Source organism: Mesoplodon mirus, assembly GCF_964341445.2.
Source record: "Mesoplodon mirus genome assembly, chromosome: 6".
NCBI lineage: Eukaryota > Metazoa > Chordata > Mammalia > Artiodactyla > Ziphiidae > Mesoplodon > Mesoplodon mirus.
This window is the reverse complement of record NC_138982.1, coordinates 50,669,157-50,927,253: the sequence shown is the minus strand read 5'-3', so window position 1 is coordinate 50,927,253 and position 258,097 is coordinate 50,669,157. Positions and strand designations below refer to the sequence as shown.

General features: G+C 40.5%; 5 protein-coding genes and 1 pseudogene across 10 annotated transcripts; 3 read left to right on the top strand and 3 right to left on the bottom strand.

The window, feature by feature from the left end:
• Nucleotides 1–26,881: 26,881 nt before the first annotated feature.
• On the bottom strand, nt 26,882–27,412 carry LOC309806343 (large ribosomal subunit protein uL5-like; annotated as a pseudogene). The gene has a single exon. The product of its transcript is annotated as a large ribosomal subunit protein uL5-like (transcript).
• A 21,035-nt stretch (nt 27,413–48,447) lies between these two features.
• Nucleotides 48,448–74,940, top strand: ACTL6A (actin like 6A). Its single transcript, XM_082624630.1, has 14 exons — nt 48,448–48,637; nt 55,237–55,313; nt 55,477–55,651; nt 59,226–59,326; nt 61,155–61,252; nt 65,870–65,964; nt 66,252–66,358; nt 66,456–66,545; nt 67,715–67,776; nt 68,403–68,517; nt 68,668–68,748; nt 70,734–70,829; nt 73,310–73,396; nt 74,830–74,940. Exons 1-14 carry the CDS (start codon nt 48,613–48,615, stop codon nt 74,908–74,910), a joined length of 1,290 nt encoding a protein of 429 aa, XP_082480756.1. The 5' UTR covers nt 48,448–48,612; the 3' UTR covers nt 74,911–74,940.
• LOC309806402 (small nuclear ribonucleoprotein G-like) lies at nt 60,411–60,764 on the bottom strand. Its single transcript, XM_082625248.1, has one exon. It carries the CDS (start codon nt 60,758–60,760, stop codon nt 60,416–60,418), a length of 345 nt encoding a protein of 114 aa, XP_082481374.1. The 5' UTR covers nt 60,761–60,764; the 3' UTR covers nt 60,411–60,415.
• MRPL47 (mitochondrial ribosomal protein L47) lies at nt 74,829–99,194 on the bottom strand (the record flags this gene model as incomplete). Of its 2 annotated transcripts, none has more annotated exons than XM_082624631.1 (7): nt 74,829–75,860; nt 77,733–77,828; nt 80,098–80,228; nt 92,168–92,264; nt 95,153–95,213; nt 95,770–95,921; nt 99,070–99,194. In XM_082624631.1, the coding sequence occupies 7 exons, from the start codon at nt 99,192–99,194 to the stop codon at nt 75,737–75,739; spliced, it is 786 nt and encodes a 261-aa protein (XP_082480757.1). In that variant the 3' UTR covers nt 74,829–75,736. The 2 variants fall into 2 exon arrangements, with proteins under 2 accessions (XP_082480757.1, XP_082480758.1); XM_082624632.1 differs by having other exon boundaries at nt 95,770–95,855; nt 99,070–99,189.
• Nucleotides 99,195–99,327: 133 nt separating this feature from the next.
• NDUFB5 (NADH:ubiquinone oxidoreductase subunit B5) lies at nt 99,328–115,030 on the top strand. 2 transcript variants are annotated; one of them, XM_082625092.1, is made up of 6 exons: nt 99,329–99,486; nt 107,260–107,348; nt 108,636–108,702; nt 109,491–109,552; nt 110,605–110,711; nt 114,335–115,030. In XM_082625092.1, the coding sequence occupies exons 1-6, from the start codon at nt 99,363–99,365 to the stop codon at nt 114,453–114,455; spliced, it is 570 nt and encodes a 189-aa protein (XP_082481218.1). In that variant the 5' UTR covers nt 99,329–99,362; the 3' UTR covers nt 114,456–115,030. The 2 variants fall into 2 exon arrangements, with proteins under 2 accessions (XP_082481219.1, XP_082481218.1); XM_082625093.1 differs by lacking the exon at nt 110,605–110,711 and having other exon boundaries at nt 99,328–99,486.
• Nucleotides 115,031–134,392: 19,362 nt separating this feature from the next.
• On the top strand, nt 134,393–257,086 carry USP13 (ubiquitin specific peptidase 13). 3 transcript variants are annotated; one of them, XM_082624885.1, is made up of 21 exons: nt 134,393–134,796; nt 159,483–159,608; nt 165,782–165,839; nt 175,015–175,136; nt 180,449–180,591; nt 182,309–182,493; nt 191,859–191,953; nt 193,276–193,463; nt 199,867–199,938; nt 200,292–200,385; nt 209,251–209,376; nt 210,474–210,627; nt 212,578–212,752; nt 218,411–218,499; nt 221,132–221,254; nt 222,608–222,634; nt 225,773–225,916; nt 227,959–228,113; nt 229,648–229,801; nt 249,915–249,999; nt 252,141–257,086. In XM_082624885.1, the coding sequence occupies exons 1-21, from the start codon at nt 134,629–134,631 to the stop codon at nt 252,232–252,234; spliced, it is 2,577 nt and encodes an 858-aa protein (XP_082481011.1). In that variant the 5' UTR covers nt 134,393–134,628; the 3' UTR covers nt 252,235–257,086. The 3 variants fall into 3 exon arrangements, with proteins under 3 accessions (XP_082481011.1, XP_082481010.1, XP_082481012.1); XM_082624884.1 differs by having other exon boundaries at nt 165,779–165,839; XM_082624886.1 differs by lacking the exon at nt 134,393–134,796 and adding an exon at nt 164,532–164,676 and having other exon boundaries at nt 159,530–159,608; nt 165,779–165,839.
• Nucleotides 257,087–258,097: the final 1,011 nt, after the last annotated feature.

Sequence of the window (258,097 nt, the reverse complement as noted above, 5' to 3'; positions counted from 1 at the left end):
GACACAAATCTTCACACTGCAAATCCAGTGTGACTGGAGGGTCGAGGGGGCCTATGGTGAGGTTGGATTGAGATGTGGGTTTTGTAACTGCCTTCTTTCCACTAATTGTGAATATTCTTCAAGCCATTCTTCTGTTAAACAATTGAAACTAATCACGTTTATTTACTTAATAAATCCCCTTTTAGGTGAACATTTCCCTGCTTATTTTGCTCCACCTTAAAATTGTGATATTAATCTGAGGGGTCTTAATCTAGTTTTTCCAGTTCCCAGCTATAGTCATCAATTCTTGCCTAAAGTTGAAGAATATTTGTATATCTTTTGCTAAACAAGAGTCAGAAAATGTAAAAAGTAAACAAGAATACCACTGACATCTCCTGCAATATTATAGGATGCCAACTGAATTTTAGGAGGACTTCCTAGTGACATAGTACAGGTTTTGGTCCTATTTTAGTTGATGTGGCAAATTACAAGCACACTTAATCCCAAAAGACATCTTAGCAGGCAGAAACTGGCCAACCCATTTTAGAAAGCAAGGTTTTACCTCAAATTCAGTAATCTGGGTGCACAAACATGCTGCTGCACTGCCATGAACTGGATTACGAGGGAAAATCTAAGGCTTCAGAAACAGTTTTCACTCAAAAATTAGGAAGTTGTGTTGCCCTGTGAAAGGTGAGCTCATGCTTGCAACTTAAAAACAAAACTGTTTAAACATCTGGCCTCACAACATAATCATACAACTCTTTTAAAAACATATTGGCATAAATCAAGCTGGAGAAATTGGACCTGTAGTTAGAAAACACTTCTATTTAAAAATGGCTCCTTCTGGGGCTTCCCTGGTGGCGCAGTGGCTGGGAGTCCGCCTGCTGATGCAGGGGACACGGGTTCGTGCCCCGGTCCAGGAAGATCCCACATGCCATGGAGCTGCTGGGCCCATGAGCCATAGCCGCTGAGCCTGCGCGTCCGGAGCCTGTGCTCCACAACAGGAGAGGCCACAACAGTGAGAGGCCTGCGTACCGCAAAAAAAAAAAAAAAAAAAAAAAGGCTCCTTCTAAGAGAAATCTGAAAGAAAAAAAAGAAAGCTTTCATCAGAAGCATGAGACACTTCATTATTTCAAAATCTAACCAAACCTATTTTAAATAGGAGTCATTTAAAGCAACTTGTGCTTACTTTGAATGTCTTTAGACTATAAACTAATTCCTACAGTGTTTAACAAAGAAAGGCATACTGTTAACTGTGATGAATATGCTAATAACATTTGAAGGAAGATTATACAACCACATCTTATCACATCACCTAATTTTGTTAGAAAAATATTCTTCATATGTTATCAGCATCTTATATTAAGTGTTTTTAAAATGGGTCGTATATAGAAGCAATGCCAGTTTAAGATCTAAAATGCTAGCTCTAATTGTAAAATATGAATTTTAGTTGTAAGCTGTGAGTATTCTATGACCAAGTGTTCATGACTGTGAAATAGCTATATCTATTTTAATTTGAAGTGATTTATTTTATAAGGAAATAACTGCAAACTTTCAATTCAGGAACATAAAATGTTTAGTAGTACCATATAAATTAAAAGGCATAGTATATAATAGCTTTTTTATGTTATGTTCTATCTACATCCAAAAAGCTTAAAATATTTTACCATAAAGGTCACGTTATACTATTTGGCTATTGCAATTAAAAAAATGGAAAATAAAATGGCATGTTATTCTACAGAGGCAAATATACCACTTCCACAAATGAACATATTGATTGCTCATCACACTTAGCTCTGAGCCTCCTGTCAGCCAAAGCATGAAGAAAAATACAAGTTACATAATTCTTACCATATGATCAAAAGAAGCATACTATTTCTTCAGGCAATCTTTTCCTGATACTAAATTCTGAAAGGAAGTGGAATTAACATTTTTTTTCTATCTTATATATGCTGGGGAATTTACAAACATCATATGATTTTTATCCTCTCAGTGAACATCATAATAATCTATTTTCCATTCTATGAAATGTAGGTTCAAATATAGGACTGCTTAATTTCAAGGTTTATGCTTTTTTGCACATCTCCCAAATTCTTCGCACAGAGCACTTTAAACCCTGCAGTGGATCAGGATACATCTTAAGGATTTTCCTAGCAACTCAGAACCATTCTTCGTATGGTCATTTCTTCTATTTAACCTCTATAGAAATGAAGGACATACAGTTTTTTTTGTTTGTTTGTTTTTTTGCAGTATGCGGGCCTCTCACTGTTGTGGCCTCTCCCGTTGCGGAGCACAGGCTCCAGACGCTCAGGCTCAGTGGCCATGGCTCACGGGCCCAGCTGCTCCACAGCATGTGGGATCCTCCCGGACCGGGACACGAACCCGTGTCCCCTGCATCAGCAGGCGGACTCTCAGCCACTGTGCCACCAGGGAAGCCCAGGACATACATTTTTTAAATGACTTAGTAAGGTTCTGTTCTGGGCAAGATAGCACAATTCACTCTATTTCATCCACTGAATACCACTATGAAATCTAGACGGAATGCATGGAACAGCTATTTTAGGACTCTTGAAAAGTAAATCATAGCAGATAGATTGGAAAAGAAGATCAGAATTGAAGTATCACTGAACTGGTGGTAACTTTCCAATTTTTATCCCTCTAATATTCCCTAACCTGAACTGAAGGCAGCCCCAAACCCAGAAGTGTGATCAAAATTTGTAGCCTGAACCCAACCAAGTCAATTACCCACTAAAACAAAAATATCAGCATTCTCCATAGGATTTCAATAAGACCCAGAACCCTATAATATTCAAAATATCCAGAGTACAATCCAAAATTACTCAGCATCGAAAGAACCAGTAAAGTCTTGACTCACATTGGAAAAGACAATCAATAGGTGCCAACACCAAAATGACACATACATTAGAATTATATGACAAAGTATTTGAAGCAACTATTATAAAAACTCTCTAAGAAGTAAGGGTGAACAATCTTGAAACATATAGAAGGTAAAAATTCTCAGCAAAACTCTGAATACTTCCTTCTTTCTAATTCTTTTTGAACCATCCTCAGCATCATGCAAGTTCTATCATTCATTAGTGAATTAAATATTTGACATGTGCTCACTTTATGTTCATATGAAAGTTATATATTTAACTTTTTGAAAATCATACTCTGACATATGAAAAAAAATTCTCAGCAAAGAAACAGAAAATATAAAGAACCAAATGGAAATTTTACAGAGAGAATAAGAAAAGGTCCCTGTGCTCAAAGCGCTTGTGATCTAATTGGAAGGATAAGAAATGTTTAAGTTACAAAGATCCAAGTTAACGGATTGATGTCCATTCACAGATTTCAACAAACTCAGAGCACCTACTAAGACACGTAAATCATGACAATCCATTATGGAAAGTGCTGTGACAGAGGCATGCACAAAGAGCAGAAGGGCCAGATGGAGGGAGTGGTCAACCCTGGGGTAGAAAAAGATTAGGGTACATGTACTATTTAGGATTAGATTAGCCTAAGAGCAACAGAAACTCCAAAAAAATCACTATTTTTTGCTCTTATAAAAGTCTGGATGAAAGCACTCCAGAGCTCGTATAGAGAGTCTACCATTCCAGACTGACTGGATCCCAGACTGACTGCCTCTTTCTGCTCCACAGTCCCCAAGGTAAGGTGTCAACCCTGGCCAGGATGGAGTTTTAGCCATCCCAGACACGTTCTAAGCAGCAGGAAGGAAGGGACAGGGAAGGGCAAAGATCTTGCCCTGCTGGGTTTTTTTGTTTTGTTTTGAAGGAAGATTCCCTGAAGCAGCCACTGACGTATTATTGGCCAGAACTTACCACATCACCACAAAAACTTTAAGGGAAACTGTGAAATTTTGTCTTTACTTTGATTGGCCAGATGTCCACTTGAAATCTGGGAGTTTTAAAACTCAGGAAAAAGACAAGAAGAGATATCGGGGGGCACCCCAGGATGTTTGATACAGCAGGTTTCGTGGAGTAACCATTCGAACTTCTCTGGGCTTCTAAGTCTCCCCTTTTTCTTAGTTACTTTCCTGCTTCAAAGGCCTCTCTTTCTCTCCTAACCGGTTTCTCCTTGTTTTTAGCTTATAGGTTTATTTCTCTGGGAGCAGATGCTGAGACAGTTTGGTGTATGAGATGTGTCTTAGGAATCAACACCTATGAAAGGAAGGAGGAGAGAGCCAGAATGGATGGAGAGAGAAGTTACTTGCAATAGAGGCACAGCTAAACAGTGGTCAGCCCAGTGGGGCACCTGAACATGTGTTACTGGTCAGCGCTGTCCTGTCATTGGACAAAAATGGCCAAGCTTCTATACTCCAGCCCTGGGAGAGGGTGGGGCTTTGGGCAAGGTGCCCATGTTGGCTGCGGAAGCTTCTGCTGGCAGGTAGGGTGAAAGTCTTTCCTTGAAGTGGAATCTGGGCAACACCTCTCTCTGTCTACCTAGCTCTCAGTTTCCAGACCTTGATTCCTCTTTCTTTATAGCTACTCCCTAGATTTTTTCTGGTGTTTATAACTCTAGCCTGGACATGGACTTTTTCACTCCCCTGAACTCCAGACCCAAATATACAATTGCCTACTTCATATTTCCTCCTGCCTGTGTAATGACCATCTAAAACTTAACATTGGAAACTTATAACTGAACTCCTGATCCCCTTCTTCTCCCTCCTAATATTTTATCCCCATCTTCCAATTCTCAGTGAGTAACTCAGGTAAAAACCTGGGGTCGCCCTTGAGTTCTTTCTTTTTCTCATGCCGCATGTCTGATTCACCATCACAGTCTATTTTCTCTACCTTTGAAATGCCCAGAATCTGACCACCTCTCACCACTTCCAGTATTACCTCTTTATTCCAAGTGCCACCATCTCCTGCTTGTGATTATTATACATGCATTTATTTAATAAGGTAATATGCCCTTTTATTCTTCTGTTTTAGACTTTTCTGTCATAAATTTTATAATTATTTCGCTATAGTATAGATGGAAAGTCCCACTGATATTTCCATTTCAAAGGTCTTAAGCCTATAAATTAAGTTGGGGAGAATCAACATCTTTATACTGTTTAATTTCTCCACTTAGGAATATGGCTTTTTTTTCATATTATTAAAGCCTTCTTTTATCTTTCAGTTGATTCATGGTTTCCTTTATTTATGTCACACATTTCTCTTGTAAACTTGTTCTGAGGTATTTCATATTTTAGATGCATTTGTGAACAGCACCATTCTTATAATATTTTCTAGTCTGCTATTGTTGGTATATTTGTTTAATGAGTGGAGGGAATAATTGAGTAGGTGGTGGTAGCCTGTAGTTTATCCTTTTGGTGGTCTTTGAAATTCAAGCTTTTGAAAAAAAAAACACCTGAACTTCAGCAAAACTTGATGAGATGGAATACACAACCCTAAAAGTAAAATATAGTCATTTAGATTGGAGATTAAAAATCTATGTTCCAGGTGTATGCATTTGTTCAAACTTGTCAAGCGGTACATTTAAGATTTGTGCATTTCACTGTGTGTAAATTTTACCCCCCACACAAAAAATCCCTAAACAAATGTTGAACTCTAGCTAATAGGCAGGCTTAAGTGTTTAGAGGTGAAGTGTACTGCTGTTTGCAGTTTACTTTGAAGTGCATAAAAAAATAAGATGGATTGGTGTATAGATAGAAAGATGAATAGATAGGTAGATATCTATATAAGAAGGCAAATATAGCAAAATCTCAATTATAAAATCTAGGTGGTGAATACGTGTGAGGTTACTACAATTTTATCAACTCTGGTATGTTTGAAAGTTTTCATAATAAAATTTCAGAAAAAAATTCCTCTTATCAACTACATAGTTTGTTAAAGTATCCTGGGCTTCAGTAGCTGGTCAATATCTCAGTGGTTTTACCTCCAACAGAGGGAATTTCTGCCATTTGTGACTTGCCATTTGCTTGCTAGTGGTGAACTAAGAACATCTTTGATTTTCTGTTCCATGTTTCTATTCTAAGACCCTTATAATTAACACCGTTGGGAACATAATGTCATTGCACTCAGTGCTATGTAGTGCCAGCAAGCAGCCCAGACACAGCCATCAGCCTTCATGGTGTGTTGGCTCATTATCCAGATACAAGGTTGCAAACCTACTATAGTTGCATTCAAAAGGCTAACTTAAAGGGCAATGGCTTTCAACTGTAGAAGGAATCATAAGCCAAACTTGTTCAATCTGTTTTTCATTTGCTAGCAGCCGAGAAATGAAATATTACTCCCGGGTCTCTGCATTGCTTTCTTTTGCTTATAAGATTAATAACAGATAAAGCTAAGTTGAAGTAAACTGGGGTATGACTGAGCTCTGAATTCCCAGATCTTTCTAACCCTTTTACCAGTTGATCAGAGTTTCCAGGGATGGATGGGACATGTAAGTTTTCATAACTGCTTTCCTTTAGTATTATAATCCTTTTCATTTATATCAATCGGAATTCTGAACTTTCTAATCTTGTTTACTATTTCACAAGTCTGTGCTTTTAAAAAAATAGTGGTGAAAGTCTTTTTTTTAAATTTTTTTTTATTAGTTTCTGCTTTATAACAAAGTGAATCAGTCATACATATACATCCGTTCCCACACCCCTTCCCTCATGCATCTCCCTCCCTCCCACCCTCCCCATCCCACCCCTCCAGTGGTGAAAGTCTTCTATGCAGCTATCTTAGATATACGAAAGAGGTAACTTTTTATAAAAGTAACTAGATGTCACCCTCTCCATTCTCTCTCATGCCTGACGTTAACCAGTTTAGGTGTGAAACATGTCACAGAAAATATAAATTCTGAATATATATGGCATGATATTCTTTTGTCTTTGTAATGGTTATTGCCCCAAAGTAGTAAACAAAAGGAGCTTTAAGGAACTGGTAAGAGGTTATAAAACTTACTTTGTGACTCTAAGACCAACTCCCGCCTCCAGCCTGTAGATGAGATGAGGACTGTTGGAGGTGAAAGTCACTTTTGGAAACAGTTATTGGGGAGCTATGCTTTGAAATCTTCCCATCCCACCCCCACCTTAAGTGAGATAAGAGCTGTAAGAGGGAATTCCCTGATGGTCCAGTGGTTAGGACTTGGCATTTTCACTGCCAAGGGCCTGGGTTCCATCCCTGGTTGGGAAACTAAGATCCAGCAAGGTGCAAAAAAAAAAAAAACAAAAAAAAAAAACAATAAGAGAACATCTCAGAGAACTTGCCATGGGTCTTCAGGTGTCTGGAGGACCCCAAAACTGACTTGCACCTGGAAGTCTAAAGGTAAGGGCTCACTAGAGCTGCTGCTGATGACAGAGTGAGGAGTGAGGGCTGTAGTGGGAATAGCCAGCACTTTCAGAATTTGGTGGAGCAAAAATATGAGCATTTCCAGTGAACCAGACTGGACATCACAGTAGGTGATCAGCATGAGTGTCTCAAAGCATCTTCATTCTAGAGGTCTGTCTACCTGACAAGATGGCCCTGAGAGGAAGAGTGGTCCTGGGGTGTAAAGCGAGAAGCAAGAGCTATGGGAATAGTGGTGGGGTCAACTGGAAGATGCTTGCCCACATCAGGGAACAGTGCAGTGGGGACATCTAGCAAAGAGTCTTTAAACAACCCACAAAGAGAAAGAGCCAGAAACTCTGCGTCTGTTAGACAGAGGGCCTAAACCAATGTGGCACCAGTGAAGCAAAATGATTAGGGGAAGAGGTAGAACAAGTGGAGAAAAACAGACTCACTGCAAGTGTCCAAACCTAGGTCTGATTAAGAGCAGCTGTGGAAGAGAGAAGCGTTAACTGAATGAGGGATTAAAGTTTTAATTTTGATCAAATTGAACTTTTTAAGTCATAAAGACAAGACTGTGTGATCAAAACCTCAAAGTTGTAAGAAAACCTTTCAGTTCTGCCCAAGATAACATCCATAGTTGGGAAAGGGGATGCCACTCAGTCATGTTTGAAAGACAGTAAGAAAAATAAAGCTATTTAATAATTTTCCCACAAAATCCACCTAGTTCATAAAGATGATACACAAAGAATAAGCAAAACACATGTATCCATAGGAATTTAGAACTGAGATGGATTTTATTATTGCTTCAATGACTCACTGTCTCTCTATGTGAGAGGATTCTACTTCCCCACCCACTGACATCAGGCTTCACCATGTTACTTGCTTTGACCAATAAAGTATGAGTGGGAGTGATGTACAAAACTTTTAAGCAAAAGCTTTAAGGGTCATTTCATGACTCCCCCAACATTTTTTCCCCCTGCCACAGAATGGCATGTCCCAGATAGAGGTTGCTTCAGCCCACATCCCAAAGTGAAGAGCATGAAATATGAGTGAGAAATAAATATTTTTGTTGTTGAGACTTCCGTGGTGGTGCAGTGGTTAAGAATCTGCCTGCCAATTCAGGGGACACGGGTTCGAGCCCCGGTCCAGGAAGATCCCACATGCCGCGGAGCAACTAAGCCTGTGCGCCTCAACTACGGAGCCTTCGCTCTAGAGCCTGCGAGCCACAACTACTGAAGCCCACGCACCACAACTACTGAAGCCCGCGTGCCTAGAGCCCGTGCTCTGCAACAAGAGAAGCCACCACAATGAGAAGCCTGTGCACCACAACGAAGAGTAGCCCCTGCTCAACACAACTAGAGAAAGCCAGCGTGCAGCAACGAAGACCCAATGCAGCCAAAAATAAAATAAATAAATTTATTTTAAAAATATATATTTTTGTTGTTGTAAGCCACTGAGATTTGGGGGTTGTTGGCTACTGCAGCATAACAACCTAAGCTGATACACACAATATTTGGTAAAACCAAAACACAAGCTTATAAAAAGTTAAAAAACAATATAAAAATACCATAAAGTAGATTGTGATAAGAGGTAAAATAAGTGCCACTGACAATAAACATTTTGAATTTGGAGAAGGGAAAGATGGCATAATGTTGGAATGGTCAGAGTTGTTCTTAATCCTGAAAATTGGAAACGACAATAAAATACAACATGGTGCTATTAGGTCATTAAACATTATGCTATAGAGGAACCTTTAAGGGCAGAGGAAGAGATCCTTGTTATACTGTTTGGGTTTGAAAAAAGCATGTTAAAAACCAACATATACAATAGGATCCTCTTTTTGTAAATAAAAAAATATGTTTTCGGGCCTCCCTGGTGGCGCAGTGGTTGAGAGTCCGCCTGCCGATGCAGGGGATACGGGTTCGTGCCCCGGTCTGGGAGGATCCCATATGCCGCGGAGCGGCTGGGCCCGTGAGCCATGGCCGCTGAGCCTGCGCATCCGGAGCCTGTGCTCCGCAACGGGAGAGGCCACAACAGTGAGAGGCCCGCGTACGGAAAAAAAAAAAAAAAAAAATATGTTTTCTCTCCTCTCCGCCCTTCATTAGGAAAAAAATGGAAAATTATCCTAAAACATTAACAGTATTTATCTTTGAGTGACAGGATCATAAACTGTATTTAAATTTTCTTCTTTTTGCTTATAGGAAAATATTTTTAAGGAAAATATTTTAAAATAAAAAATACAAACAAAAAGAAGGAGAAATACACAGATTAAAGGAACAGGAAGAAAGTGTCTGAGCTCTGGTGATAGCAATGACAATGAAAAGGAAGCTACAAGAAGATAAAAGAAGGTTTTCCAGCCTCTGAAATTCTCCGTGGCTTCAGCATCCATTCATACTGAAGCAATTTTAGGTCAACATATTGTTCGGATCCTTGAGATCAGTTACTTTCTTCATGATTCTCAAATACAAGCTCCATACTCTCATCCCCATTAATACTCATCCCTCTGCTCTTTTCCCTCTCATTTTTCCTAAGTCACCCTCTCTAATCCTTTCTCTATTGTAAATAAACTCCTGCATATCATGATCTGTTGCAAACTCCCAAGAAAACATTGTGCCTTTCACAGAGTAGAAGTTCAACAGATATTTGTTGAAGGAATACTTTGTTCATACTGTTATTCCAATTGGTACCGTCATCATTTTTCCCCACCCTCCAGCCTGTTGCTTATCCTTTTGTGCTCATATTCTAAGTGAATGGTGCCACCACCCACTTAGATGTCAAAACCAGAAGTCTGGGAGTGTCCTAGAGTCACCATCCATTTGCCAGTCCTATTGGTTCTGTCTCCTACAATTCTCTCAAGTCAGTTTTCTTCCCACCATCTTTTCTGCCACTGCCCTTGGTTCAGGCACTCAGCGTTTCTCCCCTGAATTATGGCATTAGTCTTGCCTTCAGATTTTTCCTCTTTCATTTCATTCTTATTCTCTGACCAACCTTTGGGCGATTTTTTTAAAAGAGCAGTTCTGATTATATCACTACACAATTTAAAATCCTTCAAGGGCTTCCCCGAGAGTTCAGGTAAGAAACCAAAATTTGTAACATGGTAAGGGAACAAAATTCTTCACCATCAGGTCTCTGATTCTCTTTCTTCTTCCGCCCAACTGTGACACTCCAAGAATAGTGAAAAATATGTAGTTCTTGAAACACATCCTGCTCTCTTTTACCTCTGAGCTCCCCCTGGAATGCTCTTTCTCTCATCTTCATCCTCTTCTTCTCATGAGTAAATCCTACTCCCACTTCCCCCACAAAACTCAACTCAGGCATCACTCCCTTTATGAAGTTCTCCTTCATTAGAGTTTTTTGTACTCCCTTTGTTCTCCCAAACCATCCCCTGCCTACTTCGATTACAGCACCTTACACCATACTGGGATCATTTATTTTTTCTTTGACTTCTCCACTGAAATGTAAGCTCCCCCTTGGAGTCACCAATCATGTCTTATTTATCATGTGCTTGGCATATAGTTGATGCTCAAAAAATATTGATGTCAGATGTCTTAGTGATTGATAGAGTATGAGACTAAACAGAACAGAGAAGTCCACGTCGACCAAAGTTTTGATACTGGGTGATTAAGAGAATTGAGGTGCTGAGAACACATAGAGGGAAGTTTGGAGGCAAAGTTAGTTCGAGAAGAAGAGAGATGCTTTGGCTTTATACATAATGAATTTTAACTGACAGTATCCAAATGGGAAAGACAAATATGGACATTTTCTTACGTAACCACAATGCTCTTACCCACACAGATCCATGGCAAACATACCACCATGGGGGACATGTGGGCATGGCTGACCCCTCACTGGAGTGGCAGCCAGGGCAGTGTGAGTGTCCCCTGGTCACTCCTCTCAGTATTGATTATGAAGAGGATATGGTTAAAATAGATACCTATATGCTTATATTTGCAAAACAAAATGTTGCAAACATAAACCAAAACTAATAAAAATGTAGATGAAGTAATCCTTCCCAGAGTATACTTTATTTTACAGTTTCATCATCTTGTTAATATTTTAAATTTCCAAGATAAGTCAAAAAAGAAAAGCAATCTCTAAAAATTGAAAAAGAATTAAAAAGAATGTTTCCTTGTTTTAAACTGTGTATCAAGTTGGTGATATAACTACACAGAGAAAATAATTACTTCAAGTTATTAATCCAGCATTTTGACTGGATTAATATATCAGTGGGATATATTCTAGGGACAAATAGAGCTGCAAAGAAATCATAAACTTCGTGCATTAGTTTTATTGTTAACAGTAATATTATTTTGTAACTATTTTTTATATTGCAGGATAAAGCAAATAACTATGTTAATGTTGTTAGGAATCAAGATTTTCCACAGTAATATTATATATATATCCCTGTAATGTTAAATTTGAATTGGAAATATCAGTATGTGCCTGTGATTTTTTTTTAAAGTTTACAGAAATATGTATTTCCTAACTCTGACCACAGAAAAGGCCTAGATGTAATGACAGCACAGATTGTGGCCTTTAAATACCATTTCCCACTCATGAAGACAAGGCTCCTTGGAGGAATGACTGATTCCAAATCTAAGACCTGGTATATATATGTCATTATATATATATATATATATATATATATATATACACACACATATATATATCTCATCACAAAGAAATTTAATTATCAAGCATGTCTTAGATTATGAGGTCCTGGGTTTAACCAAAAGAGATGAATTTATAAAATCAGAATGCCTATTTATTATTTTAAGAGGTGAAGTGAAACTACCAAATAAACTGGATATTCATATTTGCATTCTCTGTCCGTGGACAGATCATGGGAAACCAAATTATAAGCAGAAGTAGCATGGGGAGTACCAAACCCAAGTGACTAGAGTTAGCTGCATAATTCTAGAAGCTGTTGTTACCAAGCCATAACCATCTGAGGCAGTCATCTCCACCCAGATGATTCAATACACACCTGTTACGTGGAGCGGATTCTTGTGCTCTGCTTACCTGGTATTGCAGTATTACAGAGCCTTGGTCTCTGTTCACTCTCTACTCATCTTCCCTTCATTATTCTTTTTTTCTGACCACTCCTCTCCCCATAGGCAGCCTTTTTCATTAGATATGGTGAGATTATCAAGTCTTAGGAGCAAAAGACCACATCTGTCCTGCAGATGTGGATTGTGTCACTTAAAGTACAGCATTAATTGCCCACATAGCACATGAAAATACAGATTTCTGACTTCTCCTTTAAAAAAAAAAAGCAAAGTGGAAAAAAGGAACTGGGCAACAATTAGCTGGAGTCACAGGAGCAGCACACAATCCCTAGTTCACCATGAACTCCACCAAGCCCACATCACTCGTTTCTGTCACCTGTCTTGCCACTGTAGGCACTGAGTTTGCAGCTGTCATTTTAAGGTGCCTCTGTAGAATCAGTCACTCTACTGAGCCACTGCCCTTGTTCAGTAGTTAAGTCTCAGAAGGCAGGCTTTCTTCCTAGGGTCCAGGTTCAAGGCTAGAGCAGGATATCTCCCTGGTGGCCTCCTGTCTATATTTGCACCATCTACTGATGCTGATTAAAGTCATGAAATAGAGTGACTTTGCTGAAGAGGAAGAAACTGAGGCCTGAGTCTTGGGGAAAACCCACAGCAGAAAAGTGAGAGGAGAAGAAGCCTCTTCAGAACAAGGTTCCTGTTTGCTCTTTTCCTGCTTTTTAATTTTTTTTTTCTCTTTAACAAAATTTCTCACTTACAGAGTTAAGAATCAGTGCTCTTTCTGGAGCAAAGTCTCTGGAGTCAGAAGCCCTGAAGCAAATCTCTAATTCAAAGTTTCCTAGCTGAGTTTTGCACATGCTTGCTGTGTCACCCACGGACATGACTGACACAGGCATGTGCTCAGGTAGCCCCTGTGTTTAAGTTGTGCACAGGCTGAAACCCAAATTATTTTCCGTCCCCATTACAGATGTTAGCCTGCGTTCCATTTTTAACTCTGACGTAGGCACGTGCACTGGTTGCCCAGGAGACACGAATCTGGGCAAACCAGGGAGAAGAGTGCCCTAAGGGAGGGCAAATTTGGTTTCTGTGTGGTCCTGCTCACCCAAGCCTTCAGCCTCACCCTTTCCCCCCCACCGCCCCCTCCCACAGAGACCGGTGGTAAACACATCACTGCAGGGGGCACAGCTGACCCTCACTGGGTGGCAGCAGCCAGGACAGTGCAGGCCCCCTGATCGTCCCTCCTCTGGGTGTTGCTTGCACTGTTCAAGTTTCACCTGCTCACAGGAGTCACGCCTGGCCTCTCTGACTGGGTCAAATCTCATTAAACATTCTCAGTACTGAAGGCCAATCCTTTGGCACACTGCTCCCCACAGCAATTGTCCACGTATTTACGTTTGAATAATGTCTGCTTCTCTCACTATGAGGGACCGTGTAGGCTTTGTTTGTCGATGTATACCCAGAATCTAATATACCCCCATCCAGAGCAGACACTCAACAACCACTGTGTAAGTGAATGAATCCTAGGCCATTGGCAGTGGAAAGGACCTCAGGGGGCATTCGGTCTGCTTTCCTCGTTTGATGAGTGAGGTGAAGAAATTTCCCCAGGTCACATGGATTTTCAGAAAGGCAGCATTAAGTAGTGGTTAAGACCACAGACTCTGAAGGCAGAATTCCTGGTTCCTAGCCAGGCTCTACCACTTACTGGCTCACTAAGTTAATGTCTTTGTGCCTCAGTCTCCTCATCTGGAAAATGGGGATAGTTGTGAAGATTAAATGATTTTATACAGTACTCAGAATTACACTTGGTACATAGTAAGCACTACATAAGGGCTTGTCAAAAAACAAAACAAAAAAAGCTGGAATAAGACCAAATTCTGGGTCTCTCAACTCCCTATCTAGTGCTTTTTACAAAATGGCCTAATGTTATTTTGTCATTGGTGTAAACCAGTGCTGTCCAATCGAGTTTTCTGTCATGATGGAAATGCTCTACATTGCCCAATATGGTAGCCACTAGCCACATGTGTCTACCAAGTACTTGAAATGTGGCTAGTGTGACAAAGAAAATCAATATTTAATTTTATTTTAATTCATTAGAGTTTGAATTTAGACTCAATGAGGGACAGTCAGGAGCAGGTTCCTTGCAGCAGCCGAGTCATCATGGCTGATGGAATAAGTGTCTGGCTACCCTGGGAGATCCTTTTGAGCATGAGAAGCTCAGTCTCCTGGAAGCCAAGAAATTCCCCACATCTTTATTTTGGTCAGGCCTCCCAGGCCAGGCACCTGGCATCAAGGCAGAGTTGCTATTCTATCAGGTAGCTGTGCAGGTTGGCTTCCCTGCAGAACTGTGGTTGAATAAACTAATTAAAAGCATCTTTCCTTTTTTAAGGGCCATACACTGTGAATTTTAAAACAACAGTCTACAGATAAACAAAAAGTTTCAAAGCTCTAACTTGAACCTTTTTTTCAACGGGTTTTAGAATATATATTCTTCAAGAACATTTAAAATGCTTAAAACTCCTTTTCCAAGTGTATAGCTATCTACTGCCATTTAAAAAAAATCAATCCAAGGAAAAGGCAAGACCTCAACTGGTTGGATTCCAAATTAAGCTACGGCTTGAGCTAAAAATAGCTTGCCAGTGTTGAGAATGTGTTCTCTGAATTTAAATGGCTTGCCTCTCTCCCAGAGGACAACATTCAGTGTGTTCTATGGCAGGATTGGACTTTGGAAAAAGCACACTTCGTGTTTTCTCTGGACTCATTTCTACTTCGTGTTCAAAGCAGAGTGAAAGTAACTCACCATAGTTTTAGGTTCTACACTATGTGTTGTTAGGTGTAATGAGCATAACTATCTCTAGTTTCTCTTAGTAGTTGTGTGTGTGTGTGTGTGTGTGTGAATTCAGCTTTGTGTCGATAATCCTAAAGGTATACATAAAAAACTGAAGGAGCATTCTGAAATAGACTTTACCTTTTTTCCCCCAACCATGTTATCATTTACTGTACTAAAATCTATCTTCTCCTAATTATCACTGAAAGACTGCTTTTTTTTTTTTTTTGGCTGTGCCTCACGTGGGATCTTAGTTCCCTGACCAGGGATCAAACCTGCGCCCCCGGCAGTGGAAGCACAGAGTCTTAACCACTGGATGTCCAGGGAAGTTCCTGTGCTTTTTAATTTCAAAAACAATCTCTGTTTTGTCTCTGGAACTCTGGGATAGCTTTCCCTGTAGTGGTGAAGACCAGAAGAGAAAAATTAAATGATAAGTTGCAGATTTGATATGTGATAAAAATTATATTTCAAAATGGATTTCATTACATATACTTAAAGTTTTTTCAATGCCACAGAAATTAAGGATAAGGCATTTATCATGCACAGCATTTTTTTTCAAATTTTCATTTTTGTCAGTAATTCATGCACATATCTTAAATAATCAAGTAATTCTAAAAACCTTGTAAATTACTTTTGGGGATGAGCACCTCTGCATGTGTACACACCTCGGTCAGGTGCCTCCAAAGCCCTCCTCCTTCACTATCTTGGCCACAAAGACAAGGCATTTTAGGTCTAATAACCATGCTTCCTGACATCAATCTTCTTCCTCCCACCTACCTCTTTTTAAAGATGTTTGAAACTTTTAATACTTTTTTTTATTAAAAAAAAGTAAGGCATATAGATCAAAAAATTCAAAGAATTCAAAAATATACAAAATATAAAATGAAAGATCTCTGAAATCTCACTCCTCTAAGGATAACCACAGTTATGCTTTGGTGTTTGTCCTTCCAGATCCCTCCTACTCTGTCTGCTCCTACCTGGTTGTCACTGGCATGCAAGTGACATTTCATTCAACTCATTTTTTGGAACATCTGTGTAGAATAAGACTCTACGCTGGGGAAGGATTATGGTGGATGAATCAGAACTGGTTGGTACCCAAAGAACTCATAGAGGAGCTGAAGAAAAATGGAGAAAATGAAAAGTTCTGAAAGGGAGACACCATACTTTGGGAGTTCAGCCGAGAAGGGAGGATTTCCATCAGGGAGGATTGAGACACACTTCCTGGAGGAAGCAGCAGCTAGGCTGGATTCTGAGATATAGATATGATGTGGACATGTAGAGGTTGGGAAAGGCATTCTAAGAGCAGGGAACAGAATGAATACAAAAAAGAACATACCTCAAGCAAAACAACACACAATGAATTTTGCTCAAGACATAGAAAAAGCCTAGAAGTGTGGTGAGAGGTAACCCTCTTAGTCATCATGACTTAGGTTGGACCTGCTCTCAAGCCAGGGAGGAGAATAAGAATTTTAAGGCAAGGGAATGAGGCAGAGTTTTATGGACTGAATTGTGTCCCCATCCCTCTCCCCCCATCAAATTCATATGTGGAAGCCCCAATCCCCAATATGACCTTTAAGAAACTAATTAAGGTTAAATGAGGTCACATGAATGAACCGTAATCCAATAAGACTGGTGTCCTTATAAGAAAGACACTAGGAGTGTGCGTGCACAGGGAAAAAGGCCAGGTGAAGACACAGCAAGGAGATGGCTGTCTGTGAGCCAAGAAGGGCTCACCAGAAACCACCCCTGCTGGCACCTTGAGCTTGGAATTCGAGCCTCCAGAACTGCGAAAAAAACAGAATTTCTGTTGTTTAAGCCACTCTGTGGTATCCTGTTGAGGAAGCCCTAACAGACTAAAACACAGAGTTTAGCATTTGGTTTAGAACATTTCTTGGTCCTTACTAAAGAACTGACTTTAGGGAATTCCCTGGCAGTCCAGTGGTTAGGACTCTGCACTTCCACTGCAGGGGGCGAGGATCCAATCCCTGGTTGGTGAATTAACACTCCATATGCTGCACAGTACGACCAAAAACAAAAACAAAACCAAAAAACCGCACAGATTGCTGGACTCCGCCTTCAGAGTCTCTGGTTCTTTAGGCCTGGCAAAGGGCCTAAAAGTTTGCATTTCTAACAAGTTCCTCATTGATGCTGATGCTACGGGTCCCCACGTTTTGAGAACCAATGATTAGGCTATTTGGTTAAATTAGTGGTTGTCTACCTTGGTTTTTCGCTTACACACCTGACTGATAAAACATTAACAATGCCCCAATCCAGGAGTCATGCCCCAGTCCAGGAGTAGGATGGGCAAGATCCCTGATCAGGGAACTAAGATCCCACATGCCGCTCAGAGCAGCCAAAAAAAAACAACAATTGACTTTTGGGCTTCCCTGGTGGCACAGTGGTTGAGAGTTCACCTGCCGATGCAGGGGACATGGGTTCGTGCCCCGGTCCGGGAAGGTCCCACATGCCATGGAGCGGCTGGACCTGTGAGCCATGGCCTCTGAGCCTGCACGTCCAGAGCCTGTGCTCCGCAAAGGGAGAGGCCACAACAGTGAGAGGCTGCATACTGCAAAAAAAACACAAATTGACTTTAGAATGGCCACATCTTAAAATGATGGAATTGTTCTTACTGCTTTGTGCTTTGCTTCTCCATTTAAACAACTAAGACTGACACCATTGCAGTTTGTTATTTAGTATGACAGCCAGATATTGAATACCCATTCCTATTTACAGGATGCTAAGTTCTATACAAATATTCAAAGGTCATGATCTTAGCACACTGAGTAATTTTAGGTAAAATGGCTTAATAATAAAAAAAATAAAATTAACATAGCGGTTAACACAGTGCTTACAATGTAGCAGACACCCTTCTAAGTGCTCTTTGTGTATTGATTCATTTAATACTCACAAGAATCCTGTCAGGCATTTACTAATATTATCCCCATTTCCCAGATGAGGAAATCAGGCACAGGAGGTTAACTAACTCATCCCAGGTTTTACAGGTAGGAATTGCAAACTGAGATTGATACAGCTGGAACTGACCTAATTTACCTAGATAATTGTCCATGTAATTAGCATCCTAATAGGAAGTATTACCATTTGACAATGTGTTGAGGATGATTTGTTTATTTTCAGATGCAACTGAAAATTTAAATAGAATATAGGGACTTCCCTGGTGGTCCAGTGGTTAAGAATCTGCCTTCCAGTGCAGGTGACACAGGTTCTATCCCTGGTCAGGGAACTAAGATCTCAGATGCAGCGGGGCAACGAAGCCCGCGTGCTCTAGAGCACGTGCACCACGACTAGAGAGAAGCCCGGGCACCACAGCAAAGAGCCCGCATGCTGCAACTAAGCCCCGACACAGCCAAATAATTAATTGATTAATTAATTAATTAATTAATTAGAACATGAGTTCTGCGATGAAACTAACTGCTGCGTGTGATGTTGTGTGTCAAAGGCAGGGTATGAGTATTTAGCCTCAAACTGAATTCAAGCTTTCTTTGCCTCTCTCCACCCAAGTATCACTGAAGAGAAAACATACTACAATCCAGTTTGCAGCTTTCTAACCAAACATTCCTCACAAGATTCTAATGTCTAAACCAAAACTGGGCCCGTAATACTGAGGGCTGCCCTTTGGAGACTGGAGGGCCTTTCTCTAAACCTCTGAGTGACCTGCTGATCTCTCTCCAGACATCTCGATTTCATTCTCTCTAACTCAGCACTGTTTCCACTATGTTTATTGCAAAAATCCGAACTGTGCCTCTGTGCCGAGACCCTGTCAAGTTATGCTCTAGACTGAGTTTTCATAGCCTGGGTATATAAATTTTGAAAAACAGAGAACAAAATCTTCCTCTCTCTTTTCTATGTTGAGTAGTTCCTTAGATGATAGAGACATTACAGTGTTGCACATATAGAAGATCTTCAATAAACACTCTGAGCTATAAAAAAAAATGATCTTTGGTGCCATTGCCAACAAAAATTTCATTTTATTTATTTATTTATTTATTTATTTATTTATTTATTTATTTATTTTGCGGTACGCAGGCCTCCCACTGCTGTGGCCCCTCCCTTCGCGGAGCACAGGCTCCAGACGCACAGGCTCAGCGGCCATGGCTCACGGGCCCAGCTGCTCCGTGGCATGTGGGATCCTCCCAGACTGGGGCATGAACCCGCATCCCCTGCATCGGCAGGCGGACTCTCAACCACTGCACCACCAAGGGAGCCCCCAAAATTTAATTTTATATACGATTGGTACAAATGGATACTGTAGAATGGGTAAGAAGACTTTGGGGAAAGGAAAGGGGAATTCTGTGAACAATTCTCCATCCCAGAAGATAAGAATGTTGTAAGTTTGTACATCGTTCTGGGAAAAGTGTCTTTAGCAGTTAAAGAGTTAAGCCTGAGTGGCGGCAGGCAGCAGCAGGAGGGAGCATTTATGGTGCCAGGCAGGAAGGGTGGAGTCCAGGACTTGGGCTGGCAGGAAAGGGTAGAGGAGGGGGGAGGCAGAAGAGAGCACGGTGCCTGGAGGGGAGGGTTTTTAGTGGTTCTCAGCCTGGAAGACTTTCTCTCACAATTTGAAGCCAGATGTTGGCCGGGAAATTTCTCCCATTGCTGCAGAAAGGATTAAAAGGTACTGAGTGCAGATAGAGTGATGCCAAAGTTGGGAGATACAGGCCTTGTGCCCAGAATGTATTTGGGACTTCCAGCATTTGAATGGAACTACCTGAAAGTAGGAATTGAGATGCTTAGACATCTAGAAACATGCTGATTATTGTTTAAGAACGCTTTAAGATAAAGAGTTCTTAAATAATAATCATAACACCTAACATTTATTTAGCGATTTTTACATGCCAAGAGCTGCATTAAATGTTTTATATTCATTATCCCATTTAATTCTTAAGAACACTATGAGGAAAGTCTCTGTTTTAGAAAGTATTCCTCAGTGAGGCTTTGCAGGCTACATAGTTTGCCCAAAGTGTAAATTTAAATAGTACACCTGACTAGTGATTGCTGGATTGGATTGTGTTAGATGACATGGCTCTTTGAGTTGAAAACGCACAGTCTGCAGAATATGCAGAGGGTTCCAGATGCACAGTAAATATTAAAAGGCACTTTCTTGGGTGATACTGACAAAAGTTGTCTATGTTTTCATTGGAGTAGAGTTGATTTACCGTATTCTGTTAGTGTCAGGCGTCCAGCAGAGTGTTTGTTGTTTTGTGCTTTCAAAAGCTCTGCTCAAATCCATACTCTTCTAGGATCCACTTTCTTAAAAAAGCAAAGGTGGTATTATCCATCCCATTTAACAGACAGGTAACGGATGGTCAGCTGTTGAAGGCAATACAATTAGTGGTAAAGCTGGAATTTGGACCCAGGTGTGTCTGTTGGAAGGTTGAAGTCACAAATGCCTACAGAGGCCAGGTAGGGCAGACAGATGAGTCAAGAGCTTTGGTTATAAAATAAAGCAGCTAGTCTGGATCTGGTTGATTACAGTCCAGAATTGCCAGGTCACATCTTGTAATTTTTTCAGGAAAATCCGTAATTCTGGACTCTTATGTAATATATTCTTGGTTTTAAGACCTTGTATGGACCAAACAAAACAAATTTGCAGCCCTGATACAGTCCGCAGGCCATCAGTTTTCAACCCTGGCTAGCACAACAGTGGGAAAGCTCTCCTCTTTGCCCGGCTGCTTCTACAGGGAACTGAGAACGTGGATTTGGTCTTCCCAGTCCTTTCCAGGCAGAGTCAAGGGCTTCTCACAGCAATGACCCTTTCAATATTTGTCACATGTCACTAGATGGTTATTTACATGTTTGCCTTCTCAGCTAGATTGCAAGTCCCTGGAGGAGAGGAACATCTACTCAGCTAACTATTGCCCGCATAACACCTGGCAAATAGAAAGCATTTAATACATGCTAGTTGAACAAGCATGCATAAAAATTAGAAGCTTGGGCTTCCCTGGTGGCGCAGTGGTTGAGAGTCCGCCTGCCAATGCAGGGGACACGGGTTCGTGCCCCGGTCCGGGAAGATCCCACATGCCGCGGAGCGGCTGGGCCCGTGAGCCATGGCTGCTGAGCCTGCGCGTCCGGAGCCTGTGCTCCACAACGGGAGAGACCACAACAGTGAGAGGCCCACGTACTGCAAAAAAAAAAAAAAAAAAAAAAAAAAATTAGAAGCTTAAATAAATACAGCAGTTATGGGCCATTTCTTCATTTTCACTTTAAAATTCTACGGCCAAACTTGTTGTGTTGTTGTTGTGGCTGTTGTTTTTAAGCCTAGGTTCAGACTTCCACACAAATATTACACACAATAATTCAGAAATAACCTCAAAGTAATAATGGCTACCATCTTTTTATTTTTTTTTAATTTTTTTTTGCTACCATCTTTTAAAAAGACTGCTATGCATAAGGCTCTTTCTGTACATTATCTTATTTAATTCCCTCCAATAACACAGTGAAGTAAACATTGTCATCTCTATTTTACTGAAGAGAAAACAGATTCAGAATCATTAGGTAATTTGCCCAGGGTCACACAGCTCTCAACTCTGTTGCTTCCCAGTACGAACGCTCTGTGAGCTCTGCTCAGTGACTCCCCCTGTGCATTTTAAATCTGTCTGGAAAAAGTTAACATGTCTAATCCCTTTCCTTTTGTGGGAAGTCTGTGAGTGGAGGAGGAAGGTGAGCCAGGGTGGGTCCCTGAGGCGGAGCTAGTGGGGCGAGGCTGTCTCAGTGGGTGCAGTCTGCCAGAATTAAGCAAACCAGGCAGTACAGAGCTGGTGTTGGTGAAGACCGGTAGGAGGTCTAAGAATGTCACTGCAAGAAGGAGAGCCAGAAAAAAGAACCCAGAGCCAGAGAATCTGTGAGGAATAGGAGCTTAGGGAAGAACAGATTGTGCCTGCATCAGAGGGTCATACTGGTTTTCTTTACATAGTCTCTGAAGGTTGATACTTGGGAAGGTCACAGGAAGGCACAAATTCTGTAACATTCCAGAGCAGTGCCAGACACCAAAGCAGGGACTCAATGACTGATGAACTGTCATAAGGTTGCTTATAAGAGATTCACTAATAGATGTCTCTGACCCTTAAAATTCAAGCAAAACAGAGGCTCAGAAAATTTGAGAAAGCCAACACAACCCAGTGGGTATTTTGAATCGTAATTTTCCCCTCCCCACCCGTTTCCTGCACCAGCAATTTCTTCACCCCATGAAGATGTTACCATTCAGCACCTATTAATCTGTTCATTTGTTTTAAGGATCAAACTAAAATCCATTTGCACATTCACGTGAAATGCTGATCACTCTCAAGGAAGGCATCATGGAGCTGGGGAAGTTCCAAAATAACCCAAGGAGAGAGAATGACCTCCAGGATTTTAGACTTTGAGTGCTGGGCCTCTAGTGGAGACTCAGGAAAGTGGTATGATCCCATCCCATGAAATGAGGAAAGGAGTGGACACAGAATTTTCCATCAAACTTCATAGCAAAAGGGCACATGATTTGAAGCTTGAATCTTACAATTCTAAGATGCATAAAGAGAGATATATTATTAAATACAATCTTACACACTTGGTACTAAGTTTATGGAATCTTTTGCCAAGGAGTGGTTCAGGCTGAAAATAGAAATTGTCTCAAAAAGAGGTAAACATACTCGATCATCAAATTCACAATGGGTTATTAAGAGAATATAAGGGTGTTTGAGGACAGATGTGTTTCTGACTCTCTACAGTTGGCATCCTAGAGGGCGAGCGTGCTCAAGAACAAGAAGTCCCTGTATCTCATATAAAACATTTAAACATGTCTGTTCAAGCATAAAAAGATTTCTGTATCTTGCAAAGTATTTCCTTAGAAAACAACTTTTGTTTAATGGTTTGGACTTCATTTGAAAGGTAAATAAATGAATTTCAATAATGCCAAAAATACACACTTAAGAGTTTACAACAGTAAGTACTTATTTTGAAATGAATGGGCCACCAACAGAAATAGAATATTGAGGTTCATGCCAGAATGCAATTTTCTAATATTAGGTTGACTTCATTTCAAAACAGAATGAAATTCAGCTTAACTGTGATGAGTTCCTCCTCAACACGCGATGCTTTATTTATTGCTGCCAAAATAAAAATATATTTGTCAATGTGTAAAGTTGTAAAACTTACCCTTTTGCTGATATAAAACTTGGAGTTAGTGTGATGTGACAAACCTATCCCATTAGAAATATATCAATTAACCATGTTGACTGATAACCCCAAGTATTATTTCTTAATTAATTTTCAAAAGCCACATACTTTCCAAGGAACCTGAAATATTCCCTTTTTAAACAGATTCCAATTTTTCCCATGCCTGCCTTTGAGGTAAACTAGGTCTTTCTGTTGACCTTACCAAAAATTATTTTATAAAATACAGCCAGCACCTCCTCACATTTTTTTTCCCCAGAAAAAAACCCGTGGCATATATAAAAGTATGTTTCGAACAACTCCAGTCATTAAGAGCAGAGCTGTAAAGACAAGGGCAGGTTGGTGGGCGGTAGTGGGGGGAGTGGAAGAGTTCTTTTCTGTACTTTGAAATTTGGTTCTCTGTGAAGTAGGATTTCATCAAACTGAATGTGTTATGAATTTTAAATATATTTGATGCTAAAAGAGAAAAAATAAGTATGCTGTCCTTTCTTGTAGGCCTGTCTTTAGATGTCATTACCCTGGCAACCCTTACAAATGGCAACTGACGTCAAGAAAAGAGGAAAAACACTGCTGAGAGCATACACTCCATGCATTATAGATCATCCCGAGGACTTAGAATTCTCAGGCTCATACAGGCACTAAATGGCTTTAAGATGAGCACAAGCAATCTTCCCTTTTACAAACACTCATCATAAACTTTTTAAGGACTCGGAGATCTGAAAAGAGCAACTTTGAGTCTTTAATTTAAGCAAAATACATTTCAACTATTAGCTTAGGTGTTCTGTCTCACAATAACTGCCAAGTCCATTAAAGTGTTTGTCACTAGTAAATCTTAAAAGCAAATGGAAGTTGCCCTTTTCATTTGAAAGTATTTTTCCCCAAATTTCATTATAAAAGAGTTCAGACATAGGAAGTTGAAAGAATTTTACAGTGAATCCCCATATACTCATCACCCAGAGTCTTCCATTACCATTTAACTCTACTGGCCTTATCACATACCTGTCTGCCTATCTATCATCTATCTAGCCATCCGTCCATACATCCATCCCCATACTCATACTTTAATCCATCTAATTTTTGATGCATTTCCAGCATTGAAATTGTAGACATGAGTGTAGTTCCCCCTAAATACTTCAGCATGCATATCATTGACTAGAGTTAAATATTTGTTTATAGGTTTTCTTTTGATATAACATTTGCAAACAATGAAATGTACAAATCTTAGATGTACTTTTGCTGAGGTTTGAAAAATGCATACAAAGTCCTATCAAGCTATAAAACATTACTATCACCACAGACAGTTCCCACATGCCTCTTCCCATTCAATCCCTGCCCCCACCCACCCTCCATAGGCAACCACACTTCTAATTTCTGAAAGTATTTTTAAGAACCTTGTATTAGGGCTCATTACATCTAAGAGCTTCCTCCCTGAAAGGCCCCAAAGACTGCATTCATCCTTCAGATTACAAGTGTACATGTTCAGTGACATATAAATTAATGTGGTCAGCATTTACTTTTCCTCTGTTATAGCTTTTCCTCCACTTCAACCATGTAATCACAATACCCACCCTCCAGGGATGAAAGGGAAAATCAGAACAGGCTGTGTAATTTTCGAGGCTCAGTGCAAAATGAAAATGCAAGGCCCTTGTTCAAAATTAATTAAGAATTTCAAGATGGTGACAGCCAAGGAATAAACTAAATACAGGGCCCTTCTAGATGCAGGGACTTTCCAACTACACAGGTTACACACTCATGAAGCTGGCCCCGGTCAAAGTATTGAACAACTACTATGGTGTGGCCCAATTGATCAAATTGTAGTTCAACCATAGCAGCCGAGTTGGGTTGTGGAGCTATTCTTTTAGTAGCTGGATGGTGAGGGGAGGTCCAGGGGACATGGCAAATGGCCAAGGTAGTTGGCAGCAGAGAGGTACTTGGGGGATTCCAGCAGTGGTTATATAACAATATATATGGATGTATCAGGATTTCAGCCTTGGGGATGGCCCTTCTGGTGTCCTCCAGCTGAAGAAGTCCCTGGCAAGTGAATCTGGTTCATTCTTTCTTAATAGCCCACTGTCCCTAAGTCATGAAGCAGTCTTGTAACCCAAGGTAGACTAACTGGAGATTATCCCTATGGTTTTTGTATTTGGAGCTGCAGAGGCAGTACCTCCCCACCTCCAGCCTCCTCCACCATACACATACTGCATTTTTTTATAAGAGAACCAAACTAGGGTTTTTCAGGGTTCTGATTACTTTCAGAGTTTAGTGGGACAGGTTTTCTAGATTTATGGTCCATTTTTCTCCAGGGTCTCCACACATATTATTTTTTAATAAACTTTACTTTTAGAGCAGTTTTAGTTTCATAGCAAAATTGAGAAGAAAGTACAGAGAGTTCCCATATACCCCCCTTCCCCCCCTCCCAACATGCATGGTTTCCCCCATTATCAACATCATGAACAAGAGTGGTAAATTTGTTATCATCAATGAACCTACTTGTCACCAAAGGCCATAGCTTGTATTAGGGTTCACTCTTGGTATTTTATATTCCATGACAAATGTGTAATGGCATGTGTCCACTATTATAGTATAATACAGAACGGTTTCACTGCCCTAAAAATCCTCCATGTTCTACCTATTCATCTCTCCCTCTCCGTTCTTCCCTGGCAACCACCGATCCTTTCATTATCTCCATAGTTCAGCCTTTTCCAAAGTGTAATATAGTTGCAATCATATAGGATATTGTCACTTCAGATGGGGTTCTTTCACTTAGTGATATGCGTTTAAGGTTCTTCTACATCTTCTCATGGCTTATAGCTCTTTTTTTTTTTTTTTTTTTTTTTTAGTGCTGAAGAATATTCCATTGTCCAGATGAGCCACAGTGTATTTACCCATTTACCTATGAAGGACATCTTAGTTGCGTCCAAGTTTTGGCAATTATGAATAAAGCTGCAATGAACACCTGTGTGCAAGTTTTGTGTGGACATAAATTTCAACTCATCTGGGTAAATACTAAGGAGTACAATTGCTGCATCATATGGTAAGACTATGTTTAATTTTACGAAAAACTGCCAAACCATCTCTGGAAGTTGGCTGTAGATTTTGCATTCCCACCAGCAATGAATGAGAGTGCCTGTTACTCCACATCCCTGCTAGTACTTGGCATTGTCAGTGTTTTGGATTTTGTCCATTCTAATGGATGTGTAGTGATATCTCCTTTTTTTTTTTTTTTTTTTTGCAGTACGCGGGCCTCTCACTGTTGTGGCCTCTCCCGTTGCGGAGCACAGGCTCCAGACGCGCAGGCTCAGCGGCCATGGCTCACGGGCCCAGCCGCTCCACGGCATGTGGGATCCTCCCAGACCAGGGCACGAACCCGTGTCCCCTGCATCGGCAGGCAGACTCTCAACCACTGCACCACCAGGGAAGCCTATTATATCTCATTTTAATTCCCAATTCCCTAACGATCTATGATGTTGAGCATCCATCTTTTCCTATGCTTATTTGCCATCTGCATATCCCTTCTTTTTTACTGAAAATTTTTTATTGGCTTCTGTTTTAATTAAATTGTTTTCATTGATATATATTTGACATTTTATATTAAATTAGTTTCAGGTGTACTTTATTGGCCTTTGGATAGAAACGGGAATTTATTTGCCAGGAAGGATGATCCCATCATACTTCTGCTGGAACCAGCGCATGGCCTCCTATTTGCTGATTCTGTGTTTGGCCCCAATGCAACCTGTTCTTCACTTCTGTGATGCTGAAACTTGGCCTACCGAACACCACACAGAAGTCCAGACCATAGATACCAGTGCTTGGGTCACATTTGATCCCCAGATCGATGTGTTCCTGGATCCCAAAACCAAAGTTTCCCGTATCTGAGCAATTATTCTTTTCTTAACTCATACTTCATGCCTTTAGACTTCTCTCCAGGATTTCTTCTGCCTTGGCCTTACAATGGATGGCAATCTTTTCATTTCTCCTGATGCCAAAGGACCTGATGGTGTGTCTAGCTTTGGAGAACACAGAGGTCTGGCCGGTGAGCTGCTCCAGCCCTGAGGCTGCCCTGCTCAGTCAGTCTCCACTCTGTCCCACACAGATGTTGAGGCAGAGCTTACAGATGCGAAGTTCCCGCATAAGCTCTCCTTTTCACTCTGATCCTGAGCCTTGGTGGAGAATGGGAAGAGCATCTGCGTATCTTCTTTGGTGAGGTGTCTGTTCAGGACTTTTGCCCATTCCTTAATCAAGTTTTTTTTTATTGTTGAATTCTAAAGGTTCTTTGTATATTTTGGATAACAGTCTTTTATCAGAGATGTCTTTTGCAAACATTGTCTCCCCATCTGTGGCTTGTTTTCTCAGTCTCTTAACAGTGTCTTTTGCAGAGGTATTATTTATTTTTTCATTCAAGAAAGTCTATTCAACTGAGGGGACTACTCAGTAGACAAGAAGATCCCTGCCTTCATAACACCTACACTTTAATGGAGAAAATGACAATAAACAAATAAATGAATAAACATATGACAGGCATTTAAGTAGACATGGTTGGGGAGAAAGAGTTAGAGAGTGACTAGAGAAAGATCACTCTGGCTGCTGTGTAGACCTAACGTGGCCCAAAGTAGAATCAACCATAGTGGGAAAAAGAGCAGGGGTGGGGACACCAGGTGGTAGTCTATTGCAGTCATACAAGCAAGAGATATGTGGATATGGATTAGGGTGGAAGTTGTGGAGGTGATGAGAAGTATCCAGATTCTGGACACTAGTTTTTCTTTTTTGGCTGCACTACATGTTTTGTGGGATATGGGATCTTAGTTCCCCGACCAGGGATTGAACCTGGGCCCTTGGCAGTGAGAGCTCTGAGTCCTAACCACTGGACTTCCAGGGAATTCCCTGGACACTAGTTAAAAGTGGAGCTGAACCCTATCCATTAAACCATTGATGTCTCTGTTGAAAAAAATAAAAAAGTGGAATTGACATACTTGCTCATGGATTGGGTGTAAGAGAAGTAAATGATTCAGGGATGAAAGCTAGGTTTGGGTCTAAGCCATCAAGTGAATGGTGGTAAAACTGGCGGGGGAGTGGGGAAGGAACAGGATAGGCAAGGACCAGACCTGGGCATGGGACACTCAAGTGACAATTCGGATAGAGATGTTCGAGCAGGCCATTGTGATTCAACTTGAAAAGTTAGCATTGGAGCTATACATGTGACTCTTCCACTTATGAAAGCATGCTGGATATCTCTGCAGGCCTTCCGGATTCTCTCTCCACCCTGCTCCCTGCCTCCATGTAGACTAATCCATAGGGATTAAGTCAGTGGACTCCAATCTTCTGGTTTCCAGCAGATTCAGCCCGCTGGCAGCAGATCCGAAGAGAGGAGAGCAAGGTGGGATGGCTTATCCTCCAACTCCGTCCCTGCTGCCTGAGCCTCTCTGTGAAAATTTGCAGCTCCTGTCAGGCAGGCTTCCACACAGCTGTCTCTCCAGATGCAGTAACTGCTCTGTCCCTCCACCACCCCTTCTGGTCCTTGGGTGGAAACAGCTCCTCCCCTTACTAGCCTGAGAGTACTGCTGTCCTTACACTTTTACAAATAGTCCCTTTAGTGAGCCCTGCTTGAATTACTGTCATTTGACTGTGCCATCTGTTTCTTGTTGGGTCCTTGACTGAATTTAAAAACCTGAGATTGGGGCTTCCCTGGTGGCGCAGTTGTTGGGAGTCCACCTGCCAATACAGGGGACACGGGTTCATGCCCCAGTCTGGGAGGATCCCACATGCCGCGGAGCGGCTAGGCCCGTGAGCCACGGCCGCTGAGCCTGCGTGTCCAGAACCTGTGCTCCGCAACGGGAGAGACCACAACAGTGAGAGGCCCGTGTGCCGCAAAAAAACAAAAAACAACAACAAAAAAACCCCTGAGATTGGATAAGATCACTTAGGGAGTGAGAAGAGATACAAGAGAAAAGAGATTTGAGGATGGACTCCTAGGACAGTCTTATTTAGAAGCTGGAAAGAGGAGGTGGGTTCCACAAAGCAGAGGTCAGAGGGATGGGAAGAAAAACAGGAACACGTGGTGGTGTCCGGGTGGTGGCTCAGTGAAGACAGGTGCAGGAAAAAGCTCTCCTACAGTGCCCCAGGCCACCATTGCTCTGGGACTCCCGGAGCCTCTTGCTGCCCTCCTATCACTCCTGACTCCTTGCCTCAGGTGAATTCTCTCTCATGGGTCTTGAAATTTCTTTGTAATTCGGCTTCCAACATTCCCAGGTCAGCTGATATGTTATACGTATCTCAATCCTAAGGTTTGAGTCCTCCTCGGAGGCTCTCAGCAGCTGTGCAAATGTACAGTTGCATTAGGTAGGGAGGGGGGGAAACAGAGTGAAACCGCCAAGGAATGCACACACAGGCACACCCAGTGACACCTGCCTCAGGCACTATTCTGTGACTATGGCCAGGGCAGGAACTGATGTTGTTCACTCTGATGTTGAGCACTGAACATAACACCCAGTACACAGTGGCAGCTCAGTACATTGTTTTGGATGAATTAATGCTTTTTTAAAACATGGCTTATTGTGATATACTATGCTTTTGGTGCATGAAGACCCCTTTACAGACTTGACAACTAATTCCTTGAATTGCCGTATTATAATATGTCCCTGATTATGCTTTTGTATGCTATGTAATGCCTGGGTGTGAATGCGCTTTTTTTTTTTCTTTTTTTTCCCTAAACAGAATTGTATTGAGAAGATGACAACATGAACTCTGCAGAAACAAAGGCTGTGGATTTTGGTCACTTGGGCTCTAGGGCCCTCAGATAAATATATTACTACTGTACTTCTAAGAACAATTCTCTTTGTTTAAAGTGTGAGACTGCTATTCATTAATATCTTGATGCCATTCCCAGAAATCATGCTTCATGTAATTGGCAAGTTTTTGCAAAGGCTGTTCGCTATTTGCAGCCTCTGTATTAGAGTTCTTGACTGATTTCCTCAACTCTGACTCAGTACAGGTGAAAAAAAAATCTCCCTCTTTTACAAACTGGAGTTTGAATCCTGGCTGTGCCAACTTCACAAGCAGTGACCTTGTGAAAGATCTTAACTGCTTTGAGTCTTAGTTTCCTTACCTGTAAAATGGGATTAATAGTACAGTTGATCCTCATTACTTACAGATTCTGTGTTTGCGAATTCATCTACTTGTTAGAATTTATCTCTAACTCCAAAATCAATACTTGCAGCGCGTGTGCAGTCATTCACAAACACATGCAGTGCAACAAAACATTTGAGTTGCTCAAGACGCGCGTTCCCAGCTGAGTTCATACTGTAAACCGGTAACCTTTTTATGATCTATTTAGTGCCATGTTTTTGCATCTATGTGCTTTTTCTTGGTGGTTTTGCTATTTAAAATGACTCCCAAACATAGTGCTGAAGTGCTGTCCCAGTGTTCCTAAGTACAGGAAGGCTGTGATGTGCCTTACAGAAAAAATACAGACATTAGATAGGTTTTGTTCAGGCATGAGTTATGGTGCAGTTGGCTGTTAGTTTAATGTTAATGAATCAACAATTTATGTTAAATAAGGTGTCTTTAAACAGAAACACACATAAAACAAAGTTATGTGTTCCCTGGTTCATTGACAAAAATGTTGCGATCAGAGCTCGCAGGAACCTAATCCTGTACTTCCCTTAGAAGAAATGGTTCAGTATGTTGGCTAATTCAGTGTTTGCACAGAGTTTATAAAAGATAGTTAGAATTAGGATTAGGGTGCCCCTTAAAGACCTCATTTTAACTTAATTACCTCTTTAAAGAATGTATCTCCAGATACAGTTACATTCTGAGATCCTGGGGATTAGGACTTCAACATACAAATTTTGGGGGACCCAATTCAGCCCATGACACCACCTATCCATCCTCATTTCCCACACCTGATTCTCTAGCCAGCCAAACTGTCCACTTGTCATTCCCTGAGGTTTCCTTGCCAGGTTTCTGGACTTTGTTCATAATACTGTGTCCTTACAGCATCCCCTATCTCTGCATATCTAAGTCAAATCTGCTTTTCAAAAATGAGAATATTGACAAGTGCTCATTAAGGGGGTAATTAAGTTAAAATGAGGTGTTTAAGACTCATTGGTCATAATCCAATATGATTGATGTCCTTATAAGAAGAGAAAATTTGGACACAGACATGGGTGCACACAGAGGAAGGACCATGTGAAGACAGAGATAGAAGGTAGTCATCTACAAACCAAGGAGAGAGGCTGACACCTTGATCTTGGATTTATCTGCCTCCAAAACTATGAGAAATACATTTCTGTTGTTTACAGTTGACCCTTGAACAATACGGGTTTGAACTGCATGGATCCACCTACATGTGTATTTTTTTCAATAGTAAATACTGCAGTGTTACACCATCCCCGGTTGGTTGAATCCCGGGTGCAGAACCACATATATGGATGAACTGTGTATAGGGAGGACCAACTATGAATTATACTCGGATTTTCAAATGCACAGAGGGTGGGTGCCCCTAATCCCTGCATTGCTCAAGGGTCAACTCTATAAGCTACTCAGTTGACGGTATTTTGTTATAACAGCCCAAGTGGACTAAGACACCAGGCAAAGGAATTGGGGTTGGATTCTGTAGTTAGTGTGAGCAACTGAATTTTTTAAAGAGTGATCCATGCTGTGCTTCAAGAAAGGAACTGGAACCATTTTCTGAAGAGAATGAGCTAAAAAGGGGAGAGGCAGGAGGCTGGGTAGGTTATCGCTGTTAGAGCGATTCTTACAGGTTTATACACCTGTATAGTTGAGACTTTTATAAAACAGTGTATTGTAAGGCCCTGTTATAAAAGGCTGTTCGGGATAGTAGTGGAACAAAAAGGTCAAAGAGTCTGGGACAAGGCTGGGTGAACACTCTCTAACAAAACAATGATATTGCATGGGTTCTGGAAACTTTTGCAATAGCATGTTTGAAATTTTCAGTGGGGCCATGAGGACTACAAAAGAATTTTGCAGCAATGACCCCTGAGCATAAGATGTACTATTCCCAAGTGTGCTGAGGATGTCACTGTGGATATGAAATATTGAGATCTGGCTTGTGAAAATAACAGGTCTCTAGCAAACATTCAACAGAGAGTCCTGAGCTGATGTATGTGCCTGGACAAGAGGTAGCAACTGAAAACTTACTTCATTTTGTGTCTTTTTACTTCATTTTGTTTTTGGCCTGCTGGAGTTTGATCATCCTAGGGAAACTGTGGCAATGATTGCATGAGTCTGCAAAGCAGATAATAAAAGCCAGAACTAGTAGCTGTGTGTGTAGTAAGGAGGGTATAGTTTGGAGAGGTATCATAGGGTGGTATTGATAAGACATAGTAACTAATTGGATCTGAGGGTACAGAGGAGAGAAGCTGAGATTGCCCAGGATAACTCAGAGTTTGAATTGAGTAGAATAATTTCACTTTTGGACATGTTGAGTTTGAGGTGCATTTCCAACTGGGGCATGTGAATGCAAAAGTCTAGCAGGCCAAGCCTGGAATGTATAGACTTGAGAGCTATTTGCTTGTGGGTGACAGATAAAGCCAAAGGAATAGATACCAGGAATCTGCAGTGGAAGAAAAGACAGGTAGAGGCTGTGAACAGTTGTTCCCAGGCTGCAGTGGAAAGAAGTGGAGACACAGGAGTGATCAGAGATATAAGAGGAAAACCAGGACACAAAATCCACCAGCAGAGGAACAAGTGATACGGTTAAGTTTGGAAAGAGATGGATAGATGAAAATACATAGGAATAGGGTTAAAGTGGAGGACACAAGAGAGATGAATTTCATTTCAGAGAAGTGAAAGGCTAGCTCCTCTTAGGGAGTGGGAAAGGAATTAAGGAGAATAGAGAATGTTTGGAATATGCACCATGAGGAATACACTAGGAGGTAAATAAAGCTGAGCAAAAGGATTGCTGATCCCAGTGAGAATTCAGTTGATATTCTATAGGATAAAAGTATAAAGGAAAATTGTACGGTTTCCTGATGTTTCCCTTAATGCTTTGCAGCTGTTTTAATCAGCACTTTTTCAGTTGCAAGTGACAAAAATCTCAACTCAAAATAGATTAAAGGAAAAAAGGAAATTTATTGGCTTACATAACAAGAACGTCTAAAGAGCATAAAGATTTATGACATGGCTAAATCCAGAGCCTCAAAAAATGTCATCAAAACTATGTTTTGGGCTTCCCTGGTGGCGCAGTAGTTGAGCGTCCGCCTGCCAATGCAGGGGACACGGGTTCATGCCCCGGCCCGGGAAGATCCCACATGCCGCGGAGCGGCTGGGCCCCGTGAGCCATGGCCGCTGAGCCTGCGCTTCCGGAGCCTGTGCTCCGCAACGGGAGAGACCACAACAGTGAGAGGCCCGCGTATGGCAAAAACAAACAAACAAACAAAAACTATGTTTTTCTCCATTGTTTAGCCCTGCTTTCCTAAGTAGCCACTGCCAGCTCCAGAATACAGTCTACCTGCTTTAACAAGCCCCCACAAAAAGAGCATTTCTCTCCCAATTTTCCAGCCAAACCCTAATACAGACTACAGTTGGCCCAACTTGGGTAATGTGACCACCACTGGACTAATCACTGGGGCCTAGGGGATGGGATAGTTTGACTGCCTGGGTCTGAGTCATACACTTACCCCTGAAGTCATGAATTACATAAACCCACATTGAGGAAGGGGTGGTTTTCAAAGGAATGCTGTCAGGTGAAACAACCAGGTCCACTACAGACCAGGAATATGAGAGGAGAAAACAGATGGGAGGATCAGTATCTGTCAGGATAGGTTAGGTTATGTACGATAACAACCTCCTAATCTCAAATGCTTAAAACGACAAAGATCTATTTCTTCTGTTGCTACGTGTCCACTGTCAGTCGACTGGGGCCACTCTCCTCACTCAGAGTGTGCTGTAGATCATGGAGGCGAAGGGAAAGAGAATGTGGTAAAGGAAGCGTTCTCTCGTAAAGCTTCTGCTTGGAAACGAGACTTTTCACAATTACATTTCATTGGCCAGAGCAGAGGGGTTGGAGAAGTAAGACCCTACCAGTTACCTAGAGGGAAGAGAACTGGAAGTTTTGTAGATGGTGCTAATGATGACCCCAGGGACTAACCAAGTTTGGAATATTGGCAGAGAGAAGGTGGCAGAGAAACCAAGACGTGAGAGGATATAAAATGTTTGGAATGTCCTGGAGCGGTGAGGGAAGGAAATAATGCAAGAAAAAAGTAGAGAGCCTGTGGGGTGAGCTACTGGAGAACAAAGGGAGAAGGAAAACCCAACTGGATAGCAGTGAGAGAGTGGTAGAGAGCATGGGGCTATTATATCTCATTGATTAGCTGGTCACAGAAAAGTTCATTGCAGCTTGGTGGGGTAGACTGAATTGAAGCTGGACCAGTCTACTTGGGTGAACAGGTGCCGAGGATAAAGACCCAGCTGTTGGTACTGGAAGAATGTCCAGCCAAGCAGGCAGAACACAGTAGTCAGGAAATATGTGAATCTATCAAAGTCAGGGTCCAAGTGAATGCTCAGCCTCAGGATGGATGTGGCTGCTGGATTCTAGATGCAGGTAATGTTCAGAGTTGAGATGACAAAGAGACGCAGGTTTCAAGTGCCAGGAAAGTTTGCCACAGCCTTGAACTGGGGGGAGGAGAGAGGTCAGGACCCCTGGAGGCCTATGGGGAGAAGAGACTGTCACAGGCCTTAAACAAAAGGGAGCAAGATGAAAACCAATTTTATTCCTTGGTAACTTCTTGACATCAAGTCGAAGCCCAGTTTCTAGAAATGAAAAATAAAGTCAGAGTTCAACTGCAAGAAGGTCTATTTGCTTTTGAGCTTTCCAAATGGCGATGCAGAGCTTCCCAAAGCCTTTGACCATGGAAGGTCAGGGCAGAATCAATGAGTGAGTGTTACTGGACCCAGCTGGCAAGGAGAGGAGGCATGTGAAGACTATGGAATTATGTTGATCCTAGTAAGAATTGTGAGGTCAGAATGTTGGAAAGTTTGTATGCAGCTGTTGAGGTAGATGGCAATAGATAGGGTAGAGAGAAGGATTGAAATCCTGAAATGATCAAGGAAAGTTAAGAGTATCCTGAATTTCCATAGATAATTAGAGAAGGTAGGGGAAGGGACATGTAAGTGAATGGCTTGGGCTTCCTTCCAAAACACATATGGTATTGAGAGCAGTGGTGGAGAAAAAGTAGTGAAGTAGCAATTAAATAAAATATACCAATGCCTCCTTACCTTGTGAGCACTGGGGAAACACAATGGGAAGTGGCCTACATTAGAGATGACAGTGGTATTGGTGGAAAGCCAAACTTTAACCATAGTTAGTCATGAACTATAATTTAAGAGAAACTGTGTTCAAGGATGTAGGGGAGCTTCTTGATCTTGTAATGGGGAGTTCCTAATGGGCAAAAGAAGATCCTAGTTAAAGACCAGGCATGGGAGATATGAGAATGGATGGAACCAAGGTATGAAAGGAGGGAACTGGCAGAGAGAACATGTGGTTGTGTAATTATAGAAATAGATCATTACAGAACTGCATTTGCCCTAGTATCTTCTTCTGCTCTCTTCATGGACATAGCTATTGCCTTTATACTTTAGTTTTAAAAGCAAAAAATATTAATGGTGTTTTCCCATTAGTGAGTTATCCAGGCAAAATTATAAAGTAGATTCAAGTATGTGACTGGATTAGGATGGAATAATGGTCTCCCCAAAAATGTCCACATTCTAATCCCTGGACCCTGTGCATGCAAAAGAGACTTTGCAGATGTGATTAAGGTCAGGACCTCAATACTGGGAGATTATCCTGGGTTATCTGGGTGAGCACAACATAATCACAAGAGTCCTCATAAAACAGAGGTAGGAGGGTCAGACTCAGAGAAGGGGATGTGTTGACAGAAGCAGAAGACAGAGTGATGTGTGACCACGAGCCAAGGGTTGCAGGAAACCTCTAAACCTCTAAAGAGAAGGACAAGGCATGTGTTCTCCTCCTGAGCCTCCAGAAGAAACACAGCTCTGTGAATACCTTGATTAATTCTCCCTAAGATTCAGTTTTGGACCTCTGACCTTTAAAAGTGTAGGAGAATAAGTTTGTGTTGTTTTACACCATTAATTTTGTGATACCTTGTTACAGCAGTAATAGAAAACTAATCTAAAGGCATGATTAAGGGAAATCCAGGCTCTGACATTCCAATGTCAGGAAAAGGCAAGAAAACAAGGGCTGGAGTTAGGTGGCAAAAAAATGAGGGATTATCATTTGCTATTCCTCATCTTTAAAATTTAATAGAAGTAATAGGCAAATTCTCTCAGAAAGAAATTCCATGATTCTATGCTTATACACAGATTCCAGGGTGATTTGAAGTTATTTTTGTCAGTCTACAAAGAAAATTGGAAATTCTTTGAAAGATTCAAAGAAAGAGTTATAAATGACAAAAGAGAAGATAAAAGGATTACTGCATTTTAGAAATACTATTCCATGGGTTTATTTTTTTTACAAGATATTCTGTACAGTTTATGAGAAAATGAATTCTTAGAGCAAGAAAACAACTTGTGACAATAAATTCTCATAAACTTCAAGAAAGAGTATTTTTTTAAGTTTACTGAAAATTCCACACTGTTTTATAAATTATTATGCTGTAGAGTCATCTTCTAGGTCTTCCGAATCATTTTATTTTCATTAGAATATAGCTAATCGTAAGAGTTAACTTCCTTCATATAAATATGTCCTCCTCACCTCTCTCCCTTGGCATCCCCCCTCCCACCCCAGATCTCTTTGTGGATGGTATTAGGAGTATGCTGTGATTTAATTTAGATATCTGAAAGTGTGTGTGAGGCATTGTCTTCAGAGGGCTAATTGGATTTTTCTTACTTAATGGATTTTTTTCCTTGAGTAACAAATATGCATCATTGCAAACTCTATACACTGTGAACTATTTGAAGAGGCGTTTCATTTGGCATTTGTTCTGTTAGCCTTTCAGAGCTGGGGACCACACAACAAACAAGGCAGGTCAAGAGTTAAAAAGTTGCAGCCAAGGGTGTAAGACTAGTTTGGAAGGCGTGAGCAAGTATAGAGTTCAGGAAGACCAGTGAGGTTGGCACCCTGGGAGTTCAGCTGTGCCTGGCTAGCCAGGGGCACAGGCAGAATCAAGGGAAGCCGGAGTGGGGAGAGTCAGGCCAGGCAGGACCCCAAGCAGTGTGCCTCAGTGTGCCAGTCAGATTTTGGATTTAGCCGGGAGATAGAGTTCAGCCAGAGCCTCGGAAGATCAACTCAGCTGCCAGCAGCCGGAGCACAGTCAGGGCAGGGTGGCTGAGTCCTGGGCAGCAGCTACCCCTTCCTGCTTTGATTTTGAGCAGTTTTCCTGATATAAATGAAAAAATGATGAGCAGGGCCATCCAAGTACATATTGGAGAATTCAGCAGAGGGCTAGATTTTCTGAAAAGCAAATAAAACGACAACAAAATACCCCAGTTCCTGGCAGCTATACACTTTTTAAAAAAAATAAATCTTTTAATTAATTAATTTATTTGTTTATCTTTGGCCACACCATGCAGCATACGGGATCTTAGATCCCCAACCAGGGATCGAGCCCATGCCCCCTGCATTGGAAGTGCAGCTTCTTAACCACTGGACTGCCAGGGAAGTCCTTATCCACCCTTCTATGCATGATATTAAGTACAAAAATGATAAAGAAAATGATTGATGTATTAATATGAATGTCAACGTAAAAAAATTTTAAACTTGTATACATCAATCAGTATTCACAAATATGCAATGACACAGACATCCAAGGTATCTATAACAGGAGATAAAACTATCATTTAATCTATATGAATATTTATAACAGCAGAACATTAGAAATAATAGAAATGTTGATCATTAGGCAGTTGCTTAAATAAATAATGAACTATCCCTACAGTGAAACATTTTTTTAAATTAAGTAATTAATTTATTTTTGGCTGCGTTGGGTCTTCGTTGCTGCACGCGGGCTCTGTCTAGTTGCGGCGAGTGGGGGCTACTCCAGCAGTGCGCGGGCTTCTCACCGCGGCGGCTTCCCTTGTTGCCGAGCACGGGCTCCAGGCACACGTGGGCTCAGTAGTTGTGGTGCATGGGCTTAGTTGCTCCGGGGCATGCAGGATCATGCAGGATCTTCCCAGACCAGGGCTCTAACTTCTGTCCCCTGCATTGGCAGGCGGATTCTTAACCACTGCGCCACCAGGGAAGTCCAAAACAATCATTTTTTAAAATTATGTAAATCTATATATAATATTGTGGAAACCTGTCCAAATATATTAAGTGAAAAAAGCATGTTTCAGGGCTTCCCTGGTGGCGCAGTGGTTGAGAGTCCGCCTGCCAGTGCAGGGGACACAGGTTCGAGCCCTGGTCTGGGAGGATCCCACGTGCCGCGGAGCAACTGGGCCCGTGGGCCACAACTGCTGAGCCTGCGCGTCTGGAGCCTGTACTCCGCAACAAGAGAGGCCGCGATAGTGAGAGGCCCGCATACTGCGATGAAGAGTGGACCCCGCTCGCCGCAACTAGAGAAAGCCCTCGCGCAAAAACGAACACCCAACACAGCCAAAAATAAGTTAATTAATTATTTTTTTAAAAAAAGCATGTTTCAGAACAGAATATGAACTTACATAGTATGTTGTTACTTTATTAAATATTATCTATGTCAAAGTATATAAATAAAATTATGTGTAACTATATATAATTATATATTAAAATATTGTAATTATTTATAAATTATATCTATATCTTTATAGAGATAAAGAGATAGTATAAGCAAAGGAAAAAACCCTGAAATAATACGTACCAAAATATTACCCTGGAAATTAAAACCCCAATTTAGGATCATAAAACTACTTTCCTAGTGTAAAATTTTAAATGTGTTGTTAAAGCCAATAATGTTTAAAACAAATTTATGACACCAAACAAAACATTTAAAAAAGTACACATAACTCTGCTAGTCACGTACAGCTATTTTTGTTTCTCTGTGTTCCCTTTCAGCACTTATCTGCACTATATGTTTGTTTTCCTGGTTTTCTTTGCCTTATTCCTATTGTAACTTCAAGGTCAGCAGTTTGCAATAAACACAGCTCAATAAATATTAGTTAATAGTTGTGAATATGATCATAGTGATAGCTATGTGAAGTAGAGCAAGTTTAGGTCAAGTTTTTAAAATAAGGCTTCAAACTAGCAATTACAATTAAAACTGTTACTGTCAAGTGTTACGCAAGAATCTTCCAGAAGGGATATCGTGTTGGATCCTTCAGAATCTCCTTGTTCACATGTCCCGGGGGATAGACACCAAAAACGTTCTGGGAGCACTGCTGTCTCTGTTTCTTACTATAGCCCAGCTGGCACAGTGGGAATGACATGGATCCTCCTAACAGCTGACAGAACAACATGAAATAATCAAAGGTTCAGCTTGTAAGTTATTCTGCTTGCTTTTGTTGCCCAGAGTCTAGAGTCCCCGCAAAATAAAAATACTCCTGGATTTGGTGCAGCACTGATGCTACAAACAGTAAACTCAGCAGCTTTTTAATCCCTGTGTAAGTTTATCAAAGTCTGACAGTTGGTAACCAAGGTGAGTAATCTCACTACTCTCAAGAGTAGTGTAATGTGATTCTGTAGAAGCTATATGAGGTAACAGGAGGGGTGGGAAAGAAAGGCTGGACTCAAAAATCATAGTATTTTTTATAGTATTGATTATGCATAATAGGCTAATTATGACCTAATTTTATGTTCAAATTCTTCAACGATTGGGTGTTTCCATCTGGATTATGGGTGCTTTTTGATTTTTTTTTATCAGAACTCAACAAACATAATGGTAATTTTAAATATAGGCTTTCCTCATTTGCAGCAACATGGATGGACCTAGAAATTATCATACAAAGTGAGTAAGCCAGTCAGAGAAAGACAAATATCATATGATATCATTTATATGTGAAATCAAAAAAAAAAAGATACAAATGAACTTATTTACAAAACAGAAATAGACCTGTAGACATAGAAAACAAACTTATGCTTACCAAAGGGGAAAGGGCGGGCGGGGAGGGGAATAATTAGGAGGGATTAATATATACACACGACTATATATAAAACAGATAACCAACAAGGAGCTACTGTATGGCACAGGGAACTATACCCAGTATTTTGCAATAACCTATATAGGAAAAGAATCTGAAAAAGAATGGATAGATGTATATATGAATCACTTTGCTGTACACCTGAAACTAACACAACATTGTAAATCAACTATACTTCAATTTAAAAAAAGATTATAAATATATGGTGCATTTATAACTGTTGCATTCTCAAGTATGCCCTCACAGGGAAGGATATCCATTTTGACCAGATATCTGTTAAAAACTAAACATTCTGCTTATTATTTTACATATCTAATGATTAAAATAATTTTCCACAAAATAAAGCCTTTTGTGTAGTCAGTTTAGAGCTGGAAGATGGCATTTATTAGAATCATCTGCAAATGCTGATGATTTTATAATTAATAATTCCTCTGTTTCTCATATTTTTAAAAAAAAAACGTTAATATCCTTCCCCTACCACCCAAAAATAGAACAAAAGAAATACCCTCTCCCCACCTACCAACAAAATAAAACAAACCTTATAGACTGTTCCCTGGCTGTAGATACAGAGCACCCTGCAATTAAAATATGAGTACCACCGATTAGGTGTGCCAAATGCCTTCTCTTTTGTTTGCAACTGTCTTATTCATATGCCAGAGGGAAGACAAAAGACTTCAAATGAAAAAATTGCAGAACCACCACCCACCACTTCTCAAGCTTTGGAGGCCTAAGCCTGAATGAACTTCAGGGATCCATTCTCCAAGTAGCAACTGGAATGTGTTTGCAGCCATTTTCACCAAAAGTGGGAACAGTTATAGTCCCTGAGTAGAGCCCAGGCTCACTTCTCCCTGTATTCCCGGTGCCTGGCTTAGAGTAGGTACAGTAAATTAGCTGATCAAAGGTTCACCTTTCTTTTGTCATCCACAGTCTGGAGTCCCCTGAATCTACTCCTGGGTCTGGTATACCATGAATCAGTAGATTCAATAAGTAAAATCAGGAGCTCTACCTAAACAGCTAGTGAATGAATGAAACATCTTTCATAAAAACTCCATCTTGACAGAAATTTGATAAAGTTCTGTGTTGGTGAGGTTTGGATGAAAAAGTGTACTTCCAAACATGTTAGTGAGGGAATGTAAATTGTACAACCTCTGTAATTTGGCAATGACCATTGAAATAAATGCATATATCTTGTGACTCAACAATTCCACTTCTGAGAATTCATCCTGCATAAAAGCTCTCTCACATTTGCACACAGAAGAGGATAGTCATTGCAGTATTCTTCACACTAGCAAAAGATTAGAAATAATGTAAATGTCCATGTAATAGAGAACTGGTGAAATAAATTATGGTGTATACATGTAATGGAATTCTGTCTGATGTTTAAATTTAAAAGATAGAATTATACAAACTAACACGGAATGATCTTCAAGATATTATGGTTTAGTGAAAGAAGTCAGGTGCAAGACAATGTGTTTAATATGCTACTGCTTATCTAAATAAACAAAATATAGTAGGGGGAAGGATACAAATATATGCTTTTATTTGAAAAGATGATCTCTAGAAGCTTACAAAAGGAACTGGTGGGCTTCCCTGGTGGCGCAGTGGTTAAGAATCCGCCTGCCAACGCAGGGGACACGGGTTCGAGCCCTGGTCCGGGAAGATCCCACATGCCGCGGAGCAACTGAGCCCGTGTGCCACAACTACTATGCCTGTGCTCTAGAGCCCGCAAGACACAACTACTGAGCCCTCGTGCCATAACTACTGAAGCCTGCGCGCCTAGAGCCCATGCTCCGCAACGAGAAGCCACCGCAATGAGAAGCCCTCGCAGCACAAGGAAGAGTAGCCCCTGCTCACCGCAACTAGAGAAGCCCGCGTACAGCATCGAAGACCCAACGCAGCCAAAATTAATCAAATAAAAAAACTGGTGAAAGTGGTTCAGTCTGGTGGGAAGAATGAAGAATTTCAAGGACTGGAGGGAGAGAGACTTGCTTTTCACTCTTTTGTACAGTAACTCGCCTACATACGAATGAGTTCTGTTCTGAGAGCACATTCATAAGTCCAGTTTGCTCGTTAAGTCCAACAAAGTTAGCCTAGGTACCCAACTAACACAGTCAGCTATATAGCACTGCACTGTAATAGGTTTATAATACTTTGCACACAAATAATATGTAAAAAACAAACACAAAAAATAAAGAAAGCATTTTTAATCTTACAGTACAGTACTTTGAAAAGTACAGTAGTACAGTACAACAGCTGGCATACAGGGACTGGCATCGAGTGAACAGGCAAGAATAGTTACTGACTGGAGCGGGGAGAGGAGGTGGGAGACAGTAGAGCTGAAGGATCGTCAGCGATAGGAGACGGAGGGCAAGCTGCAGTTTCATTCACGCCTGACGTTGATGACACAGGTTCTGGTTCCTTGCTGGATTCAATTCCATCTACCCTCTTGAAAAAACGATCCAGTGACGTCTGGGTAATAGCTCTTTTTTTCTCGTCATAGATGACACGGTATCACTGGATCACATTCTGAGCAGCTGCTGCAACCTTCGTGTACCATTCTACGTTCGGGTCCCGTGCCTCAAAAACTAACAGTGCCTCCTCAAATAAAGAAAATCCCTTTGCCATTTCCTGCATCATGAATCCTTCAGTTCTTCAGTTATTTCTTTTTCCTATTGCCTGTCTTTGTCCTTTCTCTGCGTGTCCAATTCCTGGCGCTTCTTAGCAGTACCAGCTACTTCACTGCTGCTTTCACCCTTGCTTCCGGACACCCTGGGCTTGAACTAAAGATACTGTACTACTGTACTCTATACAGTACTGCATAGTAAAGTACACAATAACACAACCACTTGTAGAAGATGCACGCACATGACAGTGTATGCCAGACACGTGAACTAACTATTGGACATGATTGGACATGCAAATGCATGTTTGAATCTTTTAAAGTTTGCAAGTTGAGGGTTCGTATGTAGGGGACTTAATGGTATTGTTTCAGTTTCTAGCCAAGTGTATAGACTATCCACTAAATTTTTTAAAATAAAAATGTTAAAAAGTAAACATATTAAAATTAGTTTCTGAGGAGAATGCTTATTAAAACCCACTAGCGTAATGTGAATTACCATTTATATCAGAAAAATGGGGGGGGGATATATTTACATAATTACTTGTAGAAGCATAGAACATCTCTGAAGAGGAAAATTGGCAGCTAGGGACACAGGTAGGAGAGAGATATTTCTTTTTGTACATTTTGATTTAAAAAAATATATATGTAATAAAACTTTACTGAAAGTGTAGAGGAAGTAGAAAGAAAAACGTATCTTAGGAAGTAGGAACAGCATGTTTGGTAGTTTCAAATCCTGACTCTTTCAATAGCTGTGTGATATTGGGCAACTTGCTGACACTCTGGGCCTCTTATGCAAAACCCTCATGAGGATGTTGTGTGGATTACATGGAAAATATTATATATAAAGCACGTTTCCTATGATAGCATGTATTAGGAGGTCAGTAATTTATAGTCATTATTATCATATGGCAGATGAAATTCTTCTGATTCCAAAATGGTTTCAATTGTTCTAATGAAGCAATACAGGAGCATGAACTTTGGACTCCATTCACCGTTGCTCCTTGGGCTGTGTAGCAGTCCCATAACATGGTGTTGGCACTGTCCTAGATCAGCGGGATGCCCATGAGTTGCCCCAAAGCAACCCAAGGCAGCATAGTACCCCTTTATGGCACCAATCGATTAAATGCTGACATCGTTTACTCGTTGTGATATCTCACAAGAGCTATATCAAATGAACAAAGAGATTTTAAAGTGATAATGAAATAGTAAAGACATAAAATCCAGAGAGCATCTAGCACTTCATCTACTTTACTTCTTTGTCTTTTCAGGATCACATTGTTAATACTATAATAAACCAGTTGTTGTGTTACAAAGGTACCAGCTATGATCAAATATAATTTCATTTGCTTCTTTGTATATCTAGGTCATATTATTTGAAGTGGTTAGCAGATCTCTTACTGTTCTAATGGCAAACAGATGAATCTGACTGATCATATGTCTACTGGTAAAAAATTCTGGACTCCAGATATTCATTCTTTATCTCAGTAGTGCTTGCATGAGTGTTTTATTTTTGGACTTTCTATAAAAAGAGGAGGGTACTTACGATGACTCTTTAAATATACACATATCTACACAAAAATGTTTACATTGAAAGTTCTTTTTCATAATTGCTAATGTCATGTATTTTGCAGCATGAAATAATTCTAAATGTACATAAATTTTTGTGTTATTCTTAACAGATGATAATCCCTTGAATGTGTTTCCTAACTTGCATTAATAACAGCTGCAATTCTCTTTTTCAACTCTAAACTTGTTAAAGGCTAAGACAGAGGACAAGAGCAGTAACATTTTGTAATGACTGCTCTGATCTGAATTCTGACAGAGCTGGTAAAAAGAAGGAGCAAGGATGAAGCATCAGAAGCTTTCTGGTGCAGTGTTACAATAATAGAAGACCAGCGACCCAGTGAGGCAAAACCGAGGGTTGCACCAAGTATACAGGAAATTATTTTTTTAATTTATTTTACATCTTTATTAGAGTATAATTGCTTTACAATGGTGTGTTAGTTTCTGCTTTATAACAAAGTGAATCAGTTATACATATACATATGTTCCCATATCTCTTCCCTCTTGCGTCTCCCTCCTTCCCACCCTCCCTATCCCACCCCTCTAAGTGGTCACAAAGCACCAAGCTGATCTCCCTGTGCTATGCAGCTGCTTCCCACTAGCTATCTATTTTACATTTGGTAGTGTATATATGTCCATGATGCTCAGAGATTACAAAGGATTTCTGAAAGGGCACTTATTTCTATAGATCTGGATTCAGAGTCAACCACTGAGCATCTACTGTGGGTAGGTGTTTACATATGTGTTACTTCAATATCTTTTATTTTTAGGTTTACATACAGGATATGCTGGCTCAAGCAGGAAAATTGCAAGCATTGATTGTTTTGGTATATTATGCCCTTGAGAACTGACATACAGACAATAACCTTGAGTTGTTGTTGTTTGATCTGACTAGCTATCAGTAACAATAATGTAGGCTGAGTCAAGACTTTAGAGAAAATATAGGCTATAGAGGAGAAATATTAATGTAAAAAAAGCTCTCAGATATTTTATACTTTGTAAAATAGATTCTGCTGGGTCACTATTTTTCTTTTAATGTATATTCCACCAGTTTTCTAATTATGGAAGAAAACAAGCTGCCATGGTATAAGTCTTGCCTCAGAGGAAACAATGTCATTATTACTGACATCTGAGGAAGCACAGTTCCCTTAGGATGCTGAATAGGTTTCCTTTCTCAAAAGTCCCTTCCTCCAGTAATTTAGTGCATTAGGGCCAATAATTTTATTGCCCTATTACATTTTTTGCTGATTAAAATTTATGAAAGGCTTACGTGTGCCCTTTTATCTGCACTAATGCGATTAATCCTGACATCAAATGTACTCTGAAGTTCATTTCATTTGAAGTACATTTCAAGTGGTTTATAAAGCAATGTGTCCACTGATACATCGAGAGAAAAAGCTGACCTGAAATTACGAATGATCTGTTTTCTTTTTTTTTTAAGTGAGGTATAGTTGATTTACAGTATTATCGATATATTAGTTTTAGGTGTTCAAAATAGTGATTCAAAAATTTTTTATAGACTGTAGTCCATTTAAAGTTACTATAAAATGTTGGCTACATTTATTGTGCTGCTCTGTTTTCTAATATTTTTCCAAATTATCAAATGAAGCAAAACACTTTAGGTAAAAACATCTAACCATGACTTTTCAGTATTTTCTCAAGCTGTCTCTTTGTGCTGTCAGGCTGAAGAGTCCCCAGCACTCCAGTGTGTTCTCTGTGGGAGGGGACAGTCACAGAATCTCAGGCCTCCCTGGAGGCTAGGGGTGTGGTCCCTATTAACCCTGCAGAACTGTTTTGTTTTCTGATGCACTCTGAACTAGTGGGACAAATATTTCACTTTTTCAACCCAGATGGTATCTTATTTCCATGGGAGATGTTAGAGATAGTAATGATGAGAGATATCAATATATATAATCTATTTAAATTGCTATGTATGCATTACTATGTGTTTAAATGGTAAATTGATAAAAATGGATTATTGTGTATTATAAACAAAAATAGTATCTCTTCAATATTTAACTATTACCAAAGTAATAGTTTTTATATTTTATTCATTTTGCAACTCATCAGCTTTATTAGTCTAACACAACATAAAAACATAGAGTGGAAATAGAATTATTTGGGGGATTTGCTCTGTATCCACAGTGAGAGCTGTAATCATGGGGCCCACAGTTAACATAGAGTACGTGGTGCACCGTGGTAGATGTGTTACATGCACTGTCTCTGGGGTCAGTAAACTCTTTCTATAAGGGATCCAGTAGTAAATACATCCTCCAGCTTAGTGTGCCACATGGCCTCTGTAGTAAAACTCAACTCTGCCCTTACAGAGCAAAAGCAGCCATAAATGTGTTCCAGTAAAACTTAGTTTATTACAGAAATGTGAATTTCATATATCACAAAGTGTTTTTCTTAAAAATATTTTTTAAAATATTTTAACGCAATAATCATTCTTAGCTCACTGGCCATACAAAAACAAAGCAGGGAACTACCTATAGTCAATATCTTGTAATAACTTACAATGGAAGAGAATGTAAAAAAAGAATATATATATATTTGTATATACATGTGTAACTTAATCACTTTGCTGTACACCTGAAACTAACACAACATTGTAAATCAACTATATTTCAATAAAATTTTTTTGTAAAAAATTAAAATTAAAAACAACAACAACAACAAACCACACACACACAAAAGCAGGCTGGATTTGGCTCTGGGGCCATAGTTTGCTGACTTCTGCATTATCTCATTGGGTAAACGGAGTTTCTAAATGATCAGGGATACTGAGATTATACTGCTAAGTGAACAGGAAAGGGTTTTCTCACTAGCCTTGTTCCCCACCCTTCTATCACTTTCTGCCGCGCTGCTGGCACTGAGACTGATGGGGTTTTATTCAATTGTTCTTAAGGTTAAGAACTACCTATATGTCTAGACTCTAGACAAACCAATTTAAGAATCGCTATCCAGGCGCATCCCGCGGGCAGCCAGACCCAACGCAGCCATAAGTAAATAAATTTATTTAAAAAAAAAAAAAAACCCAATGGCTCTCAACCCGCAAGGGTATACAACCGATCTAGGAGTTTTAGTTGGAGGGACATGATCATGATTTGGGCGTTTTTATAGATCAGGCTGCCTGCAGTGTGGCCAAGAGGCAAGCGACAAGCTGTTGCAGTAATCCAGGGGAGAGATAACGGTCATCTGGACTGGGCTGATAGACATAGGGGACTAAGAGCAGACCGTCCTGAGATGTATTTAGGACTAGGTGCTTGCTTGGATGAGGATTGATTACACTGCTTTATACCTGTCTCACAGGATAAAAGAAATTGATGACACTTAAAAAAATTTTTTTAAGTGCTGCCTGAATCATCTCCTTCTTCTTTTAATTATTAATAACCTTTGTTAAAATTTCTGGGTCCTATTGCTTTGTACGATTCACGGGTGCCTCCTACCCCAAAGTGGAGCATAACATTTAATTTTTTCAACATAAGTTAGTTGAAAATACTTTTTCAGAAAAAAAAAAAAACCTTCATTCACTACAATCCAGAACCGTCGGAACTATTGCGTGGAGACACCTCAAATTCCAGATGTCTTCCAGAGGTTTACCTCGCTCTACCGGATTGCCACCGCGCCTCCGAGCCCAGCCACACCCCCTAGGCCCGCCCCCGACTCTTGCCTTCGGCCTTCCTCCTCCCTCTCCTGCTCCCTCCGCCCCACTTTCCCGCCCACTAGGAAAGCCCCGCCCCCCCAGTTCCGCAACCCAACTCCTTCCCTCCTTCCGTCGCTTTCCCCTCTCCCCGCCCCCATGGCTGCTTTCGATTGGCTAAACTGGCTGTGCCGCGGCAGGGATGCAGCATAGCCTCATTCTAATTGACTGAAGGGTAGTCGGGCCTCTCGTGATTGGCTGATAAGGGGAGCCAGCAAGTGTGACTGCGCGCCGGGGTGTGTGGACGCCGCTTTGTTGCCTGAGGGGGGTGGCAGTGGAAGTTAAGGGAGTCGGGGAGCAGCGCTTCTCCGGACCCGCAGTCGCGGCCGTTGCAGTCACTTCGCCGTGTGGCCTTTAGCGTAGGAGTCGCGTCGATAGCAGCCATGAGCGGCGGGGTGTACGGGGGAGGTGAGTGAGTGCGGCCGATGGAGAGAGCGCGCCTTTTTAGCGCGTGGGGTTTGTAACCGCCGCCCCCAGCCCTCCCCTCTCCTCCCCGGCGGCCCTTCCGGTCTCCCCATCTCGGGACCCCGGCCTCCCCGCCCCATCCCCGCCCCGCGCTCTGCCCGCCCCTGGAGCCCACCCGGCTCAGCGAGCGCCTCAGGCGCCCGGAGTCGCCGCCCCCTGTGGCCCCTGCCAGCTTCGGCCCGCGGAGGAGCCGGCTTTCGAGGGTGCGCGCCGCCCCGGGGCTGGGCGGGCAGCTCCTCTCGGGGGCCCGGCCCGGCGAGCCGCGGCTGGGGTGACCGGCCCCGGGGTCCCCTCTCTTACAGCCGGCTCTGTCGGCGTGTGTGCGCTCGCATGTTCTTAAACTTGGGAGGTCCTGGCAGTTCGCTGGCGTGGACGGAAGGTTTCCGCGGCGTCTCGGAGATGGCAGAGCGAGCACCGAGGAGTGGAACTGATTGAAGGAGTGGCGGTCACTCAGGACGCAGCCTCCTCTGCATTCGCGCCCCGCGCTCACTCTGCCTCACACCTTTCAGTGACTCTTGCCTATTTGTTGATTGTGGATGCTCCGGAGTTACCTGTGGGCGGGTCTGCTCCGGCTTAATTTAGGAACACATGGGATTGAAGGATGGTTACGGTTGGGTGGGCTGCGGTGTAGTGAACGATTACCACGGGCCTGGGGACTACACAGGCCGGGGTTAGAATATCAGGCTCACCATTTAGTAAGCTCATTGGCCTTGGGCAAGTTACTTAACTTTTCCCAACTTCAGGCTCCTCTTTTGTGGAATGATGGTTCCTACCCATTGGGGTGGTTGTGAAGGTAAGTGGGATAATGCTACACTTGCTGCTCAAAATATGGTCCAAGGATGGGCAGCATCAGCATCACCTGCAAGCTCGTTAGAAATGCAGACTCTTAAGCCCCGCTCTAAATCTACTGAGTCAGAGCCTCCGTTTTTGCAAGATACCTAGATGAAGCACTGATGTGTATGATTCATGCTTTGTGTTGCGTTGGATGAGTTAGAGAAGAAAGAGGCAAACCCAAAGTGTTGCTTTCGTTATTGTTGCTTTCTGAAGCGGATGACATTTTATAGGTGGGAGATGAAAATAAGGTTTTCAAAGTTTTTAGTAGTTTTGGAGTGAAGTTTGAGTCTCCACTCAGGTGACACGCTCGCTGACCCTCACCCTCTCCTTCTCCATATATGCTTTTGGTTTTGATTTCTCAAATGTGAGAGTCAGTAGTTTTCCAGTTTTACTTTGGAGAAAGCCTAGTGGATCTTCACGATTTACTTCTTCCCCATCTGAAGATGTAATCCTGACAGAAAGACTTGATCTGTGTGCCTTTGCCTCATAGAGGCTGCTGACTCTTGACTTTCAGGTTCACTGATCCAAGAACCTAAAGGCTGTCCACTGAGTATTTCCTTACAAGGCATTGTTTAATGTGACTAACGTAGAAATGGATACTAATAATGCCAACAGTAAACATTTATTGAGTGCATACTGTGTACCAAGAACTGTTCCAGAGGCTTTTCATGCATTGGCGTTTAATACATGCATTAGGTCAGTTAATCCACAACAGCCACTGGAGGTGGTACTACTTATCCCCATATTATTAAAGAAGAAAATGAGGTGTAGAAGAGGTTAACCAGCCCAGAGTTATATAACTTTCTAGTAAGTGGGGAGCAGGAAAAGAAAAGGCATTTCAGTAAAACCCTTCCCCATAAAAAAAAATTAAAAATAAAAAGATTTTGGTTGTTTCTCCATAAGCCATTTTTCAAGTGTGGAACCACAACATATTCATATATGGTTTAGGTATTCAGAATAAACATCCTGTTTCTCATTTGCTTATGTAGAGGAATATATCTTAAAGCCTATTTCACATATAAAGTATATAAAACTCATGAAAATAAGTGTATCATTTTGTGTTTCAGCTACTACTGTATGGCCAGTATTTATAGTGGGTCACATTTTCCAAAGGGTTTACTGTGAAAGGGTTTCCAAATTCTGAGAATCAAGAGTCTTCTTCAAATTAAAATTCTACTATGTCCAGTTTACCACACTGATTAAGACAGGAAAATAACTGATTTGTTAGATTTTTCTTTTCACACAAAAAATTTTGAGTGCTTGCTGTGTGCGAAGTATAGCTTCTGCCTTCAAGAAGCTCGCAGTCTTGTAGGTGAGTCAGTCAAATAAATAGACACCATATTTAATTTATTTTTAGTTGTACATTCCACCCCAGACACACACACACACACACACACACACACACACTTAAAGAGCTGAAGTTGGAATATTATTGATGGTGTGGCAGAGCTTAATTGGCAGCATGTTTTTCTCCTAGTGGTGCGTGAACTAATGGTGCAATTAATAGTTTATAGTGTCTTATGGATGATAAATTCAGTGAAGTATGTTCAAGAATGACAATATATAGAAGATACAAAGGTAGCACAGACAAAAAAGTTATTAACTCAATGTGGAAGAGTCAAGGGACTTTACAAAGGAGGTTATGAGAATGATGAAAGAAGAATAGAGAGGGACAGCATATGCAGAGTAGATGGTGTGTTTAGGAGACCACATAATCTTCAGTAATGGTAGTGTATGAGGTGGGAGGAGAGACTGCTGCCATATTATGCTAGGTCTTGAATATCACCTGGGTAGAATAATTTGAATTTTATCTTGGGATGATGGAAAACCACTGAATGATTCTCCCTTTTCTTTTCATTGAAGGATTTATGTACCAAGATGTTCAGTTACAGTTTTGAAAGATAACAGTGCAGCAGTTTGAAAGGTGGATTGAGACGGTAAAGATGGAAGCACAATACCTGTAGGGAGTTGTAATTCCTGGTTGAGATAAGAGCTTGACTCAAGGCAGTGGCAATGGTATTAAAGAAGAAGGGATTTGAGAAATATTTAGCAGAAATATTTGTCAGAACTTGATGAGGGGTATGAAATATGAAGGTGTTCAGGAAGATTTTTGCCTCTGATGACTGGAGCTACTAACTGTGATAAGCACAGCTGAGATTAAATTAGGCAGGATGGGGACAAGGAGACAGTGCTTCAGGTATGTTGAATTTGAGGTACCCATGGGACATCAGGTGGAAGCAATGTACAGTAAGAAGTTTGAGATCTGGATCTGGATGAAGGTGAGGGCTTGAGAGAGAGATTTGAGATTGGAAGTACCACTGTTTAGGTAGAAATTGAGGCTGTAAGAGTGGAGCAGTTTACCTAAGAAAGGGTAAGTTAGAGGAGGGGACTCCTGACATGGAGTCCTTGGCCTCCCTAAGGAGTCCATGGATATAACTAACTGAATTTTATTCTAATTAGTTTCTTTTATAGTCTATTTGAAAACATTCTAAGAAGACATTCATAAGTGTCCTAAGCTGTCTGTATTAGTTTGCTAGGGCTACCATAACAAAGTACCACAGACTGGGTGACTTAAACAACATAAATTAATTTTTTCACAGTTCTGGAGGCTAGAAGTCTGAGATCAGGTGTTGACAGGGTTGTTTTCTTTGGAGGCCTTTCTGCTCGGCTTTCAATGGCCGTCTTCTCCCTGTGTCTTCACATGGTCTTCCCTCTGTACATATCTGTGTCCAAATTTCTTCTTCCTGTAAGGATATCAGTCATTGGATTAGGGCCCATCCTGATGATCTCATTTTAATTTAATCATCTCTTTAAAACCCTTATCTCCAAACACAGTCACATTCTAAGTTACTCCGGGTTAAGACTTCAACATGTGAATTTCAGCCTCGAACATTGTCAGAGGGGTCCATGGAACAGAAAAGGTTAAAAGCCCTGGTGCAAAGCAAAAGGCTGATCCTTGAGAACAGGAGTAGAAAATTTTGGTTAACCAAGCAATTAATTCATTTAGTTAGGATATTTCTTTACCCAACATTCTGGTTAATCAAAGTGTTAGAGTTTACCAATTCATGTCATTGGTATACAATACTTACTGTTTGTACCTGAGTTTACATGCTGTGGTGAAAACAAATGCAGTGTTCTGCTTTTAAGGACCTTTTCTTTCAGACAAAATAATTTGGATCAGAGATTGTATAGAGAAAAGTTGATTACTTTGGGAAATGTAACAAATACAGAAACTTCCTTTCAAACATAGGTGGCTCTTCATTTTATTTCAATAAAAATGAGATCACTATTCTGTAAGGACACCACCTCTCAACTGTGATAATTGTAGTGTAATAATTGATCTTTATTTTTTAAATTATTTTTTTAGTTTTTGAAATACTTTAAACATTAAAAAATAAAGTATATGTAAGTTTATATATGATGTTTCTGTACTCACTACTGAGATTAAATGTAATGTTTTGTCAAATTTGCCTCAGATATTTTACGAAATAAAATTGATATTGTTGAAATCAACAATATAGATAAAATCTATATTGTTGATATAGATTCCTCTTCTCTGCCTCCTTAGGGGTTACCAGTAACCTGAAGTTGGTATGTAATATTCCCCAACCCTATGCATATTTTTATACTTTTATTAAGTGAGTGAATCCATAATGAATTAAGTAGTATCAAAATATGTGTGCATAGTAACTAGCTTTTTAAACTAATTCTTTTGAGATTTATCCATGTTAATACATGTAGATGTAGGCCATTCATTTTTAACTGCTATGTAGTATTTCACTCTATGAATAAGCTGTAGTTTATTTTCCTACTGAGAGACCATTTAATCTTCCTACCTTTTCCTGTGGCACGCAGTGTGATGATAATTATAATGGCAGCTACCACTTATTGTGCTTATTATGTACCAGGTACTGTTCTAAGTGCTTCCATACTTCTAGCATCCTGCAAGATAGGGACTATTATGCACATTTTACATATGAGGAAAGTGAGGCAGAGAGGTTAGTAAATCACCTGAGGTCACATAGCCAGTGAACATTCTCTTACATGTCTCCTTGTGATATACGTGAGAGAGTTTCTCTAGAGAAGACATAAGTGTAATTTCTATGTATGCACATTTTCAACTTTAGTAGATATGACTAAATTGCCCATAGTGGTTGTATCAGTTTACAACTTTTTTTTTTTTGCGGCGCGTGAGCTTCTCTCTAGTTGTGGTGTGCGGCTTCCAGAGCGCGGGTTCCAGGGCTCTGTAGTTTGCGGCACGCAGGCTCTCCTCTAGTTGAAGCGCATGGGCTCAGTAGTTGTGACGCATGGGCTTAGTTGCCCCGCGGCATGTGGGGTCTTAGTTCCCTGATCAAGGGTTGAACCTGCATCCCCTGCATTGGAAGGTGGATTCTTTACCACTGGACCACCAGGCAAGTCCCAGTTTACAACTTTACTAGCAAATGTGTAAGAGCTCCTCTTTTTCTACATCTTTGACAATACTTGGTCTTATCAGCCTTACTAATTTTTGTCAATTTAATTGAGCTAAGTAGTATTTCTTTATTATTTTTAATGACTGAGTGAAAAAATCCTTCTTTGAAAAATCAGTGCCTAGAAAACCCAAGTGCTTTGTTTTAGGAGGCGTGCTGTTTTGGGTGAAATATTTTTAAAGTGTAATTAGAGGCTTTTCTCTGAATTTGAATATGAAAAAAAATACTAGCTTTCTCTCTCAGTATTAAACTTTTATTATTAAACTTTATTAAACTTTTATTATTAAACTTTTATCTCCTACAAATCTGGAAATGTGCAAACTTTAATGATACCTTCATTTTAATGATTTTTACCTGGCCTATATTATTATACCTTAAATTCTTATTCTTTAGGTTCCTTATTTTTCTTGGGGTTTTGCTAAGTTTCTTCCCTAATTGCATGAAATATCATGTTGATTAACATATGAAAAAAATGGTATACCTTAGTGCACTGGATAGCTTTCCTTTGCTCCTCCAGATCCACTTTCCACCCATTTCCACCCTCTCTGTGCCCTTAAAGACTGACCCTTGTAGACTGCATCAGTGGACTCTCTTGGCCTCTGGTTTGGCCAATGGTAGGGTAACTATACTTCCTGCTTTGTGCCTCTTGTCCTGGTACAATTATTAATAGGGGTTCCTATTACATTCAGTAGTGGCTCAGTTGGGTGAGAAATTATAAGATCACCCTAGCCAGTGGGGAGAGGGGTTGGCAAATGTATTAGTCTGGTTCCTTTTCCTCAGGGTCAGCCAAGGCTGATTCCATCCCTTAACTGAAGATCACAGCTCCTGTCCGATGCCCTCCCAATACAAGTCTCTCTCTGGGTTCTGGTAACAGTTCCTTCCCTATGTTTCTTCAATTCTAAGTGTGGCAACAGATTTCTGTTATTACTAGTCCTAGGGTACCATACTGTCCTTTCTGGTTTTCCTATATTTTGCCTTTGTATTTTTTGTATTTTTGTAAGTAGACCCTTTAATAGGTAAACTCCTTAAATTACCTAATTTTAGTGTACCACCTCTTTCCTGATTGAACCTCTACTGATATACTGTGTATGACGTTATATTTTAATTAAGTGAATCTTTAAGGTGTATTTAAAACTAGGTTCAAGCTAGTAATAATATGAATATAAGCACATTAAGTACTCTTAATTTTCACATGATACTTGTAAGTCGTTAATGTTAATTATCTTTTCATCTTTTCAGATGAAGTTGGAGCCCTTGTTTTTGACATTGGATCCTATACTGTGAGAGCTGGGTATGCTGGTGAGGACTGTCCCAAGGTAAGTGGAATGGTAGAGCTAATTGGATACGCAAAAGCCATTCATGTAGAGTTAAATTCATGTGGAAATTCTGACTCAAATATGGTAAAAGACATTAGTTGGTGGCAATGACTTCTTGGTAAAAGCAGGTAAAATTTGTAAATAATGTTTTTGACTCTTACAGGTGGATTTCCCTACCGCTATTGGTATGGTGGTAGAAAGAGATGATGGAAGTACATTGATGGAAATAGATGGTGATAAAGGCAAACAAGGCGGTCCCACCTATTACATAGATACTAATGCCCTGCGTGTTCCGAGGGAGAATACAGAGGCCATTTCACCACTGAAAAATGGGATGGGTACGATGTTTTTTTCTGTGGATTTGATTCTAAATGTAGAGTATGCATAGTATATTTTAGATATAAACCAGTGGCTTCTTAAAAGTTGAACATCAGCTATTTTTTTGTTGTTTTTATTCCATAAACTGATGTTACAGGCACTGAGAATACAAAGATGCATAAAACGTGCTTCTTTTCCTCAAGAAACTCATAGGTAGAGGAGATAGATGTGTGTATATGTGTGTGTGTATATATATATATACACACACACACACACATATATATAGGATAAATGCTATAATATAACTATGTTTGATAAGCAGTGGGATTAGAGAGGGGAGGTATTTAACTCTATCACTGGGGGTCAGAGATGGTTTTCACAAAGGAGGTAACTTTTGTACTGAATCTTGATCACTGAATAAGAATTAGCCTGACTGACAAGGCTGGGTAAATTAGAGCAACCAGCATGTGTGAAGAGATGGTGTTGTGGAAGAAACTTCCATGTTTAGAAGTGTCATCAATTAAGTATGGCTGTAACAGTAGGTACATTACGGCCAATTGCAGGAAAGGTAGGCAGAGAGCAATCATAAAAGGGCTTGTAATGCCAGGAGTATATTAAGCTGGTAACTGAAAGGTAACTCCAAAGGAATTTAAACAGCATTTTATATATAAATGCTCATATATGCCAGCTGGAAAGATTAGTCTAACAGTCCTGTGTAGGCTAGATTGGAGGGAGATACTAGAGATAGGAAGATCAGTTAGGGAGGTAAGTCCAAATGAGAAATGAAGAGGGTTAAAATTTAATACTGATGGCCGAGATCCTGAGCTGGCTGTCAGAGATATCCAAGACAAATGGTACAAAGTGTTTAAAGAGTTGAGAAAGTTTCCTAGATTTTTGATTGGAGTCACTGAATGGGGCGTACCATGCATTGAGGTAGGAATAGCAGGGGAAGGAGCAAGTTTTATGGTCTTAAAAAGCAAGTGTAAGACCCAAGATCACTCTCAGGTCCAGTTATTCACTAGAAGGACTCACAGGACTCAGCATGTCAGTGTACTCACAGTTAAGTTTTATTGTGCTGAAAGAGTACAAAGCAGAACTGACAGAGAAAAAAGGGGCATGTAGTGAAGTCCAGAGGAAACCAGTGCAAGCTTCCAAGAGCTTACAGTGAAGTCATAAAGGATGTGCTTAATCCTTCTAGTAACCAGGAACATGTGTGTGTGGTCTACTAGTAGAACTCATTAAAGACTCAGTACCCTACTTCACACTCACAGGATGGCTATATTATAAAGACAGACAATAGCAAGTGTGATGGGGATATAGAGAAACTGAAACCTCCATATCTATTTCTGGGAGAGAACAAAAAATGGTTCAGCAGCTTTGGAAAAGTTTGACAGTTTCTTAACAGGTTAAACATATATTCACCATATAATCCAAACAGTTCCACTTCTAGGTATCAACAAAAGAGAACTGAAAACATATGTCCACACAAATACATATATGCAAACGTTCATAGCAGCATTATCCATATTAGCCGAAAAGTGGAAATAGCCCAAGGTGCATCATTGGATGAATGGGTATACAAAATGTGGTATACCCATAAAATGAAGTACTACTTGGCAATACAAAGAACAAAATACTGATATAAGCTAAAATATGGAAGAACCCCAAAAGCCTTATGCCAAATAGATGAAATCAGATGCAAAACTCCACATAATGTATGGTTACTCTGATATGGAATGACCAGAGAAAGCTAATCTATACAGACAGAAAGTAAAGTAGTGGTTGCTTGGGGCTGTGGATGGAATGGGAAGTGACTGCAAAAGGGCATAAAGCTTCTTTTTGGGATGATGGAAATATTCTAAAATTAAATTGTAATAATATTCACACAACTTTGTAGATTTACAAAAGAAAATCATTTAATTGTACATTTAAAACGGATCCGTGTTATGGAAAATTATACCTCTATAGAGCTGTTAAAAAAAAACTGGAGGAACATTTTTTGTTACAAATATTTTATTTCTTATATTATCTTGATACTTGGAATAAATGAGTGTCTTTTGAATTCAGAAAAAAAAGAACTCGATAACCGTGGTCTTTATTAGGGGCTGGTCATGTAGGTACTGTGTGCCTAACATGTTCCAAAACCCCAGACTCCCAGAAGGAAAGGTATTCCACATAAATCACACTGTATAAACAGTTTAGGCACAGTGAGCTATTCGTATTTGGGGAAAGTTTTGTTTTTTTTTTTTTTTTTTTTTTTGCGGTAGGGGGGCCTCTCAGTGTTGTGGCCTCTCCCGTTGCGGAGCACAGTCTCCGGACGCGCAGGCTCAACGGCCATGGCTCACGGGCCCAGCCGCTCTGTGGCATGTGGGATCCTCCTGGACCGGGGCACGAACCCGTATCCCCTGCATCGGCAGGCGGACTCTCAACCACTGCGCCACCAGGGAAGCCCCTGGGGAAAGTTTTATATCAGTGTAGGGAACTGTTTACCAGACAAGTTCCTAGATGCCAGCCAAGGGTCAGCCTTGCAAGCAGGCCTTTCTCAGGTCTGCTAAGTTAGCTTTTTCTGCACAGCAAGTAGATGAGTTTATTAGTTCAAAGTGTTTGAATATAGGTGCTGATCTAATAAGCAGGTGAGAGAGATTTTAAGACATGGAGTTGATTTTTTTTTTAACCAGAAAGAGTTTGGGATATGAGAAGAGGATTGAGGATAGGATTCCTTATGAAAATTTATTTCCATGTATTTAACCAATAGAGGTGCCTGTGAAGGAGAATGAGAAGGAACAGTTAGGGAAGTAGGAGAAATTCAGGAGAAGGCCAAGAGAAGAAAAAGTTCTAGAGTAAAGAAGTTGTGAGTCTCATTGTTCTCAGCTGTGGCACTGAGCTTTACGCTAAGAAGGGGAAAGAGAAGTTAAAGCTACAGAGGAGGTCCATTGATCAAAAAACCCCCATCCTGAGAGGCCTATAGAAGTATGTTTACAAGGAATGACATTGATTTGTTGGACTGTGGCAGAAAAAGTTTGTAAACTGTTGAGTCAGTAGTGTCAGATAGTAATTTGGAGAGGTCAGATGAGATTACAAATGTGAAGTATCCACTGGATTTGCCTGTTAGAAGCTCATCAGCAACTTATGCGAGCAGTTTCAGTGGGATGTTTAGGTGGAAGGCAAATTGAAAACATACTATTCTCTAAATTTTTTTTAAGTCTTTACATCTTTTTTCATATAGATTGTACGCTTTTTAAATGTCAGCTGTAGATCATACAGTTCTTCTGTGTTTTCTCCTACCATTTGAATTGGGCCTCTAATAAGTACTTACTGAATAATATTTATTTGGTATTTTTCGTTTATTTGATACATTAATTACACCTGGGACAGGTCTAGGGGTTGTAACTGTTGGGGCTGGAGAAACCGTATCTAGAAGACAAAGATGATGTCTATATGAAGTGCTGTGTTACGAGGCAGAGCTGTGAAATAAGTAGGTTTGTATATTACAGTATCAATATTAGTGCTAAACCATTAGACACAGTCTCTCAAAAGATGCTGTATTCATCTTCGATTAAGCATTATTTTCAAGGTATTAATCTTATATTTTAGTTGAAGATTGGGATAGTTTCCAGGCTATTTTGGATCATACCTACAAAATGCATGTCAAATCAGAAGCCAGCCTGCATCCTGTTCTCATGTCAGAAGCACCGGTGAGACAAACTTTTTCAAGTTTCTCTAGGTTGTTTATTTACTCATTTGAAGAGTGTTTCCTTTTTCTTTAAGAGACATAGAAATTCATATTTTGAATTTTGAAGATTAGGGAAAGGGAGATTCACTTATAAATACTCTTACAACTTTTATTTTTATTATTTCAATGATTAAAATACTCAAAGAACAATAATTAAAGCACCCTAGTGGGTTCTGGTGGTTATTTATCTGTTTTTTTCCGGGAATTTAACATTTGATTTCCTTGGGCTGCTTCCCATTTTGGTCAGTTGTCCCTTATCCCTCAAGGGCAGTGTATATCTGCTTTTATACTCAACCTTAAGAGTAACTAGATTCACTCTTTTTTTTAATATAAATTTATTTATTTGGCTGCATTGAGTTTTCGTTGCTGCATGCGGGCTTTCTCTAGTTGCGGCGAGTGGGAGCTACTCTGTTGAGGTTCGCGGGCTTCTCATCGCAGTGGTTTCTCTTGTTGCGGAGCGCGGGCTCTAGGTTGCACGGGCTTCAGTAGTTGTGGCACACGGGCTCAGTAGTTGTGGCTCACGGGCTCTAGAATGCAGGCTCAGTAGTTGTGGTGCACGGGCTTAGTTGCTCTGCGGCATGTGGGATCTTCCCAGACCCAGTGTTCTAACCCGTGTTCCCTGCATTGGCAGGCGGGTTCTTAACCACTGTGCCACCAGCAAAGTTCTTAGATTCACTCTTAAGATTTAATAATACTTCATGTTTATAAGAATCCTGATATCCCTATACTTTGAAAAGTCTGTAATTTCTAGAATTCATAGCAACAGACAATTTTACTTATTAAATAATAAGATTTATATTTAAAGTCAATATTGAACTAGGGCTGGAAATTGCTAGACCAGAGTCTCTTGTGAAATACATTTGGTACAGAGTCAAAAGGGCCCAGAAGACTAGATAATGATTATAAATTATCAATATTTTGTTATTGTTTTCTAAACTCTAGTTTCTTTTGAGTACCATCTACAAGTGGGAGAATTTGGTGGTTTAAAATGCATATTTAAGATTTTGATGACTAGATTCACTCTTCTTCTTTTTTTGACTATTACCAAAGTTTATTTAACAAAAAAGTTCAGTAAGAAAATGTACACAACCCAGTTTTCATCGTAGTAAAATGTGGAGAGGGGACATGTGGAAGCAGTTGATTTCTCTGTTGAAGACAACTTGTTCATAATTCGTTCCAAGGCTTCTAACATGATGGTACTATTTCCTCGTATTACCACCATTCCAGTATTGTTCTGTTGCCCACTAGTTGCTATCTCCACACATTCATCTATCACAAGATTCATAAAGAGATCAAATGCCCTTAATATTCCTTGGATAAGTCTGCCACCATTTAATTTCAATGATAACTTCTTGTCCATAAATTTCTTCAACTTGGGAGGGTGAGCTTTGCTCATGATGTCTACTCCACAAGCTCAAAGATGCCTCCAAACGGAATTCGAGTTGTCCCTCACGCTTAGATTCACTCTTAAGAGTTAAAAAAAAGATTTAATAATACTTCGTTTATAAGAATCCAGATTTCCATATACTTTGAAAGGTGTAATTTCTAGAATTCATAGCAGCAAACAATTTTACATATTAAATAATAAACTTTATATTTATTAAATTTATTACAAATACATAGAAATAAATGTTGTAAAGATATTATGAAGAAGATTTTCCATGGTATTTTACTCTATTATTAATGTTTTACATCTTTGTTAATGTAGTGCTGAAATGAATTGTGAGATAAATCAACACTTTAGTTTTTAAACAATAAATAATTTGTATCTCTTTTTCCCTCTTTTCAAGTGGAATACCAGAGCAAAGAGAGAGAAACTGACAGAGTTAATGTTTGAACACTACAACATCCCTGCATTCTTCCTTTGCAAAACTGCTGTTTTGACAGCGTATCCTTGAAAGAGTAATACCCAACTTCTCTTTAGGAGTAACTGTGGTGCTGCTAAAGGTGATGCCCTCAGCAGGAAGACAGGAGCCACTTCTTTCTTGTTCGGAAGTTGAGGCATTTTTCTCCATTGCTTTTAGATATCTATCTTTTAGTATTCTTACTGGAACTGATGCATGTGAAAATGTGAGAGGGAGATAGGAAGGAAGCACTCAATTCTTCTCATTCATTTAACAAAGTTTAACAAAAACAAAAATTTTTGTTTTTAGAAGGGGAATGTGACGACAGGACAGTATTTAAGTCAGTTGACCTAGTTGAATTCAAAGATTGCCATTCCCTTCCTCTTCTCCAGTACCTTAGAAAAGTGGAAATTGGCTGTAAATTCATTTAAGATTTAATCACCAAATATTTTTAAAAAGCATATTAAGGGACAGACAAGGAAATATTATGTCCTGATCTCAAAGAATAATATTCTTGTTGAAAACTAAATAACAGATTTAAATAGTACTTCAAAATAACATTGGCAAAAGTCATAAAGAAGTACATGATTAATTTGAATTTTTCAAATAACAATTGTAGTTCAGTCGAGTAATATTGTAGCTTGACAAGCCTTTGTAAAGAAAAGAGAATTTAGTTGCAGGATGTGGGGGAAGGAGACCTATATTTAGAGTTCAAGTTCCAGTGCTTATAAACTGATCTTGAATTAGGTACTTAAAATTTGAACTTCACTTTTTACTCATTTATCCGGTATACCTCCCTGGATTGCTGTAATATTCAAGCGAATTTTATATGTGTGAGAATCACTGTGGTGACTGTAATCTAACATTTGTCTGTCGTGGTGTGTCTTGGAGATGACTTTAGCACAAGTGGAAGTGGAAAGTGTAAGCGTTCTTCACAGTGACTTAGTTTAGAGTTGAAGATTTATGTTCGGCTTCAGAACAAGTTGTAAAAATACGTTTAGATCAGACTGTAGAAGTCTTACATGTTAGATTTAAAAAATGTGAACTTTAGACTCAAGAGAACCATTGCAGGTTTTGAGTAGAGGAAGGAGGGAGAGTATTAGCGGACCCATTGTGTGCATTATATCATTTAATTTTCATAATAATCCTGTCAGGAATCGGAGTCAAAGTAAGCAAACTGGTCCCAGTCCACAGCTTGAAAACAGCAGTTCTGAATTTGAACATAAGATCTGTTTGGCTGCTTCCTTACAAGGAGTGTGTAAACAGAATTGGTATTGTTTTAGTTTTTAACTTTTTATTATAGAAAATTTCTTACACAAAATAAGATAGAATATTATATTGAACCTCCATGTGCCCATCACCCAGGGTCAACAATTTTCAACACAGAGCTAAGTGGTATTAGCTATAACCGCAGGCACTCCCCCTCCCACCATGGTTTTGAAGTAAATCCCAGACATTAAGCATGTATCTCTAAAAGATGTTACCATATGTCTCTTTTTTTTTAAAGCTATAACCACAATTTTTCTTTTTTAAAAAACAGTTTAATATATTTGAATCAGGACCCAAACAACAGGGATCATGCATTGTATTTTGTTTGATATGTCTGTTAGGTCTCTTATGGTCTGTAGATTGTACCCACCCTCCCCTTTATTTTCTCTTGTGATTTATTTGGTAAGGGAAGTAGATTGTCCTCTAGAATTCCTAACACTTCTGGCTTTTGCTGACTGCTGTTTTTTACTGTGTTCTTCTAGCCCAGAGGTTCTCAAACTTTTTATACCTAGAGCTTTTATTTATGTGGATCATATCTGGTAGTATTTGCCATATTAGAAATTAAGACAGAAACTTAAAAATTATATTTGCTTATTTTAAGTAAATTAATAAGCCCATTGTATGTTAATATAAATAAAATATTTTAATAAAAACTGTGTTTTCCAAAACCAAAAATATTAATGAGAAGAGAGGCTTTGTTTCACAATTTTTCAAATCTCGTTAACGTTGGACTTAATAGCAGAAGTTGGATTCTCATATCACATTCAGTCTGTTGTGTATCACACATGACATAGCCTCTGGAAAAAAACTCTCTTGTACATTTATGAGAGAATGACAGTGAAAAGGGCAAATAACATCTGAGTATTATTCTAAAAATTGTTTTGACTTCTCAACCATGGCCTTGGGATTCCTTTACGCTTTTAAAAATTACTGAGGATGACGCAGAGCTTCTGTTTTTTGTAGGTTATAACTATCAATGTTACTGTTTGAGAATTTAAAACTAAGACTCCTTTTAACATTTTCTTATTAATTTAATTAAAAATAACAAAAATAGACATATTAACGTCAACAAAAATAACAGTTTTATGAAAAAGATAACTCTGTTTTCCAAAACAAAAATATTAGTGAGAAGAGTAGTATTGTTTTATCTGACTTAATTGATAGCTGGGCTCTCATATCTGCCAGCCTCAGGCTCTGTCCTCTTGACACCTCAATTTGCGAGGCAGGCTTCAGCCTTCTGCTGTCAGAGCTGCATACTGTTGGAGAATTCATTTATTTAAAAAGGTAGCAAAATCACAGAACTCATTGGTTCACCTCTGTTTTTCAAGAATGCATTGCCCTCTGTTCTCTGCATTTTGTTGGTCCCCCTGCAGTCCTGCAGTTGAATAGTTCAGATGTCAACCAGAGATTTGGGTAGATTTTATACTCAGATTTTGGGTTTTATCCCTTCTGTGGTTCTCTTTCTTCCAGAGTTTCTACCTTAAATGTCCAGCTTTTCTTCCAGCCCTGAACTCCTTTTTGTGTTCACTCAAGGTGGTAAAGTTGCGATTTTTCATCACTGCTTTCCTGAACCATAGCCATGGAGCTGGGAAGCACTTTTGGGCGAGGAAGCTGCAAACTTGCAGTTTTTACCCCCTCTGGTTGCAGTTTCATGAGAATAAGTTTTGGCTGAGTTTTGACTACTTTTGAATACTTTCCAGTATCTTAAAATGGTCACTTAAAATAATTTGTCCAGGTTTTATAATTGCCATCTTTAGGAGGGCTTACATACTTTTAGTCTGGTGTTGCTGTATCACTTTGTACTAACAGAGATAAAATTAGTGTTTATGTATATAGATGACCAGAGATCAATGGAGTACCAGTAATAGCAAAGATAAATTACTAACCTATCTTTCTGGCCATTTATTCTCAGACCTCTTTCCTCTGATCATTCCTGCCCATGCCTTAGTTCTTTGCCCTTCATCTCTCTTGACATGTTCTTTCTGGTTTAACTATCTATTTCCTTGGCTTCAGATACCAGTTATACACTGACAAATTCCAAATCCATATCTGTATCCCAGATCTCTCTTGTGAGCTCCAGGCCCACGTCCAGCTGTCTACTAGAACTTTTTCTATTAGTTATCTGTTTAAGCACTTTATACTCAATATATCCAAAATTCTTCTCTCCTATCAAATTTATTCTTTCTCCTTTGTGTATTATCTTACTCGCAGTTGTTTAGACCAGAAATCTTTCTCATTAACCCTTCAAATTTTGTAGTTATCAAGACCTGTCTATTCTCCAGCCTCCCCCGGCCCCAATCCAAACCCTCAAATCCATTTATTTCTCTATCCACTGCCATTGCATTAGGTGCACCTCTTCCTCTTATCTGCCCAGTCTTCACACTGCAGCTCTGATCATCTTTGTTAATTGCCAGTCTGCTTGAACTACGCTGCACTTCCCTGACCTCTTAACCATGCTCTCTTGCCTCCTGGCCTTCCTGCATGTTTCTCCTCTTCCCCATGTCCTCCTCCCCAGCTTACGCTTGAATTTCCCAGGGACCGGTTATATTCCTATATACTCTCCCATGGCATCTCAAACTGTTCTTTTTATAGCTTTATTGATCTCTGCTGCACTTATCAGGATATCCTTCAGGGCAGAGACAGTTTTGGTTCACCTCTTTGTGTCTTCTCTGCTTAAGGAGTGCTAGTGAGAGAATGACCTCCCTGCTGCCCTCCTTTATTGGGCACCAGACCTATCACTAGGCACATAATAGATGCTCAGTAAATATTTGAGGATCCAGTGAATGGCTCTACTCCTAAATGTCGGTTTATGATGTTCACGTGATGTAGGCCTTCTGTAGCACAGAGCTGTGGAAAATGGGATAAGTGGAGTCTGCTGATATTCACTGGCTGTTGAATCTGCCTGGAATAGCTCTTCCAATTGAGTTGGGGGAGATGATGATAACCGCCACTCAGCTGCCAAACTGCTGAAATGGTTCTTCTTTAATCCTATCTGAGAATGGTTTTAGTTCTTATCTCAAATGTCACAGCCTCCCACTGTTCTTACCAAGTTTCTATAGATTTTGTTAAATGCTTCTCAGTTTGTTGTAAGCCCTTTGATCTGTGCCAGGGACTTTGAATAATTGTGCTAATTTGGACCACTTTAACAGATGTCTCTCTGGGATAAAGGTTTCTCTGACTTCCTCACACCACCATTCTGGAAGTCTTGCCTGTTGTCATTTGTTTTGAAACCAGAGTTATTATTTGACGCCAACTTTCATCCCCGTATTTATTTTAATGCATTTTAAGCCACAATGCACATGTTTTAAAAATGCCTTAATAAAACCTTCCCTTTACAATAAACATTATTTTAGGAACCTTGATACTTTCTTTTCCTTAATGCTTTAAACTAGATTTGCTAATGGTCGTTCTACTGGGCTTATCTTGGACAGCGGAGCCACTCATACCACTGCAATTCCAGTTCACGATGGCTATGTCCTTCAGCAAGGTAACTGTATTTAACCAGGGTGCACCGAGGACACAGATCATGAAATAAAGCAATGATTTGGACTATCAAAGTATATCAGTTTCCCAATCATGTCTTTAAGTGTTTTTTTTAAAATCTTTAGTATATATTGTATATTTAAAACTGATGCATGGCTTCATTCATGCTTGGAGGGATAGTTCCGTTAATTCTGCTTGAAAACAATTAATCATGTATAAATACACAGAGGAAATTTGTCCCAGGGAGTTTGGATGGAATGCTTTCTTAGCCTTGTTTAATCTGTTTCATAGGCATTGTAAAATCCCCTCTTGCTGGAGACTTTATTACTATGCAGTGCAGAGAACTCTTCCAAGAAATGAATATAGAACTGATTCCTCCATATATGATTGCATCAAAAGTAAGTGATGAATGAATTTTATTTCTGGGATTTATCTCCAACTCCCCACCCCCATGTTGTGAACTCTGTTAACCTAGCACTTGCTCTTGGCACTCAGGAAGCTGTTCGTGAAGGATCTCCAGCAAACTGGAAAAGAAAAGAGAAGTTGCCACAGGTTACAAGGTCTTGGCACAATTACATGTGTAACGTAAGTAACCCTTATTCTCTTTACGAAAGCATTATAGGCTGTAAGTCTTTGACTAGAGTATGAGCACTTTATATTTTCAAACTTATATTTTTAATGATATTTTACAAACAAAATTAATAGCTTTTGGCGGAGTAGGGGGGTGCTTTTCATGCTTGTCAGATATCTCAACAAAATACTGTATATTCACTTGGATTACTGTGGTGAGACCTGAAAGGAGCTTTGGGATAAAAACAAGCATTATGCTATTCTGTACATTTTTTGACTAAGAAAATGGTTTTAGTGTATAGAGACCTGCTGGTGTGGCTCAGTTACGTGCTCTTTCCTCATATGAGTCAGCTACGTAAAAAAATGTGTTACTGTTCAAGCAAGGAGCCAACAAAAGGTTTTCTTTACTGAAAATCCATCTCTGAACATGACTTACTGACAGGGGAGAGGTTAGTAAAACAGCCTCTCGCACCACAATATACATTCATTTTTAACAGTAAAAGGATATGAAAGTCATCATTTACTATGGCAGGGATATATCCTATTTGACAGTTTCTTACACCTAAGGATAAAGATTTTTTGTGGGTGTTTTGTACCAGGAAAAATTGTGAAGATGATTAATAATTGCGCCTAGACCTTAGACAGGATTTTTCCTTAGCAGCTCAGAGATCCTATGTATTTCACTGCAAATTTTTTAACTGTTTTATACTATGTCAGTCATTAAAAATTCCATAAGATACAATATATATGCATTTTATATATATTCAGCTAATGAAATCTTGCTTCTAAGCTTATTTTAAAGGGAAAAACAGTAAATCAACTATACGCCAATAAAAATTTTGAAGAAAAAAAATTTTTTAATGGGAAAACAGTGTTCTAAAACCAATTTTGTTATGCAGGACTGGGGTACAAGGGTTCCCACTTGTTTTTATCTCATCATTTTTCCATAATGGTTGTAATTTAAATGTTATATAATTTAGCTTATGATGAGAGTGTTTAGAATTGGGTTTCTTGATGCTCAGAGTCCTTACTGGGTAGATTTATACCCTTGAAATGAGTTAGCCATCCAGGAATGTGGTACAGTTTCATTAAGAAAAGTGTTTTTAAAATAATGTTACAGAAGTATAGACTGCAAAGACAAATCTCAATAATCTTGTTTCTTATCCTTTTTTTAAAATCCATAGTGTGTTATCCAGGATTTTCAAGCCTCAGTACTTCAAGTATCAGATTCAACTTACGATGAACAGTATGTTTTCTTATTTTTTCTACAAGACTTAAAACTTAATAGCTTATTAAAACCTTCATACTAATCTTTAAAAAAAAACTATATACTTAATATATAACTGAATCACTTTGCTGTACACCAGAAACTAACACAACACTGTAAATCAACTGTACTTCAATTAAAAAAAACTGTAGGGACTTCCCTGGTGGCGCAGTGGTTAAGAATCCGCCTGCCAATGCAGAGGACACAGGTTTGAGCCCTGGTCCGGAAAGATCCCACATGCCGCGGAGCAATTAAGCCTGTGCGCCTTAGAGGCCGTGTTTTGCAACAAGAGAAGCCACTGCAATGAGAAGCCCGCGCACCGCAATGAAGACCCAATGCAGCCAAAAATTAAAAAAAAAAAAAAAATTTTTTTTTTAACTGTGTACTTCATAAATGAGGAAAGAAATTGATTTGTTTAGTTTAAAAAATTGTAGAATATGCTTAACTGGTCTAAAGGTAAAAAGTTAAGAAATACTGAATAACATTTTAAAAGAAATAAGATATTATCACTCTGCTTTCTTATAAGTTGATGATTCCTTAGTAGTTTATAATTCTGAAATGGATTGTTTTTGTCTTTTGTTTAATATTGTTTGACATGTTTTCAGAGTAGCCGCACAGATGCCAACTGTTCATTATGAATTCCCCAATGGCTACAATTGTGATTTTGGAGCAGAACGGTTAAAGATTCCTGAAGGATTATTTGACCCTTCCAATGTAAAGGTATAAGAGCTTATTTTTATAATTAGCCTGGTTTTTCCTTTAAAGATCTCTTGTAATTACAAAACCTAGATAAGACTGACTAAACTTCCTTGAATGTGCTTTATTGTGTGAAGGTCTTCTGTGTGACTACTCATTTCTATTTTGTTATAGGGGTTATCGGGAAATACAATGCTGGGCGTCAGTCATGTTGTCACTACAAGTGTTGGAATGTGCGATATTGATATCAGACCAGTAAGTGCCAGTCTCGTTTATGGCATAAAGGTACCTTTTAGGGCAATCTAGTGCTCCATTATTTATAATGGCCATCATTATTTAAGTTGGCAACTTTGGCCATTGACTTTGAAGTCCATTTTATAAAAATATGTTAAAAAAGTGAAGTTCTACTAGAAAAGGAAAAATGCAAAATTCTAGAGCTGTGTCCAGTGTGGTAGCTTTTGGCCACATGTGGCAATTAAGTTAAAATAAACAGAAATTTAAATTTCAATTCTTCGGTTGCACTAGCCACATTGTAAATGTAGCTAGTCGCTGCTTTATGACAGTGCAGATAGATGTAGAACACTTCCATCATCACAGAAAGTTCTTTTGGACACTGCTGTTCCAGAGATTTCCTAAAACGTGACATACCAAGATATAGATTATTGGTGATTTTTAATGTACCTAGTACAGTTTTACTTTTTATTTCTCAGGAAGGTGTGGTTTAAGGTTTAAATTATGTAACTTTTACATGGAGTTTAGATATAAACTTCATATTTTTTGTGCTTTGCCAAGCTGTTTGTTTCATCAGTTTATTTCTTGCCAAGTTTTAAGGACTAACTCCATATTCCATACCATACTAATTATTAGATAGACTATATCTTATTTAAACGTTAGATTTAATTTGTAGCCAATGTATTGCCTTGATTTTCTTTGAGTTAACTCATTTGCTTGGAGCATAGTGCTAATAGCTAAGGGTCTATAAAAAACCATGTTGTTCAAAAAAGACTTCCGGGTAGTTATGAAAAATGTTCTTTATTTCAACTAATTACCTGCCAGGGATGTGCTGCTTCTAGGATAATGGGGTTGTAAGTATGCAATTTTTTAGTATAAACTCAAGGGGAAGGCAGTTGATTTGAAGTACATTTACTGTAAGACATTGCTAACTTTGTTTTGTATTGAGTTTTCTCCTTTAAACTATTGTTGACTGCAGAGGAGATGCTTCTATATTCCATTTTCTCTTTCAAAAGTTAGATGATTTAGACATTTGGAATAAATTTTTAAAATATGAATTTATCCACTAAAAAAGCAGGCTGACATTTAACTTTCTGATGCATACATACAGATTAGAGGTAAATATACTCCTTATTACTGTGAATTTATTTTTGGCGGGGGAGGCCTCAGCACGTGGATTTTGAAAAAGTTCATCTCTGCAAAAGAGAAAGGTAGCAGTCATTTTGGCCAGGACTATTGTCAGAGTATGCATTATCCACCATAATCATTAAACCTTGTCTAATTTTAAACATCGTAACTTCTAGATGTGCATTCTGAGATGATGTAATTATGAAATATACCTCTAATGAAATACTGGCAGCTATCTGCCAGAAAATTATGATTGGATTGTAGAATAATTGCTTTAAGATAGTGATTCTTAAATTTTAATGCACAGTAGAATCATCTGGAGAGTTTTCTTTTTCTATAAATTTATTTATTTATTTATTTTTGGCTGTGTTGGGTCTTTGTTGCTGCGCGTGGGCTTTCTCTAGGTGCAGAGAGCAGGGGGTTACTCTTGTTGCGGTGCGCAGGCTTCTCGTTGTGGAGCACAGGTTCTAGGCTTACGGGCTGCGGTAGTTGTGGCGCACGGGTTTAGTTGCTCCGCAGCATGTGGAATCTTCCCAGACCAGGGCTCGAACCCATGTCCCCTGCATTGGCAGGCGGATTCTTAACCCTGCGTCACCAAGGAAGCCCTCATCTGGAGAGTTTTAAATAAACCAACAAAAACTTTTCCTGGACCCCATCCCCAGAGATTTTAATTTAATTGTCCCCAGGCATTGGTGTTTTAAAAGCTCCCTAATGAGTTGAATGTGCAGCCAGGATTGAGAACCACTAGATTAAACTACTAGGTCTATGTAGAAGTAAAAAATTCAAAAAGGGAAAATTGCACTGGAAGACATGGTTTTATTTGTAGGTGTTTAAAACTCTTGGAAACATTTGCAACTAATTTATTTTTGTTTTCATCCCAGGGTCTCTATGGCAGCGTTATAGTGGCAGGAGGAAACACGCTAATTCAGAGCTTTACTGACAGGTTGAATAGAGAACTCTCTCAAAAAACACCCCCGGTAAGTTTTGTGTGCTCTTTAGTGGTATTTTTCAGTCATATGTATCCTCACTGCTGGTGGAACTTTATATAGTTTGTTTTTCAGTAGGTTGATGGTATTTTGTGTCTGCCTGGTATGGTATTACTTAAAGTTAATACCCCTTATTAATCAAATTTTTCTAGATGACATCTATTAGTTACTCTTGTACTGTTTGAATCTCACTTTATTCATTGATTCCATACTTAAGTACCTATAGTCTGTTAGGCACTAAGGATAGAAAATATAGTCCCTTCCCACCAAGGGCTTAGTCAGTTAGGAGGAGTAGACATGCAGAAAATAAAAACTGTAATGTACTGAGTGGTTCAGCATGTCATCAACCAGGCACTCTTAAGAACACTGAGGGGAAAGCACTTAACTCCCTAGGAGTGTCAGAGGAAAGCCTCATTAAGAAGCTGTTTGAATGAATAGGAGTTCAGCTGGTTGGCAGTTTATGAAAGGACATCTAGGTAGAGGGAATATCATGTGCAGAATATGAAGGGAAGATGGCATATTCCAACATTTTGAAGTAGTTGGCTTATAGTCTGTAGAAGTGGGGAGAGCTATATGGCTGGAAAGACGAGCACGATGGTATATTATGTCCTAGGGCTGCCGTAACAAAGTACCACAAACTGGATGGCTTAAAACAACAGAAATTTATTACCTCTCAGTTCTGGAAGCTAGAAGTCTGAAATCAACACGTCATTAGGGCCATGCTCTCTGAAACGTACAGAAGAGAATTTTTCCTTCCCTCTTTCTAGCATCTCATGATTTGCCAGCAATCCTTGGCGTTTCCTGGGTTGCAGTTATAGCACTTCAGTGTCTATCTCCATCGTCACGTGGCATTCTCCCCTTGTGGGTATGTCCTCTTAAATGAACTCTAGTTGTAATGGATTAAGGGTCCACCCTACATCTGCAGAGACTCTATTTCTAAATTAGGTCCCATTCACAGGGACCAGGGATTATCAACATACCTCTTTGGAGGATACAGTTCAACCCACAGAGGTAGGTGGTACCAGGTCATGTCACTTATTAATAGCAAACTTACAAGATAAAATTTGGCAGAGGACTGAAGAGCTTTTATGTTTTAAAAACATCCCTTGGTGCACTGTGGTAACTTTCAAAAGGATAGAAGAACCTGGTTTAGGGAGAAGGTAGTTTACGTGGTACATTAGTAACAGAGTAGTAGTCATAGTCTTTAGATTTTTAAACTTCCATCAAGTAGTTTTTTGTAAGGTATTCTGCAATAAATATTACATTTAAAAAAACTTTATTAGAGATTACATAGGCCCTAACAGAATCTATAGAATTTGTGTACTTGATAGCCTTTGGTTTCTCATATAAAGGACTGTTTTACATATGCCACATTTTTATATTTGTTATGTAAGTATTGATATAGGCACAAGATTGATACCTCCTTACATTCTTGGAGATATAGACTCATCTGGCATTTACCTTAATTATAGTACTAATCATTAGATTTCATAAAAGTCTCAGAATAATGAATATAGACTTGGGCTGTCCAAGGTCTGGTCAAGACCAGTTAGATACTATCCTTGTCTTTTAGGAGGCAATTAAAATTTAATGAAATCCATTGTAATAGGTATCAACCAGTTCCTCACCTACAAAACCCTGTATTCATCCCTCCTGCTCTCAGCATCCCTCCCTCCCATTCCACATACTCCACTCCTGCTACATACACAGTTATTTCACTGTGAAAAAGACACAAACTGTATGTTCATATATAGAATAATTGGTAAGTATCAACAATTTGAGAACTATCCCCAGAAGCAAATTCCTAGGTAGGGGGAAAATCTCTCCATACAGGAAGTGAGATAGGGATAGTGCTGAGCCATAAAACCATGTTTATTGAGAGTGTTCCAGCAGAACAGAAACACTAACTTGAAAGAAAGCAGTGTGAATAAACTTTCCTGAGATCTTATGTCTGTGTTTTGATTTGGATGGGGGCAGGGAGGAATAGGGGAGGGGTGAACTAAGATATGAGGGATGAACTAAGAGAGGAGGGATTTTGAAGGCCTAAGAAAGTAAGTTAGAAAGTTGAGGAGCACTACAGAAAGGGCAGCAGGTTGGGATAATAATTATACTTGGTGTTGGACAAAATGAAATAATATATGAAGCACTTAGCACAGTACCTGATTTATAGTGTTAAGTACTTATTTTGCTGTTTTAGGATTAAATTCTGAATGCCATGCTCTCTAGTATGCAGTTTTGTAAGGTTTATATAATTTCTTATTCAACTACACATTACAAGACATAATCGAAGTACTTTAAAATCCTATACAGTAGTCCAACCTATGCCTACTATTAATCTGGCTACTACAAAATAATCATGTGTAATTAGTACTTGAACCAGAGCCACTAAAAAGTCATAACTTGAATTTCCTAAGTTGAGTCACTTGTTCTATTTGATCCTACTAATACTTATTCTTCCCTTTCTATTTTAGAGTATGCGGTTGAAACTGATTGCAAATAATACAACAGTAGAACGGAGGTTTAGTTCATGGATCGGTGGCTCCATTCTAGCTTCTTTGGTTAGTAGATAAACTACTTTGCAAAATAGTTGAAAATTCTTATTTAACTTAAATGTATCACTGAAAATACTAAATTTAGTAGAAAGATTAAAAATCCCCATGGATCACTTATCTTTGCATTTTTTAGCTATCAAATTAGTAGAGGACCTGATACCAGTTTTTCATGTTCCAAAATGACAAAATGCCTCAATGCCTTATTAGTGGGTATTGTCAGCCTAATTACAGTTTCCCCTCTCAGAGGCGGGCATCTGTTAACGTATCCTTGCCTCTTTTAACAATACTCCCATTGGCACTGGTCAGGACTTATCTGCAGCACATTTAAAATTAAATCATTCCGGGCTTCCCTGGTGGCGCAGTGGTTGAGAGACCACCTGCCCATGCAGGGGACACAGGTTCATGCCCCGGTCTGGGAAGATCCCACATGCTGCGGAGCGGCTGGGCCCATGAGCCATGGCCGCTGAGCCTGCGCGTCCGGAGCCTGTGCTCCGCTACGGGAGAGGCCACAACAGTGAGAGGCCCGCGTACCACCAAAAAAAAAAAAAAAATTAAATCATTCCTTCTTGGGTTCTGGTTGCTCCCTGGCCTGTTGGTGAGGTAGAGGAAGTCAGGAATTGGTTCTTGGGGCAAATGGTGAAGTCATGGTGTTGGGGTTTGCATGCTACTTGGACTGGTGTCTACTGTGGATCAGGAGGAAGTCGTTGTACTTATCTGCACCCTAAATTTGGAAGATTCCCCCTTCACCTCAGAGCAGCCAAATGTCACTAAGTACTTATGCTAAACATTTTAAAAAGCTATTAACTATTAAATGTTTGTAACTGTCCATTTATATATTTCTGGTCTATGTTGTTTCTAGTCTTTTAATAGATCTTAGTTCAAAACTGGATACAATATATGAATCCACTTGAATAATCATAGGGAACGGATTTCTCCTGCTTACATGTCTTAGTAATGTAGTCCATGTTCCTTCCTCCTTTAGTCATTTTCCTCCTTTGACCTTCTGTTTATTTTGCATAGTGCGTGTGTACTGTCGTTTGTGTACTTGTAAAACTTTATCCTAGTTTGAGTTCTAAACGTTACCATTAATCAAATGCTAGAACATTTCATCAATGCTGTACTAGGATCAAGCCTTCCAACAATTTGTTGTTACCTTCATCAGTCCTTCATAGCTAAACTCTTCATCTTCCTTTCCCAGCATTTTCTAAATCCTCATGACAGTATAGAAAGATTTAATATTCTATATAAACTTGGGCAAGACTAAGTAGCGTCTTTGCGTGTTCTGGAGGAGGGCAGAAAAAAGAAGGGTGTAATTTGAGTACTATTTGGGGAGGGGTTTAAGAGTTCTTCAAAAATTAGGAGTTGTGATAAGATATTATTAAAAGAAAAAATTTTCTAATAGAAAGGTACATACGTAATTTTTTCTTTCCATTTCACAGGGCACCTTTCAGCAGATGTGGATTTCCAAACAAGAATATGAAGAAGGAGGGAAGCAGTGTGTAGAAAGGAAATGCCCTTGAGAAGAGTTCCCAAACGTCTACCTTCTTTGTCATCTTACGTTTCATAGCTTTAGTATACTCAGGAAAAGAACAACCATCTTTTGTAGAATGTTTATACATTTTTGCATATTTCAATTTCCACTTAAATTTTTTAAGGCTTTAACTGGCTCTGTAAATTAAAATAAGTTGGTGCTTTCCTTGAAATGCACTTATTCTTATTACAAGCATTTTATAATTTTGTATAAATGTCTATTTTCTCTAAATATTTTGCTTTCAGTAAAACGCTTTCCAACTCTGTTTATGGTAGAATTGCTTTTTATTGACTAGTAAAACTTACTGCCTATGTTTTTTACCTTAGGCTTTTAAAATTAAATAAAAATTACTAGCCACTCCAGAAATACTTTTTTTTTTGGACTGCTGTGTTGTAACTTGCCACTTTAAGTACTAAATGTATTTATCATTATTTTGAATGGAAGTACTCACTGTTTATTAACAGTAGAATCCACAGCCCCTTTACATCTAGTAACAATAGTAGTAAAAAGGTTACCTGAATTCCAAACTTACCTTATTGCCTTTGCTATAGCAGTTGATATCACTTTCCCACTCTACGATACAGGCGATTAAAAGCCTGCTTAGATGTCAGAATTTATAAAATGGGAATTTAATCTGAACTTTATACCTGATTTTGACCACTTCCAGATTTAGCATGCCATAATAACACTTAAAACAGTCAACAGTCATTTGACTAAAAACACAAGTTATTTATAAACCACTTAATATGTATTTACTTTTGTATACAGATTGTAATCCAAGAAAAACAAGATGGTAAATTAAGAGCTCAGATATCTTAGACAAGACTTGACTTCTGGGCTTCAGAAAGATGTGGAAACTTTTCCCGAAGAAACTTTGCTTTCTTGCTTGCTAAACTTCTCTTCCTTGCTTTGATGCGGGCTTGTTTCTCAGTTCTCAATCTAGGTAAATAAAAGCATAACAGCAATTTATACAAAACTATTTCCCTGTTACTCGGTACCGTCAATATACGTCCAAATCAATCACTTAAAGACCTCAATCATGCCCATCTCTGTATTAGGTGTGTAATGTATATTATTTAAACTTGAATAATCATTGTAAACCTACACAAGTCAAAGATAAACATGAAATCAAAGCATCTGTAACGCTACACCAATTCTCCTTCGTATTTCCTGACTGGAAAGGAAGAACAGACCTGTGAGCCTCTAACAGACTGGGCTTTCTCCTTTATTTTTAGAAATAATGTAGTTTTATTGAATACATTAGATATTTTAAAGAGATACATCCTGAGATGTTTAGGAATTCCCTAATTTCAAATAGCACTCAGTCCAACATCATTTCCCCACAACTGAGAGAATAAAGCCATGCTAAGAGATGACGCTTCGTGCTAGCTGGACTAGCCACTCTGGGTTTGCCTCTACCTATCAGCATCCCAGGGCATTAGGCCTTTGTGCCTCAGCTAAATTATGTTGACTTCTAAGGTCACTTTCGAATTATCAAAATTGCAAATGATAAATTCATGGATGCCTAGCCTCTACTAAAATTGAAATATAACAGTACAGTTAAGAGACAGGTACTGGGACTTCCCTGGTGGCACAGTGATTAAGAATCAGCATGCCAATGCGGGGGACACGGGTTCGAACCCTGGTCCAGGAAGATCCCACATGCCGCGGAGCAACGAAGCCCATGTGCCACAACTACTGAGCCTGTGCTCTAGAGCCCACGAGCCACAACTACTGAAGCCCCCGCACCTAGAGCCCGTGCTCCGCAACAAGAGAAGCCACCGCAATAGGAAGCCTGTGCACCACAACGAAGAGTAGGCCCTGCTTGCTGCAACTAGAGAAAGCCCGCGCAGCAATGAAGACCCAATGCAGCCATAAATAAATAAATAAATAAATAAATATTTATTTATTTATTTATTTAAAAAATTAAAAAAGAATTCTATATTCAGCAAAACTCATTCCAGAGTGAAGGTGAAATAAAGGCCTTTATATTTAAAAAAAAAAAAGGTACTGAATAACTACAATATGCCAGTGCTATGGGGGAGGTCACAGAAATTTGAGATAAGGGTTATATTTGGATAGAGAGAAAAATACATATACAAAATATATAAGCTACTTTATAAATTAAGTATAAAGTAAGACTAAACAAAGTTGAAATCAGATTACGCATTCTATTCATCAGTCTTCGCTCCAACTAAATTTTGGCCATTTAAAAAAATAAACCCATGTGAAAGAATAAAGGTTTGCTATTCTTAAGAATATCCAGAAGATTATGCTGCATGCTCTGAAGGTAAGGCTAAAGGTAGTTTCAAAAACAATATATTTAAGGCCTGTAAAAGTGACACTGCATTCATAAATTCTCATACATTAAAGTCACATTATTTACAGCTTCACCTATTACGGTGAAGGGACAAAAGGATCAAATTGCACATTAGGTTTGGAGACAGCGAGGAGGAAAAGCCAGTGCAGTTAATTTCTTCAATTGCTTATTTCATTTCACCAAGCCCTGCAATAACATGAGCTCACATTCTATGCAGCTGAAGTATTTGGACCTTCCTTTTAACAATCCAAAAAGATTTAATCATCTACTTACACAGAACAGATTGATGAATAGAAAGACAAAACTTTTGAAAGGATATACATTAAAATGTTAACAGTAGCTATTTCTGGATGGTGAAACTACATAAGACTAATTTTTTTTACCTGATTTTTCTAGTTTTTTCACAATGAACATGTATTAGTTATATAAAAGCTTAACACACGTCATCTGATGTAACGATACATTTTAGTACTAATGGTACTTGTGCTCACCTGACAAAACGTTCCACATAGGGCATTGCAAAGAATCGTTTTCTATTGTATCTTTTATTTAGGTACCAAGGTATAGGCCACTGCTTGAACTTGTGCCTGCCAAGAAAACAAAAGGTATCACCCTACAGAAAACATTTAATACATTTTCACTTTTTTACAGAGTTTTAGCCTTCTTTGAACTAAGTATGTTTTCAATAAAATGAGATGTAATTGGCTTTTTAAAGATTTAAAAAATTTTATAGTTTAAATATAAGACACTTATGAATCCACTGCAAAATTGCAGATGTTAATATTTTGCAATGTTTGCTTCAGATCACTCTTTTAAAAATATATATATATAAAAGTTTAAAGACACAGCTTAAGTTCTCTACTTTCACAATAACAATAGCTTCTAGCCATAAACTGGAGTGTATCATTACCAGATGTATTTTGTACTTTTACTACATATATATGTGTGTACTAATTTTATATATGTACACATACACATGTATACACACACGTAATTTGAAACATTGATATTTACATGTATATGTTTTGTTTTTAAAATGTAAGTAAATTGCACCAACTGATATAGATATCTATTATCTATCTCAACATAACAAAACCTAAAAAAATCATAATGCTGAGTAGGAAAAGAGGAAATTGTGAATTCATACTGTAACATTTATTTGAAAATATTTCAATTAAAAAAGTAACAGGATTAATTTCAGGGCATATAACCAATCTTCTCTAAAACTCCATAATTAATCTATAATATCAGAAGCCTAAGTTCCAATCTCTTTGTAATTTTGGCATTTAGCATATAATTTGACAGGCAGTGCCACTGGAGCAATGCACCACACTGCTTTAAGCAGAATAGATAGAGGCACTGAATTCCCTCAGTTCATCAGGATGATAGTCTACCACTATTTTTCAACAACCAAGGGAAAGACACATCCAAAAAGTATTCTCTGATATTACTGCCACATGATTTTTTGTCAGAAAAAAAAATTTAGATGTAATGTTTTGAAGAATCTCTGCATTTAAAAGGCTAATTTAAATATTTTAACATGCAACAGAAAATTAGGGAAAAGGCATTGGAATTATAATGTTTCATTTAATAAGCTACATTGGAAAGATGATGTAACTGCTTTTTTTTTTTTTCCTGGCCACGCAAGATGTGGGATCTTAGTTCCCAGACCAGGATTTGAACCGGAGCCCCCTGCATTGGAAGAGCTACATCTTAACCACTGAACCACCAGGCAAGTCCTGATATAACTGCTTTGTTCCCTACTTTGTTTAACTCCAGGAAAGTTAAAAAGCAAAAATTTTTAAACCTTAATGAGAATAGCACTCTTACAGATTCTAAAACTGACACACATTCTCTCCCGTATCCTCACCCCTTCCTAACTGGCCTCAATTGGATTAATCCCAATAAAGTTTAGTAGAAAATAAAATAGATCAAAGTTCTTAGGCAGGTGTTTTGGCAATTCCTCTCTTTTCTGTACTGGATTACACGGTTACAGACAACACAGCCACTCCCCTAAATGTGGCTCCAAGCAGCCCCATTACCGCAAACTCCATTAAAAGAATCTACCAAATGCATTAAGTGCTGTTTTATAGTGTAATTTCAAGAGTACAGGGAAGGTCTCCAACCACCCAAAATGCCTTCCTCATCTTGCTGACTGATGACAAAAATTTTACTAAAGATGCTTCCTTTTGGTAGTTCAACCCAAATGCAAATAAACCCCTGGAAGAGAGAATATACTGGGTCTTCTCAATTACTTATACCTCAGTGTGAATGTTTACTATCACATCCTTTCCCAACGTCTGACAGGACTTTGGAACTGGACATAGGGGACAAGATGCCACAAAGGTGGAAAGATTTAATGAAAATAAACTGGTTTATTTTATTCAAAATTTGGTCTAGGGCCTATCCTAATGGCAATGGGAGCAAACTGAGACCGGTTCATGTGGCCTTATTCCTGGAGAACTTTTTTAATAGTTCCAGGTTCTTAATGCGCAAAGAGGATAGGTGTGTCCTAAAATTAGCTTCATGGGATTTATAACCCTCTAAAATTACATGTGCATATGTAACTTTTTCCTGGAGGAAGGATCTATAACTTTCATCAAATTCTTAAAAGGTCATTTGATTCACATAAGATTAAGAACCACTATTATAAAGAACCTATAAATAACTGAATCATGGGAATGGGATGCCTGGCTACTAGATACAGCTACCTTCATTTATATCCTGAAGTTCAAAAGGGGTTTGGGGGCCTCTTTGCATATTACATACAGCTAATATATCTCATATTCTTAAAAGATGCTGGATGGGGAATGAGGCATGGGACTTCACTCTCATCTTAGAAGAGCCACTATGTACCAGATGATTCTTCCAAAGATATCTCTTCTCCAAGCACCAGGTCTAGCTTTTTCTTGACCAGTCTGAAGAAGTCTGAGGGCATCTTCCCTTTCCTGAACAACTTTATCTAATGCATCCATGGAATCTACTACCTGAGAAGAGAATAGAAAGATATAATTTCAACAATCACCACATGACAGAATTCCAAAGAAAGAAAACACATAATGACTATGCTACAGAAAACCTATGATGAATCTTTTTGTCAAAAAACCATTCTGTCAAATATTTCCTAAAAATCTTTCTGGCTGGGTATACATATACATAGGTGTCTGTAATATCACGTTTTGTAATTTTTTTAGTTTAGTTTCATTTAAATGAAAATCTATTCAGCTCAAATTTCCATATATTACTTTTGTTTGGAGTAGGATACACTTGCATAGATTCCTTTTGGAGACCCAATTTGACTCATCATTTTAAAACTCAATGAGCTATTAAGAAGTGATTAACAGCTGCTTTTTAAATATTAAAACCTATGTTTTGGCCTTAATTAATTAGTGTGTCCCTAACACTCAGATACAGAAATTTTGACCTACTTGGCAGCTGTTGCTATTATAGGGAATGGAATACCAACCTATCCTGATACTAATCTACAAAGATCCATCAAGACACAAGAAGATACCATTAGAACTTCTATTTTTTATCTCTTTCTTTTAACATTTCTATTATGTTTGACATTGTACATAATAATATATTGGCTGAGCAATACATACTTATTCAAAAATAAATACTCATACATTGGGGATTGTAATGACAGGTGAGCTAAATTTTTTCATAATTCTAAATCCTGAGAGCCATTTTTAGGTAGTGATATATGTGTATTATCTTAAGCATCATAACAGATATGAAATACTGCATATACGTACTTGTTCCTTATAAGAAACCTAAAAACGGGAGGGGTATTAGATTATAAAGATAATTCCCCAGGTAGCTGTGGAACCTAAGAGAGATGTGAAAGCCACATATTTAGATGAGCTACTTCATAACCTATATATGCAGCTCACACTCAGCACTTTTATGGCCTACTTGACTCAAAGCCACACTAAATCCTCACACTACACGAATTTCTACAAAATCCTTGAGAAATAAAAGATGGGTAAGAATGACAAATCCTATCTTGAAGACAGACAAACTTAGAAGAGTGAAGAGACTACACTGATGAGGGCCTAATACAAAGCTCTCTGACCCTTAGGAACTCAGTAAACCTGGCTGTTGACTGACTACATTAAAGAGTCTGCCCAAGGTCAGGGCTGAGGTTCCTAACTGAAATCTAATGTTAGCTCACAAAGATAGAAAATAAATGGCTACCAAGTCCACAGAGTTAACATCCAATTATTCATGTTCAAAGATAGAAAATAAATGGCTACCAAGTCCACAGAGTTAACATCCAATTATTCATGCTCATGCCAACAGATGAGAAAGAAAATCAAAAGTATCAATTAGATACACCCCATTCAAAAAAGCCAACTTCAAAGAGCTTTCTTTTCTAGTTTACAACTTTCCCAGAGCCAAAAGTGTCCTTACATAGTTCTGAAGCTTCAGCTTATATCTTAAATTGAGAATAATTCTTTTAAAACTTTTCTTGATAAATTTTCGTTAGTAGTATGTCACAAAGCACTGAGAAAACTGTATTTGAGGTTAAAAAATTATAATCACTTTCAGTTTAAAACTTTTACTATTTTAGATTCTACTAATTCAGAAAGTATAGTACATATATGATTGACTGGGCTGAAGTTCACCTCTGAAATATATTCTTTAAAGCAGGGAGAGGGGATAATCTATTATTGCAGTTTAAAAGTCTTATCAGAACAGCACCATTATAGCAAAAGCTTTTTCATCAAATAAACAATGTGCTACTTATAAACAGCCGATCCACCTAGAAGAGTCTCTAAAGCATAACTTTCCTTAAAAGAAGAGTTGCCAAATATACCTAAAAATAAAGTAACATTACTTTACAAATGTTTTGTAGCAATGAAAACATGTACCACCCAGATCTTAGTTTCTAAATATACCATTCTCCATTCAAAGGAATCAGGGTTCCTCTGTAAAACAGCTGATTCCAGGGTTGGGGCAGGAAAAGTACAAGATGAATCCAGAATATCTTGCTATTCCTCATCAAAGAATGATGAGGACATATAGGCAAGGAAAACACACTGGCCAAATCTAGAATGATGATATTAAAGGATTTTAACTCATTGAATAAAATTTGCATGCATGACTCAAGAAAGAAAAGGGAAAGGAAAGGAAGACATGGAGGAAAGGAAAAGCCCTTCCTTACAGAAGAAAGCTAACAAATAATGTAGAATGAACAATGAAATTAGAAAATCACCATTTAGCAAACATCACAGTAATAATCACTGACTGAGGCAAAAATCATCATCAATAGATGCTAAAACCAATGAGTCCAAGTTGGAGGGTTTAAAAGATATTTACATGATCTCAATGTAAAGAAAAATGTAGTTACTCTCCAGTGGAGAAACCTGACACCAGGCTAACCAAATTACTAATGCTAACAAGTTCAGTAACAGAACAAATCAACATTGCATGCCTCTTCATATGATGCACTGTGAAGAATACAGCATCACTTCTATGATATTACTGCCAATCATCATGATTATCATGAGAAACATCACAAACCCAAATTGGCCCATCCTCTTCAACAGTGTCAATGTCATGAAACACAAAGAAAGACTGAGTAATCAGATCAAGGAGACTCAAGAGACAACACTGAAAACACACCAGCCAGGGTTTTTTTTGCTATAAAAGGACATGTTGGAATAACTAATGAAATTTCAGTAAGATCTGTAGATTATAGTATTGTATCAATGTTAATTTCCTGATTTTGAAAACTGTACAGTGGTTATATAAGGAAATATCCTTGTTTTTTTTGGCAATATACACTGAAGTAGTTACGGGTAAAGGGACAGCACATATATAACTTTCAAACAGCTGAGGAAAAATGTACTTATGTGGAGAGGAGGCAAAGACGGATAAAGCAAATGTGGTAAAATACATAGGGAATTTGGGTGAAGGATGCCTCTTTGTATTTTTCTTGTAATTTTTCTGTCAGCCTAATGTGTTATCAAAATAAAGTTTAAAAACGCCAAAATATGATTAACTCAATGTTTATAAAGGCAGAATAACCTTCTCCATAATTAGGGTAAATAATTGAGATTTTATCCCACACCTTCTTTGACTCTCTGCAGGAATATCAGGTCCTAATGGTGGTGAGCAGTGTGGGGAAAGAAACCTGAAGCAGCTGAGGTAAGGTAGCAAGACTGAAGCCATTACAAAAAGCTGGGTTCCAATCTCACTGACTACTTACTATGAAACAGAAAAAAATCAATAAAGAGCTGACCCTGAAAGCACTCTATGAAAAAAAGAAACAACCTGATAAATCTAACTAAATAAAACATAAAACCTCTACATGGAAGAAATACCTTAAACATGTACAGCCATGAAAAAAATAATGGCAGATCTTCTGCACTTACTGATACGGAAAAATCTCCAAAATACACTAGTAGGTAGAAGACGCAAGTTTCAGAAGAGTATATACTGTATAACCACATTTGTGTAAATAAAAATAATCAGGCACATGCAGAGAAAAATTCTGATGAAATTCTGATGGATGAATAGGAAACACACAGGATTGATTACCTCTAGGAATGGAAATAAAGAACCCAAGTGATTTCTTTTTAATGATGAAGAAAATCTAACCTAAATAATAGTTGACCTTTTCACAGTAATGTGAACATACTTAATATTATTGAGCTACAGCAGGGGAATCAAGATGGCAGAGTAGGGGGAAGTAGAGCTCACCTCCCCCCCAAAAAACACATCAAAAATACATCTACATGTGGAACAATTCTCACAGAAAACTAACTGGAAACTGGCAGAAGATCTCCTACACAACCAATGCTGCACGAAAGATCTCCATGTAACCAGGTAGAACAGAAAAAAAGGGGCATCAGGTGAGGACCTGTGCCCCTGGGAAGGATCTGTAAGGAAGAGAAGGTTCACATGGGCAGACCCTCACTCTAAGGAGGGAGTGGATCAACCCACAATCTGGGCACCCCCATCCCAATCCTGGGGTCCTGCACGAGGAGACAAGCCTCTTTGCCTGGTGGGAAATCCGCTGAGACAGACAGAAGAGCTAGAGAAGCCTTGACTCTACTTGGGAGGAGTGCACGCATGCTGGCTTGCTAACAATTAGGTCTGAGAGAGCCTTGCACTGACAGCTGCTGTCTTGCTGTACTTCCCAATCTGAAACGGCTAATGCCCCGACCTCGCTCACTCCACACCATAGCCTGGCATGAGATCAGGGCAAAGATTCAGTCTACTTAGGCAGAGACAGACCAGGGTGCCTGGGATGTGATCTGGGCAGAGCCACAGAGACTATTATCAGTGCACACATGGGAGCAGTGTCTAGTCAGGCAGACACTGTCAGAGGGCGCATTGGGCACTGGCCACAAGAATGCAAAGCAGCTAAGCACTGAATCTCAGGCAGACAGGCCCAGGGCAAGAGTACCCAGACAGGCCAGGCTTGGTGTCCCAGAGAGAGCACCCTGGTTCTGCCCTCTCTGTGCAGCTGAGCACTAGATCTGGGGAAGACAGGTCCTGGAGAAGTCTGTCACAGAGGCAGCCCAGATCTCAGGCTGTAGCACAGCCACCTCAATTCCTGAAGACACAATGCCCCAACCTCCACCCTACTCCACGCCACAGCCTTGCACTAGATCTGGAACAAACACAACACAGAAAGTGATAGGACCCTGGGATGCTTCCAAACAGAACCACACAGGTGGTGCACAGGTTTGCTGTGACCACAGGAGCCTCACTTGCTTCAGCAATCACCTCCTTTGGGCCAGGGCAACAGAGACTAATTGAACCTGACCCTCAGGCTTCTACTCCAACAACTGGGGAGCAGACCCCACCCCTGACTGGGCAGTGACAGCTACAGAGCCAAGAGGAAGCCCTGCCTCACATCCAGCCCAGACTCTAGACACCAGTCACAGCCCCTATCAAGGAAATAACGATGAGTACTCTTAAGAAGGACATGACTGGCATCCAAAACCAGCCCTCACACCAAAAATACTGGACACAGTCTACACAGGGACACTCCCACATAAAAACATCCCTTTAAGACCACAATAGATAACTGTTTTTCCTAAATTCAGAAAGTTCAGTAAACCGAAAAAACAGAAGAACTGCTCCCAATTTAAAAAAACAAGAGAAAGTCCCTGAAAGAACAAATAATAAAATAGACCTCACCATTCTACAGACTCTGAGTTCAAAATGGAAACAGTAAAAGCAGGGACTTCCCTGGTGGCGCAGTGGTTAAGAATCCACCTGCCAATGCAGGGGACACGGGTTCAATCCCTGGTCTGGGAAGATCCCACATGCCGTGGAGCAACTAAGCCCGCTGCTCACACACAACTTGTGCTCACCCACAACTCCTGAGGCTGCGCTCTAGAGCCCATGAGCCACAACTACTGAGCCCATGTGCCACAACTACTGAAGTCTGCACACCTACAGCCCATGCTCCACAAGAGAAGCCACTGTAATGAGAAGCCCATGGACTGTGATGAAGAGTAGCCCCTGCTCGCCCCAACTAGAGAAAGCCCATGAGCAGCAACGAAGACCCAACACAGCCAAAAGTAAATAAATAAACACATAATTTTAAATAAATAAATAAATAAAAGCAGATAAAAATAATAAAAATAAAGATCATTATAACAAGGAACCAGAAGCTTTATAAAGATGAACCAATCAAAATTAGACAATTCAATTGCCGGTATGAAAACCAATCTAGAAGCAATGAATAGCACACTAAATGACACAGAAGGACCAATAAGTAATCTGGAAGACAGAATAATGGAAACTACCCAATCAAAATAGCAGACAGAAAGACAAATGAAAAAAATGAAAGCACCACAACAAAGAGTAGCTCCCACTTGCTGCAACTAGAGAAAGCCCTCATGCAGCAACAAAGATCCAGTACAGCCAAAAAAAAATTTTTTTTAATTTAAAAATAAATAAATAAAAATAAAATTTAAAAAAATGAAAGCAACAGATGAGATCTATGGGATACTATAAAGCACTCCAACCTACACATAATAGGGATTCCAAAAGGAGAAGAGAGAGAGAGAGAGAGAAGGGGATCAAAAATGTATTTGAAGAAATTATGGCTGAAAACTTCCCAAACCCAAAGAAGGAAACAGATATCAAGGTACAGGAAGCATAGGGGGTCCCAAACAAGATGAACCCAAACAGACTCACAACACCAAGACATATCATAATTAAAGCAGCAAAAGGTAAAGATAAAGAGAAGATTCTAAAGGCAGCAAGAGAAAAACAAAAAGTCAGTTACAAGGGAACTCCCATAAAGCCAGAAAGGAGTAGCACAATATACTCAAGCCCTGAAAGGGGAAAATCCTGCAACCTAGGATACTCTACCCTGCAAGATTATCATTTAGAATAGAAAGAGAAAGAATATCTCAGACAAGCAAAAATTAAAAGAATTCAGCAATACTAAACCTACCCTAAAAGAAATATTGAAGGGTCTTCTCTAAATAGAAAAGAAGAAAGACTCTATAGGAAAGGGAAAATCACAGTAGGAAAGGCAAATATATAAAAGGACTGAAAATCATTTAAATAAGCCAGTACATAGGTTAAAAAACAAAGAAATTTTGTAAAAGCAATGGTAATTACAATTAACAGCAAAAGGATAAGCATGAAGATGTAAAACAGGACACCAAAATCACAACATGTTGGGGAGGGAAGAATAAAAATATAGATCTTTTAGAATGTGTTTGAACTTGTATGATTATCAGATTAAAGCAACTAGATATAGTTACGGGTCAACATACCATACTTATGATATGGTAACCACATATCAAAGACCTACAATAGATTCACAAAAACAAAAAGAAAGGAACTCAAGGGAATTCCCTGGTGGTCTGGTGGTTAGGACTCTGTGCTTTCACTGCCAAGCACACAGGTTCAATCCTTGGCTGGGGAGCTAAGAATCCTGCAAGGCACGCAGCATGACAAACAAAAAAAAGGAACTCAAGCATACTACAAAAGAAAATAACCAAGCCACAAAAGGAAAAACAAAAAGAAGAAATTAACAAAGAAAACTATAAAATAACCCCTGGAAAACAAAGATTAAAATGGAAAAAAGTACATACTAATAAATAATTACTTTAAATGTCAATGGACTAAATGCTCCAATCAAAAGACACAGATTGGCAGACTGGATTAAAAAACCAAGAACCTACAATATGCTGCCTGAGAGACTCACTTCAGGGTGAAAGACATAGTCTGAAAATGAGGGGATCGAAAAAGATATTTCATGCAAATGGAAATGACAAGAAAGTGGGGTAGCAATACTCCTATCAGACAAAACAGACTTTAAAACAAAGGCCATAAAGAAAGACAAAGGACACTATATAATGATAAAAGGATCAATACAGAAGAGGATATTACACTCGTCAACATACATGCACCCAATATAGGAGCACCTAAATAAATAAAATGAATACTAACAGATGTAAAGGGAGAAATGGACAATAATACAATAATTGCAGGAGACTTTAACACCCCACTGACATCAATGGACAGATCATCCAGATAGAAAATCAATAAGGTAACAGAGGTTCTAAATGACACAACAGACTAGTTGGACTTAATTGACATATGGGACACTACATTAAAAAAAACCAGAATACACATGCATTCAAGCATGCATGGAACATTCTCTAGGACAGACCACATACTAGGTCACAAAACAACCCTCAACAAATTTAAGCAGATAGAAATTATCTCAAGCATCTTTTCTGACCATAATGGTATAAAACTAGAAATGCACCACAGTGAGAAAAATGGGAAAAGAACAAACACATGGAAACTAAAGAACATGCTACAAAAAAACCAATGGGTCAATAATGAAATCAAAGAAGGAATCAGAAAATACCTCAAGACAAAAGACAATAACCACCACTGGGATGCCACAAAAGCAGTTCTAAGAGGGAAGTTCATAGCAATACAGGCCTTCCTCATGAAACAAGAAAAATCTCAAACAACCTAAACTACCACCTAAAAGAATTAGAAAAAGAAGAACAAACAAAACCTAAAGTCTTCAGAAGGAAGGAAATAATAAAGATCAGAGAGGAAATAAATAAAATAGAGATTTAAAAAAAACAATAGAAAAAACAATAGAAAAAAAACAATAGAAACAAAAGAAAAACAACAGATCAATAAAACTAAGAGCTGGTTTTTTGAAAACATAAACAAAATTAACAAACCTTTAGCCAAGCTTACCCAGAAAATAGGACCCAAATAAACAAAATAAGAAACGAAAGAGGAGAAATAACAACCAATATCACAGAAATACAAAAAATCATAAGAGAATACTATGAATAGTTATATGTCAACAAATTGAAAAACCTAGAAGAAATGGACAAGTTTCTAGAAACATACAGCCTACCAAAAGTGAGTTAAGAAGAAACAGATTATTTGAACAGATCATCACTAGAAGTGAAAAAGAATATGTAATTTAAAAACTCCCTGCAAACAAGAGTCCAGGACCAACTGCTTCACTGGGGAATTCTATCAAACATACAAAGAACTTATATATTTATACCAAACCTTCTCAAACTATTCCAAAAGACTGAAGAGGTGGGAACACTCCCAAAGATATTCTATGAAGCCACCAGTAGCCTGATTGATACCAACACCAAAGACACTACAAAAAAAAGGAAAATTACAAGTCAACACCTTTGATGAATATAGACACAAAAAATTTCAATAAAATATCAGCAAACTAAATCTGGCAATACTTAAAAAGGATCATACACCATGATCACGTTGGGTTCACTCCAGGGTCACAAGGATGGTTCAACATAGGCAAATCAATGTGATACACCACATTAACAAAAGGAAAAACAAAAAGCACACGAGCAAGCATCTCAATAGATGTACAAAAAGCTTTTGACAAAATTCAACATCCATTCATGTTAAAAGCTCTCACCAAAGTAGGTAGAGAGGGAACATATCTCAACATAATAAAAGCCCTTTACGACAAACCCACAGCCAACATAATACTCAATGGTGAAAAGCTGAAAGCCTTCCTGCTAAATTCAGGAATAAAGATGCCCACTCTCACCACTTCTTTTCAATGTAGTACGTAGTATTGGATGTCCCAGCCTCAGCAATCAGAAAAGAAAAAGAAATAAAAGGTATCCAAATTGGAAGGGAAGAAGTAACACTGTCACTATTTGCATATGACATGATACTCTATATAGAGAACTCTGAAGTCTCCACACAAGAACTAATAAATGAATTCAGCAAGGTAACAGGATATAAAATTAATATACAGAAATCTGTTGCATGTTTTTACACTAACAATGAAATACCACAAAGAGAAAGTTAAAAAAATTTTTTTTAATTGTGTCAAAAAAAACAAAGCCTAGGAATAAACTTAACCAAGGTGAAAGACCTCTACACTGAAAACTATAAAACACTGATAAAGGAAACCGAAGATGATTCAAAGAAATGAAAAGATACCTTATGCCCTTGGATTGGAAGACATAATACTGTTAAAATAGCCATACTACCCAAAGCAATCTACAGATTTAACACAACCCCTATCAAAATACTCATGACACTTTTCACAGAACTAGAACAAATAATCTTAAAATTTATATGGAACCACAAGAGACCCAGAATTACCAAAGCAATCCTGAGAAAAAGGAACAAAGCTGAAGGTACAACCCTTCCAAACTTCAGAACTATACTACAAAACTACAGTAATCCAAATACAGTGGCGTTGGCACAAAAACAGACATATAAATCAATGGAACAGAATAGAAAGTCCAAAAATAAACCCATGCACTTACAGTCAATTAATCTACGACTTCAGCCTATACTACAAAACTACAGTTATCAAAACACTATGGTACTGGCACAAAAAGAGACAGATCCATGGAAGAGAATAGAGAGCCCAGAAAAAAACCCACACATCTATGGTCAATTAATCTTAGATGAAGGAGGCAAGACTATACAATGGAGAAAAGAATCTCTTCAGCAAATGGTGTTGGGAAAGCTGGACAGCCACATGTAAATCAATAAATTAGAACACTCCCTTACGCCATATGAAAAAATAAACTCAAAATGGTTTAAAGGCCTAAATATAAGACATGATACCATAAAACTCCTAGAAGAGAACATAGGCAAAATGTTCTTAGACATAAATCATAGCAACATTTTCTTAGATCAGTCTCCCAAAGCAAAGGAAATAAAAACAAAAATAAACAAATGGGACATAATCAAAATGTAAAAGCTTTTGCACAGCAAAGGAAACCATCAACAAAATGAAAAGACAACATATAGAACATGAGAAAATATTTGTAAACGATGCGACTGACAAGAGGTTAATATCCAAAATACACAAACAGCTCATACAACTCAATATTGAAAAAACAAACAACCTAATCAAAAAATGGGGAGAAGACCTAAATAGACATTTCCCCAAAGACATACAGATGGCCAACAGCCACACGAAAAGATGCTCAACACCGTTAATTATTGAAGAAATGCAAATCAAAACCAAATGAGATATCACCTCACACCGGTCAGAATGGCTATCATCAAAATGTCTACAAATAATAAATACTGGAGAAGGTGTGAAGAAAAGGGAACCCTTCTGCACTTTTGGTGGGAATGTAAATTGGTGCAGCCACTACAGAAAATTTTCCTTTAAAAACTAAAAATAGCGCTACCATATGATCCAGCAATCCCACTCCTTGGTATATTTCTGGAAAAAAGAAAAATTCGAATTTGGAAAGATACATGCACCCCAATGTTCACAGCAGCACTATTTACAACAGCCAAGACATGGAAACAACTGAAGTGCCCAAGAACAGACAAGTGGCTTAGGAAGATGTGATGTATATATACAAATACATATATATACACACACACATGTATATACATACACACACACACACACACACACACACACACACACACACACACACACACACACACACACACACACACACACACACACACACACACGTAATGGAATATTACCCAGACACAATAAAGGATGAAATACTGCCATTTGCAGCAACATGGATGAACCTAGAGAATATTATATTTAGTGAAGTCAGACAGAGAAAGATCAATATCATATATCGTTTATATGCTGAATCTAAAAAAAAAGATACAAATTAATCTACATACAAAACAGAAACAGACTCACAGACATAGAAAAAAAAAGTATGGTTACCAAAGAGGAGAGGGAGTGGGGGAAGGATAAATTAGGAATATGGAATTAACAGATAGAAACTACTATACATAAAATAGATAAGCAACAAGGATTTACTGCACAGCACAGGGAATTATGTTCAATATCTTGTAATAACCCATATTAGAAAACAATCTGGAAAAAAATACATATATATAAAACTAAATCACTATGCTGTACACCTGAAACTAACACAATTTTATAAATTAACTATGCTTTAATTAAAAAACTGTACACTTAAAAATGGTTAAGATGATAAGTTTTGTTATGGGTTTTTTACATCAATTTAAGAAAAAAGCATTAAACAAATCTGACCTAGTTTGTGCAGAAGCAGCTAAACCAGAACTAGAAATGTAAAGTAGTGCAGGTACTTTAGAAAATGGTTGGGCTGTTTCCTAAAATTTCAAACACAGATTTACCAAACACCACAGCAGTTTTACTCCTAGGTATCTACCCAAGATAAATAAAAACATATGTCCACGCATATGCTGGGGGCTGTAGGTAGGAATGGGAGTGACTGCAGATGGGCATGAGATTTCTTTTTGGGGTGATGGAAATATTCTAAATTAGACAGTAGTGATAGTTGCATAACTCTGTAAATTTCCTAAAAATCAAGTAGAAATAGAAAGAAAGAAATCTACTTGCCAAGAATTATAGAAACCATACACTCACACCTTTTAGCTTTTATCCCACACTCAGCAGTCTCCAGCCTCCCACAAATCTCACCTTTTCTAACCGCTCCGGACTTGGCATTGGCAATCTCTGCCGCTTAGCCTCCTGTTCTAGAGTTAGAAGCATGTTTCTTTCTTTCAGGAGAACATACCTATATCAAAAAACAGAGCTTGTAATGCTATTCTGTGCTTATATTAATAAAATTGTGATTTTTTTGACATCAAAATTAATGATCTGTACTCAAAAGTCCTTTAGAATAATCCTTTATATAGAGCTATATCTATTCTTACTCATTTGTTCAATAAATTTTCCATGTGCCACATACTGCATTAAGTGCCAGAAGAGTTACAAAAAAGCATAAAACGTAGTCCCTACATTCCAAGTGGAGAGAGAAGATGGAAGATAAATAACACTTATTCAGTTCCTGTTATACACCAGGCAATGTGCTAAATAAGTAATTATATACATTTATTTCACTGAATTCTCACAATTCTGAAGTTGGAACTATCTACACATTCTAAATGAAGAAACTAAAGCTGAGAGAAGTAAGGTTTGGGAGGCACATGGCTAATTCAAAATTCAAATCCTGAACTCCCTGGGTGGAAAACCCATTCTATTTTTAGCCCACTATGCTCCCTCCACAACTGAAATGTGGTGTGGTATACTCAGTGGTATAGACAACAACTACCAGGAGAATTGAGTGGGAGAGATGAGACATTCCTTCTGGCTAAGATGATCAATGAAAGCTTCATAGAGATGGGATATGTTAGGCTGGAAAGGAAACCAAAGCAAACACAATCAAATCACTGAAATCAAAACACTGAGGTGGTAAAGCTCAAATGTGAGTGACTTTTGTGAATAAATAAGTTTGATTGAGAGTCAGAGCTGGAAGAAAGGAAAGGAAATAAATGTGGAGGGCAAAGAAAATGAAACAAAGGAATTGGGGTACTTTTTGGTATGGAAGAAGACAATTTGGGGGGAAGGAGTGGCAAAAGATAAACTATTTGGCTTTAGCCAGGATGAATATTAAAACTGCCTTAACTATCCCTTTATGAATAACCAACAGTAAACGTGCCTTAAAACAACATATTTTTTACCATGAATCTGTGCTGTTTTAAACATAACACTTCTGACACCAAATGAGGGGTTCTTCTTTCCTGACAGTAACATGTTGTCTTTTCCAACTCCCTGACACTAACTACCTGAAGTCAGAGCCAGATTCCACAGATTTAAGTGTTCAGTCCCACAAGAAAGACTGCCCCCCACTTCAGATGCCAACAGCAATTTCCAGGCCTCCCACATACCTGACTGACCAGCTACAAACTGGGGGTTCCAACAACCCTGTCCATGGGTTTGATAATTTGATAGAATAGCTCACAGAATTCAGGAAAGCACTTTACTCTCTTACTGGTTTATTATAAAGGATACAACTCAGAAACAGCCAGATGGAAGAGATGCACAGGACAAGATATGGGGAAGGGGTGCAAAGCTTCCATGCCTTCTCAAGGCACACCACCCTCCCAGAACTTCCATGTACTTACCAACTTGGAAGCTCTCCAAACCTAGTTGTTTAGGGTTTATTATGGAGGTGTCATTATGCAGGCATGATTGATTAAATCACTGGCCACTGGTGACTGAACTCGATCTCTAGTCTCTCTCCCTCCCCAAAAGTGGGGGTGGTGGTGAGGCTGAATGCTCCATCCGCTAATCACACCTTGGCCTTTCTGGCAATCAGCCTCTGTCCTGAAGCTACACAACAATACCCCCCAGCCCCCACCGCCAAGAGCTGCCTGATTAGAAGACACTTGTATCACTCAGGCAATTCCAAGGGATTTAGGAGCTGTGTGTTAAGCGATCAGAGACAAAGACAAAATATATATTTCTTATTGTATCACATAAATAAGCCTGTAATATTAGTGGTTTTATAAGCATTTTACAGTTCTTTAATCTGCCATGAAAGATAACCCTTTAAATCAAGGGATAAAACGTTAAATGCCTACAACAGTGCCTGGACAAATAGTAATTATGAGTAAAGGGAGCATGGTGAAAGAACAAGATGGGTAAGAAGTGGTATGCACTGCTCCATTTAGACCAGTCAACTGTCACCATGTAAAAATGCAGGTTCAGTGTTGCAACATCACAGGTCTGATTATTCAAGAGGAGCCAGAAATCCTTATTTTTGTGTGAAACTTCCCAATTTTTAAAACACAGTGCAGCCCAAACAAACATATCTCTGGGCTAAATATAGTCGATTAATGTGGGGGGATGGGGGGGTCAAAAGATACAAATTCCCAGTTATAAAAGGAAAAAGTCATGGGGATGTTATGTACAGCAATGGTGACTATAGTCAATAATAGTGTACTGCATATTTGAAAGTACCTCAGAGAATGGATCTTGAAAATTCTCATCACAAGGAAAAAAACTTTTTCTAACTATGTATGGTGACAGATATTAACTGGACTTATTGTGATCATTTTACAATATATACAAATATTGAACCATTACATTGCACATCTGAAACTAATACAATGTTATGTCAATTATACTTCATTTATATATGTATATATACAATGCAAATCTGTCTTAAATCCTCTCAATTCTTTCTAATTTATCAGGAGAATCTGCCAGAAAAACCTACCCAAATTTCCAATTAAGTGCACCCTCCAATACTCTTCCTCAAAGCAAATTAGCTAAAGCTTCCAGACCATGCAAAAGGTAATAAAAAGGAAGAAGGCCTAAATGTGACCAACTCATCCCCATTTTCCTTTATTAGTTTTTTGAAATTCTTAGTATAAAAGTGGTAGTATGACTGGTAGCAGTTACAGTAAAATTTCTAAACTCCCAACTATTTAAGAACTCTGATACATCTGTCATAATGTAATTTAACCTCTGTAGTACTTATAAAAATTTTAATGGTCTTATATATCGCCAACAGTACTATAAATCACTTTAATTTCTTACATCAGATAAAGTTTATACCTCATTATTATACTACAACTGCTTCAAACACTTAGATATTAATGTACTCAGTATACTTACCAAAGTTTATGTAAATCTTCATTACTTTTGTTCCTTAATTGCTGACAGGTCCATGAAGCTCCTATTAAAATGATAAATTCACAGCATGAAATAATTTTCTAGCTACATGCCCTGTGGCAAATTACTTAACCTCTCTAAACCTGTTTCCTTACCTATAAAATGTGTAATAGCTTTATTATATTATAGTACAATATATAATTAGGATTTGTGATTAAATTAGATAACACATGAATATATTAGTAATGTGACTGGCAATAGCATTCAAAAACTGTTAGTATAGAATGTACCTTCACAGTCTAATGTCAAAATACTTAAAATCATTATAAATTAATTATCAATTATCTCTAAAAAAATGAAATGTAAAACAAACCCCAAACCTCACTTTAGTTAATTTCAACCTACTCCTCTTCTAAACCTTTCGCCAACCTTCCAAGGAACAGTTAACTCTACTACAGTTAACTATACTATTATACTGTCCTTCTAATCTTCTCTAATAGACATTCCCAAAGGAAATCAAAAAAGGAAACACTTAAGTAATTCCCAAACTGAATAAATAGTCCCAAAATGACACGGGGTTCAATAAAATTATTTAATATAGGTCAACCCAAGTATCTCACCAGATTTCACTTTTTCTTCCCCCCAATTCTTTGGGTCATCAAAAAATTCTTCCAGTCCTCTCCTAGACAATGTGGTATGAAGTAATCTATACTGGTGAAAAGATGTGACATTTGGTGTATGCTTAGTCAACAGACTAAGAGAAAACCTGCAACTGAACATATATAAACAGGTGATTCAAGTTCCACAACATTTGGATTTTATAAGCAATAAACGGAATCATTTCCTCATCTACAGTGTCAAAAAACCAACTTGGGTTTTCTACCCAAGAAACGATAAACTCATAAAATGCTTTAGAAATTATTTTTAACATGCCATTATATATGTTGCTATCCTGCAACTTCAGAGCCAATATATTGACATAATTATATATATGTATTTTAAAGGTATTTTTAAAAATTTATTTATTTTTGGCTGCATTGGGTCTTTGTTGCTGTGCACGGGCTTTCTCTAGTTGCGGTGAGTGGGGGGCCACTCTTCATTGTGGTGCACGGGCTTCCCATTGAGGTGGCCTCTCCTGTTGCAGAGCACGGGCTCCAGGTGCCCAGGCCTCAGGAGTTGTGGCTCGCGGGCTCTGGAGCGCAGGCCCAGCAGTTGTGGCACACGAACTTAGTTGCTCCACGGCATGTGGGATCTTCCCGGACCAGGGATCGAACCCGTGTCCCCTGCCTTGGCAGGCGGATTCCCAACCACTGTGCCGCCAGGGAAGCCCGACATAATTATATTTTAAGGTAACATTTTTAGGTCCTTCATATGCAGCTAGTGGGCATATAAGCAGATAAAAACATTCTGAACTTTAATTTTGCAACACATCAGAGACCCCAATGCTTCCTCCTTTAACCCAGTAATTCCACTGAATTTAGAAATTTCAACTAAAGAAATTATCAGAGGGACTCCCCTGGTGGCACAGTGGTTAAGACTCCAAGCTCCCAATGCAGGGGGCCTGGGCCTGGGAACTAGATCCCACATGCATGCTGCAACTAAGAGTTCGCATGCCACAACCAAGGAGCCCACATGCTACAACTAAGGAGCCCTCGAGCCACAATTAAGGAGCCTGCCTGCCACAACTAAGACTTGATGCAACCAAATAAATAAAAAATAAATAAATTTTGTTTAAAAAAGACAAATTATCATAGATGGGAATTGATAAATCAAAGTGTCTATTGTGGTGATCATTTTGTAATGTATAAAAATATCGAATCACTATGTTGTACACCTGAAACTAATATAATATTGTAAGTCAATTATACTTTTAAAAAGTCTATTAAAGCATTATATATGATATCAAAAAGCTGATAATAATGTAAATGTGCAACTGGGGAATGGTTAAAAACATTATTGTGCATCTGTATGATAATCTATTATGCAGTAATCTAAAAGTCATGTTTATAAAGAATATTTAATGACCTGGGGAAATAACCTCAAATACAATAATGAAGTGTATAACAAGTGTTGTATTCCTACCAAGAAAAATTTAGTGTGAATCTAATCATGAGGAAACAATCAGACAAATCCAAATGAAGGAATATTCTAAAAAGGCTGACCTTATAAAAAATGTCAGTATCATGAAAGAGAAAAAAGGAACCATTCTGGATTAAAGAAGACTAATGATACACGTCAATTAACAGGATAAATGTTCATTAACTGGACTCTGAATTAAAAATTAAGAAAGAAAAAAAAAATTCCCCAGTGTGATCATTGTAGTATTGTGGTTAAGACAGTGTTCTTGTTCTTAGGAGATATATGCTGAAGTGTCATGATGTTTGCAATTCTGACATGCCTCAAATAGTTCAGAAAAATAAAGGCATGGATATAAAAAGTATAGAAAATGTGACAAAATGCTGAGGATTGGTTAACATAGGTGAAGAGTATACGGTTATTCTTTGTACTACTCTTACAACTTTCCTCTTGGCTTGAAATTTTTTAAAATAAAAAGTTGGAGAAACAAGGGTAGAACACAAAAATGCATATACGTAAATATTATCCTGATTTTATTTTAAAATTTCATGTACGTCTATATATTCAAAGTTAAAAAGAATAGAAGAAAATCTGTTTATCTCTGAATGGTAAAACCATAGTTGATGTTTACTTTCTTCTTCAAAGCACTTTACCCTATTTTCCAAAGTGTCTGTAAATGAACAGATATTTATTCAACAGTAATGATAAAAATCCAAAAAAATTTTTTAAGGAAAAACGATGATGAGATGGAAGAGACGACTGATTCAAGTTTGCTACTTTTCCAGTTACAACCCCTGAACCTCTGCAAAAAAACAAAAAATTGCTTATCTGTGAGGTTAATGTAAGTTCACTTTATCTGAGAGATGCCCAATAAATGTGCTGGATTCAAGAGCACATACATTACTTCCTTTAAAAAAAAAAAATGACAGGGCTTCCCTGGTGGCGCAGTGGTTGAGAATCTGCCTGCTAATGCAGGGGACACGGGTTCGAGCTGGGAAGATCCCACATGCTGCGGAGCAACTAGGCCCGTGAGCCACAACTACTGAGCCTGCGCGTCTGGAGCCCGTGCTCCGCAACAAGAGAGGCAGCGATAGTGAGAGGCCCGCGCACCGCGATGAAGAGTGGCCCCCGCTTGCCACAACTAGAGAAAGCCCTCGCACAGAAACGAAGACCCAACACAGCCAAAAGTAAATAAATAAATTTAAAAAAAAATGACATACCCAACTACTTCTAAAATTTAACTCATTAAAAACAAACGCTAATAAAAGGGAGCAAACCGTACACCATAACGTCAAAAATGATCGATCTGTCCAGAAGACAAGCGGTCTTTCTAGAAATAATAACCAACACGTGTAGGATATTCTTTTATCACACCTGCAGGGCGGCTTTCCGTTCATTTGGCTACTTTCATTTATTCCCTCAACATTTACTGAACAATCTCTTTTTGAGAGACTCTGGGAGTACACCCTCCAACCCCTTTTTTAATCCATCCAAACCTGACACAGCCTTCAGTTCCACAGCCAAAAGCTCTTCAGTGAAGTTTTTCCCAACTCACCCAGCCGAACAGGATGCTTCCGTACCTCTAGGTTTAGTTCAACAAATACTGGTTTTCTAAAGACCCCACGAACTGCCTGGTCCACAGTAGGTGGCAACAAAATGTTTGAGGAAGATACGGAAATGTCGCAGGTGGGGGACTTCTCCAAGGTCACTCACTCCTCACGTAGGTGGGTTCGGGCCCAGCCATCCCAGGGGCCTTTCCATCCCTAAGCGTTTCTCAGCATCTCGGCAACCAAACAAGATCCAAAGTTGGAGAAGTGGACAGACCTACTCCTCACATCACTTACCTTGTGCTAGCAGGGGCCTGAGGACTTATTAACGACCTGGAAGCCTTCAGGGCCGCCGAGACTCTTCGGCAGAAAACAGCCAAACTGGCGGCAGCCATTTTTCCGCATAAGTAAGCAAACCGCATTTCCGCCAACAATGATGTCACTTCCGGCGTCTCACGCCGACCGGATGACGAAAACAGGAATTGGCTTTGCCCTCACTCAACATGGCCACTTTCCGGCTTCGCTCTCGTTGAGAAAGAGGCTCTCGGCTCCCGTTACATTTGCCCTCTCTTCTCTTGCCCGTAGTAGCCATGGCGGCCATGAGTTTGTTACGGCGGGCTTCGGTCTCTGCAGTGGCCGCTCTGTCTGGCCGCCGCCTTGACACTAGACTTGTATTCGGGGGCTTCCTCACCCGTGACTTTCCGAAGACTGTCGGTGGGTACTGGCTTGGGGAGAAAGCGCTATCAAGAAACGCGGGAGGAGAGATGGAGGACTCTTCCCGGGTGACCTTGGTGGAATCCGGAGAGGGCTTGGAGAATTGAGGACTTGGGACTTGAGAGACGGAGCATGGGCTATGTGAGGAGGCTGAGAGTTTTCCTGGAGTAATCAGATCGATCGTGTTTAAGTAATTAATTAGAATTTGTGAGACGCTTTGTCATTCACCTATCCTGTTGGTGGTAATTTGCGGATGAAGCTGATGTTAGAAAGGCAAAGAGCTGAGACCCATGTCTCTCAGGCACCAAGATTCTTTGTATGTTCCACCTGCGCTACGTTTTAATCTCACAAGGTGGGAAGTCATGTTGCAGAGGAGCCCGCTGATGCTAAGTGGAGAGGCTCAGGGCTAACTCATCTGCTAGGCACAGTGTCTTCATGATACTTTTAGGTGTCCACGAAAATGTTTTAATTTAAATTTCTTTTAAAATCAGAAGGAAAAGGGCATAATGTTAATGCATATGTGATGCTGAATCCAGCCTGAATTGTATTCGTTTTATATCAACGGAATCATAAAATAATTATTTTTAATGTCTTCTTAGAGAGGAAGGGACCTATGAAAAAAAAGTTCCTAGGTCTTAGGAAAGTCAGTGCAGTCGTGGGAGGATGATTTGGAGCCTCTTGGAGACTGTGGGTTGAACTCTAGGGGAATGAATAATCATAATAACAAAGCATCAAATGCTCTGTATTCAGTCTGCTTTATTCCCTTTTGGATTCTGCAAAGTGAGTACAGTGTTACCCCATTTTACAGATGAGGAAACTGTGACTCAATTATTACAAAAATAATGCACTACTGTATTAAGTTGAATAATAATAATAATGGGAGCTAACATTTATTGAGCACATATTATGTGCCGGGCACCATTCTAAGATATTAAAGGTATTCATTTAATCCTCTTGATCAAAAATATACTGTAAGCGATTTGTCCTATGCAATACAAGTAGATACAGAGGAAGTGAAATTTAAAGCCCAAAAGATTCTTCTCCAACTTAAAAGTATCTTTTTCTGTTTACTGCTCTTCTCCCAATTTAATTTGAATTATGTCACTTCACATGATGAGACATTATACACTGATGCCATGAGGGACTTGCTGGAAAAATGGAAAGGACCAGTGGCATTGAAGAAATTTCCGGCAGGAATTTGAACCTGTTACAAAACTACATGTGCTTACATTCTTTGATAAAATTCCTTTGTAAGCCATTTCTGATTACAAATATCCTCTTCAAATACCCCCTCCCCCCATAGTACTTAATCATGCCTACCTGGAGATAAACTGAGGTAAAATTTCTCCCCTAGATCCCATTTATACACTATTCCCCATTCCTGGAGTTCTGGAAGGATCCTCGCAGGTAATCTACACCCTTTCCACTGGGAGCAGGAAAGGATATGATAGCTATAGTGAGGTTACTGTGTTTCAGCAGTGTACCTGCTTTCAAAGGTATTTCGCATGTGAAACAATCTATCACTGTGGAATGAAAGGTTGTAATCTGTTTTATATTATTGTTTATGTCTGCCTCTAGGAGAACGTAAGATCCAGCAGAGGAGAGAACCTTGACTGGTTTTGTTTTTTCTGGAGATAGACTGCATAGGTTTAAATCCTAGCTCCAGAGTTTAGTAAATCTGTGAGCTTGGGTCATCACATCTGGGAAGCTAAGTGGAAGGCACTTAATTGCTCCAAACCTGCATTTCTTCATCGTTAAAAAAGAGGATTTAGAAAGAAAAAAAAAGAGGATTTTATTACAAGTATGCTTATTTTCTGTTGACAGGGGAATAAAATAAAACTAATCTCTTTCCCACTGACAAGTATTTATAACCCTGAAATGTGTTTCTGCATAAGTTTGCATCTTTCTAGAAATGTCATTTTGAATGAACTTGTCTCTTACCGTAAGAACTGTTTTGTTTTGTTTTTAAAAAGAGGGTGATCATTTTAACTTACCTCAAAGGTAGTGGTAAAGAGTGAGTGGGAAAAATCTACAGCACTGGGCATTACCTTCTACAGGGCCCTGTGGTCTCACCTTTCTTAAACATCTAGTACTGTCATGTTATCATCAATCACTCTCAGTGAAAACCCTTCTCAGAAAATAAGCAGATAAAAGTATTCTGTTTAATTATTTATTAAGTGTCAAACATCAAGGGATTCTAGAAATAAGCTTAAGTTCTCCCCTCAGCTGCAGAGAACTTTTATGTTGAAGGCTGATGTGCATATAATTATGGCTTTAAAACCTGAGAAGAGTATTAAACAAAGTAGTGTGGACTTAATTCAGACATGGATGATGAGGCATGTTAACTGGATTCTAGGGATAGTTTTAACAGGTGCAATTGATGGAAAAGTAAAGGATGTGTTTTCTGATATATCTGAATATGGGGCTCTTGGGGTAGGTAGGTGTTGAGAGAGAAGGTTAAAAAAGAGAAGTTAGGACCTAATTAGGGGAGGGACTGAATACAAAGCCAAAGTATCTTAACGATTTTGTAGGCACCCGAGAGTATTTTAGCGCAAGAGCAGCATCAGGAGTATGTTTTAGGAAGATGGTTCTGAATATTAGATGGCTTATCAGGCATGATTACTTAAGCCACTGAGGTGAAAAGGTCTTGGAGAGAAATAGAAAGTTTGAATTTTAGAATCAAGAGGGCTTGACAACTGCTGAATGAGACACAGGAAGATGACTGAGATTTTTAGCCTGGGTAATTGAGTTGGTGGTGCCATTAACTGGGAATAGTCTGAGAATGAGGGAAAGAAAATGACCAATTTTGGATGTTGTCTTGGAGACACAAAAAAATCTGATATTGGGCTTCCCTGATGGCGCAGTGGTTGAGAGTCCGCCTGCTGATGCAGGCGACACGGGTTCGTGCCCCAGTCCGGGAAGATCCCACATGCCGCGGAGCGGCTGGGCCCGTGAGCCATGGCCGCTGAGCCTGCGCGTCCGGAGCCTGTGCTCCGCAATGGGAGAGGCCACAACAGTGAGAGGCCCGCGTACCACAAAAAAAAAAAAAAAAAAAAAATCTGATATTATCTGATCCTCACAAGTATCACAATTTTCCAAAGCATAACTTTCCTGAAGTTATTTGCATTAAAAAAAAATTGGTTAGTGAAACCTTAGTTCCACGTAATTACTGAGTACCTTATTTGAGACATTCCAGGCTGTAGAGAGTGGAGGAAAATGCCTATTTTTGTGGTGGAAGGATTGAGTTCCAGAAATCCTGGCAGTCACCTGGTTGTAAGCAATGTTCACTCTAATAATTTTAGATTGTAAGCAGATGGCCCTACTACAACAGCAAATCATGAAGGCTCAGAATATTTGAAAAGAGTTTAGTGCTATGAAATATCCTTTAGAACAGTTAATTGTATAACAGTTACCTAACACATTTAATGGCATGAATAATTGTTGTTCAACAGTAGGGTAATTATATGTAAAGAAAGCAAGAAGTTCACATTACTAACTGTTTAATATTGCTAGAATGCAGCCAGCTCAAGCTTTCTTCCATAGTTTTTTTTTGTTTGTTACACTTTCCACATCTACTAATACTGTCATTTGTAATCAGTTGTCCCTAAAACCCCACATAGAGTTTAATCCTTACGTGTTTCTCTCTCTCTCTCTGTGTGTGTGTGTGTCTGTCTGTCCGTCTGATTGAAAGGGAAAGTTGGGAGTATACTGTCTCTTCTGAGAAGATTTATTTTCAGGGACTAAAGAAAGATCCCCTACCAACATTAAATTTACTTAAGGGGGGCTTCCCTGGTGGCGCAGTGGTTGAGAGTCCGCCTGCCGATGCAGGGGACGCGGGTTCGTGCCCCTGTCCGGGAGGATCCCACATGCCGCGGAGCGGCTGGGCCCGTGAGCCATGGCCGCTGGGCCTGCGCGTCCGGAGCCTGTGCTCCGCAACGGGAGAGGCCACAACAGTGAGAGGCCCGCATAATGCAAAAAAAAAAAAAAAAAAAAAAAAAATTTACTTAAGGGCTTCCCTGGTGGTGCAGTGGTTGAGAGTCCACCTGCCGATGCAGGGGACACGGGTTCATGCCCTGGTCTGGGAAGATCCCACATGCCGCGGAGTGGCTGGACCCGTGAGTCGTGGCCGCTGAGCCTGCGCGTCTGGAGCCTGTGCTCCGCAGCGGGAGAGGCCACAGCATTGAGAGGCCCGCGTGACGGAAAAAAAAAAAAAATTAAGAAATGTAAATTCAACAATATTTATGGAGCTCCTACCATGTGGCAGACACTAAAGTGCACTGGAGATACACTACTGAATGATTCAGCTTAGTGCTTATTGTTCTAAAGGAAATAACCAAATGATATTAAGGAGAATAAGTGGGAGACCAGCTTTGGATAGAGTAGTCAGAGAAGACTTCTTTGAGGAGGTAACATTTGATCTTACCTCTGAAGGATGGGGTGAGGAGCTAGCCATTCAAAGAGCCTGAGGAAAAGCTTCCAAGCAAAGAGGAAGGTTAAGTGCAAAGACCTGAAAGCAGGAAAGAGTTGTTGGTGTTGGAAGGAAACCATTGAGATTGATCAGTAGGAAAGGTAAGTCTTTTTATTCTAAGAGAGGCCATCTATTCAGATTCTTTGAGGGAAAGGACCTTAGAAATCTTCTAGGCCACCCCCTGTAGTATGCTAATCCTTGTTACATTCCATTAGTGATACTCGAATAACCCCATAATGGGGACTGGGGAGGCAGTCCAATTTTATTTTCAACCACTAAAATTGTTAGAAACTTCTTCCTTGAATTAAGCCAAAAATTACTCTTTCGCACATCGATCCTAGTTCTTCCTTGCAGGTCAACGCAGAATAGTGTAAGCCTCTGTCATTGGACAGCCTTCAGCTATTTAAAGACACTTCTCTGGTCTCTATCCTGACTTCTTTTTTGTAGGCCAGTCAGCTTCAGTTCTTTCAGTTTCAGTAGGTCAATTTCCAGGTTGTTTGCCATCCTGGTTGCTTAACTTAGGACGTGCTCCAGATTGTCCCTCTAAAACAGTGTACTCTGGGATGGACACACTTCCGCAGGTCTGGTAAGACATGGAGGTGGAGGGCTCCTTCTGTTTTGACCCTATATTTCTGGTACATCAGATTAAGATTGGATTACCTTTGGGATTTTTTTGGTAACCACATCCACATGACACCAATGACTTTTTCTTTTTTTTTTTTTTTGGCCATGCCACACAGCTTGCGGGATCTCAATTCCCCGACCAGGGATTGAACCTGGGCCATGGCAGTGAAAGCCTGGAATCCTAACCACTAGGCCACCAGAGAACTCCCACCAGTGACTTTTCTTAAGTTTGTGAGCCACTAAACTTCTGGAGTGTTCAAGTAGGATTTTCCACTTACTATACTTAATCCTTTTAGATTCAGCCGTTTGTAAGTGTGTAGGAGGACTTTTGGGGAGATCCTATTTCATCACTGGTGTAGTAGCCACTCTTGTAGCATTAGCTCTGTATCATCAGGAATACCATCTCCACCACACTCAGGCCATTCATAGAAATTGTGAGAGAGCCCTTTGGCAGGTTACTGCATTAAGTAATCAGCACCTTTTGGGTATAACCAATCAACCAATTACCCATTACAGATTTCTTCTAACTTGCTACTTCTCTCAGTTTATAATGTGCCTTCCTCATACCTCCCCAACTCCACCAGCCTGTCTAAAGAGGGGCTTTACTTCTGAGCCTTTTCTTTTCTGACACTACATCCTGTTTCTTTCATTTGTTGTCCTTATAGACAACAAAGACAACAAAGATTGTTGTCTTTTACAATATAGATTTGTAATTATAATTATATACAATTATAATTATAATTGTAATTTGTAATTATATTAAATATTTTTTCCTCCCAGCAGAATCTAAATCCCTCATACTATAGACCTAGCATAAGACCTGTACATAGTAGGCACTTAAATATTTATTAAATTAATGAGTGGTTTGTACTGTTATCCAGCCCATTTTTTTCATCTAGTCCACAGAAATTTCTATTGTATCTTTCAAATGATTTGCAGAAATACATACTTACCTTGTCAAATTCTCTTGTTATTTTAGAAGCCTTAGTAGATGACTTATACTTAGTAAACTCATGCCAGCTTCTAATTCTCTTGTGAATTAACCTTCTAAATTCATTGCAGGCTGCTGCAGGTGGTATCAAAATTTAAGACAGTTCCTGCCTTCGAGACACTTATATTTCAGTGAGGGCAGTGAAAGCAAGTTTACACATCAGTAGAATATACAGCAGTTCAGAGGTAGGAGAGCTCTCATCTGGTTGGGAAGCATGTTGGTTTCTTGGAGGATAAGATGTCACCTGGGCCTAAAGAATAGATTTCAGGAGAGGGGAGTTCATTCTTGACATTTAAGCTTGAACAAAAGGATACAAATCTTTCTGACATCTATTATGATTAAAATTCCTTTAACGGGAAATTAGTTTTTTATTCAGCAATGACTCATGGGAAATTCCCTTGAATGCGGTTACACAGCAGAAGCATAGTAACCCTCAGTTTCTCAGTAATGTTAGAGCCTTTCCTGCTTTTAGCAGACAGGGCTTAGAGTGGCCATAGTGATCCTTCCAGACTTCCAAGAAAGGGAAATCGCGTAGAAAGCAGATCCAAGAGTGAGAGTTTTGCCTCAGTTTATCTTCAGCAAGGCTTGATTAAATACCGTCTGGGAGAGGATTTGAAGAGAAGGATATTTACAATAAGAAGTGGCTTATGCATTTGCAGCAACACGGATGGACCTAGAGATTATCATACTAAGTGAAGTAAGTCATACAGAGAAACACAAATATTATATATCACTTATATGTGGAATCTAAAATATGATACAAATGAACTTATTTGCAAAAGAAAAACAGACTCATAGACATAGAAAACAAACTTATGGTTACCAAAAGGGAAAGCAAGGTGAGGGGGATAAATTAGGAGTTTGGGATTAGCAGATAGAAACTCTATATATAAAATAAACAACAAGGTCCTACTGTATAGCAAAGGGACCTATATTCAGTATCTTGTAATAAACTATGATGGAGAAGAATATGAAAAGGAATATATATATTTATAACTGAATCACTTTGCTGTACACCAGAAACAAACACAACATTGTAAATTATACCTCAACTAAAAAAAAAAAAGAAATGGCTTGTAAAGGGATTTTATCAAGACATGTTCTTTTGAACAAGTTCAAATTCCTGCTAGAGAGATATTGAATAAATATCTTTCCATTTATTTTGCATCAAGTCCCTAATGTATATTGCCTCATCATATGAGGCAATTTAAATTAATGTCTTTTGCAGCATTAGCAAATATTTATTGCAGAGGTAAACAGAGGTACATAGCCCACCAAGAGTATCTGATCTCCCTGCCTGCTACTGAAACAAATTCAAATAATCATTTAGATATTTCTTCAATAAATATCAATATCTTGAATATTGATGAATAAAAATGATGAAAATATTGATGAATATGTTGAATAAAAATGAGGAGAGCTATAGTTTAGAACAGTACATCAATCTCTGTTTAAAGATATCCTAGTCTTCCCTGCCTTTAGTACTCAAATAAAGAAGCATGTATTTTTTTATCTTAATCATATATATGTATATATGTATATATATATTTTGGCAGAGAAGGGATGCTTTATCTTAATTCATACTAAACATTTATGCATGTATGTTTTCTTATAGTCTGACTTTTATCTCAAAATATAACAGTATATCCATATAAACCTTGTATATAACAGGGTTATTTAATATTTCCAGCTCCTGTGCGACACAGTGGAGACCATGGGAAAAGACTGTTTATCATCAAGCCTTCTGGATTCTATGACAGACGTTTTTTGAAATTAATGGTGAGTTAAAACTTGTTGAACTAAACTCTTTACATATAAATAGGAAATTTTTTTCCTATTTAGAAAACATCTTTCATTTTATAAAAGATTTTTTTTGTAAATTCATATTCCTTTTCTCAAAAAAATGTTGAGATTGAGTAGTAAGGTCTGGTTTGTTACTGAATTTATTTTTTTATTTTTATTTTTGCGGTACGCGGGCCTCTCACTGTTGTGGCCTCTCCCGTTGCGGAGCACAGGCTCTGGACACGCAGGCTCAGCGGCCATGGCTCACAGGCCCAGCCGCTCCGCGGCATGTGGGATCCTCCCAGACCAGGGCATGAACCCACATGTAAGATCCTTCCGGACTGGGGCATGAACCCGTGTCCCCTGCATCGGCAGGCGGACTCTCAACCACTGAGCCACCAGGGAAGCCCCCTGAATTTATTTTTAAATTATTGAACCTTTCCTTCTTCAAAAAAAGAATTCATGCATATTGGAGGTAAAAATTGAAACATTCCTTTCTTCTCAAGATTATGGTGTTTTGAAATCATCTGTGTTCCCTGACCAAAAGAAAAATCTATAAATTATAAAACTGAAAATGGATTCATTTGGGAATAATTATTTATATTACTAATATATTCTTCAAATTAACAAAGAACTCATTGAAGGACTTCTTTAAATATGTAACTCCATTATTTTGGGATATGATTTTTTTTTCTTTGTTGTTTAAGAACTTTGATTTCATAGAGTGAAGCAGGGCATTGACTGCATGTTTGTATCTCAAGACTCTGTAAAGAAGAGTAGAGACTTAGAAGGTGGAAGACTGGACTCTGCCACTGTTCCTAAAGCTGTGACCCACTGGCTGCCCTCTAGACCTTCCCTTGCCTGTCCATTGTGCTTAATGCCCTTCTCCATCCCCATGGTTGAGCTCCTACTTTTCTTGTGATGACCAACTCAAACTCCAGAAATCGCCCTCATCTTCTTACACTTTTATTCTTAATATAAAAATTTCTTTTATGACATTGCTTTAACCAAAAATGAAAAATCACTTAAATATATATTGCATTATACTTGTACAATTAGTCTTTGCTTTCTTCTTTCATTTTTGACAGTAAATATAGGCATCTAAAAGCTAGAGCAAAAGAAAATTACAGAAATAAATAATTTTATACAGCATCTCCAATTTGGCAAGTATATTTTATAAGAAATATAAGGAAATCATGTAATGAGGACAGTTTGAGTGTGAGGAAAGGAGTTAGGAAATGGTTATATGAAAACTTTTTTTTTTTTTTTTTTTAATCTTAACAGAGATTCTACATTTTGTTGACTGGGATTCCAGTAGCAATTGGCATAACTCTGGTGAATGTATTCATTGGTAAGTATCTCCCCCACTGACTAAATTAGTAAATTTTTAAAACCTGTGTACATTAATATAAAAAAGAAATTATGGATATTATAAGGGAAAGTTCTTCAAATAATAAAATAAACATAAGCATGAGAATTTATTTTAAAATAACCAAATCTTAATCTGCAATAGCATACAGTGGGTCTTTTTTTAACTTTTTGTTTTCTCCAAAAATCTTTAAAGTCACTGACTCTATAGGCCACATAAAAGGCCTGTCTTCTTCCTCTTTCTCATTTCCCAAAACCAGCTTTGAGAAGTCTGAATAAGGAAAATAGAAAGAGATAGAGGTGGAAAAGAGGCTGAGGGATGGAAGAACTTTTTTACCCATCCTGGAACATATAAAGTTATAATCTTCAAAAAAGAATGGATTTGTGAATGATAGTAACTGTTAGGTCTCCTGGGAAATTCTGCTCACAGTACTTCTGACGTCTTCAATCCTAAATTTTGTCTAGGACGTTTAAGGAAAACCAGAGGAATAGTATGTCTTTTATTATATCTTGTTACACTATATAAAAACAAAATGAGAACCCTCATATAATGCCTGTATACAATGCATTACACATAGAAGACATCTAAAAAATATCTAATGAATGATTTTCCACCAGCTTGAAGTGAATTTAAAATATTAGATATCTTCATTGCTACAAAACAAAAGGTTCTTTAAAACCACAAGAGGTTGGTTTCTTACTTAAATAGTGAAGAATTAACATTATAAACTCCTGATACTAAAGTTGAATATCACTGTTTTCTCTTACTAGGTGAAGCTGAGTTAGCAGAAATTCCAGAAGGCTATACCCCAGAACACTGGGAATATTTCAAGGTTGGTATAGGTCACTGAAAGTTATTTTCAGTTAGGTGTCTTGTCAATGTACTGGTTAATATCTTAATTTAGCAATTGTGGTATAGTTTTGTATTCAATTTTTTATGACAAGTAAATGATACATTTTGTGCTCACTTTTATAAGTAACTTTTGGTAATTTTCTGCGTTGTTTTATTACCTTAAGCTTTATGGTTTTTTAAAGACTGACTCTGCACTGTGTTCTCAACCTAGAGAGTAACAGTCAATTTATCCTACGTTCTATGCCATAGGGAAAACTGTACTGATACTAATGCTAGCTGTCCTTTATTGAACACCCACTGTGTAGCAGGTACTATGATAAGTGTTTTGAAAATATTATCTCATTCCATGTAAGTGGTACTATTATTATTTCTGCTTCAGAGATGAGGAAGCTGAGGCTTAAAAGAGGTTAAGTGCTCTGTCTAAGGGATAGGGTCGGTATTTGAACCCAGGCAGTCCTGACTCCAGAGCCTGCACTGTTAATTAGTCATTTTACTATACTGTCATGGCTACTAAAACCCAAAATTAATTCTGTAACTTGTCTTTACAAGTGTTGTAGTGAGATGGCCTTGATTACAGTATATCTTATCATGTTTTATTATCCGAATGAATTATATTTTAGAAAAGAAATACTTCATTATTAAATCTTAAGGTAAGCCATATAATTAGATTATCTTGGCTGACTGGTGGAAAGAGCGCCATTTTGAGATCCCGGGTTTGGCTCCAAAATCTGCCAGTTAAGATACTCATAGTGTAGTGTAATAGGAAAGAGCACAGGTTTTAGAGTCAGACAGACCTGGCCTGAGTGCAGATGCTGCAACCTAGAACTGTACAACCTTGTGAAATTTGCTCATCTATAAATGAGGACAAAGGTAGTATCTACCGAACAAATTAAAATCATTTTAAAAATATATAAAGTGGTTGATACATAAAAGTGTTATTGATTTATCTGAGATGGTCATTTTAGGAGAATAATAAACTGGAAAAGCAAAGTACTTTTCAGACACTAATTTTAAACACATTTTCTCTTGTAGCATCCTATATCAAGATGGATTGCCCGAACTTTCTTTGATAGTCCTGAAAAGAATTATGAAAGAACAATGGCTATCCTTCAAATTGAAGCCGAAAAAGCTGAATTACGGTAAAAAAAAGGGCGGGGGCAGGGGTTGGAGTGCAGGGAAGAAAATCCTTTCCTACAGTTGCAAACCACAGGAAGAAATTTAATAAAACTATTTCAACAGTGTAGGATGCTCTGTGTAAAAGGGTGAAGATGGAGAGAGAATTAGCCTGTTTAGAGAGGAGATTATGAGTTGGAGACTAGAAGGCTATTAGGAGATAATATCTGTCAGATTAGAAAGAATTCTTTTTGGAAATGTCCTGACTCTTTTAAGTGCAAGGTAGCCCTCTCCTTCCCCTCCCCCACCCAATTTCCTTTCTTCTTACACCCAGTGTCATCCTTAGAGGTGACTACTATTTAATGATCTCTTATATTTCATGCATTAAAAATATATTTTTTATATATCATTTACAAAATATATTAACACAAATGGAATCCTGTTATCAGCACTGTTCTGCACCTTGTCTTCCTTTCATGTAAATATACAGTCATTCCTTGGTAACTGAGGAGGATTGGTTCCAGGACCTCCAGTAGATACCAGTCTGAGGATGCTCAAGTCCCTATATAAAATGGCATAGAACAGTTGGCCTTCTGAAGATAGATAGGGCCAACTGTATCTTGATCTTTCAGTAATAGCATATACTCTATTCTTTTTAATGGCTGAACTGGATGGATGTGCCTTAATTTTTTTAACTGGTGGGAGACCTATTGTTGCTACTTAGGCTCTTTCCAAGTTTTTTGATAATTATACATTGTGCTGTGGTGAATATCCTCATATATTTTTGCATATTTATTCAGTGTATCTGGAATATAAATTCCTAGCAGTGGCACTGATAAACCAAATGTTATGCTTTAAATTTTAGAAAGCTTTTGTCAAACACTTCTTTAAAAAGTTGTACCAGTGGTCTTTTCTGTCACCAATACAGGATAATTCTGTTTCTCCATACCTTTGCCAGTAAAGGAATTTATCAAACCTAAACATTTTTGCTGATAAGACAGTTGAAAAATGTTATCTCATCATTTCAATTTTGTATTTTTTGACAAAGTTGAGTATTTTTTGTTTATCTATTAGTTGTTTATATTTCTTTTTCATAAATTGCCCGTTTTCTATTAATTTGTGCATTGATTAAAATAGCCCCTTTTGCTTTTGTTGCAGATATGTTTTCCTAGCTTGTCATTTGTCTTCTGACAGTGTAGAATTTTTCTGCAACTTAGTGTTTTTATGTTTCAGATAAAAAAATACAGTAGTAGCTAATATGTTTTTGAACACTTACTGTGTACTGATGCTTTAATTGCTTTTAATATATTTACTCATTTAATGATTGTCAAGCTTGTCAGTCTTTTTCTTTAGCTTCTGGAATTTTGTGTCATATATAGGTCTCTGATAATAATAAAATAAGTAAATACACAAGTCCAAAATTATTTTTTAATGTTCACTCATATTTTCTTTTTCTACTTTTAAATATGATCTTTTCTGAGATTTATTTTGGTGTTTAGAGTGAGGTTTACATACAATCAAAGGTACCCATTAAGATCAGTGGATTTTGACAAAATATGTAACTGTAACCACCATCAAGGTCATTTTGATCACCTAGTTAGTCTCTTTCCTGTCCCTTCAGTCAATCCCCATCCCTTACTCTTGACCCCAGGCTACCCTTGATCTGCTTTCCGTTCATTCTGCTTTAATTTTGTAGTTTACAAAAATTGCTATGATATTGAAAACTATTTAAATGATTAAATGATTAAATGAACATATGATTGGCTTGTTTTGTAGATATGTAATTACATGTATGTGTAGTTACCATATAGAACTGTCATTAAGTATTTAAGAGCATGGAATAGCATTATGCCTCATACTTAGTTAGCTTTGGACATTTTTGAACTTCAGACATATACCTTTGATAAAACATCAGATTCCAAAATTTCTTAGACATATAACAATCCCAAACATTTTCAAAACAAAGCAAAGTAAAGATAAAAACAAAAACAGGGGACTTCTCTGGTGGTCCAGTGGGTCGGACTCCGTGCTACCAATGCAGGGGGCCTGGGTTCGGTCCCTGGTCGGGGAACTAGATCCCGCACGCATGCTGCAACTGAGAGTCCGCGTGCCGCAACTAAAAAGATCTCACACGCAGCAATGAAGATCCCGTGTGCTGCAACTAAGACCTGGAGCAGCCAAAATAAATAAATAAATAAATATTTTTAAAAAAACTAAAACAGGACCCTAACTTTTACTCCTAAAAGAAAGATGCAAGTGTGAGAATGAAATGGGGAGTACCTACAGATTTTTTAAAATATATGTTTAGGTATTTGGAAAACTGAAACTTAAAGGAAAGGTATAAAATAGAAAGGGACTGTCTTATGTAATTGATTCCCCCAGAGATAATTTATTTTTGGTGCTCCAGAATTTTTAATACTCTGTACATGTGTACATATACATAGCAGAAATGATTTTCTCTGCTTTTTAATGAAACGGGAAGATGCCACACAGACTCTGTTTATACCTTGCTTTTTCAACCTAATGATATATCTGTCCTCTCCTTCCATGTTATTATATATAGATTTCCCTCATTCTTTTTAACAGGTGCATAGGTTGTCCATTATATGGGTGAACAATAATTTATTTAACTAGTCCCCTGTGATGAATATTTTAATTACTTGCATTTTGGATAATTACATTATAAAGAGTAGAAAAGAAAAAGGATGATATTTAATCCTAAAAAAAAGATAAATGTATTCTCTTATATACACTATCACAAAGGTATATTGTCTGTCATAGATAGGGTTGGTAAACTGGTTAAGGTTAATAAAGTGAGTAATTTAACTGTGACAGATTTCCAGTTATAAAAAGTTAGTATGTAGTCTATAAAAATGGAAAGTAAAAGGCTTGATGGAAAAGGGATTATTCCAGGAATGTGTGGTAGTTTTGTGCAAAGGCTTGGCTGTGGAAGAAGGAAAGTATCTTTCTAGAATAGAGATTATTCCGTTTGTGAAGAAGGATGAGGACAAACAAGTAGATCTTAGAGTCGGAGAATGTTTTCTTAATCCTGGTTTTTCTTTTTTCTTTTCTTTACAAATATTGATTGTCCAGTGTTGACCAGGCTCAGTGTGATGCTGGTGGCTGGTGAATAAGATACCATCTCTGCTCTCAAGAGGTTTTCTGTCCTAATGGTGATGGGCAGCCAGTATAGACAGGGGATGTGAGCTCCTCCAGGAAGACTTGTTCCCTTTTAATTTCTAGCACTTGGCACAGTATGTGGTCATAATAGTAGGCGTTCTGTAAATGACTCTCCTAACATTTAAAAGGCAAGAAGACAGGAAATGCATTATCACTATTCAAGTGAAAGTGATCTGTCCAGACAGAGAACAGGGACAGGAGGAGAGAATTGATTATCAATTCAAGTGACGCTTGGGTGATTAAAAACAATATTCATTGGCTAACTACATAAGCAAGATAATAAAAGGCAAAATAAGTCCCAAATTTTGCTTATAGGTACATATCAGATATATGCATACACATGGATCTGTGGAGGGACATTATATTTTACATAAAAGCAAGACTCTCAAGTTGTTCTTTATGGAGATAATTCATTAACTGTATAATTGGAAACGCTGTAGTCATAACATCACCATTCTGTTTGTTACAGGTTAAAGGAGCTGGAAGTACGAAGTTTAATGCGTGCAAGAGGCGATGGTCCCTGGTATCAGTATCTGACCATTGATAAGACACTTATTGATCATTCTCCAAAAGCAACTCCTGACAACTAATCTTTTATTTCTCTAAATACAAAGTATATTCTCTTTAGGCAAAACTAAACTACTAGATATATTCTGTATTTTTTCTGTGTGATGAATAAAAGATCCTATTCATTGCTCCATTTCTCAACATTGGTTCAGATTAAGGCTTTTTTGTGTGTGATTTCATTTTTTTCATTTTTTTTCCAGCTTTATTGAGGTGTCATTCACAAAGTTGTAAGATATTTAAAGTGTACATCATGATGATTTGATACACGTATGTATTGTGAAAGGCAGATTAAAGCTTTTGGTTTGGGGCTTTCAGCTTCCTCTTTTAAGAATGTTTAAGTATAGTTAAAAAAAACTCAAAGAAATAGGAATTTGTGAACTCCTAAAGGTGTAGCTTTGAAAGATTAATGTTTTATTTGTCTGATAAATGGAAGTTAGAGAAGTCTATGTTAAATATCAGGAAATATGTAGTTTATATACATGTGAGTATTGTAGATATGTGGATTATTCAAGGGCAACTCAGAATTTTAAATTATATAAATAATGAACCAATTATATAAAACATTAACACCTTAATAAACAATTTTTCAGTGAACAGATCTCAAAGTTTAATATTTTCATGTTTTTTAGCCATAAATCATTCTTTTAAAATGTATATACACACACGTTAATTTTTCTTAGATGCAATATCTCAGATTCCTTAGAGTCCTTTTCTGTAAACACTGGAGAAGTTCCACAGGGTAAAATGATTACTGTAAAGATTATGAAATGAGTAAAAGTTAAAATAATGACTGTCATCTATTAAGCATTTACTGTCTGCTGAGCACCGTGCTGAATAACTGCATTTATTCACATTATTTTCAAAATGACCTTATGAGGTCATTTTCTGCATTTTACAGATGAGAAATTGAGGCTAAGAAATTTTAAACACATGCTCAATATTTACAAAAATAAACAGTTATGCTTCAACTTCCAAAATAACCTTTTAGCTTCAAAAATTCATTATTCTCAGCGAATACCTTTTGAATGCCCTTGTGCCTTAAGGGCTCTAAACGCCCTTTACAATCCAGCCAACATCCTTTGGGGTGATGGCATTTTCTTATCTCCCCAGAAGAGGACTGCCTCGCCCAGCTGCTTCCAGATTTTGTTTTGAGGATTCCCTATGCAATTACCACCTCATAATGTTGCCAAAGTATTTGAGAGAAGGACATGCTGTCCCTGAATCCCTGCTTGCACGAACCATTTGGTTTTGTAGGAGAAGGGGAAGGAGAATGGAAGCAGATAGGTCTTGTCAGTGGTCATTGAAAATGATGCTACACCTATGTTCATTTACATTCAATATTGTTAGACTTCACACGTTATTTTTCAACACCAGTAGGTTTTACTTTATTTTCTCCTTTCTATTATTATATACAAAAACTTAACATAGAAAATGTGGAAGTGTGGGACTTCCCTGTTGATGCAGTGGTTAAGAATATGCCTGCCAATGTAGGGGACACGGGTTCAAGCCCTGGTCCAGGAAGATCCCACATGCCATGAAGCAACTAAGCCCATGCACCACAACTACTGAGCCTGTGCTCTAGACCCCATGAGCCACAACTAGTGAGCCCGCGTGCCACAACTACTGAAGCCTGCACGCATAGAGCCTGTGCTCCACAACAAGAGAAGCCACCGCAATGAGAAGCCCATGCACCGCAATGAAGAGTAGCCCCACTCGCCACAACTAGAGAAAGTCCACGCACAGCAACAAAGACCCGACACAGCCAAAAATAAATTTATAAAAATATATATATATGGAAAGTGTTACAAATACTGGAAATCCCACCAGCCATAAAGAAATCTGAGAAATTTCCTTTAATTTTTTTTTTTTTAGCATAGCTGGGATCATATATATATAATGGAGAGGTTTTAAAAAAAAGTTTGAAGGTGTTTCTTGGAGGGAAACATTATAAAACTACTGGGCACTAGGATGCATACCGGAGGTAAAGTGGTCATCACAGGACAGGTTTCCCCCAGAGCAGACTCCTCAGCACAGATGATAGGCATTAAATCAGATTACATGTGCTGGGGAAGAACAGGGCACTGTAGCAACCTGTGGCATCCCGAGCTAGACTAAGGGTACATGGAATGATTGGAAGCTCATTCCATAGCATCTGGAACATAGCAAGCACTGAGTAAAGATCTATTGAGTTAATGATTCATGGATTTAACATGAATTTTGAGTTATCTTTATCTTTTTTCTTTTTCTGTAATTCTATAGGACCCTGCATGGTGTTCTATAAGGACATGGGATTGAACTGAGCAGACTTCAGACTAAATTCTGAGCTTGCCAAACACTATGACAATAATGACTACTATGTATTTGGTATCTGCTGCATGTGCCAGACATTACACATTAGGAACTTTATATTTAATCTTCCCTGTATCTCATATTGAGAAAACTCCTTCACTGCTTTAAGCCCTATCTCTAAAATGGGGATTATGCTCTTCATCCCACTACTATTGTGAGGATCACCGGGATGATGCATGTAAAGTGCCTGCTACACTGGTTAAGTAACAGGTGATAAAGTTCTCTCTGTCAACTAAAGATTGAGATGGTGCACTCCTTTTTCAAGAAAATTGCTAAATATCCTATACTATCTCTGCTTCAGGCCTGTTAACTTTAAAGAGTAATGGAATTATAGATAGACTACAGCCAATGGGCAATGTTTTTAAAACTAATTCCAGATCATGGAAAAGTCAAAGGTACCCAATTCTGCAATGTAAATTAACCATACTATTCTCATTAAAAACAAATACACTCTGCTGGAGATCACAAGGAGTTAGCAGAGATTGTTAGGGCTCAATATCTTTCCTATGTAATTATTTCCAAATTGCAGTCCTTCTCGATTTCAACTGTCTATTTTTACTTCCACATATGATATATACTTAATATTTTCTTTAACTTGACCTTTTTAAACTTAAATTTTTAAAAAATGTTATATTATGACTATAAATAGAAAACAAGTCCTTTGCCATAATTAAAAGGCAATCACAGGTATAACTATGGATTATATTCTACCTAGATTTTTACCAAATGGAGACTTTCCTTTATGAAATCAAATGGAGAATTGAAAAGGCAATAACTTAGTCATGGTGTGATGCAGTATATCTTCCAGGTACATACCCACATTTTGGACATTTTTTGTATATTGCATTAACATGGCAATACCATTGACATTGGAAAATATGAAAATAAATATCCTCTAAGGTATCAATTATAATTAACCTTAATAATTCACATTTTTGTTTTTCAAATCACTTATCATGACATTTAATTAGTTATCTAAAAGCATAGTAATTCAGCATTGCACATCAGAATTAACCACAGAGTTTGTTTTTGGAAGACATCTGAACAAAACCTACCTAGAGCCATGATCTCTTCTATTTTTAACCTACTAATCACATATCTAAGGAATTATCTTAAAGAAATAATCCACAAAAATGAAAAAGCCATATATACATTAAACTCTTAACCACATCATATACAATAATGAAAAAACATAAGCAATATGTACTTAATAGGCAAGTGGTTTGTTAATTACTAGTATATCACTTGATGGAATATTGTGTAGCCATTCAAAATAATTATGAAAACTATGTAGCAATGAGGGGAAATACCTATGTTACTTAAGACAGAGGTAGAGAAACTATTAGAGAAACCCCAAATATATCACAAATTAGATGGAAGTTTCTTTAACTTTGTAAAAGTCTCAGCTGGTATGGCAGCTCTCCTCCATGAATTCTCAGGATCCCAGTCTCTTTCTATCTTGTTGCTCTGCCATTCTCCGCATGCTGCTTCCATTGCATGGTTCAAGATGACTAACCTAGCTTCTGCTATCATGACTAAATCCCAGCCAATGGGAAGAGGGAAATAGAAGAGGGAAGCATGTTCTATCCATCTAAAACATGGAACTAGAAATCACATTCACTTCTGTTCCCATACCACTGGACACGACTTAGTCATAAGACCATACCCAGCCTCAAGAAATATGTCCAGCTAAAAAATTTTGGAGAAAGGATACTAAGGAAAAACTAGCAGTTTCTGCCAATCTTCTCTAGTGTTAAGTGAAACTAGCAGGATACAAAGTAACTGTACACTAAACATTAATTGTACAGTGGAGAAGTGAGACTTTGACCTGGTGATCAAAGCTAACATCACACACACACACACACACACACACACACACACACACACACTAATTTAACATTGGGACTTCCCTCGTGGCGCAGTGGTTAAGAATCTACCTGCCAATGCAGGGGACACAGGTTCAAGCCCTGGTCCAGGAAGATCCCACATGCTGTGGAGCAACTAAGCCCGCAAGCCACAACTACTGAGCCCGTGTGCCACAACTACTGAAGCCTGTGTACCTAGAACCCGCGCTCCACAACAAGAGAGGCCACCACAATGGAAAGCTCGTGCACCACAACGAAGAGTAGCCCCCACTCGCAGCAACTAGAGAAAGCCTGCACACAGCAACGAAGACCCTAAAAAAAAAAAAATTTAACATTACATATGAGGGGACACATGGATATACCCTGAGAAGAACACAGCCTGTCCAGTATGCCAAACTCAGTCTAATTCAATCCAATCTCAAGGAAACATCAGACACACACACACAAGATGTAAACATTCAATTTTTTTAAAAGCTGGACTGTTTATTAAAAATGTGAATGTCATGAAAGACAAAGAAAGGCTGGGAAAATCTTCCATATAAAAAGAGGATAAACGACATGCAACTAAATGCAATACCTTCCACTGTACTGGAAGGGGGGGTATGTTATAAAGGGGAGGGTATGTTATAAAGGACCTTGTTAGATCAACTGACCAAGTTAGAGTATGGAAGGTGGATTAGATAAAAGTATTACTTCAGAGTGCATGTAAGAAGTTGATAACACTCTGCAGTTATAAAGAGAATATCCCTATTTTTAGGAAGTGGACACATTTAGGGGTAGAAGATAGAAATATTTAGGGGTAAAGGTCGTGTATGTGATATGACACCTCTGGCTTACTCTCAAATCGTTCAGAAAAAATATCATTTCTATGTAGGTGTGTATATATGTATGTGTGTATACATATACACATATATTCACATATGTATGTGTGTATGAATAGATATGCACACATATGTATGAGTCTATATGTATCTCTCTACATATACAGTAATTAGGTTCAGATATGTGTGTATATATACATCTATATACATGTGTGTGTGTGTGTGTGTGTGTGTGTGTTATGGGCAGAATTGTGCCCCCCACAAAAAATTCATATGTTGAAATCCCAACCCCCAGCATCTCAAACTCTGACTTTATTTGGATAATTGGTACTTTATTTGGAAATAGGATCTTTAAAGAGGTAATTAAGTTAAAATGAGATCATTAGATGGGCCCTAATTCAGTATGACTGGTCTTTTAACAGGAGATTAGAACAAAGGTATTTATAGAAGGAAGATCATGTGAAGACACAGGGGGAAAGATAGCCATCTACAAGCCAAGGAAAGAGGCCTCAGAAGAAACCAAACCTGCTGACACCTCGATTTTGGACTTCTGGACTCCGGAGTTGTGAGAAAATAAATTTTTGTTGTTTCAGTCACCCAGTCTACGTACTTCTATCTTCCTCCTTCTCCTCCTCTTTTTCCTTTAATTGTCCTTTACCTTCTTCTTCTCTAGTTAGTTTCATAGGACAAATTTTTTGAGAACTATTCATGTACTTAAACTGTTCTTACAAACTGCTTATATTTAATGGGGCTGTCAAAGTGACATTGGAAATAATACAACACAATTTAGATGAATGACGCTGTAAATATATGTCAGAAGTTTCATTAGAACATTTGACTTTCTTGTATACTTTGGAGCTTTCTCTTCATGTGGTCTCTTGTCGTGTCATCATTTCAAGAGAGTTTAGGAGATATCTGAGGTTTTTTTAAAAAATTATTGTAGTGAAGTATAGTTTATTTACAATGTTGTGTTAATTTCTGCTGGACAGCAAAGTGATTCAAAGTTGTACATTCTTTTTCATATTCTTTTCCATTATGGTTTATCACAGGATACAGAATACAGTTCCCTGTGCTATACAGTAGGACCTCGTTGTTTATCCTCTTCATATATAATAGTTTGCATCTGCTAATCCCAAACTCCCAATCCAACCCTCCCCCACTTCCACGCCCCCTTGGCAACCACACGTCTGTTCTCTATGTCTGTGAGTCTGTTTCATAAATAAGTTCATTTGTGTCATATTTTAGAGTCCACATATAAGTGAGGAGATATCTGAGTTTTTTTAAAAATAGAGGAGGCAATGAGAATGAGAAGAAAGTGAGGGAAAGTGCAATTTTTACAAGATTTTTTTCTTCCTACCTAGAAAGGTTTTTTTTAAAAAATCTTCCTACCATTTTACAAATGAAGAGACCAAAGTGTGGAGCAGTTAATTAATTCTCTCAGGTTATGTAACTAGGGATAGAGCTGGATAGCTATAGCTAAGAGTAACATTGGCCTTTTATCTCCCAAATCAATGTCCTGTCAATTTTCACTTTACAAGTTCCCTCATGGAACATGATTTCCACTGCTTCTCCCTGACTTGGTCGTTGCTTGCTGCATGCATTTTTGCAATATCCTCAGCGGGTTCTTTTTGCCAGCAGCCATCTGCCTGCAGCCTGTGCTACACTGGGCCACCAGCCTTATCTCCTTCAAAGGTCACCTTCACGTTCGTCGCTTTCCTGCTCAACAGCCTTCAGTGACTCTCCACTGCCTGTAAGGAGGAAGCCCAAAGTCCTTGCCCCACTTCAAACTGCCTGCAGTGTCACATTCTTTTCAGTGATAAACTTTCTGGACACTTGATCCTTGCAAAACCAGTCTATTCTTTAAATTTATTTTGTGCGCTCCCCCAGTATGCTAGTTGTTAATCTGTGTCATGCAGTTGACGGCTAATCATGTGTATGTTGTGGAATACTGCATCTTAGGTGGACAAAAAGAAAATGTGTGGACTCACACATTTACCAAATATATTTTGGGCATCTATAATATGTCAGGCGTGAGATGTTGGGAGGTAGGAGTTAAGAAGACAACAGGTGGTTTGTGGACGAAAGTATAGTTCCTCGTCAAAAGAGAAGCAGAAAAGTAATTCAAGCTGTATCAGTTTCCTATGGCTGCTGTAACAAATCAACACAAACTTGGTGGCTTAAAATGGCAGAAATTTATTCCTTCATAGTTCTGGAAGCCAAGTCTGAAATCAGTATCACTGAGCTGAAATCAAGGTGTGGGCAGGGCTGTTCTTCTTCTGGAGGCTCCAGGAGAGAATCCATTCTTGCTTCTTCCAGTTTCTTGTGGCTGCCAGCATCCTTTGGCTTATGATCACATCACTCCAACCTCTGTCTGTGTGGTCACATTGCCATTTCCTTTTCTGTGTGTGTCAAATCTCGTTCTGCCTCTCTTTTATAAGGACATTTGTGATTACATTTAGAGTCCACCCAGATAATCTAGGATAATTCTCAAGATACTTAATTTAATCACATATGCCAGACACAGATCTTTTTTTGCCACATGAGAGAATATTCACAGGTTCCAGGAATTAGGAGGCAAATATCTTTGGGGGGCCATTATTCAGCCTACTACTCAAGTCATGAGATCATAAAAGCTTTTAAGAGATTTTCACATAAGAGTGTTAAAAATAAAGCATACTTAATTACTTAGTACTAAATAATAAGAATTTTAAAAAATTGGTCTGTATTCTAATTTTCTAATGTAGTTGTATCATTTAGAAATTGTATTCAGCTACTTGTAACAGAGCATTTCCCACTACCTCTTTCAAAAACTGTGACTTAAACAGATACAAATTTATTTTTCTTTTATGAAGACCATTCAGAAGTAGAGAGCCCAGGGCTGACTAGTATGCAGCTCTAAGAAACATCAGGGACCCAGTAACTTCCCATCTTTATTCTCTACCAAACCTGGATTCCATCCTCACTTAAGGTCCAAGATGGCTGCTGGAGCTCCAGGCATTACATCCAGATCAGAATGACATCAGAAGGGCATAACACTTTCTCCTTACATCTTAATTTCTAAAATGTACTAGATGCACCTAGATGCAAAGTTGGAAAATTTAGTTTTTTACTTGAGAACATTACCCAATTTCATTTTCTTTTTTTTTTTAATTTTTATTGGAGTATAGTTGATTTACAATGTTGTGTTAGTTTCAGGTGTACAGTAAAGTGAATCAGTTATACATATATGTATATCCACTCTTTTTTATTTTATTTTAAAAATTTTATTTATTTTTATTTACTTTATTTTATTTTATTGTCATTTTTTTGGCCACACAGTGCAGCTTGTGGTATCTTAGTTCCCCAACTAGGGATCAAATCCCAGCCCTCAGCAATGAAAGCATGGAGTCCTAACCACTGGACCACCAGGGAATTCCCAATCCACTCTTTTTTAGATTCTTTTCCCATGTAAGTCATTACAAAGTATTGAGTAGAGTTCTCTGTGCTATATAGTAGGTCTCCCAATTTCTTTCTCTAAGAGAGAAGGAGGGATGGATATTGAAAATCAAAAACATTTTTCTTTTAGCAACTTCTATATGTAAAAGCACAGCTTAGATCAGGGAATGCAAAGATGTATTATGATGGTCTCTGCCCTCAAGTGACCTGAAATCTAGTCAGGGAGACAGAGTGGATAAATAAAAGATTTTCTAAAATACACTTATTATCTAATGAGTGACATAAGCAGTAAGTGTATGTGGTAGACTTTCTGAAAAATGTGGGGCAAATAGGATTTAGAAACATCAAATGAATGAGGGAGAATATTCTAACTGGGGTTCATCATGAGCAAAAGTATAAAAGCATGAGTGTTCATGAAGTGATCAATGAATACTGAGAGAGCAATTTGGTTAGCTATGTTCATGGAGGAAAGCAGTTCCCTACAGTAATGTGCAGTCACTCACCGAAGAGGAAGGAAGGTATCAGGTTTGTGGATAATCATAGAAATAATAAGAATAGTTAACATGTTCCAGGAACTCTGTTAAATGCTTTACAAACATTTCACATCCTTGTAACAATTCTGCAAGATCAGTACAGTATTTATTTATTGAATTTTGTTCTGATCAGCATCCCTTATTTGCAGAATGATCCTTTCCAATCACAGGCATCGGCATATTCAGAGGCCCAACCAAGCAGGCTTTCTCCTAGAAATCTAGACCTTGAGTAGAGACGCATATGGATGGAATGAAATTGTTTCATTAACTGGTGGCAGCATTTGGAAAGAAGGTGCGTGAGTGGCTGCTACTGTGACCTTGGAGCTTTAGTTTCTGATAGTTCAGCCTAATTGTCAGTACCCGGAGTCAACCAGTACTTTTCCAAAACACCCCTCTTATCCCTTTATGTTGGTCAGAGCTAGTTTCTATTGCTTATGACAGAAGAACTCCAACTTTTTCACTCTTAGAGAATGTGTTGCAAGCAATAAATGCTGGGGATATGAGGTGGGTATTTGGAATTGCTTTTCAGTTCAGAATTGGGTAGAAGGCAGTTAGATTTCCATTCAGATTTCAAGACAGAATATAGCAGGTTGTAGTACCCAGTGGTGAAATAGATCAATCAGGTGAACACTTGTATTGTGTGGGACTGTGTGTCCAGAGCCATAAAGTTTGGGAAAGGTGGCTGTCCTAGCCCTTGGGCAGTGGAAAATGTCATGGCTCTGTTTTAAAAGATGGATAATTGGATAATTTGATGCAAGGAAAGGACATATTCAAAATTTTAAAGTCTTCAAGGAATAGGATGAATCTCAAAATATTTATGTGACTGTGATAAAATAATTACTTCCTGCTTGCAGCTGTAGAATGAGATCCCTGAAAATCAGATTCTACTGCTGAAAATGCTGTCTTCCTTACTTTAATGTCCAAGTAATGGCACAAGTGAGGAAAGAGTAAGGATTCCCATAATTGAAATAGAACAATCTAGGGGTATATAGGGGACTGGGAGTCCTAAATTCTGAAACCCTTCTGAACTTTTCCCCACACTCTTTCCTTCTTTCTTTTTCCCTTTCTTCTAAAAAAGCCATACTCCCTTTCAGGAGCAAGTTAGCATTTTTATCATTGTCCAACGCTTTAGCATTTTCTACTGATAACCATTTTCCCTGATAACCCAGCATGGTCTCCAAGAGTAAACTGTAGAATCAGAGTGGAAGAGTTCAGTAGTTATATTCCAGGATGTCACAGGTATCAACAAATTCTACAAAAATGGGGCAAATATCTGTGGGAATGGCTTTTGAGGATGTTTGACCAAGGAGGGCAAAACATGAATTTGAATCAAGCCAAATCGATCGATATGGATTTGCTCAGCAGACATTCTGTATAGAATGTATTAGCGTGGACACGGACCTAATGCAAACTTTGGTTGCCCAGCCCAAACCTGCACCAAATGCTGGCTCATGCTAAATGGTGACAAAGGGCTGGAAATTCCTTGGCATAGCATAGAGGAAGGGACTCAAGAGATAGAAATGCTGAATTGGATCTATCAAATGTCTCCAACAGGGCCCAGAATCTATTTTTTTATTTTATAAACTTATTTATTTTATTTTATTTATTTTTGGCTGCATTGGGTCTTCGTTGCTGTGCGTGGGTTGTCTCTAGTTGCGGCGAGTGGGGGCTACTCTTTGTTGTGGTGCGAGGGCTTCTCATTGCGGTGGCTTCTCTTTTTGTGGAGCATGGGCTCTAGGCACGCAGGCTTCAGTAGTTGTGGCACACAGACTCAGTAGTTGTGGCTCACGGACTCTAGAGTACAGGCTCAGGAGTTGTGGCACACGAGCTTAGTTGCTCCACGGCATGTGGGATCTTCCCAGCCTAGGGCTCGAACCCGTGTCCCTTGCAATTAGTAATTTACTAATTTTCCAACCGGCTCTGAATGCCGCTCACAGGAGTTGCCCATGAAGTGGGCTTTCTGATCCCTGTGGGGCTGGAGGAGTCTGGGGTGGATTCCTCAGGTGGTAGTAATTCACTACCAGGAGTAAAGCCAGCATGGTTTTGATATGAAGCAGCAGTTCAAACGTGATTAACAGATCTTAGGGAATGGCTAATCCACAGACAACTCTGGCTACATTTTACCATGGGGTTCCCAGGAGTGTAAGCAGAGGATCTTCCACTAAGATATCATATCCCACCCTCCCCAACTGCACGTTTAGAGACCTCAATCAAGACACCTTGCTAGATAGTCAGGAGGAGTTAGTGGGCACTCCCAGAGCTCCTTGATTGGAGTGGAGGCTGGCTTCCTTAGGAAAGATGCTATAGTATTATCAAATATGCACATTCTGAACCTTCCTCCTGGCCTTCCCTGAAGCTGCTTCCCTAGTAACAGTGCCCTGGAGAATGGGAAATATCCAAACTTTTCAGACTATTGGAAGTTGGTTATGATTGAAACTATAACTTGCTGGAATGCCGTTCCCATTTGCTGGAGTGGAGGCTTATGGGAGCAGATGATATATGGAGTTCTGACTTACTTCACCTCACGGTAGGCCAGGTGGGACCCCGAGCTCATCCTGTGGCTGGTACTCCAGTCCCTGAAAGTATTACTGGAATGCATGACCTTAGCAAACTCTAGAATCTCCACATTGGCTCCCCGAACCGTGGAGTAAGAATTACCATAGGAGGAAGGACCAAGAGGATGCCACTGATGTTCCCCTTCCCTAACAAAATTGTAAATGTGAATCAAAGCTGCACTTTGAGTGGAGCTGCAGGAATTCATGCCAGTATCAAAGATCAGGAAGACATAGACTTGGTGATTTCTGTCATACTCCCATTCTTTTCCCCATCATTTCCTACCATTTCTCCCGTTAGAATGGAGAATGATAGCGGACTGTGGTAAAGTTAACAAGGTGGTGATTTCAATTTGGTTGAGGTTCCAGAGATGATCTCCTTATGAAGCAAATTAATGTATCTTGTGGCCTTCAGTTTGCAGCTACTGATCTGGTTGCAGGCTTTTTCTCCATTCAGATAAACAGGTTTGCCATCACCTGAAGGATAAGAAGCACAACTTAATTCTCTCGCTTAGGGTCATGTCAATTCTGATTCTGGATCATAACGCACGGCCTGTAGGGATCTCGACCAGGGGTTGGCAAACGTTTTCTGTAAAGGGCCAGACAGTAAATACCTTGGATGTTAGTCCACGTGGTTTTGGTTGCATATACTCCACTTTGCCATTGGAGCGCCAAAACAGCCACAGACAATATGGAAGTGGATGAGTGTGGCTGGGTTCCAGCAACACTGTATTTACAAAAGCAAACTGCAGGCTGGATTTGTGCTGCAGTTTGCCAACTCCTGATCTTGACCATCAGCATCTATAGGACATAATGCTAGCCCTGCAGTGATGACAATGTGCAAACAGCAGCTGGAGAGCAGGAGGTGGCAGGTGCCCTGTGACAGGTGAGAGAGGGATTCTGAAAATACAGGGGTTTGCCATCCCAGTGAAATTCCAGAGGGGATTTTAATATTAATAATATAGAAATTTAGAAATACAGAAATAATATAGAAAAGTTCTTTATCTCAAGCTCCCTACCACTAAGAATGTGGCACTATATTTGGTAAATTTCTTTGGATTTTGGAGCCAGTCTGCATCATGTTTAGGTAACTCGCTTTGCCCATTTACGAGGAAACCAGAAGACCAGCCTGTGGCTCTATGGTTAATATGTTTTTTTTAACTGTGTTCACACCAGGCTTGTCTACACCTGAGTGGAGGGCACATCTACCTGTGTGTGCATGGAAATGGTGGTGGGCATGAGTAGGGATGGTGTCAGATTGGCCAGAAAGGCAACTTGCCTGCCTACCTCGGTGAGTAACTTATGAGTCAGGCTCCTGGAAAGACTGTGGTATTACAGATTATGAAACCCAAAAAGGTGAACAGGGATCTCAGGTTTCCTCTTAAGAGGAATAACAGCTTACCTCACCTTGATGTTAAGAGCTCTTGGGACTTCCTTGGTGGTGCAGTGGTTAAGAATCTGCCTGCCAATGCAGGGGACATGGGTTCGAGCCCTGGTCTGGGAAGATCCCCCATGATGCGGAGCAACTAAGCCCGTGCGCCACAATTCCTGAGCCTGCGCTCTAGAGCCCGCGAGTCGCAACTACTGAAGGCCAACACCTAGAGCCTGTGCTCCGCAACGAGAGGCCACCGCAATGAGAAGCCTGCGCACTGCAACGAAGAGTAGCCCCCTCTCGTCGCAACTAGAGAGAAAGCCCCTGCGCAGCAATGAAGACCCAACGCAGCTAAAAACAAATAAATTAAAAAAATTAATAAGAATAAAAGGAGCTCTTCAAGGAGTTTGCTCATTCCAATCTGAACCACCCTTCTAGTTAAGCAGATTGTCTATAAACTTCTTAACAACAGAAGCTTGCTGAGTTTTATATGGTGGGTAGAGGGGACAAGCAAGTAAGAAGAGGACAGGCGGAAGAGAAAATTGACATAATCAAATGGTAATGTAAAAAGTTAGCATTTCCCTATTTACAAAAAGAAACAGAGACTTAATGCAAAGCATTTAGATAACATGGAAGAGGACAAAGAAAAAATAAACAAAAATAACTTTTTTCAGCCAGAGATAAATGCCACTAAAATGTAGGTTATTCCAATCTTTTTTCTATGCTATGACTATGTGTATGTGTGTGTATGTATTTAGACAGAATGATAGTGTATATGCTCATTTATAATCTGTTCTTGGTGTCTGCCTTACAGTTATCATTTTTACATGTCAATGAATATTCTTATACCACATGACTTTTGATTGGTACATAGAATTGCTTCAAACAGAAAATGCCTTAAGTTTCTTAACCAGTGACCTATTGTTTTATGTTTAATAACCAGTGCTTCTTGCAGAGGCTCTCTGCCAGGATAGAAAATTTTATGGATATGTCTCCATAACAAGCTGTCACCATATATGGCTTTACCAGATCACCGCACATAATTAGAGGACATCTGAGGTCCAGAGCTATTCTGTTAATTGAAATAATTAAGATATCTTTTTTCTCTGTAGATTTCCCAAATTCCCCTTTTTGGCATTAGTCACAGTAACTAATATTCATGTCATGTTTTAATGTAACCTCTGGGAACATTTATGCAGCAATGAATTTTACCTAAAAGGCACAGAGCTGACTACAAAACATACCTATTACAATGTCACAGATGTGAGTCATTCATTTGGTAGGTACTTATTGAGTGCCTAAAATAAGCAGAGGACTCCATTCTGGGCAGGCAATACTCCGTAAACACTGAGCTGCCACGATGTGCAAGGATACTTAGGAATATAACTTCTTTCAAAGGATTTGCTTTCTAGGGGACAAGATATGGAACCAAGACTAATTAAATAAGAGTACAAAAGATGTTATAAGGCAGTATCTAATGATGAGTACAGGTAATGGGACTGTCATTTTTTAAAGATTGATTCCTCAGCATTGGAGCTGTCAGAAAAGGCTTCACGGAAAAAGTCTTGAAAGAACTGAGAAGATAGGAATGAGAGGGGAGAGCTTTCAGCCAAGGCTAGAAGACAAGTACATTTATCCTTGGGGTACAGTAAATAGAGCTCACATGAAGTGTAGGAGTGGGAGTAAAGACTGAAAAGAAGGGGTGCTAGATGGGAGAGGTCCCTGAATGGCAGGCCATGGGAGTCTGGGCTCCACCCTGAACATCATGGGAGGAGGCTTTTGAGCTGTAGAGTGACGTGGTGTCCTAACCACCTTGATGTGACAAAAGTCAGTTCTTCGTCTTAGGTCCTCTGAAATCTCTTTGGTAAGCCTTTATTTATTTATTTTTGGCTGTGCCACATGGCTTTCAGGATCTTACTTCCCGGACCAGGGACTGAACCCGCGCCCTCAGCAATGAAAGCACGGAGTCCTAACCACTGGACCACCAGGGAATTCTCCAGTAAGACTTTAAATTTATGTTGGAAGTTAAAATTGTTTACCGATCATCACCTTATTCCCTCTCTTTGATCAAGATCCACATATGGAAACTGGCCCAATAGTAAAATAGTCATATATAGAATTTGCAAAATTAAGTTTAAAAATTCCAGTAATTGAACTAGAATTTTTCCATAAAATGGCATGATTAAGACATTATCTTAATTCAGTGAAGTTTCTCTTATTAGCCTTTGTGTGTTGATAAAATTTTACATTATTTAAAAAACGTAACATAATTGAAGACATTTTGAAAATAAAAACAAAATCCTATAACAAATTCTAAACATAACTATTTAAATTTTGTCTTTCCAGTCTTGTCAAAAATGCATGTTTATTTTTACCCAGTTGCAATAATAATGTATAAGTATTGTAAATATGTTACGCTAACATACTACAAATGTATTAAAACAATTATTTTTAAGATTTATATAAACATCTTTGAATAGATGTACCCAATTTAATCATTCCTCCATGTTTAGATGGTGTCATTTTCCCCTGTTTTTCTTTTTTTCCCCCTGTTTTGATTAGAACTTTCCATCTGGTGTGCCATTGACATTCTGGTATGCAGAGAAGGCATTCAGGTGTGATGAGATCTCTTTGATCCTTGGGAGGCCATGGGTGGGGCTTGCAGTGACTGGGGCCCCAGACTAGTAGCCCCAGGCTGCATGAAGCCATCCTTGACCAATTACTTCAGTGGGCTGTACAAATATTATCATTTTCAATGCATGCCATTGCATGAAAAAAGTTGGGATGTATTTTTATGGTGGTGCAGTAATTGTCTTCAACTTCTATTAATATTACTGGTTATTGTTTTTACAACTGAGTTATAATTACTTTTTTAAACGATACTTGCACATAATAAAGATGTTAATGGTACAGAAAAGTAAATAGTGGTAGTAAGTTCCTCTCTAACCTTAGGCACTGTGTTTCTCTCCACAGAGCCCAATTGTCATTAATTTCTTGTGTGTTCTTCCAGAGGCTTCCTAAGGCCAAACAAGCACCTATCTATCTACGATGTTGCATAAATTTACATGATATTGATATCAATGTCTAAATCTATAGCTATCTAGGGGCAACATTAAAAATATTTAGCACAGGTACAACCACCTGGAAGGCAGGCCCATGGTATACAGGATGTGCCAGAGCACCTATAGCACATCCTTGGCCTTGAATGTACGCTTTGCTTTTACACATTGATTTGCACTCAGCTCTTTTAATCTGGTACTATGATTTGGAGATTGTTCCACATCAGCATGTACAGGGTGCTTCATTCTTTGGACGGTACCGTACTTTAACCACTTCCTACAGATGGATTTTTAGGCTGTTCCCAGTTTTTTGTTACTATAAACAATGCTCCAATAAATATCCTTAAACAGTGTGAATTTATCTGTAGCATAAACGTATGGATAAAGAATTGCTGGGGAAAACATTATATGCATATAAAGTTATGGTTGGTATTGTTAAATTTCCTTTCAAAGAAGTTTAACGTCTTTATTCCTATCAGCAACGTATGTGAGGGCCTATTTCCCAAACCTGGGCCAACTCAATATATCTTTATTAGTCTGAAGGGTGGAAAAATAGTGTCTCAATTTAATTTACATTTAATTTAAAAATATTTAAAATCTTAAATTTTGAATGCTTCTGAATCAAGTTTTTCTCTGTAATTAGACAAGCAAGCTTCATCCATGAACCTGAAACAGGCACAAATACTACTAGAAGGTGAGAAGCTGGTGAGGACAATAAAAAGCAAAAACTCCTTGCGAGTATCTGCTCAAGGATGAGGGTAGCATTGGTGTTTAATTTTTTGCTTTGTGTCTCTTCTTCTCCATTTCCAACAGATCACATTAGAAAGTTGTGAGTTACATAGATGTGTGGTGTTTGAGCCTTGCTTGAGGTGTGGAAATTTAGAAGAGCAGGGCAAGAAAGGGCTCATTCGTCCTCCTCACATCAAATTCCAGGTGCCATCCTTTCTCCCTAGCAGAGCCAGCACATCTACAAAATCAGAGTGACAGAGAAATAATGGCAGAAAAAAAGAGGAATTTAAGTACTATTTGATCTGGGAGAGGCTTGCAGAAATCAGTGTTTTTTTTTTTTTTTTAATTGAAGTATAGTTGATTACAGTTTACAATCTCTGCTGTACAGCAAAGTGACTCAGTTATACACATATACACATTCTTTTTTTATTGAGATTTTTAAACAAAATATTCATTTATTTATTTATTTTTGGCGGCAGCAGGTCTTAGTTGCACAGGAGCTTTGTTGTGGCACGTGGGCTCATGGTTGTGGTGCTCGGGCTCTGTAGCTGCAGCACGAAGCTCTCTAGCTGTGGCTCACGTGCTCAGTAGTTGCGGTGTGAGGGCTTAGTTGCCCTTTGGCATGTGGGATCTTAGTTCCCTGACCGGGATCGAACCAGCACCCCCTGCATTGGAAGGTGGATTCTTAACCGCTCTACCACCAGGGAAGTCCCTCATTCTTTTTTTAAAAATTCTTTTCCAGGGCTTCCCTGGTGGCGCAGTGGTTGAGAGTCCGCCTGCCGATGCAGGGGACACGGGTTCGTGCCCCGGTCTGGGAAAATCCCACATGCCACGGAGCGGCTGGGCCCATGAGCCATGGCCGCTGAGCCTGCACGTCTGAAGCCTGTGCTCCGCAACGGGAGAGGCCACAACAGTGAGAGGCCTGCGTACCGCAAAAATTCTTTTCCATTATGGTTTATCCTAGGAGATTGGATATAGTTCCCTGTGTTATTCAGTAGGACCTTGTTGTTCATCTATTCTAAATGTATTGGGTTGGCCAAAAAGTTCGTTTGGTTAGTGAATACATTGTTCAATAAAATTCTTGGTGAAAATCAAAAATGTGTCTTTTATTTTTACTAAAAAAAGAGTGAACTTTTTGGCCAACCCAATAATAGTTTGCATCTACCAACCCCAAATTCCTAGTCCATCCCTCTCCCCGATCTCCCCCTTGGCAACCACAAGTCTGATCTCTATGTCTGTGAGTCTGTTTCTGTTTTGTAGATAGGTTCATTTGTGCCATATTTTAGGTTCCACATATAAGTGATACCATATGGTATTTCTCTTTCTCTTTCTGACTTACTTCACTTAGTATGATAATCTCTAGTTGCATCCACGTTGCTGCAAATGGCATCATTTTGTTCTTTTTTATGGCTGAGTAGTATTCCATTGTATATATGTACCACATCTTCTTTATTCATTCATCTGTCCATGGACATTTAGGCTGTTTTCACGTTTTGGCTATTGTGAGTAGTGCTGCTATGAACATAGGGGTGCATGTATCTTTTTTTTTTTCAGCTATACATATACGTATATCACCATATCTCCTCCCTCTTGCGTCTCGCTCCCACCCTTCCTATCCCACTCTTCTAGGTGGTCACAAAGCACCGAGCTGATCTCCCTGTGCTATGTGGCTGCTTCCCACTAGCTATCTATTTTACGTTTGGTAATATATATATGTCCATGCCACTCTCTCACTTCGTCCCAGCTTACCCTTCCCACTCCCCGTGTCCTCAAGTCCATTCTCTATGTCTGCGTCTTTATTCCTCTCCTGCCCCTAGGTTCTTCAGAAGCTTTTTTTTTTTTTAGATTCCTTATATTTTTTTTTAGATTTCCATATACCCTGAGAAAACCATAATTCAAAGAGTCATGTAAATAGAGCTGCAGTGTTCATTGCAGCTCTATTTACAATAGCCAGGACATGGACGCAACCCAAATGTCCACCGACAGATGAATGGATAAAGAAGATGTGGCACATATATACAATGGAATATTACTCAACCGTAAAAAGAAACGAAATTGAGTTATTTGTAGTGAGGTGGATGGACCTAGAGTCTGTCTTACAGAGTGAAGTAAGTCAGAAAGAGAAAAACAAATATCTTTTTGAACTATAGTTTTGTCTGGATATATATGCCCAGGAGTGGGATCACTGGATCACATGGTAATTCTATTTTTAGTTTTTTAAGGAACCTCCATACTGTTCTGAATAGTGGCTACAGCAACTTACATTCCCACCATCAGTGTAGGAGGGTTCTCTTTCCTCCACACCCTCCCCAGCATTTGTTATTTGTAGACTTTTTAATAATGGCCATTCTGAGCAGTGTGAGGCGGTATCTCATTATAGTTTTGATTTGCACAGAAATCAGCATTTTGAGTTACGATTTTTCCATTTTATTAACTAGTAGGGATCACTGGTATCCTGCCCTTTAAGTTGGGTGTACTTAGGGAAGCTCAATGGAATTGAACCCGTATTTTAAGAGTTTTTTGGAGAAAATGAGAGTATGCTGTGAGGCATGCTCTGTTTTCAGATTATCAACCCCCCTTCTCCCCAACCTAACCCTGTTTATTATTTTGAGGAACTGGACGTTCAAAGGCAGGGAAGATGCATATGTGCACGTACGACCCCAAATCAGTCAGTTGAATGCTGAACGCGGAGACCTCGAATCTCGCAGAAGACTTTCCAAAGGTAGAGAAAAATATACCCCTCCCCAAATAATCTTGACACCCCTGCCCTATACGTAAGAAAAATCTGTATTATTGGAAAAATACACATCTATCCTTCCTGGATCCTACTCTATTCTCTTTGAACGAGATTTAGATGTTAAAAAAGTGAGGAATGAGGCTTAGTGCGACTAACTCTGAAGTGCAAAGAACAAATTTAGATTTGGGCCCGACGTTAGGCTCTAGATTTGCACCTCAAGTTCCACCCCTACCCAATCAGGGGCAGTCCCCGCTGTTATCCTCAGATGTTTTAAAAGCAAGCGGTTTTTAAAACCTCAAATCCTGCTCTTTGTGTTGGTTGCCTCGGAGTTGCCCCTTCGCAGCCTAACAATTTACGGTAGAAAACACCGAGGTGGTGCCCCACGGAAGCACGCTCTCGACTTCCGAGCCTGCGGCCCGGGGTCTCGCCCTCCGCCCCCGGCGCCGAGCCGGGCCACGGCGCAAGGCCCCTCTCTAGCTCCCCCTCCCCGCGCGCTGCGGCTGGCCCTCCCCAGCGCCCCGCCTGACGCTGCAACTGGGCCGGCGATTCGCCATTGGATTAAAAATAGCAGCGTCCCTTCCACCAGCCCGCCAGTACGCCCAGGCCCCCCGTGCCCGCTCCAGCCCCGCGGCCCGCTCTCCCCACCCTTCCCGGCTCGGCTCCCGTCGCCCGCGCAGCCCGCCGCCGCCGCCGCCGCCGCGGGCGGACCCAGCGCTCCGCTCCGCTTGGGTGCGCGCCGCGGCCATGCAGCGCCGGGGCGCCCTGTTCGGCATGCCGGGCGGCAGCGGCAACAGGAAGATGGCTGCAGGAGACATCGGCGAGCTGCTGGTGCCCCACATGCCCACGATCCGCGTGCCCCGGTCCGGGGACAGGGTCTACAAGAACGAGTGCGCCTTCTCCTACGACTCCCCCGTAAGTGAGGCTCGGCGGCGCCGGCGGCGCCTCGGGGGAGGGTCGCGGTGCGGGCTACCTGGGGCGGCCGCGAGCAGCCGAACTCGGCGGCACGTGAAGCGGGGGGAGAAGATGCGCAGTGGCAGACAGGGACCTCCTCGCCGGGCGCCAGAGTTGGCTCAGGGGCACTGCAGTTCAGCAAACACTTAGTGAGTGCCTACTGGGTGCCCGGCGCTGCATGCCCCAAGGCTGCTGAGGCCAAAGACTGGGCGGCCGCGGTGGCTTGCTCCGCCAGGCTTCTTAGGCTGCCAGGGCCCCAGTACCTAGAAGCTTGCCCAAAACCCCACCACCGTTTGAAAGGCAGATCGAGTCGAAGAGTTCCCTAAGCTTAACTGTACGTTGCAGATGGTTTGCGTCCTCTTTGGGGCGACAGCGGAGGGCGGGTAGGTGGACGAGATTGATTCCCCCCTTCTCTTTCCGGGACCGTTTGCTTTGCCCAGGAATTCCCACTCCTGGACAGTTATGATTTACTCTCTGAGCTTTTCTCCCTCCACTTTAAATTTCTCCCTACTCCTTTTCTTTACGTCAGAATGTCAGAAGAAACCTTCGGGTGCTTCCACTCGGGCAGCAGAAATAGGGGGTCTGCTGGATTACTACGGTTTCCTTAAGCCTTTCCGCTTCCTCCTCTAAATGAGTCACTTTGAAATGCAATAGTATAAATTATTAGAAGTTCAGTCGCGAGTCGTGACCTCAGAGACTGGAGGGGGAAGTGAAGACGCATCACCGCCTTCCACCCAGGGCTGTTGGTGGTGTTTTTCACCAGGTTGTATGTGTAAGTGTGAGAAGGAAAAGGAGGGTGAATGTCCCTTTCGGGAGTCAAAATGGGCTTCAAAGTGACTCAGCTGTCTGGCGTTTATCATGTCTTTTTGAGGATCAGGTTATTTTTATCCACCCACTTTAGAGCTCATGTGTCACTGGGCAGATCTCAATGCAAAAGGGAGGTGCATGGATGGAGGGACTGAGGCAGGTTTCACAACAATAGTCTAACCCATTTTATTCATATTATGTATTGTTGGCGGAAAAAAAAACAACCAAATGAGCGGCACATGTTCCAAAGTATCCTTTATTATGTTGTGAGTTGATTTCAGCTGATTTCAAAGCCTTTTTGTTTTGTACACACTGAAGTCCCAGAATTAGTATCCTCTGTGATATTTAATTTTTCTTTTTTGTTAATTCCAGATCATTTGGGGGATAAAAATCTCATTTGTTCATTACTTATTTTTTTCTTTCAAAAAGGTCTGTGTAGAGTGGAATGAAATGGTTATATTTAATACTTAGCGTATTGTGATCGCACTATTTAATGTGACGGTCAGCAGTGTCATTAAATCCTGTTATCCACAAAGTATTTGAAAAGGCCATTTTCAGATTTTGTGTCTAGTGTTGGGTAGGTTTCCACTAATAGCTTTTAAAGCTGGAGAGGGATGACCCTAATTAATTTAAGCCACCTGCAGATTGTGAACTCCAGGAAGAAAGTAGCCTAATTGTTTTAGGATAACACATGTGAAGTGGGTAAAACTGCTTTTTCTATGTTTGATTTGGGTTACTCTTCAAATTCTTCTTACAAACTTTGTTATTGGAAGTCTTTGCCACATTATAGTGTAAGGCAGGTGTGAAAAAAAAGCTTATTATTTTAATTCACTTCCACAAATAGTTATTGGGAGCTTACTGTGTGCCAAACAGTATTCTAGAAGCATCTTGTCCAGTGTAAACTGATGATTTCATTCATATCACAGTACTTCTTTGGTGAAGACTAGGCTTATTTACAATGCCCGTGAATCAGTATATTTCCTGTTTCAAGGGGGGAAGAGAAAGAAGGTTTTATAACAAGTTATATTAAAGCACAGTGCATGATAATTCCAGATCTTTCCCTATGGTCCTTAACACTTCATCATGAACCCCATAAAGGTTCTTGAGCACCTACTATGTGCCAACTCATACATGCATGGCTATAAGGACCATACAGAGCAAAATCCATTGGTGCCAAACACGGCAGACTTTAATCCACCAGTGCTATAGGACTGTGGTAGACAAAGGACCAAAACCATTTGAGTGGAAAAAATAGTCATCCTTGCATTTGATACTTTTGAAAATGGTCTTAGATAAAGATGCATAGAAATAGATATGAGGACAACATTCTAGCTCAAGTAACAGTTCTTCTGGGATGGGTGAGAATTGTTTTTTCACTTACCAATTTGGTTTCATCCCAGGCCCACCTTCTCACCTCAACCTGTAGGTTCACCTCTCCATAACTTGGTTCATCTTGCAAGATCTGTGATGGGACCTTCCTGGAGAATGGGGACTTTGTATCTTTGTATTCCCAGCAGCTGGTGCAGCATCTGGTATATATGCCAGGAACTCAATGAATGTGTATGAGATATACAAATTACCTGTGGTTACACGTTCTGAAAATGGTAAGGATACAACATATGGGAAACATTGGGAAAGGAATCATGTGGGGTTATCATGTAGAAAGTGGTGACTTTGTTGTGGGGGACAGATGTGAAAGAGAGAGCCAGACTGGCAGGGTTTGAATCCCAGCTCTGTCACCCAGCTGTGTAACTTCTCTGTGCCCCAGTTTCTCCATCTGTAAAATGGGGACAATCATAGAACCTACCTCATGGGGCTGTTTTGTGGATTAAATAAATTAATATGTAAAGTGTGCCTGGCCAATTAGTAATCTCCATAGGAAGAAAAGGAAGAGATAAAAGAGAGTTAATCACATGTTGTAAGCCCAGGTGTTTGGTTGTCAGGGGTTATGTAGAAAGTTTGGTGTGGTTGAGTGGGGAAATTGGTTCATACTTCTGCTCACAAGCCTTCATGAACCACCATGTAAAATCTACTCTCATCTCCTTAGTTATTGAGCCCTTCCTTCATCTGAGTGTACCTTGTCCCACCTCTTCTCACTTTCTAGGTTGTCAGCTCTGGGGAGTCCAGTCTCTGGGTCTTCAGTGTGCTAAGGCTCATTTCCTTTCCTAGAACCACCTTCCTCTATTTGCCTTCTGCTTCAAACTTCATCCTTTCCTCTGAAGCCTGCATTACTTAGGGTCTGTGTCTTATAACACAGCAGTTATAGTCTGTCTTCTATAGTTTGCCATCATTTTATTTTCTTTTACCCATTTAACTTGTAGTTCTAAAACATCTACTTGGTACGAAGCATTAGGTAGGAGAGGAGCTGGGCCCCTCTGGTGCTAATTATGCCCCTCCCCACCTGTCTGAGCTTACCTTATGCCCTGTCTCAGCTGGAGTCAACTGAAGACCGAGACAAGGGCTTTGGTACAGTCTGTTTATTTTGGGAAACAAAATCCAGCGGGAAAGGCTTTGAGATTATCTATTTGTAGGAAATATGAAATTGTGATTTACAATAAGGAACATATATTTGGTCTTTGACCCTATTCCTGGCACAGAGCTCCTAAAACTTGGAATTTCCTAAGTGATAAGAGCCATGAAGGTGTCTTTTGTTATCCTTAAACAACCCACTTTCAACCACACCTAAGTTTGTGCTAGGGGCTTTTGGAAAGCTCCTAAGAATGGGCTGGTTGTCAGGGGAACCAATGATTAGAAGGTAGGAACTTTCAGCCCCTCCTCACCTCCTGGGTGGGGAGAGAACCAGAGATTGACATAATCAACAGTGGCCAATGATTCTTGCCTATCTCATGAAGACAACAATAAAAATCCCTGAACTGTGGGGTTTGGAGGGTGCTGGGAGGGCACAGGAACTCCACGCCCCATTCCCCATACCCTGCCCTGCGTATCTCTTCTTCTAATTGTTCACTGGTATCCTTTAACATCTTTTGTAATAAACTGATAATCCAGTAAGTAAGTTGTTTTTCTGAGTTCTGTGGGCCGCTCTAGCAAATTAATTGAACCTGTGGAGGGGGTGGAGGGAACCTACTATTTATAGTCAGTCCTTCAGAAGCACAGGTGATAACCTGGACTTGCAACTGGTGTCTCAAGAAGGGGGGGAGGGGGAGGCAGCCTTGTGGGACTGAGCCCTTAACCTGTGGAATGTGATGGTATCTCTAGGTAGTGTCAGAACTGAGTTAAGTTGTGGGCTCCTCAGTGTCTATGGAGAGATGGAGAATGGCTTCCTGGGGGATCCACCCCGCCCCTCACATTCGGTGACCAGAAGTGAAGTATTCTGTGAATAGAGGAGCGACACAGGAGTGTACTTCTGTCTTTCTGTCGTTCCTTCTACGAGTACTTATCGATCTGCCTGGTACTACCTCAGTAGTACTACTACTACTAATAATTATTATTAATAATAATTATTAATAATAATTATTATTGCTAATAATAATAATGACAGCTAATATTTGTACAGAGCAGTGGTTCTCAAAGTGTGTTTCTTGGACCAGCAGTGCCAGCATGTCCTGAGAACTTGTTAGAAATGCAAATTCTTGGGTCCCATCCCAGACCCACTGAGACAGATACTCTGGGATGGGGTCTAGCTATCTGTATTTGAATAAGCTTTCTAGGTGATCCTGACCTGTGCTAAAAGAGAGAGCCAGTGATGGGGCACCTGCTAGTTGCCAGGCAGCATTCTAAGCATATATTTATTCATATATTAACTCATGTAATCCTCACAACAACCTTGTGCTGTATATTATGATCATTTTGCAGATGAGGAAACTGAAGCACAAAAGTCACACAAACTGTAAGTGGTAGAGCTGAGATTTGAATCCAGGTTATCTGGCTCTAGAATCTCTGCTTTTTTGTTCTTTATTTATACCAACTTAACCATGTTAATTGTACAGTTCAGTGCCATAAATACATTCGCATCGTGTGTAACCATCACCACCATCCATCTCCAGAACTTTTCTATCATCCCAAACTGAAATTCTATACCCATGAAGCAATAACTTCCCTTCCTTCCTACTTCCAGCCTATGGTAACCACTGTTCTGTTTTCTGTCTCTATGAATTTGCCTATTCTAGGTACCTCATATAAGTGGGATCACAGAGTATGTGTCCTTTTGTGTCTGGTTTATTTCACTTAGTATATCTTCAAGAGCTTCATCCATGTTGCAGTATGTATCAGAATTTCCTTCCTTTTTGAGGCCAAATTATAGTCTATATTTTGTATAGACCACGTTTTCTTTATCCATTCATCTGTCAATGGACATTTGGGCTGTTTCTGCCTTTTGGCTATCATGAATAAAGCTGCTGTGATCAGTGGTGTACAAGTATCTGTTTGAGTCCCTGTAGGGACTGCTCTTTACTATTGTGCTGTGTATGCTGCCTTCTGGGCAGTGAGACTTGCTATCATGGTGTTTAGTTGTTTCCCAGGGGAAAAAATAATTTAATTTAGGGTCTATGTGGAAAAATCCTCCTCCTGATGGATAAGCAGATATAAGATAGTAAAGCAAAATTCAGGAACTTACAGATTGTTTTTTTTTCTCTTGGAAGATATAAACTTAAACTAAGTCTAATTGGTTTCACATATCAAAAGTTTCCTTCCAGGGCTTCCCTGGTGGCGCAGTGGTTGAGAGTCCGCCTGCCAATGCAGGGGACGCGGGTTCGTGCCCCGGTCCGGGAAGATCCCACATGCCGTGGAGTGGCTGGGCCCGTGAGCCATGGCCGCTGGGCCTGCGCGTCCGGAGCCTGTGCTCCGCAACGGGAGAGGCCGAGACAGTGAGAGGCCTGCGTACTGCAAAAAAAAAAAAAAAAAAAAGTTTCCTTCCAAAATCAACTAACTAAAAAGTTGTTTTACAGCAACAATTCTCAAGCTTTTTGGCTCCTTTACACTCAAATATTTTTGAGGACCCCAAAGAGCTTTTATGTGGTTTCTATCTATTGACATTTACCATATTAGAAATTAAGACAGAAAAACTTAAAAAACAACTTCCATTCCCTTAGCTTATTAGAGTGATTATGTCATCGGATGTCACGTAGACTCTGAAAAATGCTCATGAGAGCATGTGAGTGATAAAGGCAAATGAGTTCATTATGAAAATAGTTTTGACCTCCCAGATCACTTGAAGGGTCTTGGGGCATCACAGGGTTCCCAGGCCATACTTTGAAAACCAAAGTTCTAGAGTTTAGGCAAGTACAACTGGTTACTCCAGTGGCATACCCCACCTGCACTGAGGTTTTTGTGGGTTCACATTTTCACATTGTGGTGATTGAATAATTTATTGTTAATCTTAGCTCAACCATAATGTCATATTCCACACATACATTCTTCTTAAAGCAAATTAAAATTTAGAGAATTTGACTCCTTTTGAAAACAATTGCAACTACTTGGGTTTGAATTTTTGGCTCTTTTAGAGATGAGAATTCTTTATTCTTTTGAATATCAGCTTTACTGTAGGATCATCTGGCTGGGCTGTTTCTTTGGGGAACCTTACATTTTAGCATCCTGATTTTTTTCCTTTGATCACGGGTTAGGAGACTTCTGTCATCTCTTGCCTGGAAACTGAAGACCTGTCTGCCAGGACTCAGGGGAGCTGAGCAAAAGAGGATGAGGGTGGTCTCAGCATATGGGTATGGAATACCAGCTGGATATTATCTCTTGGTTCTCAACTCTATCCCTGTTTTGCTAAGCCTTCTCCCATGTTGCAGGAGCTGGGAACATGGACACTGCATTTCCCAGAATCCTTTGACGGCACGATTCTGATTTTGGTTCTGCCAGAGAGATTTGGAAGGCGAAAGAGAAGGAGAAGCCACTATTGCTATTGCACAATTCACATTGCAGATGTGAGATTTTCCAGTCAGCTTCTGAATGTCCTTCTGGGACTCAAAGACACATCAGTTATGGGGGAGCTGGGATCATCTGTTCAGTTGCTTGTGATGCTTGTGCATCCTGATTTCTTGAACTTGAGTGGTAGTTTCTCTGACCTTGGCTCTCAGCTCTTCCTATGATTCTGTAAGCCTCTAATTTCCTGTAGTAAATCTCTTCCTGCCTGAAATACCTAGAACAGTTAGTATTTTCTGACCTGTTCTGTACTGATACACGTACATTACACATACGTGTCTAGTTCTCCATGTATTATGGTACCCCTATTCTTAACTGAGCCCATTGTCCCACAGACCTGAATCCTTTGTTTTTACCTGCTTTAGAGAATAAATCAGTAGTTTGCTGGTGTGGAGGAGGGACTTGGGGTGCTGAGTAGTACCTACATAGATTTTCAACCTTTCCTCCTTATTTTAGCTCCTTTTTACCCCAATTTCAGAGTAACCTGGAGTTTTCTGGAGTCTTTTGGAAATTCTGGGGTGTAAATCAGATAGAATCTTGGCTTTTCCTCCTGCAGGGCTAGGATTCGGCTTTATCAGCTAATCTTAGTCTTTTTAGTGCTTACCCATCTACAGCACAGTTTCCAGGTTTGTGGTTTATATTTTAACAAAATCACTTAAGTGTTCTTTTACTTGGGTTTCAGAAAGGAGTGAAATTGACATATGTATGTAATCAGCCCTATGTACCCTAGAGTCCTGCTTTTCTAATCTAATAATCAAGAAGTCACTTGCTGTCTCTTTTTGGCAACAGTTAATTACCCTTTAAAGTTGTGTCATTTTTAGAGTCTGGGAATGTAAGAGATGATGCTGACCCTGTCAGGGAGCCTTTTGGGGAGAGTTTGTATTCTCAGCTCACGTTGAACCTGGACATCTGTGCATCTCTGAATTCTCTTTTCTCTCCACTACATTCTTCCTGTGGACTGGAGCTCAGTTCAAGGTGCTGCCATTCATTTAGTGCCCCAGGCTGCGAGATGTACAATGCCATCCACTCTACCTCCCTCTCCCTCTCTCTCTTTTTAAACAGCTGTGTAAAATACAATAGAAAATTTACCATCTTAACCACTTTAAGTATACACGTCAGTGGTATTAAGTACATTCCCATTGTTGTGTGCAACCGTCACCACTGTCCATCTCTGGAACTTTTCATCTTGCACAACTGAAACTCTTTCCCAATTAAACGATAATTCCCCATTCCTCCTTCTTCCCAGCCCCTGGCAACCACCATCCTACTTTCTGTCTCTATGAATTTGACTGCTCTAGGTTCCTTATGTAAGTGAGATCATACAGAATTTATCCTTTTGTGACTGGCTTATTTCACTTACTTTGTTTTCAAGGTTCATCCATGTTGTAGCATGTGTCAGAATTTCCTTCCCTTTTAAAGCTGAATAATGGTCCATTGTATGTATACGCCACATTCTGTTTATCCATTCAGCTATCAGTGGACACTTGCGTGGCTTCCACCGTTTGGCTATTTGAATAACGCTGCTGTGGACATAGGTGTATCCCTGTCTCTATTACGTCACTTTCCATTAGTGACCGGGTTCCGGCTTGGTCTCCTCTCTCCTTCTCCACTGCCAGGGCTCAGGCCCTCATCACCTCTTGCCTGGATGGACTCTTGCAGAAGCCTCGTAACTGACCACCTTGCCTTCCTTTTATCTGTCACATTGCACTCCCAGTTGTTTCTCTAGAACATGGGTCTTATCCTGTCTTCCCTGCCTAGGAATTTTCAGTGGCACTGTTCAGACTTTTCTAACAGAGCAAACGAGTCAATTTACCACGTTGATCCAACTTTCCTTGCCAGTGTTGTCCCTTAGCACCTTTGTGTTCTTCAGATGCCCCATGCTTTCATCCCTCCATGCGTTGGCCTGTGCTTGGAATGGAATGCCCTCTCCCAACCCCTCACCCCCTGAAAACCCCACCGATCCTTAAAAACCAGCTCAGGTGTTCTCCTGGGGTCTTCCCCACACACCCCCAAGCTGCGTTAGAGAATCATTTTCCTGTGCTTTCAAAGCACTTTGTTCATCTCTATCGTGGTTGGGATACCGATTGTTGAAGACACAGAATAGCTGAGGTCTTAGAGAATTAAGGATTGAAAGCTGTGCCGTTTGGGAACCTGTTCTAGTAAGGCTGTATCTTTTCTGCTTTTCTGTTTTTAAAAAAATCATGAGCATGCATTTTGGAATAAAAAATGTTATTAAAAATAACCAATGCCATATTTTTACTTTATCATATTGTCTGGAAAGTCGTAAGCTGGACCCTTGAAAAGCTAGGGAAATGTGTCTTGGGTAGTTGCTGAGTATTTTGTGTATTATGATTCTAGATGCCCCAGGATCTTGGTAGAAGTGATCACACATGATGCCCCTCGGGGAGGTGACAAGAGAGCTGGTGTCTGTGGGTGTCGCCCAGGCCTCTGTGCTGCCACTCATGATCAGCCCAGGACACCCGTTGTCCCCATGGGCAGGGCAGATGTGAACGAGAGCACCCATTTTTAGAGCTGGAACAGCAGGACAAGGCAATAATAAGAATTTTTTTTTTAGCATGGAGGCAAAAGAATTTACTTAGGAATGTGACAGATTTCAAATCCTAGTTCATCACTTAGTAGCTATGTTAACTTGGGCAAGTTGCTTAATTTTTCTACACCTTAGTTACTAGTTAGTAATCAATTTGCATCAAATTTGGGATGGGAAATGTCACTGAGCTTGATGTTTGTGTGTTGATTGGTGTAATGTTTATATATTGAACATGATTATAATGATATTTTGTATATGATATAAATAATGATCTTCTCTGTTATCTCAACAACATTTACTCAATAACCCAGTTTTTACTGAGAGACAATGGTATTTGTAATATCTTGTTTCCTTATATACACAAATTTTATTTCTGGATGTTCTTTTTTTTTATTTTTTTATTTTTATTTTTATTATTTTTTTTTTTTGCGGTATGCGGGCCTCTCACTGTTGTGGCCTCTCCCGTTGCGGAGCACAGGCTCCGGATGCGCAGGCCCAGCGGCCATGGCTCACGGGCCCAGCCGCTCCGCGGCATATGGGATCCTCCCAGACCGGGGCACGAACCCGTATCCCCTGCATCGGCAGGCGGACTCTCAACCACTGCGCCACCAGGGAGGCCCCTGTTCTTTTTTTTTATAGTCACTATTTTTTTTATTAGTTTCTGCTTTATAACAAAGTGAATCAGTTATACATATACATCTGTTCCCATATCCCTTCCCTCTTGGGTCTCTCTTCCTCCCACCCTCCCTATCCCACCCCTCCAGACGGTCACAAAGCACCGAGCTGATCTCCCTGTGCTCTGCGGCTGCTTCCCACTATCTATCTACCTTACATTTGGTAGTGTATATATGTTCATGCCTCTCTCTCGCTTTGTCACATCTTACCCTTCCCCCTCCCCATATCCTCAAGTCCATTCTCAAGTAGGTCTGTGTCTTTATTCCTGTTTTACCCCTAGGTTCTTCATGACATTTTTTTTTCTTAAATTCCATATATATGTGTTAGCATATGGTATTTGTCTTTCTCTTTCTGACTTACTTCACTCTGTATGACAGACTCTAGGTGTCCATCATTGGATGAATGGATAAAGAAGATGTGGCACATATATACAATGGAATATTACTCAGCCATAAAAAGAAATGAAATTGAGCTATTTGTAATGAGGTGGATAGACCTAGGATCTGTCATACAGAGTGAAATAATAAGAATTTAATGAATCTGAACGAGACTCCAGACTAGAGATGTTGCAGAATAGTATGTGCTTCCTGTAATAAGATTAACAATAAAACATTTTGTTTTGTGTTAATTAGCAAGTACTAATACTTATTTAGCACCTCTTATGCCCCCAGGACTGCGCTAGGTGCTATTGGGGACGTGTGAGTATTAGGAGAGAAACAGGACCACAGGAAAGGAGAGTATGATCTGGATCTTTCTATCATAGTGGAGTGTGAGCACCAATTTTGAGTGTCTATGATGAGTCAAATACTGTTCTAGGTACTTCTATATATAGCATCTCATTTAATTACAATTGTAACTGGTTATAAATGATAATTACTATGTTTTACAGAGAGGAAACTGGGAGTCAGGGAAGTTAGCTTGTTCAAAGACGTGTACAGACATCTCAGTTTGTGACAGAGATGGGACGTAAGCCCTGATACGTCATGAGGTTAGACCCTGAAGCACTTATAGGATATTTAAGTTTTGAACCGTGTGGCACTTGTAATGTGTGAATGGAGATTTCAGGCACAGGAGTAATCAGTAAAGTCTAGAAGAGTTATTGGCCTAGACAACTGGATGGGATCTGAAAAGGTGGCATTTTGGAGGAGGGGAGACAAAGGTGTGGGGGTGGCACCAAGCTAGGCATGTAAATGAGAGCCTTCACTGGCTTATGGAAGAGAGGATTACTGGGGAGACTGGAAAGCAAGGCTGGGACTTCTGTGGGTTGTGAAGGAGATTGTTTGGATAAGATTAGACCGGATGAGTAGGCCAGTTAAGAGCAAGGGAACAGCATGAGGCCGTGGTTATTTGGTGTGGCTGTTCTGGAAGTGGAATGAGGAGTAGGTTGGGAGGTAGGGAGACCTCGAATCGGAATTCAACTAGGAGCCTCTTGTAATATCGGAGGGGGGCGCTTTCCTGAGGGTGATGGCAGTGGGGATAGAGATGGTGGGGTGTTGGGACTAAACTCGGTAGAGATTTCGATGAAAGATATGGCTCAACTTAGTCACAGAATATGCAGTGGGTGAGGAATGGGAGGAGTTAAAGATGACTTCACAGCCGGTACCCTGGGAGGTGGAGTGTATCAAGGTCATAGATGAGGAAGGTGAGGTGCCCACAGGAAAAACGGGGGACTGACTGGCTTGGAGCTCAGAGGTCAGGGTTCGGATTACAGAGTTTGGCAGCCCCTAGTTTAGAGACCCTGGATTTGTGAGTAACCCTTCCTTTTGACGGGCCTCAGGACCCCACCTCTTTGCTCCTGGGATCTTTGCCCCCCAGGTTGTTGAGGAAGCAGAGACTGGCACAGGCCTCTTGCCCTCCCACCGATTGGCCCAAGTTCCAGAGAAACTCAGACAGGAGCCCGGGGCAGTATTTCCAGCCTGAGGCCTTGGAAGGAGCCTCAGTTGGTGTGGGCTCTCTCTCCAGACCCCCAACCAGCAGAACGGGACCACTGATAGATCCAGTTTAGTGGCTGAAGTTGATGAGGGTGCGTGTACCGTGGAGGCTGTCAAACCCTACAGCTGCTTCCCTAGCGTGTTGGAGCCCTGCCCTGTGGGTCTTGCCACTGCTGTTGTCAGGGAGCTGTCAGCCTGGAAAGGCTAACTCCAAGGACTCAGCTGTCCTGTCCTTTTTTCTTAAGATTTTTTTTGAAGTCTTTTATTGAATTTGTTACAATACTGCTTCTGTTTCATGTTGTGGTTTTTTGGCTGCGAGGCATGTGGGATCTTAGCTCCTAGACCCGGGATCGAACCCGCAGCCTCTGCCTTGGAAGGTGAAGTCTTAACCGCTGGACCACCAGGGAAGTCCCCTCCAGCTGTCCTTTTGAGTTCGGGGAGTGGAGCTGTCAGGGCCTGCTCCAGCTTCTCCCCTCCCTTGCAGGAAGGCCTGGCAGAGCATCTGGCCCAGGCTACTCACTTCAGTGGGGTGGCTCCCTTCTGCTTTCTTGGAATGATATAGCCTTGAAAAAAAGGAAGAAACTGCTCTTTTCCCCAGGCCCCTACAATGGCCTGTGCTAACTGCCAGCCGCTCACCTAGCTCCTGCCACCCAAACGACATCTGCTTCTCAGTTGAACCCGGTAGCACTTGGGGGGCCAGACTGGCCTGGGTCCCAGTCTGCCCCCCTTCTTACTACTTCATAGCAGCAGGACTTCAGCAAGTGCCTTAATTTCACTGACTTTCTCTAAGCCTTGGTTTCCCCTTCTGTACTACCTACCTTGCAGGGTTTGTTGTACTCATGGCTGCCCGTGGAATACTACTTATTGCTATCCTTCTCTTTAGTGGGAGGTAGTGGGGGGGGATCCCTCCGAGAAGAAGGTGAAATGGGATTTATACGGTCTTGGGGTTGCCATAGAGGGACGTCCTGTACTTGGTAATTCTTTGTGAGGCTCTCTGGTAGCAGAAGCCTTGGGCGTGGAGTGTTTGCTAGCTTCCTTTGTGGGGAGCTCTGTTCAGGGGTGTTATTCATACTCAACTTCAGCTCATACTGATGGACTTTTTATGGGTTAGCCTGGAAACCTAATCTTCATGTTTAATATAGTTTATCAGGGGAAATGAATCCTGAAGAAAGCTATCTATTCTTTTCTTTTCTTTTCTTTTCTTTTTTTTGCGGTACGCGGGCCTCTCACTGTTGTGGCCTCTCCCGTTGCGGAGCACAGGCTCTGGACGCGCAGGCTCAGCGGCCATGGCTCATGGGCCCAGCCGCTCTGCGGCATGTGGGATCTTCCCGGACCGGGGCACGAACCCGTGTCCCCTGCATCGGCAGGCAGACTCTCAACCACCGCGCCACCAGGGAAGCCCAAGCCATCTATTCTTAAAAATAATAAGAAAAGACTATAAGAGGTTTTTACCTTTGACAAGGTGGTTTCACATTTTTTTTTTTTTAGATGTAAGCTGGGAATTACTTAGATGGATTATAGCTTCAGTTCAGCGCTGCTGAAGATGCTCACCTCAGTGTCTTCATTCTCTGACGATTTTTATTTTGCCCTTTTGTCCTCTGAGCATCGTAGTAGCTGCTCTTCCTCGTATCCTGCCCAAACCCTTCCCAGCTCTTCAGATGACAGCATCCTCATGGCTCCAAATACCCAGAGCAAGGATTTCGTTTCATACTTAGGAAAAAAGTTAATAAATGATGCCTCAGTGGAACAGTAAATTTATAGTGTGTCAAAACCTTGCTGCTTGGACTGTGCCTTTAGCCGTCTGGGACCAGGCTGTGCAGCTGTAAGACGTAGGAGTTCCCTGCAGGGAGAACGTCAAAGTTGGAGCAAACTAGAAGAATCATGACTGCATTAACATGTCTATTTTTTCTTCACACTTCATGGCCACAAGCATGATTTATCAACATTTAGCAGAGGCTTACAGTCTCTTGGGATTATATGTGTTTGTTTTTTTTCTACTTAGCTGATTTGGACAAATTTATTTCTGTGGATTTGCTGTTGAAACCAAGGTTTTGGATTTTGCAAATGTTGTATTCTGGTAGTTCTGTTCTACTGGTGAGCTGTTTGAGTCTTTCCCAGCCTTTTTTTTTTTTTTAATAAATTTATTTATTTTATTTTATTTATTTTATTTTTGCTTTGGGTCTTCATTGCTGTGTGCAGGCTTTCTCTAGTTGTGGCGAGTGGGGGCCACTCTGTTGCGGTGCACGGGTTTCTCATTGCAGTGGCTTCTCTTGTTGCAGAGCACGGGCTCTAGGCGCGTGGGCTTCAGTAGTTGTGGCATGCAGGCTCAGTAGTTGTGGCGCACAGGCTTAGTTCTGCGGCCTGTGGGATCTTCCTGGACCAGGGATCGAACCATGTACCCTGTACTGGCAGGCGGCTTCTTAACCACTGTGCCACCAGGGAAGTCCCCCAGCCTTTTTTTTTTTTTTTTTTGCGGTACGCGGGCCTCTCACTGTTGTGGCCTCTCCTGTTGCGGAGCACAGGCTCCGGACGCACAGGCTCAGCGGCCATGGCTCACAGGCCCAGCCGCTCCGCAGCATGTGGAATCTTCCTGGACCGGGGCACAAACCTGTGTCCCCTGCATCGGCAGGCGGACTCTCAACCACTGAGCCACCAGGGAAACCCCCGCCAGCCTATTTTTTGATAGTGATTTTTCTCTATCACATTTCCCCTTTCTGTGGGTTGTGTGCTTGCTGCACTTGATCTGGAACTTTGTTTTACTTTCTTCTTTTTTTAAAATTTAATTTGATTTATTTATTTTTATTACTTATTTATTTATTTTGGCTGTGCTGGGTCCTAGCTGCAGCACGTCAGATCTTCGTTGTGAATGTGGGATCTTTAGTTGCGGCATGCGGACTTCTCAATTGTGGCCTGTGCACTCTTAGTTGCGGCATGCATGTGGGATCTAGTTCCCCGACCAGGGGCCGAACCCGGGCCCCCTGAATCGGGAGCGTGGAGTCCCAACCACTGGACCACCAGGGACGACCCCGTTTTACTTACTGACTGCACATTTGCTTCCCATCTGCATGTACTTAATTTTTGTATTTTAAAACTGTGGTCTGTTTGTTTTGCTCTAGAAGCCAGATTGTACTGGAGAATCTGTGCTCCGGTCATTGGAATATTCATATGTACCGTTCAGATATGGAAGTATCCGAGAGGCTGGATTAATAGGCAGATGCTTGCTTGATGAAAGCAAGAATCAAGCAGAGAGAGGTGGGCAGTCTTATGAAGTAATGAATCAAAGCAGTTAGGGGTTGACCTCGATTCTGCCGTTTCCCACACACTTCTACAGCTATTTTGTCTTCTATGCTTATGGGCTATACCCTAAAGTTATAGACTGAATCTACCCCAGTCTCCCCATCTCTGCCGCGAGCAACCCAGCCCCCACTCCCTCCTCTGCCACCCCCAGAGGCTAAGGTGCTGTCTTGCCTTGTTTAGACAGGGCTGTCTAAAGGACTTTCTGGGATGATGGAATTGTTCCATATCTGCACTGCCCAGTATGGTAACCCTAGCCACATGTGACTGTGTACTGAGCTCTTGAAATGTGGCCAGTGCGATGAGGAAACTGTTTTTTATTTAACCTAATTTAATTTAGATTGAAACATTCACATATGCCTAGTGGCTACTGTATTGGACAGCGTGGGTCTAGACTTTACAGTAGCCTTGGAACCATGTATTCTCTGGATCCTCTCCCCATAATTCTCTTCCTTCCTGTTGCCAGAGTGATCTTTTTTTTTTTTTTTTTTTTTTTATTTATTTTTGGCTGCATTGGGTCTTCGTTACTGCACGCAGGCTTTTCTCTAGTTGGGGCAAGCGGGCTTCCTTGTGGTGCGCGGGCTTCTCATTGCGGTGGCTTCCCTTGTTGCGGAGCACGGACTCTAGGCACACGGGCTTCAGTAGTTGTGGCTCGTGGGCTCTAAGCGCAGGCTCAGTAGTTGTGGCGCACGGGCTTAGTTGCTCCATGGCATGTGGGATCTTCCCGGACCAGGGCTCTAACCCTTGTCCCCTGCATTGGCAGGTGGATTCTTAACCACTGCGCCACAAGGGAAGTCCCAGAGTGATCTTTAAAAATGTAGATCAGATTGTGGCGCTTCTCATCTGGAAACCCTCCAGTGGTTTTGCATCCTGCTCTTCTCCTGCCCCTGCAGACCTCTCCTCCTTCTCCCTCGACTCCAGCACTCTGAGTTTCTTTCTGTCTTTTGAGGATATAGCCAGGCTTTTCCTGGAGTTGTGGCTTTTGTATGTGCCTTTTCATCTAGAGAGGGTTCTCTTTCCACTTTGCTTGCCTGGTCCCTCATCCTGAGATCTCGCCCTCCCGGAGAGCCCCCCATGCTCCACCCCCATCACGCTGTTTCAAGACCCCAACTCCCTGGTCTCCACCCTCAGGCTGCTCTATCACTCTTATCTCTGCCAGAAATTATCTTTTATGTCTCTTTCTGTTTATTTTCTGTCTCTCCTTGCTAGGATGTAAATGTTAACAGGACACCAAGCTTGCTTGTCTCTCTCTCTGCTGAATAAACTTCCTGCCCCACATCCCCCCGCCCCCCTTCTCTTGCCCCCGGAGAAGACATCACAGCCTCATTCTCTCTCATAGCTTCTTTTCCAGACTCCGCACAGACCATCCCCGCCTGTAAACTTAGATGGCATCCGACTGGGGTACAGTGTCCTTGATTAGCTTCATTTTTCTCAGTTGTAATCACATTCTTGTCTGCCTTCCTAATCACCTCTCTTTTACTTGTGTGTTCCCACATTTCCTTAGCTACTCATTTCGAGATAATCTCTTAGTTATTTCAAACCACACTTTTACTTGGAGTAGTGAGAATATCCAGACCCTTAAAGCTGTGAAGTTGTGAAAGCCTAAGGAAAGCTTGGTTTAAGAAAAGGAAACATTTGAATGACCGCCTGTTCTATTCCACATATATTTTTGGATTCTAAATACTTTCAGTTAAGAAAAATATTATTGTTTTTATTAATAAAAAGTGAATCCATGTTCCTAAAGAAAAATTAGAAAATGCCAAAAGACTATGTGAAGAAAAAAAAAAATCACACCTTATTTCCCGATGCTGTTACGACATCCTGTGCCGTGGAGCGTGTGCGTGTTGTGTATATTACATCGTACACACTCTTTTGTTACTTGCTTTTTTCACTCAAAAATACTATGTACAGTTTTTCCTATTAGTAAATACTCATCCCAAGTTAATTTTAAATGGCTGAAGAAGTGTTACGTTTCATGGATGTACCATAAATTACTAAGCAAATCTGTTCTTGAGCATGGGGGTTAGTTCTTTTCACTATTATAAGCAGTTATTTTAGTTCATTTCCTTTCTCTCTTTTTTTTTCTTTTTAAATAATCAGTGTTCTAGGAAATACTGTGTTCTTGTCCCTTTTGTCTCCCTTGTGCATGGGTGTGTGTGTCATGGATTTGTTGTGACTCCATCTACCTACATCATGTTTCTCTTTGAGGCAGTGACCACTTGTTTTCCACACTGTTCTGATGTTATACAAACAAGGGTTATGCAGGACACTGTTTCCTGAGTGCGCGGCTCACACAGGCTCCCTCTCCCTTCCTGTTTTCCAGCGGAGGCTGGTCTCCAAGAACACACTGTCGTAAACAAAGTTCTTCAAACACCTACTGATTGACAGTGTGGTGTATTTTTATTTAAAATGACTGTTCACTTGCTCCTCTGAAACATGTTATAACCTTGACCTTTATATTCGCCAGGGTTTTAATATTCTTTTAAATGGCAAGCAGTGTAAAACAAGGTGATTTTGTCCTTGATGTTACTTCTGAGTAGTATGCAGGGTCATCCAACATAAAGTAATAAGTGAATGGCTCTGTATCTCTTGTATCTGTATTGAAATGCATTGAAGACTGGGTTTAAACAATGCATGGGCTTCTAATGCTGCTCTTCTCTTTTAGGGATTTGATCGTGGGGTGGGAGAAGTTGACAGAGGGAATTGTTATGGAGCCTTTGAGAAGCCCTGAGTGGTATTTCTTGACTTCCTTCTAATTTCAGGTTTCTAAATCAAGTCTTGCATCTTGGTCACGTTTCTGTACAGTGCATCATGTAAATGATAATTAGAATCTTCTTTAGCTAAGACCATGCAGAGAAGCACACACTCGTCATTCTGGGCTGGGTGGCCTCTGGAAGTAGGAGCCAGATAGGGTCCATGGTGGGAAGGGGTTTTGGAGACAGCATTGCTGTCTTGAAGAACCATGTGAGGCTGGCTCTTGGTTATGGAAAGCAGGAGAGCTGGGACAGTGCATTTCTGGTGTCCGTGTTGCTAAGAGCATGACTTTAGCCAAACAAACCTGAAAAGTGAGTATTCCTGCTGGTGCCTCAGTCTGTTTTTCTATGCCCGGCCATCGGTTTTCTTTTGATGATTCCCATTGTTTAGTTATGCCAAAGAGTTTAAATCGAGCCTGTGCTGCACAGTGTATTTTAAATCCAGATCGGGAGGGCACTGAGGACCGGTTTGAGAGAGAGAGACTAAACTGTGTAACTAAACGACAAATAACTACAACAAATAACAAATAACAAAACTTGCAGTTCCATGTTTGTCCTGTCCTGCTCTGCACTGTTCAGGTACTGTTTTTGCAATTCAGTAATGAATGTGATACAATTTTCCTGCCCTCAAGGAGCAAATGCACGCATGGCTCAGCTTCTGAATGTGGTGGTCCCAAATGAAGGAAGCTTGGGTTTCTCACAGCTGCAGATTTCAATGAACAAGATGCTAACAGTTGTGAAATGAAAGTGGATTTGGTGTTAAGGACCATCAGTACAGGGGGGTGAGCAGAGGGATGTGGGAATCGGTCATGGGCAGAGGCTGGCAGGTTGATAGATGGGTGTGGGACCTGGGCAGTGTCTGCAGATGTGCAGGCAGTGACATGTGCAGCTGATTTTGACATAGGCTGCTCTGAAGGCTTGAGGCCTGTCCTGGTGTCCCTGGGGGTCCTTGAAGAGATGCTTTCCTGACAGTGAGACTCTCAGAACTGGGCAGTTCACCTAGCTCTAGAGCAGGGCTACTTGAAGTGTGGTCAGCTGACTGGTGCCATGAGATAAGCACAAACATTGAGAGTAGGTGCTTAGAAATTTCTATAGCAACTTGACATTGAAGCCACATCCAAGTGCATCAGCAGTGGATTAGTTTGTTTGAACAGGATATAGACCCATTTGGGTTTTGTGGTGCTTACACATGTCAGTTCACACCTGGCTGGAGCTGAGAACTAGCCACGTGCAGTGGGACCACCAGGACCATGTATCTTTCCTTAATGAATAAAAGCAAAACAAAATACAAAACAAAACGAAACAACCTGGTCCTTCACGACAGTAGTATGAGAAACACCACTCTAGACCAAGCACAAAGGTAATGGGAAGCGAGGCTGAGGACCCCCAAGTCAAGAACTTAAATAAATATAAAACCGTTGATCTGTTCCAGTTTCATTTCAGGTTTTTGTCAGCGTACAGCCTCCCTTCCCCTCTCCCTTTTCTTCCTTGTCATCAGTATGTGTTCTTTTTCCATGAACATTATTTTTTGTATGTACATTATACACAATTCTATACATATTTTCTGTATGCAATTGCACAGAATTCATACATTTGTCATTTTAAATAATGTTACAGTATTTGTTGTGTTTATATGTCTCAAGTTCTTAGTTCCTCTATTTGGGGCCATTGCTACTTTTTCCTATTATAAATAGTTCATTTGTGAATATTTTTATACAAATTAGTTTTTTTTCCCTCTTTTTTACTGTTGGGTTCCTGCCGTCATACTCAAAGGAGAAATACTGTGTCAAAGGTCATAGTTTTATTGCTCTCTAGAAGGGTGGAACCGATTTATATTGTAGGAGTAGATATACAGGTTTTCTCCGTGGCTTCAGGCTGTGTAATATTAATACTTTTTGCTAGTTTAGTAGGTGAATAATTGCCTCGAGATTGTTTTAATTGCTTACTTCAGGAGGTAGTTATGATGATTTGGTTTTAGTATATTCTTACAGTTAAAACTAAACGATCTTTAAAAAAACAACAGCGAGCTCTTACCAAGTTGAACCTGAATGTTGACATCTTGTATCAATAATTTTATCACTTTTTACATGGTTTGGATATAAGCTTTTCTTCATTATACTTTACATCTTTCCTCATTCTGTTATTGTTGCTTTTCTGTTTGTTTCCTTATATTTTGTAATGCAAAACTTGTTCTTTGTTTACATTTTTATACTCAACTACTCCATCTCTTTTGATATTATATATTTTCTTGGCCAGAAATTATTTTCCCCTTCACAAGTAGGATAAATATGCTATTCTGCTCTTTTTTCTAGTTTTTTAGATGCTTTTCTCCTGGATCTATCTGGACCTCATTATAGTGTTTGGTGTAAGATGTGGATCTAGATTGATTTTCTTCTATACTGCTGTGTAACTCTCCCAGTAACTTTTATTAGTGATTTCTACCCCCCCCCACCTTATTTTTGTGTATCTTGTGGTTTGATGTATATTAAGCAATTATCATAGAATGAATATATTTTTGGAATCTCCATTCTTATGCTACTGTTTGTTAAAAAAATTAACCCAATATATGTGAATTTTATTGTAATCTATTTTAGTAAACACTCTACCACTATTACTTGGAAAATGTATTAGTTTGTATTCTGCCCTCTTATTCTTTGAGCTACATTTCACTGTCAATTTGTACTGTTCTCTAACCTGCCTGGTTTCTTTTTTTAAAACATTTTTAAAATTTTTATTTTTTTCTAAGACATATCACACCAAATCTTAAGACAAAAGACACTGGATATTAAGAAAGAGGTGGTCCATCCCCATCTTTACCATCTGGTGCAGTTACTTTTCTTGTGTGTACTCTGCTAGCATTATTACAAAAACCAAGATGTGATCCTTGGTTTCTGCAGTTTTAGCAGTACTTATACAAGAAGGTCCTTCCTGATTTCTTGGCTGCACTATTGGCCACATGAAGGCAAGTGCTTTATAGTGCTTTCTGGAGCAGTGATTTTAGTGGGGGTATGGGTGGTCTATGAGAGGATGAGGGTGAGGATTTGAAAACTCTTAAGAGTCAATTAGCTTAGCTCTGATCCCAGGCTATAAACCAGTCTCTGTGCTTTGGTCACAAAGGAATCTGGTTGAGATGTGTCAGCACAGACTTGTCATCATTAGGAGAGAAGCCACTCAGAGCACATGGCATGGAGTATTGATTTTGTATGTGAAAGAAAGTGTCTTATAGGACCAATATTTAGACAATAATGAGGCAAGAGGGAAGAAAGTGTAGATCATTAGACTGGGGTGTTTTGTTCTATATGGGGTAGCTTTTAAAGGGTTTTTCTGTCTCAGTGTGTCTTGAATTTTTAGAACTTCTGGGAAGTCCCTTGGGCAGTGCTTCCATCTCAGAGCCGCTAGAGAGGGGCATATGCTGTTTCTGAGGTCAGCCCATATGTGGGATGGAAGATGTCCTTGGATGTTTGTAATAGAATCCTTTGCGATGTGGGGTCATCTATGAGTGCCAAAGCATTTTTTTCTTTGATTATGGACTTTGTGACAGTATCAGGTGACTCCAGAGATTTGAGATTGAATGTTTGGCATGTTAAATTTTTATCAAATTCCCTAATAAGTAAAAAATTCTTGGCAATGAAATTAGCAAAGATTGTATGATTATTTTAGAGATTATATACTCTCGCATCATATAGCTATTCTATATTTTTCTTCAGAAAAATGCTATGCTTGAACGTTTTTCTTCTTCTGCTTGCTAATTTCTTGCTTCTCCCACTAGTTGCATACTACATTTTCTGACAGATTAATATTTGTTATCGCCAGCCTGTATGGCTGTCAGGCTCACTTTTTTCTTCCTTCTGCTCTTCCCCCCAATTATAAAATAATTGTGATAATAGGAGATACAGGTAGCACACAGACCTTTTAGCTCGTAATAAATAATTATCGATGTTTATGTAATAATTTATAGCATGGAGGGTGTTTCATCACCTTTGAACTTTACGAAACCTTGTGAAGTGGGAATTATTGCTAAAGCCATGTTTATTGAGGAAAATACTGAAGCTCAGAGACTATCTGACAACCTGTTTAGGCAACAGAGCTAAGAAGTGGCAGTTTAGGACCTCTGCTTACAAATCTCATATTTCCCCATTATATCTTCTGGTTTGAGTTCTTTTTGATCGAATTACATTTTGTTGGAAGAGAATGGAAGTGTTGTTCTTCTTTTATTTAAATCACACTGTGGGATGCTCAATTTAATGGGCTTAATGAATAGCTGACCGTTATAATAATGATGCAATATTTTTTTTCTTAAGGATTATGACTATGCAAAAGAATGTTTATTTAAAAAATCTTTTGAAAATATTTATCTAATCTGTTGATCAGGTGAATGTAATGTGTTGCCCCTAGTTGAAGAACTTTTCTAATTTTATTCTAGTGATGTCATTTTTTTTTGGCTGCGTTGGGTCTTCGTTGTTGTGCGCGGGCTTTCTCTAGTTGCGGCGAGCAGGAGCTACTCTTCGTTGCGGTGCGCGGGCCTCTCATTGCGATGGCTCCTCTTGTTGCAGAGCATGGGCTCTAGGTGCACGGGCTTCAGTAGTTGTGGCTCACGGGCTTAGTTGCTCTGCGGTATGTGGGATCTTCCTGGACCAGGGCTCAAACCCGTGTCCCCTGCATTGGCAGGGGGATTCTTAACCACTGCACCACCAGGGAAGCCCCAGTTATAATGTTTTTGTTGTGACAAGGCTCCTTTATGTCTGGCTTATAAACCATAGATACGATGTTGGAAATTTTTATTTGAAATTTTAAAAAATAAACAATCTTGAGTTATTGGTACTTTAAAAATTATTTTTCATATATTTGTAATGAGCATCAGTGTCTGTTTTTGATACTGTAATTTGTGCTCTACTAAAATTCATTGTAAGGAATTTTGGTAGGTGTTTGTTGGCAAATTCTAACAGGTATTTAAAATTTTTGTTTTTTAAAGAATTATTTGGAGGGGTGAGACTAACAGGATCATAATAAAAATCCATTTCCATTGAGGAAAGGATGGCTAATTGTATAGGCTAAGTTTGTGGAGAAGCACATTAAGCAAAGTGAGAGAAAAGGAGAGAGGAAATTGGGATAGAAAAATATCTTATTTATTTATTTAGGCCATGTCTTGGGGCTTGTGGGATCTTAGTTCCCCGACCAGGGAGACTGGGGCTGGAACCCGGGCCCCCTGCGATGTAAATGTGAAGTCTTAACCACTGGACCGCCAGGGAAGTCCTGAAAATCAAGTATTTTAAATGTGAACAATATCCTTGCCTGTTCATTGTAGCAGTATGTCTATAACTAAATAATATTTGAAGTATGGCAGAGAGGGATAAAAGAGAAATAGATTCAAGTTTAACTCTGACACTTCAAGCTGTGTGAACTTGGGCAAGTGACTTATCCTTAGTTTTTTTTTAAACTATAAAATAGAAGTAATACTAGCAGCTTGCCGTACTGTTGGGATTAGAAATAATATGTGCAAAGCACCTGGCACATATCAGGCATGTAATAATGTGAGGACTTCATCTTTTATTATTTACTTATTACATTATTATTTATTTATTGAATTGTTATCGTTTATTAATGGGTACCGTCAAATATCATGCATCACCAAAGGAAGGGAACAATATCTTTGAAGCATCCTGTCCTGCTAAAAGGATAGAAAGACTGTATGTTCTGGAGACTTGCAGTGACCAATGAGGAAGAACAATGATGAACCATTGAACTGATGGTCGTTGCATAGAGAACAGACTTGTGGTTGCCAAGGGGGAGGGGTTGGGGGAGGGAAGGATTGGGAATTTGGGATTAGCAGATACAAACTATTATATATAGGATGGATAGACAACAAGGTCGTACTGTATAGCACAAGGAACTATAATCAATATCATGAAAAACCATAATGGAGAAGAATATGAAAAAGAATATATATATGTATAAATGAATCACTTTAAAAAATTTTATTTATTTATTTATTTATTTTTGGCTGCGTTGGGTCTTCGTTGCTGCATGTGGGCTTTCTTTAGTTGCAGAGTGGGGGCTACTCTTCATAGTGCATGGGCTGCTCATTGCGGTGGCTTCTCTTATTGCGGAGCATGGGCTCTAGGCACGTGGGCTTCAGTAGTTGTGGCACACAGCCTTCAGTAGTTGTGGCACGCAGGCTTCAGTAGCTGTGGCTTGCATGCTCTAGAGCGTAGGCTCTGTAGTCGTGGCACACGGACTTAGTTGCTCTGCAGCACGTGGGATCTTCCCGGACCAGGGCTTGAACCCATGTCCCTTGCGTTGGCAGGCTGATTCTTAACCACTGTGCTACCAGGGAAGCCCTGAATCACTTTGCTGTACAGCAGAAATTAACACAACATTGTAACTCAACTATACCTCAATAAAAGTAAAAAAAAACATTATTTTATGAAGTGACGGTCGTTGGATCAGTTGCCAACGTTCTTCTATCCGTGATTGTCCCTTACCCCAGTTTGTAGAGTCAGGCAGGCATGTTTATTTCCCAAGGCCTCTGAGTATCTCCCTGCTTGTGAGACTGTACTCAGCTGTCTGGGAGCACCGGGAACCCAGGGTTGTGGCGGGAGCTGCCGCTGGGTGACTGTGAGCCCTCGGAGGTCACTGGAGATGACTGCGATGGCCAGACTTTGTGTTCATTGTTTGTCATCATTTGCCTTCCTTCACCTTCCCTTTTTCTGTGTCTAGACTACTTGTCTAATGTAACCTGTCTCTTTCTTCTAGAATTCTGAAGGTGGACTCTATGTATGCATGAATACGTTTTTGGCCTTTGGAAGGGAGCATGTGGAAAGACATTTTCGAAAAACTGGACAGAGTGTCTACATGTACCTGAAGAGACACGTGCGTGAGGTGAGGTGCACACTTTGGGAGAACTGGCCTTGACATCTTCCCCGTAACGTTGTCTTAGTGGGGTTCATCACATGGAGATTTTACTATGCCCACATAACTTCTCATTCTCTTGGATGATAGGAAACAAAACTAGCACCGTTGGCAGAAATTCATAGACTTCCCAAACCTTAACTTAACAAGTTTTATGTTTCTCTTCCTCTAAGCCTCTAATCGGAGTTGTTAAAAAAGATATGGGTTGCTGATGGAAAAAAAAATCAAGTCAGAAAGTACAGAAAATAATGCCTGAAACACTCATGGATAAAAAAATCAGAAATAAAAAAAAATACTTGGATATTTTTGCTTCAGATTTTTTTTTTTTTTTTTTTTTTTTTTTTTTTTAGTGAGAGAAAGAGCTTTCCTAAAAGTTCAAGTCCCTTTTGGTCCCCTCCGTCCGCAGAAGTAACCTCTGTTGTGAATTTGCTGTTTCTCATTCCCATGCCTGTCATTATATTTTTTTTAGTTGTGGGTATTCATGAACAATATATAGTATGACTTTTTGTGTTTTAAAGATATAGGTAAATATTATCATACTGCTACCTGTAATTCTGCCTGGAGCTATCCCCTTCAACAGAATCTATCCATGTTTCAGTGCATCTGGATGTACTTAATTCATTTCAGTAGTTGTTTGGTATTCCATCTTATGAGTACCTGGTCACTTATTATTCTGTTCTCCCATTGATGAAAACATTTAGATTGTTTCCTTTTTTTTTTTTTTTTTTTGCTTCTACAAACTATGTACCAATTAACATTTTTATACATTTCTTTTGGGGGAACATGTGCAAGATTTCTTTCAGAAATGTATCTAGAAGTGGCAGTGTTGGCTCATGAGTGTGCTTACCTTCACTTTTACTGGATATTGCTAAATCCCTCCCTGGAGTGATTGCACCAGTGTACACTCCAATCTGCCATGATTATGAGTGTTTCCCCACACCCTCACCCGTGCTTGGTCAGACTTCTGATTTTTGCCAGTCGAATGGTTGTAAAGTGGCATCTAAATATTTGGCATTTCCTCCTGTGAGGGTTGAAGGTCTTTTCATCCGTTTATTAGCCAGTCTCCTTTTCTCTTCTCTGACTTGTATATTATATTTTTGACCTATTTCTCCATGGGTTTATCTTTTTCTTAAAAGTTTGATTAGTTCTTTTTACATTCTGGATACCAAAAATTTGTGTTATATACAAAATTTTCTTATGGTCTGTGGCTTGTCTTTTTACTTCATTTATGAATTATATTGTAGAACACAAGTTTTGAATGTTCATCTATTTAGATTTATTAACCTTTTATGAGTTGTGCTTTTTGTAGCTTTCTAAGAAATTGTTTCCCAACTCAAGGTCATAAAGACATTTCTTCTAATACTTTTTTTTAGAGGTGTCTGTGTGTGTGTGTGTGTGTGTGTGTGTGTGTGAGTGTGTGAGAGAGAGAGAGAGAGAGGGAGAGAGAAAGAGAGAGACTGAATGTTTTAATGTTTTAACATTTTAGGTCTTTAATTCATCTATAATATATTTTTATAATTGTGTCAAGTGTGGGAATCTGCTTCTTCCCCCCACCCCCCCGTATTGATGACCAGTTGTCCCACTATTACTGAAGGAGTGCAACCTTTTCCGATGATTTATAGTGACATTTAAAACAAATATTTTAACTTGCCATTCACACTTGGGTCTGCTTGGGGGTTCTCAGTTCTCTTCTGTTGCTCTTATTTGTCTGTCTCTGTGTTGGGGCCTCAAGTGTTGATATTTAGGAGTGCAAGCACTTTTTCCATGTTCATTTTTTTCCTAGAAATTTCCTGGATTTGGATGTTTATTTTTCTGTATGGATTTTGGAATCAGTTCATCTAGTTAAAAAAATCCTATTGAGATTTTGATAGTGATCACATTGAATTTGTAGACTGATCTATAGTCTATATCATTGTCTAAGCTCCGTGAGGGCAGGGAGTCTGGTCTGTTTTGTTCACCTCTGTGTCCTCAGCACTCAGTAGTGCCCAGCACATAGTAGGTGCTTCATAAATATTAACTGAATGACTGTTCAACATGGCATACCTCTCTATTGATTCAGGTCTCTTTTATGTCTTTCAAAAATATTTTGTAATTTTCAGTAAAGGAGCTTTTATTTTTGTTAGATTTTTTTTAAGGTACCCTATAATTTTTGTAACTATTGTTACTGCTTTTTAATCTTTTCATGTATTTTAATTAGTTATTCATGTTGTTTGGAGATACTAATTTTCAAATATTGATTTTATATTTAGCAATACTGTTCAATTTTCACTTTAGTCCTAATAGTTTGTAGACTATCTTGGATCTTCTGTATAGTCAATGCTGATTTGAAGTTCATCTGATCTCTCACCCCAGCCTACCTAATATGTTCTCTGTTTAAGTTCTGGACAAAGGAGAGATCCCCAGATTGAACAGTGGGGAGAGTAGGAGGAAGAGGAGGAAGAAAGACCAGCAGGTCAGATAGGTTATAAACTGAATGATTAGCTTTACAGTAATCTAACGTTGGCCTAATACTATATGCTTTACATTCACTACTCCTGTTAGGTGGGACCTAGCAATTCTGATAAAGTTTGCTTTGTATCATCTGTCTTAGTGTAAAGTGATGAAGTTTTAGGAAACTGAGGGAAAAAAAAAATGAAGCTGAGGCCCAGAGACTTGAAATAACTCGCTCAGGGTCGCAAAGCTAGCGGCAGAATTACAGAATGCAGTTAGCTCTGCCTCTGAAATTTTAAGTTAAATATTTCACTCTCTGACCACAGCCCTCTCTCATTTTAGCTCTTTCACTCATTTATTTCTGTTTTGATCTGTTTCCCCCACTTCTCAGGATCCATGGCTTTAAACTTTCTCCTGTCACCAGTACCCTCAACTGACCCTCCCCTTGTCTTGCCTCCTGCTGTCCTTCAGAACCCCAGCCAGTCCATCATCAGTCTCATCCTCTGCTTCCATGGATGCACCGCTAGGGATCCCGCACACACTGCCATGGGGTTTGGGACCATGTCAAATTCCTGGCCTTCTCCCTTCTGCTGGGCCCTCTCCCTGCCCAGCAAATCTAGCCTGTTCCCCCTCCCACTCCAAACTTTGGATGCTTTCTGCAAGACTTTACCTGTCATTCTCAGAAAACGATCGGACTTGTCCTTTCCAGAGGAAACAGGGACCCCTGGACAGGAACTCCCTGAGCTCCTGCCTCGCCTCCTGGGAACTCATCCACCGTGGTTCCACTTTTGTTTCCTCCCATCTCAACACACCTCACATGTTTCCACACATCTCAGAGAGAAGCTGTGTTCTTTCTGTCCTGGTGGTCCCTTTCCTCCTGCCTCGGAACCTTCGTTAACTCCACTCCCTCTTACACCTCCAACATCTCCCTCTTCTGGATTTCTTCTCCCACCTTAAAAAAGAGCACAACACAGAATTCTAATTTGAGTCCTCCTTCAGTCACCCCATCCTTCAATGAAAGCTTTAAAGCTTTTCTGTTTTCACCATCTTCACTACACCCTCTAGAATTCAAGATGGCTTGAATTCTAGAGACTTAGACCTCCTTTGGATTCTGCTTTCATTCCATGGCAGGTTGGTCACCAAGTCCAGTTATCTGGGCCTCCCAAACAGCTTGGAAGTCCATCCTGTTCTCTTCATCCCTCCCGTTCTTGTCTGAGTGCTCATTATGCCTTAAAAGGGCTAGTGCTGTAGCTTCCCGACTAATTTTCCTTCCTTCATACTTGCCGCCTCCAATCCCACCCAGAGCGCTCTTTTCAAATGCATATACCTATGCATCTGTGGCACGCTGAAGCTTAAATCTCGTATGTCTTTCTCTTTGTTGCAGGGTGAAGCCCAAACCCTTTTGCATGTGATTACAAGGCCTTCCATGATCTGACCCCTGGAACCTTTCTAACCCTCCCTCTTATTCCACCAGCTCTGTGCTCTAGACATAGCAAACCACTTCTCCTTTCTGGAACACGTCATGATTTCAGGCCTCTGTACGTGCTGTGTTCTTTTTGGGGGGATGCCCTACTTCTACCCCCCATTCCTTTTTTTTTTTTTTGGTGGTATGCAGACCTCTCACTGTTGTGGCATCTCCTGTTGTGGAGCACAGGCTCTGGATGCGCAGGCTCAGCGGCCATGGCTCATGGGCCCAGCCGCTCCGTGGCATGTGAGGTCTTCCCGGACTGGGGCACGAACCCGTGTCCCCTGCATCGGCAGGCGGACTTCCAACCACTGCGCCACCAGGGAAGCCCCCCTCATTCCTTTTTTACCTGTTGTATTCCCTGTGGTCAGTGAATCCATGTATCTATCCATCATCCACCCACCCATCCATTATCCATTCATCCATCCATTCATCCATCCATTCATCCATCCATCCATCCATCCATCCACCCACCATCCATTCATCATCCATCCAACCACCAACACATATTAACAGAGCAGCTGCTATGTGCCAGGCCTGCTGCTCTTCTTACCTCACCAGCCCTGCCCATACCCTCCATCCCCAGAAGAACTATCATTTCTTCCTTATGATATGATCCTCACCTCTCTTAACACTCACCAGAATCCGTTCTGTGCTCTTTGTTTGCATCATGTTCCCCTCCTATTGCTGGTGAGCTCCTCAGGGGGTGGAGCGTGTCTTCACTCACTTTGCAGCCTGAGCTCCAGCACAGAGCCTGACAGTCACGTCTGCTGACTGAGGAGTTCCAGTTTCTCAAACCCTGTCGATTTCTAGTGGTGACTGATGCAGGGACAGAGATGATGGTCTTTTGAAGGAAGACCTGGTAGTTGTGGGGTTTTTTTTTCCTGAAAGGAAGTGGATCTAATCCGAGTCTGAGGTGTGACTGTCTCATCTGGGGAGAGCCTCATGGTCCAGCAGGTCTCCCTGCAGCTCCTCTTTCTCCCCTCACTGTCATGCAGGAGTGGAGGGGACATTGAGGTTGGAACAAGTGAAAGGATGCCGTAAACTTCCATAGAGAGATTGCAAGTGACCTCCAGGATTGGTAAATGTGGATGGTTAAATATGCCTTTGGTGAAGGTTTTATCTCATCCTTTTTTGAGGCAGGTAAGTGGAGGGGAGAGGAACAGAGGCTTTGAGATCTTGGAGGAGATGGATTCTAAGAGCGGTGACACGAATGTGGTATTAGTATTTGGAGAGACATGATTTTGAGCTAAAGGGTTCAATAATTTTGTATTCCTGAGATGTGAACTATAAACTTATAGTAGAAGCTGTAAAAACTTATTGTGAGAATCACAAAGATGAGTCCACTTTCAATGCGAAATAATAAAATGTGGGAAAGGAGATTTAAGACTGATAGGAGGGCAAACTAAAGAAGCAGCAAGACCTTGGTGCTGCGATAACATGTGGCTGCTTGAAAAGATGCTGGGGTTTGACCCACATTGCGGTGTGTTAGAAACGTGCTCTTTTCTAATAACAGGAAGAACACGCAGTGTGGAAATAAAGAGTTTTGGCCATTGAAACAAACATTTTAATAGTCCTATTTGAGAGTAAAATTTCTTGTGCAAGTATCAGAAGGGTAATGAATGACTTCTTTTGCATAACCACGTGGTAGACGTTTATTTCGTTGCTGCTAGGGACTCCATGTAGAGAATACATGGAGCTTAGGATGGCAAACAGCCATCAGCTGGGGCTCCAAAAATGTTTAGGGCAGTTAGATTGAGGCTTATTATGACCAGAATATCAGTGACTCTTTATTAATATTTATGAACTCTTTCAACAGTAGTAGTTGTGCACACCTAGGACCAAGCACAGGGGGCCCAGTGGGTAGCAGGGGAACAAGAGCCTCCCTCCTGGAGCTACCATTTCTCCAGAGTAGCTACAGTTAGGGCATGGGCTCCAGCCTCTTGGGAGCCTGTGCTGATTTGAAGTTGAAGTGTCCACTTCACCTTGACCCTGGTTTCACTTCCCTTTTCAGAGGTGCTTTCTTGATAATTTGGTGAAAACATAATCAGGTAGAACAGTAGCATTGCCCTTCACCTACCTTCATGGACCTGGGTCAAGTTCCTGTTTATCCTGGAATCTCTAGTCCAGGTTGAATATTTCCCCTTGGCCTTTTATAAAAACTAGGAACCTCTGAGATTTTACCCCCACCCCCAATCATCTGTTCTATAGGCTGAATTTTAACAATCTCTTGTTTTCTTTTCAGAAGGTAAGAGGGGCATCTGGTGGAGCTTTACCCAAAAGGAGGAATTCCAAGATTTTTTTAGGTAATGTAAATAGTTATCAGTAGTGTGCCTGGATTTTCTGTGTGTGTGTATGTGTGTGCATGTGCATGTGCATGTTTGATTTGGAACAATAGGTTGTTTATTGCTCTACAATTTAAGGATGAGAGGAACCAATTTAACTCGAGATGATCTGTCTCCACTTTGTGTTTACCTGGTGGTGAAGAATGTTTACAGCACTCTTGTTGGGTTAGTGATTTGAAGCAATTATGCTGATAGTGACTGGAGAGAAATTGTGGTTCTGTTTCTGGCCTTCTTTTTCACTGCCTTTAAAGAAGAGATAGTTTTTCTTTTCTTAATATTAGCCAAACTACAGACTTTATTTGTATTTCACTATTTTTTTCTGCTAATGAAATAGTATTTCACTATTTTTTTGGTGTTCCAGGATCCCATGTTGTATTTGGTTTTCATGTTTCCTTAATCCTGTCTAATCTGTGATAGTTCCTCAGACTTTTTGTCTTTAATAATTGTGACACTTTTTTTTTTTTTTTGGTACATGGGCCTCTCACTGTTGTGGCCTCTCCCATTGCGGAGCACAGGCTCTGGACGCGCAGGCCCAGTGGCCATGGCTCATGGGCCCAGCTGCTCCGTGGCATGTGGGATCCTCCCGTACCGGGGCATGAGCCCGTATCCCCTGCATTGGCAGGCAGACTCTCAACCACTGCGCCACCAGGGGAGCCCAATAATTGTGACACTCTTGAAGAGTGCTGGCCAGTTGTTTTGTGGGCTGTACCTCAATTTGGGTTTATCATGTTACTTCATGATAAGCCTGAGGAAGTGCATTTTTGGCAAGAATACCACACAGGTGATGGGCGCTTCTCAGGGCCTGATATCAGGGGGCACATGAAGCTGAGCTGTCTTCACACCGGTGATGTTAACCTTGATTGCTTGGTCAGGTAGTGTCTGCTGGGTTTCTCCACTATGAGATTACAGTATAATTAATAAATATTTTGGGAGTGATACTTGGAGACTATACTAATACTTGTTTTTCCTTAAAGTTTTGCCTACTAATTTTATCATCCATTAGTGGATCTTGCCTGTAACAGTGATCACTGTGGTGTTTGCTTAATAGTGCTTTTCTGTTTCCCTCATTCAGAAGAGCCAGTTTTGCTCATGCAAATACATACTGACTTCTATATCATGTACTCATGATCATATTTCTTTTTTTATTTAATTAATTTTTATTGCCATATAGTTGCTCTACAATATTGTGTTAGTTTCTACTGTACAGCAAAGTGATCATATTTCATATTAAACTTCTGATATGGTTTTTCCAGGAGAAAAAGTGGTTTGATAATTTTTGACCAAGCAAGTTTATATCTCTAAATGCCTAGGATTATTGTTTGGAAGGAATTTCAAAATTGTTTGCATATTGTAATTTCATTTGGTAAAGAAAATTTATACACATATATACATATGTGTGTATGTATGTGTATGTGTATCTATATGTGTATACACATACGTATGTGTATGTATCTGTATGTACGTACATATATGTATATGTATGTGTATATATATGTATGTGTGTACACACATACTCATATATATATATATAACTGAGAGTCTAGTAGAGTCTGACAAAATGTACTCCAAATTGTTAATAGTAACTCTTTCCTGGTGGTGAAATTGAGGTGATTTTAGTTTTCTTTTTTTGCTTATCTGTATTTAAATTACTTTTCTGTAATAAAAAGACACATTAATTATTTGACAAGCAAAGCCATTGGAAACAGTCTTGGAGCTGAGTTTCCTTCCCACTTGGTTTCTCTGTTACCCTGCACTGGGCCCACCCTTGCTGTCTTCGCTCCTGATTTTCAGCCCATGGTTTTCTTTGTGAGGCTTATCTGCAGTTGGTTTTTCCACACAGGCCAATCTTTCCCACTACTTGTCATGGCTTTGGACCACAACCCAGATTAACCAACTAGACTCAGACCAGCTTAGAATGAGCCAGAAAGCTGAAATGATTGAGTGCATTCTGATGTTTTGGTTATAAGCCTTCTTGCTCCCTTCCACAACTAGAGATAATTGACTTCTTAATTAAATGACATTAGCATGGCATTCTTGAATGTGGAAATAATTGAATATTTTGACCTACATTGTTATTTTTCATTATTTTCTTTGGTTGAATAAAGAAGTTAGCTGACCTCTTATCCTTTAGCCTTTGTGTCTTTTTTAAAAAAAAATTAGCTGCTTTTCTTTTCTTTTTTAACTAATTAATTTTTTGGCTGTGTTAGGTCTCTGTTGCTGCCCTCGGGCTTTCTCTATTTGCTGAGAGCGGGGGCTACTCTTTGTTGCAGTGTGTGGGCTTCTCACTGTGGAGGCTTCTCTTGTTGCAGAGCATGGGCTCTAGGTGCACAGGCTTCAGTAGTTGTGGCACGCGGGCTCAGTAGTTGTTGCTCATGGGCTCTAGAGCGCAGGCTCAGTAGTTGCGGCTCACGGGCTTAGTTGCTCCACGGCATGTGGGATCTTCCCAGACCAGGGAATCAAACCCATGTCCCCTGCATTGGCAGGTGGATTCTTAACCACTGTGCCACCAGAGAAGTCCCTAACCTTTGTGTCTTTTACTCAAAAGACCCTGCCATTTGATTTCTCTAGTGATCATACTGGTGGTAGCGGATATTGTCAAGTAATTGTTTTAAAAATTAATCCAAAGGTAAGCACTGAGGTTTTGTGCTTCATACTGTGTGGACCCCTCCATTGCTTCCTGGGAGAACTAGCCCACCCTTTCATTTCAGTTGGACTTTTTCTACAGGTTACTCTCTGTGTTCTCTCAACATTTCATGTCTTAGAAAGCCACAGGATCTGCCTAAAACTCACAGCCCAGCAAAAATGTTCTATTTGGACTGTACCACTTTTTAAAAAGTTTAAATTTGAATGCCATTGGCACTCTGGGGCTTGTCCTAGGCCCCAGTTCTCTCTATTGTTTTATATTCAGATGCATCACTAATTTATATTAGTAAGGATTAAGTTTTCCAAGCCCTGATTTATACCTCCTCGTAGCTCCCAGTAGCAGGCACTTTTCTCTTGCCGCACTGATCACAGCTCTGATTTCAAGGTGGTGTGGCCTGTAAATTAATTTCAGTGAAGGACTGTATTAGAACTACCCTGATTTATGCAATTGGAAATGTAAAATATTGGTGAATTTTAATAAGGTAGATGTTTATTTCTTTCATTTCATATAGAGGATGTTGGAAAGCAACAAATCCAGGCTGATGTGATGTCCTCATGTTCATCAGGATCTAAGTTCTTTCCATATTTCTACTTCACCTTCTATCCTGTCCTGTAATTTCTAACCTCATGGTCACTTCATGGTCCAAAAATGGCTACTGGGACTCCAGCCATCACATCCCCATTCTGGAAGGCAGGGAAGACAAAGGGGAAAGGACAAAAAAAAATCTAATCTCCCAGGGGATTCAACTTCTTTTTGTCAGCCTTCTCATAGATCCCCATGCAACACTTTAGTTTACACCTCTCTGGTCAGAACTTGGTCACATGGCTATGCCGTGTGCCGCACAGGAGGCTGGAAAGTAAAGTCTCTTAACTGAATAAAGTGTGTTACTAAGGAAGAAAGGGAGAATGAATACTGGGAGGCAGCTAGTAGCCTCTGCCACAGTTTCCTTCCCTAAAAGGGACACTGGGTTGTCTCTTCATGAAGAGGAGGAGAACTCTCTTGTAGCCTTTGTTTCTTTGACTACAAAGTACCTTTTCATTGCTATTGAAATGTAGTTATGATGACCCTTTATCCCCCCTTCACAAAACACGTGCAGATGACTAATGCTTTTTCCTGGATAGAAGCTTTTTATCCCCTTTTACTTAATGACTTTGTGACTAATTCCTTTCCATTGGTTCAACAGTGATATTGAAACCATTGAGTCATTTAGTTATGACCTTCAATAAGGGAAACTGAGGCCATTAGCTGGTGCTGAATTGCTTACTCAAGTCTCCTGAGCCTCATTCCCCTGCATTCAAAGCACTCTTCCTCCTGATTACCTTGATAGTCATCTAAGTGAAACCCCCATTAAGGGATCCTTCTCTCAGCTCTAGCTTTTGCTGGTAATGTTTTTTAGAATCAACAATGACAATTCTTGGTAATTTTTGAGTCATAGAAATTTTATGCTTCTTTTAGGATTTAGGATTTTAAAAATATTCTTTGAATACATAGCACATGGACAAAGCTTAAAACTGAAAAGTTATAAGAGCTTCCGTAATGAAAAGTAAGTTTTTCTCTCTCCCTTCCCTGACTCCCAGCCACTTAGTTACTCTGCCCGGAGACAAATAATATTTTCTGCTTGTACATCCTTATATATGTTGCGTGTTCTTCCGGCAATAGTCTAGACATATACCATGGTTTTAGACTTTTTTCCTGTAGGCCATGGGGAGCCATTAACACTTTGGTTCCCAAAACTGTCCTGAGGCACTCCAGGTTGCCTCAACTAACTCACTGGTAAATCACAGGATATTTTAACTCTTCAAGGGAACACAGTGATGCTTGAACATTGCATGAGAGATTAGCTTGATGTAGTCTCGCTACTAGAGTATCCTATTCTCCTTTCAGTGACTTCATCTCTTCGTGAAGCTATTTTTTTTAGTGGTTTCTGTGGTAAAAGGCAAGTACTATGTGAAAATAAATGTGGAATGGGAAAAAAAGGAGGCAGCGTCTAGTCTGATTCAAAGAGAAGTTCTGCAGTGCCTCACAGTTATACACGTCCCCTTAGTAAGGAATTACAGTCATTTAAGAGTGAAATAAAGCATTCATTTCCTTTCAATTTATGTGTATTATCTTTTCAAATGGTTCCTAACTTATTAGCACATAAATACGTAATAAGTTGTTTGGACCGAACTACTAAATAAAAAGAACTATCAGGCATTTCTTTTGGTTTAGGGCCAATTCTTGGTATTGTGCAAGAATTTCTGGGATGCTAAAGGGTGCTGTGAACTGGGAAAGTGTGGGTAGCTCTGCAATAATGTTTTTAAGCTAGAAAGGGACACTATTAGGCTGTCTTTGACAAAGATAATGATATGAAAGATTGTGAATTTTGGGAGTAGGCTGATAGAAAACTTACTGTTCTATGAGATGGAAGGAGAGAAGGGGGAATGGAAGGGAGTCTGGGATCTTCAAAGAAATACCCCAGGACTTGTGATGTGATTCTGGCCTAATCTCGTATGTTCTGTACATTAAAGCTACAAATGTGTGTAGTTGTGTAAAGACCTGCTAATAAATTTAATTAAAAATACCATATCTTTGATATGTCATAAAAGTGTTAAATGTAAATTGATGACTAATAAGAACCTGCTGTATAAAAAAATAAATAAAATAAAATTCAAAAATTCAAAAAAAAGTGTTAAATGTTCACATTTTTATTGACTCCCCTACCAGCCCCCCCCAGCTTTCACAGACAGGAGTAAATGCATCAGTTCTTCCATGTCTGCAGACTGGGATGTTGAAGAGCTACTGCTAAACCTCAGAGAACTTACATTCCACATTTTTATCTTTAGCCTTGTCATTCATACTTGATGAAGAACAGGTTGAAAACAGAACATCTGTGGAAAGTTCCAGGAATGGGCCTGTTCAGAAAACTCATCTGCGCTTATAATTACCAGAAGTTTCAAGTAAACTCTATTTTTCTGTTTCCAACTGAAGTAGGTCATTAAGAACAGGGTCTGTGCTCAAGGAGCTGCCTCCGTACCTTCTCGTGAGGGCGAGCGGTTGGTCAGATTTCACGGCACTGGTGCAGCAGACTGCTCACCTCCAGCACATGAGTTAACACCAATACAGTCAGGCCAAGAGCACTCTGAGCCGGGCTTCACTGCCCTAGTTTGATTTAGGGATCCTTTCCTCCGCTTCATAGTTACTTCTTGGAATGGCTGTGGTCCCAGCCACTTCTCTCAAGTATCTGAGCAGATCAGTAAGTAGAGTTAAAGAAGAGGTATTTAAAAAAAATTTTTTTTTATCTTTGAAAAAGGTCCCATCCAGGTATTGCCAGTTAATAGTCCCCGTGGAAAGTAGCTGCTAGGAGAGGTTGGGGGTGCTCGTTCTGCTGGTCCCTAGGCTATGGTAACTCTGTAGTTTCCTCAACTAGATGTTTTGGGATGGTGAGACTCTAATTAGAGAAATTTGGAAATTGTAGATTTACATTTAGGATTGTGGGGTCATATATAGAGGCAGGAGAAACCTTAGCTTTGTCCCTTAGATTCAGAGTGTAGGTTACCTCTGCTGACTTTTCCCTAAATTGGATTAAGGTTTTTGGGAAAGATCATGGTCCCCTTCCATCCCAGTGAATTAAGAATAAAAATAAAAGTAAACTATAAGTGTAAGGAAGCCCAACAAAGCTCTGCCTTTTTGCATGACAGTAGTCTTGCTTTTTTAAACACACATCAGTTACCAATTAAAAAAATCAAAACCTGTAACAGCCCTTTGGATGTTCTTGCTTTGCTGTTGTCCTTAAACACGCTGGTATTCTTAACTTCCTAAAGTCTCCTTTCCCAGATGTTTACTGAGTGTGTGGTGTGTGCTGGGCCTTGTGTGGAGTCTAGGGATTTAGAAGGTGAATAAAACCCACTTCCTGCGCTTAGAGCTTACAGTCTAGAAGCATTTGAAGTTCATATCTTCTCCACACTCAGATCACATAGAAAATCCCCCATGATATCTGGTCCTCCTGAAACTGACTTCAGGATTGCTTTGGAGCTGGGCAACCAAAGGGAAGGGAGGTCACTTGTGCTTTTGTTAGTTGTCAGGAGCATAGAGAAGAGATGACAGTGATGGCGAGGGTGATGGTAGGGGTGATGGCAGCTGCCTGTGGAGCCCCTAACACCTACCAGATCCTAACTAGGTACCTTAAAACCTTATCTTCTTTAATCCTCTCAACAATCTTAAGGGGTAGACAATATTATCCATAGCTTACTCATGAGGAAAATGAACTTGGAAAGAACTTGCCCAGGCTTCCGTAGCTGGTCAATGTCAGGGTGGGATTTTTTTTTTTTTTTGGCCTTAGTTTATCATTGTTTTTGGCCAGGTAAGATTTGAATTAGCATTAAGTGCAGATGTTTTCTCTGGAAAAAAGACATTTAGATAATGTGTTATATGAGCTGACTGTGTACACAAAACCAAACAATTTATACTTTGGTTACTTAAAATCATTATATACAATATAATAGAGAAAAATTTAAGAATAAAGTTCATCCATTCATTCTTTTCTTTTTTTTTCTTTCTTTTGGCCATGCTCTACTGCTTGTGGGATCTTAGTTCCCTGACTAGGGATTGAACCCACGCCCTTGGCAGTGAAAGTGTGGAGTCCTAACCACTGGACCACCATGGAATTCCCCATTCATTATTTTCATTTGTTCAGATTTCCTTCGAATTTTTGTCTATGAACATAACTACTACAAAGTTGTCTTTTCAGTGAAGGTGAATTTTGTATCTTTAGCATTAACATGGCATAAACATTTCCATGTTTCTACATAGTCTAAAAAAATATCATTTAAGTAATATTCTAGTGGGTTCAACACCATTCCTTTTTTTTTTTTTTTTTTTTTTTTAAATATTTGGCTGCGCCGGGTCTTAGTTGCGGCATGCAGGGTTTTTAGTTGTGGCATTCGAACTCTTGGTTGTGGCGTATGGGATCTAGTTCCCTGACCAGGGATCAAACCTGGGCCCCTGCATTGGGAGTGTGGAGTCTTAGACACTAGACCACCAGGGAAGTCCCAACATCATTCTCATTGAACACTTAGGTTCTAATTTTTAAAAATTACAGGTACTGGGGGCATTCAGATTTTTATAACATAGAATGTCTGTCTTTGAGTCATTTTCTTTACATAAATGCCTGTAGTTACTTCTTAAACTCTTAGACTCTTCTTTAACATTGCTTTTTGTCAAAATAACCTCTTATGGCTAACAATGTTGTTTGTTTATTTTGGCATTTCTGATTCTTATTATTTAGAGTCTTTTATCAAAATGTGTAGACTGCATTTTAGCTGTATCTCATTTTCCACTTAAAACTGCTCTCCCCTTGAGAATTTAAGAGCAGAACTGTACATAAAAAGATTGCAGGTTGAGGTATACAACAAGGTAGTAACAGAATCTAGATCCTTTGGTTCTCAGCTGGCTGCCTCATCTAGTAAAATAACTTTCTCCTGTTTATAGAGCCCATATTTGTGTACCTGTTTGTGTGTGGGTTTGTGTGTGTGTGTGTGTGTGTGTGTGAGAGAGAGAGAGAGAGAGTAGAAGATGGCTTGAGAGCTGTTTGTCACCATAGTTCCAAATGTCTAAATATACAAACATGATCTGGCATTCTGGTATCCATGTGAATGCAAGGCTGAAATGTCCATGTAAATATTGTGACAGGACATTTCCTTGAGCCTTTGCCTAACCTTTCCCAGAGATGAGCCAAGTAAGGAGGTGATGACTTGATAGATAACAGGCCAGACTTTCTTACTGAAAATTCTCTACCGCCTGAGGACAACAGGACCACTTATATTATGGGGTTTCCCCCTCTGGCTTACTAGGCAGTATTTCCACAACTCTTAGCAGGGAGGGAGAGGATGGGGGAGATAGAGACAGAGGGAGGGAAATTGAGATTTTATTTTAAAATAATTGTTACCATTTATTGACAACCTGTTATGTGCCAGGTCTCTTGTTTACAATTTCTTATTTATTCTCCTTATAAACTGTGTGAGATAAGTGTTATCTCCATTCTACAAATGAGGCCTGTGACTTGCGCAAAGAAACATTAAACTTTGGACCCGGAGTTGAACCTAGGTTTATCTATTCTCAAACCCATGTACTTTCTCTTGTTGTGTTGTAAGAAACATTCCAACCCATTCTTGTGAAATCAAGAGTCAGGTACCCGACAAATCATAATGACCAGGCTATTCCTTTAAACATCTCTAGGAATTGAACACCTAGCACAAATGTCTATTTTAACTGTAAAGCCTTATGATATGACTTAGTCTTCTTTATACATCTGTCCCTTGAAGATAAGTGTGTATAACTTAGGGAGGATGGAAGGCCTCCTCTTCCTGGCTTGGGGCAGATGGATGGCTGAATTGTAAATGCCGCGCCCTTGGTTTGTCAGCCCTGTGGATACCTGGCTTTCCCAGTGAGTGCTGCCTTGGTGTGGAATATTCTTTCTTCACTTCTTGTTCTTTGTTTTTGTTTTCTCCTCAGATCTAGATACTGATGACGATTTAAATAGCGACGATTATGAATATGAAGATGAAGCCAAACTTGTTATATTCCCAGACCACTATGAAATAGCACTACCAAATATTGAGGAGTTACCAGCCCTGGTCAGTGAGTGTGCACGGCTGCTAGCTAGATGCGCGTGACTCTCTGTGTCAGGTGTGTGTGCGTGTGCAGTGTGTGTGCGCTGGGCGGTGGGGAGGGCGGGGTGAATGAGAGAGGAGGGGAGGAAGGAGCAGGAACAGAAGCAGTTTGCTTCTCCTCCATGAAGAGGGCCTCGCAGGTTCCCTTTCAGTGACACTGGGCCATATACCCTCCGCTACCTGTTACTTCCAGTGCTGTTTGGGCTTCACTGCTCACTGGCCGGCCTGCTCCAGGTGGGCTGGCTTCTTCCCACCTGTGAATCACAGTCTGGTGCTTAGATTTTCAAATTGTGCCCCCGAGATGTGCAGGGACTGCTGGAGAGGGGTTGCCTTCTGATCAGAGGGACGCCTAAAATTTTTATCTCTTCTGCATGTTGGCCTTCCAGGTAAAATTTTGTTTGGGAAACATAAAAGAATTCCACTGAGAAACAACAGCAACACGATTATGAAAATAACCCAATATTTACAAATCACAGGTCTCCAGGAGCTCTGTGATAATGTGTTCCTTTGAGGATGAAGACTGCTTTCTAGGTTTTAGAATTTAGGTTTCGTGGTGAGTTCTTTTCCCTTTCCTTCCCTTCTTTTTTGTGGAGCAACTTTTATCTTCCTGAACAACTTAAGGCTGGTGACGATGGTGTAAGGAAGTCAGGCTCCGTTTTACTTTGATTCTCGAATCCTGTGGGGACCCAGACCATTTTCCTGCTCTTCCCTCATTTCCTGTATTGTCTCCGCTGCTCCATCCTTTCCTATGTTCCCTTTCCTTTCTTTTCCTCTTTTTTACTTGGTTGCATCCTGACTTCTCAGAGCCTGGCTGCAGATAGCAGAGTTAGACATTCCAGTTCATTTTTTCCCGTCCTCAAGCTTTGCTAGAACCAAAGCCAGGTCTTTAGGTCCCTGATTCTTTCAGATGCTGTGTGACTCTGTCTACAGTCCCCTGCTCATGTGCCCCTGCCAAGAGGGGACATTTGTGCTTGGGATTCCCATGTCATTAGGGACCAGTTGCCACCATTCAGCCTCTTTTGCCTCTGATCTACTTTATACCTAAGCATAAGACCACAGAAGTGAAAAATTTGTGTATTAAGCTATCATAGCTCTTTCCTCTAATTATTTGATATAGCATATCTTTTTTAGTACCAAATGCATATGTTTTAGCAATGTGTACAGAATTAAATTACCTCTGCTTTCTCCAATTCCCTGTGTCACTCATGTGGCTGTGATCAAGGACAAAATATATGATGGACAAAATGGTCTTACCCTGTGCCATTACTTGATATTATATACTAAAGCTTATATCTGTATACAACTGACAGTTCTCACTGCCCTTGTTTAATATAACTCTTGAGTCTGCTGTCAAAAAAGAAGAAGCACATTGTGAATGAATGTCATGAGAAATGATTTTTCTCTCACTCCCTTATGAAGAAAAAGTCGTTATGTGAGAAAAGTTAATGACAGCCTTTAAGTACTTTTCATTTTTCCTATATTTAGAATATAATCCTAAGTGTGAACACTTTTATAGAAAAGTGAAGTGTCATAGAAATCCACATCCAGCAATATATATTATAATTTTTAATAGAGTCTTTTAGAATTAAGAAATACTTTAAGAATTAAAAAAAAGAGAGAATTGTTTGGAAGTTGAGGCGGGGAGATAGAAGGAAAAGCCTGATTTGTCTGATGGTAACTGGTAAGATTTATCTATATAACAGATGCTAGTTACTATAATTTCTTTTCATGCTTTTGCTACATTTTTGGTGTTTGATAATTCTCTTTTTCAGCTTTTAAATAACAAAAATTATTGAACTCACCCAACCAGGTGACTCTTCATCATCTCTTGAGTTTCTCAGCACAAAAAAAAGAAATCAGTTTCAAATAGGTACTCTGTAGATTCTACCAGAAAGTTAAACTACCTCTTAGTGTTATAGGGGTCACAGAGACATAGTGTTTGGGACTCTCAGGAACTCAGGCCTTGGTGTGCTTGTAATTGGTTAGCAACTAGCTCCCTGTGGGCAAAGCCCTGCATTGTAATGTTTGCTGATTTCCATGGTGTGAATACTCCCATTTCAGGCTAACATGTCACCGAATGCAGTGTTGGGAAGAAATGTGTAGTAGGACACCCTCCCATAGAGTTTCCACCGTTCGCATAATGTGGATGTAAGTGACCTCAAGAGCATATAGATTAGTTATTAAGATAGCGTAACACAACTAGGAAGTGAAGAGTTTAGAATATTTATTACCTTTTAAAAATATATTTAATTGTGAGCTAATAGAATTTAATTTTTAATAATGGCTGTGTTTAACAACCCTCTTGTAGAATTTCTTAAAATTTAACAAGTCTGTAAGCCAGTTTGAGCCAATTCCAGAACACCCCTGTACTTGAGATAATTCACGGTATAATTATAGGATAGTGGATCCTGACCTTCATCTATGATCCATAAAAAGGGCCTCTAAGTGATTTTAGGTGGTATTCTGAAAACACTAGGTCAGTGTTTTATAACGTCCTAGATGATTAAGGAAATTTTGTTGAGTGTCACCAGGAAGGATATTCAAAGAAAAGAGAGAATATTATATTCTTATTATTATCACTGTGCATTGCAAACTAGAACACTTAAAAAAGACCTAATAGGGAGGAGAAGATTCAGAGGACAGGGAAGGGATCAAGGTAGTCAGTGAAACAACAAAGAGGTTGTAACAGACCAGACTGAAAAGATTAGGATGTGTAGCCAGAAGTGCTAAGGCAGCATGGCCCAAACCCATAAAATCAGGAAGGGGCTCATGGTGAACTCAGCCTTGTTTTCTAGGGGCATTAACGTGGGAGATGAATTTTGATAATTGAAAGGAAAGGCTACTTAAATAACATTTCTTGTGGGAGATGAATGGGAATATATATATATATTTTTCGTGGTACGCGGGCCTCTCACTGCTGTGGCCTCTCCCGTTATGGAGCACAGGCTCTGGACGCGCAGGCTCAGCCACCATGGCTCACGGGCCCAGCCGCTCCGCGGCATGTGGGATCCTCCCGGACCGGGGCACGAAGCTGTGTCCCCTGCATCGGCAGGCGAACTCTCAACCACTGCGCCACCAGGGAAGCCCGAATGGGAATATTTTTAAAAAGGTTTAGAGAAGGGTAAGATAGGGGAAGGGGGAATTAAGAGGTACAAACTACTAGGTATAAAATAAATAAAATACAAGGATATAATGTACAGCACAGAGAATACAACCAATATTTTATAATAACTCTAAATGGAGTATAAGCTATAAAAATATCAGATTACTATGTTGTACACCTGAAACTAATATAACATTGTAAATCAAGTAACAAACTTCTATCAAATAAACACCTCCCCCCCGAAAAAAGAGGTTTAAATATATTTATGAATGCCTGATTAAGCTGTAATGGAGTATAAGGTTTTTGACGGCAGGGACCTTTTCCTTTTCCTGACTGTGGGAAGCCCAGTGTAGTCAATTGGTAGTGTTTAGTTTAACCTTGGAGAGTTTTAAGCTGGAGAAGGATGGGATCTAATGTTCACAGCAGATCACTGGCTGCCAGGCAGAGAAGAGGAAGCAAGAGTGGGAGAAAGGAGATGGTAAGGAGGCTGCTGTGTGGCCATTCGGGTGAGCTGGGATGATGGCTGAACAAGGATGGGTATGGCTGAAATCAAGAAGAGGTAGACTGCAAATAGATTTTGGATGTAGGACTGATAGGAATTGCTCAGGGCCTGGGTGGGGGTGGGAGTGGGATGGCAGCTGAGGGAACTTCCTCCATTGTCTCTTTTTTTTTCCTTGTAGCTTATTTTATTTTATTGCAGTATAGTTGCTTTACAATGTTCTGTTAGTTTCTGCTGTACAGCAAAGTGAATCAGTTATACATGTATATATATATACACTCTTTTTTAGATTTCCTTCCCATTTAGGTCACCACAGAGCATGTTTCTTAATCCATTCTGGGGTCCGTTGTCAGTGCTACCCAGAGGAAAATATTCTGTATGAAGTTCAGCTAATTGTACAGGATGCTAGTGATGTAGAATACAGATTTTTGTTAAAAATTGTTTTTCAAACAATTCAATGGCTTTTATTATATTCAGAGTTGGGCATCCGTCACCACTATCTCATTTCCCTCTAGTCTCTGGCAATCACTAATGTACTTTCTGTCTCTGTGGATTTGCCTTTTCTGGACATTCCATACAAAAGGAATCATATAATACATGGTTCTTTGTGGGTGGCTTTTTTTTTACTTAGCATATATTTTCAAGATCCATCCATGTTGTAGCATGTATCACTACTTCATTCCTTTTTATTGCTGAATAACATTTCATTGTATCAAAATACAATACTTTATCCATTTATCATTAATGGGCATTTGGGTCATTTCTACTTTTGGCTGTTATAAATAATGCTTCTATGAACATTTATATATAAGTTTTTGCGTGGATACGTGTTTCTATTTATCTTGGGTGTATACCTAGGACTGGAATTGCTGGGTCCTATGGTAACTCTGTTTAACCATTTGAGGACCTGCCAAATTATTTTCCAAAGTGGCTGCACCATTTTACATTCTCATCAGAATATGTTTTTAAAGAGAGTTAGAAATAGCTTATAGCATTGAGCAAGTAGCGAATGTGGCGAGAGGCATATATCCAGAATCAGTGGGGTTTGGGAGAAAGCAGAGAGTCCACCCTCCCCTGTAGTCAGTTAGTGCCAAGCCAGACATCGCAGATTTGCTCATGATGTGGGCTGATCTGCCACAGAGACATCCAGGCATGTCCCCATCCAGTGTCACATTTGCACTAGATTAAGAAATGGAGCCATGCCGCTTGCATTTCATTCAAGTGCTCTTGACCACATATCATTGTGTGATGAGTTGAGGATGTTGGTTGGGTGTATATTTGTTAAGAGTAAAACACACCACTTAGGTAAATCCTAGGCATTCCTGTTGCTAATTTCACCCTTGTAAGTTGTTCACCTTATACTTTTCACTCTACTTGCTAAGAGATAACAATTGTTAAATCTGACTCTTATGCTTGGGTTTACAAACTGGATTTGGTTCTTTGCTATCTTGTGTCATTGTTACTATTGCAAACTCCAGGCCAGGATAAAACCTAGCTAGACCCAGGGTGAATGTGCTGGGGTCAGGAAACTAGCATCTTGCTCTCGTGGTAACTGAGCTATTTGAGTTTTCTTGAATTAAGCTGTATTTATTAATAAACTTTAAAATTCATTTTATAGAAGTTGCTGTTCTCTCAAGCTGTTTTAATATTATCACATCTGTATTTGTCTTACAGGTAACAATTGCTTGTGATGCAGTTCTCAGCTCAAAATCTCCATACAGAAAGCAGGACCCAGATACGTGGGAAAATGAATTGCCGGTGTCCAAGTATGCAAATAACCTTACCCAGTTAGACAACGGAGTCAGGATTCCTCCAAGGTGAGGGTCAGATAGCAAAATGGAACTTTTCCCCCCAAAACGGGCCAAAGGAATATTTATTTTTCTACCTCTTCACTGAATTAGCAATTATATATTTTCTTATCAGATGCCTTTTATTAAAAATAAGCTTGGGACTTCCCTGGTGACACAGTGGTTAAGAATCTGCCTGCCAACGCAGGGGTCACAGGTTTGAGCCCCGGTCCGGGAAGATCCCACATGCCGTGGAGCAACTAAGCTCGTGCGTCACAGCTACTGAGCGTGTGCTCTAGAGCCCTCAAGCCACAACTGCTGAAGCCCGCGTGCCTAGAGCCCGTGCTCCGCAACAAGAGAAGCCACTGTGATGAGAAGCCCACGCACCTCAATGAAGAGTAGCCCCTGCTTGCTGCAACTAGAGGAAGCCCGCACACAGCAATGAGGACCTAACACAGCCAAAATTAATTAATTAATTAATTATTTTTAAAATTAATTAATTAAAAAACTCAAAACTTCTCTCTAGAATTATCTCTACATTTGTAGTACACGCTGACCATGGCCAGCCCCTGCCCTGGAGCCCATCCCCACCCTAAGGCCTCCGGTTGTGAGCACCTGCAGCTTCTCTGCCTGCCCGAGCCAGGTAGGCCAGTGCACCGGACAGTCAGAAACGCTGCAGAGCCGTGCTCTCTCCTGTGCTCCTGGAACAGCCCTCAGCCAGTGACTGTGGAGTGGAGGGATGAACACCCTAGATCCCTACGCTCAGGTGGGGTAACTGTCTCCTGGAGTTCCCCAGCTGGACCGAGCCCCAGTGGCCCATGGGGTCATCTGCTTGTTCACAGTCCCTGCACTGGCTTCCTGCCCTTTCAGTCTCTCTTCCCTCACTCCCCTAGGGTGCTTCCTGGGATAGCCTTCCAAACGAGCTGTTTGCATTCAAATCTTTGTCTCAGAGTCTGCTTCTGGGGCACCCAACTTACAAAGACGGACAATAGTCTTTGGTTGTCACATTTTGGCTGGAATGCTCTCTAGGCTCCTTTTGCACCTCCTGTAATCAGATGCCAGTGTGTTTCCGGAGGCAGGTGCTGGAGGGAAAGAGCAGGTAGATTAGGAATGTGTCCCTTCTGGTTGAACCCTGACTGTACTGCATTCCTGTTCTGTGTGGTCTCAGGGAAGGCATGGTACCTCGGGGCTTTTTCTCCCTTTGATGGTGGGGATGGTAATAATGCTGAAGAGTGTATATTAGAATTAAATGATAAAACTTCTGTAAAGCCCCTGGCACCTACCTGACATTCAACCTTCAGTTAAGTTGTTTTCCTTTCTACTTAATTTAGATTGTCAGTGTAGTAGAGTTTTGTTTAAACCAGTCTTACTGCTTGTGGCTAATGCTTTGGAACTTCAGATGTTTATACACATGGGATCTTTAATGTTTTAAGCTTACTCAGGCTCCACAGTCTCTCATGTAAGGAATTTTAAGGAAATGACCTTCCCTCCTACCCTCAGGTTCTGTGTCTTTTCTAAAGTAAAAGAACCATCTCGAAGGAGCTGGGAGGAGCTGGCCCCCATTTGGGAGGCAGGCAGGTTACTGAGTAGCCCTGCTGCTCTGGAATGGATCTCTGTTAGTCCGCTGACGGTCTCCTGTGACTGCCCCAACTGCCCCCAGCTTGAGACACTCCATTTTCTTAGATGTTAATTTTCTAATCACGCCCTGTACTCTGGCTGTGCTAACTGCTGTCTGATGATTTTACAGTGGTTGGAAGTGTGCCAGGTGTGACCTGCGAGAAAACCTCTGGTTGAATCTGACCGACGGCTCTGTGCTGTGTGGGAAGTGGTTCTTTGACAGCTCCGGGGGCAACGGGCATGCGCTGGAGCATTACAGAGACCTGGGCTACCCTCTAGCTGTGAAACTGGGAACCATCACTCCTGACGGGGCAGGTGAGTGTGCCTTTACCAACTTGGGAACTTACAGTGGCTCCCTCTTAGATTTAACCAGTGCCTTAATCTCTGGGGTTGGAGTGCATAACCTCTGGACTCAGCCCAGGTTCGAATCCTCATTCTGCGTCTTGTTAGCTGTGAGATCTTGGGTGAGTTTTCAAATCCTTCTAAGCTCAGGTTCCTCATCTTGAGGATAATCACAGTACCTCCCTCATAGGTTTGTTAAGGTGCATAAGCATTTAGCCCAGTGCACACCGTAAGGTCATGATAAAGGTTTGCTGCTTTTGTTAGTATCTTTCTGAATATCTCTTGGCTAAGAGGACAGATGCAGGAACCCGGACTTGTGAAGTGAGTGTGCATAATCAAACCCACCATTAGAATAGTAGGGGCAAGGCCTAGAATTCATTATGGGGATTAGTATCATTTTAGGTACAAATGGATTCATTATGGAGAAGATGGATTTTAAAGATACTGTGTGTTCAGAGCCCCTGACATCAGCAGGCAGTGACGGTGTCCAGTGCAGCAAAGGGTTAGAAGTCGTTCCTACTTGTACTGTCAGCTTCAGAACTGGTCTTCTTCGTGCTCTCACACTGTATGTTAGCTTTTGGCTATGTTTGTACAGTTAATTCCTTCTATCATTTGGTGAGGGAAAAGGGAAATTACATCAGGGTTAATAATGAGAAACTTAAATACTGAGCAGTGGCCATAAGAACCCATCATCTCAGCATCACTGAAAACACTTATGAAACACAGACCTGCACCCACACCCAGGTCAGTTTCTCCATCTGTGCAGGTTTTAATCTTTATCTCTTCTTTAAGGTAAGATGATTTTTTTAGGAAAAATATAAAGACATTTGGCTTTTCTTCTCTGCTATCTTTCTCTGACTGAATTAGCCAGCTTCAAAGTTAATTAGTGAGGATGTTTTCACTGAATGTGGTACACTCTTTGTCATCCATGCCCTCTCCATCAAACTAGTTTCATTTATCTATTTTATAATTGAGGGCTGGCAGTTAGGTCATGTCAAGATTCTTTTGATTCACCTTTTGGGTAAACTTCCAAAGTTTAGTGGACTTCTTTTAACTCATTAGAGAAAAGTAGCTGCAAGAGTCTCAGGTGCTGGTGCCAGACATTTTCCCCTCAAATAAATAAACCGCTACACAGCCAGGTTGAATCCTAAGCCTTCCAGGATCTGAAGAGGAAATTCAGGACATGCAGTTGGATTCAGGGTTACAGCAAAGTGCTTACAGGTCATTGCTCTGTTGAATGACTGCTGTATATGGTAACCATCATTGTTCTTGTAAGGCCTATACAGAGAAAGAAGAGTTTGTAATGTAGGCATTCTATTGGGTACAATTGGGATAATTCAGATGTTTCTACTTTTAGTGCTATCTTATGCTGAGCCTTTTTTAAAAATTGGAGGACAGTTGATTTACATACAGTGTTGTGTTAGTTTCAGGTATACAGCAAAATGATTCACTTATACATATGTATATTCTTTTTCAGATCCTTTTCTATTATAGGTTATTACAAGATATTGAATATAGTTCCCTGTGCTATATAGTATGTTCTTGTTGTTTATCTATTTTATATATAGTAGTGTGTATCTGTTAATCCCAAACTTCTAAATTATCCCCCTCCCTATTTTCCCTTTGGTAACCATAAGTTTGTTTTCTATGTCTATGAGTCTGTTTCTGTTTTGAAAATAAGTTCATTTGTATCATCTTTTTAGATTCCTCCTATAAGTGATGTCATATGATATTTGTCTTTCTCTGACTTACTTCACATAGTATGATAATCTCTAGATCAATCCATGTTACTGCAAATGGCAATATTTTATTCTTTTTCATGGCTGAGTAATATTATGTAGCGTTTGATAAGACCAGTTATCAGAAGTTCAGCTCTCAGAACATCCTGTTCAAGACAATAATTATTTGTATATGGGGATTTGTTCTAAAATTTTGCTTGAGCTATGTCTTTTTCATCTTTAAGTTCCAAACAAAATCTTATGCATGTAGGCATGGATACTTTGATTAAATGAACCAGCTGGTCTATACGTACTTAAATAATTATATTCTATTTAAATGTATGCTAGTAGTAAAGGCAAGGATTAATTCTATTCTCTATGCATATATATTTAAAAAAAATATTTATTTATTTATTTGTTTTTGGCTGTGTCGGATCTTAGTTGTAGCATGTGGGATCTTTCCTCGTGGTGTGTAGGCTTCTCTCTAGTTGTGGTGCACAGGCTCCAGAGTGCACGGGCTCAGTAGTTCTGGTGCGTGGGCTCAGTAGTTGTGGCTCGTGGACTCAGTAGTTGTGGTGTGCAAATTACTCTTCATGTAATTGAGAGTATTTGAATAAATACTCTTTTTTCAACCATGGAAAGCATAAAACACTGGCAAAAGCAATGTAGACTGTGCACCTGTGATGAGGGTTCTTAAACTCACTTAGCTGAGGCAATGTTCACTTTTTTTTTTAATGACTATTTTTTTTAAATTATTTTTTTAAATTATTTTTTTGGCTGTGTTGGGTCTTTGTTGCTGTGCGTGGGCTTTCTCTAGTTGTGGCGAGTGGGAGCTACTCTTCGTTGCAGTATGCGGGCTTCTCATCGTGGTGGCTTCTTTCGTTGCGGAGCATGGGCTCTAGGCGTGCGGGCTTCAGTAGTTGCAGTGCATGGGTTCAGTAGTTGTGGCTCATGGGCTTAGTTGCTCCGTGGCATGTGGGATCTTCCCGGACCAGGGCTCGAACCAGTGTCCCCTGCATTGGCAGGCGGATTCTTAACCACTGCTCCACCAGGGAAGCCAATGTTCACTTTTTGACAATAGATCAGGATTTGATTCCGGCTTATCTTGTGCAGAGTTGGTTTTAATGCAAATAATTATTTTCAGTCTAATTATCATTACATATTAGTTTATGGGATGCATCAATTCTATTTTCATTTCTTTTAAATCTGTTTAATAGATTGCTAGTTGTAGCTTATTGTTTATTTAAAAGCCAAATAAGTTAATGAAAAAATGTATAAAGTTTCCATAAATGTCTGATGATGGGCCTTGTGGATGTTGAGGCCCAGGAGGGCAGGGTGCCCTCTGTCTGGGGTGGGGTGGCCCCCTCCTGATGATGGTACCACTGGTGACGGTCCATTTTCCATACTTGCTAGGCTCACTGAGGCTAATTCAACTCACAAGAGACAAAGTGTTAAAGTCGGGGTGTTTAGTTTTTAGTTTCTAGTGAGAACCACAACCACCTGTAAGTGGGTTGTTTATGTCAACTCGACCAGTACGTTCCCTTCCTGTGGGAAACTGAATTATATTTAGAATATTGCTTAGTGAACATGGAATCCAAACAGGTTGTGAACTCAGATATTTAATGGTCGTGTGATCCAATTGTCCTGGTTTCCTTCTCCCCAGTAAGGACATACCTGCTCAGTGAGAAACTCCTACTCATCTTGAGGTCTCAGCCTAGAATTAATTCTTCCAGGAAGCCTTGATCCCTCCAGGCTAAGCCATTGTGGTGGCTGGGTAATAAAAGTGGGTCCCATATCGAATTCCACTCTGGGTTCCATGGGTACAGCAGCAAACAAAATAAGAAACAGATCACCATACAAGCAAACAAAAAGCTTTCCTCTGTGGGAGGAGACATTCGTTTGGCAGAGCAAGGTTGAGGTTCTTGGTGGGAAAGGAATGAAGAGGGTTGGAGGCAAGAGAAGGTGTGTTTTTCTTTCATCATAGAAATTAGTTTACCTAAGAAGAATCCTCAAAGCCTTGGTGATTACAGGAGAGTCTTCCTGTAATGCGCATGGCAGCAGTGAAATTGCCTATCCCACTGGCCCCTGCACCAGCTCAGCAGCATCTGAAGGTGATTTTTTTTTTTTTTTTTTCTGTTTTCCATCCTTTATTGAAAGGTCCCACATCCTCAGGGACCCCAGGCAAACCAGACGCCAGACAGGTCCCCCAAATATAGCAGGAGGCCTGAAAGGGGAGAGGAATGACTTATGATCCCACCACACCTCCCTGGAAACAGAAACCCACCACAGACGGACAGACAGACAGGGCCAGGAGGGGGGAGACCTTACCTCCCTCTAGGTTCTCTCCCCTTTGCCTCCACTTGAAAAGAAAGTCAAACACCGACTACGCGGCACCCCAGCCCCCCACGCATCCTAGCAGCGTTTGTGCCCCCCCACCCCCACCCCCCGCAAGGGGCAGCGCCGAGGCAGCTTCCCGTGGCTCTCCTTGACTTCGGTTCGCTCCTGGCAGCTCCGTGCCCTCTTCCTTCCTCCCTCAGCCTCCGGCCCAGTTACCCCTACATCTTCTATCACCTACTCGGACCTTCTCTCTGGTCTCTAGGGCCTCCTGCCCCAGGGCTTCTGGGGAAGCAGCATCTCCTCCCAGCGAGGCCCTCTCTGCCCAAGATGCGGGGCTCACACGGCCTCTCCACTCTCCTTGAGGTCAGGGGCTGAGCGCTGCTGTCTCAGCCGCGGGGGGCGTAGTGTATGGGGGGTAGCAGGGCCCTGGGGGCCTCTGGGCTGGGTATGGTTGGGGCTGCTGGGGATAATAGTTGTGCTTTCTGGGCTGGAAGTGCTGGGGTTCGGGCTGTGCAGAACCCCCTCCCCGGGATCGGCCCCCTCCGTCCAGGGAATTCCTGCGGGGACGGTGGGACCTGCGGGGACTTGGGGGCCTGCGGGCAGGGGTGGCCGGAGAGGGGGTGAGCTCCTCGGGGGGCGGGGGTGGCGCTGGGGACTTCCCGGCCCCCGCCCCCCGCCAGGACTCGCGGTGCTGGGGGTTGCTCTTGAAGGGGAAGCGTAACTTGCAGTCTTGAGGGGGCATGAATCGGTCGGGGGGGGGTCTGCACAGCCCCCCGCCCCGGCCCCTGGAGCCCTGCAGTCCTTGCAGCCGCAGCTGCTCATGCTTGAGCCAGCGAAGGCGCCCCGACGGAAGACGGGGTCCTCCTCCATCAGCCTCGACGCCCGCTACCAGCTTGACAGGGGTGGCGAGGAGGGCCACGCGGGAGGTGCTCGGTCACGGGGGGCTTCCTGCTCCGCTGCCTCAGACCCTTGGGGCTGGGCCCACGTGGCCTCACCGGCTTCTTCTCATCCTCGTGATCCTGGGTCAGGGGGATGACCCTCTCCATGCGAAGCATGCGGTCCCTCAGGGCCTGCAGCTCGCGGTCCTTGCTGCTGTTCTGCAGCTTCACCTCCTGCAGGATCCCCGTCAGCTTGTCGATGTGAGCCCGGAGGTCCTCCACCTCTGCGCCACGGGCTCCCTCCTCACTGCTGCCTGAAGGTGATTTTTCTTCTTTGGTCATCTTCACCCCTGACCTGGGTATCAGCTCAAGGATTTGGATCAAGGCATTGACTACTTCATTTTAGTTTTGACCTGGTTTGTGCCCCTCTGTGTGCCTCTGTGCTGCTCCACTGTGGCACTTTTCATGAGATCCTGTTGCTGTGTCTAATGGTGGTCACCTGGGACGGCAGGGCCTGAGCGCTACGTTTGTTGTTTACCATTCTGTCTCATCTAGCATAGCCCCTCACACATAGTAGGTGCTCAGTAAATATTTGTGTTGTAAACAGATGGAGGAAGACAGACACACCGATAAAGTTTTCTCCTCTGATTTACCTTTTTTTCTTTTTCTTCTTTTTTTCTATTTTATGGACATCTTTTTCCTCTTAATTGTTTTCCTTTCCTGACCACAGTCTAGGTTCTGTCTGGCCTGGCAGTTATACTGTCTAAGGTGATGGTATATACCTCTGCCCTCATTCATTTTGTGTTTGGGTTTCTAGATTAATAGCTGGAGCATTCTCTTGTTTCTGTTCTTTTCCTGTCTGTGGCAGATGCTCTATAGGCATGCAAATATAAACTCATGGTGGAGAGATGCAGTTTGGGTGAATGGATCATACATACTCTGGAGAGATCCTTTCCTCTCTGGCTTGTGACTTGGTGTTTGACCAAGAGTTCTGGGTTGTTTTTTTTTTTTTTTTTTTTTTCCCCATTTGAGCTGTGATGGATGATAGAGCAGTGAAGCCAGCTTCTCTGGTTTCTTTAATCTTTCTAAACACCAGATCTTATTGAGGTACATCTCTACCTCTCTCTCCTTCTGCTTTCCTGTGTGGGTATCTGAGGGCAGAATTTGGACTTCTGCCATTTTCTGGGGCTTAGGAAAGAGAGCCCAAAGTCACATGAGTAAACCATAGCCAAGAAGACACCTGTTGAGGTCCTTTATACTAAACCAGCATTCTTATAAGCCTATTTGAAATAATAAAGTTTAACCTTGTGAGGACAGGGACCCTACTTGTCTTATTTAATATTAAATCCTCAGTATCTGTATATATTTGGTGTTCAGTAAGTATTTGTTGAATACAGTGAATGAATCAATCAATGAATGAATGAGTGAGTGAGTGAATCCCTGTGGGTGAACAAGGATGACCAGTGGTACACTAGTCCTAATAGTATACCACCATATAGAAACATTTTAATCTTTGGCAATTACTTATAAAGCATTATTTTCAATCAAAATATAATAAATCTGGGAAAAAAAGAAAAGCAAAAAACCAAAAAGAAACCTTCCCATTCAGAGAAAAAAAATTATTACCATTTTTATGTAAATTCCTCACAGATTCTCAGTCTTTAAGTCGTAGTCTTAGACTTAGACTCAGTCTCAGTCTTAGTCTCCATTTCTATCCTCTAACCTTTTCCTTAGTTTTGGAACTTAATGCACATACTGTTTTCTAACATGCTTATCACATCCATGAGTTATTCATTCTCTAAACCTTTTCTTTTATCTTTTCCCTTCTGCGGGTCTCTCCATGCTCTCCATGGCTTAATTTGTCATTTAACTTAAATGACACAATGACTGGTTTCCTTCTAAAGTAAACGTAGTTACTCATGAAACCCTGCTTGGACTATTCCTAGGAGGATCTTTCTGTGAGCTTCCTAACTGTGTGTCTTGGCTCCAAGCTATTAAGTCAAGGAAGGGGTCAGCAGGGTAATACTTGTCAGGCAATGCTTACTTGCTACAATAGTTTCTGAGCTAAGACTTGACTTTGCTAAGCAGAAGTTGGAAATAAAGTGAATTTCCCAATGAAAAATGCATAAGGATTTGCAGCCCCTGAGTCTATTTCAAATTTTTTTTCTATGACTACATGTCATTTTTAAAGTCTTCATGAGTGCCAAGTTTAAGGATCACAGTTCATTTTTAGATTTCTTGTGTGCTACTCACTAAACTGTTTTTGTTATTGGTGTGTCTGACCAAATCATGTTATATTTTTGGAGCAGTTAATGACTGGAGATAGGAAATGTTAATTTCTCATTAGGCTGGAGCCTAATGGCTTAAGAACCATAGAGTTCTATGTGATTTTCACTTATTTCGAAATTCTAGACCCATGCCAATGGTGCATTTCTAGCAATCTTATTATTTTCTCTTGGAGCTCTGATAATTAGAGGCTTTAGAGGCTTAAAGTCTTAAGTCTTCAAAACTATCTCACTAGTTAATAATAACCAAAGATAAGTGCCTGGGGAGTGTCATTTTCACCTCAGCCAATATTTGAGTGGTATTTTGGTGTCATGTGTCACAGATTAAAAATATTGTTGATGTATTTGTTTTAAGTTATTAGTTCAAAGATTTTTTTTGTATTTAAACATTTTGGAAATTTTTTCTTAATTGGGCTGGGGATTTTGTCTTTTGTTTTTGCTTTTGAGAGCACTGAATTATATTTTAAAAAGGAATATTGATGAAGGCTGCTATTCACAAGTTAAAATGGGCCCCTAAAGGAAGAGGAATAGAAGAGAAAGCTATACAATGTTTAATCTATTAATAATAGAAAGAGTGGCTTTTTGGGGGTGGCAGTGAGTCTCTGTGTATCTGGGTTTGGGTCAGAGGGTCACCATTGTTTCTATATATATTACTTTTTGTTCTACTCCTGGTATTGTTCCAAAGAGCAAGAAACTCCTTGAACAATCTATCTTTTACTGTCCTAAAGAATAATATCTTTATATCTATTTTCAGAGTTTGTTTTTCAAATTTAGAAGTGAAGAAGTTGTGGTTTTTGACTCTCTGTTCCTGGTTAAGGGCCTAGGATGGTGCTTCACTGAGCCTCTTGGTCTCCTGAGAGATCTGAGGAAATAGTCTAGTGCAGAGGAAAAAGGACTGGGCCGGGAGTCAGAATACCTGGGTTCTGGGCCATGTGTGGGGTTTGAGGCAAATGATTTAACTTTTCTAACCCTCATTTCCTGACCTGCAAAATAGGCCTGAAAATGTTTCCCTCTCCTGCATTGCACTGCCCTATGATGACAGATAAGGCAGCAGTTTGGATAGCTTTTGAAAACGCTAGGCAGTGCTTCTCAGACTTTGCTGTGCACGTGGAGATCTTGTTAAAATGCAGATTCTCATTCAGTAGGTTTGGGGTTGGGCCCGAGATTCTGCATTTCTCACAAGCTCCCAGATAATGCTGCTGCTTTGAATCATACCGCAAGAAGCCAGGTGCGGTCTAAAGCCTTATGTTGTCAAGAGGGATATTGAGGGTCCTGAGGAGAGAACCCTCCCCTGCCACCCCCAAACACACAGCTTCCCAACACCAGTGTGCCGTGAGTGGGTTACGGACGAGGCCAACATGCTGATCCCTCAGGTCCTGGGGCGGGTGGAGCCTCCTGAGTTACCCCACTGTGCTAAATACATCATCATCTTCTTCTGTGTGCTGTAGGGTGGACGCATTTGGGAAGCACAGTAGTCTTCACAGATCCCTCACCAGCTCTGGGCGGTGTGGACACTGAAGTAGGGAAGATGGGATGAGGGGGCAGGTGGAGGTGGAGGGTCATGAGGTGGTAGGTCTGGGACTACCAGAGACACTATAGAGGGTTCCACAGGCAGAATTTTGTTTTGTCCTGGACCTCACACTACGGTCCAGCCATTCGGCAGCCCCCAGGGCCTGTGTGTTCTCTGTTCCTCACAGGTTCTCCCTGCGTGGGCAGACGGCATGGCTGTTTCATCCATCACCCTTCCCTCCTCCCGAATTTATATCTGTGCCACTGGGGGGTTCGGGTTAGAACAATCCGTGTTAGGCATTTGTATTTGTCTAATTTTAAATTATTTTAACTTTAGACACTGTTCTTTTTTTCTTGTTTCAGCAACCTTTTTAAAATTACTTTCTGAAATGTCAAAAGAATTGATATTATGGGTATATTTACAAAAATACCTATTTATTATGCTTATTTTTTATCATCTGTCTTCCCCCCAGTTGAAACTCACAAGAGATTTTTGTTTTGTTCATTGCTATATCCCAAGCCCAGGGCATAGTAGGAGCTCAGTAAATATGTGTTGATTATTGAACGACTTGATTACAGATCACAGTGCTTATTTTCTCTTCACCTTCTAGATGTTTATTCTTTCCAAGAAGAGGAACCTGTTTTGGATCCTCATTTGGCCAAGCACTTAGCGCATTTTGGAATTGATATGCTTCATATGCATGGGGTAAGAAAGGTCTCCTTTTGTCTCTATTCCCACTTTGCGGGGAAACTGTTTGGTTTATTTATATATTCCTATCACACAGATCTTCATTTTATAGGTTTTAGGTTTTAATGTTTGCATTTACTTCTTGAACTTAATTAGCATTTTCTTTTGGTTATCAGCTTATATTTTTTATTTTTATTTTATAGTGAAAATGGCACCTCATCCAGTACCATTTTGTTTTAGTTGGAGTTTACTTGCAAAATTTCTGTCTCCTTTGATGGAGAGTTGCGTGAATCACTCTTTGTTCACTAAACGGAGAAGGTACAGGGAGATGACCTTTAAAATAATCTGTGACCAACATCACTTTAATTGATTACAGGAAGGGAAGCAGAGCTCCTGGGGCAGGGGTGGAAAGAATAAGCCAACAGATTATTGTTGATGGAAACGCTTTGCCTCATTTCGTATTGTGTTTTCAGGCTGGTATCGTGACTGTGTAATATTTGTCCCTATGAGGAGCTGGTTAACTGTGCGTGTTTTGCTTTAGCCCATGTCATCTCCCTCTCCTCATGTTCTCCTCTCTAACTCCTCTTTCTCACTCATGTCACTTTTTTTTTTTTTTTTTTTTTTTTGCGGTACACGGGCCTCTCACTGCTGTGGCCTCTCCCATTGCGGAGCACAGGCTCTGGACACGCAGGCTCAGCGGCCATGGCTCATGGGCCCAGCCGCTCCGCAGCATGCGGGATCTTCCCGGACCGGGGCACGAACCCGTGTCCCTTGCATCGGCAGGCAGACTCTCAACCACTGCGCCACCAGGGAAGCCCACTCATGTCACTTTTTAATTTGTTTTCTGTGCTCTTCTTTAAACCTCCCTTCCATGTTGAGCTTCTCCCGAACCCCATGGTTTTATTCCACTTTCTTCTCCAACTGCCTTGCTTTTTGTTTGCTGTGTTGCATTGTATCTGCCCTTGAGATTATTCTACTTGCTTCTTTTTTTTGATTCCTATTTGTCTTCTTCCTCCTCCTATCTCCTTTCCTCCCAGTCTCTGTCTCTTTTATTTTAAAATCTTTTAAATGTGGGTTTTTTTTTTTAATTGTGGAGAGATACAGCTAATGTAAAATTTACTGTTTTAACCATTTTTTAAGTGTACAATTCTGTGGCATTAAGTTCATTTGTCTTGTGCAAGCATCACCACCTCAGTCTTTTTTAATGAGGTTGTTTATTTCTCTGTTTAACTGGGGAAGAAAGGCAGAAACATCTATTGCTGTTAGAAATAATTGGTGGGACATGATGTTTGAATGATAATCATTGTTAAAGTTGTATTTCTTCAATGACGTTGCCCCAGACAGAGAACGGGCTCCAGGACAATGATAGCAAGCCGCGGATCAGTGAGTGGGAGGTGATCCAGGAGACAGGGACGAAGCTGAAGCCCATGTACGGCCCCGGATACACGGGTCTCAAGAACCTGGGCAACAGTTGCTATCTCAGCTCTGTGATGCAGGCCATCTTCAGCATCCCAGAATTCCAGAGAGCGTAAGTGTCCCGTATAGACCAGGGTGCACAGCCTGCCCTGCATCCCCTCCGCGTCCAGTCAGGCAGTGTGTGCTGAGGAAGCCCTTCACCATCTGTGCTGTGACTTCCCTCATGAAGCTGGGTGAGAACGCTTGTCAAGTGTTATGGGGATCAGGTGAGATAAGAAGAGCTTTGTAAACTGAAAAACCTCCTACAGGGATTTGACATATTAATAATGGCTTCCATTTTTAGCCCAATACCCTCTATGCCAAGAAAGTAATAATCATTAAGCTTCACAGCAAAACTGCTACACCTCTTCCTATAGATGTGCTAGAAGAGGTTAGGTTCGGTGATCTGGTTGGTCAGTGGTGAGTGAGTGGAGCTTCTAAGAGGATTTAAGCTTTTCTTTTCTTGCTACTCAAAATGTGGTTTATAGATGGTGCTGGTCCTTGGACTGCTGGATGTGGATCCGAAATGAGACAGGTATGGAAATTGAGAGTGAGCATTCAGAAATTGTGGTAGGCCTTTGACGTTGCCATTTTTTATAAGTGGCATTTCATTTTTTCAGTACAGTTGACCCTTGAACAACATGGGTGTGAACTGCATGGGTCCACTTATATGTGGATTTTTTCAATAAATACGTACTACCATACTACAGGATCTGTGGTTGGTTGAAACCATGGATAAGTAGGAACTGCGAATGCAAAGGGCTGACTGTAAAGTTATGCATGGAATTCCGATTGTGCCGAGGGTTGGTGCCCCTGACTCCCGTGCTGTTCAGGAGTCAACTATAATTTATTTTTATTGTTTGTTTGTTTTTTGTTTTTTTTTTTGCGGTACGCGGGCCTCTCACTGTTGTGGCCTCTCCCGTTGCGGAGCACAGGCTCTGGACGCGCAGGCTCAGCGGCCATGGCTCACGGGCCCAGCCGCTCCGTGGCATGTGGGATCTTCCCGGACCAGGGCACGAACCCATGTCCACTGCATCGGCAGGCGGACTCTCAACCGCTGCGCCACCAGGGAAGCCCTTTATTGTATTTTTAAAGGTATCATATATATGAGTTGAAATCAACAAACTAGCTGGCCCTTCCCCACAAGTGATTGGGAGGCACTGATTTACGGTGCTTCCCAACTGTACATGTTCAGGCTGCCTGCTTCCTCCCTTGCTGAGGGGCAGAGGGACTGTGTCTCTGGCCCCTTTCTTCCTTCGACTGTGCTTAGGACAGGGAGCCACAGAGACTGGTAGCTGCAGCTCATGGGCAGCCACTGCCTCAGTTTAGGAAATAATCTCTAGTGTTTCCCAGAGCAAGTAGGATTTGACCTTGGTTCAAGTATGGAAGAGGACACACATGTGCTAAGACAGAATGACGGGCAGATAGCACACTAGGGACAGCACAGGGCAATTTTTAACCCATGTGGAGTTGAATGCTAATGATTTTAAAGGTAGTTAATAAAAGTATATCAGATGTCCTTTTCCTTCCTCTCTTGGTATTTGAAGTCTTACCTCTTCATACTGTTCCTGGCTTTGGAAATTTATAGTCAGGTTTCCATGTCAGGTTTTAATTTTTTCCATCCAGCTAATAAAGAGTGGGTTCTGCTCTGCTCAGAAGTGTGCTGGGTATGGGGGGTTCAATGGTAATCAAAAGGACCTGGTGCTCAGCCCCAGTTGGGGAAACAGACATTAAATAAATGTAGACCGTCCCCAACTTATGATGATTCGACTTAAGATCTTTTGACTTCAAGATGGTACAAAAGTGATATGTGTTCAGTAGAAACTGTACTTCGAATTTTGAATTTTGCTCTTTTCCCGGGCTAGTGACAGGAGGTACATACCCTCCTGTGATGCTGGGCAGGGCAGCAGCCATAGCTCCCAGGCAGGCATGCGACCCTGAGGGTAAACAACTGATATGCTTACAACCATTCTGTACCCAGACAGCCTTTCTGTTTTCCACTTTCAGTACAGTATTCAATAAACTAGATTGGATAGTCAACACTTTATTATCGAATAGACTTTGTGCTAGATGATTTTGCCCAACTGTAGGCTAATGTAAGTGTTCTGAGCATAGTTAAGGTATGCTAGATTAAGCTTCAATGTTTGATAGGTTAGGTATTGTAAATGCATTTTCAATGTATGATATCATCAACTTTTGATGGGTTTATTGGGATGTAACCCCATCCTTTGCTGAGGAGTATCTGTAATCGTAAGAACAACTGCATGGTTATAAATATGGTAAATTCCATGAAGGAAAAGGGAAGGAGGTGGTCAGGGAGGATCTCGTTGAAGAAGGGACACACAAAGGGATACTCACCTTGACTGATGTGCAGGGGGAGTGTAGATAGGGTTTTGCAGAAAAGGAGGAGCAAGTTTGAAGCTCTGAGATGCGAAAACCTTTACAGAGATACGCATCATGCGTTGTATTATTTTTATGAATTCTCACCCACGTCTCATAGCTGTATTATCATTTGATTTGGAAACAGTGTAGCTTCATCTTATCTGTCTCATGCTCCAAGATTTTTTTTTTTAAACTATTGAGGGAAAGTCCTTATGGTAGGTGTTGTATAATTATTATTTCTTTTAAACTAGAATGGAAGACATATTCTTTTGTTACAAAGCGCAACAAAAGTTTTAGTGCTTTACAGCCTACAGTTTTTGAAAATATTTTCTACACTTCAAAGTTTGATGAACAGTTAACTTTCTGAATTTTTTCTTCAATGAAAAAATGTACCTCAGGGCTTCCCTGGTGGCACAGTGGTTGAGAGTCTGCCTGCCGATGCAGGGGATGCGGGTTTGTGCCCCGGTCCGGGAAGATCCCACATGCCGTGGAGTGGCTGGGCCTGTGAGCCATGGCCACTGAGCCTGTGCGTCCGGAGCCTGTGCTCTGCAGCGGGAGAGGCCACAACAGTGAGAGGCCCGCGTACCGCAAAAAAAAAAAAAATGTACCTCATGTCTATAATTTGGAATTAAGATTTGAATCTCTCACCTGATCTTGTTTCAAGGGTTGTAGAATTTTGTAGTATCTAACATTTTGTATTCTATTTCCTAAACATTTACTGTATATATTAGAACATGAGCAACTTATTTTTCATACTTGTCCTCGGTCTTTTGGTTCTTTTACTGAATATCACTGGGTTGAAGTACTTGCTCTTCAAACTCCTTTTTCCCCAGTGGGACTAACTCAGTGGAGTTACGTCCAGGACTGGTATCTCTACTTTGTAAGTAGAAAGAGTGACTCACAGAGAGATTAAATGACTTATGCACAACCACGGTGTAATTCGGGAACATCAGCTGGACTCCTGGATACCCTGCCTGCCACTTGAACCCAGTTTACATTTCAAAATAATTCCAATGAGGAGCAAATCTAAATAAACTGGTGTACGAATTCAATGACAACGAAGATGGATTGTCAGATAGCAAAACTGTTTTTTGCTTTGAAAACCACTAGATTACAAATCGAAGCTATAAGCATTGATACTTTAAAAATTATCCAGCATTACTGCTGCCTTTTAAATTTTTTTTTTAATTTTAAAATTTTATTTATTTATTTTTTATTTTTGGTTGCGTTGGGTATTCGTTGCTGCGCGTGGGCCTTCTCTAGTTGCAGCGAACGGCAGCTACTCTTCGTTGCCAGTGCATAAGCTTCTCATTGCAGTGGCTTCCTTTGTTGCGGAGCATGGGCTCTAGGCACGTGGGCTTCCGTATTTGTGGCTCATGGGCTCTAGAGCACAGGCTCAGTAGTTGTGACACACGGGCTTAGTTGCTCCGCGGCATGTGGGATCTTCCCAGACCAGGGCTCGATCCTGTGTCCCCTGCATTGGCAGGTGGATTCTTAACTACTGCAGGGAAGCCCCTACTGCTGCCTTTTAATTTAATTTTGTTGTAATAGAGGATATTCCTCATTGATTAGAAAAGGAATATAAATTACTAGCAAAATGGACTTTTCTGACATCAAAGGTTTACCCCCTTTAACTTTATTCTTCTCCATCAACCTTGCCGGAAAGCGTAAGCTTTTCACTAACGTTCATCTTACCAGTGGATTTTTTTTTGTCTTGTCAGGTTTTGAGATATGATAAAGACTGGATTGTAAGAGAGCTAATGTTTATAATGTTTATCGTGTTGTATATTAATTAAGAATTCTTCAGTGCAACCTCTGACTCTGAATATAGTTTGGTTTATCTATTATTTGGCTTTTGGTCCACTGAAAATTTCTAAATGGAATTGTTCTAGTGATACAACCAAAAGCCATTTGAATGGGACTATTCCAGAGACGTGTGCTCTGTTAATTTTTATGTTGCTACATAACCTTGGATACAAATTCCGAGTTTGTAATCAGCAGGTGCCTAGAAGTTTCTAGTATTTCAGGGATCTAATTAGAGGTCATTACTAACTGTAGTGTATCATGGTTCTCTGCCAAGACTTTACTGCAGTAATGCCTGTTCTGTTGGGTCATTAGGTAGTCAGTTATGAAAATTGGTTGTGTGATTAAATGATCTGAATATATTCATTCAACACATGTTTATCGAGTGCCTTTTACATGTTAGATGCTGTTCTAGTGCTGGAGATGCAGTCATTTAAAGTCTCTGCCTTCATGGAGATTATATTCTAGAATGTGATCTCTAGAAAGATAGATAATAAACAAGAACATAAATAAATTGTATAGTTGCAAATAGTGATTCATGCCAAGAAGAAAGTTAGCCAGGCTCAGGTGATATGGAACATGAAAGGGAGCAAGGATCCGTAGAGAGAGCATTCCAGGAAAGAGACAGCAGGATGGCATGACCCTGAAGCAGGAGCGAGCTTGGTGTGCCCTGGGCAGCAAGAAGGGGAAATGGCCGGGGCGTTGTGGTCTGGGAGAGAGGGGTGGGAATGAGGTCAAGCAGGCAGGGCAGGGTGCAGGAAGGGACAGGGAGAGGGATCTGCTTCTGGATGCTTCTTCCTAGAGCTGTCAGGCTCAGAGAGTCCAAGCCTCAAGAGGAAAGGTGAACAGCACAAAGCAGGGGATGTGAAATAGGAAATGAACTTAAGAAGTGAAAGAAATGATTGTGTGTTGACATATATATGGAATCTAAAAAAAAAAAGGTTCTGAAGAACCTAGGGGCAGGACAGGAATAAAGATGCAGATGTAGAGAATGGACTTGAGGACACGGGGAGGGGGAAGGGTATGCTGGGACGAAGTGAGAGAGTGGCGTGGACTTATATATACTACCAAACATAAAATAGATAGCTAGTGGGAATCTGCCGCATAGCACAGGGAGATCAGCTCGGTGCTCTGTGACCGCCTTCAGAGGTGGGATAGGGAGGGTGGGAGGGAGACGCAGGAGGGAGGGGATATGGGGATATATGTATACGTATAGCTGATTCACTACGTTATAAAGCAATTATACTCCAATAAAGATGTTAAAAAAATTAAAACAAGTAATTCCCAATCTATGTATAATTATTTAAATGTAATGAATTCACTTATATGCTTTCTCTTTTGAAAAACATCCTTGTTCAATGAAAAAGATATTAGTTTATTCATCTACTTAATTTTGAAGATTGCTCTGTAGACAGACTGACAGATATGTACTACTGGAAACAACTAATACAGGAAAATATATTTTTGACACGTTTGGAGGAAAATTTAAAAAAAAAGAGATGATTGTGTGTTGAGATGAGAGATGGATGGTTACAGTTAGACTGCTCTGTCAGGTAAACTGGTCAGAAGGAGGGCTTGTGGGCTGCACAAGGGACTGTGGATGGGGCAGGTACATCTGGCAGCATGGTTCAGGGCACAGCTTGAGCGCCAGGCTGCCTGGGTCTACTCTGGGCTTCAGCACTCCCTCTTGGGTGATTTTGGAAGGCACCTAATGCATTTGCACCCTGATTTCTCATCTCTCAAATGAGGTAACGACAATAATCCCTTCCTCGTATGGTTGTAATGAAGTCTTAATCAGGCAGTTTAGGAAACGCTTCAGAAACGGCGGTTGTTACTGCTGTCATTATTCATTTTGACACCACCAGAACAATTCCTCACCTTACCTTTCGTTTTTGGGAAGGTAGTTGAGATGGCGTAAGCCAGTGGTCCTTGACTCTGGCTACATGTTAGACTCACTTGGGGAACTTGTAAAAGATTCCAAATCCCAGGCCTCAACCTCAGGCAGTGAAATCAGAACATCTGGGGGTGGCTCTGGCTTTCTTATTTTTTCTAGAAACTCTTTAGGGGATTCTAACTTGTACCTGGGGTCGAGACCCATTGATAGAAGCATAAACATTTTAGGGAGGCCCATGAATATGATTGCAGAGGTAGGATCTCAGGAAAAAATTCTCTTCACGTGGATGATTTAGTGTTGACAGAAAGGCAAAAAGGTCATAGCTAGGATGATAGCTTATTTTGGTTCTGTTCATCTCTCAGTTCCTATGTTTTGACTGTTGCTTTTCATTTTCTAGGTATGTAGGAAATCTGCCAAGAATATTTGACTACTCTCCTTTAGATCCAACACAAGATTTCAACACACAGATGTAAGTGCCCTGTTGTAATTTTTAAGTATCTGATATAGTGTTCATAGTGGTTTTCTCTGAGTTGCAGAATTAAAGGCAATTCTCTTCTTTATTGTCTGTATTTTTAAAAGTATTCTGAAATAAGCATGGGTTGCTTTTGTAAAAAGAAAAAAATCAGTAAAATTGTAAAGTACTGAGAGAAGTTGAAAATGGAATCAGTATCAAGCAGAATCAAACAGATAAGTTATTTGTGAGTAATTGAGATACAGTGTTCCACCTAAAAGCAGCTGTACTTATTGAAATTTGTAGGTAATTTTAATATCTCTGAGGGGAAACAACAATAACCTTTTTGTCTGTTTCTCCCTCCTGTCCAGGACTAAGTTAGGACATGGCCTTCTCTCAGGCCAGTATTCAAAACCTCCCATGAAATCCGAGCTCATTGAACAGGTGATGAAGGAGGAGCCCAAGGTATGTGTCTGGGTATTTGCCACACTGAAATGCTGGAAAGAGGAACCTTCTCAGCAAGAGCATGGATTTCTATGATTTGGCAAATGGTGGCCATCAATTTAACAAGCTGTCAAAATAGCTCTTTCATTTTAGGGTCTAGGGTGTCTGTCTGCTCTTAAAAATCGTGGTAAGGAATAGCCAGGGTTGGGGTTTCTGGTGGCATTTGCTTCATGGATTATATGTGATTGCCATCATTAATGGTCTTTAGAAATAATATTATTCATAAAGTAGTGCTGGAATGGAAGGAATAAACGTATAAAAATATAAACATTTTCCCCTCGGTAACCCAATCTTGGCCCTTGTAGTGTTTGTGTTCTCCTAAGCCTCAACTCTGTTTGCTAGGGTTTCTCAAGAGGCTGGTTGTTACAAAAAACAACACATATATTCCTATCCCGCCCCTAGAGCTGAGGATTCTGAATTTCTGGGGAGGGCTGGGAAGTCCTCATTTTAACTAAGCTGCCAGGGAGTTTGTAAGCACACTCCAGTACAGGAAACTCAATTGGCCATTCAGTCACTATTACTTGACTCATTGAAAGATGTGCTTCATCTCTTAATAGCCAGACATCCATTTCCATGTGCCTGCAGCTTGGGCCACTGACCCCTCCCTGGGCTGCTTTGTTAACGCAACTCCAGATGGCGCCACTCGCAGCCTGGCCTCTTGGAGTGGTGCCCTTGGAGTTGTGCAGTGCACAGCTTACACAGCTATATTTGGCGGTCTTGGCTCCCACAGCTGCAGTCATCTTGGGTGGAATGCAGGCCCCGCTTCCCCAGCCCCTGCTCTGCCTCCAGGGTACCTTGTCTTGACTTAGTGGGCAAGTTCTTTCAGTTCTGTGTCTCAAGTGTGTGACCTCTGTGCTCCCAGCTTAAGTCAGTCATCCTTGACTAATGCCTGCAGACTGAGAGCAAGAATCGAAAGTGAATAAGTTCTTTTTCATCAGGAAGCCAATTAGTTGGGGAAATGGAGCAAACAGGAGAAGCGAGACTAGGAAGGGAACATACAGAGGCAGTGTCTGGGGCTGGGGAGAGGGAAGTGGGTTGTGAGAGGGTGGAGAGGGATGTAGACATTCTGAGGGCCAGGCCTGGAGATCAGAGTGTCATGGCCAGGCAAACCTAAGTCCTCCAGTGGCATTGTTACCCAGCATTGCAACAATGAGTCCCTTATCCACGCCAGACAGGAAGACCCCCAGTTGGGATGCAGTTGAGGTGGTCTGGGCTATCAGGTTATCTAGGCTTCTTCTACCTCTGAGCTCCTGTGGAACTTTGAAGAGGTGATGGTGAAAAAACTTGGCCCCAAGTGTTGTTTTTGATCACATTTATCCTGGGTGTTCATCCAGGCTGTCACTTCTTGGGCCACTCTCAGGGCAGAGGCCACCTGCCCTGGTGGAGGAGACGGAGACTAATTGGGACTCGGGAGCCTGGCTTCCTCTCCTGCTAAGGGATCTGGAGACGGCGGCAAGCCCCGTAACCTTTCAGTCTCAACCATCAAATGGAAGATTGGTCTCGCTGGTGGTTGTGAATAGTGCAAGTGTGAAGGTCCCCTCTCTAATGTAAATAGAATCTGTGTACAGTACAGGACGGTTGTGCTTTTGGAATCTCCTCATTTGAGAAAATGGGAAATGAAAACTCATCAATTTAGCAGTGTTTGGAAGGAAAATTTGGTTTTAATATCACAATATCCTTTTACATTAGAAAAAAAGTAGTTCTTATATAAGTCATATTCTTTATTTAGTCTGTGAACAGCTGGGGACCCTAGTCCCCTCCCCACCATTAGATTAGCATGGTAGCCATGTGATCTCCAGGGGTCTGAGGCTTGCTCTGCCCTGTCTAGTTCAAGGTGTGAAACCCGGCAGCACTTGGACCATATCTGTCCTGCAGGTGTGTTTTGCTTGCACCTCCCCTCCTCCTCAGAATCTGACTTTCCAGCTTCTTTTAAACACTCAGAGCCTCTGGCAGTCCCAGGCCCGTGACAGCAGTGGCTGGAGCTGAGTAGCAGCCCTCCCTTCATACAGGACACACTGTCCCCAGCTGTCCCCAGTCCCTTTGTGATTTGTGACCTGGCTGGTACGCTGGGTATTTGGGTATGTGACCCTTGATCTAGATGATTTGTAAAGTCCTTTCCCTGCTCCGACATGCTAGGATCAATTGGGTCCCTTTAACATTCAGAATGAGCTTGAGTTGACCGTATGATTTTCTTTGTGGCCCTGGAGGTGCCAGTTTCAAGCTGTTACTTGAACAGGCAAGTAATTCATTGTAAAATCTCCACTCCTCTTGACAGTGGAGAGAATTACTTTCTGAGGCATCAGGATTTTCACTGGCAGTTGGTTTCAGAGAAACCAATTTGTGCGAATCTTTCTTCTTTCAGGTCTCAGGAGCCCTTTGGTCAGGTGGTCTTGTCCTAGGTCTCTGGTGTTTGTGTCTTATCTTGTAGATGAGCCTGAAATGCTCCAGGAGATGAAAGAAGATGTGCTGAAGCAAAGAAGAGGATAGATTACAAAAGGAATGTGTGGTGGAGGGGAGAGAACACAGAGCCATGTGGCAGGAATGCTTTTTTACAGGGTCACCACCAGAGATACCAATAACTAGCATTACATAGCGCTTACGAAAGGCTAGGCCCTTCCTGTATGTTCACTGATGCAGAAATGGATGCACAGAATCCTAACCTAAAGTTACAAAGCCAGGGAGTGGGAGAGCTGGGGTTTACACCAGGCAGTCTGGCCCTGAGTGTGTGCAGTATTGACCACTGCACTGTCCTGCTTCTCTAACAGTTGTTCCAGTACTTGTTTCAGGCTCCCAGTGCCTCGGTGTGTAGATGCTGGTAGGTGGATGACAAAAGGGGCTGCTTACATTAAAAAGAATGAAATGATGCCATTTGCAGCAACATGGATGGACCTAGAGATTGTCATACTGAGTGAAGTAAGTTAGACAGAGGAAGTGAAATATAGTATGATAATCTGCTTACATGCAGAATCTAAAAAAAAAATACAAATGAACTTATTTACAGAACGGGGGAAGGTTGCAGGGAAGGGATAGATTGGGAGTTTGGGATTGACATGTACACACTGCTATATGGATAACCAACAAGGACCTACTGTGTAGCACAGGGAACACTGCACAATATTATGTAACAACCTAAATGGGAAAAAAATTTGAAAAAGAATAGGTACATGTATATGTATAACGGAATCACTTTGCTGTACACCTGAAAGTAACACAACATTGTTAATCAACTATACTCCAATATAAAATAAAAAGTTAAAAAAAAAAAGGGGGTTGCTTAAAGTTTGCGGACTTACCAGGTAGCCCAGTAACTTGGGCTACTCACATCTTGGGTCATTTCTAAAATATATACTTTTGGATATTAAGTTGCTCTGCTACAGACCAAGGTGAAATCTAGTTTTTTTTGTATACATGCTTAACACACATTTCATCTATAAAAATGTTTGCAGTGTTTTTTGGGGGCACTGCCATTTCTGTATAAATTTGTTGAATTGATTTTTAAAATTAAATTGCATCTATAGTAGCTAAAACCTCCTCACTATAAAAGGACACTTTTTCTTCTTCAAAAAATAATATTCCTGATCTTTATGCATTCTAAGACAGTGCTTTCACACAATTTAATGCTGAATACTCCATAATTTGTTTCTCCTTCTGAAGATAGCACATTATTAACAATTCTGTATTCCGAACAAACTGTTTCTTAAGTGACAATTCATTTAATTTCCCATCTAACTAATCCTTGACACAGAATTGCTGGTCTCAGTTTTTGATCAACATGATATAACCAGGGTTCTACTTCCAGATGATGTAATTTTAGCTCCAAACATAAGAACTTTGTTTTCACTAACCTCCATTTTCCTACTTTGGGCAAATGTAACATTTCTAACTCATCTTTTGAAATACAAAAAATAGCTTGGGGGAATACCCTCTGTTCCTTTAGCTTAGGAGATTTGGGGTTTGGACGTGAGTTAGGAATTACTGGTCCAATGTTTGTGGTTTAAGGTTAAAAATTTAAATCAGCAGATGACATACACCTGTGTGTTGGGGACAGGCTGAGATGCATGTATTTTTTTTTCATTCCTGTGATCTTATAACATAAGCATCTGTACAACCGTTGCTCTAAAGTGATATAAAGTCTCAGTCTTGCTGCTTGTTTATTAATTAAAGCATTAGCCTCAGAGGAATATGAGTGGACACTGGCTGGCTGCCTTCTTGGTTGCAGTGTTAAACAGAAAGTTCTGTGTAAGCATTTGGGAAAGATTCTGATCAAGGTAGTCCTCTCTCCAATTTTAGCTGATCTGTTTTGCAGTTGCTGATGGAGAAAGTAAGTACAGCGCCCTATAACTATGACAGGTTCCTTAGGTGGATGCTATTTAGGAGACTATCTGGGGCTCCCTCTTATAAAGTTAGTTGTCAGGACTAGCCTTTGCTTCTGGGGTCCGAGGGGCAGCTCACAACAAGAGCGAGAGCTTCCTGAAGGCAGGTCTGATTCTTGGTCAGTTTGATCTCTCTAGTCTTGTTTGGTGGTGGGCCCGTAGGGGACACTAGGTGATGAGACTGACCCAGTGCCAACCAGGAAACATGTTATTTCTTTGATTTACTTCTTTGGTTCTTGTTTATTTATTTTGGCGGTGCCTTATGGCTTGCAGGATCTTAGTTCCCTGACGAGGGATTGAACCCGGACCACAGCAGTGAAAGCGCTAAGTCTTAACCACTGGACTGACAGGGAATTCCTTTTGGTTCTTATTTAGGCTTTTTGGTTTCTTTTAAGTAACTGCCTTATTCTAGAGCCTGACCTTTTAAAAAAATTATTTAAATATGCAAATATACACACACGTAGAGAGCAAAGTATAATGAGTCTCCATGTGCCATCGTGTAGCTTCAGCAGTCACCCTTACTGCCAATCTGGTTTCATCAGTCCCTCCTGAACTCAATTTTTCCCTTCCCTCCTCCTTCCCTTCCTCTCCTTTCCCCACAGTATCTTGACACAAAATCTAAGCATCATCCTTTTCACCTGTAAATATTCAGTATGCACCTGTAACTAGAATACCTTCTTTTTTTAAAAACATTTATATCATGTTGAAAGTTGCTTAAAGCATTACAACAAAATGTATCAGCCAACACCCAGCCCCTATACAGATTTTCCCCTGCAGTATCAAAGACATCTTTTCAGAGTCCCTCTCTTTTTGCAAGCGATTGATTTGTTGAAGGAGCTGGATCATTTGCCCCAGGATTGCTCTAATGATTGCTTCCTTGAGGTATTGTTTAGCTTGTGTTTCTTACAAGCTGGAAGTTAGATCTGGAAGCTTAATTAGATTCAGGCTCATTTTTTTTATAGCTTGATTTTCTATCAGACATGAAGCGAACATAGTAATAGTCGAACATGGGAATTAGTGAGACCTCCCCTCAGAAATCAGAGATAGAATAGGTGTGGGACGTGGGTGCAGGCGGAGGGGTCAGCTGATGGTTAGGTATTAAGTGTGGGGCGGCCGAGTTTGAGATAAATCCAACCCAGCTGTGAGGGCCAGGAGCTGGTCTGCTGTGAGATGTGGGGAGGGAGAGGCAACATCTCTCCGGTTAGGAAGCTTTTCAAATAACTTCTCAGTGACCATCAATTCTCAAGCTATAGCTTGTCTGTTGCACCAGGGATTAAGCAAGGTCAGTTGAGGGAAAACAAAGAACTGAAATGGGCACCGAGAGAGAAGAGGCATGGGAGGGGAATGAATGAGGCTGGGCTGCAGTCCAAGTGCGGGGCTGAGTCTCTGGAGTTTTCACCAGGGTCTCCATTGAGACGTCTCCTCCCAGCTGTACAACCACATGGTGGCACAGAGCAGCAGCCAGCTTTTCAGAATTTGTTTTCAGCAAGTTAGTAAACTTTTCCAAGCAGCTGCTTTGATGGGGACGGGCAGCCACCTCAAGTTCCACACACAGCTTGTAAGAATTAAGACCAGCAGCAGCAGCAGGCAGTGAGTGTGTGCTTATGGGCGTGCCTAAGCCGAAGTGCACAACACGAATAGATGTATTCCAAGTGGTGTCTCTGCACTGCCCAGAGTGGACATGTCATTGCTGGCCTGGCCTGTGATGTTGGCCCCAGGGGTGCGTGGGTTTGAAGAGGGCTTGCCCAGAATCCACACAGACTGTCCACTCTTCTCAGCAACTGGTAAGAGGGACTCAGGGACATCACAGGTGAGAACTAGGCACATGTGTGCAACAAGCAGTATTAGGACACAAGAGAACGAGAAAGACAGACGGATAAAGAGAGACTGTGATTGACTTTTCTCGTTGTATGATCTTGGGCCAGTTACTTAACTCCTCTTTGCCTCGGTTTCCTCATCTGTCAAGTGGAGAAAATAATAATAGTAATCACCTCATGAAGTTGGGTGATTTAAGTAAGATGCATGTATAAAGGGTTCAGAGCTATGGCTGGCACCTGGTACATATTCATCCAGGCACATAGAATAGTGTCTGACATTTTACAACACTCGGGAAATTTCTATTGAATGAATAAGTGTTAGTCATTATGCAAATGTAAGGCATTATTTTTGCATGCGTGTGTTGGCTGATACCATGTAGATATACATTGGCGTTGTGATTGGAGAAAGTTACAAACTTTTACATTCCTTTCGGGAGGTGTATGTGTGGGTAGTTAAGCTGACCATCAGATATAAATTGGTCTTCACTTAGCCCTAGAAGCACATCTGAAGCCGTGTGTGTGTGTGTGTGTGTGTGTGTGTGTGTGTGTGTAAGCTGGTCATTTATGTACAGGTTCCAAGTCCTCAGATGCTGCCACTTTGGGGAGTTCTTCTCCCAGCGCTGTCAGCACTGTTTCAAGTCCTCTGCAGTGTTCCCTAACGTTTGTTATAGATACGTGTTGTCTCTCATCACGCCCCCACCCTGCCGTTGTCTGTCAGCTCTTGGAGGGCAGAACCCCCGATGTGTTATACACGAAGGAGGTGGTCGGGAAATGCTGGATGCCTAGGTCAGATATATTTTCAGCAGGACAGGAAAATTCACCTGAGTTTTATTAGAAACGTTGCTTAGAACACGTGTGTTGGAGAGATTTTATATGTAGAACTGCCCTGTGGCGGCAGGGAGATAGCTGTTGGAGTTTTCCCATCACCTGTTGCATCTGACTGTGTGACTGTGCACACCTCTCGTGGCCTCTAGACCCTGGGCATTGACCCTGGTGTCCAGATCCCAAAGAAGTGTGAGACAAGGCCTCTGCCTGCCAAGGACTGCAGTCAGGCTGAGGAGACGGGCCAGAGCGGGCTGAAAGCTAAAGGACGTAGGAGGCCTGGTGCTGTGTGCTCAGTGATGGCCCAGAGAGCAAGTTCTCTGGACTTCAGCGGAGGGGGAGGTGGCCTGGAAGCTGAGCATGTGGAGCTTTTGAGAAGTGGATGCACCTTTGCAGAGAGCACAGGAGTTACTTCTGCTTGATTGGCGAGGGGGAGGTTTGTCTCACTGAGACGTGCTGTGCTACAGCTGCCACTCTGGTTTTGCTGCCGAGAGCCTGGAATTGGGATCAGAACCTGGAGTTCATTCTGGTTCTCCTCTTTGCTGGCTGCATAATAATCTGGTCGTAAGACCGCTTTCAGTTGACAGACCTTTGTGGCACTTCTCTGCAGTCTCAGTTTCCTTAGCTTGCAAAATGAGGATGATGGTTGTACCTTCTTCATAGGGTTACTGTGAGTATTAAACGAGGCGACAGGTAACACCATTATTAGATGGAAACAGCTTTATCCTGAGCCCACCTCTGTCTTTAAAGGTGATGTGGGTCTTCCACTCTGCCTCTTTGGAGTATCCCAGGCAGAGTGCCTGGATTTCCTGCAGATGACCAGCATTAAAAAGCCCAGTTCACATTAAAGCCTGTTTAAAGCTTCTCCCGCTACCAAGCTCAGGAGGCTTGGAAACCGGCAGTGTAGACGGGTCAGCGTCGGCATCCTCTGGTCTTTGTTTGTCCTTGCTCCACCTCTTTGCCTCCTCCCACCCACTCTGGCCCCTCCAGAGCCAAGGATCAAGGGTTGGGGAGATTGGAGACAAGGCAGAGCCTTTCCCTGAGCTAGTGCGTTTGCTCCCTCTTGGCTGCCATGAGTCTTCTATCATGGCCGGCCTTTTTGTGGGGGCACATTAGTGGTTCTTCACAGATGCCCTCCACCCCTGCTTGTCCCCTCAGGGACCTCCACAGGGACCTTTTACCTGATGCCCTCCCCGATGACCTCTGTAACCCCCTCCCTCCCCCCCAGCTCCTGCCTGAGTCTGCTCAGCTGCCCTCCCATCATCTTATGCAGTGTCCTTTCTGGGGGAGCCTGGCTGCCTTCTGAGCTGTCCTTTTAGCCCCCGGGGAAGGTCACACATCCTCGTCAGCCAAAGTTGTCCTTGCTCTTCCCATCCTGGCAGCTGCAGGCAGCCTCCTTCTGCTTCTCCAGGTGAGGGCAAGCTCCTGGGAGCTCCAGGAGCCCGGGAGCTCCATGAGCCCGGCAGCTCTGCAGTGGTTGCCTGGGGCATTGCAGAGCCATTTCCTTTACCTTCTCTCCTGTTCCCTCATGGGCGGGGGGGACAGGAGATGCTGTAGACCTCTCCTCTTCTTTAACTTCCTTCAGAGGAAGTCAACAGGCAGAGCCCCATCCTGTTCTCATGTCAGGCTCATAGCACAGTGCCTGGTACATAATCAACATCCAGTGCATGCTGGCCACCATCACTATTTAGCTAACGTGGGCTTCAGTTTTCTTATCTGAAATCGGGGCTAATGTTAATCCCCACTCTGCTTCCCACTTAGTGCTGCTAATGTGTATGAAAGTATTGTGAGTTGGTTTTATTTTTATTTTTTAGCCTCAACAGAATGGGATCTCACCACGCATGTTTAAGGCCTTTGTGAGCAAGAGCCACCCGGAATTCTCCTCCAACAGACAGCAGGATGCCCAGGAATTTTTCTTGCACCTGGTGAATCTAGTAGAGGTAAGTCAGTCTTCAGAAATGCTCAGAAGGGTTGTAAGAAGTGTGCCCACCCCTGCGTACAGTCCCTGCTGGTGTGGCTGGAGTGCCCCGCCCCTCCACTCCCCACCTAAATCTCTCTCTGGCCAGGCTCCTTCAGAGTCGGCGTCTTTGGGCCTTTCTCTGCTCGGATCACTTGATATACTTGCCCCTCATGCCCGGCCTCCTGGGCGCTTGTGGGACTCCCTGTTCTCCTCCTAATTTGAACGTGTTCTGGGAGTGTTTATCCATTATTTCATTGCCTGTTTTGTTTTTTGTCTCTGTGATAAGCTCCTCAGAGTCCCATGTGGTACTTGGTGTCCTCCTGCCATCACTCTGAGATGGTCACTCGGCTCAGAGCAGAGTCGAATCACATTAATAAATTCTGTGGTTTGTTAAAGGCCACTGAGACTTCATGATTAAAGGCTTTTTTCCCCTCTCTTAAAAAATAACTACTTTTTTCCTGATGACAGATGTGTTCCTTGTGGCAACACAGGCACAAAGGAGAAAATCAGAACCTCCCGTGCCACCTGCTCCCACAAACAAGCAGTGCTAACATCTTGGTGTCTGACCCTCCCCCCCAGTCATTTTCCAGGTGCTCTCCATTTTCTACGTGTTGGTTTGTGAGCAGTGTTTTTCACTTAACCTGTTGTGAACGTTTTGCCTACGTCATTACCTACTGGAATATAGCATGATTTCTTTTTTATTTCTGTATAATTTACATTAGTGCATTTATATAATATCATACATGGCTTAATTTTTCCAGGACAGTCCTTGATTTTTTTTTTCCCTTTCTCTTTAGTTGGGCTTCCACATCTCCTTTCTTCTAATTCTTTCTAGGTCAGTCCCTCTGACATGACTTTTAACGGCTGCATAATATTAATTCACATGATGAACTATATTTAACCAATCTCCCATTTTTGGACTTTAGGTAACTACCAGTCTTTTCCTGTACTCTGGTGAACTGGCATGCCCAGAGGGAGCGTTTAGTAACACCAGATCTCTACACCAGATTCTGTGCTAATTTTTATTCATGGCTTAATATCCACAGATTTACTAACTTGTTATAATCCAACCTTCAGAGGAACCGCATTGGCTCAGAAAACCCAAGTGATGTTTTTCGGTTTTTGGTGGAAGAACGTATTCAGTGCTGTCAGACCCGAAAAGTCCGCTACACGGAGAGGGTGGATTACCTGATGCAGTTACCTGTGGCCATGGAGGCGGCAACCAACAAGGGTAATGTTCTAAAGTGGGAAATGAGCAGTGTGCTTCTTCACACGTGAAAACCCTCAAGTCAGTGATACTACAGTTCAGTCTCTGCGAAGTCATATCAGGAGCAGACCCAGCCTGGACAGTGTCTGGTTTGCATGTCTCTTTCCATCTTTTCCTCAGTCCCCATGTGACTTTCTTTTGACATTTTTGTGGAGGGCTTATGGAGGGAACCTACTTCAGTGCCTATAAATTTGACCAACTGGTTGGTTTAGAAGCAGCTTAATTTAGAGGAAATTATTTGTAATTTAATATTATCATGCACAAGTTGTGTGGAAAGTCTGAGGGGAGTGATCAGAACTGCATGTTTTGATGTGAGACATTCAAGCAGAGAGAGGCCTCTTAAAAATAATCCAGCTTTGGCATCCGAGTAAGATGCCTGTTGTGGGAGATAAAGTGTGGCAGGTCTCTTTGTGGGGCGAGGCTCCTTGGAAGGGTCTCTGGACCTTAGAAGCAGGAGGAAGGTGGGGGGACCTCAGGGGAAGGTTCCTTCAGTCAGTCTGATCTGGTTCTTCCCAAGCAGAATAGATGAATGGTATTTCTTAGAATTAATGTCTTAGAAGCAGAAAAAGGAGAAATATCTGCTAGATTGCTTATTTCCTGTGAACTGGTCATTTTTGTAAGGTTTAACAACTCCCTGCATGGCATTTTTCCTTTTTTTTGTTTGTTTGTTTATTTGGGATGTAGTCACTTTATTGTGTTAATTGGAAAATGGTGATTATGATGATTTTTAAGATGAAATGATTTCCATTTTCTATAAGCTCATGTAGCTTTTGACCAGTTTTTTAATTCTAATTCATTATACAAAGTAGAAATAGGGGTGTGGGGGGGTCTGTGGTTTGTTTCCTTTTTAGCACTAGGCTTAATTGCTGTCTCTTGCCTACCTTGGGGATACTAACATATTGTGCTCAGTTCTGTGATCCTAACTCAGAATTTATGAGTGGTAAATCTCCTTTTTTTTTTTTTCAGAAAGGAGACTTAAAATTTAGTCTCAGGAAATTGATTGCTGGGAACACCTAATGCTAGCATCCTAGATAGAAGTCCATCATAAACTGATTTTGGACTGGGGAATGAACTGTAAAAGCATATTCAGATGTGTTTAAGAAAACACAAAGGTATATCAGTGTGTCTAAAACCTGATAAATCAGAAGGGATTTTTTTTGTAACAAAAGAAATTCCCAGAAAGGTCCATTCGAAATCTATATAAAAATTTGACTTACAGGTAGTTTCCAAGAGCAGGTCTGTTGACTCTTGGGAAGTTCACGGTGCACTCACTTCTTTTACCCTTGGTGTGTAACCATTTGAACAGGGATAGTGTAGAAAGACCTTCTAGGTTGGCCGCTCTGCTCTCTGCAGTGTCGGGTAACCCCAACACGAAGTTGTCTTGGCAGTGCTGGGTAGGATCATGGGCTGGGTGCCTTGGATAACTGCGGTCCTTATAGTTCATCCTGCTCTTTGGTCTGCACCCTCCATGACCTCTAATCATAGTGAAGGGCCGGGAAGAGGTGAGCCCTCGGGTTTCTTTCAGTATGAAATTCTCTGGTGTGAAGACTTTGTGATTAGAGGGTGGTATTGGGATCAAACCAGCCTTGACCTCTGGACAAATGAAAGTCCAGGTTTGTGAATCACTTACAGCACATGCGTGGTCTGAACCTCTCACCTGGGCTGGAGTTCACAGTTCCCTCCCATCAGTCTCAAAGGGGAACAGGCAAAAAATTATGAATGGCTCGATGCAGCCTGGCAGTGCCACTCTAAACAGGATTTCAGCAGGCTCCTCTGGTTCTGTGGAGGGCAGCAAGTAAGCAATCCTGCCCCACCCCAGAAACCTTCAACAAAGATGGTTCATTGTTCAAGGGGGTCTTTTTTATTTCACGAAATTAAGTGATTGCAAAGTCATTCATTTGCTCTTTTATTCAGATGAACTGATCGCCTATGAACTAACGAGAAGGGAAGCAGAAGCAAACAGAAGACCCCTTCCCGAGCTGGTTCGTGCCAAGATACCATTTAGTGCCTGCCTTCAGGCCTTTTCTGAACCAGAAAACGTTGATGATTTCTGGAGCAGCGCCCTACAAGCAAAGTCTGCGGGTGTGAAGTAAGTGTGTGTGCGCTTGTGTGGTGGCACTAGGATAAGGAGGGGGCCTTGAGAGGTGGGGACCGGGTTGGGGAGGGTTGGGGGGCATTGTACGGGTCTGCATTGCTTGCTCATGTGTGGCAAGACGGGATTATGATTTACACAACACTAGTTGCTGTAGACCTCACTTGTGTGAGACCTGTCCAGTAAAACAGGCTTGTTGTAATCTGTATCATGTGCAAGGGAATGCTTTTTTTTTTTAAAGCCAGGTTGTAGTTTATCCTTTATAGGGAATTTGCGTTTTCTTTTCTTTTTTTTTTTTGTTGAGGGTATAGCCAAGAACCCTCCCCATCCATGGCAAGATGATATTAATGAAGAAGTTAGAAAAATACTTATGACAGTCAAGTATTTATACTCCACTGTGATAGATTTTTGATTCCAAAATGAAAGATTTGGCTTAGAACTTGGTGGCTGTGTACCTGCCTGGAGATCTGGGGTCTCAGGGCATCTCAAAGTGGACATCAGGGCTCCTGAGCATTGTTCCAATGAGCTGCCCAGGATGTGGTCAGGAGATGTTCTGTTTCTATATTGTGAGCCTTATTGTCAGGTACATTGAAAAAAATTTTTTTTTTCTCCACTTGACACCTTAATTGATTTTATACAGTCAAGTCTTTGCCCGCACACTTCATATAGTTGGAGAAAGAGTATTTACAGTGGCATAAAAAAGGGGGAAGGTCTAAAAGTTAGGCTCTGGTAGTCTTACTACTTCTAGATATTCTTCAGCCATTTTTCTTCTAGGCTATACCTGAGCTCTTGTTGATGTGAAGGTCAGGGAAGCATGGATGAGCTACTGCTGGCTATTTTTTATCACAACTTCAAGTAGCAGTCAAACCTGAATTACTTATTCTGTGTGACAGCCATCTCTCAGGATGCCTCTGTTTCAGATGACGACTTCATGTGTTAAACATGGGAAAACAAGAATTTATTTCAAGAGCTTAAAAAAAGCCATATTTTCTTACAATAATTTCCTTTAAAAAGTTTCTTCATATCTAAATGAGATTAATAATAGTTCAATTACCCGTTAATCATTGTGGGGTAAGTTTTCATCCGAGGACTGCTCAGTTTTGGAGTGTGTGTGTGTGTGTGTGTGTGTGTGTCCTTGAAGATAACACTTGGTGAGCTGGCATGTTAAATGTTCGAGATTCACTTCACTACAATTGGACACATCTTTAGGCAGTTAGAAGGCTACACACTATATTATATTAGTGGTGGAAACAACTTTTTTTTTCTTTCAACTTTTTGAAATATATACAACATTGTGTGACTTTGTGTACAGCGTGTTGACTTTTATTGATTTGTTTTCCTAAATTTAATTATTCACAGTAGGCTGAAGATTCCTCAAACATCCTTTTCTCTTCGTGCTTTAATTCTGATATTGTATGGGGTGGAAGTGATCGGGGGCTTTCTAGGCTTAGAAAGCCCCCAGCATCACATGTGAGCTGCAGAGTGATCTTCATTGGCCTGTCCACTTGGTCACCCTTTTGTGCTCTTCAGTAAAGTGGTGGCGAGTCTTAGAAGTGGTGGCGAGTCTTCCCTAAGGCCCAGAGAGTATGTCACTTCCTGGACCGTAGGGAAGGAGCCTTCTCATCACTAGGAAAAGGCCCATCTTTAAAGTGGAGCTAGGAGGTGTTAGCTTTCCACAGAGACAGTTTCTGATCCCTGGGAGATCTGGATTCTTCTCCTGTGTCCACTTCCCAGCTTGTGTTCTATCCTGGGGCAAAGTCACCACCCAATTCCTTCTTACACCTGAGTGGAGGCATAGTGCATGCTGACTTGATTTTCTCCTCAAATGCTACAAAATATTTAGTTGTAGGCAGTGCTAACATAATTAACCTAGAATCCTTGAGGAGGGGTCTCTGCTTTCTCTAATCCTTAACAATAGATATTAAATTTTCTCTGTCTTTTGCATACACACATGCTCTTACGGTTAAATGCATATGAAAGAAAATTAATACTGGATGTATCACAATTGTTGATAATGGAAAACTGGTCTTGTGGGAAAGGAAAAAACAATGTTTTAGGGTAATAAAGCAACTACCATTATGGCACATTTATTATTCCCGGTTTTGTGCTAAGTGCTTCCCATCCGTTATCACTTAATCCTCTTAGTATTGCTACCAGGTAGGTGCATTATTCTCCCTATTTTATTTCCAGACGAGGAAATAAAAGAAGTAATTGGCCACTAAGTGGCAGACTTGGAATTCATTCAAGTTCAAAGTTTAAACTCTTAATCCTTGTGTTACACACTGCCCGCATATTTCTTATCGTGCTTGCTTATGTTTGTATCTTTATAATCTTTATATAGCCTTGTTTATTCCTTATTATACCTTATCATGTTTCAAATAATAGTTTTGGGGAAACCAGTTCAGTGGATTCCTAAAAGATCTTTTTTTCTTTCTTTTTCTTATTGCCAGCAGTATAGACATTATCTCCTTATTATGTTAATTTGGGGCCTTGAATTTTTCTTGTGTTAGACCCAGAGTCTGAAAGGCCAGGAAGAGGCAAAAGATGTCCTCTTGGTAGATCTTGGGTCAGTATGGACCAGACATAAAGAGCCTTCCCTTAATTGGTCCTGAACAGACAGTGACTGGGAAGAATATTAGTGTTTGGAAATTTTATTCACCCAGCAAATATTATTGCCCATCTAGTATATTCTGGGCAATGAATTGAACAAGACCTAGTTCCTCCCCTCAAGCAGCTCATGGATTAAGGGTCAACAGGGAGAGATTTTGTCTTGACCTTTATCATTTACGAAGAGAAAAGCACGGTATGGGGTTCCAGAGCACAAGCTTTAGGTGGACTGGCAGCGTTGGAATCCTCAGCATAGAACTTATTGGTATGTGACCTTGGCCAAGTGACCTCACCTCCATAAGCCTCTTTCCTTATATGTAAACTGGGAATAATAATAGAACTTTCTTTATAGGGTTGAGGTGAGGATTAAGACAGATAAGCTACATAAAATGCTTTGTACAGTGTCTGGCGGAGTAAATATATACTGTTATTGTTATTACATTAATTTTATCTTTTTTTTTGCCTTGGATTGTACAATTTGACTGTGGTTGATTATCATGTTTTCAACATATTTAGTGGGAAGGATAGAATTGTATTTTTTTAGCGACCAGGTTTTCAATAAAATATTCAATTTCCGGGAGAGGGACAGTTTATATATATTTTTCTTAAGGCTTTCATAATGTTTCTGCCTGAATTGTAATAAGTGAACAATTGTTATATTTTAAATAATAATAGGTTGTCAATAGATAATGTATTGTTGTCAGGCGCTTAGGACATAAAGTTCTAAGCACTTTATGTCCTAACTCGGTTCCCGTAACAATTCTTTGAGGTAAATTTGCTGTGTCTGTCTAGACCTGTTTGAATGATTTATATTCTAATGGTATTTATTAAATACATAACTTTTCAAGAAAAATTTTAATTCCAGGAATGATTTTAGGAATAAGAGGGTAAGTGGTGCATAATTTATAACTTTGCTGGATTTAACAAACTTGATGTCCCAAGCCTCTAATTAATGAATGCCAAGTATTCATTTTGAGATTGAACACATTTATATTGAGCCGTCACTACATGTATGATTCAACTTAAGACCCTATAGAGGTTACAGAGATGAATAAGGAACGTTTACCTAATAGGGTAAATATAATGTGGGCACCATCTAACCTGCTTTCTGATACTCTTAGGTTGGTAGCTACCCATAACAAAGTGATGTGTTAACTTATCCCTCGTCAGTCCCCCCAGCCGACCAGCCTTGAGTTTCCTCCACTGCCCCCCACCCCATGGTATTACCGGCTGATTCCTCACCCAGATACTGACTGAAGAGCAACTGCAAGAGTCTTTGGGCTCCTGAACCACAGTTTGGAAATCATTGATTTACTGATGACTTTTGGTTGATTTCACTATTATATATTTTCCAGTTTTTAAGTGAATGTGGTAAGAGGAAGGGGTCAGAGAGGACATTTTTACAGTGGTTGAAAATACCAGATGGAGTTTCTTGGTTTTTGGTGAAACTGAGGATTCATCTATATTTAAGAATGATAATTTATTGATATTACTGCTTCTCAGAAGATAGGAAAACCTAATTAGAAGTAATGTATAGTTTCTGGAGAGTGAGGCAGGCTAAAATAGTTCAGCTCCTGGTTTTTGAAGAACTCCTTTATATTATTGCCTGTACCCTTCTGCCCTCCTTGTGATGGAGAATTTGAGATCCAGAGAGGTTAAGTGACTTGCCTGGGGCAAAATACAGATCAGTGACAAACCAGGTCAGTGTCCAGGGCCTCGTGGATTCTAGCTCTTCCATGACAAAATAATCATGCTGATTCCTTAGATATACACAGCACAGTCTTGTGTGCCAGGTGGTTTCATGTCATTTCATGAACATTGCACAGCCCTGGAAGGTAGAAATTATTAATAAATCTATTTTGTAAATGTGAAGATGAAGCTTCAAAAAGGGTCAAATTTGGAGTGAATTAAGTAGCATCCAAGCCTTTTGACACTTTTTGGACAGTCCTCTGCCCCTGAACCATGGCTTCTCTTGTACACTAGGGGGCAGCAATGCATTAGCGTTGTTTTCTGAATTCTGGGAAGATGCATGTCGCATAGAAGGCAGTGACTAGATTTGAAAAGTAGAGCTTGTAGGGAGCATGTTCTAGAATCTTTTATTTTAAAAGGTACCTATAGTATCTGTCTACAGCTGATTTTCTTTTTTCCATATACTTACTGTACCCACATGGACACTTAAATGGAAATGGTTGTTATAAACAAGATAATAAATGTGGAGAGAATGAGCTGGAACTGGGGCATGAATTTGGTGTATAAGTTTAATAGTTTGTGCATAAAATTGTCGAACTCACGTTCAGGCAATTAAGCATTCTTGAAAGTTTGAAATGAAACTTAAGACATTGACCATATATATTAATTTTTAAATTTAAGGCCCAGATTTAGATATTTTAGATACCCCAGAATACATATATATATATATATATATATATATATATATATATGCACACACATATACACACACCTTTAGGATCCATGTGGCCATGGATTTTAGGCGCAGTAGTATTTTAATGAGGCCCTGGCATTTCCAATAGTCAGCCTCAACCAAATTTCCAATAAACCCTCCTTATGGCAACTCTGTGCTACCAGATAGAGACTCTTAGTTGGAGCAGGTTTGGTGTGTGTCAGGATTGCTCGGGGAGCTTTTTCAAACCTACACAAACAATGCACAGGTGCCCACCCACACCTACAAATACATATATTAAATTCTAGCAAGGGTTTTAGAAGAAAACAAATGTTTATGGTTGAAAACCACATTTCAGAAATATAAAATGCCACAGCAAAGTAAAAGTAATAATTTTGCAACGTGCCCAAAATCATCCTCAGGGACAACGTTGCCCTCTGTTAAACATTTTCTTCTTGTGAAAAGGCCAGGATGAACGGTGAGGTGGTGAGTGTGTGTCCACTCAGGTGTGTGTGCATGTTCCTCCTCTTCAGCGCAGGCACTGGAACTGCTGGGTGTGCCTCAGACACAGCTTTTGATGCTTCGTGAACTGTATTCATAATTCTTATTGCCTTGTTTCATTGATCTAATCCCCTTGTGTTTCCCAGAACATCTCGCTTTGCCTCATTCCCTGAATACTTGGTAGTGCAGATAAAGAAGTTCACTTTTGGTCTTGACTGGGTTCCCAAAAAATTTGGTAGGTATCTTTTGCATGCTTTTGCTTGAAACATCAAATTAGCTATTTAAAAAACATGGCATGTGAAAGAGCCCATGTGGCTGGCTGCCAGAAACAGTTTCATTTCATACTTTTTCCATGATTCTCACTTTTCTCTTTTGAAAGATAAGAATATATGATAAGCACTGACAGTAAAAAAAAAAAAAAAAAAAAAAAATTGCTACATGCTAACCCATCCCTCTAATACTGGGTTCTGGAATGACCAGATTCTAAGAGTGAAAACAGGAGCCTCATGTTATCAAACCATACTTCCCAAACTTTAACAGATCTTGGTAAAATGCAGGTACTGATTCAGCAGGTCTGGGGGTGGGGGAGCCCAGGGGTGCTTTATTCTAATACGTTCCCAGGTGATGCTGATGCTGCTGGTCCAAAAACCACGCTTGGAGGTGCAAGTAATTGAAAATAGACTCTTCTTAGCATCTCGCCTCTGCCTCTGAAGCAGGAAGGTGTGGTTATGACATTTGCTTAAGTCATACACATTTTGTTAATAATAACATGAGTATAGTCAGTTGTATTAAAAAGTCAAGAAAGGGACGTGACTTTGGCTGAAATGGGCTTTCTTCTTGCTAATCTTAAGGGCCCTTGACCATTGTTAGAGGTTAGCTTTCCAGACAATGCAGAGGAACATTTTATCCATCGTCTCGATCGAATATCAAGGTGTTCCTAGGCTGTCCTCAGGGCCGTGGAAGGATGTACAGTTTTACCCTCTGATTTCTCAAGCAAGTACCTCAGACTGTTTGCCAGTCTTTTAAAGTTTTTATGTTTTTGAGCACTTAAAAAACAACAATTAATCCCTATGCTGGTTAATTAAGCACTCATCTGCTCATCTGAAGGTGGTAAGTAAAAAGAATGTAAAGTCGAGGGAGTGATTTCCCAGAAACCTCTGGCACTAACAGTTTGCATAGCACTTGTTTCCACGCGGCATTATGCAGCGTGTGAGACTGTAGCTTATCCTGCTCTTCCTGGTGGAATAATTTTGTGGGCAGGGAGGAGGGCAGAGGGCAGGCTGCTTGTCACTCAGCCTTTCCTCCTTGGACCTGAGAGAGAAAACTGACTTCTAAAGACTTTGAACTGCTTTGGAAACAGTTTTCTTATTTTTCTTTGTCCTTCGAATATCAGTAGAGGATAAAAACTCAGATTTCACAGTCTTGCTGAAATTAAAGCAGCCTCAAAGCTTTCTTTAATGAACCTGAAATTTTCTGTTAAGGAACAATTGTATTGATTTTGTTGGTCAGACATTGTGTTTGATTTTGCTGTCTGCTGAGATTTAAATTTTTTTTAACTAAGCCTTTTCTTTGGGTGGTTGTTTTATTTTTTATTTTTATTTTTTTATTTTTTTTTGCGGTACACGGGCCTCTCACTGTTGTGGCCTCTCCCGTTGCGGAGCACAGGCTCCGGACGCGCAGGCTCAGCGGCCATGGCTCACGGGCCCAGCCGCTCCGCGGCCTGTGGGATCCTCCTGGTCCGGTCCTGGTCACGAACCCGTGTCCCCTGCATCGGCAGGCAGACTCTCAACCACTGCGCCACCAGGGAAGCCCGCCCTGGGTGGTTGTTTTAAAATAGGATTTACATACCTAGCATCATAATTGGTTTTGAGGATAGTATTTTCAGGTTCTGTTTGCTAGCCTGAGAGACATGTCCTCCGCCAGCATTTGAACCCATTTTCCACTATGACCATATCTGAATGTGTGCAGTTATAAACCTCAACAGGTTCTTAGACTCTGATACATTTTGTATCTGAGTAAGTCAACACAATGACAACTGGGCTGAGAAGTTAAAAAAAAATGTTCCTCAAGACGAATACACTTGAGGTTCAATTAATTTCTTTAAAGCTTCATTCTTTATTACCTTAGGTAGAATAATCACAGTACCCATCATGATCTGAGAAAAGGCATAAACTACAGGTTGCAAACTCAGATGCCTAATAAGGACAGGGTGATACTGTAAATGAAAGAAGTAGGCTGGGTGTAAGAAACAGGTAGCGATAGCAGTCCTGGTCTTTCTCGGGTATTCCCAAATTCCCATTTTGCATGAAGACATGGATTAGGAAAACATGTCTCTGCCATAAGAATCAGAATAGCACAGATATGATGCTCAGGGTCGTGGGAGTGGTGAGTCTGTGACGGACGGGCACGGAGGGTACACGGTGCCCTAGAGTGGGAGCTAAAGATCAGCCCTAGGCGGTTGTTGCCGCGTGAGACTCTGCTGCAGGTGTTTGTTTTTCAAAATGAGTTGGGAATCTGGACTTCTGAATTACATTTTCCAATTTAAAAATTGGAATTTGTTGCCAACATTTTAAAAACATCAAGCAGAAAGTGTCTACAAGTGTTCTACGGGCTCCCAGTTTTCAACCTCTGGTTTCCCTCGTTTGTTCTTGTTCAGTGTGAAACCCTGCCTCTGTGTTTCCCCTGACTCTGCGTTAAAATCTTATCAGTCTCAATGAGTCTGCTGGTCCCGTGATTTACTCCAGGGAACTGTAAAGCATCCCCTGGCTCTGCCTAGACACTTGTGCCTAGAGTTAATGGTGTTGGATTTAGGAGGTGATTGTGGGTATTTGGAGAGCCCAGTGAATATAATCTCTCTCGTTTTGCAGATGTTTCTATTGATATGCCAGACCTACTTGATATCAACCATCTCCGAGCCAGGGGGTTACAGCCAGGAGAGGAGGAACTTCCGGACATCAGCCCCCCCGTAGTTATTCCTGATGACTCAAAAGGTACCATCTTCTGCCAGGAGGACCTTCTCGACCCCTCCCCTCTCCTCTGCTGGCATAGTCCCTTTTCTTCCACCACTCCATTGTCCCTTGGTGCCTTCCTGTGTTGTAACCCACTGTGGACACACAAGTGAAGCCTGGCTGCAACTGTAAGCTTACAGTAGTCATGGGAAGGGGCACAGAGACCCATCGTGAGTGGTCGAAACGGGCCCGTGGAAATCACTGGCAGCAGAGGGCAGCAAAGCTCCAGAAAGTTTTTAGGTTATGTTGCCTCGGACTTTGCCTCCCTCCCCACCTCCCTCTTTCCCCTAATGGGCCTGTGGGGAAGAGAAGGGGTGTGTTTTCAGTGGACTCTTCGTCTGGGGGAGCTGTGTCCTTCTTGGAGTACCTTTAGAGAACCGAAAAGGGAAATTCAACCACGTGTGTTGGTTTTAAAAATCTTACCCATGTCTCACCTCCCAATCTTTGTCACTGCTTCATAGCAAGGGAGCGGTTTGAGTTTCTCTTACTCTCTGAACCTTAAAGTAGTCCTTGTTCAAAATACTTAACTTTTAAAGGGAAAAGGACATGCAAAAAATGATTGCCTTTGTGAGTCCAAAAGCAGCGTGGAGAAATCTTGGTTTCATAATTAGCTCAGTTATTCTGGTGAAATCACTTTCATTCTGGCTTTGCTTGCCCACCTGTTTACTGTTCACCTTCCTAATGAGTTAATTAGGTGCATTAGCTAATAGTGCCAGATGGCTCGGGGCCCTGCCACCACAGGATTTCCATCAGCTGAGCAGAGTATATTATTGGTGACCATGCTGGGGTAAGGTGAATCCAGGAGGAGCAAGCTAGGATTCAAAATCGGCACCTGTGTTACATTATTCTCTAAATTACAGAGGACAGAGCAGGGAAGGGGCCTGTAGGTGGGGCAGCCTGGGTTATGTGGGGTACAGGTGGTTCATTAAAGAGGTTCTAGAAAGAAGAGATCAGTCTTGAGTGTCAGAGAAATACAAGATGGTTTATTAGCATTGCTCCTGCTTTCTCTCATGTTCAGTAACAGAGTCCTTGGTTTGTAATTATACAGAGTTCTTAGAAGTACAGGGAGAGAAATTATTTAGTTCAATAAGATGATAAGCAGAGCGTCCTGTTTATCTGCTCTAAATGCCTGAAACCTGGTATTCTCCCTCCTTCCTGGAATGACTTTATGTCGTGCAGGCTGGGGTGGTCTGATGGGGGGACGGAGGGGCTGACAACAGTGTGGGATCTCAAGGGGGGACTGGTGAGCAAGTGCCCCGGATGAACTCTTTTTCTTTCTCCAGGACACTTTGCCATGGTTTGGTCTCACTTCCCTCCCTCTCCTTTAATTTCCAGATCGCCTGATGAACCAGTTGATAGACCGTATGTATCTTTTATGTTTTTTCTCAGTGTCCTACCGTTGTTACCGGTCTAACTCATTTATCTGTGGGATTCAGTAAAGGGGCATTGTTCTGTACCGGTGTGTGTGCAGTTTTTCCGGGTGGGCACAGTCCTCGGTCTGCAAGTTGAGGTAGTAGCGAATCTAAACCAGTGACATGGTGATTAGGTGGCCCTGTGGTTCAGGAGAGTGAACATTAGGGTGAGAGCGAAGCAGCCCTGAGCTGGGATCTCGGCTCTGCCATTTGTGACTGTGTGATCTAGAATCATTAACTTAACTTCTCTGAGCCTCAGTTTCCTCGTGTGTGAACGGGGGATAATGACGCCATTTCTTCCCTCTTTGGCCACGAGTAGGCCTCCTTCTGCAGTGATGGCACGGTGGCCTGTCACTTTTTCCACTCCTGCTTCTGGACACATAATGAAGGTACACCACTGACAGGACATGGTAGTATTAATTAATACTCTTAAGGGTGTTAGTTCCGTCGGATTGTTTGTCAATTTTGTAGTCGTTTAGTTCTTTAATCCTGTGAGAGTTGATACTCTTGATTTTCTAAAGAACGTGAAAAAAATAAACTATTTATAGTGAATATTTAGATATTAATTAGCAGGAAGGAGGAGTGTGTAACACAAAATACTCTGAATCTTTTTGTCTGCAAAGCCTTTCTGGAGACACTGTTGTTAATTTAGAAGTTCAAGTGTTTTACTTTGCAAACGCTTTACATGATTGATCACATGGCTTAGACCTCCCTATTTCCTTTCTTGGGTCAATTTTGATTTGCTGATTGCTGGGAAAGGCTGTTAGGGTCAGCGAGCGTCATGGGCGAATGATTGCCTCTGTAAATAATCTGATTGTAATGATAACAATATTTTTGAATGGTTACCATGAGTAATGTTGAGTTTATTACTCCATAAATTCTTCCAACTGTATTTAACTGTGCTATTAATACAAAGCCCAGATTCTTGTTTGAATGTCACGGTAAGAAGGGCAGAGTAGGTGACCTTTTATAGAGGATAAAACTGAGACCTAGGAAAGTTCAGAGACCTAAGAGCTAGGACCAGAGCCAGGGCTAGGCCTCAAGCATGCTTTTCATGTCACTCGACCTTTTCTGGAATGTGAGGAGTTTCGATGCCCCTGACCCTGCAGAGAGCCAGCCTCCAGGATCTTGCCCCAGGGGAGGTGATGGGTGGTTGGAACTGTGTCAGAGCCTGTCTGACAGTGAGCATTCAGCCATTTTCCATTTCCCTCCTGATCTAAGCCTGCTGTCTTATTAGCAATAACCTATGTTCAGCAGGAGAAAACAGTATTATCTTGGGTTAATTTACATTTATATCCTACCTGTCTCAGATATTTAAAAGGAATAACTTTGATTATTTTTTTATTCCAAAGTGAAAAGATATGTAGAAATTATGGATTGGTGAAAACAGTCATCTCTGGTTTCATCTATAATCACTATTAACATTTGGCATCTGTCCGTCTACTGTTCTTTGCCTGTGCCTGGCTCATTGTATTTTCCCTAAAATGGAATTATACATTTTCAATTTAATATGCTATTATATACATGCATACATTTATTAAGCTGTATTACTTTAACTGCATTCTAGGGAACAGGGTCTTTTACAAGGTGTTGAAAAGTATTCTGTAGAAAGTTTCACAGGAGTCTTTTTTGTTGTTACTAAAATTTTAAAATACTTTTAATATTTTATTTGACTAAAGTATAGTTGATTTACAGTGTGTTAGTTTCAGGTGTATAGCACAGTGATTCAGTTATACATTTATATATCTATTCTTTTTTTAGATTCTTTTATAGGCTACTGTAAAATATTGAGTATAGTTCCCTGTGTTATACAGTAGGTCCTTGTTGGTTATCTGTTTTATATATAGTAGTGTGTATGTGTTAATCCCAACCTACTGCAGGAGTCTTTATTATAGGACTTTAGAATTTTCACTACATTAATGCACACTGAATTTCTAGAGAGAATTGAGAATGCAGGTTTAAAAAACTTATTTGACCATGGAAGTCCCTTGTTTTGTGGTTCAGTAATTACATCTCTCTTAGAACACTAGGATTCTCTAGAACACAGTTGGGGAATCACTGTTGTCCTACATCATTGCTTTCTTAAAATTTTATCTTGATAAGATGTTTTGTATATCCTCTTGAGAGAGAACTTTGGTAAATACATTTTCAGTACAATTTTTGTAGAACAGATGTCTCTGTTCTTCAGTTCTTCTACTGATTGCTGTCTTTGGCAGAGTTTTCAGTAGATTACAGACCTCAGGACATGGAAAACATAAGGGGTATGTTTTGTGCTCCTGTTCCCTCCCCACCTTTGGTATAATTTGAGAGAACTTTGTAGGTGTGTATGTGTACACACACACGGACATACATACACACCCATGTACAAGTATACATATGCATACAAGCATGTGTATGTGTGCATACACATACAAATCTATATTTATGTCTGTGTATGGATAAACACACATCTCTCTACCAATATTTATATATTATTGTGAAAAGAAAGCAAAATATGTGTCTAAACTGAAGTTAGGTTTGTAAAGCAATCTTTTTTAATATCTTAAATGTATACAATTAACAAACACTTTCTTTCTTTCTATCATAACATTGGGCTCTCCATTTCTCAGAGCTGATTACATTCTTTGATTGCTAATATATCTAAAGGCCTGCTATAACCTTCTGTGAGATTTAAGGAATAGGCTTTTTGGCCTGTAGATAATGCTTTTCTCTTCAGATTTCAGCAGTCCATAGGAGAGGCTGCTGTAGTGGTCTTGAGAGTGATGTAAGAGACTGAAATGGTTCTGGGAATACACTAGATCTCCCCATAGGAAATTAGAGAGTTGTTTTTCAGTGCTTGGATTGTTCAGGTAATTACCATGGTTCCTATTTAGGTCAAAGATTAAAACTTAAAAAAAAAAGATTAAAACTCAACTCAAATAGCTTAATATTTGGATGGCTTAAAACAAAACACAGTTAAACCACCATGTACATATTAAACAAAATAGCCCGTTCTTTGGGTAGCATGTGGATAAGGGGCGAAGAGAAGCTAAGACGAGAAGAAATAGGGTTGACTTTTTGACACCAGAATATCCTGTGTGCTCTGTAGCATCAGACATCGATGAGTCATCGGTGATGCAGCTGGCTGAGATGGGTTTCCCTCTGGAAGCATGTCGGAAGGCTGTGTATTTTACTGGAAATATGGGAGCCGAAGTGGCCTTCAACTGGATCATTGTTCACATGGAAGAGCCAGGTAGGTGGTCAGAAAATGGGATGGCTTTGGAATCTGATGTGATCCTCAGTGATGTTAAGCCTTGGTCCTACTGTGTCCTCTGGATGTGTCCCAGAAAATGACCTTTGAGCTCATAATCTGCTGCATGAGGCTGGGGGATGGTTATTTTGCCCATGTAGCAAAGTCACAATCTTTGTCTTTCCTCCTTTTTTAAATAATAGCTTTGTTGAGATTAATTCACCCTTTTAAATTGTATAATTCAGTAGCGAAAAGACCATTGGAAAGATATGGGATAAACTTCTAGCTAAGAGATGAGGAGGACTTGAGATAGAAAAATGTGCATGAAGAAATAGGGGCTGTTTAGTTAGCTTTTACTTTTATCCACTTTATTAAGCTGTGATTCACATACCATATAATTTCCTCATTTAAAGTGTACATTTCAGTGTTTTTTTTAGTAGATTCGCAGAATTGTGCCACCATCACCAGTTAATTTCCAAAAAGAAATTCTGTACACAATAGCAGTCCCTTTCGCATTTCCCCTGCTCTCTCCAGCCCCCGACAATCACGAGTCTACTTTCCGGCTCTGTGGATTTGCCTATTTTGGATGTTTCATATAAATGTAATCATACAATATGAGATCTTTTGATTTTGGCTTCTATTGCTTAGCATAATGCTTTCAAGGTTCATCTGTGTTGTGGCATGTATTGCTACTCCATTCCTTTTTATGGCTGAATAATAGTCTGTTGTATGGACGTACTATATTTTATTTATCCTTTCATCAGTTGGTAGACATTTGGGTTGTTTCCACTTTTTGGCTATTATGAATAATGCTGCTATAAACATTTTGTGTACAAATTTTTATGTGGACATGTTTTCATTTCTTTTGAGTGGAATTGCTGTGTCATATAGTAACTCCACATTTGACTTTCTTAGAAACCACCAAATTGTTTTCAACAGTGGCTGTACAACATTCCCGTCAGCAATGTATGAGGGTTCCAGTTTCTCCACATCCTCACCAACCCTCGTTGTTATTGTTTTTATTATACCCAATCCATTGGATGAGAAGTGGTATCTCATTGTCGTTTTGATTTGCATTTCCCTAATGACTAATGATGAACATCTTTTCATATGCTTATTGGCCATTTATGTATCTTTGAAGAAATGTCTCTTCAAATCCTTTGCCCTTTTTTTTTTTTTTTTTTTTTTTTTTTTGCGGTACGTGGGCCTCTCACTGCTGTGGCCTCTCCTGCCGCGGAGCACAGGCTCCGGACGCGCAGGCTCAGCGGCCACGGCCCACGGGCCCAGCCACTCCGCGGCACGTGGGATCTTCCCAGACCGGGGCACGAACCCACGTCCCCTGCATCAGCAGGTGGACCCTCAACCACTGCGCCACCAGGGAAGCCCCCTTTGCCCATTTTTAATGAGGTTATTTGTATTGTTGAATTCTAAGAGCTCTGGATACAGGTACCTTATCAGATATATGATTTGCAAATATTTTCTCCCATTGTGTGGGTTGTCTTTTCACTTTCTTGATGGTGTCCTTTGAAGCACAAAAGTTTTTAATTTTGATGAAGTCCAATTTGTTTTTTTCTTTTGTCACTTGTACTTTTGATGTACCTAAGAAACCATTGCCTAACCCAAGGTCACAGAGATTTTCTCATATGCTTTCTTCTAAGAGTTCTGTAGTTTTAGCTCTGACATTTAGGCCAATGATCCATTTGGGGTTAATTTTTACATATGGTATAAGGTAGGGGTCCAACTTTATTTTTTTGCATGTGGATATGTAGTTGTCCCAGTACTATTTGTTGAAAAGACTGTCCTTTCCCCTTTGAATGGTCTCGGTAGCCTTGTTGAAAATCAGTTGACCATAGGTATGCGGGTTTATATCTGAACTCTCAATTCTATTTGATTGGTCTGTTGATCTATATGTTTATCCTTATGCCAGTACCAGACTGTCTTGATTATTTTAACTTTAGGTATTTTTTCTTCTTAGCTCTAAAATGTTGTTTATTTCAAGACCCCCCCAAAAAAGAAAAGGGCCTGAGTGTGATTATTTTCCCCAGATTTTGCCGAGCCGCTGACCATGCCGGGTTATGGAGGAGCAGCTTCTGCTGGAGCCTCTGCTGGACTGGATAACCAACCTCCGGAGGAAACTGTAGCTCTCATTACCTCCATGGGATTCCATCGAAATCAGGCTCTTCAGGCGCTACGAGCAACGGTAAGCCTGGGAGATGGTATGTGAACACCTTCTTCTTGTTGGAGGTAGTTTGTGTTTTGTCAGTAACAACTGAAACTTTCCAATGTCCTTTGATCATTTTGAATCATGTCTGTCTCATGCTATACCCCACCATGCCCCACAAAGATTTATTCGTGTGTAGTATATGTAAAGCTAAAATAAATGATTGAGAGAATCATACAGAGATTTTAAGAATAAGGAGATATTTTAAGAAGGAGGGAGATAATACACTGGGGGCAAGTTGACCCAACTGAAAGAAACTCTGTATCATCTTGATGTTTATTAGCATGAGGTCAGAGACTTGACTTGGAGCTTGCTTGTGGCCTTAGAGCAAAGAGGGATGCTTGAGATTCTGTGTTCAATAAGGCAGTTCTTTTGGAGAAATTGTGCTTTTCTGATACCAAGACCTTGGAGCAATGTCTCTCAAAAGTCCTCATAGAGAAGTCTCCTTGGAATTCTCTGCTTTTGTTTCTCTCTACAGAGAAAGAAGGCTTTTCAGGTATTTGTGAAGTCCTGATATTATCAGGAAAGAGGGACCAGGAAACGGGAGGGTAGACGGAACCTTTCCTTTTGCGGTGCAGATATCTGTTTAGTATTGAGGGAGGAAAGTACTTTTTTTTTCACACCATAATCCATTTTTGAGTGAATATCTGCTCCTAATTCCTTCTTGCTTATCCTGACTGGTTGCCTGCTGAGGTCCCTTGCTGAGGTCACAGCGGCTCTCTCCTGGCTCCGGGCAGTGTAGCTGGAAAAATCTGTTTCCCTTTAAAATGCTTGAAATGTCTCAACCAGAGTTTGTTGTATGCGGGGTACTTGCTTATGCCCCAATTACTTTACTTGCCTGACTGTTTAATTGGAGATTCTAACTACATCTAAACAAATTCTTTAACTCAGCAAGTGATACCACAAAGGGAGAAGACAGAAATGTTTTTATGATCCATTGATTTGAATTACATGGAGTTCAGTTTAAAACAATATAACTTAACTAACCAGTGTTGTCATCATTAATCAAGGCATCAATCTTGTCTCTACTGCAATTCAACCACTTTGCCAACATTTAGGGGAGGAGCTCTGACACAGTACTCATGTTGGCTTCCCTCTACCCTGCATGGTTATCTGCACAAAATACAGTTGGTAGAGAAGATAGCGTGTGCGGTTAGTGTGGCTTTGGAAAAGGCTGCACTGAAACAGATGCCTTTCTCTTTGGCATTTTGCCTCCCATCATTATAAGCATCAGCCCACAGAAATGCTGAGCTAAGACTGATACGGGCTTTGCAGAGCTGACCTGCTGCTGTGAGCTGTTTACCAGTGAATCCAGTTACAGACTTCAGTTGGGAGACTTACAGAATGACCACGGAAAGTGTGTTTCATATGCAGAGTCAGAGCTTACTCAGAGGCACTTAGGACTAATGAATTCAAGCCTCCTGTCCTATCTGCTTGACATCCTGGTTCAAATGGTCAGGATATAATGAGGCCCCGGGACTGCATACATTGTAAAAATGTTTTGTTTTATTAGAATAGTAACCTGGAAAGAGCACTGGATTGGATCTTTAGCCACCCTGAGTTTGAGGAGGACAGTGACTTTGTGATCGAGATGGAGAATAACGCCAATGCGAACATTATTTCTGAAGCCAAGCCTGAAGGACCTAGAGTCAAGGATGGATCTGGAAGTAAGTTCTTGACTTAGGGGTTGTCTGAGCAGTCATGATTGTACATTCGGTTCGTGCCCTTCCCCCCCACTCCCGAATATTAAAACCTTTGCCATCATTTAAAAGTTAGCACAGATCCCAGCTTCTCATAAATGGTGCACTTGGCCACTTCGCATAGGCCAGGGTGATCTGAGGAAGTCTTGGGCAGACTCCGTCCTGTCACCTGGTAGTGTGTGTGCCTCAGTTTAGTGCCAGCTCTGACTTTGTCTATCATCTGAGGTGAAATTTCATCGTGGACCATGAACGTTTTTGTCCAAAAGACAGCATTTATTTTCGTGGTGATATTTTTGAAGAGTTGAAAAGCAGTCTTATGACCTTGACCCTGTCGTTGCTCATGATCATTTTCTGAAGGGCTGTCAGGATGGCAGGAAGAGGTGCCCTAGGCCCATGGGGAGCCTTCCATCAGCAAACACGTAACATATGTCACTCTGTGCCGACTAGGGCTCTAAGCACTTTACCTAGGCAATCATTTAATCCTCACCACACCCATTTTATAGGTGAGAAAACAGAGGCATGGAAAGATTAGGTAACCTTGCCCAAGGTCACATAGCTCTTCAGAGGTGGAGCCAGAATTCAAAGTCAGCACTGTGATACCCTTCTTCTCGGGCTGTGCTTGCCTAAGGGGTCGGAGTCCGGCGGCCCTCAGCTCCTGCGGTTGGGTCCCAGCCTGCTTGGCTCTCAGTGTTATCTCCTCTGCAGCCCCAGACCTACAGCTCACGTGCCTGCTCTCGTACCACACCACCAGCCTGCTCATCCGTCCTCAACCGCCTTCCCCCTACTTCCAGGCCTTCGTCCAGGCTAACCCTTAGCTGCGAATTGCCCCTTCTTTCCCATCACGACACACTAAAATCCTCATCGATATTCAGAACTTGGCCACAGATTCCATTTCTCTGGACCACTTTCCCAGGTTCTTGTCATAATTGGTCCCTCTCTGCCTCACATGCTGGTAGTAATTATACCAATATTAATAATCCTTCCACTTGTGTCACGTTTCTTCTTCACAGTAACCCTATGAGGTAGGTACCGTTATTATCTCCATGCCACAGATGAAGAAACTGAGGCAGAGAAGGCAAAGTAACTTGACAAGGTCACTGTGCTGGTGACAAGTAGAACCAGAATTCCAACCCAAGCAGCCTACCTGCAGAACCCATGCCTGTAGCCACTGTAACGTCGTGTTTGTTCTTCTGTTATTAGAGGTATCAGATTCATCTTGAGATAAAATTAGTTGGGTAAATACCTGTGTCTCCCAGCTGACTGGGAGCTCTTGGAGGACAGAGGCTATTTTACTTTTATAAAGCTTGTGGTGTCCAGTGCCTAGAAAGTACCAAGTAAATAATAATTGGATTTAATTAAATTTACCATAACAGCATTTGCTCCTATAATCGTATGGCTGTAGCTCTACTCATGAATGGTCTTACCAGACCTAACACATATGTATCGATATAGCTCTAGAGACAGAGAGGGGGAGGGAAACTTTCTTCTTCTTTTATATAAAATAGGAATTTCCTCACTGAAGTTGTTTTAATCCAACTAGACTAGAAAAGGATGAGCTGTAGTTCTCCCGACTTCCACATTCATCTAAAGGGTCTTGTATTACTTTTCGGAAATCATTCGCTTGCTTGAAACATTAAAAGCTGTTATGGTCCAGCATTATTCAATAATTCACGAGCAGGATTTATTATGTGTTACATGTCCATTGGTTCACTCCTTCCTTGATTTTCAGTAATGGACTCTTCTTTAGGGCAGGTGAGTTCTTGCAGAAAGAATAAACCACAAGATGGGGCCGCTGTAAAGCTGCCAAGGTATTTGGCTGCAGAGGGAAGGAGAGTCTGATCATTAGGGTTTCCTGTCTTCTGATGGAGCTTGGAGGGACAAACCATTCTCTCAGAGATGGTCATTAATTATACAGAACAGCCACATCTTCTCCTCGGGCTTACTGAACTCCGAGTGACCTGCACATATTCCTGGTTTTTGAGTTGCACCCTTGAATAGGATGTCATGATGATGTTTTTGAGCACCCTTGAATTTAAAGGCACTCTGGGCCAAACTCTATGGCTTTACTCCTCATCGTTCCCAAATTTCGGCACTTATGGGTGAGGGTGGGGAAGGAGACAGTGATGCACTATGAGAAATCACATATGGGATTTGCAGAATCTAAGGGCAGTAGGAGGTGAAAAATTTAATTATGAAAAAAGCATAAACCACCCTAACTCACCAAATGCATTCTGCACTGGATTTTATAGAAGAACAGATGTTTTTAAAGTAACTTTTCCAGCAGTGTGTCTAGCCCATGGGAGGTAATCAGCAAGTGAATGATTGAATGAAGAATTAAATGAATGCCAGGTGGTAGTGGTCACAGGGATAGTTTTTTTAATCACCTCCACTAAGTACCATTTGGAGGAATTAGCAGTGTACTGTTGCATTCTATTCTGTTCCCTTTCACAGGAAAGGGAAAAGATGATTTCTTGTACTTTGCTGCATTAGCACCTGAACTCATATGTCACTTTTTTTCCTTTTACAAAAATTAATATTTATGTTTTCTTTTTCTTATAATTAAAAGGATGTATAATAATTTTAGCAACTGGAGAAAATACAGATATAGGAAAAGAGGAAAACAAAAATTACAATCCTGCTTCCCAGTCATAACCCAGTCACTGTTAAATGTTTTGTGTATATTCTTCAGACCTTTCTTTTCAAATATATAAAAATGAATATAAAAATGTATATAAGAATATAGCATTCTATTCTATACATGCTATTTAAAAAATTTGAAGTATAGTTGATTTACAATATTATATTAGTTTCAGGTGTACAACATAGTGATTCAGTATTTTTATAGCTGACACTCCACTTATAGTTATTATAAAATAATGACTATATTTCCCTATTCTGTACAAGATATCCTTGTGGCGTATCTACTTTACACTATACGTGCTATTTTATAGCCTGCTCTTTCCGTAACTGTGGTGTACATTATGTAAATCTAGGTCATTGAACATATATTAATATTCCATTGTATCATAATATATATACCTAATCTTAGACTAGTTGTTTAAATAAAAGATGATTTCAGAAAGAGTTTTAAATAATGGGGTTATTTGCACATTCGGAAGGTGATGGCAGTGATTTTTAAATAACACATTTCTTAAAGGATGAATGCAGTTCACAGAAGTACAACAAATGCCTCTTTCAATCTCTATCCAGGTAACAAACATTTGTTCAGCTTTTCAGTTTCTTTCATTTCTTCCCTCCTCCACCCCCTCCCTTCCTTTTTTCTCTATTAAAAATAATGCTGTAATGAACATTCTTGAGCTCTCCCTTATTATTTCTTTAGGGTAAGTTTCTGGAAGTGAAGTATTGGGGTCAAAACTGCGGGTTTTTTTTGTTTTTTTGGGGTTTTTTTTTGCGGTACGCGGGCCTCTCACTGCTGTGGCCTCTCCCGTTGCGGAGCACAGGCTCCGGACGCGCAGGCTCAGCGGCCATGGCTCACGAGCCCAGCCGCTCCGCGGCATGTGGGATCTTCCCGGACCAGGACACGAACCCATGTCCCCTGCATCGGCAGGCGGACTCTCAACCACTGTGCCACCAAGGAAGCCCAAAACTGCATATTTTTGAGATGTGAATACAGATGATCCCATCACCAACCTCCCCACCCCCTTCCCCTCCCAAAACACAGCCCTGTGCTCCTGTTCCCTGTCCTTCCCAACAGTGCTGTTGGCCGAGCACTCTTCATGTGTTGTGTTGTTTTTCTTGTGTTAACTGCTTCCTCATTTCCTTTGCCCATTTTCCCATTTTTATTGAGGTTTTTAGATTTTTTTTATTGATTTGTATGAGAGTTTCAAATACTGTAAATTAGTTTGGGAATACCCCGTAGCTTTACAATATTGAGTTTTTCTGGCCAGAAACACGTTACCCTTTTCCTTTGCTTCGTATCCCCCTTCTCCCACCCCTGCAGAGCTATACGGTTTTCTTTATAAACATCTTCTGCCTTTTTGGTTTAGTTCTCAGTTTTCAGTTCTCTTACATTTTCTGTGTTACTTATGAATAACATTTTTCCCCATTATATTTTCTCAATTGTTCCTACTGAATTTTGGAAAGTTCCTGGTCTTGTAATTGGCCATTCTCCAGGGATTTGATTAGAATTACATTAAATTCATAGGTTCCACTCCGGGAGATGTGTATTCTGTGTAGGTGAGTTGTTTGCATTCCCAAAACATTGTTTTTTACCTTTATTGTGGTTGGTGAATTGGCTTGGACATTTGACTTGGGGGTAATGAGGACAATTTAAAGGTTTAGGTGATTTCTATTTAGGAGCAAAATGGAGAGCCAAAACAGACAAACCAAGTAAAACCAACAACAGGGTTTTCAGGGTTCTTTTGTAAGCCAAACTTGTCTAAGCAAAAAAGGGTGTCTTGTAATATAAAAGCTGGGAAGTCCCAGGAAGACTTGACTCTGGGCATGCCCTTGACTCCAGGACTCAAGCCCTTTTATATGAGTGTATCTCTTGCCTCTGGGGTTGGTTCCAGTCTCAGACAGGCTCTCCCTCATGGCCACAAGATGGCTGCCAGTGCCTCCTACTACTGTATCTTTCCAGCAGAAAGAGTCGTGTCCCAGAGTTCTCAGCAGATGTTCTGGGAATGTGAGAGTCTGTCGTGTACCCTCCCCTGTTGTCATGTCTGAGCCGAGAAGGGAAGGGTTGGTCTCTCCAAAGCACTGGTTTGAGTGTGGGCCTAGACCGTGAGAATCAGCGTCACCTGAGAACTTGCTGGAGATGCAGATTCTTGGACCTCACCCAGGCCTACTGAATTAGGCCCTCCAGGGGCGGGCTGAGCGAGGTGTGGTTTAACAGACCCTCCAGGTGGTTCTAATTCAGCTTAAATTTGAGAACCACCATTTTAAGCAGCAAGATTAGGTTACTCTTACTTTAAAATGGAGGATCGTGGCCGCTGGGACATCACTCCACAAGGTTAATGCTGAAAATAATGACAAGGTAGGTGTTTGAATTGGAAAAACAGTGACTGGGATTAAAGAAGCACTTGTATCAGATTCTTCCTTTAGGGAATATGTAATTACTATTGCCATCTTTTTGAATGAGGAAGTAATGTCATTGCATGAAACTCTTTCATTTAAATGTTATCTACTTTGATTAAAAGGATTTGTGCTATTAACACTTGGTGAAAAAGTAGCTGTCCTTTATTGAATGTCTACTAAGTGCCAGGCATTTCCTCTACCGCTTTTCCCTGGCTCCTTACAGCAAGGTATTCGGATGAGAAAGTGGTAGCTGACAAGTTTACTGAATTGCTTATGGTAGGACCACCTTGTAATTCAGGTCCGGCTGATTTTGAGGACTGCGTTTTCTCCTTTGCCCCCTATTGAGTCATCCTATTTCAAGTTTTCTAAATTGGAATGGAGGCAGGAGCCTGTTTTTCAGAAGGCTCTGTTTATTGTCACGTCCTACCTGTTTTAAGAGCTGCACTTAACTTTCTGTTGAGTTTTTAGAATTTTTAAGAAGTGGGAAATCAAGTCATCAGTCTGACCTATCTGGGCTTCTGCCATTTGCAAAATCATTTCTGTTTCTGTGTTGCACTTAATGAGCGTTTAATTTTTTTTTTTTTAAAGAACTCACTGATTGCCAATGTAATTAAAATGTGATTAGTCTGTGATTACTCAGAACCTGCTCTGGCCCCTTCAGTCACATCGCTGTCATGGTGCAGACATCTCCTGCTGCAGCTGAGGATTTTCCAGGAAGGGGAGCAGAGAGACATTTCATTTACGTAGTGGTGGGGCTCCCTGAGGAATGCAGCCAGAATAGGATCTGGAGATCAGAGGCGCAGCGCCCAGGGAAGCCAAGCCCCAGGGGTCTGTTCGAAAGCAGTACACACTTACTTAATACATCTGGGCTCTCATTCTTTTTTTAAAAGATATTTTTATTTATTTATTTATGGCTGTGTTGGGTCTTTATTGCTGCCTGAGGGCTTTCTCTAGTGGTGAGCGGGGGCTACTCTTCCTGTGGTGCATGGGCTTCTCATCGCTGTGGCTTCTCTTGCTGTGGAGCACGGGCTCCAGGCACGTGGGCTTCAGTAGTTGTGGCTCGCGGGTTCTAGAGCTCAGGCTCAGTAGTCGTGGCGCACGGGCTTAGTTGCTCCACGGCATGTGGGATCTTCCCGGACCAGGGCTCGAACCCCTGTCCCCTGTGTTGGCAGGTGGATTCTTAACCACTGCGCCACCCTGGAAGTCCTAGGGCTCTCATTCTTATCCCCCATGTCAGCACCTGTGGTTTTCAGTGGTGCTCTTGGAAGTTAAGAGGAAGACACTCTGGAGTAAACTAATTTACACTGAAGTATAGATGACTGAGAACTATTAAGCTTAGGGGGAAGTGTTTGATATTTGTTGTTTTAGGCAGTACACAAATGAGAAGTCCAGGTGGATTGGTAATTTTGAGCTGGCCCGGGGCGGGGGAGGCAATTTGTAGAGCCTTTAAGATTCTGTCCACATTATCAGCTGCCTTAAGCTGTTACTGATTTACCCATATCCTCCTTGTTCCCTTTTTGGGAATTGAATAGTTTTCTAAAAGCTCCAAATCCACCCCCAATCCCCCCCCCCACACACGTCTTTTCTCAGAGAAGGAATGGGGGAAATCAAGCTGTTGGGGGTGGAGACTGTTTGCAGATATAGGGTGTTTGTGAGTCAAATGCTGGTCAATTGGGGATGACATTTTCCCTTCTGTTGTTAGGGGTGGGTTATGAAACACATTATTCAAGTTAGGAAGATTCAGTTGGAAAACTCAGTTTTGGTGTCTCACCAGAAGGCTGCAGAGCCCTGGGGTCTTGGTGGTGGTTTCGAGGAGTCTTTTGGTGTTTCTGTATTCTGAGCACTCTGTAGACTGACTAAATAACGTGTGATAGCCTTATGATAACCACTGCTTTTCAAATGGATGTAGATGCTATAATGGTTTATAAAACATAAATTAATTTAACTGCACTCCTGAATCTAGAGTTTGCTTTCGGTCATGATGTGTGGTTGAACTATAGTTTTCAAAAAGGTAAATGATGACTGTCACGTACATAAAAACTGAACACATACTACAGATTTTCTTTGACTCATTAATTAGGGAACCAGTTAGTTGTTATTACTGGTTCAAAAGCATCTGAAAAACTATTTAAAAGCTATTTAAAAGATATCTAAAGATAATTTGATGGCTGAGTTAGATATAAAACTAGTGTCTATCAGGATCATAACTCCTTGAAGTTACAGGTGTTGACAGAAGAAAGATGCACAGCCTGAAAGTTTCAAGTGAAGTTTTCTGTGGGGACCTTACTGAGGACTGTAGCTCTGAAGAACTGCTCTGAAGAGGTAGAGAAGGAGCCAGGATATATAGGAGTTTTTTGCTGGAAAAAAAACATGTAGTCGAACATTAAAAGATTACTGCTAATCACAAAGAAAAGACATCTCAAGTTAATGATTTTAGTACTTTCCTATGTAGGGGAAGATGCAAGAGTCTGGGCTCATTGAAATTATTCCTTAGATAGGCATCTTAACTGTCTATCTAAGACTAGTATCCAGAGCACAGAAAGCTTGCTGTTTTTCTCCATCCTGATTTCCCCTCAGGGTGCACCATGGTGGGGTAGCTGCAGTGGCTGATGCAGGCTTGATCTGTGTGGAGCTGGAATGGCAGACAGCATTCCTTTCCACAGCACCCCCTCTTGGTCATAAATTCGACCAAGGTTTGGAGGGCATTTGGTGACCAATTTGTCCCACGGTATTAGGAAATCTCATGCCTAGGTCAGATGAGGATTTTGTTGATAGGCCATTCAACATGCTATTTTTGGATCAGGCCCTGTTGATAACCTAAACTTCTCTGGATCATCTGTCTTACTAGTTTATTACGATCCAGGAAATGTTTTCCCTTATCGGTTCTTTCCATATCTAGAGTTGTACTAGTACAGTTATTCTATATAGAGTTATATATGTGATCAGTTGCCTCAAGATGTTTAGCCACCATTAATTTTGTCAGGGGCCTGTTTACACGTCAGGTAATGCAAGAGACAACAATCTTTTTTTTTTTTAATTTTTAAAAAAATTTATTTTTTATTTTTGGCTGCATTGGGTCTTTGTTGCTGCACGTGGACTTTTCTCTAGCTGCAGTGAGCCGGGGCTACTCTTTGCTGTGGTTCGTGGGCTTCTCATTGGGTGGCTTCTCTTGTTGCAGAGCACGGGCTCTAGGCGTGCGGGCTTCAGTAGTTGTGGCACTCGGGCTCAGTAGTTGTGGCTCACGGGCTCTAGAGCGCAGGTTCGGTAGTTGTGGTGCACGGGCTTAGTTGCACCGCGGCATGTGGGATCTTCCCGGACCAGGGCTCGAACCCGTGTCCCCTGCACTGGCAGGCAGATTCTCAACCACTGTGCCACCAGGGAAGTCCCTAGACAACAATCTTATGAAATAGAATATCCATAATATAGCTAGTAACATTAATAAGGTCATAGTACAGCAGAGAAATACAAAACATAAACAGTTTGAAACAACAAAGAGAGAACAAATTAAAACAATGATTAGTATAACTAGTTGTAATCTGGATTGCAGTAAGCCATCAAGTCCAGAGGAGCCAGCCGGAGAAGCCAAATCCTGGGGCGATCAGGTAGAAAAATATAATGTTTCATCTTTGTTTACAAAGGTAAACTTTATCAACATGTTGTATATCATAGTTAGCATAAGAGGAAAGTTCTTCTGGAAGACAAAGATTAAAAGCCACTAATATTTCAGACAAAAAGGCATAAAATTATAAATTATATTTATCATTCAGTTCCATGTGATTAATTCCTGTTGATCTAGATGAAGCCATCAGGTTTTCTATTAGTTTTGTAATTTCTTACCCAGTTTAGTAGTATGATCTAAAAGTCATCAGAAACTTATATTTGTCAAAAAGTCCTTTTTATGGATCTTCTTGAAGATCTTCATTTTGTAAAAGCATCAGAGTAAAACAGTTATAACAGGGAAGAGCCACATCTGACTACATGTTGGATCTGTTTCTTTTACTTTAACCTTTGCTTTCCGCTGCTTTTGTTCACTAAAAGGATATTGTCTATACATAATGGCCTGCCTCGGGGAACCCTGCCCCTCTGCCTGAATGTTAAACCAAAGTGCCTTTGTTCAGTCAAACATCCGGACCCTCTCCACCTGTGGATGGCTACAAGAAAGAAGAAATGCACACATCCCCTCCCCAGGCTGGCCATTCCAGGTGATATTTGCAAAACTTATGGCCTTTTTACTTTACTTCCTCATCTCCTCCCCCTCTCTGTGCATCCAAACTGGCATCCAAACCCCGATAAGATGGTTATTTTGAGATTTTGGTCAAAATATTTAAAATATTGAGACTTCAGCCACCTTCTCGGTCTGCCAGCGTTCTGAATAACGTCATACTCCTTGCCTCAGCACCTTGTCTCCAGCTTATTGGCCTGTTGTGCAGCGAGCAGAGCGAGCTTGGACTCGGTAACAAGTTTGTTGGCTTGGCCAGGGGGCCCGGTCAGGGAACATTGGGGCAAGGCCCTGGCTGCTGCCAGGACCATTTGTCCTGAGGGTCTTCCCTTCAAAATTCCTTGAAGCGGTACCAGCTACCCCAGCACTTGGCAGTTGAAGCAGGAACCGACCAACTTCTGTGAGTCCACGGACTCGATTTTGTAGAGATTGGTAAGTCTACCCAATTTGGTAACCGGTTCGTTGGTTGTGGTCTTGATCTTGTTTTGGTTTTGTGTATCCTTTTGTGTCACGAGTTGGGGAAATCGAGTTTGTAGGGTAAGTCGCTCCAGCGTGCACACCCGGAACATATTCCCCTCTCAGTTTAGGCTTTTCCTTTACGGGATAAGCCAGTTTGTTTGATTGGGGTACCCTGTTGGAGGGGGGGACTTGTCGTCAGACTCTACCTGATTTGGGACCAGTTCAGTAGGGAACTAGTTTGTTGGTTTTGTAGGGTAAGTCTACCCGATTTGGGAACTAATTTGTTAGTTTTGTAGGGTAAGTCTATCTGATTCGGGAACCGTTGGTTTTGGTCTTGGTTTTGTGTGCATCGATGCTAGAATTTGTTGGGGCCTTTTGTGTTGGAATTTGTTTGCGTCTTTTGAGTTTTGGTGTTATCAAACTTATAAAAAATGGGAAATACTCCAATCATCCCGAAGGAGAGCCCTTTGGGGCGTATATTAGATAAATGGGCTAAACATAGCCGTGAGCCTCTGACTAAGAAAGACATGATGTACCATTGTAATAGGATGTGGACCCAATATGTAGGATCAGAAGAGCGATGGCCCCTGAATGGCTCACTCAATTATTACAGGATCTCGCAGTTAGAAGTATTTTGCAAAAGAGCAGGCTGCACCGGCAGTTGTTCCAACTGCCCACCCCCCATGCCGCCATGATATTCACTGCCTCCTGTTTCCCCTACCTGTGGGTATCAAATAGAAGTTCCTTTGTTAACCCTTGGAGCACAGGAGCCTGATTTAGTATCACCAGCTAAGACTCCACAGGGCACCCAATTTGGACTGGGAGCCGCTTCCGCAGCAGGGCAGTTTCCCTTGCGCTGACATCCTGTAAGAGGCCAGGGGGACTCCCTTGGACTTGAGGCATCAGATTCTAATTTCCCCACAGGAGCCGCAGGTAACTTTGACAGTGGGGAGCAAGTTGACTGACTACCTTCCCTATTTATCTTAAGAGGCTTGTAAATATTTAATAAAGGGGAAACAAAGTCATCCTAGGAAAAACTTGCCTGTATCTTTGAGATGCAGATGTCCTATCTGCTCTTCTCAGGAACCCTTATCTCTGCCATCTTTTTAAAATGCAAACTTGAAAAGATGGTAAAGTAATTTAGAAATTGACTTGTCAAGGCTAAATAAAAAACCTAAGTGTTTTTTCTATAAAAATTCAGCCATCTAGACAAGTGAGCTTGATTTGTTCCATCTGCCAGAAACCTAATTTTAATCCAACCTCTTTTTGTAAACTGATGGGTTTTACATTGCTGTACCTGACTCAGGGCTGAAATTTTGAAATGAGAACTATGATGTCTCTGTGTGCTTGTGTCCTTGTATGTGTCTTTGTCTTTGGATAACATTGCTGAGGTTGACTTGTGGATGAGCTCTATTTAATTGGCTTAAAGAAAAGTAAGTGCTTATAAACCAAACAATTCTAAATACAAGAAAAATTAAGCTAAATGAGTTTCAGGTTCACGTGAACTGAGACATATTCAGTATTAATGTTTGTTGATCTAATTAATATAGACATGTCATTAGAGTCATAAGGTATAATACTTTTATTGTGCCTAGGTTTAATATAAGCTAAATAAAATCTTGTTATATCTGTTGCAAATTTGTCAGCAAGGAAAGTAACTTGATGTGAAGAAACTTTTAAGAAAATGCAAATGAGATAAGAGCTTTAGGTGAACTTTTAAAAATAATTATCTTTTAGGAATGTCTATCTAAAATTAATATCTCCAGATATTAGACAACTTGAAAGTTAGAATTGTGCTAAAATGAGTTAAGTGATGGAAGGTTTATGGAAAGTGGACCCCCAGAAAAGAGTTTTGTTCATGGTCAGGATTGACTAAGTTTAAAATAAGTTTGAGTAAATAAATTTTAAGAGTAAGCTGTTGCAAAACTTGAATGTGGCTTTTCTCTTTGTTAAGAAGACAAGGTTTCTTAAGATTTTGAACTGCCTTTGCTAACAGATTTTAAGTTTCTCTACCTTTTAAGTGATCTGTTCTATATTTGCCTTTGAAATCTTTTATTGTTACTTAGGTTAAGTGAATAACTATTGTTTCACAGTGACCTGCGATCCTATCTGTCTTAAACCCTTTTGACATTTTTTTGAGGAAACTTCCCAAATCAAATTATGAAGCTCCTTTGACCTCTAGCTAACTTTGGGATGCTTCAAAGGGCCCCTGAAACATCCCAAAGAGAGATATTAACTAATTAGGTTCACTTGGTATGTTGAATTACATGGGAAGTGTTGTCAAATAAGTAATAAATCTTATTGGGTTATATTGTATGGCAAATGATTCAGGTATTCTAGAGATTATATGGAGTTCCTAAAATTTGGTATGTCCTGGTAAAATGTTATCAGTCATAATTCTAGTTATTATCTGAAAGTGTTCCATGTCACAGCAGTAACCAAGTTACTTTGTCAATTGCATTGTAGTCAGATTTAAATGTGCCTTCTTAAGTCTTTCGTCATTATAGACAGTTATGGTTTCACTCTGAGGCCTTTGAAAAAATGCTTCCTCTTCAAGAAGATTTATAGAAAGGAGCTTTGGATAAATACAAGTTTCTGACTTTCAGACCATAGTGGTGAACTGGGTAAGAAATGAAGAATTCTAATGGGAAACCTGATGGCTTCATAAAGCTGTTAACAAGAAGGGTTTAGTTACATAAGACTGAGTAAACTGGTGAATATGGTTATAATTTTTATGGTTTCTGTCTGAAAAATGGTTTAAATCTGTGTTTTCCAGGTATAAGGAAAACCTTCCCCTTAAACTAATTATGACTTGCAATAATTTGGTAAATTATACCTTTGTAAGCCAATTGTTTGTGCTTTGTGTCTCCCTGCTACACTCTGTCAGTGTTACTAGCTGCATTACTTATATCCTGTCTATTTTTATAAGATTGTTGTCTCTTAAAGTACCCAGTGCGTAACCAGGCCTCCAACAAAACTTATATGGCTAAACGTCTTGAGGAAATAGGTCACATTTATAACATAAAATAATTGTAATAGTGTGATTCTAGGTATGGGAAGAAGCAACAAGGGAAAATGTCTCCTGGATCATATTTAGATAGAGGATCCAGAGAATCTTTAGTTATCAATAGGGCCTAATCCGAAAACTAGCATCTGGAGTGGCATATCAAGAATTTTCGCCTGATGTGGGATGAGCCTCCCAGCGCCGTGGGACAAATTTGGTCATGAAATGTCTCCCAATATTGGTCAAAATCCTGAGCAAGAGGAGAGGATCTGAGAAATGAAATATTTCCTGCCACATCAGTCATTAGTGATTGCAGCCCTCCAACGTGAGCCGTGAGCCCTGAGGAAACTCAGGGTATGAAAATATAGGATACAGGCCCCAGATAGCCGAGGTGCATATCAAGGGAGTGATTTCAGTGCATCTTCCCATCCATAGAAAAGGGCTAAATTCCTTAACTTGAGATGCTGCCTCCTGGGATTGAAGCCCTCAAAATTCCCGCTGAATAGATCATAACTCTCAACTTTTAGGTTGTGAATACTTTAAGACTACAGGAGTAAAGGAGACACTTTCCAGAGAGGAACAAAAGAAACAACGTTTGGAACACTGGCACTGATGACGAACACTCCCAGGAAGATCCATCCGACTTTGTCACCCGTTTTTCTACAAGATTGTGGAATGGACATTGACAGTGGGGAATTGTAACAGGGAAGAGCCAAACCTGACTACATGTTGGATCTGTTTCTTTTACTTTAACCTTTGCTTTCCGCTGCTTTTGTTCACTAAAAGGATATTGTCTATATACATAATGGCCTGCCTCGGGGAACCCTGCCCCTCTGCCTGGATGTTAAACCAAAGTACCTTTGTTCAGTCAAACATCTGGACCCTCTCCACCTGTGGATGGCTACAAGAAAGAAGAAATGAACACATCCCCTCCCCAGGCTGGCCATTCCAGGCGATATTTGCAAAACTTATGGCCTTTTTACTTTACTTCCTCATCTCCTCCCATTCTCTGTGCTATAAAAGAAACTGGCATCCAAACCCTGATAAGATGGTTATTTTGAGACTTTAGTCTGCCGTCTTCTCGGTCTGCGGGCTTTCTGAATGAAGTCGTATTCCTTGCCTCAGCACCGTGTCTCTGACTTACTGGCCTGTTGTGCAGTGAGCAGAGCGAGCTTGGACTCGGTAGCACAATGATAAAAGACTTAAAATGGCATGGTTAAACATAATATAATGCAACTGATAAGAAACTTGGTTATTTCTAGGACATACAACATTTTAAGATAATAACCAGAATTATGACTGGTAACTATACCAGGATATACCAGATTTTTAGGAATTCCATATAATTTTTGGAATATCTATATTAATGACATTTACCCATATAATATAACCTAAGAAGGTTTATCACCACTTATTTGACAATGTTTCCCATGTAATTTAACCTACCAAGTAAGTCTAATAAGTTTAATACCTCTCTTTGGGTTGTTTCAAGGGCCCTTGGAAGCATCCCAAAGTTAGCTAGAGGTCAAAAGAATTTCATTTAGAATTTGACTTGGGAAATTTTGTCAAAGATAGCAAATGGTTTTAAAACACTTGGTCAGATAGGATCATAGGTCACTGTGAAACAATATCTATTCATTGAATCAAAGTGACAATAAAAGATTTTAAAGGCAAATACAGAAAGTTACAACAGATTACTTAACAGTTAAAGAAAGTTTACAGTCTGTTACAAAAAGCAGATCAGTGTTCCAAGAAAACTTTGGAGGGGGCATCTGCAGTGGCTGTTGGCTTGATCCTTGTAGAACTGAAATGGGAGGCAACATCCACACAGGTGGACCTCGTTTTATTGTGCTTCGCTTTGTTGTGCTTCAGAGACATTGTGTTTTTTTACAAAGTGAAGGCTTATGGCAACGATGCATCAAGCAAGACTGTTGGCGCCATGTTTCCAACAGCATTTGCTCACTTAGTATCTCTGTGTCACACTTTGGTCATTCTCGCAATATTTCAGACCCTCCACCAGCAAAAAGATTACAACTTGGTGAAGGCTCAGATGCTGGTTAGCATTTTTTAGCTTTAAAATATTTTTAAATTAAGATATGTACATTGCTTTTTTAGACATAATGCTATTGCATACCTAAAAGGCTACAGTATAGTGTAAACATAGCTTTTATTTATATGCACTGGGAAACCAAACAAATTCATGGGACTCGCTTTATTTCGTTATTTGCTTCATTGTAGTGGTCTGGAACAGAACTCACAATCTCTCTGAGGTATGTCTGTATATATTCCACTGGAGAGAATTTTTTGATATCTTTCCCAGACAAAAATCTACAACTTAACAAGTAACTTCACTAAGTTTGGAAGCTTTCTTTAATCAGTAGTAAGTAGTGCGATGAGCTAAGTTCATTCCCCTAGACCAGGGGCCAGCACATTTTTTCTCTGAAGGTCCAGATAGTAACTGTTTCAGGCTTCATGGGCCATACACTTGTCGTCTCATATTTCTGTCCTCCTCTTTTCCCCCCTGTCTTCTTGGCAGCACAAAAACAGGCTGTGAGCTGGATTTGGCCTCTGGGGCATCGTATGCCGGTTCCTACCCTAGACCATCCTTGGGTGGCCTTTCCTCCACATGATACAAAAGGGCATTCTGCCTACCCCTTCTACTTTCCAAGTTTGCATGTAATTTTTCTGACAGTGCTTTCTCAAAGAATAAAATCAAGTTCAGTCCCTTATTATGTTGGGTGGAGGTGGTAAAATTTTGATGTTAAAAAATTCTTTGTATTAGAAAGGTTGTAAACATGTTCCTAAGTTCAGAAAAGGATGAGTTTTGTTGGGAGGGAAGTGGGGATGCTAGTTTCAGACAGTTTAATTCTGGCTCATTAGAGGGACTCCGTTGGCTAAAGTGGTTTAGGCAGTTTTGTCCAGTTCTTCTGGGTACTTTGAAAGCTTCCCTGTTGAAAGTCTGTTAGCGCAAGTTCTTTTGCCCGACGCACAGTGAGACCAAACAAACCGAGACATCGGAGTTTGGAGCAGAGAAAGGTTTATCGCAGGGCCATGCAAGGGAACGGGTGGCTCATGCTCAAAAAACCCCCCCGAGCTCCCCCAACAGGTTTCGGCAAAGCATTTTTAAAAGCCAGGTGAGGGAGGTGTGTCGCAGGTTATGTGATCAGCCCGTGCACAGTTCTCTGACTGGCTGATGGTGAGGCAACATGGAGGTGTCACAGGGGTTAATATTATCAACCCTCAGGCTCCAGTAGGCCTGGGGGCCATGTGCTCATGATCATCAAGTAGTGAACATCTGCCATTTGGTGCGGAGTTTTCACATCTATAAAACAACTCCGGAAATGTGCATCAAATACTGTTGTCTAGGTACAGAGAGTAGCTAAGGCAGAGGATATGGGGAGCGGTCTGTCCTGGGAAGGCCCCATTGCGTCCTCCTGCTTGGTTACAAGTCAACATTTTTGAACTGATTTACCTTGCTTAAAAATGCCTTTTCTATCTATATAAAAAGAGGTCTCTGTACTTTTTGAGAGTGTGGTGATGCTATTTTTGGAGGGAGACCTCTGGGAACTAGAAGAATCAGCAGTGGCTTCCCTGTCTGGTTTATTCACCTTGATTTCTCTTTGGAAACAAAGATAAACTGAGATTTCTTACCTGTTGAATTTTTGCAGATTTATCGAGATTCTCTTTTGCTGTTGGTTCCTAGCAGGAGGCCTTGAATAATGCATGGAGCAGTCACTTCTATTGATAAACACAGTTAATTTTAATTATAGGACTAAGATTTATGCTAATATTTTTTCTTTATTTTTATGATTTTGAGTATACACGTGAATTAAGTGCTTTTAACTAAAGAGGGGAAAATGCCTTTGGGGGCTTAATGACATGTTTGGGTGTGTTGAGTGTATGGATTTGTTCTTTTCTCTATGTCTGTCTATTTTGTTAATGTGTTGGCTTGTTGGTATCTGAGCAATGTTTCACTGAAATGACCCTGGCTTATGGTGAGAAGTGCTCATTAAATACTCTGTTCAGTTATTTAAGGCATTGTTTTGGGGGACAGTTTCTTGTGAGGGAAAAGCCTTCGTCGGAGGATCACATACTCTCTTCATTCCATGAAAATTCTAAGAGGGCAGCCACCTTGTGGGAGACCAGCCCCATATCTCTCAAACTGAAGATTTGGAATTTGATATAAAATTATTCCTAAAGAGCTTTAAAAACCAACTAGGGTCTAGGAACCTGAAAAAGTCTCAGCCTACACTCTCTCTTGTTTACTAGGGTGGGGATGGGTTCTTAGTGATGGGGAACACTGGGGAGGGCCGACAAGGGTAGTGTCCCTGGATCACTAAGTGCCAGGCAAAATGATTGTCATTCACAACAGTTTTTGCCTGGTTTCTCTTTCAAACCTGTTTTTTTTTTTTTTTTTTTTTTGGTGTGTGTGTTGGGGGGGTTGTCAGCTGATGTGATAGCTAGCGACAAAAACTTAGTTAATGATGGGAAAGGCAGTCCCCTCTGATTCATTTCTTTTTAAAATAATTATTTCACTAATTTATACCCCAATTTATACTTTGGTAGGGGGTTTATAAAAATGTATACAATATGAAAAGATAGAAAAACAAGTGAGGACATGGGGTGAAGGGAGCCATGACTACTGCATGCTAAGCACTGTTCTCTGTGTCTGGAATATTCCAGTAAACACAACAGACAAATGAAATTTAAAAAATATATATTTGGTGAGTTTATAAAACTAAAAAAAAAAAAAGAAGAACCCCCCCCCAAAATCCCAAACAAACTTCTCATCCTTATGGAGCTATGTTCTAGCCTGGGATAAAAGGAAATAGACAGTAAGTAAATACACAAATAAGTATGTGATATGGTGTTATTTTGAGCTCCATGGACAACAGTAAAACAAGGTTGGGGTGAGGGTGGGGTGGAAGGAGGGAGGAGTTGCTATTTATAAGGAAGGCCTCTCTGAGATGACATTTGATCTGAGACCTCGAGGAAGTGAGGAGTGGATCATGTGGCATCTGAAAGAAGAGTTTCAGATAGAGGGACCGTAGGTGTGGGGCTTGAAGCCCTCTCTGTCAGTGAGAGGAGTAGCCGGTGTGTTTGAGGAGAACCCAGGAGGCCGGAGGAGCTGGAGTGGAGGGGGAGAGTGGAAGGAGGTGGGGGGACCTCATAGGTCATTGTTAGAGTGAGATTTGCAGTCGTACTGAGAGTGGTCGGTAGGGGTAAGGGAGGAAGCAGGGAGCCCCGTTAGGAGGGGAGGCTATTGTAATAATACAGACAAGAGATGATGGTAACTTGGATTGGGGCTTACTAGTGGAGGTGGTAGGAAGTCGTTGGATTCTGCATATATTTTGAAGGAAATGCTGGATATATTTTTGAAGGATTTGCTGATGGATTGGATGTGTGTAAACAGTGGTAGAGAGGAGTCCAGATTTTGTCCTGAGTTACTGGGAGAATTGAGATGGATAAAGCTGAGGATAGAATGCTCAACAAACTGGGAATGAAAGGGAACTTCCTCAACCTGATAAATGGTACCTACCAAAAAACCATAGCTCACATCATGCTTCATGGTGAAGACTGAATGCTTTTCCCCTAAGAGCAGGAACAAGACAAGGATGTCCACTCTTGCCACTTCTATTTAACGTTGTGAAAGAGGTTCTAGCCATGGCAGTTAAGCAAGAAAAAGAAATAAAAGGCATCCAGATAAGCAAGGAAGAAGTAAAACTATTTCTGTTTGCAGATGACATGGTCTTGTGTATAGAAAATCCTAAGGAATCTACTTTAAAAACTATTAGAACTAATAAATGGATTCAGAAAGGTTGCAGGAAACAAGACCGATATACAAAATTCAATTGTAGTTCTGTACATTAGCAGTGAACATTCTGGAAATGAAATTAAGAACATAATTCCATTTAATGCCATGAGACTGGATGAGATCAACCAGAGAGGGAAGGGGTAGGGGAGGTGGCAGAGAGAGAGAGGATGAGAATGTACAGGTGTGTGTGTGTGTGTGTGTGTGTGTGTGTGTGTGTGTGTGTGTGTGTGTGTGTGTGTGTGTGTGTGTGTGTGTGTGAGAGAGAGAGAGAGAGAGAGAGAGAGAGAGAGAGAGAGAGAGAGAGAAGATAGAGGGAAGAAAGGCTTGAGGTCAGAGCCCCAGGTCACCAATGTTTAAAAGTCAGGAGAAGAGGAGAAGCCAGTGAGGCACCTGGAAAACAAAAAGACAGTCATGTCCTGGGGGCAGGTGTTTGGGGAAGCAGGAGAGGTCGTCCATAGTATGTGATGCGCTGAAGGCTAAGATGAGGACTGGGGATTCACAGCTGAATATGTGGCTGAGCATTGGTGAACGGCAAGAGAGAGAAAGAATGAGAGAGGGAGGAGCGAGGAAGAGGGTCCGTCCAGAACCAGTACACTTGTAAAATACAACAGAACGTGAGTACCAAAAACAATGAATATGCAAGCCCATTTTTTTCTTAATTAGATTCAACAGACATGAATGTTCCTCGCAAATTATTATAAGAGTCTGTAAACGCTAACTCAGTTTCTGTACCTGTCTCGTCGTAGTCTGTAGCAGTTGGCGGAGTTGCACTGGTGCCAGTCTGCGGAAGCCACTTTGCAGGTGTTGTGCAAGCCTAGGATTGGCTGGGGGGCGGTGGGCGGGGTAATGAGCTGAAATTCATTCACCGTGGATTTGGTACAGCATATGCTGTGCAAGATGACAGGAGATACTTGTTAGAGAATAAACATCCATCTTAAGCTCCAAGAGGCTATATATCTCCTTGTTCAGAAGGCGTGAAGCCTGAAATTTGGTCCCATAGAGGTTATAATCATGAGCCAGTCAGAAATCACATGACACATATTCCGAGCATTATCCCTTTCTATAAACGATAACACCTATCTGCTGTCTTCCTCCTAATCCTGACATTTGTGTGGTATTTTAGTCTGAATTGCTCATTTAAGCCTCATGCAACCTTGTGAAGTGGGTGGATTTTTCATTTCTGTGAAGAAATGGGCTCCGAGAGATGAAACAACTTCTCCACCCTCATGCCGCTTGGAAGTGATGGAGCTGGGACTACCTTTTTAGACCCATGAGCTTGCCACCAGACTGGGCTGTGGGGCTTTTAATCCCCTTTCAGATAGGAACTTAAGGTCAGCTGTAAAGTTCATGTCCTGCTTTGTTATGAATTTGCAGGTTGAAGTTGCTCTCACTTTGGGTAGGTGGGTGTGTTCTCAGTAAGTAAATAGACTGTCTTTCATTCTAAACAGTTGCTGGATTACACTCTTGTTGGCTTTAAATTCTGGTCAGAAGTGCTATTGATTTCTAGAAATGCTGCCTTGTAACTGAGTTGTTTCCTCTTTCATAGTGTATGAATTATTTGCGTTCATCAGTCACATGGGGACATCTACAATGAGTGGACACTATGTTTGTCACATCAAAAAGGAAGGAAGGTGAGTCTTTTTGAGAAGGTAAAATAATATCTACATTTTATTGAGGACCTACTATGTACCAGGCACTCCACTAGGTGTTTCATATGTTATCTCATTTGGTTTTCATAATGGTCTTGTAGGGATAGACTCTTAAAGCCATTTTACACATCAGGGCACTAAGGCTCAGACAGGCTAAATAGCTTGACGTTTGCAACTGTGTCAGAGCTAGTATTCAGAGTCACTCTTCACTGTCATAGCAAAGGGACCTCCCAAAGTAAAGACGCATCCCACAGCGGAATGTCTGTCCATATTTGGAACCTCTCCAGGGCTGCCAGGTTTAGCCAACAAAACGAAACAAAACAAGAAAACCAGGATGCCCTATTATGTTTGAATTTCAGATAATGAATAACTTTTTAGTATAAATATGTCTCAGCTGTTGCATGGGACATACTTGTATTAAAAAAGTATTTGTTGCTGCCCTTGAAAATAAGATATAAGCTTGATTCTTTTTCTTTACCATTTCTTTAGTAAGGATTTGTATGTCATTTATTTTCATTTTATTTCTTTATGGGCATCCATATGTACTTACATATATTTATATATTTAGTGTATTACAATCAATCATAATGCATTTTAATGGTTAAATTGTTCTAAATTTGGCCAGGGAGCTCCTTCAATTTTTCATCTGTGTCTTTTGACATGTCCCCAAATTAGTCTTTGAAAGCTTCCTTGCTTTTTAAGATATATCATATTTTTCTTGTAATTTCCCTGCCTTATATACAGAAATACTCACTTCTCTAACTGACCCTATATTCTATTAGTGAGGAATGGTGCTTAGTATCCAAGATTTGCTGTTTAGGGGTATTCATTGCTAATGGCCTTCTAGTAGACAGAGCTCAGATATTAAATTTTTTAGGACTATGTTTGTATTTATTTGTTTATTAATTTAAAACATTGGATCCAAAACCTGACATGTTTTATGTATTTGCTTACCCTATAATAAACATTTAATAGCTTCAAAAAAAAAAAGTATTTGTTGCTTATGTGAGATTCAAACTTGACTGGGTATCAGTGTTTGCCCTGTTGTACCCTTGGCTTCTTAAGAAATGTTAGGTGTGTGGTGAGCTAGGAATGAGACAGTTGTGGGGTGTAAGGCCGCTGCTCTCTTCAGAACCTTCTTCCAGGGCTGGATCCCCACGGGCCCCACTGGTTTCCCTTCCTTGAGTTCCCACTGAGTGGCCTGGCCTGTGGGTCAGCACCGCTGCTTGAGGCAGTGCTTGGGTCACATGGACCCTGGAGAAACACGTAACCTTGCCCTCTCCTGGTAGGACGCTGACCTCGTACTGCAGGAGTGACTGATTCCCAGTCAGGAATCCACTGTGTTCCTTTTTGGTGTGTCTTTTAGTCTTGTCTTCTCAACTTGATTAATAAAATAGTCGAGCACAGGATCTTGATTTATAGTGAATCCTTTTTATTACCAAGCATGATAGCTCTTTTAAAAATACTTTTCTTAAGAAAAATAGCTTAATTATAATTTTAAAAGCCATGAAATTCATTATAAGGAATTTGTAAAATACAAAAACATACAGAGAATGTGTTGTTTGGAAGCCTAGAGAGAACCATTGTCTGTATTTTGATACATTTCCCTTTGTTTTCACTGGGAGAGGGTATGTGTATGTCTGTATTTACAACTTTTCTAAAAGCTTAAAGTTTGTACACAGTACATACAATTTTGTAACCTGCTTTCTCCCACTTCATATTATATTGTGATTATTTTCTTACTTTACCAGATATTCTTCAAAGACATTTTAATAGTTGTATAATAGTTCACTGCATACCTATTTACTTCTGATTTTTAGCTAGTTTTATACCTAAGGCTGAAAAAAACACATACTTCTTTGACTGAAGTTCTGAGGCCATCTATGGATTTCTACAAGTGGAAATGTTTGGAGGCTCCTTAGGAACTACTTTTTGATTGAACTTGAGAATAAAAAAGCAGCTGTAGTTTCCCACCAGCATTCTGTTTCTTTTTATACAACAGACTTGAGTTTGGTTTATCTTAAACCATCTTGATTATTTTAAGTATGGTGCAGTAACTTTCTCCTGCAAAGTTTCCTGGAACTGACTTAAATCCATCAAGTGCTTCTGTCTTTTGTTTTCAGATGGGTGATCTACAATGACCACAAAGTTTGTGCCTCAGAAAGGCCCCCTAAAGACCTGGGCTACATGTACTTTTACCGCAGGATACCAAGCTAAACCTCAGACGTACAAATTGGCGAGAAGAAGCCATACACCTTTTTAATTTGCCAAAAAAAAAAAAAAAAAGTAAGAAGTTGGGACAGCCAGACATGGGGAATACATGGGGTATTTATAGTTTATTTAAATAACATCATTTGACGCCTTCTGAAGTAGAACTGGGAGGAAATTTCTATTAGTGATGATACACTACTGTAGATAATTTTTCTTTTTATAAATGTTTAAGAAGAGGATGGTTAAAAAAAAAAGTATTCCTGTTGCTGGTGGGGGATCTGCCACTGGCATATCAAAAGCAGGAAGTGCCGCCAGTCCTCTGTTTTGCTTTGGGGGTCGGTGATAGTGGCCTCCAGAGGAACCAAGTAATGGAGCCAGTTGTGTCACCTACCTACCATAAACAAAAAGCCCACTTTCGTTTCATATCGAAAATCAGTAACTGGGCTGCGCTTTATTTGTGACTTAAGTTTTTTCATGATACACAATGATTTCTGACCTCTCCATGTAGAGTAGAGTAGATTAGCACATCTACAATGAAAGATATTTTTAATTTAATCATATCAAAATTCATAATACGAGTGTGTGAATGTGTGTGAGAATGCGGCTGAGAGTGTGAGACCTTTATAGTCAACTAGAAAATCTGTGACAGGTTGGTTTTTAAAGGTTAAAATAGTTGGTAGTAAGCATAGCTGGAAAAAGCAAGTCAATATTTTAAAGAAACTCTAACTCAGGAACAGTTTAAAAAATTAGTTCCCCGCTTAGATTTTCAGGTGTAAAAAGGGCTGTTGTCCCTTTCAGTGCTGTCCAGAATTCATTTGGGTTTGTGACATTGGGTCGTATGAATGCAGATGCCCCCAGCAGCACAGTGTTGTTCTTTGCCAAAGGTAGATGAGTTCTGTTTCTCAGCAACCCTTCCCCCAAGGCATAGTCGTGTGTACTGTTAGTTAAAATAGCTGATCTCTTCTTACCGTGACACACGACAACTCCCTGGAATCATGTTAAGTGCCCCAAATTTGTAATTTTCTCATCCCCCAGCTCTTTGCTTGCCTTCATTTCTATGTGTTCTGGGGTCAGAGTCTCATCTCTGCCCTTTGTTGGCTAATCACCTCCTGACTTGCCTTCACTGCTTATCTGCTGTGACCAACAGTGTGGTCTTCAGCAGTTTAAGGGTTTCAGATGCAAAGAAACTTTATATGACATCATGAAAGACCATCGTTTCCGTTTTGGTGTTTCAGCATTTTAGTTGCAACCTGGGATTAAATCAGAGTTTCAGATGTGATGAAAAAGTGGAACGATAGGGCTCTGTAATTTTCCTATTGCTCTGTACCAAATGCTAGGGTCTCTGGAATTTCTATTTCAGATTATTCAGTCAAATAAAAAAGGACTTATTGCTGTCTGCTTAATATGCATTTGATTGGTAGAAAGGATCTTCCTGGAGACTGTAGGAAAATAAAGTAGAACCAACTGGGTGAAATACAGCACAGAATTCCACAATTCTGCGAAGTCCGGAAGTTGGATTATGACATGTGAGTTATGAACAATCAGGGTTCTGGTTATGATTGGTACCCTTTTCACAGGAGATGTGAGCAAGGGATGCAGAGCCTGAGGCCTGTGGCCCGTGGACCTGGGTGCAGCCCGTAGCTGGGCAAGTCCCTCATCTTTCCATATGTGCACAGTGGTGTGATGACCCCTGCCCTCTCTTTCCAACTGTGCTTTGAGGATCTGGTGAGATCTGATACGCTGACCCTTTGAAGAGCAGTGGGTGGTGTGCCCAGTGGGTGGGCCCTAGTAGAGCGTGCTTCCTCTCTTCTCTCCTCTGACGTTTTCTTCAGTTCGGGAACAAATGACATTGACAGAAGGAGGGAGCTCATGGGGCAGTAACTCTCTACTAAACTGTGCCCACTGGTGTCACCTTTTCACATTGTCTTGGACACCCCAAAGCAGCCCCGCTCGGTGACACGAGTCCCTGATTCCTGCAGAAACCCCCATGCTAAGCAGCCTTACGGAGTCCCGTTTCCTTAGGGCTGAGTACCATAGCATAGTGACTCCAAACACACATCAAAAGTGACTTCTTTTCACCGCTATTACAAAGTGAAGGCCTTTTCTGGGGGTGGGAGGGGGATTGGGGCTTTGGATTGAAATGTGGACAAAGATGGCATGTGTATTTTGAGCAAATTAAAAAATTTTATAATAAAATTTTGCAAAGTGAATGGTGTAAAGTCAGTATATAAGATTACAGGCTACACATTACTTAATTCATTAAGCAGAAAAAGAAATTTAGCCCTTTTGATACCTAAACCTATCGAAAGAAAGTGGAATATGGCTGCCTTTTTTTTCGCCTCACAAGACAAAGGGCTATTTCTACAAGGCAAAATTTTGTATATGTGCTATTCTTTATTTCAGATTGAGAGTTGGGAAAACTGGAGCAAATATTGGTTTTCTTTCATGCTTATAAATGTTATTTGTATGCGTATCTTAATATATTCAAGGCAGGCTTCCCCGGAATCAAAGTGTGGAATATACTGCTTAATTTTACACATGTATGTAGACGAGATTATTTATGACTGAAAACTGGAATAATGTGTGTATTTTGTCAGCTGATCATCAGCCTGTTAGGCGTCTTCTGTGTGAGTTGTGGTGGTGTAATTGTGAAAATTCTCACTGTGTGGGTGTATGTGTGAAAGAGAGCACTTTCTTCCTGTAAATATCTTTTGTTATCCATTTGTGCAAAATCCTGATGAGTGTGTCTTTGGAAAATACAGCGTATCAAAGTTTTTGTTTTGTCCGTTGATCTAAATGCCCACATAACTAACTAATCAGAAATCCAGTTTGGTTCAGATTGGGATTTTTTTTCAAGGGGAGAAAAAGTATGGAGGAAGGACTCTTAAAGAAGAGTTGTGTTTTAATGCCATTTTATGTCAACATTGCTTTAATGTTCTGAATTGACTTGCTGTTTTCTCCCACCTACAAGAGAATGTGCTTGCCATTGCCCCGTGTTCACCGTGGGCTGTAGGGCGTAGCTTGAGCCTGCCACTCCCGACATTGTTTTTTCCCCTTGACCTGAACTGGATGGAGCCTTGCCTGCAATTCATAGTGACAGCACCTGCGTTTGTAGCCCGACTCCACTTCTAAGTGGGATGGGGCCGAGTCGCTTTACCTCTCTAGGCCTTTTTCCTTAAAATGAGTGGGTTAGACCAGATAAGCTCAGAAGTCCCTTTCTGCCCTAACATTCGGTTCTATTTTTATTTTCCTGCAGTTACTACCTTGGTCAGACATGTAAGACGCGAGGGATCACATAGAGGTTCGATGTTATGGTTCTGGTTTGTTATAGTTCTCGCACCCCACTTTAGAACCTGCCTCATTTTTAGTGTTTGCCACCCCAACTTCTAGTCCCAGTTTCTTGGGTAATTACTTTCTTTGGTGATTATCCCATTTTTTCCTCCCACTCCTGAAACTCTCCACTTCCCAGTCGGTAAGGTACTTTGTTACCATCTTCCTCAAAAATGAAAAATCTATTTAAAACACCTCCTGCCCTGACAAACCTCAGAACTACCTTCTGCTAACTCTGTAAGCATTCTGGAGTATTATCTTACTCTAGTTGAGTTATAGCTATGATCCTCAAATAAGTCTTTCTACCACAGAAAGGATGTCTTTTCATCTGGTAGGCATCACTGTTGCTAAATGACATCATCCGTGTGGGCCGTCAATGGGGAGATGGCCAGTGTTGGGGGCAGGAGAGGGGGATAGGATTAGATAAAATGTGATTCTGTCCTTCACCTAAGGTCAAAAATCTTAGGTTACAGAACAAGATTCTGTACCCTTAAGTTGATGTGTAAGATCGCCCACACAATGCCATGGAGATTCCCTACTCAGTAAATCATCCTGAAAGAGTTTGTGTCATAATTCTCTAGATCTGTGCTGTTCAGTACAGTTGTCCATGGCCACATGTGGCTAATGACCTCTGGAAATGTGGCTTGTGCACATTGAGGTTGTGCTGTGCACAGGAAATGCATGCCAGATTTGGAAGGCTTGGTACCAATAAAAGGGAATGTAAAATATTGCGTCAATATTTTATATTGATTATATGCTAAGATGACCATATTTTAGATACATCAAGTAAGATGATATTAAAGTTTCATTTATTCCTTTTGATCTTTTTTTAATGTGGCTACCAAACAAATTGAAATTAGACACGAGTTGTACTTCTGTTGGACAGTGGTCTCCAGACCAGGTGACGTGAGGAGGCAGTGAGGTGCCCTAGGTATGGAAGGGGATTCTGCGAAGCATCCAGACAGACAGAAGCAGCACAAACATTTTTTTTGGAGTTGGGAGCAATGTGAGGCACAGAATACCTTCCAGAAAGCAGATTTTTCTGCATAAGAACCAATATATATATATAAGACCCCAATTAAAAACCAAAAGCAAACGAGCCCAAACCCTGTTCCTTCAGCTTTGTCTAGAAGCTGCCAACTCTGCATTTATTTTTCAAGCATCTTCCAGGTGCCAAGGATGTTAGCCACATGAGTGTGTTAGGCAGATTTATTTCACTTTGGGCAACATTCTCTTGTGGTTTCCCCTCCCCCGGTATTGTTTTGTCTGTTCAGAGCTGGGTGTGTTGAAATACCATGCAAATCTGGCCGCTCCTCCTGGCCTCAGCTGAGGCTGATCCTGTGGCCCGCGCCTGTCTGCTTGGCAGATTTTGATGTTGGTGCCTGAAAGAGTTTGTGTTTATTTTGCACTAATCACAGTTGTAGTTTAAAATATCTCAAATGTTTTGGGAGACTATTTGCCTGTGATGGAAAGAGAGATGGATGATTTATTGCTTCAATTGTTTTAAAATTAAAAGCTATTCTCACAATCTGAGGTCCCTTCATGGCTCTCTCTTTTTTTTTTTTGTTTTCTTTTGCAAAATGCCATGTAAACCGATTCTTTCTTTTGCAGGTTCTTATCCATCAGTGGAACAGGTAACTTGAGACGGTGACTAATTTTATTTCTTTTCAGGGTTTCTTTGTGTGGCCCCGAGGCTGCCAGGTCCCATCGGTAGTGGAATATCATCGATGGCACCATGTTAGCTCTGTGAAGGAGGGAGGGGCAGGGCAGGGGGGAGTCTGCTGTCTTTCCCTACTGGGTGCCAAGCTGAATATTGGAATCAATTGTGAGACCTTTCTGTGGTTCCCTGGCTCTCAGTTTGCTGGTGGCTTCCTTAATGCAGGTATAAGCAGAGTCAACACTAGTTGCATCAAGGGATTTCAGCATTTTTATGACATTGTGTTTCTAGGCTGTAAGGAGTTTCCTATTGCTTCTGTAAACGAATTACCACAATTGAGTGGCTTAAAACAATACATTTATTAGGTCAGAGGTCTGGAAATGGGTCTCACAGGGCTAAAAGCAAGGTGTTGGCAGGGAAGCCGTAGGAGAAAATCCATTCCTTACTTCTTCCAGTTTCGGGAAGCTGTTTGCATTCCTTGGCTCATGACCTCCTGACAGCATTGGCATCACTCCAGTGTCTGCTTCCATTGGCATATCTCCTTACTGGCTCTCCTGCCTCTTTCTTACAGAGACCCTTGGGATTACATTGGGTTCACCCAGATAGTCCAGAATAATCTTCCCATCTCAGGATCCTTAACTTAACCATAGCTGCAATGTTCCTTTTGGCATGTAAGGTGATTAGGATGTGGATGTCTTTGGGGGGGGGGGCTTATTTTGCTTACCATATAGGCTAATTACTACTTAAAATATGTTTGTTCAGTGCTTAAAACTTTTAAAAGAATGAACCAATGTATTTTTAAAAATCCAAGTGAAATGACTGACATCAGTGTTGTGCCATCTGTTTCGGTGAGGGAATAAGAGGAGAAGGAAATGATGGGGG

Coding starts and splice junctions, on each gene's coding strand:
- ACTL6A (XM_082624630.1), top strand. CDS start 48,613: ATGAGCGGCGGGGTGTACGGGGGAG. Junction 48,638..55,236: donor CGGCGGGGTGTACGGGGGAG/GTGAGTGAGTGC, acceptor TCATCTTTTCAG/ATGAAGTTGGAGCCCTTGTT. Junction 68,749..70,733: donor GCGATATTGATATCAGACCA/GTAAGTGCCAGT, acceptor TTTTCATCCCAG/GGTCTCTATGGCAGCGTTAT.
- LOC309806402 (XM_082625248.1), bottom strand. CDS start 60,760: ATGAGCAAAGCTCACCCTCCCAAGTTGAAGAAATTTATGGACAAGAAG.
- NDUFB5 (XM_082625092.1), top strand. CDS start 99,363: ATGGCGGCCATGAGTTTGTTACGGCGGGCTTCGGTCTCTGCAGTGGCC. Junction 107,349..108,635: donor GACGTTTTTTGAAATTAATG/GTGAGTTAAAAC, acceptor TAATCTTAACAG/AGATTCTACATTTTGTTGAC. Junction 109,553..110,604: donor AACACTGGGAATATTTCAAG/GTTGGTATAGGT, acceptor TTTCTCTTGTAG/CATCCTATATCAAGATGGAT.
- USP13 (XM_082624884.1), top strand. CDS start 134,629: ATGCAGCGCCGGGGCGCCCTGTTCGGCATGCCGGGCGGCAGCGGCAAC. Junction 193,464..199,866: donor ATCCCAGAATTCCAGAGAGC/GTAAGTGTCCCG, acceptor TTCATTTTCTAG/GTATGTAGGAAATCTGCCAA. Junction 222,635..225,772: donor GATGAACCAGTTGATAGACC/GTATGTATCTTT, acceptor TGTGCTCTGTAG/CATCAGACATCGATGAGTCA.